At 41.0% G+C, this 235,486-nt stretch overlaps 3 protein-coding genes across 12 annotated transcripts; 2 read left to right on the top strand and 1 right to left on the bottom strand.

Annotated features, from left to right (window-relative positions):
* The first annotated feature begins 204 nt into the window (after positions 1-204).
* On the top strand, positions 205-34,020 carry LOC131200758 (neurotrypsin-like). The gene is made up of 14 exons (XM_058187989.1): positions 205-244; positions 2,546-2,782; positions 3,413-3,536; positions 4,896-5,068; positions 7,341-7,488; positions 8,110-8,288; positions 8,432-8,576; positions 9,676-9,878; positions 11,876-12,017; positions 13,730-13,935; positions 14,990-15,068; positions 24,229-24,351; positions 27,281-27,561; positions 33,309-34,020. Exons 1-14 carry the CDS (start codon positions 205-207, stop codon positions 33,617-33,619), a joined length of 2,391 nt encoding a protein of 796 aa, XP_058043972.1. The 3' UTR covers positions 33,620-34,020.
* An 18,948-nt stretch (positions 34,021-52,968) lies between these two features.
* ZSWIM8 (zinc finger SWIM-type containing 8) lies at positions 52,969-145,899 on the top strand. Of its 9 annotated transcripts, XM_058188557.1 has the most exons (27): positions 52,969-54,081; positions 63,795-63,948; positions 65,838-65,932; positions 68,236-68,408; positions 77,258-77,365; positions 101,658-101,739; positions 102,064-102,184; positions 104,660-104,861; positions 106,716-106,891; positions 108,174-108,978; positions 109,072-109,173; positions 110,175-110,306; positions 112,695-112,874; positions 114,811-114,994; positions 115,946-116,044; positions 116,268-116,392; positions 120,563-120,797; positions 121,179-121,331; positions 123,721-123,943; positions 124,154-124,443; positions 127,305-127,528; positions 131,307-131,789; positions 132,541-132,709; positions 138,432-138,605; positions 142,270-142,389; positions 142,884-143,062; positions 144,930-145,899. In XM_058188557.1, exons 1-27 carry the CDS (start codon positions 53,904-53,906, stop codon positions 145,131-145,133), a joined length of 5,370 nt encoding a protein of 1,789 aa, XP_058044540.1. In that variant the 5' UTR covers positions 52,969-53,903; the 3' UTR covers positions 145,134-145,899. The 9 variants fall into 9 exon arrangements, 8 of the variants coding, with proteins under 8 accessions (XP_058044540.1, XP_058044544.1, XP_058044539.1 ...); XM_058188561.1 differs by having other exon boundaries at positions 68,236-68,270; positions 108,174-109,173; XM_058188556.1 differs by having other exon boundaries at positions 108,174-109,173; positions 138,435-138,605.
* A 5,168-nt stretch (positions 145,900-151,067) lies between these two features.
* NDST2 (N-deacetylase and N-sulfotransferase 2) lies at positions 151,068-234,386 on the bottom strand. 2 transcript variants are annotated; one of them, XM_058188578.1, is made up of 15 exons: positions 234,117-234,386; positions 199,512-199,547; positions 182,107-183,477; positions 176,822-176,909; positions 176,038-176,192; positions 174,800-174,985; positions 173,736-173,864; positions 166,645-166,827; positions 164,868-164,964; positions 163,300-163,423; positions 160,950-161,124; positions 160,671-160,841; positions 157,974-158,083; positions 154,549-154,651; positions 151,068-154,444 (listed from the first exon to the last, which is right to left on the bottom strand). In XM_058188578.1, the coding sequence occupies exons 3-15, from the start codon at positions 183,097-183,099 to the stop codon at positions 154,319-154,321; spliced, it is 2,640 nt and encodes an 879-aa protein (XP_058044561.1). In that variant the 5' UTR covers positions 183,100-183,477; positions 199,512-199,547; positions 234,117-234,386; the 3' UTR covers positions 151,068-154,318. The 2 variants fall into 2 exon arrangements, with proteins under 2 accessions (XP_058044561.1, XP_058044560.1); XM_058188577.1 differs by lacking the exon at positions 199,512-199,547.
* Between the last annotated feature and the right edge of the window lie 1,100 nt (positions 234,387-235,486).

Raw genomic sequence — 235,486 nt, 5'->3', positions numbered from 1 at the left:
TTTATAAGGTAGATAAAATGAGGACCCAGATTGTTGGGGGGGGCAATAAGTTGACTTTGTATATAAATATACAAATAGGATGAAGACTATTGCTAACATAGTGTAAGCTGCCCTGAGTCTTCGGAGAAGGGCGGGATATAAATGCAAATAAAAAAAAAAGATATCTGTGGCATCATGTACACATAAGACCGTTGCAGCATCCCCATGGTCATGAGAGGCCGGGCGAAGCAAAGTGCCCTTCGACGTGAGTGACATCGAGTTGGCCACACCCACCCAGTCACATGACCACCCATCCACGCCTACTCAACTGGTCATTAGGGCAGAGAACCAGCTGTTAAATTATTTAAATCCCATCACTGGATTGTTCACTCCAATGACATTGTTACTACTGGTATGCATTATGTTGAGCTAAGATTCTACCTCTACTTCATTTGTATCTTGTTAGCCACTTTTGTTAATTTTAATGTTCATATTAATTGTTTTAATATTTTAATGCTGTATATTGTTGTTTTTACTATGTGGTAAGCTGCCTAGAGTCACCTGATAGTGAGATGGGCGACATATATATTTAATAAACAAACAAATGTGTTCCAGAACAGGGGTCTCCAACCTTGGTCCCTTTAAGACTTGTGGACTTCAACTCCCAGAGTTCCTCAGCCAGCTTTGCTGGCTGAGGGACTCTGGGAGTTGAAGTCCACAAGTCTTAAAGGGACCAAGGTTGGAGACCCCTGTTCCAGAATGTTTAGAGAATTGGATCCTTTAGAATCTTTTAATTCTCTTCATTTTGGAGGTTATAAATGGAGGCACACACATATGTGTGGACCCATCTTGACTTTCTGACCTTTCCCTATGGAAACCCCTGCAATAAAATAAGGACATTTTGATTGGTGGTTTTGAGAAATCAATTTGTACGTACTCTCTTTCTCTGATATGTCCTGGAGGCTTTTATACAAGCTCTGGGTGTTCAAAGACATATTTTGGACAGCAACTGTCACTTATAAATTGCCTCAAGAATAGCTCAAGGAGGGGTTAACACATCACTTACATTAACACAAGAAGACTTGTACTTGGTGACCAGCATCCCAGCCGAGTCTTAGCCAAACCCTTCAATGCTTGACGGCAGCCCACAAAAGTAGTGGGATTTCTAGAGTCAGAAACCCTACCTCCTCTGTGCGATATAAAAAGTGCTCTCTTAAGAGAAATTTTGATCTTCAGCTCAATTTCTACGTAACGGGGTGATAATCTGTTTGCTTCTGTTCTCTCTTCTGCCTTATCCAACCTCAGTCTGTCTTAGGATCGCAGCCCAATCAGAATCAATTGCAGAATGCAGGTAAGAATCTAAGCGATGATGTTTCTATTACTCTCAAATAAATAAAATTATTTTTATACTACTGGAGATCATTTTTCTGTAAATGGCTCTGTGATTGTCATCGACATGTTGACTGGGTTTTGTGTGATGTATGATGTGACCAAGAGAGTCTTGTATCGAGGCCAAGATTCACCATCCTGAAATTTCCACATCAGTCTTCAAAGCAAATACGAAGCTAGAACGAGGGATCTATTTTAACTCAAATTTTAACTGGCATCAATTTTTTTTTTGAATTTATATCCCGCCCTTCTCCGAAGACTCAGGGCGGCTTACAATGTGTTAAGCAATAGTCTTCATCACTTTTTTGTATATTATATACAAAGTCAACTTATTGCCCCCAACAATCTGGGTCCTCATTTTATCTACCTTATAAAGGATGGAAGGCTGAGTCAACCTTGGGCCTGGTGGGACTAGAACCTGCAGTAATTGCAAGCAACTGTGTTAATAACAGACTGTCTTAGCAGTCTGAGCCACCAGAGGCCCTTCAGCTTTCCTCCTCCTCCTCCTCCTCCTCCTCCTCCTCCTCTTCCAGGGTTGAGGGAAGCATGTTAATAATTACAAGAAATTTGCCAAACCTTAGTGCTCTCCACTGACCCCTCTTCATATAAAATTTTATAAAACAAACACCCATTTATATAAAGTGTTCTGATCAAGGAATTTAACGGTCCAATGCCTTAGAAATACATCTACTTGTCCAGTGATAAAATGCAACAAACCCCCAAAACTTTAAGCTTAAACTGTCTCCTGCTGACCTCACCCCATTCCTAAGAGGTCTGTAAGGGACATGCATAAGAGCACCAGCATGCCTACCGTCCCTGTCCTAATATTCCTTTTTACTTACTCTTTTCATGAATCCAAATTATGTTTATACTTTTAGCTGTTATCGTATATACAACTGACTAAATAAATAAAATAAAATAAAATAAATAAATTCTGCAGCAAAACCTTATCATGGCTTTTCCATTTCAGGAGAGTTTAGCCAGAAGAAGGAAGGGAGGCAGGAGAGAGAAAAAGGCTGCAGGTGCTGCTGTTTTGCCTAATAAAATCCTGTTTTCTGGCTCAGCACTACTTTCAGAGGGAAACAAAAGATAACTTGCCATCAGAGATGCTACGCAAGCTGATAATCAAACTAAACACTAAAACACTAAACACTAAAAACTTCTCTTTTGCTTTCAGTATTTGCTCTCTGTGATATGGAGCCTTCTGGATACTATAATGGGAGCCTCACCACAACCCTTTCTGGGTCAGTCTGCTTAAACTGGTCAGACTTCCCCGATTACATTCAGCAGTATCCAAATCGGGGACTAGGAAACCACAACTACTGCAGGAATCCAGATGGGGGACCGGCCCCTTGGTGCTTCTACCAACTCATTTCAGGAGCAACTGGCTGGGCAAATTGTGACTGTAGCCAGGGTAAGCATCCCAGGTGAAAATTGGGGTGGCATTAATAACTATAAAACGAGGCCTTAAAAAATGTTGGGAATGTCTCTCCTTAAAGTCACATTTGTACGTAAGCCAGAACACTATTATTGTATAATACTGTATTGAGTAATGAACTTGAACTGTTGTATACTTAACTTGAATCGTTGTGCATTGAATTCAAATTTTGCTACAGTAGACTCTGTTGTTAACTATGAGTCATCTTTAAACTAGGGTGTTCTCTACCCGGGGACTTGCTTTCCTGCTTTTTCCAGTACAACCTTTTCATTTCCTCCATCGAAAAGGCTAAATGACATAGGATACAAATATAATAAATAAACAAGGAAAAGTCAAGTAAAAACAAGGCTTCGGTCTTATTAAGAATTCTCACATTGTGCTTTATTACTGATAGAAACAAACTAGCACTCATTTTCCTTTGCAACAGTCAGTTGATGTTCCTCTTCTCATTGCATGGTAAAAATTGATAAAAATCTGTGATAAATCTGTGCCCTCCCAAGCCCTGAGGAATTTCCTCCATCTTCCATGAGAGCTGAAGGGAAGGACATTATGCAACCTTTTGCAGATTTTGTTAACCTGATTCTTTTGGTCTCTTTTCCCTGACAGATTCAGTGCGACTTACGGAAAGCGGCAGGGTAGAAATATACTACAAAGGACTATGGGGGATGATCTGTGGTGATGAGTGGACTGACCTGGATGCCACTGTAGTATGCCAACAACTGGGACTCAGGTAAGAAACATTTTTGTGACCCAGGCCCAAGTAGGTAGCAATAAACTCAGTCCGTAAAAAAAAAACAACTTTATTCGAACAGCTGGGAATTGCTTCATTCCCAGCGTTGTTCAACTCAAAGTAAAACAAATGCCTCCCAACACAAATTCCTCAGTTATCTCACAAACCTTGGTCCATTTAGGCAAACTGCCAAAGGCCCTTCCTGGCAAACATCCAGAAGCCACAAAAACAAAGATATAGATGAAGCAGAAGATGGAGCAGAAGACGCAGCTACAATGTTGTTTTCCGGCAAAGCTGAAACGCCGGTGCTGGTCTGTTTTAAGCCTTATGGGAGAGGCCAATCATCTCTTGGCCCTACTCCCGAGTTGTCCTCTCTGCTTGAGCTGCTCTTGCCTTCTGGCAGCTCTTCTCATGCGTGCATTAGGAACAGGCTCCTCCCGTTCCTCTGCCTAACTACTATCAGTTTCTGAAGGCTCTGGAGTCCGCACCTCACTTCCCGATGGCCCTGGACTCACCTCAGACTCATCGCTGTCTGACTCCGTTGCCAGCTCCGTAGGCTACTGATGGACCACAACAAACATGTCATTGGATTGAGCCCCCTGTTTTTCTCAAGAGAAATTAACTTCCTTGAAAATTGAGGAACTAAAGAAATAGTAGAACTCAATTTAATAGCATAGCATAGCATAGCATAGCATAGCATAGCATAGCATAGCATAGCATAGCATAGCATAGCATAGCATAGAATAGAATTCTTTATTGGCTAAGTGTGATTGGACACACAAGGAATTTGTCTTGGTGCATATGCTCTCAGTGTTCATAAGAAAAGATACGTTCCTCAAGAATCCTAAGGTACAACACTTAATGATAGTCATAGGGAACAAATAAGCAATCAAATCATATTAGGAAACAGTCAAAATACATACATACATACATAATATGTAGGTCTTTGGTTATTCGGGTGTTCTCCCGCGTAAAATTGGAAGTGTCTTGGTGACGTTTCGACGAAGTCTCATTTGTCAGGCTTCAGCTTCGTGCTTCTGGGAGCAATATGTGATTGCAGCTGTTTCTTCCTTTTTAACTGCTAGTGGGGGTTTGCTGATTGGGTGGGAACTTGGCTGTGCTCTGATTGGATGGGGTTTTTTTGTGCTCTGATTGGATGGGGGTGTGTCCTGTTTGGGTGGGGGCTTGGTTGTGCTCAGATTAGTCTGAGTTGCAGGGGGATTTGAGCTGGTGAGCTGCATTGCTGTTGTTTGGCTTCGTGGTCGTGGTCGTGCTACATCTTCAGATATGGAAGAAAGCTGTATCTTAACATGACCTATTATTGTCTGTGGAGTCACTGCACTTTTTGCTTTTGGATAGTGAAACTGGCACAGCCCTAAGACAGCGTCCTTCCAGTCCGGAGCTGTTACCCTTACATCTTCAGTCTGCAAACTGTTATGGTGATGAGAAGATGCTGTCCCAGTGCAGTTACCAGGAAATATTCAGAGCTTGTATCCAGGGAACTGCAGGGGCCACCTGTGGATCATCTCAAGGTACACTTGAGGGCAAACACATAGATCATATTCCTATTCCATTTCTTTTAGCAAAGTAGAAAGTCAATAATCCTGGAAGTTTTGCTGCGTCAAAGCAAAACCACAAAATAAGGTTGTTTGGTAAAGTGGCATTGTCAACTGTTTGAGGAGATTCTTCAAGGATTTTGAAAGAGAATCAAAGCAAAGTGATTTGTTTTCACTCTTTGTTATCCAAGACTAAGCTTACATTTTACAAATGGTTGCCACCTCTCTTCTCCAAGATCATCTCGGTGCTGCTCTGCAGATATCTGTGAGGGAGACGGGTCAAGTTGATATGCAGGATAAGTTGATCAAAGCCCCCTCCCCTTTGATGCATGTCACAAGGCACGTAAGAGGACAGGGCTTCATCATAGGGATACAACTACCATCTTGACTGTGCTTGTCTGCTCCTGCATGCTGTTCCTGAGCATAAAGCACTATAATGAACGAAACAATGAAAGAAATGAATCTGCCTGTTTGAAGACCAATACCATCTTTGTGGGCTGGTCACTGGAGAAACAGCACAGTTTTAAGTTTCAATGATCATGGTATATTTCAGGTCAAAAAAATCATATGGTATAACACAGGGGTAGTCAACCTTTTTATACTTACCGCCCACTTTTGTATCTCTGTTAGTAGTAAAATTTTCTAACCGCCCACTGGTTCCACAGTAATGCGCCCAGTATCATCGTCTGTGCATGCCTCTCGCACATCGTGGATTGGATTTGGGGTGGGGGGGGTGCCGGCTGGGTGGTGTGGTGGGACATGTGCGAGCTATTCTGGGACGAGGCTCTTTTGTTTGCGGTTGCACTATAGCACCATTTAGTTTCACTTAAAGGTAAAGGTAAAGGTTCCCCTCGCACATACGTGCTAGTCATTGCCGACTCTAGGGGGCGGTGCTCATCTCCGTTACAAAGCCGAAGAGCCAGCGCTGTCCGAAGACGTCTCCATGGTCATGTGGCCGGCATGACTCAACGCCAAAGGCGCACGGAACGCTGTTACCTTCCCACAAAAGGTGGTCCCTATTTTTTCTACTTGCATTTTTACGTGCTTTCGAAACTGCTAGGTTGGCAGAAGCTGGGACAAGTAACGGGAGCTCACCCCATTACATGGCAGCACTAGGGATTCGAACCTTTCGATCGACAAGCTCAAAGTCCTAGCCCCTGAGCCACTGCGTCCCTTTAAGTTTCACTTACGTAACGTGAACTAAACTTATGTGTGGGCGATACAAATAGTATATTTTCAGAAATTTAAATTGTCATGGGGAATTTTATGAAAACCTAATGAAAATATTTTTAAATAATGCTATGAATTTTTTTTAAAAAAGTCAATTAAATTTAAAAAAAGGAAAGTGCTTCAATATCAGACAAAACCCCTACCACCCACCATGAAAGCTGGAACACCCACTAGTGGGCGGTAGGGACCAGGTTGACTACCACTGGTATAACATATTCAAGACAAGATTTATTTATTTATTTGTTTATTAAATTTATAGGAGTTATCCAAAGCAACTCTTGGCGGCTTTCAATAAAGTCATAAATAAAAAACATTAAAATTAACAGGATGAGATAAAATTAGGAAACAAGTTTTGAAACTTTTTGTAGGAGCTCTGGTCCAAAAGTTGATAGCTTCCAAGAAAATTGGGGAAATTGTACATGAGACAAATCATGAACTCTAAATGTTTAATGGTTAATAAGCAATTCCAGATTACACAGACAGACATTTTTCGCTCAGAATCTTTTGCCGTTTTGTTTAGGTGAATGGGGTGTTGATCCTCTGTCCAGAATCTAGGTAAATAAAATAATTGTGGGAGTTGAAGTCCGACAGGTTTAAAGTTGCCAAGGTTAGAGACCCCAGTTTTAGGGAATAGGAGGGCATTCACATACCCTTCATTAGGTCAATGTACTCATTCCTTCTGAGTAGCACACCACAGTGCCCTATTCCCTAAAACTGGGGTCTCTAACCTTGGCAACTTTGTTTGGACTACAACCCCCAGAATTCCCCAGCCAGCAAAGCTGGCTGGGGCATTCTGGGAGTTGAAGTCCTCCAGGCTTAAAGTTGCCAAGGTTGGAGACCCCTGCCCTAAAATGTTGACTGGTATATATCAAACTGCTACACATTCAAAGAATATATAACAATTTATATTGTCAAGAAAAAGATTTGTGGTAGTAGCTGGAAGGGATCTATTTTGGGTAATCATTGGGATTATGCTGGATGGTGTTCCTTTATTATCCTTGTTCTTTTTGATAAGCAGCTGTAGGATCGCCACTTCGTCTGGTAGGAGGCAAAAAAAGCTTTGAGGGTCGAGTAGAAATTTACCATGATGGTCATTGGGGCACCATCTGCGATGATCAATGGGATGACAAGGATGCTGAAGTGGTTTGCAGACACCTGGATCTCAGGTAATTTCTTTGAATGAGGACACTTAAGAGAGCAAGACTATGATCCCTTACATCAGCGGTTCTCAACCTGTGGGTCGCGACCCCGTTGGGGGTCGAATGACGATTTGCCAGGGGTCGCCTAAGACCATTGGAAATATGGGAAGTATACTTGCGAGTCGAAGAATCGCGCTCCAATGGTTGACTCCACAAGCCAGCTGCAGGCTCTTCAAATCGCTAGCCGAATTCGGCTTCAGGCGCGATGAATTAAAAAAGAGAGAAATCTTTGCTCTGATGTCTCCCTCTCAAGCCAGCTGCAATCACTCCCAATCGCTAGCCTAATCTGGCTTCAGGCGCAATAAACTTAACAGGGGAGGAGTCTCCGCTTTAATGCCTCTGTCCTCAAGGCAATCACAAGCAGTTCAGATCACCAGCCAATACGGCTTCAGGCGCGATAAATTCAAAAAAAGTTTGCCGCTTTTTTCCCCCTTCTGTGGTTGGGGTCGCCACATTGTGAGGAATTGTATTATAAAGGGGTTGCAGCACTCTAAAAGTTGAGAACCACTGCCTTACATCTTGTTCAAAACAGTGCTTTCTCTCCTGTTCATCGGTTCTTAACGCTGTGTGTTTTTCGCTTCCTCCCAGTGGATTCTCAAGAGCCGTGTCTTGGGCTCACTTTGGGAAGGGCTCGGGCCCAATCCTGCTGGATGAAGTGGAATGCTCAGGCAATGAGCTTTCACTGGACCAGTGCAAGAAGAGTGATTGGGGGAAACACAACTGTGACCATCTGGAAGATGCTGGGGTTATTTGTGATCCCTTTGTAGGTAACTACTCTACCAAATACATATCTGGTTTGAAGGCTGCTTTTACAACCTCTTTTTCTGAAAATGGTACAGGAAGAAAGTTTTAGTGTTGCTGTTGTTGTTTTGTTGTTGTTGTTTTGTTTCCATCTCTTGCAACAAAGCAGAAGGAACAATCCGATTGACAGGAGGCCTCCGTCCAAGTGAAGGAAGGGTAGAGATCTACCACAATGGAAGATGGGGATGTATTTGTGATGATGGCTGGAAGACAGGAATCAACGCTCAGGTTGCTTGCAGACAGCTGGGCTTCAGGTAAATGAGAACAGACTACGGTCAATTGCCAAAACGCCACTGTTTGCAAATGAATTTCAACTGTGGATTCTGTTTCAGTGGTCACGAATGCAATATCTGAATTATGCCACGGTGTTCTTTATGTCAGTGTTTATTTAATGTATGTAAAAGGTGCTTCCCAGTATTAGAGAAAGAGGAAAAGATTGGAAAAAAAGGAGAGAGGAGAATACGAAAGGAAAAATGTTAAAAGAGACCCAGTTTGGTCTAGTGAAGAAGGTCCCAGGCTAGAAATCAGGACACTGTGAGTTCTAGTCCCACCTTAGGGATGGAAGCTGATTGGGTGACCTGGACTAATCATTTTCTCTTAACTCAACCGCCTTGCAGGGTTGTTGTGGGGAAAATAGGAGGAGGAAAGAATATTAGGTATCTTCGCCACTTTGAATTATTTATAAAAGCAATGAAGGCAAGAAATTAAATAAATGATTCTGTCATATTTAATTCAAGCAGTTCCACCTAGAAGTTCCACTGATTTATTAAACTGAATTAAACAATAAAATGCTTTTTATAACTATCATATTGCTTGCATGTGTGAGCAGGGTGTTGGACTACAAGACCTCCAAGGTTCCTTCCAACTCTGATATTCTGTTATTATGTTATTCTACCAGCTCACATATACAGTACGTGTTTGCAGGATCCTGAAGGGTGTTTTGTAACATCTTCTAATGCAGTGCCCTACAACCCTGGCAATTTTAAGATGTGTAGATTTTAGCTCCCAGAATTCCCCAGCCATCAGTCTGACTGGGGAATTTGGAGTTGAAGTCCACACACTAAAGCTGCTCAGTTTGAGAAACTTTCTAATGTCTTGAGAAGGAGCTCATGCAGAGAAGCACCTTCATTTTACAAATACGTTTCTTCTTTAAATTGGGGTTATGCACTTCTTCCCAAAGTCTCTGAAGGAGGTTCTGAGCACAAAGGCTACTAGCTTTCTTTCTTTCTTTCTTTCTTTCTTTCTTTCTTTCTTTCTTTCTTTCTTTCTTTCTTTCTTTCTTTCTTTCTTTCTTTCTTTCTTTCTTTCTTTCTTTCTTTCTTTCTTCTCTCTCTCTCTCTCTTTTTTCTTCAGTGGTCCTGCCAGGCTGGCATCAAAGGGTGAATTTGCGCCAGGCCAAGGTTTCATCTTGCTGGATGACGTGGCTTGCACAGGCACAGAATCATCCCTTATGGACTGTCCCCATAGTAACTGGGGTCAACATGACTGCTCACACGAAGAAGATGTGGGAATTTGCTGTTCCCTGGTTGGCAACAGAATCACTGAAGATAAAACCGGTATGGAGCTAATAGGTCTCGCTCAAAAAATATTGTTCCTTGTCACTGATGTCTTTGTCTTTAATTGTGATAATGAGTGTTCTGCAGGTTTATTCTTTTATCTGACTTCCGTATAAAATGGAGGGATGGAGTTTAATTTTAATATCAATAGGTAAAGGACAATGAACTTTCTGTCTCTCTCTGTGTGTTGTTTCAGGCAATTTCTCCAGCCTTGGCCGATGGCAAGGTAAGGTGGTAACTGGCCAAATTCCCATATCTTCTTTCAAATATCTATATCTATATCTATATCTATATCTATGTAGGTCTTTGGTTATTCGGGTTTTCTCCCGTGTAAAATTGGAAATGTCTTGGCGACGTTTCGACGAAGTCTTATTCGTCATCTTCAGGCTTCAGCTTCGTGCTTCTGGGAGCAAATTGCTCCCAGAAGCACGAAGCTGAAGCCTGAAGATGACGAATGAGACTTCGTCGAAACGTCGCCAAGACACTTCCAATTTTACGTGGGAGAAAACCCGAATAACCAAAGACCTACATACAAACACCTGCGAAAACCTCAGAAAACATCTATATCTATCTATCTATCTATCTATCTATCTATCTATCTATCTATCTATCTATCTATCTATCTATCTGTGTGTGCTGCAAAATTAGATATGTCCCCATTTATACATCTTTGGGGCATGAAGAATTGCATGCAGTTTGGACATTACAGAAAATGGCGGTCAGTGAGTCAAAGGACTTTGTCCTCCTTTCCAATGGATTTTTGGCCTTTAAAAATGTGTTAGTGCCTTTAAAAAAACTAAGCTGGGAAGAGTTAGTAGTTCAGAGTAACTTCTAGATGTTTTGCTTTCCCCAGCAGCCTCACATAGCAATAGCAATAGCGCTTAGACTTATATACCACTTCATAGTGCTTTTTACAGCCCTCTCTAAGCAGTTTACAGAGTCAGCCTCTTGCCCCCAACAATCTGGGTCCTCATTTTACCCACCTTGGAAGGATGGAAGGCCGAGTCAACCTGGAGTCTGGTGAGATTCGATCTGCTAAACTGCTGGCAGCCGGTGATCAGCAGAAGTAGCCTGCAGTACTGCAGTCTAACCACTGCGCCACATTCTCTCTTTCTTTCTCTCTTCACTTTTGGAAGAAATGTCCAAGGTTCAGTTCCAAGTGGGAAGAAAGACACTGGAAACATGGAGACTGATTGGAAAGATGGTTTAATGGTGGACAGGACCACATGGTTTGAGGTCCTGGGCAATCGAATACATGGGAGAGAGAGAGAGAGAAAGAGAGATTTATACCCTCTCTTGGGCCCCACCTTGGAGCTTCCTGTTCCTGTGTAAGGGCAGGTATCCTAATTGGTTTTCAGACTCCCATGGGGCCATGCAGGGATGTAGGTTGTCTTGAGTCCGATGCTTGGTTGAATCTTGCTGGGTGATGAGGTAATGAAGCTAATTCTATTATGTCCTGAGGGTGAAGGTCTTAATCCCATCACTCTGGAGCTGAAGGTGGGGGCAGGGTGTTGCTGCTTTGTCTTTAAAAACATGTTTCTCCTTTTCTCATCCCGGGAAATATAATATTCTGCCTTTTTAATATTTCCTAGAATATTTCATTCTTCTAGGACAGGAGTCTCCAACCTTGGCAACTTTAAGCTTGGAGGACTTCAACTTCCAGAATTCCCCAGCCAGCAAAGCAGCAAAGAATCCTGGAAGTTGAAGTCCTCCAAGCTTAAAGTTGCCAAGGTTGGAGACCCCTGTCCTAGGATGATGGGTGGATGCTAACTTTCTTACACCACCATCACAAACAACAATAATCTTGCTGGTTAAGTTGTCCCGGTTCTTGCCTTCCTTCTAAATTGTGCTGTATTGCAGAATGCCTATCTTGTCTTGGCCCTTTTTGGCCCTGGCAGTGTTAACTGAGTCTTGATGTTATTTCCAAGTTATTCATCAGCTTACTTCAGTACTAGCTCTTTCTTCTGGGCCTCTTAAAGTATGGCTTCAATTTACAGGGCTTTTGCTGCGGCTGGTGGATGGGGACCATGCCAAAGAAGGCCACGTTGAGCTTCTTCTGAATGGAGAGTGGGGCAGAATTTGTGCTGAAGGCTGGACAGAGACAGCTGCCGCTGTGGTTTGCAGGCAGCTGGGCTACAGGTAACTGCACAGCAAGACTCTCTTTAGGACAGGGGTCTCCAACCTTGGTCCCTTTAAGACTTGTGGACTTCAACTCCCAGAGTCCCTCAGCCAGCAAAGCTGGCTGAGGAACTCTGGGAGTTGAAGTCCAAAAGTCTTAAAGGGACCAAGGTTGGAGACCCTGCTTTAGGAAAAAGTGGCTCATGCAAAATCAATTTCTGAGTACAGATGGCCAAATCTGGTCCTGGGTTCTGCTTCGGCTTACCTTTCCCAATAAGCAACCGAGTCAGAAGATCATTTACAAGCAATTTATTAGAATACTCTGATAAAAGCGAGGTCTTCCTATGAAAAGGGGGAACCTTCTTCCTCTAGTTCCACAAGTTTATTCTCATAGCCATTACACCAAAACACCATGCCAGCCGATCTCCCTGCTCTTCCGTGTCTTTCCAGATGTCTCCTAGACCTGGAGAGGTCTTGGATTTTTCCTTCACCCAGTCCTGCCTTGGAAAAATACAGGTAGCGCTAGACTTATGACCGCAATTGAGCCCAAAATTTATGTTACGCAAGACAGTTGTTAAGGGAGTTTTGCCCGATTTCTTGCCACCATTATTAAGCAAATAATTGCAGTTGTTAAGTTAGTAATGTGGTTGTTGAATGAATCTGGCTCCCCCGTTGACTTTGCTTGTCGATGGGGCCACAAAAGGGGACCCCACGACCCCGGGACACTGCAACGGTCCACAAATAGGAGCCAGTTGCCAAGCGTCCGAATTTTATTCATGTGACCACAGGGATGTTGAAGAACAATCACAAGTCCCTTTTTCAATGCCATTGTAACCTCAAACAGTCACTAAACAAATGATTGTAAGTTAAGGACTACCTGTAGTCCTATTCTGTTCTATGCAGTGGACAAAACACCCACAATATGTTTCAATCTGAGCACAGATTTCTCAAGCAGTGCTTCTGAATAATTTTGTTCTATGCAGGTTGGGTTTTTTTTTAGTCTGAAATCAAAAAGCAAGCGAAGCAAAGCATTTTGGGTTTCAATTCTGCCAAACTGTGGCTTATCCAGGACTGTTGTGTCTGCGGCCCCCCGAGCCGGGCCCCCTGCCAGAAAGTGACTTGGAAAGTGAGGGGAAGGGCCATCAGGACTTACCTCAGGAGCACCGGCTCCCCTGGCTCAGCTCCAGGAGCCAGAGGCAGGCCAGGTGGAGGAGATAACAAGGGCTCCGTCCCCTGACTCTTCTCCCCCACAGGCCACGCCTTCAGACCCATCTGATGGCAATCAGGCCTGGATGGACCCTAGGTTTCGTAGGCAGGAGAGGCGGGAACAACAGAAGCAGGGGTGGGGCAGGCCTAAGAAGTGCTGAATCATGGAGCCACACCCCACAGGATATAAAACCAGTGAGGGCTGCTATGCCTCTTCGTAGCAGGCAAAATCAACTGCTTAATTAAGAGCTGAAGTACTGTTTGTTCCTGGGTGACTCATCGGCCTCAAAGGAGATAACAGAGTCACTTGTCAGACGCTCGCTAGTTTGCTGCCAGAGCTGATAGTGCTGGCTAATTAAGCCATCGCTCGGACAGAGGCGAGGGGGGACAGAACAAGGACAGATCAGCAGAACCTCTGGTAGCTGATCTTTGTTCCAGACTTGAAATAAAACCTAGTCTGGTTCTGTACATGCTGCTACCTGTAGTGACTTCCTGCCTGGTTAATTTAAGCAAGTCTCTCCTTCCAGTGGTACTGCAGTCGCCATCCATAGGCCTTATTCAAACGCACGGCGTGTACCCATCCACCTGGACCACGTGGAATGCTCTGGCACTGAGCGTACCTTGGCAGAGTGCATCATATATCAAAGTGATCAACACAACTGCAGGCAGAAGAAAAGTGCAGGTGTGATATGTGACTACATGAGAAAGGAGAGCCAGTTTATAAGGAACGATGGTAAGTCCCTTAGTCTTGGCTTCTTGGGCAGAAAACTGGGTTTCCAGAAATTCATGTTGAGTTGCTGCAACTAACAGGCTAACAGGCATATAAAGGCCCAATTGTGGTAGGAAAGCAATATGTAAAGAAAGAAGATCCACTCCATATTCTTTGATTTTGATCTTCAGCCTCTGTGGGCCCCAACTCTTGTCAATAAAAAACAAGCATGTAAGTTACTTGGCCATGGGATTATTCTCTGCCAAGAGAATGCAAAATTCATTTTTCCAGTTTTGTTGAACTTCAGAATTCAGTGGGTTTCAGAACAGGCTTAGCTTGTGGAAGGCATCAAATTCAGTTCCATTTTAAAAAAAGTTTTTAATTTTTTTTCCTTCAAAAAAAAAACATTAAAAAAAACGGAGGGGGGTGGGAGTGGAAACAGTTCCAGAAAACTACAGACATCAATACCTGGGAAGATCTTGGAAAAGATAATCAAGCAACAAAACTGCAAATAGCAAGCAGAGTTGTAACCAAAAGCCAACACGGATTTGTTAAAACAGATCATGCCAAACAAATCTTATTTCACTCTTTGACAAAGTGACTAAATTAGTAGACCAGCAAAATGCAGGCATTTGACAAAGTAGACCACAACCTACTACTTGGTAAGCTAAAAAAATGTGAGATGGATAGCATCACCACCAGATATATTTATAACTGGCTGGCAACCCACACTCAACAAATAATCCTTAATGGTACTTCATCTAGATCAGGGGTCTCCAACCTTGATCCCTTTAAGACTTATGGACTTCAACTCCCAGAGTCCCTCAGCCAGCAAAGCTCTGGGAGTTGAAGTCCACAAGTCTTAAAAGGACCAAGGTTGGAGACCCCTGATCTAGGTCACCCGTATCAAACTCGCAACATCATGTTGCCATCATGTGACATTTTGTGACGTTTTTCCCCTTTGCGGAACTGGGGTGGACATGACTTGTGTGTGATGCTTCTGGCCCATGAGCAGCCAGTTTGACACCCTTGATCTACATGGAGGGAAGGAACCTAATCATTTTGACTTTCTTGGCAGGTTCTGATATTGGTCTTTGTGGTCTTCGCTTGATTCAGCACCGCAACAGAAGGATAATTGGTGGAAACAAATCCTCCAGGTACCCTGCTTGCTTCCTATCAACAAACTGTTGTCAAGACATTTTCACCTGTTTACTTCTAGCAGACTTCAAATATTTATATAACATGGTACACTAGCTTTTTCTGAAAGGTATCTAGCTGGGGGAAACTCTTAAAAGCATATCTTGTTAAGAATTATGTTCTCCAAATGGCAGAATAGTGTAATATTCACAGCTGCCACCTTACCAGTTCTGCTGGTAAGATATCAGTGCCTCTACTCCTTGGGTGAACAGGAACATAGACTCACTTTTTTTTTAAATTTACATTTATATCCCACCCTTCTCCGAAGACTCAGGGCGGCTTACATTGTGTAAGGCAATAGTCTCAACTTATTGCCCCCAACAATCTGGGTCCTCATTTTACCTACCTTATAAAGGATGGAAGGCTGAGTCAACCTTGGGCCTGGTGGGGCTTGAACCTGCAGTAATTGCAGGCAGCTGTGTTTAATAACAGGCTTCTTACAGCCTGAGCCACATCGGCCCACTTTGGATCATCAATTTTTTTTAAATACATAAAAAGCCCCAGTTGGAAACAGACTGTTCATTCCTCCGAGGTTGGAAAAAGTAGATAGAAGAAGGATTTCTTGGTCTCCATCTATTAAATTTGTTTAATTTATTTAAAATAAACATAATCTCATCCTTCAAAGGAAATTTTGCTAAAGTGGCTTACATTTCAAACCTTCCCACAGGTTGACATCATTTCCTTGGGGCATTGGCTAAGCCAGGGGTATGTAAACTTGGCTCTTTTAAGACTTGTGGACTTCAACTCCCAGAGTTCTTTTGGCTCCCAGAGCCAAAGCTGGCTGAGGAACTCTGGGAGTTGAAGTCCACAAGTCTTAAAGGGACCAAGGTTGGAGACCCCTGCTTTGCTAGCTGAGGGACTCTGGGAGTTGAAGTCCACAAGTCTTAAAGAGACCAAGGTTGGAGACCCCTGCTTTGCTGGCTGAGGGACTCTGGGAGTTGAAGTCCACAAGTCTTAAAGGGACCAAGGTTGGAGACCCCTGCTTTTCTGGCTGAGGAACTCTGGGAGTTGAAGTCCACAAATCTTAAAGGGACCAAGGTTGGAGATCCCTGCTTTGCTGGCTGAGGGACTCTGGGAGTTGAAGTCCACAAATCTGAAAGGGACCAAGGTTGGAGACCTCTGCTTTGCTGGCTGAGGGACTCTGGGAGTTGAAGTCCACAGGTCTTAAAGGGACCAAGGTTGGAGACCCCTGCTTTGCTGGCTGAGGGACTCTGGGAGTTGAAGTCCACAAATCTGAAAGGGACCAAGGTTGGAGACCCCTGCTTTGCTGGCTGAGGGACTCTGGGAGTTGAAGTCCACAAATCTGAAAGGGACCAAGGTTGGAGATCCCTGCTTTGCTGGCTGAGGGACTTTGGGAGTTGAAGTCCGCAAGTCTTAAAGGGACCAAGGTTGGAGACCCTGTGTTAAAAACCTTGAGCAACTGAAAAAGCATTCACATAGCTCCAGAGTACACATTAAAGTTCATGTTAGCAATATTTCTGTGGGGAGGATGTTCTATCAGTGGAGCCCTAGAGCAAACAGGTCCTCCTCTTATGGAAGAGGGTATTTGGTGCTCTTTAAACTTGATGGTTTTCTTGAAGACATTTCATTACCAGACTAGGCAACAGCATCAGTGCTGATGATATTACCTAGTTTGGTAATGAAACATCTGCAAGAAAACAATCACGCTCAAAGAGCACCAAGGACCTCACAGGTCTTTCTCCTTTGCTACTCATGAAACATACTTTGAGATCCTCAACCAGTGTTGGGTTTCTACTGGTTTGCCCCAGTTCGGGAGAACCGGTAGTGGCGGCGGTGGAAGGCTCTGCCCACCTGCCCTGACGTCATCACGGATGCTCTGTGCATGCGCAGAAGTGCTGTACGTGAGCGAAGTGAAGCGTTGATTCCAAACTGGTAGCAAAGGTAAGTAGAGCCCACTACTGTCCTCAACACATGCCTTAGGTCTGAGCTGGCATGTTGTAGTGGCTAAGGGGCTGGACTAGGAGCGAGGAGACCCAGGTTCTAGTCCTCCCATAAGCACAAAAGGAAGTTGGGTGACTTTAAGCCAGACCTCTCAACCCCCAATCAATGTCAGGCTCTGCAACGAATTAGCTAATAAGCAAAGCCTTTATTGCTTCATGCCCTGATGCACTTCAAGTGAGATAACTGAGTGCAGAATAAACGTTAAGAAGAATTGGAAACAATGCCAAAACAAAGAAATAGCCAATATATGTTCTTTCAACTCACTTTTATTCCATGCCCCTTGATTGTACTAGTTGCAGGCTTGATCATGCATTCAGCATTAACTAAAAGACTCAAGTTATATTTAAGGGTAGTCCTGGGCTTCAACAAAGCTGTATTAAGAAATGTTCCAAAAGTCTTACACTTAGGCAAGAAAAACCAAACTACACATATAGACTGTGTGAAACCAGGTGTAATAGCAGGAACTGTGAAAGGGATCTTGGAGTCTTAGTGGACAACCAATTAAATATGGGCCAACAGTGTGTGGCGGCAGCCAAAAAAGCCAATGCAATCCTAAATTGCGTTAACAGAGGGATACAATCAAGATCAAGGGTGGTACTAATACCACTCTATAAAGCCCTAGTAAGACTACACCTAGAGTACTGCATCCAGTTTTGGTCACTACACTATAAAAAAGATGCTGAGATCCTAGAAAAAGTGCAGAGAAGAGCAACCAGGATGATGAGGGGGCTGGAGGCTAAAACATACGATGAACGGTTGCAGGAACTGGGTGAGGTCAATAGTAGATAGTCTTTGGTTAAAGCTTTGGGGATTTTGGGAAGAGACCACAGAGTCAGGTAGTGCATTCCAGGCATTAACAACTCTGTTACTGAAGTCATATTTTCTGCAGTCAAGATTGGAGCGGTTCACATTAAGCTTAAATCTATTGTGTGCTCGTGTAATGTTGCGATTGAAGCTGAAGTAGTCTTCAACAGGAAGGACATTGTAGCAGATTATTCTATGAGTTAAACTCAGTTCATATCAAAGGCGGCGGAGTTCTAAATTTTCTAAACCCAGTATTTCTAGTCTGGTGGTATAAGGTATTTTATTGTATTCAAAGGAATGAAGAACTCTTCTTGTAAAATATTTTTGCACTCGGTCAATTGTATTTATTTATATACTTTGATTACTGGATCAGATAGTACTCTGGACATAGAAGATGAATCAAGGACTTTTGTGTACGGAGACGACTTCCGGTATCCGGCGGCAACGGACATCTGGAGGTGCCTCTCCTGCCTCCAGTGTCCGAATCCGGCCGCCTCCGAGGCCCTTAGGGGCCAGGTGTTCCGAAAAGGACACCTGCCGCACGGACGGCTCGCCAGGGGTCTCCCAGCCGACATACAGGACTGGGGGGACCGATGCTGGCGCGGCCCTAGGCTCGGAGGGGTTCGAGGCCACAGGCCGCGCCATTATTTTGGTCGCCGCTTGCCGCTGTGCCCGTGACACCGGGCTTTGGATTTATAATTGCAGCAGCCTGGTGGCGAACAGGAACGGAGAAGAATTGAGGAAGGGAGAAGGAAGGAGATATCGGCAAATGTGAGTGGAGTGCTCCGGAGTGCGGGGGTTTTCTCCCTGCGACTGGAAGGAGCACGAATCACTTTGGAGAGAGGAGAACTTAAAATAACAAGATTACCGGTTTTGTGGAGCTCTGGAGAGAAGAGGTGATGGAGAAATTTAGGAGGGAGGGTTTGAGGCCCCCCCTCCCTCTGGGGAACAATGGTGGCGTCCCGCTTTCCCCTTCACTATGAGAATATTGATGACATCACTTCCTTCGGCTTCCTGGTTGACTAACTGTACTCTGGACTCGTTGCTCCTGTGAGTGCCCCCTGGTGGATCCGGAGGAAATTACAAGGATACTGTGCTTGCCTGAGGATTTTAAAAAATTTTTTAAATGGCAAAAGGTCAGAGACCAACTGCTGGAGAAATGGAGAGAATTTTGGAAAAGTTATCTAATATGGACAAGAAACTGGATGAAATAAGAGCAGAAATTGTGACTATCCAAAAGGATTTAAAGGACACTCAACAAGTCTCAGCAGAAAACAAGCAGAAAGTGGAAGGTCTGAGGGAGAGATGCGGGCAGTGCAGAAAGAGAGGAGACGACAGGCAATGCTGTGCTTGGACTACAGATGGATAAAATGTCTTATTTCCTTAGGTTTCAAAATCTGGAAGAAGTGGACCAAGAAGACTTGAGAGATGTTGTGACTAAACTGTTGGGAGAATTTCTTGGGAGAGGTGTTGACTTTATGAATTGGGATGTGGATCGAGCTTATAGAGTTAATTCAAAATATGCACGCACGCATGCAGTTCCTAGAGAGGTTCATGTCAAATTTGTGAGAAGAGGCGAGAGATGAAATTCTTAGAAAACATAGGAGTGGGGCACTGACTTATAGGGGCAGGGAGATAGCCATTCTGAGGCAGATTCCCAGACAGGTACGTGAAATGAGAAAGAAATATTACTTTTTGTCAAGCAAATTGTACCAGAAGGGAGTAGGCTTCAGATGGCTGATGCCAGAGGGATTGATGATTTTCCGGGAGGGCATTACGAAAAAAATTAGTACAATTGCGGAGGCTGCGGCCTACGTGGAGGAACACAAAGCCCTCCTGGAATTAGATGACCCAGGAGTTGAAGAAGGGGAGGTTATAGACCATGGGAGGAGGCGGCTGCCGCTGTTGCGCCCTGGAGTTGGGTCAGGCTGAACCCAGAGTTCTGAGATCCAAAACTAGGAAGTGACAATGATATTTGGTATTGTGTTGGTTTTCCTTATTCTCCTTTGTATGATATTCTGATTATTCTTGACCCTTCTTTATTGCGTATGTAAGATTGATAAACTTAGCTACTTCGTATCACCTGCTTGCCATATGGCTGTTGTATGTGTTTAAAATTTTGAGTAAAATTCTTATCTTGTATAAGAAAAATGAAAATTTACCATACCTGATATGTATTTGTATAAACCTTTTTTGACCAATAAAAACTTTTTGGATAAAAAAAAAGGACTTTTGTGTACAGTAAATAGAGTTGTCACCAAAACACTTCATGGCTACTACAACAAGCCTACCAGAGCCAATATTAAATAGTCCATTCACCACCACCTGAAAAGACTGTTCAAATCTCAAGGAATCAGTAGAAGCATAAATACATTAGAATAGAATAGAATAGAATAGAATAGAATAGAATAGAATAGAATAGAATAGAATAGAATAGAATAGAATAGAATAGAATAGAATAGAATAGAATTTTATTGGCCAAGTGTGATTGGACACACAAGGAATTTGTCTTGGTGCAGATGCTCTCAGTGTACATAAAAGAAAAGATACCTTCATCAAGGTACAACATTTACAACACAATTGATGGTCAATATATCAATATAAATCATAAGGATTGTCAGCAACAAAGTTACAGTCATACAGTCATAAGTGGAAAGAGATTGGTGATGGGAACGATGAAAAGATTATTAGTAGTGCAGATTTAGTAAATGGTTTGACAGTGTTGAGGGAATTATTTGTTTAGCAGAGTGATGGCCTTCGGGAAAAAACTGTTCTTGTGTCTAGTTGTTCTAGCGTGCAGTGCTCTGTAGCGTCGTTTTGAGGGTAGGAGTTATATACTGTAAATGCTCTGGCTACCATTAGAACAGCAATAATTTTGTGAAGGTTTTGTGCAGGTTTCTCTGAAGCAGACAAAGTGCCCCTGCTGCCTCCTTGGTCTACTCCGCTTCTTCAAGTTGATCACTGATATTTCTTTTGTGGACCAAGCACCTGGTTTTCCTGTACAAGGCAATAGAAAATCGCCTTCCTATTGTTGCCAGGAAGCTACATGGAAAGATCAGACGACTAGCATAGCTTAAAAGTGATTTTACACTTTTACAAGCAGGACCCCCACATAAAGAATTGAATGTGCATGTATTTCCATGTTAATGTTTTTTTTCCCCATGGTAAACAATTGTTTTGCCAAAAATCTTATAAACTACTTTGAAACTTCGTTTTAGTACCTTGAAGTGCTAAAAATAAATTTAAAAAATAAACCTCGGCTTTGGAAAGGTTTTGGAGCAGACCTGCTGAATAAACAAATCAAAGATTGGTCAGGCAGGAAACTGACCAATCTACTTTACAATTCAAAATGCAAACTTTGTGAATAGGAGGATAGAGTGAATAGGAGGATAGAGTTTTAGATGTGGGTTAGGTCACAAAATACTCCACTAATGTGCACTTAGGAAAAAAAAACCTTTGTGGGGAACATAGATGAGCTCTAACTCCTTAAAGAAGTCACAACTTTTCCTGGATTTCTGTTGCTGCCCTGTGTGGTGCCATGAAAATACACCATTACATTAAAATAGAACTGACAGGCTGTGACAAGTTGGCTGGACCCTGTTGCCCAGTGGTTCTCAACCTTTATAATTCTGCGACCTCTTTAATACAATTCCCCGCTATGTGACCCCAACCATAAAATTATTTTCGTTTTGAATTTATCACGCCTGAAGCCGTCTTGGCTAGCGATCTGAACTGCTTGCGATTGCCTTGAGGACGGAGGCATTAAAGCGGAGACTCCTCCCCTATTAAGTTTATCGCGCCTGAAGCCAGATTAGGCTAGCGATTGGGAGTGATTGCAGCTGGCTTGAGAGGGAGACATCAGAGCAAAGATTTCTCTCTTTTTTAATTCATCGCGCCTGAAGCCGAATTCGATTGGCGATTTGAAGAGCCTGCAGCTGGCTTGTGGAGTCAATCATTGGAGCGCGATTCTTCGACTCGCAAGTATACTTCCCATATTTCTGATGGTCTTAGGCGACCCCTGGCAGATCGTCATTTGACCCCCAACAGGGTTGCGACCCACAGGTTGAGAACCGCTGCTGTTGCTCTTCTTTCATTCATATGTATTTGCCTCGCACCCTGCCTACAGGGGCACCTCTGACCTTAAGATGCACTTTTGACTTTCCCCAATTGCAATTTTGACCTTCAGAAGCTGCCTTTTTAACCTAAATTGTACTTTTGACCATCCCAAATTGCCTTCTCTAAGTTGCACTTTAACGTAAATTACACTTTTGATATCCCAACACAGTATAGTGAAATGCTCCTGGTTCGGACCGGATTGCCCGATCCGGTTGTGGTGGTGGTGGGTGGTTCAGAGAACCGGTAGCAAAAATCCCTGCCCCTCCCCCGTCCCACCTGAGCCATGCAATCATCAGTTGTTTTTTTTAACTTTTAAAACCATTTTTTCTTCGGCCGAAAAAATGCTTTTTAAAGTAAAAAAAAAAAGGCTCTGATGATCGCACGGCTCAGCTGGGATTGTCAGAACCCTTTAAAAGCATTTTTTACAGCCTCTTTGACTGAAGAGGTTGTAGAAAAAATGCTTTTAAAAATTAAAAAAAGGCTCTGATGATCGCGCAGCTCAGCTGGGATTGTCAGAACCCTTTAAAAGCAATTTTTCTACAACCTCTTCCACCGAAGAGGTTGTTTAAAAAAAAGCTTTTAAAAGGCTCCTCTAGCGATCCCAGCTGAGTTGCCTGATCGCCAGAACCTTTTAAAAGCATTTTTTACAACCTCTTTAGCCCAAGAGGTTGTAGAAAAAAGGCTTTTAAAAGCAAAAAAAAAAAGTTGGCCACGCCCACTCAGTCGCATTACCCCCATCCCCACCAAGCCACGCCCACAGAACCAGTAGTAAGAAATTTTACATTTCACCCCAGGATGGTGCTCACGGGCAGAGTTATGAGAAGAGAAGCATGCCATTTTCTTCTCAAATGCAAAAGTGCATTTTGGAAAGGTCAGTGTGCAATTTAGGTTAAAAGCGCAGCTTTTGAAAGTCAAAATTGCAACTCATGAAAGCCGACGGCTACGCTCATCTGACAAAATGCCTCCTCCCAACCGTTTGCAGATTGGCTCAGCCAGGAAACATTAAACCCCAGAGCAGGAGTTTGCAATTTTATCTACTGCTCATCAAAAGTAGATAACTTGAGTCTGAAATGAGATGGCAGCCCGTTTGGAATTTTCATTCGTTTATTTTCAAGGGGGGGAATAGAATAATGAGCAAAGGTGCATTTAGTACCCAAAGACAAGATCGTTAGTTGCCAGGAAGTCAATTAATGTTGGACAGTGGTTTTTAACCTTGGTCCCTTTAAGACTTGTGGACTTCAACTCTCAGAGTCCCTCAGCCAGCTTTGCTTCAACTCTGGGAGTTGAAGTCCACAAGTCTTAAAGGGACCAAGGTTAGAGACCCCTGGTCTATGAAATATGGACAGAGATGGGAAGTAGATATTTTGATGAGTTCCAAACACCTACCGGTACTTGTTGACAAGCTGGGCACATTACGATACAGCATTTAGACATGTTGTTCTTTCACTTTCCTGAGGAATTCTGATATGCAAGGCGGCTTGGAATCATTTTATTCTGTTCTAGGAAAGAATGACGCTAGCCTCCACAAAGCAGTTTGTTTAATAAGCTATATAAATCAACAGAGGCTGGGTAGACGAGTGAAGTGTCCCACTCCTCCTCTGACGGCCGGGTCTGGGAAGTCTGTATCAAGCGTGGCCACGAAGCCTCTGCAGCTTTGCCAAAGTCCTGTCAGAGTTCTCAGGGCAGGCAGGAATCCAAGGTGTGACTTCAGCAAACCAGATGAGACTTTGCTTGACTCAAGGAATGCCAAAAAGCAGATCCGTTATATAGGCCTGGATAAGTCAGCACTTATCCAGGCCTGCCCCTCCCTTCCTTTTGCTGACGTCGCCTCTCCATTCTCCGGAAGCGGGGATCTGTCCACCCTTCGTCTGCCTGCCCAGCTGCCGGCAATTCTAGCTCGTGACTGGCTTCATGCTCATCATGCTCACATACTGGGGGGTGGGGGGAGGTTTATTTGCTCAGTCTGTCCGGGCATGGTGCCAGGATGGGGGCTGGAGGCATGCCAGGCCATTCGTCTTGCTCAGTCTGTCCGGGCATGGTGCCAGGACTGGGGGCTGGAGGCATGCCAGGCCATTCGTCTGCACTATCAGTCTCTGGCTGAGATAGCAGGAGATGGGAGGGGCCCGGCTGCGGAGAGGGGGGCGGGCGAGGCACAACAACGAGTAACACGAAACCGCCACATGAAAATCCAAGCCAGTGTTTTGCCTTTGCTGTGTCTTCATTGCTTTTCTCTTCCAGGGGAAGTTGGCCATGGCAGGTCTCCTTGCGTCTGAAGGGGATTCACAAAGATGCTCGTTTGTTGTGCGGTGCGACACTTATCAGCAGTTGTTGGGTGATGACAGCAGCACATTGCTTCAAAAGGTCAAGTATAGCCAGACATTGTTAGTCAGAAAAAAATTAAATCATGGTTTGTGAACATGTCAAAGAAAACTTCTCCATGTCTCCCTAAATTCAACTTGAGGATAAATGGCTAACCATCTTTGAAGGTCATCTCATACTATATCCTTATTTTTGTTGTTGTTAGTTGCAAAGTCGCATCCAACTCATCGTGACCCCATGGACAACGTTCCTCCAGGCCTTCCTGTCTCTACCATCCTCTGGAGTCCATTTAAACTCATACCTACTGCTTCAGTGACTCCATCCAGCCACCTCGTTCTCTGCCGTCCCCTTCTTCTTTTGCCCTCAATCTTTCCCAGCATTAGGCTCTTCTCCAGTGAGTCCTTCCTTCTCATTAGGTGGCCAAAGTATTTCAGTTTCCTCTTCAGGATCTGGCCTTCTAAAGAGCAGTCAGGGTTGATCTCCTCTAGGACTGACTGGTTTGTTCGCCTTGCAGTCCAAGGGACTCGCAGGAGTCTTCTCCAGCACCTTATTTTTATGGGCAGCTTATAACTGATAGTGGACTTTGAGTTTCTGTAAACTCAAATTGTGTCAATATTTTACACAATATTTTACTTTTTTCAGAAGCAGCATAATATTTGCATATTGTGTTACACATTGGAGGTGACCCAATTAATGAGGCATATTGATGGAGAATGGATCTTCCCAGCTCCTACTGGCTTCTCATGAATGGTGCAGTCAAATCATTCCTCCACTCTTTCCCTCCTGACATGTAAAGACTCATAGTAGAGACACTACCTGAACTAGGGGTTCCTCCTGCTTCATCTCCCCTCCCCTCTCCCCCATGACTTAGCCTGACTAGGTGGCTCAGTGGCTAAGACACTGAGCTTGTTGATCGGAAAGGTCGGTAGTTTGGCGGTTCAAATCCCTAGTACAGGTCTCCTGCGTGAGCAGGGGGTTGGACTAGATGACCTCCAAGGCCCCTTCCACTCTGTTACTGTTACCTGCCCTAATGCCATACAGCAGGGGTCTGCAAACTTGGCTCTTTTAAGACTTGTGGACTTCAATTCACAGAGTCCACAAGTCTTAAAGGGACCAAGGTTGGAGACCCCTGACCTAAAGTATCTGCCTAAAGAGAGTAAAGTAATATATGATTATATTTCATGTCTGTAGGATGGCAGAGGAGATGTTTTTTTTTTAAATTCAAAACGTTTTACAAAAATTCCCCTTTCCCCCAAACCCCCCTCCTTCACTAATCCCCCCCCCCTCCCCCCTGACTTCCCGGATGAAGCACAAGGTATAGTTAAAAATAAAACAAACATATGCTAAGAAGATTTTCCCCCAAAACTATTATTCCAATTTTCCCTTTCTAGCTCTGACTTCCTCCTAACACAACCAAAATCCTTCAAGAAAAAAATAAATAAATAAATAAATTAACAATTAAGAATAACAAAATATGTAAATCAATAAAACAAATTAATCCTAAAGTATTTAAAACCAACTAAAACATAAAAATCCAATCCAATTCAAAGAATATCTCCCTTATAGCTTCTATAACCATATAATTTTCCCCCCAGGTCTTTCTTACATAAACTCTTTCAAAAATATTCTATTCAAAATACAATACAACACATTATAAAATTTCAATACCAAGAATTACAGTAGCTATTCAAATTTAGTCCATCCTCGTCAAAATCCAGTATAAATCCAAATACCTAGTCTTTTATAATAGATATAAAACATATAATCAACCCATTTCTTCCAGATCTTCCTCACATATTGTCTTTCAGGGACAGTAATATTTTTGTCTGTTAATAATTCAAAGGATAATACTTTTGTCTCTTGCCATTTTTTTGATGCATTAATCTCTGTCTTTCCTTCATTTCTCCTTTTGAAAAGTCAGTCACAATATTGCCTAATAGATCCTTATGTTCAAAAATCCACAAATTACTACCATATATTCCATCAATCCAAAGAGAGAATTCTTGAAAAGCATTAAGCCTGTAAATTTTTTCAGTTCGGGAGACAGCCTCCTGTAGCACAAATTCTGACATTTCATCCAAACTATTTAAAGGAAACTTCTTTACATCAACTTGTTTATTCATAATCATATCTTCATATTTATCCATTTTTATTTGTATCACCTCCATTGCATTTAAGTCCTGTTTCAGTTCGTATTTTTGAATAATTAAATACATTCTTTCTGTGTAATCCTGTATAAAGTCACAAATCCATTCTTCTGAAAGAACCTTCATGGCAAAGTTCTTGCTGAAAATCCCCTTATGAAATACTTAAACAACGTAACATAATCCAACAATCCAGAATCCAACACAATAAGATGAAGTCTCCATTCAGTTTCGATTTCGCAGCAAGGCTGGTCTATTTGCAGTTAGTCTAAAACGCCATTTTAAGAGAAGGAAAAAATAATAATTTTTCTCTCTTTAAAAAAGGAGGAAGTCAGGAAATCAACAATACTTGCAAACCAATAATTGTTCACTCATGCTTCTTCCGCCTGCTTATAGAAATCCACAAAAAGAAATCAATTGTTAGCAGAACTTGGACACCTTCCTCTTTTCCTGCTGTTGCAGGAGACGCACTGGATAATGGAGATAAAGAGGAATTCAAAGGGATTCGACCTTTCAGGACTTTGCATAAGAAAAACAAAGCCCCTAGGAGAATCTACCTCTCTCCCCCCCCCTGCTCTTTCCCCTGCTCTCTCAACCAGAGAGGGAAAATTAAGTCGGGAACAGCAGTTCGTAGCTATTTACACCGGCTTTTACAATATCCAGTGCGGAGTGCCATAAATTAGCACCCAGCGAGAAAGGTGGCGCCAAGCGGAAGTCGAGATGTTTTTAATTGACTCAACACTCCTTAAGAAAGATACTTTCTACTTGAAAGAAACATGAAACATCTTCATCGAAAACTAACTGGCTTGTGACTCTTTTGCGTGCAGATTTGGGGTAGACGTCCGTCGCTACCTTCTGCGAGTGGGAGACCACCATACCGGTGTGAGAGATGAGTCGGAGAGAGAGTTGCCGGTGGAGAAGATCCTCCTTCATAGAAATTATCAGTCGAGCAGTAATGATAATGACATTGCTCTGGTCAGGATATGGGGCAAAGAAGACAACTGTGTCTCCTTCAGCCACCATGTCTTTCCAGTTTGCCTTCCTGCCGGGAAGCAGAAAGCTGCAGTGGACCGAAAATCTTGCGTCATATCAGGCTGGGGAGATACAGGTGAGCGCTGGGCTGCCTCATAACTTCCACATGGGGCATCCAAGAATAAATAGTTAGTCCTCCCTATTTGCAACTTGGAAAAACTTTTGAGGGCATTTACCACCTCATACAGAATGAGAGTTTCAAGTATATAATAAATAATCAATGGAAAACAAAAAGAGTGACTTTTTGTCAAATTAACTTGAAATTAAATAACATTGCTTTTTAAAATGGAGAGAAATGCAGCCAGGTTAGCTACTGTATGTATAAAACATTTCAACTTAAAGAAGCTTTCCTAGTTAATAACTGTCACTGTGTAAGCCTGTAAACCTGCCCAAGACTTCATCAGTCGTAAGGATGGGTATGAAATATGACATGATGTATCCTATAGCAGGGGTCTCCAACCTCGGTCCCTTTAAGACTTGTGGACTTCAACTCCCAGAGTCCCTCAGCCAGCAAAGCAGGGGTCTCCAACCTCGGTCCCTTTAAGACTTGTGGACTTCAACTCCCAGAGTCCCTCAGCCAGCAAAGCAGGGGTCTCCAACCTCGGTCCCTTTAAGACTTGTGGACTTCAACTCCCAGAGTCCCTCAGCCAGCAAAGCAGGGGTCTCCAACCTTGGTCCCTTTAAGACTTGTGGACTTCAACTCCCAGAGTCCCTCAGCCAGCAAAGCAGGGGTCTCCAACCTTGGTCCCTTTAAGACTTGTGGACTTCAACTCCCAGACTCTGGGAGTTGAAGTCCACAATTCTTAAAGGGACCACGGTTGGAGACCCCTATCCTATAGTTCTGATTTATATGATAGATGAATGTATATATTTTACACCCAGTAGTTTCTAAAAAGAATGTAAACAGGAAACCACATGAGGGAAATGGATGGTTTAAAATAAATAAAAACAAATAAACCCCATTATAAATAAAATAAAAAGACTCACTGCTGTACTCAGAAATGCCCCATCCAGTTTATATAGTTATCTAGTTATATTTCAAACAAAAAAATATGACAGATCAATCTTCTGGGTCTGACAAGCAGAAGGCAAGACAAGAAGTAATGGATGGAAAGAAGAAGCAACCTAGAATTAAGAAGAAATTTCCTGACAGTGAGAACAATTAACCAGCAGAACAACTTGCCCCCAGAAGTTTTAAGTACTCCATCGCTGGAGGTTTTTAAGAAGAGATTGAACAGCCATTTGTCTGAAATGATAGACGGTCTCCTGTTTGAGGAGGGGGTTGAACTACAAGACCATCAAGGTCCCTTCCAACTGTTACTCTGATGATCTCCAGATGTCTTGTACCACATTTGCCATCATCTCAGAATCACAGAATAACAGAGTTGGAAGGGACCTTGAAGGTCTTTTAGTCCAATCCTCTGCTGAGCAGGAGACTGGAAGACTGTGGCGGTAGCGAAGTGCGGTAGCACTTCGACTTGTATACGGCTCCATTGTGCTTTACAGCAGGGGCCTCCAACCTTGGCAACTTTAAGATCTGTGGACTTCAACTCCCAGAGTTGAAGAAGGAACTCTGAGGAACTCTGGGAGTTGAAGTCCACAAGTCTTAAAGTTGCCAAGGTTGGAGACCCCTGCTTTACAGCATTCTCTGAGCAACTTACAAATGGCAGCATATTGCCCCCAATAATCTGGGCCCTCATTTTTCTGATCTTGGAAAAATGGAAGGCTGAAATTAATACTGCATTCAGTTTTGGTCACCGCGATGTAAAAAAGATGTTGAGACTCTAGAAAGAGTGCAGAGAAGCGCAACAAAGATGATTAGGGGACTGGAGGCTAAAACATATGAAGAACGGTTGCAGGAACTGGGTATGTCTAGTTTAACAAAAAGAAGGACTAGGGGAGACATGATAGCTGTGTTCCAATATCTCAGGGGCTGCCACAAAGAAGAGGGAGTCGGGCTGTTCTCCAAAGCACCTCAGGGTAGAACAAGAAGCAATGGGTGGAAACTGATCAAGGAAAGAAGCAACTTAGAACTAAGGAGAAATTTCCTGACAGTTAGAACAATTAATAAGTGGAACGACTTGCCTGCAGAAGTTGTAAATGCTCCAACTCTGGAAATTTTTAAGAAAATGTTGGATAGCCATCTGTCTGAGATGGTGTAGGGTTTTCCTGCCTGGGCAGGGGGTTGGACTAAAAGGCCTACAAGGTCCCTTCCAACTTTGTTGTTGTTGTTGTTGTTGTTGTTGTTGTTGTTGTTGTTGTTGTTGTTATTATTATTATTATTATTATTATTATTATTATTATTATTATTATTATTATTATTATTATTATTATCCTGAGCCGGTAAAGATCGAACTCCTGGCAGTAGGCAGAGATAGCCTGCAATTCTATATTCTAACCACTGCGGCAATATGACTCCAATCATATCACCCCTAGTCCTTCTCTTCATTATACTAGAGATACCGACTAGGGGGGATGTTTGTGAAAGCACACCTGGCAAAATGGAGGGGGTGATGATGCCCATCCAGTTGGAGCCTACAAGCCCTAGCCTTGCTCTTCCTCAGTATGTCTTTCCAGTAGTTGGTTGTTAAGGAGGTATATTTAGAACATAGAACATCGAATAATGGGTTTGGAAGGGTCCTTGGAGGTCTTCTAGTCCAGCCCCCCTGCCCTGGCAGGAGACCCTAGACCAGGGGTCTCCAACCTTGGCAACTTTAAGACTTGTGGACTTCAATTCCCAGAGTCCCCCAGCCAGCAAAGCTGGCTGAGGAACTCTTGAAGTCCACAAGTCTTAAAGTTGCCAAGGTTGGAGACCCCTGCCCTAGACAATGGCTATCCAGTCTCTTCTTTAAAATCTCCATTGATGGAACATTCATGGCTTCTGAAGCAAGCCATTCCACTGGTTAACTGTTCTCACTATTAGAACTGTTAACTTTCTCCTTAGTTCTAGGTCAGGGGTCTCCAACCTTGGTCCCTTTAAGACTTGTGGACTTCAACTCCCAGCAAAGCTGGCTGAGGAACTCTGGGAGTTGAAGTCCACAAGTCTTAAAGGGACCAAGTTTGGAGACCCCTGTTCTAGGTTGAATCTTTCCTTGATAGGTTTCCACTCAGTGCTTCTTGTTTCCTTCAGTGGTTTGTTAAGAGAATGGGTTGTTCCCAGTAATGAAATCCAAATTTTTTTACTACTGGTTCTGTGGGCATGGCTCGGTGGGTCTTGCAGGGGAAGGATACTGCAAAATCCCCATTCCCAGCCCACTCTAGGACCAGCCAGAGGTGGTATTTGCCAGTTCTCTGAACTACTCAAAATTTCCGCTACCGGTTCTCCAGAACCTGTCAGAACCTGCTGGATTTCACCCCTGGTTGTTCCCCCCCCTCTGTGACAGCCCCTCAAATATTGGAAGACTGCTATTAGGTCACCCCCTCTTCATATTTATATGTTCTCTGTAACTTTCCCTTAAGCAGCAATTACTAAAACAAGGGAAAGAGCGAAGGGGAGCAAAAGAAGGAGAATCTCTCTGTTTGAAGGCTGTAAATCCTCCTGTGAGTTGAATGATTATATTTTGTGAATGACTGTGTGAAACAAAAGGAATGCTTTCCTTTCCTTTGCTCTTATCTTTTATCTTTTTGTTTACTTCTCTGCCCTGAAACCGCAAACCACAAGCTGATTTGTTGTCCTTAAGTGTTATTTCAACATTAACCACAAGAGGGGAGGACAAAAGATTAAACTCTATCAGAAAGATATTTTTTCCTCCCGCTCTCTCTTTGTTTACATCTCCTCTTTTTTGTTTAATTTCAACATCGCTTATAAAGACTCTTATCAGTCCACTTGTAACGAATGCATAGTAAATGCTGCTTTTTATAGAGATCATTTTCACACACATACACACACATATACACACATATTTATACATGTTTTTCAATTTATTATTATTTTATATGTATTATTATAAGTGATAGATATGTGTGTATGTTTAATGTACATATACATATACATATACAACGTGGACAATGCAATATCCAAGATGAAATATTAATTAAGCTAAAACCATAATAAAATCACCATAAGTAGGAAAAATAAGACATGCTATCATATTAAACATGTAGAAATTCTCAGATTACTACCTAAATCCTACAATTACCCTAATTTTTCTCCTCTCAACATTTTCCTTTTTGGAATATAAGTAGTCCTTGCTTAGCAACAAGTGGGGCCAGAAACTTGGTTGTTAAGTAAAGCAGTTGCTAAGTGAAACCATAACTCTGCTTAAGATTTTATTTCACCTTTTTACTTTACAGACAAGGTTGTAAATACAAAGATTGGTTGCAAAGTAATTTTTCCATCCTCACAGTAACTACAAACATACTAAACAAGGCAGCTGCTAAAGGACGTCTACTTGTAGAGACAAAAACTAGGCAGTTATAAAATATAGTGTTTGAGGAATTATTGCATGCCAACTCTGCTTCTTACTTGTAAGTACACTATAATAATTTTATACCCAGAAGTAAGACAATTTTAAAAATAAATTTCATGAACCGTTTTTGATAGTTTTAGTTTATCTACTGAACTAATCCTAAAATAAAGCAGTGTTATTAATTAAATCCATAATTACAATCACTGAAGTACCAACTCCTTCTGAATTTATTAAAACAGCGGTCCCCAACCTTTCTGGCTGTGCTGACTGTCAGGGGAGGGGAGAGGAAATGGTTCCGTGCGACCGTACATGTGCAGCTCCACTTGTGCAAGTGGTGGGCCCTTGCGCGCACATCTGAAGTTCCATTTGTGTGAGCGTTGGGTGCGCCCGCCAATCGTACAAATGGAGCTTCGTGTGCGCAAGAGAATGCCTGCCACTTGCACAAAGGGAGCTGTGCATGCACATTCGCCTGCTGCTTGCGCTGCCTGGGGGTTGGGGACCTCTGTATTAGAAAATAATTGGTGAAGTAAGATTATTAGTATTATTAGTACAAAATATGAGATATGAGCCAGCCGTGTGCAGCAGCTGCTAAAAAAGGCAAAACACAGTTCTGGGCTGCATAAACAGAGGGCTAGAATCAAGAACAAGTGAAGTGTTAATACCACTTTATAATGCCTTGGTAAGGCCACACTTGGAATATGGCATTCAGTTTTGGTCGCCACGATGTAAAAAAGATGTTGAGACTCTAGAAAGAGTGCAGAGAAGAGCAACAAAGATGATTAGGGGACTGGAGGATAAAACATATGAAGAACGGTTGCAGGAACTCGGTATGTCTAGTTTAATGAAAAGAAGGACTAGGGGAGACATGATAGCAGTGTTCCAATATCTCAGGGGTTGCCACAAAGAAGAAGGAGTCAAGCTATTCTCCAAAGCACCTGAAGGTAGAACAAGAAGCAATGGGTGGAAACTAATCAAGGAGAGAAGCAACCTAGAACTAAGGAGAAATTTCCTGACAGTTAGAACAATCAATAAGTGGAACGACTTGCCTGCCGAAGTTGTGAATGCTCCAACACTGGAAATTTTTAAGAAAATGTTGGATAACCATCTGACTGAGATGGTGTAGGGTTTCCTGCCTGGGCAGGGGGTTGGACTAGAAGGCCTCCAAGGTCCCTTCCAACTCTGTTGTTATATTATATTATATTAAAATGAACTTTGTTTTTTAAAAAAAGTATTATGAACAATCATTAAAAGCCACATAATAATAATAATAATAATAATAATAATAATAATAATAATAATAATAATATTTATAATAACATCCCATAAAGTTATAATTCTAACTTCGCAATGCATTTTTTCTGTCTATTTTGTTGTTCCCTGTATTGAATTGCATGCATATTGATTATTCTTCCAGGAAGGTCATACTCAAGGATGTTACTCCAGGGAACCGTGCCTCTTCTCCCAAGAAAAGTTTGCAAATCTCGTTATGGAAAGAAATTTACTAATCGGATGCTCTGTGCTGGAAACCTTTCTGCTGACAACCGGGTAGACAGCTGCCAAGGGGACAGTGGAGGACCATTGGTGTGTCAAAGGCCAAATACACAATGGGTAATTCTAGGGATTACTTCCTGGGGATACGGGTGTGGGCAAAAGGATTCCCCTGGTGTTTATACGAAGGTCAGCAAATTTGTGCCTTGGATCAAGAAAGTGACCAAAATAATATGAGAACAGTCAACCCAAAGATGGATTCATGGTGCTTTATGAAGTGGGACTTAAAATGCAAGGAGCCATAGCTTTAATCTTTAATTATGTCAGTACTGGATAGCTTTTCCAATTTTAGCCATAAATTCTACGGACAAAAATGCCATAGAAATGACTGTAAACTCTGCTATGATTCTATTTCTGAATATATAATATTGCTAGAAGTAAATTTTCTTTAAATCTGTACAAAGCTTACAAATCAGATTTGTTGTCTTATCACCTATGACTGCATTATACTGTTTGCTCCTACTTTTCAGTCTAATTTTAGGGCGGGTCCATCCTAATTTTCTTTCTCTGACTGCTAAGCCCCTGAGCACTCCTACCTATCTTGTCTGATATAAATTAACAGAGATGGAAGGGACCTTGCAGGTCATTTAGTCCAATGCCCCATCCAAGCAAACCCTACACCAGTTCCGACAGATGGCAGCCCAGTGTCTTCTTGAAAGCTTCCAGTGATGAAGCTCCCACAACTTCTGAAGGCAACTTCTGTTCCATGGGTTGATTATTCTGTCTGAAAATTTCTCCTTATTTCTAGGTTGAATCAGTTTTCATCCATTATTCCTTGGCTGGCCTTCAGGTGCCTTGGAGAATAGCTTGACCCCTTCCTCTCTGTGACAGCCCCTCAAATATTGGAGGATGCTATCATGTCTCCCCTGGTCCTTCTCTTCACTAGACTAGCCATGCCCAGTTCCTGCAACTGTTCATCATATGTCTTGGCCTTCAGTCCCCTCATCATCCTGGCTGCTCTTCTCTGTACTCTTTCTAGAGTCTCAACTTCTTTTTTATAGCGTGGTGACCAAAACTGGATGTAGTACTCTTGGTGTGGCCTTACTAAGGCTTTATAAAGTGGTATTAGTACCTCCCTTGATGTTGATTGTATACCCTCGTTAATGCAATTTAGGATTGCATTGGCTTTTTTGGCTGCCGCCGCACACTTTTGGCTCATATTTAATTGGTTGTCCACTAAGCCTCCAAGATCCCTTTCAGTTACTGCTATTAAGCCTGGTTTCATCCAGTCTATATGTGTACTTTTGGTTTTTCTTGCCTAAGTGTAATATATAGTCATATATATATATATATGTTTTCTGAGGTTTTCGCGGGTGTTTGTATGTAGATCTTTGGTTATTCGGGTTTTCTCCCGCGTAAAATTGGAAGTGTCTTGGCGACGTTTCGACGAAGTCTCATTCGTCATCTTCAGGCTTCAGCTTCGTGCTTCTGGGAGCAATTGCCCCCAGTAAAACCAAGCTGAAGCCTGAATATGACAAATGAGACTTCACAAACGTCGCCAAGACACTTCCAATTTTAGCCATAAATTCTACGGACAAAAATGCCATAGAAATGACTGTAAACTCTGCTATGATTCTATTTCTGAATATATAATATTGCTAGAAGTAAATTTTCTTTAAATCTGTACAAAGCTTACAAATCAGATTTGTTGTCTTATCACCTATGACTGCATTATACTGTTTGCTCCTACTTTTCAGTCTAATTTTAGGGCGGGTCCATCCTAATTTTCTTTCTCTGACTGCTAAGCCCCTGAGCACTCCTACCTATCTTGTCTGATATAAATTAACAGAGATGGAAGGGACCTTGCAGGTCATCTAGTCCAACCCCCCGCCCAAGCAAACCCTACACCAGTTCCGACAGATGGCAGCCCAGTGTCTTCTTGAAAGCTTCCAGTGATGAAGCTCCCACAACTTCTGAAGGCAACTTCTGTTCCATGGGTTGATTATTCTGTCTGAAAATTTCTCCTTATTTCTAGGTTGAATCAGTTTTCATCCATTATTCCTTGTCTGGCCTTCAGGTGCCTTGGAGAATAGCTTGACCCCTTCCTCTCTGTGACAGCCCCTCAAATATTGGAGGATGCTATCATGTCTCCCCTGGTCCTTCTCTTCACTAGACTAGCCATGCCCAGTTCCTGCAACTGTTCATCATATGTCTTGGCCTCCAGTCCCCTCATCATCCTGGCTGCTCTTCTCTGTACTCTTTCTAGAGTCTCAACTTCTTTTTTATAGCGTGGTGACCAAAACTGGATGTAGTACTCTTGGTGTGGTCTTACTAAGGCTTTATAAAGTGGCATTAGTACCTCCCTTGATGTTGATTGTATACCCTCATTAATGCAATTTAGGATTGCATTGGCATTTTATTGTCACGCACTTTTGGCTCATATTTAATTGGTTGTCCACTAAGCCTCCAAGATCCTTTTCAGTTACTGCTATTAAGCCTGGTTTCATCCAGTCTATATGTGTACTTTTGGTTTTTCTTGCCTAAGTGTAATATATAGTCATATATATATATATATGTTTTCTGAGGTTTTCGCGGGTGTTTGTATGTAGATCTTTGGTTATTCGGGTTTTCTCCCGCGTAAAATTGGAAGTGTCTTGGCGACGTTTCGACGAAGTCTCATTCGTCATCTCCAGGCTCCAGCTTCGTGCTTCTGGGAGCAATTGCTCCAAGCCACCTGAATATGACAAATGAGACTTCGTCAAAACGTCGCCAAGACACTTCCAATTTTACGCGGGAGAAAACCCGAATAACCAAAGACCTACATATATATATGTATGTATGTATGTATGTAAGTATGTATGTAGGTCTTTGTAGGTCTTTGGAAAACAAATGTGTGTGTGTGTGTGTGTGTGTGTGTGTGTGTATATATGAGACACTGGGTGACTAATAATGGAAACAGAACCAAAATTGTAAATGACTAAATAGCATAAAATATCAGCAGAGAGCACTCACAACATTCCAATATAGCAAAGAAATGGGCTCACCAGGAGTGAAACCTACTTACCTTCCTTATCGGTTCAGAAGTACACGCATCACATGTGTGTGCAGACTTTCTGTGCATGCGCAAAACCTTCTACACATGCGCAGAATTTTAAAAACACATTACTTCCTGCTATAACTGTCTGGTTTGGTTCTGCAACCCAACAAGACTTCAGAGAATAATTAGAACTGCAGAAAAAATAATTGCTACCAACCTGCCTTCCATTGAGGACCTGTATAGTGCACATATCAAGAAGAGGCCCGTGAAAATATTTACAGACCCCTCGCATCCTGGACATAAACTGTTTCAACTACTACCCTCAAAACGATGCTATAGAGCACTGCACACCAGAACAACTAGACACAAGAACAGTTTTTTCCTGAAGGCCATCACTCTTCTAAACAAATAATTCCCTCAACACTGTCAAACTATTTACTAAATCTGCACTACTATTAATCTTCTCATCGTTCCCATCACCCATCTCTTTCCACTTATGACTGTATGACTGTAACTTCGTTGCTGGTAATCCTTATGATTTATATTGATATTGATTGTTCCTGATTGCTTATTTGTACCCTATGCTTATCATTAAGTGTTGTATCATTAAATGTTAAATGGTACCCTATGACCATCATTTGTTTTGTAAATGTTGTACCTTGTGAAGGTATCTTTTCTTTTATGTACACTGAGATCATATGCACCAAGACAAATTCCTTGCGTGTCCAATCACACTTGGCCAATAAAAATTCTATTCTATTCTTCCTGGTTAAAACCAGGAAGTAATATCACCCAGGCGGGTGGGCAGAGCTTCACTCCGCCATCACTACTGGATCGCCGAACCAGCAGCCACGATCGCTACCGGATCGCAGGATCCAGTCCAATCCAGGAGCATTTCACCCCTGGGGCTCACTCATATTATCAGGGTCCCAGCAGGCATAGGGCAAGTCTGATCTCTGGAGTGATAATGTTCCAAGGTCCCATGGCAGAAAAGGCCTTCCTCCTAGATCCCACCAGACGGTCATTTCATGCAGTTGGGATCCAGAGCATGCCATTCCTGCCCGACTTAACAGAATGGGTAGGCACCACCAAAGGGAGACTGCCCTATAGTATCCCATCTATTGCTGTTTGTGCTGGATGTCACCATGTTTGTGGGTATAAAACTGACTCCCTTTCTAAGGAGACATCATGCAACTTAGCTTTACCTGGAGGTGAAGACGTTTCTCCTAAGAAAGAGATGTGGGCTAATAAATTCTGCAGAGTGCCTTTTGAATCCCATTATGAAACACTTGTACATTTGTAAATAAAACTAATATAACAAAATATATGTTCCTTTCTCATTCATAGAAAATCTGGGCTTTTTTCTTGGAGTATAGCCACATTTATCATTATACCAATTTTGAGGAATTAATAATATATACTCTCAGCTAAATTGGACACTATGTTGGGATTTCTGTTATGATTTATTCCTATTAACTTGGAAACAACTCCCATTAAATATTGAAATATTTATATCTCAGCAAGCATGTGTAAGATTGCGCTATTAATTATTTCAGAGCTTTCCAGAATAAAGAATGTGTCCTCCTTATTCCCCGAAGGCTCTGGAAAGTATATTTGTAAATTACTGAAAGCCACACTTGTACATTTCAGTTTCGAAGTAAAAATGTGATAAGAAATTTTATTTAGCAGCTGCTAGTTGATCAAACCAATTTAGGTTGGGATTTACAAGTAATAAATTATTACTTATTTAAGTCATTAATTCAGAGAATTATACAAATTTTTGTATTCTGAATACATTTTTGCTAATACAGAGTTTGGTTTACCCAGACCATTTGATTCAACAAAAGGTATGCAAAAGAAATACTAAAGTTATGAGATACCGTATTTTTGGACTGTAAGATGATGCACCTTAATTTTTGGTGAGGAAAACAAGAAAAAAATAATTCTGCCTCTTCCTACCAGCATCAGGATCAGCAGTGTCCTCACATCCGCTCGGATTTTGGTAACAAGTAGCATAGATCTTTTTATAGGTTTAAAACGAACCCTACACGCATTTAACTGGAAGGGTTGGGGGGATGATTTTCATGGGAGCAGAAGAGGGACTTGGCACCGAAGACCCCCGTCTTCCCCCATTGAAAGCCTGGCTTTCTCACAGCAAGGCCCGATAGAGACGCAGCAGTTCAGTTCTCCTGGACCAGGGGTCTCCAACCTTGGTCCCTTTAAGACTTGTGGACTTCAACTCCCAGAGTCCCTCAGCCAGCAAAGCAGGGGTCTCCAACCTTGGTCCCTTTCAGATTTGTGGACTTCAACTCCCAGAGTTCCTCAGCCAGCAAAGCAGGGGTCTCCAACCTTGGTCCCTTTAAGACTTGTGGACTTCAACTTCCAGAGTCCCTCAGCCAGCAAAGCAGGGGTCTCCAACCTTGGTCTCTTTAAGACTTGTGGACTTCAACTCCCAGAGTCCCTCAGCCAGCAAAGCAGGGGTCTCCAACCTTGGTCCCTTTCAGATTTGTGGACTTCAACTCCCAGAGTTCCTCAGCCAGCAAAGCAGGGGTCTCCAACCTTGGTCCCTTTAAGACTTGTGGACTTCAACTTCCAGAGCCCCTCAGCCAGCAAAGCAGGGGTCTCCAACCTTGGTCTCTTTAAGACTTGTGGACTTCAACTCCCAGAGTCCCTCAGCCAGCAAAGCAGGGGTCTCCAACCTTGGTCTCTTTAAGACTTGTGGACTTCAACTCCCAGAGTCCCTGAGCCAGCTGGCTGAGGAACTCTGGGAGTTGAAGTCCATAAGTCTTAAAGGGACCAAGGTTGGAGACCCCTATCCTGGACTCTGCCAACTCGTAAACATGGTGCCAAGCTTCCCAGCAAGCCCCCTGTGCCTTTGCTGCCTCAGTTGGAGCCTGATTCAGAAAGCGGCCCGGGGAAAAGCAGAGGTCGGGACTTGGTTGGCGAAGTGGGCGCTGTGCAGGGGGCGAAGACAAGCCCTGCCACCCAAAAACACTGTTGCCGCAATCTCCGCCGCCCTGAACCGCCTGAAAATGTAATGCTCTTTTTTTGCCTCCAAACACCCCATTTTTGGAATGGGGGAGGAAAGTGTTTTTGGGTGGCAGCCAGGGGGTGTAAGGCAAGGCTCTGCGAATTGCATCGGGGGATTGAGGAGGAAAAAGAGCATCGCCTCCATGCATCATGTTTTCCCGTGTTTTCCTCCCCGATTCCCCGATGCAATTCGCAGAGCCACACGTCCTCATGAAAATGTGGTGGTAGCGGTCTTCAGCCAGTTCCAAGCAGCTGCCCATCTCTCACTATGCGGAGATCGAAAATGCGATACCCATTTTTGGCAATTCCCGTCACCTGGAATGGCAGTTTTCGGGTGGTTCCAGGCGACAGGGATTGCCAAAAAACGAGCATTGAGTTTTCGGTCTTCACACACTGGGAGATGGGCGGCAGAAGCGGTTAGGGTGCTGCTTCGAACCGGTCGAAAACCGCTGCCACGTGTTTTCATGAGGGCGTGTGGCTCTGTGAATTGCATCGGGGAGGAAAACACTGGAAAACACAATGCATGGAGGCGATGCTCTTTTTCCTCCCGATTCCCCGATGCAATTTGCAGAGCCGCTCACCTTCCCCTTCTTTTCCGCAGACTCACTTTCTCTTTTCTCCTGGCCAGATCCAACTCCCAGGCCGGGAGCAGAAGCCAACCACCCTCTGCCTTGGTTGTCTGGAGAAGGGGCAGGCCCTTGCCTTACGCCACTCGTGCAGAAGCCACCAAATGGGTCCTGACCTCCACACTTCCCAGGCCACTTGCAGAATTAGGCTCTGACCGAGGCAGCAAAGGCACAGGGGCTTGCCGGGAAGCCCGGCACCGTGTTTACGAGATGGAAACATCCAGGACAGGGGTCTCCAACCTTGGTCCCTTTAAGACTTGTGGACTTCAACTCCCAGAGTTCCTCAGCTAGCTTTGCTGGCTGAGGGACTCTGGGAGTTGAAGTCCACAAGTCTTAAAGGGACCAAGGTTGGAGACCCCTGGTCCAGGAGGACTGAAGTGCTGCGTCTCTATCAGGCCTTGCTGAGAGAAAGCCAGGCTTTCAACACCTACAGCTAGATGTAGGAAGACGGGGGTGTCTTGAGAGTGGAGCCTTCAGTGCCAAGTCCCTCTTCTGCCTCCATGAAAATTTATTTATTTTATTATTTATTATTTAAATTTTTATACCGCCCTTCTCCCGAAGGACTCAGGGCGGTTCACAGCCAGGTAAAAAATACACAATAATACAATATAAATACGATTAAAATACAATTAAAAAACTTATTAAATTGGCCAAGATTAAAAATTTAGGATAAAAGCCCATTAAAAACCCATAAATTTAAAACTAACCCAGTCCAGCGCAGATGAATAAGTGAGTTTTGAGCTCGCGACGAAAGGTTCGGAGGTCCGGAAGTTGACGGAGTCCTGGGGGGAGTTCGTTCCAGAGGGCGGGAGCCCCCACAGAGAAGGCCCTTCCCCTGGGCGTCGCCAGATGACACTGTCGCGCCGACGGCACCCTGAGGAGTCCCTCTCTGTGAGAGCGCACGGGTCGGTGAGAGGTATTCGGTAGCAGCAGGCGGTCCCGTAAATAGCCCGGCCCTATGCCATGGAGCGCTTTGAAGACGTTCACCAACACCTTGAAGCGCACCCGGAAGGCCACAGGTAGCCAGTGCAGCCTGCGCAGGATAGGTGTCACACGGGAGCCACGAGGGGCTCCCTCTATCACCCGCGCAGCTGCATTCTGGACTAACTGAAGCCTCCGGATGCCCCTCAAGGGGAGCCCCATGTAGAGAGCATTGCAGTAATCCAGACGAGACGTCACAAGGGCGTGAGTGACTGTGCACAAGGCATCCCGGTCTAGAAAGGGGCGCAACTGGCGCATCAGGCGAACCTGGTGGAAAGCTCTCCTGGAGACGGCCGTCAGGTGGTCTTCAAAAGACAGCCGTTCATCCAGGAGAACACCCAAGTTGCGCAACCTCTCCATCGGGGCCAATGACTCGCTCCCAACAGTCAGCCGTGGACTCAGCTGACTGTACCGGGATGCCGGCATCCACAGCCACTCCGTCTTGGAGGGATTGAGCTTGAGCCTGTTTCTCCCCATCCAGACCCGTATCATCCAAAATCATCCCCCAACCCACCCCAGTTAAATGCGTGTAGTGTGATAGGTTTTTTTTAAAATGGATAAAAAGTTCTGTGCTGCTCGTTATCAAAATCCAAGTGGAAGTGAGGATCCCCACTGCCTGGAACCGCCAGAAAATGTGACACGCAGAGGCCAACAACCTCCGAAGGGCTAAATTTGTTGTATAAGATTTTCACCCTCTTTTTGGGGATAAAAAGTGTGTCTTATACTTGGAAAAATACAATAATTTTTCAAAGAAAGTATTTCCTGAGGTTGATGCTCGTGTGAAAGAAAAGCAAATAAGTTTCACTTAGGAAATAACATTGTGAAAGGGTAGCCTGAGTTACTTAAGTCTAAGCTAAATACCAGTAGTATGCTCTACTCAAGTATCTGAACTTGTAGATGAGTTAAGAAAAAGGTAGTCAAGGAAGAGAGATACAAGTGCAGAATTGTCTGCTAATTATAACTATCATCCCTATTATTGAGTCTGTCATCTGCACCTCTATAACTGTCTGGTTTGGTTCTACAACCCAAGACAGACACAGACTTCAGAGGATCATTAGAACTGCAGAAAAAACAATGGCTACCAATCTGCCTTCCATTGAGGACCTGTATACTGCACATATCAAGAAGAGGGCCGTGAAAATATTTACACATCCCTCGCATCCTGGACATAAACTGTTTCAACTCCTACCCTCAAAACGACGCTATAGAGCACTGCACACCAGAACAACTAGACACAAGAACAGTTTTTTCCCAAAGGCCATCACTCTGCTAAACAAATAATTCCCTCAACACTGTCAAACTATTACTAAATCTGCACTACTATTAATCTTCTCATCGTTCCCATCACCCATCTCCTTCCACTTATGACTGCATGACTGTAACCCTGTTGCTTGTATCTTTACGATTTATATTGATTGTTTCCTAGTATGATTCGATTGCTTATTTGAACCCTATCATTAAGTGTTGTACCTTATGATTCTTGATGAATGTATCTTCTCTTTTATGTACACTGAGAGCATATGCACCAAAGACAAATTCCTTGTGTGTCCAATCACACTTGGCCAATAAAGAATTCTATTCTATTCTATTCTATTCTATTCTATTCTATAGATTGATAGCGTGGGAAATGGTACGCACGGTTTGAAGATCTGACATAATCACTTTAAAATTAATAAAGCCTTCCTAAAGGCATGGAATACGTTTTGCTAGTTTTGCTCAGTTCCAGATTTATCTCTAAAACACTTCATGCTGTTCTTCAGTTGTTTTCTTCATGTCCTCTGCCCACCTAAAATACCCAAATCCCTGAGGTGACATTTGAGTCCTTGTCCAGTGATTCCTGAGTCAGCAGAAAACCATCACGTTGATATTTTTTACATGTCACTATTGCCCTTGATTCTTAGTGGAGTCCTAATTTCAGATGCCTAGTTCAACCTTCTGGTCTTGCTAGCCTTCCGGATAGCATGGCAAAGCTAAAACAAAGAAAGAAAGAAACCACAACCCCACCCCCTCCTGAGCAATGCACTTCCTCAGCAGCTGGGTAACAAAGCAGATGGAGTATGCGGAAGTTTCCAGATGGTCTCCAGATAGCAGCAAATTACAGTCCAGAAGAGAAGAGCATGAGAAATGGTCCTCAATGCATCCTTGTCCAAGTAACACCACAATTAACCCAATAGCCTAAGCTGGGTATTGGCCCTCTTGGAAATGATCTTTCACTCTCCCATAGGCATAACAGGAACTGAGTCCAGGTGGACTTTCTGGTTCAAACCTTTTCTCTTTGCAAACACAGCCGCTCAAAAATCAAGCATGGGTTAGGTCTGAAATCACTGCGGTTCTGACATGATAGCTATGTTTTGCTTTAGCTGAGCATCCCCATGGGGTGGGGTGGGGGGTTGTCAATGTTTTTATTGCATATTTCAGTTATCCCCAAGGGTTTTTTTTCCTGGACAGACATGACCTGCCTCTTCCTTTATTCTACCATTATTCCGTCCTCCAGCTCCTCCTTTCAGAACTTACCTCAGTCAAAGCAAGAAAGCAGGGAAGCATTAACACTAAATTATAAAAGTTGTGTGTTTATGTGTGTGCATGTGTGTGTCCTAATTACCACGGAAGAAATTAAAAAGCAGTTCGATTCCCATATTTCTGATATGTGTCTTTTTCGATAGTACTGTGAGATCGGGGGTGAAATGCTACCGGTTTGGCCTAACCAGTAGCGGTGGCAGCGCAAGGCTCCGCCCACCCGCCCAGACGTCGTTACTTCCTGGCTTTAACCCTCTATGCATGTGCAGAGGTCCAAGCATGCACATGACGCACACTTCCGAACCGGTAAGGAAGGTAAGTAGATTTCAGCCCTTCATGAGATCAAACACAACCACGAAAGCCAAGCAAATACTGCCACTATTAAAAAACACTTGTGTGTTATTTGGCTACAGTAAATTAAAATTTGTTTATAATATATAATAGATACCAAAAGCATTAGTATTAGAATATGTTTAGTATTTTTTTTTTTTGAATTTATATCCCGCCCTTCTCCGAAGACTCAGGGCGGCTTACACAGTGTTAAGCAATTTTGTTAAACACTTGTAGTCTCAGGGAAGCACTAAAACTTACTAATGTTGTCAGCAACCTGAATCCTCTGCAAGATGAAGGACTCGTAATTGAAGATTATGGATGATAATCCACCCTATGGATCCAGTGCAGGTGGGAAGATAACAATCACAGAGATAAATAATGGGAAGAGGGCTTTGATAGCACTAGCACTTCAACTTATATATCACTTCATAGTGCTTTATAGCCTTCTTTAAGCAATTTATAGAGCCGGCATATTGCCCCAACAATCTGGGCCCTCATTTTATTGACCTTGGAAGGATGGAAGGCTGAATCAACCTTGAGCCAGTCAGGATCGAACTGCTGGCAGTTGACAGAGTTAGCCTGAAATACTGCATTCTAATCACTACACCACCACGATTCTTATATATCCCAAAGTTTTAAAAGTTTCTGCTGAAGTTTCTATTTTCTTTCTCTGATTTCTGGAGATCTGACATTTTATTTTATTTATTTATTTATCACATTTCTATACCGCCCTTCTCTGAAGACTCAGGGCGGTTTACAGCCAAGATAAAATCGCACAGAAACAAATGTTAAAAACATTATTAAAAATCTAATTCAAAATTGGCCCAATAATTTTAAAAACTAATAAAATTATAAAATAACCCTAATAAAACCACCCAGGTTAAAATTGCGATTAGGCCAACCCTGCACGATGGAACAAGAAAGTCTTAAGCTCGTGCTTAAAGGTCCGGAGGTCAGGGAGTTGGCGTAGCCCCAGAGGTAGCTCATTCCACAGGGCAGGAGCCCCCACAGAGAAGGCCCTCCCCCTGGGAGCCACCAGTCGGCATTGTTTGACTGACGTCACCCTGAGGAGGCCCTCCCTATGGGAGCGCACAGGTCGATGGGAGGCTATTGGTGGCAGTAGGCGGTCCCGTAAGTAACCTGGTCCCAAGCCATGGAGCGCTTTAAAGGTGAGAACCAACACCTTGAATTGCACCTGGAAGACCACCGGTAACCAGTGCAGCTTGCGCAGGAGAGGTGTTATATGGGAGCTACGAGACGCTTCCTCTATCCCCCGTGCAGCCGCATTCTGGACCAGTTGGAACCTCCTGGTGCTCTTTAAGGGGAGCCCCATGTAAAGAGCATTGCAGTAGTCCAGGCAGGAAGTGACGAGGGCGTGAGTGACCGTGCATAGAGAATCCCGGTCCAGGAAGGGACGCAACTGGCCTATCAGGCGCACCTGATAAAAAGCTCCCCTGGCGACGGCCGTCAAATGCTCTTCCAGCAACAACCGTCTGGCTAAAACCTTTCCTATTCTATTCTGGTTCAAGTCTTTTAAGTAGACCAAGATTTTAGCAACATACTGCATGCAAGCACGCACTGCTGGAGACTAGCCCACAAGACATCAGAATGGAGATGTGGTCAAGTCTTTTGACATTTGGAGTTTCCGCATGTTCCGCTTGATGTTCTGCAACCTGAAAAGAACAGATGAAAACTGAGTCTGCAGTCTCATAGATAATAACATTTAGACTTATATACTGCTTCACAGTACTTTACAGCCCTCTCTAAGCGGTTTACAGAGTCAGCCTCTTGCCCCCAACAACCTGGGTGGGTCCTCATTTTACCCACCTTGGAAGGATGGAAGGCTGAGTCAACCAGGATTGAACACCTAGAGAGAGCAGTGAGTTAGCCTGCAGTAATGCATTTTAACTACTGCGCCAACACACCCTTTCTACTTATTTATTTGTATCCCGTTAGTTTTTACATATAACTCAAGGTTATACTCTATAGTCTCTTCCCAAAATCCCCAAAGCTTTAACCAAAGACTATCTACTACTGACCTCACCCAATTCCTAAGAGGTCTGTAAGGGGCGTGCATAAGAGCACCAGCGTGCCTACCATTCCTGTCCTAATGTTCCCTTTGATTGTATCCAATTTCGTATAGTTATTACATACTTATGCTTATATATCATATAGTTATTTCATGCTTATGCTTATATATACTCTTTTGAGAAATAAATAAATAAATAAATAAATAAAATAAAAGTGGTGAACATATCCAACACACCTTCCTTCTATTTTCCCCGTCACAATAACCCTGTGAGGTGAGTTGGTGACGCGAGAGACAGCAACTGGCTCAAAGTCACCCAGATGGATTTTATGCCTAAAGCAACACTTGAACTCACAGCCTCCTGCTTTCTAGCTTAGAGCCTTAACCTTTAGACGAAACAGGCTTTCTATTCACACCCCAGAATATTCTGGTCTGTACCATCTGATCTCTGGGGTACAGGCCAATGGTGAAATCCAATTTTTTTTAGTACTGGTTCTGTGGGCATGACTTGGTGGCTGTGGTGTGGCTTGGTGGGTGTGGCAGGGGAAGGATACTGCAAAATCTCCATTCCCTCCCCACTCCTGGGGCCATCAGAGGTAGTATTTGCCAGTTCTCCGAACTGCTCAAAATTTCTGCTACCAGTTCTCCAGAACCTGTCAGAACCTGCTGGATTTCACCCCTGGTACAGGCATGTTATATCCCTCTTTTACCAGTTAAAATTTCTACAGCCTTACTAGGCATGCTCCACTCTATTTCCAAGCCTACACACATGCTAGAGGTCAGCTTGATGTCATCTGAAGCACACATGCAGGATTGCCATCTGAGTCACTGCCCTGTTCTTAAATGTTCCTTGTAGTTAAAAGGGGAAAAAGCTAAGAATCTGTGGCTTCTCTGCTTAGTATTTATATTTGCTTGGTTTTGAGAGAGCCCATGTGGATGTTTGATTTCTAGCTCAAGAAAGACCCAACCTCCGACCAAGCCTTTTACCTTCTTGGTTTACCCCAAGGTACTTCTCAGTAGCTCCTTATTTTGCTAACCTCTGAGCCCAATTCAGGAATGAGCTTTTATCTTGATTAAACATGATGGGTTGCAATCAGCACAATTAAGATGAGGAGCCAGCAATGCACATTTGCAGGAACATCTTTCAATCTACTGACAATATTCTTCTCTATTGTCTTTTTTACTTATTTTGGTATAGGGTTAATAGGTAGTCCTCATTGTGACCATTCATTTGATGATGGTTCAATGATTCACTGAACTCCCCTGAACAAGGGGAGTTACAAACTCTCTTCAAAGTTGCAGCCTTCATAACTGCCCCACATTTTGTGAGTCAAAATATTTTATATTTTATATTTTAATTTATATTGTATTTAAATATTTTGTGAGTCACACAGGATGTCACCACCGCATCCACCCAGAAAGCAGACCCAAACCCACACTGATCATGAAGCACGACCAAGGACCAGAAATTAGCCATTTCAAACCCTCCAATCCATTCATGCAGCAGACTGACACCCACTATGAAGATGTAGCACTATATATATATATATATATATATATGTATATATATATATATATATATATATATATATATATATATATATATAGATATTTATATATATATATATGTATTTATATTTTCTTCATGATATGTTGTTTTATTTATGACAATGTTTGTGTATACTGTTGTGACAAAATGAAATAAATAAAAAAGAAAACATTTATGCGAGCATGATTCAGGCATTTGGCAATTAGTTCATATTTATGGCACTTGCAATCCACATCACATGACTGCAATTTGTAACCTCCCCTGCTGGCTTCCCAAAAAGAAAGCCAGCAGAAAGTCACAAGTCACACTTGCCGCTTTTTTCTTTACCCACCTGTACTCCGTATCATTTTTTTAAAAAATTATTTTATTTTGTCACAACAGTATACGCAAACATTGATATAAAACAACAACACATCATAAAAACATATATATAAGCAAAAGTATGCAACAACTATATTAATTTGATATAATGAAAGGGAACAATAGGACAGGAACGGTAGGCACTTTTGTGCTCTTATGCACACCCCTTACAGACCTCTTAGGAATGGGGTGAGGTCAACAGTAGACAGTCTTTGGTTAAAGCTTTAGGGATTTTGGGAAGAGACCACAGAGTCAGGTAGTGAGTTCCAAGCGTTAACAACTCTGTTACAGAAGTCATATTTTCTGCAATCAAGGTTGAAACATTAAGTTTGAATCTATTGTTTGCTCTTGTATTATTGTGACTGAAGCTGAAGTAGTCTTTTACAGGAAGGACATTGCAATAGAAGATTCTGTGTGTTGTCAGAGTCGGCGGAGTTCTAAGTTTTCTAATCCCAGGATTTCAAGTCTGGTGGTATAAGGTATTTTGTTGTTTTCAGAGGAGCGGAGAACTCTTCTTGTAAAATATTTCTGGACGCGTTCAATTGTATTAATCTCAGAGATGTGGTATGGCAAATGTTTTGTATGCTCTGGTTAGTAGTGTAGAGTTTTTGGAAAAGAAGCTGCGTAAAATTAGGTTGACAACTCTTAGAGCCTTTTTTGCTATGTAGTTGCAGTGGGCTTTGGCACTTAGATCATTTGATATGAAAACTCCATCTGCCCATGGCACCCATCAGCCCTCCTAGAGCTCTCACCCACTGGCTCGCTTGCCTTGATTCTCATCTCTACCTATGTCTCAGTCAAGCAAAGGCTTCGCTTAATAACTCACGTGGTCCTTTGGTTTTGACACAAATGGGACTGCTAGGACTGCCATTGCTAAGCAGCACAGTCCCGTAACATTGCATTTTACGACCACATTGACTTAGCAAAGGGAATTCCAGGCCTAATTGCCGTCATAACCTGAGGACCACGTCTAAAATTAACTCTAAACATTCAGAAGCCTAAAAGGCAAAGGCAGCTCTTCCTCCTCGCAGACAATTCAGCAACTACCAGGAAAGTTTCAAAATGTTGTGCAATGGCCATTGCACATTATGAAATCAAAATTAGATCACTATGGCGTATTGTTGTATTTAAGTCAAGTTAATAAAGATGCCTGTATGGAAGTAGCTTTGATTATGTAGCCAGGATTGCCATATTGACTTTTTTGACCTCCCTGGCCACACTGAAAGAAAAACAAGAATTATACTGTGTAGCAGAAAGGCCCTTGCTGGAAAAAAACAGCTCTGAAAGGCTTGAATCTTGATGAGGAAACCCCATGATCAGAGTCCAGCTGCAATGGCATTTGGGTATAAATTCCTAAAGGGGATAATCAGATATAAACTTGACCAAACACAAACTCCATTTTCTGATGAAAAAACTTTTTGGGGTTTGATTCTATATTTTCAAGTCAGTGACTGTTTTAAGTAATATTAATATGTGAAAATGTAGCAGTTGATAAGCTTGGTATTTAAAATATCTTGCAAATAAAGTTGGTTTTCTCCTCACACAATTTAATGATATGAATCCTCATGAGTCTCTGAAGCAATAGGGCCACAGGTTTTTTTGGCAAATCTGCACCAGTGTAACATAACATAGAACCATTTGTTTGCATTATCCATAAACTGTCCCCTTTTATACAATTAAATTCAGCATACTGTTTTCTTTCCTCACCTCACACACACAGAGGCTCACAAAAGACAAGGCACTCTAATTATCTAATTGTTTGTTCTGTGTTATTACTGTAAGGTGTAATTACAGCTGCCAATGTTAATTACTACCATTTTTTTCCCCCTCTTAGCTTACAAAGTTCTTTCCAGACCTATCTACATGAAAATAAAAATAAAAACCCCACTTCTAAATACTGGAGAAGTATAAAGCTAGTTGGTAAAAGCCTCTCTAGGTACTGAACTATAGCTGTTAACTTTTGAAATGAACAGTATTATGGGCCTTTTTCACACACAGGTACATTGCAATTAATTGGAAAAAAAAGAGAGAAGTATTTTAAAAGTAGGAATGAAAAAAAATAGCCAAAATAACATGTGTGTTCATAAGAATACAGAGATCTTGTGATATGTGAATATCTAGTAAAAATCATAAATTTCAAAATCTTATTTTTTTAAAAAACAAAGTTTTAAGTAATCATTTTGCAGTCATACAGAAAACAAAATAAAAACGAACAGATACAAAAAGGAAAAAAAATACACAATAATAACACACTTAAATAAAACAAACCAATATAATTACACCTATATCCCAAGTTGACCTGATTTTGTAATTCTTTAAAAGAAAATATTAAACTCTCAATGTTTTCCAGGCTCATTGAAGATTTTATTTCGAAAGGGAGAGATAATGAGATTTTTCCCACTTACCAAATATATAATTTTCTCAAAAAATTGTTCAGTTACATATATTTGAAATCCAAACCTTTACATGTGGAATTGTAGTATTCCCCCCCCCCCCGAGAATAGGTTCTCTTCTCTGTGGCAGCCCCTATCATGTCACCCCTGGTCCTTCCTTATTAAAAAAAAAAGTGTAAGGAAAAGATGTTTGACTTACATTGCCTTCATTTCTTGCAATTCCAAAACAAATTAAGTTGATCTTGTAATCTATTGCACACAGATAATGTACAATAGTTATGACACGCTTCTATTTTGATGAATTAATTTCAATTTTAAATCACGGATTAAAACTTAATTGTCCTTGAAAAGTTACGTAGGAAGCCCCCCACCCCACCCCAGAGAATGAAATATTTTGGTGAATAGTAAAAGAGACAGAATATTATATTTCCCCAAAGAAGAAATGGAGAAACATGCTCTTAACAAAGGCAGAAAGCAGCCCTAACAGTCTCCAGCAGATGCCTGAACACTTTAGAGATGGATATTTTGTGCCCATTGAGAAATCCAGGCCAGCCTATATTCACAAACAAAACACTTTCAGCTGCAATTGATGGGATCAAAATTTACAACCCCACCCAAATTTTAAGAACAGGACATGATCTTTAGGACATAATAGGATTGACCACCAACATTAGAATAGCAAAAGACACCAGGTTCACTACATTGCACAACCCCCTGCAGCATCTCAGAACCCTATAAAAATCCATGTACTCATCAAACCAACTTGTCAGCTGCCCCAGAACTACATGCTGTTGTTGGTTCTATTCATCAATAAACAGAGTCCTTCTTTCCAATCAGCCTCCATTTTATTTCCAGCGTCTTTCTTCCCGGCTTCGAACCAGACAGGATTTTTAATTCCAACATTTGAGTTCATTGGTTGAAAACAAATAGTTTCCAATTCTGATGATAAGCCTTTTGTATATTTAAAAAAAAGAAAGAAAGAAAAAGAAAGAAAAATAATTGCTACCTACCTGCCTTCCACTGAGGACCTGTATACTGCACGAATCAAAAAGAGGGCCATGAAAATATTACAGATCCCTCACATCCTGGACATAAACTGTTTCAACTCCTACCCTCAGAGCACTGCACACCAGAACAACTAGACACAAGAACAGTTTTTTCCCGAAGGCCATCACACTGCTAAACAAATAATTCCCTCAACACTGTCAAACTATTTACTAAATCTGCACTACTATTAATCTTCTCATCGTTCCCATCACCAATCTCTTTCCACTTATGACTGTATGACTGTAACTTTGTTGCTGGCAATCCTTAAGATTTATATTGATATATTGACCATCATTTGTGTTGTAAATGTTGTACCTTGATGAAGGTGTCTTTTCTTTTATGTACACTGAGAGCATATGCACCAAGACAAATTCCTTGTGTGTCCAATCACACTTGGCCAATAAAATATTCTATTCTATTCTATTCTATTCTATTCTATTCTATTCTATTTAAACTTACCGTAATTTGTGTTAAATGTTGATAGTCAGAGGGTACTCTTTGATGGTGTCTCAGGCATGACCTCACCTCTGAACTAGAGAACACACTTAGGGACTGGATAGATTGCTAAAGGCTCAACTGAAAAAAACGACATAATTTGACAAAGAAAAAAACCGACACTTTGAAATGCAAAATATTAGAGCTTATAGAATTGTGAATGAGAGTGACTATTGCAGCATTCCCCAACATGTCCACTTCAGACATATTGGCTTTACACTCTCAGAATGTTGGAGGTTGGAGGCGGCTTCGGCCATGTCAACCACCGAACAGAACCAAATAACAGCGTTGGAAGGGACCTTGGAGGTCTTCTAGTCCAGGAGTCTCCAACCTTGACCGCTTTAAGCCTGGCGGACTCCAACTCCCAGAATCCCCCAGCCATTTTGCTTTACTAGCAATAAAAGAAGAGGAAGAGTAGCACTGGGTTAAAATATTCAGTCTTGCTTAGAATTTCAAATGAATGAATGCTCTAGAGCAGGGGGTCTCCAACCTCAGCCGCTTTAAGCCTGGAGGACTCCAACTCCCAGAATCCCCCCAGCCAGCAAAGCTGGCTGAGGAACTCTGGGAGTTGAAGTCCATCAGTCTCAAAAGAGCCAAGATGGCAGACCCCTGGCGTAGCCCATTTCATGCTATGCATGAACTTCAGTTCGATTTGACTTAGAGAAACTTATTTTTGCCCCCTTCTGAGGGTCCTAAGGCAGGGGTCTCCAACCTGGGCCGCTTTAAGCCTGGTGGACTCCAACTCCCAGAATCGCCCCAGCCAGCAAAGCTGGCTGAGGAACTCTGGGAGTTGAAGTCCACCAGTCTTAAAAGAGCCAAGATGGCAGACCCCTGGCGTAGCCCATTTCATGCTAAGTTCGATTTGACTTAGAGAAACTTATTTTTGCCCCCTTCTGAGGGTCCTACTAAGGCAGGGGTCTCCCACCTCGGCCGCTTTAAGCCTGGAGGACTCTAACTCCCAGAATCCCCCCAGACAACAAAGCTGGCTGAGGAACTCTGGGAGTTGGAGTCCAGCCAGGCTTAAAGCGGCCCAGGTTGGAGACCCCTGCTGTAAATCTCTCTGTTCGGAGTCCTTCTAGGTCGCTCCGACGCAACCTCTATGGCTGTTCTGACGGAAGCCGGAAGCTCCGCCCGCCGGAAGCCAACGTCAGCTGGAGGGGGCGGGTTCAGTGAAGCGGGAGGGAGGGAAAGAGAGAGAGAGACACTCGCTCCAGCGCGGGGGGCCATTTTAGTGCTTGCTTGGCGGCGGCGGCGGCGGCAGCAGCAGCAGCAACGTCGGCAGCCGCGCGGAGCTCCAAGCCGAGCCCTTTCCGGGGAGGCGGCAGCAACGGCGCCGCCCCCTCCCCGTTTTTCCTCCCCCTGCGCCCGGGGAGCGGCTGTCCCTGAGGGACCCCTGAGGGTCGCTCCGTCGCCTCAGCGGCGGCAGCGGCAGCGAAGCCCCCCCGGTGCCGCTTTTGCCCTCAGGAAGGGGGAGAGTCGCGCCTCAGTTGACGCCGCCTGGTTTCCCTCGCTCCTGCGCCGCCTGCCCGCTCGCTTCTCCTCCTCAGCATGTACACGCGTGTCCGTGTGAATGCGTGACGCTTCTTCCTCCTCCTCCTCCTCCTCCTCAGCTGGGCTCTTTCCTTCCGGGAGGGCCGCCGCTTCTACCGCTGACTTGGCGCCAAGTTCTTCCCCGGAGAAGAAGCGGAGAGGCCGGTCCGCCAACCGAACTGGAGCCAACTGCCCCGGGCTCTTCACGTGTCTTCGAGGAGGAGGAGGAGGAATGGGTTTCTAGGCTTTCCTGGCGAACAATGGCCTCTTTCCAGAGGGGCTCCGGGGACTCCCCGCGCCTGGCCGCTTTTCCCAAGCTTGGCGGTCTGGGCTGGTGGTAGATCTCGGCGTCCAGCCATTTGAGGGGTCGCCGGGGGGGGGCTTTGGGTGCCTGTTGGAGTCGGGGTGGAAGAAGCAGCATCAGCAGCATCAGCATCAGCGAAGATACAGGTTGTCCTGGAGCCGCCTGGCTGCGTCTCTTGGGGAAGCCGCGCCGCCCGTCATCCTCCTCCTCCTCCTCCTCCTCCTCCTCATCTTCCTCCTCCTCTTCCTCTTCATCTCCTCCTTCTCCCCTCGCCAGCTCTCTCGGAGGTGATGGAACTCATGTTCGCCGAGTGGGAAGACGGGGAGAGGTTTTCCTTCGAGGACTCGGACCGCTTCGAGGAGGACTCGCTTTGCTCCTTCATCTCGGAGGCCGAGAGCCTGTGCCAGAACTGGAGAGGATGGCGGAAACAGTCGGCCGGACCCAACTCGCCCACGGTCAAAATGAAAGGTGAAGAAGAGGACGCTGAGCCTGGGCTGTGTGGGCTGGCCGGAGCGGTGAGGTGGGGGCGCACAAAGCTCCTGGCTAAGCCGCCTCACCACTTAGGGCAGGGGTCTCCAACCTTGGCCGCTTTAAGCCTGGCTGGACTTCAACTCCCAGAATTCTGGGAGTTGAAGTCCAGCCAGGCTTAAAGCGGCCAAGGTTGGAGACCCCTGCCTTGGGGGATTCTGGGAGTTGAAGTCCAGCCAGGCTTAAAGCGGCCAAGGTTGGAGACCCCTGCCTTGGGGGATTCTGGGAGTTGAAGTCCCCCAGGCTTAAAGCGGCCAAGGTTGGAGACCCCTGCCTTGGGAGATTCTGGGAGTTGAAGTCCCCCAGGCTTAAAGCGGCCAAGGTTGGAGACCCCTGCCTTGGGAGATTCTGGGAGTTGAAGTCCCCCAGGCTTAAAGCGGCCAAGGTTGGAGACCCCTGCATTAGTAGGGTGCTCAGAAAGGGGGAAGAAATAAGTTTCTCTAAGTCAAATCCAAGTAAAGTCGAGGAAGGCGACTGCATAGCAAGAAATGGGCTATGCAAGTGTGCATGGATTACTTACAGAGGCAGTTAACTAGAACCAGATAAACTCTGGGAGTTGAAGTCCTCCAGGCTTAAAGCAGCCAAGGTTGGAGACCCCTGCCTTGGGAGATTCTGGGAGTTGAAGTCCGCCAGGCTTAAAGCGGCCAAGGTTGGAGACCCCTGCCTTAGTAGGATGCTCAGAAAGGGGAAAAAATAAGTTTCTCTAAGTCAAATCCAAGCAAAGTCGAGGAAGGCGACTGCATAGCAAGAAATGGGCTATGCAAGTGTGCGTGGATTACTTACAGAGGCAGTTAACTAGAACCAGATAAACTCTGGGAGTTGAAGTCCTCCAGGCTTAAAGCAGCCAAGATTGCAGACCCCTGCCTTGGGAGACTCTGGGAGTTGAAGTCCGCCAGGCTTAAAGCGGCCAGGTTTGGAGACCCCTGCCTTAGTAGGATAGTCAGAAAGGGGAAAAAATAGCTTTCTCTTAGTCAAATCCAAGCAAAGTCGAGGAAGACGACTGCATAGCAAGAAATGGGCTATGCAAGTGTGCGTGGATTACTTACAGAGGCACTTAACTAGAACCAGATAAACTCTGGGAGTTGAAGTCCGCCAGGCTTAAAGCGGCCAAGGTTGGAGACTCCTGGACTAGAAGACCTCCAAGGTCCTTTCCAACGCTGTTATTTTGTTCTGTTTGGTGGTTGACATGGCCGAAGTCTCCTCCAATCTCAAACATTCTGAGAGTGTAAAGCCAATATGTCTGAAGTGGACATGTTGGGGAATGCTGCAATAGTCACTCTCATTCACAATTCTATAAGCTCTAATATTTTGCATTTCAAGGTGGTGTTTTTTTCTTCGTCAAATTGTGTCATTTTTTTCCAGTTGAGCCTTCAGCAATCTATCCAGTCTCTAAGTCTGTTCTCTGGTTCAGGCTTAAAGTGGCCAAGGTTGGAGATCCCTGCCTTAGTAGGATGCTCAGAAGGAGGGGAAATAAGTTTCTCTAAGTCAAATTGAACTGAAGTTCATGCATAGCATGAAATGGGCTATGCAAGTGTGCATGGATTACTTACAGTTAACTAGAACTAGATAAACAGTTGAGGAGCTCCAAGTGCTCCTAAGCGACTCTTCTTGGCTTTCATCCTCTTTTGCCACGCGGAGTGGGTGCTGGGGGTTCGTAGCATTTTACTGCCTGGACGAGCATATTTTCCCATCCTGTACAGAAAGTTCTGGATTCCTTGGTTTAGCTTAGTTTTCCCTCAGGGGTTTAATTAGCATGTTATATTGCCCAGTTCAAATTGTTACAGAGGGGGAACACAAACATGATATAATACATCACGACTGAAGTCGTTGAACCATTTATCAGTACTTAAAGGTGAAAAAAAAATGTCCTTGGAATGTTGCATCTTAAAGAGTACCACCTGATTGAGCAAATGTAGCATCTGTTCATCTTAACAGCAATTTACCATACATTTTATCTGGGTTCAGAAACTGAGCAAGGTTGGGCCTCCATGGAATACTATTGTTGTAGTATTGGAAAGTTGAAGAAACCTCCTGGATGAAGGAAGTAACAAACTATTTTTGCATTGTTGCCGAGAAAAATACATGGATGTGTTTTTGACATCAGCTGGGATTAACCTTGGCTTTATTTTATAGCCAGCTGTTCTTGCTTCAGTTGAAATTAAATGTAGGTGCTCTAAACATAAGTGTGATATAATAGTAAAATCACTCATGGGTTGAAAGAAAAGTGCATCTGTACACTATAAGAATTTGTATGCCCTTTGATCCGTGACCACAACTGAAGTATTTATTTTGGAAAACAAGGGTTTGGGAAAACATTCACATTACTTTTATATTCAGGTTTATTTATTTTAGGCTATTTTACATTAGCAAACATGCAATCTCATGCAATATAGTCATAAACTGCCTTTGCTCCCTGATAATGCACAATAATTTCGTGCCTTCAAGTCAGTCTTGACTCTTGGCAACTGCCTGAAGAAGTTCCTGCAGTTTTCTTGGCAACATACTCCTAGGTTTTGTGTGTCCTCCTAGGGCTGAGAGAGAAGAGTTGGCCCAAAATCACCCACAGAGCTTCATATCTAAACTAAGATTGGAACTACAGCCTCCCTGCTTTTAGCTTGGTGCCTTTAATCATTGCACCAAAACAGTGGTAGAAATATAAGGAAACTTTTGTAATGTTACAAGTATCTTAATGTGTGTGTGTGTGTAGACACACACTGGTAGATAACTTATATAAATATTTTATTAATGGCACGTGAAACTGACACTAATATTTTTGAATCTGTGATCTATAGGTCATCAATACCGATAGCTGAGTAAGATGAAAGATCAGCTGTATGAGATTTATAACTGTATGATTTAATCCTTAAATCATGTAAGACTATCCTCTTAAAGCTACTCAGCAGCAGATGCTGTTACTCTTAAAAACATTAAAGAAGATTGTGAATATGTCCAATCAGATTATTAAACATGCATTTTTGCAGGGGGTGCCAATATGAAATGAATTGAAGCCTGGAGAATTAAGATTGTTTTTTAAATAAAATATTCCATTGTAGTTTAATAATCCATTCCACTTCACATACTTATTTTTTTCTCGGAGGGAAATAGCTTTAGAGTTGCTTAAATGCATGATTTGAACATGTGTTGGAATGAAAAACACAAAAACAAAATATAGGATTAAAGTCAGTTTTGAGAAAAGCCAGGATAGCACCAGTGTTCTTCAAGAGGGTACAGCTAAATTGCAATATTTAACGAGAGGAGAAAATTAAAAAGTAATCCTATGGTTTTCAGTTGACCCAGAGCACCCTCGTATTGGAAGTCCCTCCCACTTCAATATATAAATGCTTGCCTAATTTTTAAAAACTGTTAATTTTTATTTCCTAAGTTATATTTAATGTTTTAACATTAGGTTTGTTTTTAAATAACAGGGTTTTTATGATAAAAATGTAGAAATGTGTTAAAGTAACTTTTTTCAAAAATTTAAAGGATAAAGTTTAATTTGTGTTCTAAGTGTATTTTTTTAATGGGGTTCTGATTATTCTTTTGAGTATAGATATTCAGTGTGAAAAAAACAACAACATCAAATGCTGAGTTTTCCAATTATTTGTTTCAAAGTATTTTTACACTGTCCTAACATGCCAGTTTGTATATATAACATAAACATTTTAGGAATGCTTAAGAGAAAAGACTTTAATTTTAGATAAAAAGGAAACAAAATAAGATTTAGAGTATTGTGAGCTGAGCCGTAAAGGGAAAGCAAAATGACTGAACACATGTATTATCTGTGAAAACAAACAAAATCTGAAATTCTGGAATTCATCACAGATCCTGCAGAATAATGTGCTTTTTTAAACTCCCTTGCAAAGTAAGAGAGTAAAAACAAAAGTTTGGAAATATAGTTAGATTGATTGCATGAAGATTCAATAAAATTGTCAATATGATGTTTATGCTGACATTGATTGCATACTAAAAATAAATTCAACAGAAAGTAAGAATTTATCCAAAGCTGTCAGGTAGAAATTCACATTTTTTCTTTTGAAGTTCTTACAATGGGTTTTCTTTTATTTTTTCCCCCCTGAGGACTAAAATAGTAATTTTGTTTGTTAACTTGACAGCAATTTGTGCTAAGCACAAATTAACAATTTAATGTATGACTTGACAATGGTCTTTACAGGGAGCATAAGTACCATTATAAGTAGAATATTAATTGAAGGCTTGCAATACGATAGTAAGAAATGGCACATGGAAAATATTGGGAATGATTTTTTAAAATAACAGACTTAGCTAACTTTTAAACTATTAAACCTTTTTAATTATGATTTTCTATATCCAGATATAACATATAAAATGGTGAATTAATAGATGGCTTTGGCTAATGAAATCAATTGTTTGATTTTAAATCAAGTTGTTGTTGGCATACAGAATAATGAATTTGTATTTGGATATAAATAGTAGTAGGAGCAGAGGAGTTTTGTGCGCCAGTATTACTCTATTATTTTATATGTCTCAGATTTGTTGGGTTATTTTACTCTGGCCACCCTCCAAAAAAAAGCACAATTAAATTGCTCCAGTGATAAAATTTGCTGTCAGTGGAAGTTTGCCTATATTAATTCTATGATCTTTTTCATTGTAATATAATAATCAACAAGTGCTTAGCTTTGCACCAAATAATAAAGCTCTTTGTATGTTAAGAGGACTGAAGTAGTTGAAAGCCTTATTAGGAATGCATATTTATAGTATATCTTGAGTCTAAAATACTCACTTGAGAATCGCAGCAAAAAATAGCAGTATTGCAAAGAAATATTTATCTTCCAAAAATGATTTTCAAACATTTATATGGGGAAGGGTGAGATGAGTGAGATATACATGGAATAAATATATAAATAAAAATACACAGAGGGAATTGCTGCCTTAATGACAAGGTGGTGACCATAGCAATGATAGCTTAATTTCCCACAAACTATTTGGGTTTAATGCCTAATGACTGTCATGTCTGACACAGTTTATCTGCTTTTTGACATGATCCTAAGAGTGAAACTCCCAGAAGTGCCTTTTGAAAACCAACTGAGCTTTCTTTGTTTTTTCCTTGAAGTCTTCGCTTCTAATCCAAGAAGCTTCTTCAGCTTCTTGGATGAGAAGTGAAGGATCTTCAAACAAAAAAAGAAAAGAAGCTCAGTTGCCTTTTGAAAAGCACTTTTGGGACAACTATGACCTGGATGGAGATTCTCAGTCATCCAGGTCCTGGTTGTCCTAAAAGTGCTTTTCAGCTGAAAAGCTCATCAAGAAGCTTTTTGCTGGGTGCTGTTGGCACATCACGCTTTCAGATCAATCAGTTGCCAGTTAATGAAATCTGTATTATTGATATACCATGACACTTAAAATGTGTTCCTTTTTCTAAGCAAGGATCCCCACTATAATTTCAGAAAGGTTAAAAGCAGAAATATCACTTAGAATTAATGCTAGAAATAACAGAGCAGCTGACGGTGCTACCATATATTACAAACATATTTCAAGCATTGTGCTGAACTGCTTTCTTTCAATTCAGCCATAGTGCCCCGGAAATACAAGCCTGACGTGTTTGAAAAACAGAACAGTATTTTGGGACTGAGTGAAAGGGAATTTGAATATTTCAATAAATCTTATTTAGCTTTCAGATAAAAGGATTCATATGGGAGTATTACATATTTTTTTGATAGAAATTTGCTCTAGTGAGTTGATGGATTTTGATGGGTAACATTATCAGATGGAGCAATATGGGAAAGCACTTGCTGAGTAAAGTTTTGATATTAATATTGTCTACCACTCAACATTTATTGATTTGATACTATATGGAGATTTCCCCCCCACAAGTTTTAAAACTCTGAAAAAAGCAGTAGTGCATGGAATTGCGCTCATTTTGAAAGCAGATGATAGCTCTGCACAATTCTCTTATTGCACATTGCTAAAAATTCTTCTTTGCCCCACAGAAAAAAGAAGAGCTTGCAAGTAATGAAATGAGGGGATAATGATGAGGATAAGGCTAATAGTTCAAAGATGAAAGAAAGCACTGATAGCTATTGCTGAGAGGCCAAACAGTTTTGGAAAAAAGTGCAAGAATAATGAATTGCTGTTTGCAAAGACATCACTAAGACTTGTGAAACCTTGCAAAATAACCCATCTTGTTTCCTTTCAGGGTAAGCAACATTACGCAGTCTGCAAAAAACAAGAAAGAAATAAGATGAAGATACAAATAAGGGACAAAGGAAGTTCAACTAAAATTAGTTTATACCACTTGCTGTATCTTCATACCCTTCTATGTAGCCATTTTTCTTCTATGTCAACACATTGCTTCATGCATTACTTTTTTTCTTTAAACTTCTCGTTTTGACAATTTCAAGAAGTTTGGTCAAATACAAATTTCTTGTCTCCTCTCCACCACTTCATTATTTCATGTATTTTACAGAGTGATTCTCGTTTCCTTTCCTTGTCTGACCCACCTCCAACATTTCCCCCCTTTCTCCCCCTCCCAATCTACATTCATTCATTACCCAGTCATTCTAGTAGGGAAATTCAAAACTGAGAAGAAACAGACTTACTTATATGAACAATACATAATTAGAAAATTTATCAAAGTGATAGGTTACATTTATATAATTTTTATTGATTATTCTGTTTTATGCTCTTACAATGTTTTCATGGTCCCTCCAACGAATATAATGGGCAATGGATTCATTGCAAAGCAGTAATGGCCTTGGAGAAGGAGTCCCTGGAGAAGAAGCCTAATGCTGGGAAAGATTGAGGGCAAAAGAAGAATGGGACGGTAGGGAACGAGGTGGCTGGATGGAGTCACTGAAGCAGTAGGCATGAGTTTAAACGGACTCCAGAGGATAGTAGAGGACAGGAAGACCTGGAGGAACGCTGTCCACGGGGTTGCGATGGGTCGGACACAACTTTGGATGGCATATTCCCTATCTATCCAAAATTCGTTATTTGTAATATCTGCTCTGCACATTGATAGGGAAACAGGCCAAAAATGGAAGTCTGGAATCCAAAAATTGAGAAGGATGGAAAGACGGTAAAGAAATGTGTTCAGAATTGACAAATGGCATAGGTATATAAATTCTAAGACGTAAGATATCTTAGATCTTTCATACTAGATGTATGAAATTTATCATTGGGCTTGCTTTGTTCCCTATAGTCTTACTTTACACATTCCTGATAGAAGAATAGTAATTTCCTTTTGACAAAACTGGTGTTAGAGCTATGTTAAGGTGTGGTAGTTGTGTTCTGACTTTCCTCACATCTTGGACAGGCTGTGCTTTTTTAAAAACTTTTTATAAATCCTCTGTGTTGTCCCTGAGGATTGCTTCAAACCTCTCTGCATATTCTGTTTTTTTCTAGGGTGGCTACTTCTGGTCATGTAATTACGGTAGGGGCTCTAAGTGGCTAGATTTATTCTCTGCTTTACATAGGGTACCTTGGTTTTCCGTTTCATTTCTTTGCTTGGAGCCCGAGTGTTCCATTGCAGCAAGCTCCTATTTCGCTTTCCACTGATAATGTAGTTTAGTAGGAGTTGTTTTCATTTGGCTTTTGGCAAACAGCATTTTTGTGTGGTTTCTTGATAAGTGAGGCATCCATAACAGAGATTGTGGCTGAAGTATATCTTCAAACCACCGCTGTATGTCCTGATTAGTTCATAGTTATCCATGTTGTCCAAATCATTTTGTAAGCCACTGATAACAAGAAAGCAATTAAATGTGATTTGAAAAACCGCATATACTGATTTCCCCCTTCTTTTAGACATGGTAGAACTTTTCAGAATTGTCCGGGATTGACTGCTCATCCTTCCTGTAGTGTGACAATGTGTTCCTTTTCACAGGAGCTGCTTTGATTGTTGGTTTTTTAAAAACACATTTTATAATTGATAAGATACCAGTAATCTGACCCTCATTCCTTCCCCTCTGCCTCCCCCCTGTTTAAGTCTCACAACAGTCTAGCCACTTTATGCGCTTGATAAAGTGAGCTGCAGCTTGTGAGAGATTGTGCTTTTAAATTAAAGTCAGTCATTAAATGCCTATCAGACTTTTTTGTTTGCAGATTTGTTTGCACCATAGATAAACACAACTGTCCTAACAGTTCAACTAACTAGTCTGTTGAACCTGAAAGCTAAAAATAAAATTTGCTATGTATTTCAGTGTTTTTATTATCTCTGCTAAAAAAAAAAGAGTCTGCCAACAATAAGAAAAAAAATGATTTGGCCGACTTGATCCACTTGCTCCCATTTATGCCCCTTATGCTTCATTTGTTTCAAACCTCCTCCCCTACAAGTTCATTGAATTCTCTGGCCCTACCTCCTATCCTGGTGTACCTACTTGAGAAGTACTGCTACCACTGCCAGCCTTTTAGGAGGTTATATCACCTGTCAGTCTCCTAATCTGCATCTGAGAATGGTAGCATTCCTATGTAGATTTCCTTTCCAGGGAATAAAATGCAAAACTGGAAGGGAAGATGAACTCATTTCTATAATGCATGTTCCTAAGGTTGTAGCATAAAGATGTATGTCTGTAGATTTTAAGAAGATAAATTGGTTTTGCAAAAAATGAACAAAACCAAATACTGGAATTTGATTTGCAAAAATGCATCTGTTTTCTCAGTAAACCATATGATTATGCTGATCCACTATAATTAGTGATTTCAGAAAAATGGCTTTCAGGTAATACATCAGCTCTCAAGAAATTAATAAAGTCAATTGAAAGGCTAAAATTATACAGAATGTTCTATATGTACAGAAAAAAAAGTTTGATAGGATAAGACTTCTAGTACACCCAAAGGCTAAATAAGTTAAAATTTAGCACAGCATCTGATTAAATCTGTTATCTGTACTTAGAAATAATATCTAGATTTTTCAAAATATTTTTCTCTTGAGGAGAGAGCCTTGCATCTGCTCTCTAACTAGATCAGGGGTCTCCAACCTTGGCAATTTTAAGCCTGGTGGACTTCAACTCCCAGAAGTCCACCAGGCTTAAAATTGCCAAGGTTGGAGACCCCTGAACTAGATTGAGCTTAGCCTTTTTTATGTCACAACAACAGAATATTATCTGGATCTTTTGAAAGAGGACAACTATTTAATACTTATATAAAATGGCTACTTCTCGGCATTCAAGACTGATTATTAAATGCTAAATGAAAAAGGGAAAATTAATACTACATTTGGTAATAGTTTCACAGTTGGGGAGTAAATTGACAGTATGATTGATCAATGTAAAAGCATATCCTAATTTTCATCTTTTCCTTAGTATGTCTTGTGTTGCTTGCTTGATTTATCTTTAATTTGGTAGGAGGTTGAGTAAACAGACTTAAATGATTTGAGTCTCTGTGTAAGACATTTTGTTGTTTTTATGCCCCATAGAATGATGTTCACAGTGATTTTATGACATTATACTATTATAGTATTGGTTTTTAGGAAGTGGTTTATTGAATATAAAAGGGGCTATTCAATACTTTCTCTTGACATCTTAATCTTTATGAACACTAGGGCTGCTTCTTATAGTTTCTTGGTATTTGTTATTTTACACTTAGAAAAGCCAGTAAGTTTTTTCCCCCCCTTTCTCCTTGGTTCTTAATGATAAAATTCTGCAGAATTCAGATAATTTGCCTAATACTTTTCATTCCTTTAGATGGGTCTGTGATCCCTTTGGTGGAACTGTCAGCAAAGCAGGTGGCATTTCACATTCCATTTGAAGTAGTGGAAAAAGTCTACCCACCTGTGCCTGAGCAACTGCAGCTTCGCATTGCCTTTTGGAGCTTTCCAGAGAATGAAGAAGACATCAGGTAGTATCCCTTATGATTTTCTTTAAAGTGGACTTTGCTTTGACTTCTTCCAAAAAATGAGTAAGCTTTTTGGTTTTTCCAAACTCCCGTTTAGTGTGGAAATTGGATAATTAATTAAATAAATTGAATATAATGAAAAATCTGAAATTTAAACTTAATAAGCTGAAATAAAGGAAATTTTATATCTGTGAGATGAAAAGCTTTTGATACACAACTTTTTTGGTGAACAGTTATGCTGTAAGCTGTCCAAAGTTGTTCGAAATGAAATGGGCGGCCAATTTAATAAATAAACAGTGTAAATCTATCTTTTTAAAGGACATACTATTTAATCAGAATTTAGATTTATATGACTATTTTAATCTCTGTATTGATGCAAAGGGCCTATTTGTATGACTACGAAACTGCTAAATCCAATGATTATTTTTTTTTTAGAAATTACAATTCTATAGCCTGTCCAGTTCAAGGTCTGGTTGATTTGCAATGGTATAATGATCCATGTAGACAAATAGTTAAATCAGCCCAGCCTTCCAGACCCTCCTGGGTCTTCCTTACAGCCCGACATTTTAAAGTTGGTGGTCTCTCCTTTGTTATAGTCTGCGTTGGTCCCCCATTTTGGGGGGACTATCACTATACTCTGCAAGCTCTAGGATCTGTGAATTTAAGCTGGGTTGGGTCTCTTCTAGGTAATTTCTTCTACCTTTGTTTCTCCGGCTGCCAAAGCTTTTCTTTATATTCCCACACCTAGTGGAGGAGTTTTCAGCAATATCTTATAATGCAGGGGTCTCCAACCTTGGTCCCTTTAAGACTTGTGGACTTCAGCTCTCAGAGTCCCTTAGCCAGCAAAGCTGAGACCCCTGTTATAGTGTATACATGCACACACATACATAGCAGTGGTGGGATTCAGCTGGTTCAGTCCGGATTTCGTGAACTGGTAGCGGCGACTGCGGGAGGCACTGCCCCCCCTGCCTGGACATAATGCACGACTACTGCGCATGCGCAGAGGTGGCGTGTGTGAGGGACGTGAGTGCGAGCGTGCTCACATTTGCAAACTGGTAGGGAAGGTAAGTGAATCCCACCTCTGGTACATAGCTCCTGGTTGCTGATTCTTTTCTCCCATAGCACCTTTGGGTCCCTTTTCCCACTCTTATTCTTTTACCTCTTAACTTTTTTTTTCACCTCTTGAAGATGTCTTCTATCTTTCGATATTCTCAAATCAATTCCACCAGGACTCTCTGCTCTTGAAGTCAGCAAGCAAATTCTCCACTTGAAACAACTCCCTTTTAAAGAGAAAAGCTCCCTTTTCTTTTTTCTTTTCTTTTCTTTTTTCTTTTCTTTTGCTATTAGAGGAAAGGAAGCAGGAAGGGTTTTGAACTCCACAGCTATTCTCTCACAATATATTAGGTAGATGGAACTTTTTTGGGGAAAAGGCTAGAATATAAATGTCTTTAACTGCATGTAAACACAGCTGCTTTTCATATCTAGTTAATAACCAACCCATAATATATCCATTCTCTTGTAAAATGAATAGATTCGTATAACTCTGACCTAAACTCCACAGCTTTCAATCTACCATTGTCTGTGTTTTAATTTAAAAAAATTAGACCACATGTAACAGTCTTGAGTTGAATATGCTTTTCTATTTTGTCTATAAAAGAAATGGTTTTGTAGGTTTAATAGCTGTATAGAAGAGGCAATTTGACATTGCAAATTGTGACCTGCATTTAAGAACCTATACATGATGAAATTCCCTCTACGTTTAATGTAGCCTTTTTTCACTATGACATAATCTACTCTTAGAAATCTATCCATAATTTCTGCATTGTCTGAAAGTACTGTTGTCAGTCTCCATTGAAGATCATTCTAATAATGGAATGATTTATTTCTTTTAGGCTATATTCATGCTTGGCCAATGGCAGTGCAGATGAGTTCCAACGAGGCGAGCAACTCTTCCGAATGAGGGCTGTTAAAGACCCATTACAGATAGGTATGATGTTTGTATCTTACTAACTGGAATTGGGACCTCAGAGATCAAAGAGTCGAATTCCCTTACTTAGTGCAGGATCTGCTTTCCTTTCCTTTAACCCTAACCCTTACACTGCTGTTGAAAAATCTCATGTCAGATGCAAAAAATATCTGAGGCAGACTTTGATGAGTATTAAACTTATTATACATATTTCAGTACGCTTTCTCAGCAAACATGAAGTTGTACTCTATCATGACAACCTTAGAACTGGCTGGGGAGACATTTGTGAATTCTTCCTCTCTCAGATGTGTCTCAAAATGACAGAAAGGAATAAATTATTTGGATCCTCTTTGAGGTGGACAAGTCTTAATTTATGTAATTGACTTAAACATTTTTTGCTGACACAGTTAAATCAGTTTAAATATTTTTGCAATTATTCCAAATAGGGCTACTCCTAGGTCATTTTCTAACTTTATATTTCATCTCCATGTTCATTTTTCTAATTTTATTATGTGTCTTAAACAGTTTTTATTTTTTTCATTCTTGCTAAAGACCCTATTTAGAGCAGTCACTTTGTAGCCCCAAAGCTTTGGATCAAGCTTTTGAAACCATTCCAAGTTTCCACTGAATTGTATTTTGAATAGTTGAAAAAACGGAAACATGTTAGATACATTAAATAAATCCTATTGACTATATTGAATTAATTCCATGTAATTGTAGTAGGATATAGTTTAAGTAAATCAGATTTAATTTTTGTTTTAGGCCTGACAATGTTTTGGATTAAATCCCCCATCATAGCCTATATACTTGCTCTGTTTAGAGCCCAGTAGTTTGAGGTATACAAGCAAGCCTCACAGAATGGTTGCTGATCTGCACAGACTGATAATTGCTTTAATTATTACAGCAGTGAACTATTATGTTTACTTCCTGTTTATTAGTCTAGGTACTTTTAAGTTGAGGAACCTGATAAATTAGATCCCTTTACTACTGCATGAATATAAAGCATTTTCAGCTTTTAAGAGAGATGTTTGGAAGCTTTAGTTACAGATGAAACATGTCTACTTCTCGAGAACATTAAATGTGCGTCTGTGTTTTAGACAAGGAACAGTGTGTTCTACCACAAAATGAGATAAAGTTTTATCCATGGATTTATTAGACAGCTTTGAATTAAGTATTCATTTTTCTTATCCTTAAAAATTGAATAGCGCTACTAAGAGAATATTGTGGCCTACTATTTAATAGTAAATTTTGGCTTAGTACCACATGAATAGATGTAATAACCCTGAAAAAATATCCTCTGGCTCATAGGCCACATGAATTCTGTCTTGTTACGTTCAGATAATGATAATGGGTTAAAACAATAATATTTTTAACAAGATTCAGATCAACTGGCTAAAGAGTTTATTTTCACCTGCAGTCTGGTTTATATGTAATGGAAAACTTGCATTAATTGAAAGTGAAATTAAACTGCAAAAGTCTTTTTTGGGGGCCATGAACTTTAGCCCAAGATTGCATTGTGTGCAAACATGGGTAACGAATGTGCATAGTGCTTAAAACAACTGATATAGTAGTTGTCAATAGGAACAATTTTAATTTTAATTTAGATGAGCATCTTCTATCCAAATGCAAATTTTTACTATAAACTACCCTTTGAAAATAGCTGAAATATATTATTTGAATTTTTCATAGAAACTACAAAGATTGAATATTGCAAAGAATGGCTTTTTGATTGAATAGTATTTCAGTTACCATGTTTTTTGGATATAAGACACACCAGAGTATAAGATGCACCTTAGTTTTTGGGGAGGAAAATAAGAAAAAAGCTGATTGGCAGGTGGATTGGCGTTCTGGAATACCCCCAATCAGCTGTTCCCAGAGGTGAATTTTAGCAACAGATTCCTTGGTTATGAGCTCTGTGCCTTGCTTTTTTTTTGCTTTTTTTTCTGCCTCTGAAATCCTCCGAAACAGAGCTTCAGAAAAAAAGCCTCTGAAGCTCTTCTTTGGGAACTTCTTTTCTGAAACTCTGTTTGGGCCTTTTTTTCTGAAGCTCCTTTTGGGGCTTTTTTTCTAAAGCTCCCTTAAGCTCTGTTTGGGGCTTTTTTTCCTGAGGCTTCGTTTCTGATGCTTTTTTCAGCCTCTGAAACCTCTGTTTGAGCAGCTGGGCGGGGCTACATTCGGAGTATAAGATGCACCCAGATTTTCACCCTCCTTTTTGGGGGAAAAAGGTACGTCTTATACTCCGAAAAATACGGTATATATCTGAGCTACATTTTCCTCTGCTGCAATAACTTCCAAATCATAACTTTTATCCTGTTTTCCAACAGGTTTCCACCTGAGTGCCACAGTGGTACCTCCACAGGTAGTGCCACCAAAAGGAGCCTACAACGTGGCAGTAATGTTTGACAGATGCAGGATCACCTCATGCAGCTGTACATGTGGAGCTGGGGCCAAATGGTGTGCCCACGTGGTAGCCCTTTGTCTCTTTCGGATACACAATGTAGGCTTTGAAATATGGCTGTTGTTTTATTGCACAGTAAAACATAAAAATCAAGTATTCAGTAATGAAACGTTCTGCTGTTGATTTTAGTTTCTGTTTCATTAGTTGACTCAGGCATGAAGAAAGGTGTTTGTTTAATACTGTTTAGCACAGAATTTTGAGACACAGATAAATTGGAACAGTCAATGCTGCATGTTAGGTGATCTGCCTCAAAAAATCAGTAACTGATTCATAGTCTTTGATATGTTTTGGTGAAGAAAAAATACCTACATGATTTCCATATTTATAGGTAACCTGGAAAAGAGGTTGGGCTTCCTGCCAAAAGGGGTTACTTTACAAAATATACTTACACTAGTCCATTAATGGAACTTATTGCCCTGTTTGGCCCCTCCCAGCCCCCCATGAGCCTCATGAGCTGATTATTATAAATGGGTTCTTAAAAAATTTGAGAAATTGTCTGTTAAAATTAAAGCAGTATTCTACCATTCTCCCAGTTTTTAATCTTTAATAATTTTTTCTCCGTGTGTAGCAATTTTAGATTCATGTACTGTATTGGTTTAACGTATGTATTTTCTTCTCTAAGTTTTACTGACTCATAACTTTGAGGTGACCCACTTGCTGTCCTATGGGACGACTTATAATGAATGAAATAGGAATACAATTAAATTTAAGAAATCTGGCTTACAAAATATTACTGAATATTATTGAAATTTGTGTCTATAGAGCATTATAGAGGTTTTCTGAAGGGATCAACAGGTTTCGTATGAATTTCCAGTGATCTTTAAATCAGTTGTTTAGGATAAATTAGAAGTAATATTTTGGTATTAGTGACAGCCGAACTCCCTGAATATTTATGGCTGAGCTAACAGCTTTTCGTTGGAGGTTTTGTTGTATTTATAATTAGATTTTTGACAGTTCTCAAACTGAAGAGTCATCCTCATCTTTTGGGGTCAAATTATTTTTACAAGTTATGAAAAGCCGAATGTAAGCTAAATTGTAGTTACTCTCGTTTTTTTGTAGTATCAAGCATATTCACTTTCTGCAAAATTTAACTTTGAGGGTGCAGACTGTAGTATAAGGCAGTGATTCCCAAACTGTGAGCCGCGGCTCCCCAGGGAGCCGCGCTATCGTCATGGGGGCGCCGCGGAATATCTGCGCCCGCTGGGTCCGGCGCTGATGCGCCATTTCTGGGCTTTGCAGGTCAGATTTCCGATTGGGAACCTCTGGTATAAGGGTTCAATTCTGTTTAGATGGCTGTTTTTAAAAAGTGCTGATGGGGATATTTTCTCATTTTGTAAGATTTATTGTACTATCCTTAACATGTTTATAAAACTTCTGGGAGAGGCATGAGATTAAAATTGCATATACTACTCTATACTTTTGCTTTCATCAAATATACTGGCTGTACTTAGACAAAATCAGAAAATAAATGAGTATCAGTGAGACGACATCCAGTACAGGTAAGGCAGAAATGATTTGTGCCTTATTATAATAATAATAATGATAATAATTTAGCCACAGATTGGGTTTTTATTCTGGATGAGGGTCTATTCCTTAGGAAGCAGATTATAGTTTGGGGATACGTTTAGACTCATAATTGTTACTAGACATGAATATACCATGTGTTTCCCTGAAAATAAGACTCGGTCTTATTTTCTTTTGGGTCCCAAAATAAGCGCCATGTCTTATTTTCAGGGGATGTCTTACCTGCTTACCTTAAGACCACCGTAACCAGGCCTCCCATGCCCTGACACTTGTTGCGCCACTGTCCGACTTCTGTTGCCCCTTGCGGCCAAGTGCCACGTGGCACATCGCACCGGTGCTGCGGCATGATGCGTGACTCCTGTGCCGCCACTCACGGCCTGTGGCGCATTATGCGAGTGGCAACATTGACGTGACATGTGGGCTCCTGCAAGCAGCAGCATTGGCACAATGTGCCACGCTGCTTCCTGCGATGACCTGTAGCACCAGCACAATGTGCCATGCGGCCTGCGAGCAGCGGCACTGCCGCAACTAGCTATGCGGCCTCCTGCGAGCAGCAGCACTGGCCCAATGTGCCATTTGGTGTCCGACCGCAAGCAGCCGCAGGAGAAATCAGGCATTGGTGCAACAGGTGTCGAGGCGTGGGAGGCCTGGCTGCGGCGGTCCTGAGGTATGCGGGGGGGAGGAAGCTCCATGGAATGAGTGTGGTTTTAACAGGGCTTATTTTGGGGGTAGGGCTTATATTAGATGCACATGGAAAAATAAAGCTAGGTCTTATTTTTGGGGAAACACAGCTTTGCTGATTAGTTACTTGTGATGAGAACTTAATTGGACAGAGCAGCCATGTAACAATTATATTCCGATAGTCTTCCATTTAGGTATTCACATAGTATAGGGGGCTGTCTTCTAAAATGGTCTCTAGCTTTCAGTTATCTAAGATTGTTGATGTGGAATGGTTGAAAGAATATTATATTCCCCCTTTCACAACCTTTCAGTCTATTTCTGGCTTCATTCCTAAAGGGCAGGCAATCGGTTTCCTCCAGAAAATTTCAGCTACAACTTTCCTATGATTTAGTTAGCAGATGTTGATGTTCGGGGAAATATAAAAAGCATTTGAAAGAGACCAACATACATGAAGGAATATTTCTTTCTGTTTGATTCTTCGCCTCTATTTCTGAAGGCTTCCTTCGGGAGACTATGAATTGAAGAGAGAGAGGTAGCTTCTTACTGAGGACATTTAATGTGGAACACTATTATAACAAAAGTTGACAAAAGGATTTTTGGGTACCTGGTTCCCTTGCATTATCCCAACTATGTTTAGCTCTCTTGTATCTAGTTAACTGGGATTACTTTGTGATATTTTACTCCTTTTGTTTTAAAGTAATTTTGCACTCTGTATTCTTCATTCATTTGTTTGCTGATCAGAACATTTCATGTTGGATATAAATCTAAAAAGATAAAAATACACCAATATAACTGCAATAGAAAACATTTTTGTGTCTGCAGGTAATGGGATAGGCAGGTACTTTTATTTACCTAGTAATAAACTTTGTAAATACTGTTCTAGGCATGATGTGACTATATCTGGGTTGAAGCAGTGAGGAAACACCTACTGCATTCATTTGAATTTTTTTTTGTATAATTAGCTGCTTTAAAAACAGCTGTTGTGTAAAAGTAAATGAAAACTCATTTACCCTTTTTGTAGAACAGTTTTTTCTCCACTGGGAAGAAGAATTGGTCAAAATTCATTATACAGATTGTGGTTTACATTTACAGTTTTGCAGAATCTTTCTTTGATGGTTTAAGAAGCTTAGGAGAAATCACATGAGGGATTTGGACATAAGTTGTTGAAAGGACAGCTATTATTTCAATTAGCCATAATTTTCAAATGAATAACCAGATCAAGAGTTTCCAACATTATATGGTTGCTTTGTAACAAAAGCTAGTTTACTTCATTCTTTTTCTTAAATATTGGAAGCACATACAAAAAACAAAATATTTTTAAATGCTCTTGATTAAAAAAATCCCATGATAAGAAGTCTGGGATCTTACAATAAGTTACATTATCCTCATATCTAAACAGATTTTCATTCAACCTCCATGTTCTACCACCTTTTTTCCCTTGTAATAATTCCATCCATACTGGGCTATGGTCAGTTAAACACCTCGAAAATATCTTCGTTTTCTTCACCCTAGAAAGCAAGTCATTAGAAATTAAAATAAAATCAATGCGTGAAAAAGATTGATGCCTATCAGAAAAAAAAGTAAAATCTCTCTCATCTGGATTCCGTAACCTCCATATATCTCTAAACTCAAAGTCTTCCATCATTTCAAAAAAAGATTTTGGTAATTTTGCATGTATAGGTATCTTCTTGGAGGAAGTTCTCTTATCCTTCTTGTATCAATTACTCCATTCCAGTCTCCTAATAAAATAAACGAACTATAATCCCAGAGGGTCAACCTCTCATGTAACATTTTGTAAAACTTTTCTTGTTGCTGATTAGGTGCGTAAATACCTATCAACAAAGTCTTTTTTGCATCTATCACCAGTTCAATAGCAATAAATCTTCCTTGAATATCTGCCTCAATTAGCTTAGCTGGTATATCCTTCCTGATATATACAACAATTCCATGCTTCTTTTCCAAAGCTGATGCAACAAAATGGTTACCCAATTTTGAATTAACTAAATATTTTTGGTCTGATAATTTTATATGTGTCTCTTGCAAACAAATCACATCATTTTTAAATTGTTTCAAGTAGTGAAATATTTTCCTTCTTTTCTGAGCTGAATTCAAGCCATTAACATTCCATGACAAGATTCTATTTGCCATTACTGGCCTCCTGAAGCTTTGAAGCAGACAACGGAAGCTCCTCCTCCGGTATCTTCCGTCTAGCTTCCGTCTAGTTAAAAGAATTTTTTGATTTTAATATGTACAAAGGGACACCTATAGGAACTGTGTGGGAAGCGAGCAAAGCGTTTATTAGAGGGATATTGATTTATTTGGACAACAGGCAAAGGAATAATAAACAAAAGCAGCGTAGATATTTGGAAGAAGAAATTCAAAGGAAGCAACAGTTATTAATTCAAAACCCACAAGATCATAAACTTAAAGAGGCTATAAAAATATTACAGAGTCAATTTAATATGTTAATGGCAGACCAGGTGGCAACGAATATACAATATGCTAAACATAATACTTTTTGTAATGCAAATAAACCTGGGAGATGGTTGGCATATAATTTAAGGAAGAAACAGAAAGCACGTGTCATACAAAAATAGAATATAAAGGTAAAGAGACATATCAACAGGATAAAATTAAAAGGCATTCTCAGAATTTTATACTGCACTATATACAAAAGACAAAATATTGGATAGGGATATTTATGATTATTTGAAAGATTATAAGGTGAATATTCTAACATTAGAACAGAGGAGGAGCTGAACGGCCGATAGCTACTGGAGAAATAGTGGAGGCAATTAAACAATTAAAATGGGAAAACCCTGGTACAGATGGTCTTACAGCAACTTATTATAAAAACACAGGATGAAATATTAGGCCCACTTAAAGAATTATTTAATCAGATACAATTAGGAGTGGAATACCCCGTCATGGAAAACATCTTTTATTTCACTGATACCGAAGAGGAGCAAGACTGCTCTAAACCTGGTAACTATAGGCCGATTTCACTTTTAAATAATGATTATAAGATTTTTGTAAAAATAATAGCAAATAGATTAATGTTAGTTTTACAACAAAGAATTCATACTGATCAATCTGGTTTTATAAAAGGGAGGCAGATGAGGAATAATGTTAGACAGATTATTAATATATTGGAATATTTGGAAAAGAAGAATACTTCAGCGGCACTTATTTTTTTGGATGCAGAGAAAGCCTTTGATCGATTGCATTGGGATTTTTTATTTAAATTAATAGAGAAAATGCAATTTGGAGACTGTTTTATTAGAATAATTAAAGCGATTTATGGAGAGCAAACAGCACAGATTATAGTAAATGGTAGTTTGACAGAAGTTATTAAGATTGCGAAAGGAACAAGACAGGGATGTCCCTTATCACCATTATTGTTTGTTTTGACTCTGGAACCATTATTAGATAAAATACGAGAATTAATGAAAATAGAGGAATTAAGATTAGACAATATGAGTACAAAGTTAGAGCTTTTGCAGATGATGTAGTGGTTACGTTAATGAATCCTATAAATTCAAGTAGATTTTTGTTGGAAGTAATTGATAAATATGGAAAGGTATCAGGATTTAAAATAAATCAGAAAAAAACAAAAGTGATAATTAAAAATATGTCTATACAACAGAAACAAAAACTAGAGGAAATGACAGGATTTGAGGTAGTAAAAAAGGTTAAATATTTAGGGCCTATATTAGCTCATCGAACAAGAAACTTTATAAGAATAATTATGACTTGCTATGGCAAAAAGTTCAGAATGATATGAATGGCTGGAAGAAATTGCAGTTATCCCTATTGGGAAGGATTGCGGCTATTAAAATGAATGTGTTACCTAGATTTTTGTTTCTGTTCCAGATGATACCTATAATTAAAAGGATAAAAATTTGGAAGATTGGCAGAGTGGGATTAATAAATTTATATGGCAGGGTAAAAAGGCGAGGTTAAAATGAAAATAATACAGGATTCACGGGAAAGAGGTGGTTTAAGAATGCCTAATTTTAAACTATATTATGAAGCAGTAACCCTTTCAGTAATAAGTGACTGGTTTAACTTAACAGAGGAAAGAATTTTGAATATAGAAGGTTATGACTTGTTATATGGATGGCATGCGTACTTATTTTATGGAAAAAAGTGGATAGGGCTTTTAAGAATCATGTGTTGAGAAGTGCTCTTTTGGTCTGGAATAAATATTCCAATAAGTTAGATTATAAGATTCCTATATGGGCGAGCCCTAGACATGCAATAGAGAATATAAATATAGAACAGAAACAGGAAATGATTACATATAAAGAACTTTTGTATGCTGAAGGAGGTAGATTGCAATTAAAATCATTACAGGTATTAAATGAAGAAGGGAGGAATTATACTTGGTTTCAATATGGGCAAATAAGTGCTAGATGGAAAGAAGATCAAAAAATTGGTATAATGCAAAGGAGGAAAATTTAATAAAGCAAATTAGAAATCAGACCCAGGAGCATATAAAGAGATTGTATAATGTGTTGCTTGAAATAGATTCGGAAAAGGATTTGGTAAAGGATTGTATGATAAAATGGGCACAGAATATTCAGGAACCAATAATGTTGGAAACATGGGAGAAAATTTGGGTTAGAAATGTTAAGTTTACACAAGCACAGAATTTAAGGGAAAATTTTTATAAGATGTTTTATAGATGGCATTTAGATCCCAAAAAATTATCATGTATGTATCCTAATATCCAAGCGAAATGTTGGAGGTGTGATTGTGATGATGCTACATATTTTCATATTTGGTGGACTTGCAAGAAAATTAAGGTCTTTTGGATAAGAATTTGGTGGATTATTCAAAATGTACTGAAGAAGAAGATAAAGTTCCTGCCACAATTTTTCCTTTTGGGAATTATAATGGATTGTACAGGGATTGAGACTAAACTGATTTTGAACTTAATAACAGCAGCAAGACTGTTGATTGGACAATACTGGAAGAAGAAGAGATACCTACAATAGAAGAATGGATATTGAAAGTTATTAACTTGGCTGAGATGGCTAAAATCTCAGCGTTTTAAAAGACAATACGCAGGAAAGATATTTAATTGAATGGAAAAATGGATTGATTATCTACAAAACAGATATCAGATTAAGAAATATCAGATTGCCTTTGAATAATTAGAAAGTTATTTTATGTAATGGGGAGGGGGTTGGGAGACGAAAAGCTTTGGATGTGGTTATTTGGATTGGACTTTACCTTGTGATTGACCCGGGAAGCCGGGGGTGGGGGAGGGAGGGGGATGTTTTGTTTTTTTTTTTTTTTGGGAGGGAGGGGGAAAAAAGGGGGAAAAGAAGTCTGGGATCCTCTGAATGTTTATTAGAACATAGATTTTTATTGCAAACTGGATGGCCAATGCTAAATTTTATGGAAAATCTACGTGAAGGAAACTGCTCTCAGCCTATTATATGCTAATGCAGAACCAAATTCCCAGATTGTTTAGGGGAATGTACCATAAAGAATTTCTTTATCCAATAATAAAATGACTACCTGTGTGAAGTAAAATAACCAAAAGAAACTATTTTGATGCTTTTCTGCTGGAAGTCATGATATAGCACAGGGGTCTCCAACCTTGGTCCCTTTAAGACTTGTGGACTTCAACTCCCAAAGCTGGCTGAGGAACTCTGGGAGTTGAAGTCCACAAGTATTAAAGGGACCAAGGTTGGAGACCCCTGATATAGCAGATCAGCTTAGTGGCTTATGAATTTTCAGACTATTAATCAGCAATCAGTAAAATACATTGCTGCCCCTAGAGTATTTCTGAGCTCCATGCATCCAGCTAGTCCTTCCTTAATGACAGGTCTCTTAAAGCCTGTTGGAAGTTACAATAGCCTTGGAAAATGAGCTTTACAGATTGTAAAATATTATAACCATTGTAAAATAACACACTGCCCCCTAGGGTTAAATGACTGCATTTTGAGCATTTGGCGACCAGCTTGCATTTATCAGCAATTGCAGTATCCTGCAGTCACATACATGACTGCGATTTGTGTAGGGTTTTTTGCCATTTTCCACCAGAAAATGTCAAAAAATGCTTATTGGATAGGCTCAATTTACCTAATGACCAGCGGTGAAATCCAGCCAGATCTATCTGGCTCGCACGAACCTGTAGCGCCACCGGCGGGAGGCTCCGCCCACCCGGCAGGACATAATGACGTCCCATTTTTGATCCTCTGCACTTGCGCAGAAGAGGCACGTGCGAATGTAGCACACACGCACTCACATTCCCGAACCGGTAGCAAAGCTAAGTGCATTTCACCACTGCAATGACTCATAAATACAGTTGTAAAAGTGAGTCAGGTCACATGATGACCTACTTAATGATCTCCTGACTTATGACCAGAATTCTGGGCCCAATTTTCATAAATCGAGGACTACCTATGCTGTTTCCAAGTAAATATGGATTGAGCATAAATGTACTCAAAGTGAATCATATCAATTATATATATTTTGGCTATAGCCAAAATCTTGCTCTGATTCATAGAGGCATCCTTACCAAAGCCTGATTTTAATAAACAACACTACATATGTTCCAAAAAAAGGCTTCTTATGCAGCTTTATCCACCCTTGGGAGAATTATTTAACAATAAACGTGACATTCTGTTAAAGAAATAATCTTTATATATTTTCCCTTCTATCTCTAGGCATCTGCAGTTTGCTTGCGAGCGCCTGTCTCTGAGTCCCTGTCTCGACTACAAAGAGATCAGCTGCAAAAATTTGCACAGTACCTGATCAGTGAACTCCCTCAACAGGTAGATAACAACAAAAATGGAGAGTCAATCCAGATCATACTCTATGGATGCGTTTTTATTTAATTCTCTTTTGAAAATGTTGTTCCTTGGGTGCCGAAATACAGATGCAAATATTTAATTCTTTCATACTTTTTGAATACTATTTGCATGCTTTAGATCAGGGGTCCTCAAACTTTTTAAACGGGCCAATTCATGGTCCCGCAGACTGTTGAGGGGCTGGACCGACTGGGTGGGCGTGGGCGTGGCTACGTGGTCATGTGACTGGGTGGGCGTAGCCAATTTAGTAGTCCGTTTTGCCAATTTAGCAGTCCATTAAACAATACACACAAATTAAAAATTCATTTGTTTTGCTCCCGGGGGTGTTTTATTTCTTTTGTTTGCATGTTGCTTTTTGGTTGATTTTACTAGATCATTTTTTTAAGTTGTTTAGTGGTCCACTTGGGATATGCCCTGGGATACCTCCTTGAATTCCATTCCATTTCCATTCCATTCCATCCTATTGCTATTGCTATTCCATCCCATCCCATCCCATCCCATCCCATCCCATCCCTATTCCATTCTCTCCTTTTTCCATTCCATTCTATTTGCATTGCAGAGGTCTCAATCTGCTTTTGGAATCTTGCTGGCAGTCCCGGAGCTTCCTCTGCATGTGCTGAACGAGTGAAACAAACTCAAGCAAGGGCTCTGCGCGTCTGGCAGTCAGGATCGGACTTGGAACAGATTTGGCGAGGAAGCCCCAAGGCCGGGGCTCAGTAGCCACTGAGACGTGAGCGAGCTAGGGAGCGAGTGCCACAACAGCTGCCCCTTCGCCTCCTCCCCCCGTTTGGATGCCCTTCCTGCCTCCCTCTCCAGGGGCAGAGTCAGCTATCCTCCTTCAGGGCAGGCAGTCTCACCGGCCACCGCCCTAGAGCTGCTGAGCGGGAGAAGGATGGGCAGGCAAGCAGCGGTGGGGGGGGGGAAGAAGGTGGCGGGGCGGCTGTTGCGGTGCCCGCTCCCTAGCTTGCTCGTGTCTCGCCAGTCCCGCTTCTCCATGGGCCGCCAAGCTCTCCTCGCAAGTGAAGGGCTGCACCTTTTGCTGGCAGTTCAAAGATTTCCCACCGTCGCTCTGCCCGGGGGTGGGGGGAGCCAAAGGGTCCCAATTGGACAGGGTGCACCTGCTGCACAATTAAGCATCGCTTCCAAGAGTTGCGCTTAGTGCCAGGGTGGCACTCTCCACTGAGGGCCGCCTGCTCACCCTCCCCCCTGCCTCGGACCCCGCATCAAGCCCATTGCCAGGCGATCTGCTGCTTCAGGGCTAGTCTGGCCAGCATGGGATAGCGCCACGCTACAGCACAGCATGCACTCGGGCCTCCCACTCCTCTCTGCTTCTGCTCTATTTTGCCCAGGGTGAATGGAAAGTGCACAGGTACCTGGCACTAAGTGCGACTGGGAAGTGATGCATAATTACATGGCAGGCGCACCCTCTCCCATTTGGGACCGTTCGGTTTTTCCTCCCCAGTGGAGCGATGGTGAACTGAAGTCCCTGGCAAATCTTCAAGTTCTTTCCTTGGCTGGCAAAAGACACAGCCCGTTTTTTACCTCCTCTTCCCCCCAAAAGCAGTCTGCTGTTCATAAACATTGGCCTAACCTTCCAGTTCTAGCCTCGCAAAGGTAAATCCAGCACTCTGCCGAAGGGTGGGGCCGGTGAGTGGGCGGGGTGATGTGGGCGGGGCCGGTGGGTGGGCGGGGTGATGTGGGCAGGGCCGGCGGGTGGGTGGGGCGATGTGGGCAGGGCACCCTCATGGTCCCGCACAGGCTGGATTAATGGCTTCGGCCATAGTTTGAGGTTGCCTGCTTTAGATTTAAAAATGTTAGTGATCTGAATAAATTACCACATTTAGTAATTTCGATGAGCAACATGTAAAGATTTTTGAGTTTAATTTTTCAAGTTTAACATTTTTACTTCATAAAATTGCACAAAATAATTTCCATTTTGAAATACATTGCACACTTTTACTAATCTTCTAATGCCAAACCAGATTGTGAAGAAAATTCAATAAAATTTTGGGATGAATACTAGAATATAAAAGGCAATTCAGAATGAAATCATGTAATGTAACCAGTGATCAGCAAATGTAGACTATTCCACAACGAATTAAACAGATTAATGAAAGATAGGAACAGCATTAATTGTTAGGTTAGAAGTCACTTTTTATTCCCTCCAGTCATATAGGAGTGATTATTGAAAGCTTCAAGGCTGTTAGCTGTCTTTCAATATTCTATATTATTCTTCTAATCTATAGTCAGCTATTTCTTTCTTGTCTTACAGTTTTTGGCTTCTGCTCCAAGAATAGTTACGATGAAAGGAATACATTGTTCGATTACATAAAAGTAATTACCGTATATACTCGAATATAAGCCGATCCGAGTATAAGCCGAGGTCCCCAATTTTACCCCAAAAAACTGGGGTAAACTGGGGACTCGAGTATAAGCCGAGGGTGGGAAATGAGGCAGCTACCGGTCGGGGAAACCCTCCCTCCCTCAGCCGAGAAGGCTGGCGGCTCCCCCGCCCCGCCCTCTCACTGCACCGGCAGGGCTTCCCCGCGCTAATGCAAAAGCCCGCCAAGTTTGCGCCATCCAGTATAATGTGAAAAAAAGAAGGAAAAAAAAAACTCGAGTATAAGCCGTATATACTCGAGTATAAGCCGAGGGGACGTTTTTCAGCACAAAAAACGTGCTGAAAAACTCGGCTTATACTCGAGTATATACGGTACTTATAGTTTACTATAAAAAAAACAGAAAGCAGGCAGTATAAGCTCAGTTGCACAGCTGCAAATAACTTCAGTTTTTCTGTACCTATCTTTTGCCCCTTTCTGTGTTATCTCTGCATGAATGCTCAATTGAAGGTAACTTGTGCGGGGAGATTAGCATCCCCAAGCAGGGTGAGTTTGTTCTGTTTCCTAGTTAAAAAAATGTCTTGGGACTATACCAAGCTACCATGATGAGCATTGGGTAGAGTAGGATTCTCAAGCCATCTAGTCTAAATGACGGATGCTCACATTCCTAATTAGTCATATAGAAGTAGCCATATTCTAATAAACTGGTGTTGGTGGAAATTATTGTTATTGTTATTATTATTAATTATTATGAAATTATTGTTTGTTATTATTTTGCTTACAAAGTATAGTTGTAGGAGAACTTGATTAGACAAATAATAGAATAGAATAGAATTTTTTTATTGGCCAAGTGTGATTGGACACACAAGGAATTTGTCTTGGTGCATATGCTCTCAGTGTACAGAAAAGAAAAGATACGTTCATCAAGGTACAACATTTACAACACAATTGATGGTCAATATATCAATATCAATCAATATAAATCATAAAGATTGCCAGCAACAAGTTATAGTCATACAGTCATAAGTGGAAAGAGATTGGTGGTGGGAACTATGAAACGATTAATAGTAGTGCAGATTCAGTAAATAGTCTGACAGTGTTGAGGGAATTATTTGTTTAGCAGAGTGATGGCCTTCGGGGAAAAACTGTTCTTGTGTCTAGTTGTTCTGGTGTGCAGTGCTCTATAGCGTCGTTTTGAGGGTAGGAGTTGAAACAGTTTATGTCCAGGATGCGAGGGATCTACAAATATTTTCACGGCCCTCTTCTTGATTCGTGCAGTATACAGGTCCTCAATGGAAGGCAGGTTGGTAGCAATTATTTTTTCTGCAGTTCTAATTATCCTCTGAAGTCTGTGTTTTTCTTGTTGGGTTGCAGAACCGAACCAGACAGTTATAGAGGTGCAAATGACAGACTCAATAATTCCTCTGTAGAATTGGATCAGCAGCTCCTTGGGCAGTTTGAGCTTACTGAGTTGGTGCAGAAAGAACATTCTTTGTTGTCCTTTTTTAATGATGATATTTTTGATGTTAGCTGTCCATTTGAGATCTTGCGATATGATAGAACCCAGAAATTTGAAGGTTTCTACTGTTGATACTGTGTTGTCAAGTATTGTGAGAGGTGGAAGTATGGAAGGGTTTCTCCTAAAGTCTACCACCATTTCTACGGTTTTGAGTGTGTTCAGTTCCAGATTGTTTTGGTTGCACCACAAGGCTAGTCGTTCGACCTCTTGTCTATATGCGGATTCGTCATTGTCTCGAATGAGACCAATCACTGTTGTGTCATCTGCGAGCTTCAGTAGCTTAACAGATGGATCATTGGAGATGCAGTCATTGGTATACAGAGAGAAGAGAAGTGGGAGAGCACACAGCCTTGGGGGCCCCTGTGCTAATTGTACAGGTATTTGATGTGATATTGCTTAGCTTCACCTGCTGCTTCCTGTTTGTTAGGAAGCTTGTGATCCACTTACAAGTCTGTTCCGGTACCTGTAGCTGGTTTAGCTTAGTTAGAAGAATGTCTGGAATGATGGTATTGAATGCTGAACTAAAGTCTACAAAAGGACCCTTGCATAGGTCTTTGGAGACTCAAGATGTTGTAGGATGTAGTGCAGAGCCATATTAACAGCATCATCTGTTGATCGATTTGCTCGGTATGCAAATTGCAAGGGGTCTAACAGCGGATCCGTGATGGTTTTCAGGTAGGAAAGCACTAGCCTTTCAAAGGTTTTCATGACTACAGATGTTAAAGCAACTGGTCTGTAGTCATTCAGTTCCTTGATGGTGGGCTTCTTGGCACTGGGATGATGGTAGAGCGTTTGAAGCAAGAAGGAACATAACACATCTCTAGTGATTTATTGAAAATATGGGTGAAGATGGGGCCAATTGGTCAGCACAGACTTTTAAGCAAGAAGGAGTTATCTTGTCTGGGCCTGGAGCTTTTCCTGGCTTTTGTCTGTGAAATAGGTCCTGCACTTCCTTTTCTGTGATCACTAGGGGTTGTGAACCCAATGAAATGGGGTCAGTTTTAGGAGGCTTGGCTGTTGTTGGTGTGTCTGAGATGGGGGTTGTGAAGATAGGTGGCTGTAGTTTCCTTTCAAACCTGCAGTAAAACTCATTCAGGTCATCTGCCAGTTGTTGATTACCTTCAGCCTGGGAAGGAGGTTTGCCATAGCCGGTGATATTTTTAAGAGTTTTCCACATGTTTGCTGGTTCATTTGCTGAAAACTGATTCTTTAGCTTTTCAGAGTAGCTTCTTTTTGCTGCTCTGATCTCCCTTGTTAGTGCATTTCTGGCCTGATTGTACAGCATTTCATCACCTTTTCTGTAGGCTTCTTCTTTGGAATGTCGTAGCTGCTTAAGTTTAGGTGTAAACCAAGGTTTGTTGTTACTGTGTATTCGCAAGTTCCTTGTAGGTACACATAGGTCTTCACTGAAGCTGACATATGATGTTACAGTATCTGTGAGTTCATCCAGGTCTGCAGAGGTATCTTTAAAAATATTCCAATCAGTGCAGTCAAAACATGCCTGTAGCTTTAATTTTGATTCCTCCGTCCAGGTCTTCACTGATTTAATTATTGGTTTTGTGGCTTTAAGTCTTTGCCTGTAAGCAGGTACAAGGTGACTCATGCAATGATCAGAGTGTCCTATAGCTGCATGTGGTAAAGACCGATAGGCATCTTTTAGTGTTGTGTAGCAATGGTCTAGAGTATTCTTGCCTCTGGTGGGACAATTGACATGCTGAAAGTATTTTGGTAGCTCTTTCCTTAAGTTTGCCTTGTTTAGATCTCCCAAAACAATGGCCAGTGAATCAGGGTGTTTGGCTTCAGCCTCCATGATTTGGTCAGCTAGAGTTCGTAATGCCTTGTTTACACAGGCTTGTGGTGGGACATAAACAGCAATTAGAAGAAATGAGGAAAATTCACGAGGCGAATAGTAAGGTTTGCAGTTGATAATTAGAGTCTCTAAATTGTTGTCACAGAATTTGTAAATTATATTAAAATTTTGACACCAGTTTCTATTAATATATAGGCATAAGCCTCCTCCTTTCTTTTTACCAGATGTTTCTGGAATCCTGTCTGATCGTTCAATTTGAAATCCTGGAATGTTCAGGCTGCTATTTTCAATTGATTCATTTAACCAGGTTTCAGAGAAGCATAGGACTGCTGAATTGCGAAAATCAGAATAGTATTTGTTTAAGAGGAGTATTTCATCCATCTTATTTGCAAGTGAGCGTATATTTGTTAGTAAAATTGAAGGCAGAGGAGTTTTAATGCGAGTTCTTAGTCTGATTAAGATCCCAGATCGTTTACCTCTTTTCCTTCGTTTCCGTCATTTGGTTTTTTTAGTAATCCATGGCTCCGTGGGAATTGCCTCCTCCTGTGTTAGAATCTCCTCCGTGTTTGTAAAGACAGGCGGGGGTGAGATTAAAGAAAGCTGCTCCTTAAAGAAATATTCCTTAATTTTTAGCATATGGTCTCGTGAGTAGGAAATCCGTAGTGAGTCACAGAGAACAATTAGAAATAAAGAAACAATTAGAGAGCATTTCACCGAGGCAGCCTTCGTCGGCGCCATCTTGGAAATCTGAATATCTACTGTATATCAATTAAGGAGTTATGGTGAGTGGCCTAGGTCAGGGGTCTACAAACCTGGCTCTTTTAAGACTTGTGGACTTCAACTCCCAGAGTCCCTCAGCCAGCAAAACTGGCTGAGGGACTCTGGGAGTTGAAGTCCACAAGTCTTAAAAGAGCTAAGTTTGCAGACCCCTGACCTAGGTGAATGTTATTTTGAATTTTAGGTGGAAAACTGATGTGAAAGAGATACACCCTGAGAAATGAGATTTTAGACAGTTCAAAACTTTAAAATTAAAACCAAACTGAAGACCTATTTAGTACTAACGAGCAGCGAATATAAACTATTTTAGTATAAAAAAGAAGAGCGAGGTTTTCTGTCCCCAACAGCAGCCAGCTAGGTTTCTGTAAGAAGCCGACTGTCTTGTGCCTGTTCCATAGCAACAGCTCTGAGAGGCAAGTCTCTCAGATATTGAAGCTGATAGTGACTAATATTTATTCCTTATGCATGTACCTAACCTTCTCTGGAAACCTTTCAGAGTAAATCTTAGCAAGTGTTCTCTCCCCACTACACGTTAATCTGTGTGCAGCTCGACATGCAGCTAAACCCACCTTTCCTCCAATAAAACAGACTGTGTGCTTAGATCTGGATGCTTTATTGAAAGAAAAGGATGGTGAAACTGGGAAGAATAGAAATATATACAATAAGAACCCAGATACAAGATAAGCAGTATTGAGTTGCTGCTGAACTTAACAATTAACAGATACAAGTAATCTGAATTTCGCCAGCAATGCTGTGTGTGTATGGGCTGTGGGTTTGTCCTTGGATGAACGTGCCACAGATTAGGTGGGGTTCTTCTTTGTGCTAAAGGAAAATGGAGTCTGGCTTCCCAGCATGCCCTTGTTTTGGGAGTGAGGGCTGAAGGGTAAAGGGGTTGAGTCAGCTTCAACAATATAGATTGGTATTTGCCCCTCCGGCCTCTAGATGGGGTTAGAGAGCAATAACAATAAATATGTGCTGGCGCATGACACTCCCTGCCTTGTATCAACCAATACTACTATTTGAGGTATGATAGCAAGTTTCATACCTTGCTATTGAATTGTGTGAAGTAGAATGGTTTCATAACTTCCATGAATACCTTGTTACTTTCGTATTATTCTCCCAAAACCCATTCATACTTGATTACATTAAATACTACAATGCAAGCAGTAGTCTTTGCATTTTAATGTCCATTCAGTTTACAGACATGTTTTAAGAATTCTTCCCTATTCTCTTCTACTTTTACCATCCTTCATAATTAAAACCTAATTAATACCTTAATTTAATGTAATAAACTCGGTTACTCCACAGTTCACCTCAGCTTCCTATCACTTATAATCAGATTAAAAAACAAACAAGACTTTGCAAGATCTCATTCCTTTCACATAGTCTCATCATGCTATCTTGAAATAAGGGCACTGAGCCCATCTCCTGTTCAGTGCAGGAATCTAAATGAAAGCATCCTGGCAAATGGTTGTCACCCTTTCCTTCAAGGCATCTAGGGAAGGCAGTTAGACTTTTTTTGATAATTGGTTCACAATTCAATTGCTTTTGTGGGTCCAGTAAGCCTTTTTCTAGTATTTAATTGGGATGCTTTCCTGTTATTTAAAATCTATATTAATCCAAATTACTCTATTCTCTAATAATGCAGAACGAGTCTTGAGTTTCTTTTGTGTGACATCCTTTCGTGGGCTATTTTATTGGTGGTGTTATATCCATTGCTGTTTTCTAGTGATCCTTCAATATTTCATAGACTAGACTAGACTAGACTAGACTAGACTAGACTAGAATAGACTAGACTAGACTAGACTAGACTAGACTAGACTAGACTAGAATAGAATAGAATAGAATAGAATAGAATAGAATAGAATAGAATAGAATAGAATAGAATAGAATAGAAGGAACATTGGAGGTCTTCTTGTCCAGCCCTCTGCTGAAGCAGGAGAACTAATATCATTTCAGATAAGTGACTGTCTAGACTCTTCTTAAAAATATCCTGTGATGGAGTGCCCACAATTTCTGGAGGCAAATTGTTCCACTGGTTAATTGTCCTCACTGTTACCAAAAGTAAGACCTATCCTGAAAATAAGCCGTAGGTTATTTTAACTTTTTCCCATATTAAGAATAGACCGTTCCTTACATAATGTTTTTGGAAGTATTTATGTATTTTATTTTTTCCATACCACAAGAAGGCATACCACCCCACTTGGAGCTCATGTCCCTCCAGCAGTAACATTCTTTCACCCAAGTTAGTGCAGAAGTCTGGTAACAAAGCTCCCAATCCGGCAATCCAAAGCCCCCATTCTTCTTTGAATCTTGTAACATTTTCATTCGTATTCACGCTCTTTTCCCTTGCGAAACGTATTTCAAAATTACTGCATTTAATTCATCATAGTATTTTTCCCTAGTTTTATAGGAATCATTTGAAACAAAAACAGTAGTTTTGGCAGAATATTCATTTTTATAATTCCTATCATTGACAATTGCAAATTTTTCCAATTCTCCAAATCAAGTTTAATTTGTTGTGTTAACCTTATATAGTTATCTTCTTTAATAGTTGCACATCTAGCTGTTAGATAAATTCCCAAATATTTTACTTTTTTAACTACCTGAAGGCCTATTTTCTTCGTCGGTTCATTTTTCTGTAAGGTTTTTAGCTGGTATTTTCATTTTTTCTTTATTTATTCTCAGCCCTGCTACTTCTCCATGCTTCTCATTTTTTCCCATTAACTTAGGGCTGGATTCCAATGATTTGTCAAAATAAATACCAGGTCAAGTGCAAATGCTTGTAATTTATATTTTTCTCTTTTTATTTCCAAGCCTTTTATTTCTAGATCCTGTCTAATACCTCTATTAAATACTTCCAGTCCTAATATAAATAGTAATAGGGAAAGCGGACATCCTTGTCTTGTGCCTTTTTTAATGTTAAAGTTTGCCATTAAGTCCCCATTCGCTATCACTTTTGCCATTTGTTTGGAGTATATTGTCTTAATCATGTTCATAAACCTTTCACCACACTCCATGCACTCTAGCTGTTGTAACATGAATTGCCAAGTTCTCTTCTATGGTAGTAACTTTAGGTTAGTAGATCAGAAGTTATGGCCTAGCCTTTTAGACCAGGGGTCTCCAACCTTGGCAACTTTAAGACTTGTGGACTTCAACTCCCAGAATTAGCTGGCTGAGGAGTTGCCAAGGTTGGAGACCCCTGTTTTAGACTATTTTCCACAAGAAAGCTACTCTTTGGAACCTGCTCAGAACAGATAAGCCCTGCACACTGTGCTCTGTTTAGATTTTTTTTCCTTTTCCATTTTAGGAGTTGGAGTTTTCATATGTCTTTGGTTGTCTCCCCTCCCCCCCCTTTTTTTACTTCTATTGTCATTTTAAAAGAATACTGCTATTTTGCCTACTTATCTCGCCCCTGCTTCTTTTAACACCAAAAGATGAGATCTGTGATACAAGCCTAGATAAGGAAGAAAATACAATAAGCTTAAGTCATTGGATAAAATCGTTGATTGATTAGTATCCCTAGGCCTGGCTACTAAGGGATCACTAACTACTGTCTTATCGGTAGGTTCATGCAACTTAATCAGATCAATCGGAGCTTGAAGTGCTAATTGCTTTGCAGAAACCTGAAACAGAACAGCTCCTCCATGGATACCGATGTTTCCTTCCCTGCGTGAAGGTGACTTATTTGAGACAAAAATCAATTCCTGTGTTTGAGCTTCCCAATCCCCCTTTGAGAATCCTGGCCCCCAAAGGAGTTGCATAAGCCTAAGGAATTTTGTACAGCATGATGACAGTTTTATAAAGAAGGATAGTAAACATTTAAAGCGGTTTCTTTGACACAGTGGATTATGTGGTTACCCAGATCCTCTGCTCTATTATAGATTAAAGTTTTCAGGCAGAGAAAACAGTAGTCAAGATGTGTTTATGTGAACTTGCTCCTACTCTCTTTTTCCACAGCAGTAGAAGTGCTATGTAAATCATATTGTATATCCATTTTCCTTGCCATTCAGAACTTCCTCCAAACTAATCTCTCACAATTGTGGCCATTCTTATTGAAAAGGATGATAAAATCAGGAATGTGGAAATAGACCTCATCAATATGATGATCTCCGTATGTTGTTATTTTATTTTATTTGTTGTACCCTGCCCGTACAAGAAACTCAAGGCAACAATCATATTCACAACGCTTCTTTGCTATTTTCCCACAACAACAGTGGTGTGAGGTGAGTTGGACTGAGAGAATGCCTAGCCAAAAGTCACCCAGATGGCTTTCATGTCTGAAGCAGGTCTAGAACTCATGGTCTCTCACTTTCTGGCCTGGTGCCTTAACTACTTGACCAAACTGGCTCTTTCATAATCCCTACAGTTTGGTTAATACCAAACAATACAGGTAGTTGTTAACTTACAGGAATTCATTTAGTGACCATTCAAGTAACAATGGCAGCAAAAAAAGTGATTTACAAATGTTTTAACACGACCATTGCCCATGATCATGTGATCAAAATTCAGATGTTTGGCAACTGACTCCTATTTATGATACTTGCAGTGTCCCAGGGTCATGCGATCACCTTTTGTGACCATCTGACAAGCAAAGTCAATGGAGAAGCCAGATTCACTTAGAAACCGTGTTGCTAACTTATCGTTTAAAAAAGTTTTATTTTAACATTCTTATCCAATAACATATCCAATAACATATTTAATGTACCATCATATACAATTAATCGGATCTGCCCGGTCACCACCCCCTTCCTTTTACTCTCCTTCTCTACCTTCTTCTACTTTCCACAACCATCCTCCCCCTCTCTTATCTACATCCTCTCCTCCTTCCTCCCTACTCCTTTCTTCTCCCTCTTCTATCCCTCTTCCTTCCTTTCCTCTTCCTCCTCTTCTCTTTCCTACCTCCTTCTCTCTTCTACTTCCTTCTTTCCCATCATTCTGAAGTGGTAGCCGGGCAGCTCCGATCTTACATTAATTATACATCTTCAATCATCTTTGTACATTAACTATCCATCCCTTTTCTACCCCCTCCCCCTTTCTTCCCCTTCCTCCCCCCACCCCCCGGGACTTCCGAAAACCGAATACAGGCTTTGAAACTAACAACAAAAATTAAAATATAGTACAAATCATAATCCATAATCATTCCTTAAAACCTCCATTCCCCTTCCAGAGACAAAGAAGATACTTTTCTTCCAATCCATTATATATCAGACCATTCCACTCCTAGAGTTCTCAGAAATTTCCGTTTGAGTTAGTGTTTGTTCTTGAATAAAGTACATAGTTTTTAATATCCAACCTTCATCAATCAATATCAAAACAACGTTCCATCTTCCAATATTCACCAAGGGTTCTTCTAAAATGTCTTTCTTCCTTAAGCAGTCTCTCAAGAATAGTTCATATTTCCAACTTAATTTCTTTAATTTTCCTGTCCAACCTTCAAGGGTAAACAATAGTCCATCTTTTCACATCTTTAACATTTATATACAACAAATAATATTACAAATATCCAATATATCAGTTGTAATAATTAAAATCTTCACTTTACCTTACTTATATCAAATAACATTATTAAAATTACACCTATAACTTATCCAAAATATATCTATTATAACAATTACATTCTAATTAGCCATATAACAACATTACATCCATCTCTTAAATATAATATTTAATCCAAATTCCTAAATTTTACTATCTATCCTCCAAAGTTAAACAATATTCCATCTTCCTATTCCTTTATACCTTAAATATATCAAATAGTACCCCTAAAATTACACATTTATATCCACAATAAATCATTTACAAAAATTAACCATAATCATATATAATAAAGTTAAACATTCTCCCTCCCCTTCTTCTGTCTTACATTTTCCACCATCTTTTCACCATTCAACTTAACATCTATTAATAAAGAATTCCCAATCTTTAATACATTAGTATAAAAATCTCGTGCTTTACAAATTGTATTGAGAAAATACTTTCTTCCTTTATAATTCACTGTTAAACCAGCTGGAACCTCCCATCTAAAATATATCTGATGTTTCTTAAACTCATCCACCAAAAAAGCAAATTCTTTTCTCTTTCTTAACATTTTAGGAGGAATTTCCTTCATCATTATTATATCTTGTCCTAATATTTGAAATTTATTTTCATAAAATGCTTGCAAAATTCCATACCTAATCTTCTTATTTGTAAAATAAATAACCACATCTCTCGGTAAACACTTCTGCCTTGCCCACCAAGAATTAACACGATAATTTTTTTCAATATTAACTTCAAAATCTTCTGGTTCCACTCCCTCTATCTGAGCAAAGGCCTGAATAAAAATCTCTTTCAAATTTTCTTCCTTACACTCTTTTAGTCCTCTCACCCTTATAGCGTATTCCATTAATTTATATTGTAATATAACCCTTTCTTCATCTGCCTTATCAACCTTAACCTAAATATCGTCTATTTTATTTTCTAAATTCAGATTAATTTGAACTTCATCTATTTTCCTTTGCAAATCTAAATTAATTTGGTTAAATTCATCCAGTCTTTCTTCTGTCTGTGTGCTAGATAACAATAATGGGGTAATTGATTCCTTTAATTTTTTCATCTCCCCCCTCTGCTCTTCCACCAAATCTTTAAAATCCAGTATTTCTTTCTCCATTTCATTAAATTTTTGATCTATTTCTGAAAGATGAGCCTCCATGAGCTCTTGTAAAAAATTCCTTATACTTTCTTTAATATCCTCTCTCAATTTCCGTACCTGAAGTGAAGAAATTTCCAATATTTTAGAAGTGGTTAAATCTCTTTGCTTAAAGACCATTTTTAAACTAAGTAATATCAAGAAGAAGAAGAAGAAAAAAGGAATAAAAAGAAAAAAAATCAATAAACTTTTCTTCTTAAACACTATAAGAAAAAGATAATAAAAAAAGAGATTTTAAAAAAGAAAGAATTCCATTAAAAAAAATATATCTTGTTATATTCTTCTTAAAGGTTCCAAGCCAGCAATTGTAATCAGCATTTCCTTAGCTTTTGCTTATCTTAGCTTTCACTTTCGAGAACGCCATCTTTCATCATCTCCACTCTTAAATACAAATACCTTCTTTGTCAGGGAGTTAAAATCATCTTACAATCAAATGCCAGCCCTCCTATTTTCGGCTCTTTCCGTGTTGGCAATCTATCAATAATCCTTTTCAGTCACGGAGATGGACGCTGCGTTTTGTTCTGCTTTTGCAGAAGCGTTCTGGATTCTGGAGCTTTTTTCGAGCTATAGAAGGAGCGTTCCCAGCAAACCACCAGAAATCATTCTGGGGCTTTTCTTGGGGGCTCTACTTCAGCTCAAATGTTCATCTCCCTCTTTTTGCCCGAGGGCAGAGATTTACGAGCTGTTGACAGCAGATTAACGCTGTCTAAACAGCTCTACAGAATCACACAGAACTGGAGGACTGAGATCGCCCGCCATTAACGAAGCGGAGCCACCCGGAAGTCCTCCGTGTTGCTAACTTATCAATTGCAATATTTCATTTAACAACTGTGGCAAGAAAGGTTGTAAAATGGGGCAAAATTCACTTAACTATGTCTCATTTAGCAACAGAAATTTGGGGCTCAATTGTGATCGTAAGTTGAAGACTACCTGTACTGAAAAATTGAGGAAGTATACTTGTATGCTAAGAATAATTTTGCAGTGATTAGCAGAGCGTAGCCAATAATTTGGGGAATGTTTGCCATCTTGAGCTATTTATAAAAATAATAAAGGTGGGATACAAATCTAATTATCAGATTTTTTTTTCTTCGTTGCAAAATTGATATTCCTAGATTCCTAGTGATGAGAGCTTATTCTACAATTTCTTGCCCATATGTGGTAATACTGATTTCATACTGTTCATTGACCCATTAAGACATTTGAGAATATATCTGGGACATGTTCAGATCTTCTTTGCCTTTGGTTTTGAAACATCTTCCTAATATCTCCTAGTATCACAGCTGTCTCCACTAGACTAGCAACCACCTCAACAATTTTGTCAATGAAAGTAGAATCTGATTTATTCTGTAGCACACTTAATTGACAATATACATCTAGTAATCAAAGACTGTTGTAGCAGTGTTGGTGAAGAGAGTGCCTTAGAATGGATATGTGACTTCCTGCACCATACAGTTAGCTCACTCAAGGTCTTACGTAGCTTTGATTTGGCTATCCTTTCCTCCCTGCCTCAAGCAGAATTTAATTACATTGCATCTAAGCTTTCATACAGTCTAATCCAGGTCTGTCACAGGCTGGATGCGTCACACACTGGCCATACCCATGCCCATTTTAGCGAAGGGGGGAAAAGTCCTGATACGTCGTGATGCTGCCGTGACGATGTGAGCTTGACACCCTTGGTCTAATCCAGGGGTCTCCAACCTTGGTCACTTTAAGACCTGTGGACTTCAACTCCCAGAATTCCTCAGCCAGCTTTGCCGATTGAGGAGCTCTGGGAGTTGAAGTCCACAAGTCTTAAAGTAATCAAGGTTGGAGACCCCTGGTCTAATCCATTTCAGCAGTTGTAAAGCATAAATATACCATCAGTTGTGGACTAATGAAAAAGCGTAATTACAGAACATTTAATAATCATAAAAAAGCAATAACACTTCTTACTCCATAGAGTAGTAGATTTTTGCTGGAAATATAAGGAAAGAGAAAAGTTGCTGCTAGATGTAATAGTGATGTTGCATGAAGCAATAGTTAAATGTGACACATCCTTTCATTGAATGGTAGTTAACAAATGTTGCTTGATAAGTTTAATCTATGATAAATGGAACTAATGAATTTTAGTTCATCTGTCTGTGTTCTGGTTGATCTTTGTAGCATCCTGGTATTTGGGATGCTTGAGGACTATTACAGTTTTTCTGTAACTTTCTGAGATGCTGAATTTGCAATGTTCTCATAATTATAAATAGTAGTAGTAGTAATAATAATAATAATAACAACAACAACAATAACAACAACAACAACAAGAGAGTTGGAAGGGACCTTGGAGGCTTTCTAGTCCAACCCCCTGCCCAGGCAGGAAACCCTACACCATCTCAGACAAATGGTTATCCAACATTTTCTTAAAAATTTCCAGTGTTAGAGCATTTACAACTTCTGTAGGCAAGTTGTTCCACTGATTGTTCTAACTGTCAGGAAATTGTTCTAACTGTCAGGAAATTTCTCCTTAGTTCTAGGTTGCATCTCTCCTTGATCAGTTTCCACCCATTGCTTCTTGTTCTACCCTCAGGTGCTTTGGAGAATAGTTTGACTCCCTCTTCTTTATGGCAACCCCTGAGATATTGGAACACTGCTATCATGTCTCCCCTAGTCCTTCTTTTCATTAAACTAGGCATACCGAGTTCCTGCAACCATTCTTCATATGTTTTAGCTTCCAGTCCCCTAATCATCTTTGTTGCTCTTCTCTGCACTCTTTCTAGAATCTCCACATCTTTTTTACATCGTGGCGACCAAAACTGAATTTGTTTAGTTCTTCTAAACAAATAATTTATTTCCACTGAATAAAAGAATAGGAAAGGATGTGGGAGATGATCTTTTCAAGGGCTCCCCAACCTTTGGAAATACATGTGGGATTCTGGGAACTGTCAGTAGTGCTGCTAGACTTAGGATCATCCATATGGGGATGAAACAGGAGCCACACCCCTTGTTCCACTTTCAACACAGGTACACTAAAGCAGGGGGCCCCAACCTTGGTCCCTTTAAGACTTGTGGACTTCAACTCCCAGAGTCCCTCAGCCAGCAAAGCAGAGGCCTCCAACCTTGGTCCCTTTAAGACTTGTGGACTTCAACTCCCAGAGTCCCTCAGCCAGCAAAGCAGGGGTCTCCAACCTTGGTCCCTTTAAGACTTGTGGACTTCAACTCCCAGAGTCCCTCAGCCAGCAAAGCAGGGGCCTCCAACCTTGGTCCCTTTAAGACTTGTGGACTTCAACTCCCAGAGTCCCTCAGCCAGCAAAGCTAGGTCCCCAACCTTGGTCCCTTTAAGACTTGTGGACTTCAACTCCCAGAGTCCCTCAGCCAGCAAAGCAGGGGCCTCCAACCTTGGTCCCTTTAAGACTTGTGGACTTCAACTCCCAGAGTCCCTCAGCCAGCAAAGCAGGGGTCTCCAACCTTGGTCCCTTTAAGACTTGTGGACTTCAACTCCCAGAGTCCCTCAGCCAGCAAAGCAGGGGTCTCCAACCTTGGTCCCTTTAAGACTTGTGGACTTCAACTCCCAGAGTCCCTCAGCCAGCAAAGCAGAGGCCTCCAACCTTGGTCCCTTTAAGACTTGTGGACTTCAACTCCCAGAGTCCCTCAGCCAGCAAAGCAGGGGTCTCCAACCTTGATCCCTTTAAGACTTGTGGACTTCAACTCCCAGAGCCCCTCAGCCAGCAAAGCAGGGGCCTCCAACCTTGGTCCCTTTAAGACTTGTGGACTTCAACTCCCAGAGTTCCTCAGCCAGCAAAGCAGGGGCCTCCAACCTTGGTCCCTTTAAGACTTGTGGACTTCAACTCCCAGAGTCCCTCAGCCAGCAAAGCACAAGTCTTAAAGGGGCCAAGGTTGGGGACCCCTGCACTAAAGAGTCCTCTGGCACTGAGATTCTTTTCTGATTCTCCTCAATTCATCTCTCATATGCGCACAAAACACAAGCACGAGAAGACTCCTTGTCTTCCACTTGCACCAATTGGACAAGTGGAGAATAATTTCTTGCTGCTTTTCCCCAGACCAAGAAAGCTTTTCCTGCCGAAGATGGCTGCTTTCGCCTCCACTTAACTGCAGATAAATAAGGGGTAACATTTAATTTCCCTCTTTATAGCTCTTTATAACCCAGTGTTTTTTCAGAATTCACTATTAATGTTATTTTCGTTCATTTCTAATGAATGTAAATAGGACAGGCCAAAAGTGAGCAGCGTATTGAATCCATAGCACGAAACTAAACATTTGGGAACATTATGCTATTAGATAGGTAGCTTCTCTCCTTAGCTGGTAGCAATCCTTGGCGTGAAAAATTATGAGCTACTTCAGTAGAACATGACTTTATTACTATCACATTTCAATTATGCATTCATTAGATACTGGCTAGCAGTTTTCATTTTACATTCTCTGAGTCACTTATAATTGTGCCTTCAGGCAGAATCTTACCTCTCTTTTGCTATTCTGGTCTCTTTTGCTAATTTCTAATTGTTCAGGTTGTTAAACCAGCTTCCCTAATATCCAAAGATATCTATTTAATTCTGCTAAGTTGTTATAGAACTTACTACCATAAATTCCAAGATGATGTATCAATCTTCTCTTGCCTATTTCTACCATTAATTCTTCAGTTTTGTTCCATTTCAGTCAGGCCAAAGACCAACCTACTGTTCCTCTTTTCCGCCCCCTCAGAAGTTAAAGATAATTGTGCAATCAGTTTTTTAAAATGTATTAATTTTCTTGCTCTTAGGATACTTGCTACCTGAGTGTGGTCAGGCCCCACCTTTTAGTCTTCTGGATGGGCATTCAAACATGGCTCTGCCCCGAGGCTTGGGCTCCTGATATGTGTGGTTGGTGGATTAAGAGGGAAGATGCCACCACTGTACCATCCTTGCTTTCTGTTTCTTACTTTTGTATCTACTCTTGTTAATATTTTAATATTTATTATTTTTATTGTAAGCCACCCTGAGTTGCTTTTGCAGGGTAAGATGGGCAGCATATAAATTTAATAAATAAATATATTTCTAACCCAGTGTTTTTTTCAGAGTTTTCTACGTTAGGTGACCCTGAGTCATTTTCCATGGGAATTATGTCATTCTAGTCCTACAGCTGTCAGGCTTCTATGAGCAGGATTTGGCTAAATTAACCTCCTTACACTTCCCATTTTAGCTTGGCTTTTTTCAGCCTGACTTCAGAAGACTGCAGACTTAGTTCAGTTAACTTTGAATACCTATTGCAAAATTAAACCATACACAGAATTGATTGCCCGCTGCAGTCAAAGAAGTAAAAAATTGGTGTATATTCTGAAGCATTTAAATTCAAGACTTCCTCCTCCTCCTCACCTCAATTTAGGGTTAGTTGACATAGTCTTGAGGCCCTGTAATCAGGGAATTGTGGCATCTTTACATCCCTAGTCTGGGAACTGCTAGTTAGTTCCTCAACAGCCTCAATCCGTACGAATGAAGTCTCATATTTCACTAGGTATGCCATATTCTTCTCTTCCACTTCATCTAACCCTTTATTTTCTTCTTTTTTTTTTGTTTACATTTATACCCCGCCCTTCTCCGAAGACTCAGGGCGGCTTACAATGTATAAGGCAATAGTCTCATTCTATTTGTATATTTTTTACAAAGTCAACTTATTGCCCCCCCAACAATCTGGATCCTCATTTTACCTACCTTATAAAGGATGGAAGGCTGAGTCAACCTTGGGCCGGGCTCGAACCTGCAGTAATTGCAGGCTCTGTGTTCTAATAACAAGCTTCTCTACTGCCTGAGCTATCCCGGCCCCTTTAAAACCTTTTTTTTCTGGTAGTCTTTCAGGAGGGCTTTCTACCTTTCATCTAAAAATTCTCAAATTGACCCTAATGACTTCACCAGACCTTATTAGAACAAGCAGTAAATTCATGAACAAGACAAACTGCTTAAATTAATAGATAAATAAATAAATAAATAAGTTGGATATACAAGGACATTCCTCAAGTCCCTTCATCTTCTCTTCCAACAGAGCCGTTTGTTGCATATGTAGTTTATGCTGTCTTCAGGCAGAAAGACAAACATGGCACACATGCTTGCTGCAGGTCACTGGAAGAGCTCCTACAGTGTCCATGGAGGTAGGACATCTAGATGAATCCATCATCTTCTTCCAATTTCTTTACTAGAGACCTGTATAGCATTTTCCTACCTGCCCAAAATAATGGTTACTTCATCATGAGTGCCCACATCCGTAATACAGTAAACATTTCTCCAGACCGTGATAAATCCAAGAGATTGGAGTTTACAGTAGATTCTTTCCTCTGTGTTAATAATGAATGCTCACATGTTTACATTTGAAGAAATATATTTTACTAAATAGTGATTTTTTTTAAAAAAAGGTTAATACTTTGTCCATGGAAGTAACACAGATGTTGCTCTTTGATAGTACATGATTTCCAGGCCTAAAGAAGCACATAAATGGAATGTATAGAGACCCAGACTTTTTGCCTCAAACATAGCAAACAGAATAAAAATACAACTAATGTTGAAAGCTATGGAATACATAAGGTCACAGAAACAACTTTTATTCCTTTATGTATGATTTTATATTTGACAGTATTAATTTACAGTAAATATGTTTTGGGATATTTTGATTCTCATGTAGCTATCTTTTAAAATTTCTGTAGAACAAAATAGCTTAACTTAGATAAAGGTGCTTCTTATTTATTTATTCTTTTTTTTTTATACCGCCCTTCTCCGAAGACTCAGGGCGGTGTACAGCCAATAAAACAACAAGAATCCCCAAAAATTGAAAATACACTATCAAATTTAAAAAACTGATTCAATCGCTGTAACATTAAATATTAGCTAAAATTTATCAAAACTAAAACCCAGGTAAAACCCTATAAAAAACCCACTAAAATCCCCATACTAAAATCAATCAGGCCAGCCCCGCTTGGTGAAAAAAGAAAGTCTTGAGCTCGCGCTTAAAGGTCCGGAGATCAGGGAGGAGACGGAGTCCCACCGGCAGCTCATTCCATAAAGCCGGGCCCCCCACAGAGAACGCCCTTCCCCTGGGGGCCGCCAGCCGACATTGACTAGCCGACGGCACCCTAAGAAGACCCTCCCTGTGGGCGCGCACTGGACGTATCGGACAATGGGAGGTAACTGTCGGCAGCAGGCGGTCCCGTAAATATCCCGGTCCAATGCCATGGAGCGCTTTAAAGGTGATAACCAACACCTTGAAGCGCACCCGGAAGACCACCGGCAACCAATGCAGCCTGCGCAGGAGAGGTGTTACATGGGAGCTACGAGGAGCTCCCTCAATCCCCCGCGTGGCCGCATTCTGCACCAGTTGGAGCCTCCGGGTGCTCCTCAAGGGGAGCCCCATGTAGAGAGCATTGCAGTAATCCAGACGGGAAGTGACGAGGGCATGAGTGACCGTGCATAACGCGTCCCGGTCCAGGAAAGGGCGCAATTGGCGAATCAGGCGAACCTGATGAAAAGCTCCCCTGGCGACGGTTGTCAGATGGTCTTCTAAAGACAGCCGTACATCCAGGAGAACGCCTAAATTGCGCACCGATTCCCTGGTAGTTCTTGGTAGTTCATTCCATTTAATCACATATAGTTTGGTCCTGATGCCATTTCTGTCCAGGTTTCACTCTTGCTAGATGTTTTGGAGGAACCAACTGAGGTCCTAGGTGCGTAACCATCTTAATATGAAATAGATAGACTTTGAAATAAGATTGTTGCACATTGTATTAACATGAGATTAATACAACATAAAATGTTGTGTATACTTGATGAATGAAGGTGCAATCTCAAAGCTGGAATATTAATTCACCTTGTTTAAGTGCCTTTATCATTTGCATACTTTGAGTTATAGTCTGAAGATTGTTGGTGTAACTAGAAAGCATTGCTGGTAAAATTTGCATTATGTTCTTCTTCAGTGTATTCCAAACATTTCAGGACATAAAAACCAGAAATTTTCATGTATGAGAAATGCCAAAAGAATTTTTATACAACATTGGAATCACAGATGCTTTATAGTAACAGGTTCTTGATATGTGTAGTCTCTCAACATTTGAATTATAATTGACAATATTATTATAATTTATTTATATTTATTTATTAAAATGTATCACCGATATTTTACAAACAAAGAAGGCTGAAAGAGGGCTGAAACATTTTGGAAGTCTGAGGGGGGGAAGGGGTGCTTTACCTTATGAGATCAGCTTCAAGCTGTCACTACAATCCTTAATTATGTGGGTATTTTTTTCTTTTTTGATTGGTTTGATGCAATAAACATATTTCCTTAAAAATGAATGCACATACAGGAATATTAATACTTTAAAAAGTATTTACATACACAGAATTAGGTCAGGCCCAAGACATTTACTGGCTGAAGTAGAGCAGCTAATAGATCCCATTCTATATTGGCTGATTATACCAGGTTATTGTATAAAAGTTCTATATATTTATTTATTTCTTCATTCATTTGTTCATGCGCTGTCAGACTCCAGACAAACAAATATGAATAATACTGATGGATATCTCCTTTTTTTAACCCTTGCAAATATAATTTGAAAAGGTCACCCTCCTTTAGCTTCATTTGTTTACTTTTTGTATGATTATTAATACAGCAGCCTTAAATGATTTACATTGAAGTGCTCCACTAACTTGGGCTTACTCCTAAATCAGCGTTTAGAGGAGGGCAGCTTCGTGGCTTCCTCCATTTATATATTTTAAAAAGGAATTCGGTTGTGTTAAGTAACAGTTTCAAGTAAGTGTGTGAGTACAACTATATATAACCGTCCATACCTATCCATCAATGTGCATATCAATAGATTGTATAAAAACTTTTAAATATTAGTGCACAATGGGAGTGACCCATGGGGGTTTTCTTCCTCCATTTAGTATTACTGTAGCTGCTGAAAACAATATGATACAAGTCATGGTTTACATCTATGTGATCTAAATTTGGTTAAATTGGAAGCAGGTTTCTTACAAATCAAAATAGGATTAGGGAGTTTATTTGGTTTGGTGAGTATATTGTAATTTTTAGAGGTTGGCGTGAACTGTCTCACTCGATGATTGTCATGGGGGCAGCAGAGACCAGGCTATTAAAACTAACTAACTAAATCATTAAACTAACCATCATTAAGTGTTGTAAGTGTTGTACCTTGATGAAGATTTCTTTTATGTACACTGAGAGCATATGCACCAAGACAAATTCCTTGTGTGTCCAATCACACTTGGCCAATAAAGAATTCTATTCTATTCTATTCTATTCTATTCTATTCTATTCTATTCTATTCTATTTCTTTTATGTACACTGAGAGCATATGCACCAAAGACAAATTCCTTGTGTGTCCAATCACACTTGGCCAATAAAGAATTCTATTCTATTCTATTCTATTCTATTCTATTCTATTCTATTCTATTCTATTCTATTCTATTCTATTCTATTCTATTCTATTCTATTCTATTCTATTCTATTCTATTTCTTTTATGTACACTGAGAGCATATGCACCAAGACAAACTCCTTGTGTGTCCAATCATACTTGGCCAATAAAAATTCTATTCTATTCTATTCTATTCTATTCTATTCTATTCTATTCTATTCTATTCTATTCTATTCTATTCTACACGGCAGATAGGTAGCTACAAAATGGCCCTTTGTCAAAAAGTGAAGTAACGTACCCTGCCATTTCCTCTTAAGTCTGCAAATGCTGTTTGTGTCCTCGAATCCTTGCTGTGTCATTCTGGGGCAAATGAACATGTCCAAAACAAAACGATGGGCTGTAGTTTTTCACTATTTTAATTGTCTAAGAATGTCTTTAAGCACCCTTGTGGGGTTTATAGAATTGTTAGGGGGAAAAATCCTATGTGGAATTTAAAAGTATTTTTGTAATTAAAAAATGCTGGAACCTGAATATTTGGTTTGTTCTGCAGAGCATTAATTTCCTAAGTTAAAAGCTGTTCTTTAAAGCAGGGGTCTCCAACCTTGGTCCCTTTAAGACTTGTGGACTTCAACTCCCAGAGTCCCTGAGCCAGCTGGCTGAGGAACTCTGGGAGTTGAAGTCCACAAGTCTTAAAGGGACCAAGGTTGGAGACCCCTGCTTTATAGCCTGTGGTTGGCAGCAAAGAAGATCTGGTAGCTTTGGTAGTGTCTGGGGCAAAGCAGTTTCTATTTGAGAGCTAGGCTGTCATTTTGCATGGTCAACTACAGATAGTCCTTCACTTACGACCACAGTTGGGAATTTCTGTTGTAAATTCTTGAGGTTATATTTATTTTATTTATTTATTTATTTTATTAAATTTTGAATTTAATAAAATAAATAATTTTTTGAATTTTTTAATATGCTGAGTTCCTGGTTTTAGGGCAATTTTATAGCAGTCGTTAAGCGAATCGTGTGGTTGTTAAGTGGATCCAGCTTCCCAATGTGTGATTTTTGCTATAAATCAGCAAAAAAGGTCACAAATTGTAATCAGTGACTTTAGAATGCTGCAACCAATCAAATGCGAGCTGCAGTAGTTGCCAAGTGCTCGAATTGTGATCGTGTGACGGTGATGATGATGTGATAGTTGTAGCAATAGCATTTACATACCATTTCACAGGGCTTCCCAGCCCTCTCTAAGCCAGGGGTCTCCAGCCTTGGCAACTTTAAGACTTGTGGACTTCAACTCCCAGAGACCCCTGCTCTAAGCAGTTTACAGAGTCAGCCTATGACCCCCAACAATCGGGGGTCCTCATTTTTAGTGACCTCGGAAAGATGGAAGGCTAAATCAACCTTGAGCCAAGTCGAAATGCCGAGTCGGCAGAATTAGCCTGCAATACTGCATTCTAATGACTGCGCCACCACAGGACAGTAACTTTTTCCAGGACTTGTAATTTTGAGTTCTCATTAAACTTACAGTTGTAAGTTAAGGACTGCCTGTATTCTGCAATATTCTTCCATTCTTATTATTGGCTTACATAGTACCTTAATACTAAGGTTAAATAGGAATAAACATAATTGTTTTAAAGACTAATACCATGGTAATTTTAATCAAAACCATATGTTTTCTTGTTAGTTTAAATAAACATAGTTGAGTTCTTTATTTCTGGAAGAACATTTAAAATCAGCATCACATGTTTTTCTTACTCTTAGATACTTCCAACCGCTCAGCGTCTACTTGATGAGCTGCTATCCTCTCAGTCCACTGCCATCAACACTGTATGTGGAGCCCCAGGTAATAATTAATGCTGTGGAGTATAATGCAAACAATGGTTTTCAAATATGCAAATAAATTTAGTTTTGAAAATGGTAGCGCTATAACTAAAAAGCATAGAGGTGGAGCAGATTAAGTATACTCATCACGATTGTCTTGAGTTGTTCGTATGAAACTTTTTCTCTATTAAGTAGTAGGAAGGTACGTTGTACCAAGTTTCAAATATATGTTTCAATATTTCTGTAGTAAAATTAAGGCCCACTACTGGTTTTACCTGCAACCCTGAGTAGAGGGGGAAACAAACTCTTTGGAACAACTGAAAGAATGTATTTCCTTTTTTCTAAGATCCAACTGCTGGTCCATCTGCCTCTGATCAAAGCACCTGGTACTTGGATGAATCTACATTAAGTGACAACATAAAGAAAACTCTTCACAAATTTTGTGGTCCCTCTCCTGTTGTATTTAGGTAACTTAAAATTTTCTTCTTCCTTTACAATTTCTGCAGATTTCCAAAGTCAGATACAAACATCAGCGTTTTGCCTCTCTGGACTCTGTTTTTGTAGCTTTAGAAAGGACAGTAAAAGATTTTTTTTTAATTGTAGGTGGAGAGCTATATATATTTGATCAGATATATTTCAATATATGAATCATAAGTTGTATACAAATAGTCCTTGATATATATAGCCATTCATTCAGCAACCATTTGAAGTTATAATGATGCTGAAAATGTAAACTTATGACTGGTCTCTGAAGTTAATTCTTGATGAACATATCTTTTCTTTTATGTACACTGAGAGCATATGCACCAAGACAAATTCCTTGTGTGTCCAATCACACTTGGCCAATAAAGAATTCTGTTCTATTCTATTCTATTCTGTAATATATTCTCTATTCTATTCTATTCTATTCTATTCTATTCTATTCTACTCTACTCTACTCTACTCTACTCTACTCTACTCTACTCTATTCTATTCTATTCTATTCTATTCTATTCTATTCTATTCTATTCTATTCTATTTCTTTTATGTATACTGAGAGCATGTGCACCAAGACAAATTCCTTGTGTGTCCAATCACACTTGGCCATAAAATTTCTATTCTATTCTATTCCATTACAGCATTGCAGCATCTCCACCATCACATGATCAGAATTTGGGCTCATCCACATTTATGACCATAGGAACACTTCAACTCCTCACCTGTGTAACTCCTGCCCCCATCCCCAAATCTTTGCCCTTTTGGAAGCCCTGCAGTCCGGCACATATTTCTACTGCAGCTTCTAGATGTGTGGACTGCCACTACTGTTTCCCACAGCTGACCTTGGCCATCTTGTTCCTCCTGCCTGGTCCAGCTGAGGGTGCAGCTCTGGGATGAACAGACCATTGTGCAAAGCATTCAGGCTGAACAGGAAGAATGTAGAAGCTAGGAATCCCAAGGAGAGAGCAACTTAAGAGAGGAACTTAAGTTAAGGGATAAATGCTTAGCAGCAAAACCACAAAAGTTTGTATGAAAACATCCTCTGGGTTTTGCTGTATAGCAATTTTGCACAAGACAGCTACAATGCAGCCACACAGTGTCTAAAAAATTCTTGACTTTGCATTAAGCACTGTTTGTGACGAGACTACCTAGCCGTTGAAAAGATTTTTAATGTCTCTTGTTTCTGAAAAGGAGAAACTAAATTTGGGTCTCTCCAACCTCTGAATCATTCTCTCCATTCGAGGGTCCAGTTTGAAGATCGTGATACCAGGGTAATGCGAGTCATAAAAACAAAGAGAATCCCCTGTCTCCCTGGAGTACTGGAAAATTCTTCTTTCCTATTGATTCTATAGGAACTCCTGCCATGGAGGCTGTGATTCCTACCTGCTCTCAAAAGATGAGGATTTCTCCTTTAAAAAAAGGAGATTCAAGGGCCAGCCCTATGGTTTCTAAAACAGTTGTTGTGCTATTTCAAATTTCCTAGTATGTATAACAGACCTGAGCTACCTCTAGACCAAGAAATCCATCATGTTTCCTATTTTAGATGAAAAAAATCACACTAGATTGGATTCATTCAAAGTTGTTCAATATAGCTGCTACCAGTAATAAATGTTGATCTTTGTTTTGGCTCATGGGAGAGCGAGTGAACTGCTCAGTAATTTGCTGTGACCAATTTTTGAGGAATTTTAGAGTCTCATTTCTGTTCAGTGTAATTTGCCACAATTAGTGCAACTTTCATCCACTAATAAGTACTAATGTGCCTTTAGTACTTATTTGTCCATTTAAATGAGCTGTTATTCTACTTTTTCAGCATAAGGATCTAGACAGAATTCTTGAAACCAGTTTTAGAAGGGGTCCTGGAAAGACACCTGCCAAAACTCCTAAAGTTTTATGTAACTTTATAGCTACATAAAATATTGAAATTTTAAGATTTAGTATCAATAGTATGTGGATGACACGCAATTCTGTCCATGTGCATATTTTCAGATTGAAGCCTGCATGTAGATCTTATGTAGTATTTAGATGCTGCAGTGTGTTTGGGAAAAGTGCTATGAGCAAAGCAGAAAATGGCTGTGTTGCGAATATAACCTACATTTTTCTTAAATCTCATCCACATTATTTCACAATATTGATGTTCCTTATGCAGCTCAAAGGGAAAACTAATTTTAAAATCACAAAATTTAATTTGGATGAAATGACTACATTAACCAACAATTGAAGAAGAGGACTGATGTGACAAAAATAGTTGGCAGGAGGAAGTTGCCATACATTTGGTGTCTGACCTCTTGTCCTTCTTTTTTGATATTACTAAACAAACTCTTCCTGATTGCACAGATGGATTAAAAATATAAAACCTATAAAGAAATTGCCTGCATTCAGAGTTTCATAAATGATTACCCTATGTTCAAGCATCAGTTTGAAGTTCTCCCATCTCCTCCCCCCACCCACTTTTCCCAACTGCACAGTGATGTGAATTCCATGTACTTGTCCTCTACGGAACCCCCGGCGGCTGCTGAGTGGGCCTGCCTGTTACGTCCCCTGAGAGGGAGAGAACCTGAAGGCATATGGAACCTGCTTTCAATTGTACGTGAGATGTTTAAGAGACGGGATACCAATGCAGCTCCTCTTCTGGAGATCCTGACAGATCAGTGTCTAACATACGAACAGGTGTGATTTCCTTTGTTAAATACATTCTCACAGAAATGTGTGTGGGATGGAATGGTCACGTTGCTTATCTAGAAATTTTAAGGAAAGTAAAGAATTAGACAAACGCCTAACAGTACAATAAAATAGTGTTAAGATAGAGGTGGCTATCCCACTGTACACCATCAATTCCTCTGAACACCATCCATTTTCATTTCTAGAATTTAGCCATTTTTGGGTGGTTTATTTTTTAAATGTGTTTAGCCCAAAAAGAGGCTAATTGAAATACTATCTCCATAAGGCTGTGGTATTTTTCTGTGATGGTGCTATTTTTTTATTTTATTTTTTTGCATTTATATCCCGCCCTTCTCCGAAGACTCAGGGCGGCTTACACTATGTCAAGCAATACTCTTCATCCATTTGTATACTATATACAAAGTCAACTTTTATTGCCCCCAACAATCTGGGTCCTCATTTTACCTATCTTATAAAGGATGGAAGGCTGAGTCAACCTTGGGCCTGGTGGGACTTGAACCTGCAATATTGCAAGCAGTTGCTGTTAATAATAGGCTGCATTAGCCTGTTGCGCCACCAGAGGCCCTATTTTTGGCCAAGTAAAGCAAGAAATTGGTGTGTTAAGATTCATGGAGGCAAAGCACTGATTTTTGGTCTCTAATCCCACAAAAGAGAGTGAAAAAATTCAATTTGACCGACTTGGGTTGCAGTATAGCAATGAGATCTTAAAAAATAATAATACTGCTCTGTGTTGCACTAGTGCAGGGGTCTGCAAACTTGGCTCTTTTAAGACTTGTGGACTTCAACTCCCAGAGTTCCTCAGTCAGCAAAGCTGGGAGCTGAAGTCCACAAGTCTTAAAAGAGCCAAGTTTGCAGACCCCTGCAGTAGTCAGATTGCACTTAGAATGTTGTGCCCAATTCTGGTCCTCTCAGTTTGAGAAGAACACAAAGGAACTGGAAAGAATGCAGAGAAGATGGAGGAAAACTGTGAAGGGAAGGAGAGCTAAACCCTAAAATACATGGTAAAATAACTTTTAAGCTAAAGTTGAGATTGTTTAAGAGAGACATGATAGCAGTCTTCTAACATTTGAAGAACTGTCATGGGAAGAGGGCATGGATTTATTCATGACATTTGAAGGTAGAATAAAAACTGATGGATGGAAGCTAAACATGGAAATCCATGCTCAGGAAGATTTTTTTTTTATTGTGATAGCTATAAATAATGGAACAGCCCATCTCCTAGAATAGAATATGGATGTTCCACTATATGAGATTTCCAAACATTAGATGACCTAAGAATTCCTACCATGAGTAGGTGGTTGGACTAGAAGAGACTTCCAACTCTGTGATTTATAATGTTTCTGACGATAGTTAGAATTGAAGAATCATGTGCATCCACTGGATTAAGAAAAAACAAGTATATTTTTTTTTATTGAAAAAGTTTTACAAAATTTTCCCCCCTCCCTTCACAAACCCCCCCCTCCCCCCCGACTTCCGGGAACAAACACAAGGTATAGTTAAAAATAAAACAAACATATGCTAAAAAAATTTCCCTCCCAACTCAGTTATACTCCTACAATTCTCATCAGTTCCTAACTTCCCCCAAAACAATCAGAAATAATACATCCTAATCAGTCAAAGGCAGTCTGATAACTCTTAGTCTGATATCTGGTTTGAATATAGTCAATCCATTTTTTCCATTCCTTTAAGTATCTTTCTTGCGTATTGTCTTTCAAAAAGGCTGAGATTTTCACCATCTCAGCCAAATTGGCAACTTTCAATATCCATACTTTCCATACAATATTCATACTTTCAATAAGTATGAAATTTGAGCATCTGACATTCTGCATCATTTGTCTACAGATAACTGGCTGGTGGTATAGTGTAAGGACATCTGCATCCCACAGTAGTGCAAGTGGGCACACTGGCCGGGGCAATGGCCAATCAGAAGTTGCTGCTCATGCTTGTGCAAGTATGTGTGATGAGATGGTGGTTCTTTGGAGACTTGCTGTCTTGGATCCAACCATCAGCCCTCATCGGTAAGTGTAATTCTGGAAGTCCATAACAAAGTTGACCTTGACAAAAGTCTGTTAATGGATACCTGCCTATTATTTTCATTGTAATGTTCATATCCAGTTTTTTTGCTTGATTGCATCTTACTCCAAACATGGATGGGTGTTAGATGGCATTGAAATATTCTAAAAACTTTCATGCCAGATTGCCACTTTAACCTGCGCTTTACTGAATTCATGTTCTAACACTATTCGTCCTTCATAGTCATAATGAGTAATACTATATTTGCTCTCACATTTTCTATTAAAAGGTTTGCTTTATATTTTTCGCAAGCATGTTTTAAATTTTTAATTAAAAACACTATCTTACTTTTGAAGACCTATATAACTTACAACTAACAGATCAGCAGAGTCTGGATATGGTCACTTTTCACAGTCCTGTTATCTTTTTACTAGAAACAGCTACATCTACGAGGTCCTTGGTGCTCTCTGAGTTTGGTTGTTTTCTTGCAGACATTTCATTAATGCTAGTGCATCATTAGACTACGCATGTTACCTGCATCTTTTGTCAAAAGATACACACTAATGCAGCGGTCACCAACTGGTGGTCCGCGAGAAAATTTTGCTGGTCCGCAGAAAAATTATTTGCATTTTTATATTGCACTAAATTTACCTTTTTAAAAAATTCATATTAGCGGTCCAGGGGATTTAAAATTGTGGATTTAGTGGTCCCTGAGGTCCGAAAGGTTGGCGACCCCTGCACTAGTGGACAAAGATGTAGGCATCATGTTCAAATTGTATGTTTCAATGAATTCCTAAGTAAGCAGCAGCTATTACAATTTTGATAGACTATAGCATTAAGCATGACATTTTGGCTGAAATTTGAACGCATACTTCTTATTTATGTGCAGTTGTTTGCAAATTCAACTTAAGAAAATGGTGAATATAGCAGATGCAAAATGCCTGCACGCACTCTTGCCAGCAGCTCGAGCGAAACCGTCCCCTCTCCTCCTGCCACGGGTCCACAAAGCTGGAAACATTGGAGAATTCTGCAATAAGCTGTATATAGGCAATTAAATAAATTGCTACTAGGATCAGTGTTAGGAATTTTCATAGGAGCTTTCATTATTTGAGGCTTTTTTCTGTGACATAAAAATGAAATTAAGTATTAAGCACATTCGAATATTAGGCTTCTGATAAAATGTAAGTGTACTTGACTAGCAAGAAGTTAAAAGAAATTAGATTTTGACGTTTGCTTTTAATAGGTCACTTTTGCCTCTTCCTTGTTTCTTTCCTTCCATACTGCTAGGCGAAGGGACTTGTGCGCGCAGCTGAGGCAGTGGCAGTTGAAGGTAATAGAGAATGTGAAAAGAGGGCAGCACAAGAAGTCCCTTGAGAAGTTATTCCATGGATTCAAACCGGCCGTGGAAGCTTGCTACTTCAATTGGGAGGAGGCGTATCCTATTCCAGGCATCACCTACAGCAGTGCTGATAAAAAGAACTCCTTTTGTTGGGTTAAGGCCATCCAGCAGAGGAACTGCAGGCCACCGTGTATAGAAAATTTTTCTGAGGCGGGGAGAGGCCATGGAACAGATGCTATGGGGACATGTTTGCAGCTAGGAGACCGGTCACGACTTGTCTCTCAGGAGCCAGCTGTGCGCCCCAAAGAACTTATTGGGAAACGGAAAGTTGTGTCTGAAGGGCCCCAGCGGGTTCTGAGAAGACTTTCAGCAGAAGGTGATAAAGCTTCATATAAAACAGCTGCAAACAAGGGCAAGCTTCCGGTGGGAAAGAACTTGGCCAGCAAACATGGTGGGAAGCGTCGGATGAGCAGCGAGGACAGTTCTCTGGAGCCGGACTTGGCTGAATTGACTTTAGATGACAGCAGTTTGGCTCTTGGAGCGGAGGCGAGCAATACGTTCAGCTTCACAGACAGCCCGTTGAGCAGAAGCTACAGAGATACTTTTGAGGATGATGGTGGTGTGTATTTCTCTGAGGCAACCGAGCCTACCCTCAGAAGCAGCCCTTCCACAAAGAAACTTTCAAAGGAACCCGTGGAGGAAGTGGGCAGTGGAGACGATGACCTCCATGGCCCTGATGAAAGTAGTGCTGGGGTATGTTCAAAGCCAAAAGAGGTGGAGGAAAATGGCGCTGCTGGAGGAGAAGAGGAAGAAGATGATTATCAAGTGTATTATTTAAATCCCCAGGAGGTGGCTAAGGAAGAAGACGAGAAAGCAGAGGGTGGGATTGAAGAGGAACAAGACATGTTCGCTGGAATAAAACCCTTGGAGCAAGAAAACCGGATGGAGGTAGGCCTGTAAGCTCCTGGCTCATCCACCCCTCTTTACTTTAGTTCCTGCAGTACAGGTTTCTACTGGGAAGAATGAAAACATTTATCTTATTATGCCAGGGGGTCCCCAACCTTGGTCCCTTTAAGACTTGTGGACTTCAACTCCCAGAGTCCTTCAGCCAGCAATGCAGGGGACTCTGGGAGTTGAAGTCCACAAGGCTTAAAGGGACCAAGGTTGGAGACCCCTGTATTATGCAACAGTGAAGGACTATTAAACTAAGATAACAGCTTTATAAATAATATTTGTTATCAATATTGATAATTTATTCTTCTGTGTGTCAACATTTATCTGTAGCACTTGGTCAAGGAAAAAGGAATAGAATGTAATTCAGGCATATTTTGCATAATAATAATAATAATAATAATATGTAGCATGCTGTGTTATATCAGTCATTTTGACAAGACTGTAGGATTAATTAATGAAAGGTGAAAAATTTGGTACTAGGATACACATTTAATGCAGAAGTTCTGAATTGCATCCCTTGTGTCTGCATTTCCAAATGGATCTTATTTACCTGAACTTCTGCTTGAGATTGTAAACTATCAGTCAGACTCCAAAGCATTGATCACGTGGATCATATGATGCAGCATCATGTGTTTATCTCAGTTTGTTTCTTGCCTCACGTGGTAGCCATTGAGTACCTTTCCTGTGCTGGACCTGAAGAGTCACACACTCCAAGTGTGGTGCAGGTAGGGGTTGGTAAGAGTTCAAGAAACGTTAGGCATTTCTCATAAGTGGCTAGATTTTACTGGGGATTTGGAGAAAGTTGAGTTATTTTTTTGTGATATGCTTATTGGAGGACTTAACAAACACTACAGTTGTAATCTATATCTCACATGGGAATGGCAGTAAGAGTTGCCGTGAGTTTCAGCGGTGAAGTTCCTAGGCCCGTAAGACTAAGAACTGAGGGCCAAGAAAGCAAGAATTAGACTGGTTTTGCTGCAATTCTCAATTTACAGATCCTGTTTGCCTGCGCAGAGGCTCTTCATGCACATGGCTATAGCAGTGAAGCTTGTCGTCTCACGGTTGAACTTGCAAAAGACTTACTGGCTAACCCTCCTGATCTCAAAGTGGAGCAACCCCCAACCAAGGTATAATACTGATGGAAACATAGTTTAAATGGGAAGACCGGGGTTGGACAATTGCTAGTAGGAGATTTAGATTGTGTGTATTGCTGTGGATAATTTTAATGCTGTAATAAGTATAAGCCCTTATTTTGAAGCACCACTTGATAGTTATGCTGTGATATTTTAAATAATTGACTGCATGCCTTTTGATGTGCATTCCCCATTGTACATTTCTGTTGTAATCCTTTCTCTCCAAATTCTTCACTCTGATGGTGGTGGAGAAACAACAGGTCAGCTGCAGAACAACCTGTACTGACTATAATGGTTATGTTCTGCCTTAACCATGGGGGGTTGGACTAGAAGACCTCTGAGGTTCCTTTCAGCCCTATGAATCAATGTTTTCTATGTGAAGGCTAACTAGGGGAAAGGATGCATCTTCTGAAGAGCTTTGACTATTATTTTTTTTGCCAACTGTTACAGAATGATGTTGTTCAGTGTGGGATAATGGGCTTGAAAGAAACAGAAAGTTGGGAGTAAGAATAGCTGTTGTTGGGGAGCGAAGGAAGCATCTAGACTCCCTCAAGGATTGTGTGTTAGGATTAAAAATGAACAAGGAAAGGTGGATGGTGAGGATTATATGATTTTGGATGATACAGGTACCGAAACATTGAAGGAAATTTTGAATTCTAGTGCAAGGTGTGATTAAAACCTTAAAACAAAATAGCTGAATCAGTAAAAATGCTTTTTGATATAAATAGGAACACCTCCCACTCATTTTGCCATAAAGGTTTTTTTTCCCTTCTGTTCAAATGCATCCAATTCTTGGAAACTCCCTTAACAAATTTGCCATGGCCTCTCCCCAAAGGGCAGAGAGAGGGACTTCCCCTGGGCTCCCAACTGACTTTGTGCTCAAAAATGGGGCCCAAACTCACCGTCTCCTGATTTCTAACCTGATGTTTAACGACAACACCAAACAGCCTCTCAAAAAGTATATTAGAAAATACTGAATACTGAATATATGACTGCAAGTAGTGCAATATATGAAGAATTGAGTGAGGCATATTTTTCCATATTACAGAGTTACTCCATTCCACATCAAATTGTTGAGCCGTGGTTCTGAGGAGCATATTTTTTGTCACCTTGTAGAAAAAAGAAACCTCACGTTGTTTATTTATTCATTAAAACACACTTATGTCCTATCCTTATTCCAAGGACAGACGGGTATATTTAAATTTCATATTTTTTTATTCCTAAAACATCCATTGGTTAAAGTATATGAGGGTGTGAAGGTGAAGCATTGGAAAGTATAAATCAGAATTGCTCGCTAAAATGGACTGCAAATTTTAGAGAGTTTTCTCCTTTAAATTTATGCTTTATAAATTCAAAGTCACTTTATTAAAAAACCAATATTTCTTTAATGATGCGGAAACCGAGTTGCATTTTACTTTCAAAATGTTTATGACATAGTGCAAATAAAAACAAATACTATTCCCTCAAATGGTGATTAAAATTATATAGCATTCTTTGTTATACTTCATAAATTTTCTATAGGCTCATTTCATTTTATGTATGGATTTTTCCTCACGTATCCTCCTTGGGATGGGTCTAGACTGAATTTGCCTTGATAAGGTACAACTGAAATCAGTAGAATTTCAGCTGAGATTAGAAATCAAATTTGTTTGTACTTTAATATGAATGAAGCTAATTACTCAATTGTAGTTGCTCTGTATTTTGAAATGCACTTCTCTTATTATAAATATGCTTGTCAGATATGTATGTTAAAGATGTGTAAAAGGGTAAAGATTCCCTTAAGTCAAGCTAAACAACATGGAAAAATGCAATTGCATTTCTTGTTAAATGTTCTTCCAATTTCCTAGTGTTGTCTGTAGTCTGGGATATCTTTTTTTTTTTTTATTTGCATTTATATCCCGCCCTTCTCCGAAGACTCAGGGCGGCTTACACTATGTCAAGCAATAGTCTTCATCCTATTTGTATATTATATACAAAGTCAACTTATTGCCCCCAACAATCTGGGTCCTCATTTTACCTACCTTATAAAGGATGGAAGGCTAGTCAACCTTGGGCTTGGTGGGACTTGAACCTGCAATAATTGCAGGCAGCTGTGTTAATAACAGACTGTTTAGCAGTCTGCGCCACTCAAGGACCCTTTTGATCTTGATCATCTCCCATTCAGATCTGTGTCTAATCCTGCTCAGCCAAGAGTAGTTAGCTGCTACTATAACTAGGCATATATTAAGGAAAAGGGCTGGCAAGAACCCACATTTTTATACATCTAAAATGGCATATAATTGGAATCAGTTCGTAGGCACGCTTATTATTTGTAAATTGTTTTTTTAATAGAATCAAGCGCAGAAAAATTCACATTCAGCCTTCTAATTCTCCATCCCACAGGGAAAGAAAAACAAAGTGTCTACCAGCAAACAGACTTGGATGGCAACAAATACATTATCCAAAGCTGCTTTTCTGCTGACTGTACTGAGTGAGCGGCAGGAATATCACAATCTAGCTTTCCAGATTGGCATGTTTGCTCTGGAGTTACAGAGGCCGCCAGCATCTACCAAGGCCCTGGAGGTATGTATAGGATGGCTTTGGTGCCTTATTTAGCACTTTCATGGGAGGGGGGAGGAAATTACATACCTAGAGAATTCTGAAGATAATCAAACGTTATTTCATTCATGAAACTGACTGAGGTTTTGGTTTCGCACCTCTAGCTCTTTGGCTGAAATAATTTCCCCTAAACTCTAGATAAAAAAACCTAGTATGCAACTGTTGTAAAAGTATTACAACAGGTTGACTATTTTTTTTACAGCCCACAGTGATACAGTATAACTCAGGGGTCTCCAACCTTGGTCCCTTTAAGACTTGTGGACTTCAACTCCCAGAGTTCCTCAGCCAGCTTTGCTGGCTGAGGGACTCTGGGAGTTGAAGTCCACAAGTCTTAAAGGGACCAGGTTGGAGACCCCTATTATAAGTAATCCTTAATTTATGACCACAACTGGGTCTGGAAAATTTATTTTTGAGGAGTGTGTTTATTAAATGAGACATCATATGACTGTGACCCATGACCACCTCTGCCACCTTCCCCGTTGAATTTGCTTGTTGGCAAATGGCAATCACATAACTGCAGGATCCAGCAGTTGTCATAAATGCAAGCCACTTGCCAAGTACCCAGATTGCGATCACATGATCGCAGGGACACTGTGATGGTCGTAAATGTGAGATCCAGTCATAAGTTACTTTTTACAGTGCTGTCAAACAGTCACTAAATCGTAAATCAAGGACTACCTGTATTGGTTTTGATAGAATTGTTGTGGTCCGCCAGCAGCCTGCGGAGCTGGCAGCGGAGTCAGACAGTGAGGAGGCTGGGGAGGAACACAGGCCAGTCCTGGAGTAGGGGGAAGGCCCGGACGAGGGCTCTGCGTTGGAGGCAGAGATGGGGCCAGGGCCATCTGGGAGTTATGCGCGGACTCTGGAGCCCCCAGAGTCAGACAGCAGAGAGGCAGAGGAACAGGAGGAGCCTGTTCCTAGTGCACGCATGCGCAGAGCTGCCAGAAAGCAAGAACAGCTAAAGCAAAAGGGACGACTCGGGAGTAAGGCCAGGAGATGTTTGGCCCCTCCTATAAGGCTTAAAAGAGAAACAAAAGCACTTGGGGCCTTTTGCAGGAAAGCAACATTGCTAACTCTGTTTCCAGTCGGCATCTCTTGTTTGTTTCTGAACTCTGTGGGGCTTTGCCAAGTAAGGTCTTTGGCAGGGTGTCAAAGAAGATAAAGGTTGGTGATTATCCCGAAGGACTTCTTCTGAAGGACTTATTTTGCAATTAATTGGGACTCAGCTGGGAATGAACGTAATTCTCAGCTGTTACAATAAAGTAGGTTTGTTTGGGACTAATTGTGTCTTGTAATGATTCAGTAAGCCTAGGTCAGAACAAGAATCTGCTATCTGGTTATTTTGTTTACTTTCCAAAATGTGCAGTTCCAGATGCATATTCTTCACAGTCTTACATAGAATTTTATATGGCTGTGCAGAGGGTCAAGGATTGAGTTTTGTCCCCAAAGTTAAGGGAATTTCTTAACAGCCTTCACTGGATAAAAACAGCCCTCTCAGCCTGAGGCAAGGATTCTTACGCAGCACTACAAAGCAGTTTTTTCTTAATGTTATTATCCAGTCTTTTTCTTTTTTTTGTTTACATTTATATCCCGCCCTTCTCCGAAGACTCAGGGCGGCTTACAGTGTATAAGGCAATAGTCTCATTCTATTTGTATATTTTTTTTACAAAGTCAACTTATTACCCCCCCAACAATCTGGGTCCTCATTTTACCTACCTTATAAAGGATGGAAGGCTGAGTCAACCTTGGGCCGGGCTTGAACCTGCAGTAATTGCAGGCTACTGTGTTCTAATAACAGGCTCTAACAGCCTGAGCTATTCCGGCCCAACTTTGTCGTACAACAGTGTGTTTGTTAAAATCAATGCCTTGTGCATATTTCTCCCTGATCCATATCACACAGGTCAAGCTGGCATACCAGGAGTCTGAGATTGTGGCCTTGCTGAAGAAGATCCCACTTGGCTCTAGCGAGATGAATACTATTCGGGGGAGGGCTGAAGAGCTGAGGGAAGGAACCCTGTGTGATTACCGCCCTGTCCTGCCTCTCATGCTAGCTAGCTTCATATTTGATGTCTTATGTGCTCCAGGTAAAACCCTTGCATATTTACCCGAAGAGAAAGCCCCTTGAGGAAAGGTTTGCTTTGTCCCTCCACACTTTCAGTGCAATTTCCACAGTCCGTTCATTTATGTCTGTTGCTTCATGTGCCCGTAAGAACTTCGTGTTTTCTGTAAGGTTACCAAAATAAACCTGCTATACTTGGTTTAAATCATATGTGAAGGAGCTGTGGAGTTTAGCCTTAATCACAAAGCCTGGAGTATGCAATTAGCCTATCTGGATTGGGCAGGGGTCTCCAACCTTGGTCCCTTTAAGACTTGTGGACTTCAACTCCCAGAGTCCCTCAGCCAGCAAAGCTGGCTGAGGAACTCTGGGAGTTGAAGTCCACAAGTCTTAAAGGGACCAAGGTTGGAGACCCCTGGGATAAGGGATTGTTAATCAGTCTCTAAAAAGTTCATTAACTATGTCCTAATATTACCAACAGGCAACTCTCTTATAAATTACTGTCCAGAAATTTATCCCTGTTGCTGGCCTGAATCTCATGGGAGTCAAAAGTATTCAGTGGGCACCAGAGGAGACAAGGTTGCTCTAATTTATAGTTGTTATGCCCAGCTTCTTAAAGCAGACGGTCAGTTTCAGTGACTACTTACTGAATGTCTACTACAGGCTTTTTTTTCCCAGATAAAGCACCAAATCTAAGACCATATTTTACAGCTCTGAGGAAGTCAAAACAATGCACTCTTCCTTGTGGTGACTGCAATCCTCTTTTCATTCTGAATTACCAGCTGTGCGGTGTGTTAAGTTACAATTAGAGTTGTACAAAAAATGTTTTCAGGAGGATAAAGTGTCTCAATATGGTAACTGAAGAAAACGTGATCATGTTGATTTAACTGTAGCGATATTGTACAAGTTGTTATAATACAATATTTGCACTGCTTTTTTCTTTACCTGTAGAGCTAATTAATATCTGTTTCTGTCCTAGTGGTTTCTCCTACAGGGTCAAGACCCCCAAGCCGTAATTGGAACAATGAAATGCCTGGAGATGAAGAACTTGGCTTTGAGGCAGCCGTGGCAGCACTTGGTAAGGGCTTAGTTTTTTTCCCCTCCACAACTGCTCCTATAATTTTAAAAGACCCACGTCATGTAGTAATTCCTGCATCACCTAAATAGAATTGAAATAATGGGCACCAAGAGCAGATACTCTTTTTAAATGAAAATCTTAGGAAGAGAAAATGCCTTGCCCTAGTAGGAATCTTTTTGTATTGACATAAAGTAGGACAACATCCTTGGATTCTGCTTTGCAGGCATGAAGACAACAGTGAGTGAAGCAGAGCATCCTCTTCTGTGTGAAGGTACTCGAAGAGAGAAAGGAGATCTAGCTTTAGCCCTGATGATCACTTACAAGGATGATCAGTCTAAACTCAAAAAAGTAAGTTATTTTTAGAAATGTTTAGAAGTGGAACATCTTTCAGTCATTTTTAAATAACGAAGCTTTTCAGAGTTTTCTTGGAAACTAACCTTCACAAGACTTTTCAAGATTTACAACACCGTTCGATGTGTACGTGTGAGAGAGATAGTCTAATCAGGGTGGATGCTGTGTGAGTTGCCCCTGTGTGTTTCCCTGTAATGCCCCTGTGTGTTTCTGTGTGCATGTGTGTATAGGGAAGCATGGGGTGAGAAATATATACTCTACTTTGATCATGAGACCATGAAAAGGGTGCTTAGAACGAAGTCTCATTCGTCATCTTCAGGCTGGTGTTTACAGCTTCGTGCTTCTAGGAGCAATGTGTGATCGCAGCTGTTTCTTCCTTTTAACTGCTAGTGGGGGTTTGAACTGATTGGGTGGGGGTTTGGCTGTGCTCTGATTGCCAACCCCACCATCCAATCAGAGCACAGCCAAACCCCCAACCAATCAGTTCAAACCCCCACTAGCAGTTAAAAGGAAGAAACAGCTGCGATCACACATTGCTCCTAGAAGCACGAAGCTGATAACACCAGCCTGAAGATGACGAATGAGACTTTGTTGAAATGTCGCCAAGACACTTACAATTTTACGTGGGAGAAAACCCGAATAACCAAAGACCAACCGACCTACCTATCTACCTACCTACATATATATATATATATGGAGTGGCCTCTTTTCTCTCACAGAACTGCTGCAGCGCCTTGCCTTCCAGAATAGCTCATGGAAATGAAGAACAGAGGAGCTAATCAGATCATTATTGCAGGGGAAGAGTCGTCAGGAATCTAACTGAACACTGGCAAGCAGTGGCAAAAGGCTTTGCTGCTCTTACTATATTTGTGGAATGTTATCCAACAGCCTCCTTTTAAGATGACATTTCCCCTTTTAAGGAAGAATTCTTGCAGCTGTTGGCAAATTGAATTGAATTGAATTGAATTCTTTATTGGCCAAGTGTGATTGGACACACAAGGAATTTATCTTTGTTGCATACGCTCTCAGTGTACATAAAAGAAAAGATACGTTCGTCAAGAATCATAAGGTACAACACTTAATGATAGTCATAGGGTACAAGTAAGCAATCTGTTAGCTTGCCTCCGATCAATGTTTAAGAAAATAAAGACCCAACTCCATCAGTTTGAAGAGATTGGTAATTTTTACTAAACACGTCAGATTGCAAGGAAAGCAAAGCCAGAACTGAAAGTAATTATAACTGTTCAAAAGTATTTCCTCTCTTGAACCCTCCTCCCTCCAGAGTTCAAACAGTCATAGTCCAATGTCCTCTTCCTCCTTGGCCACGTGTTGTTTCACTTCCGATGTTCTCCCTCTGTCAATCTTCTGGATGAATGCGAAGCAGGCAATTCCCATTACATTCACGTGCCAAATGTTTATATTTATTGGAAATCAGTTCAAACGTCTGTTTGAAAGACTATCTCCTCCCCCACCTGAAATGACAGCCCAACACTGGCAACAGTAAAAACCTCCCCCCTTCCCCATAAATCATGTAAGACATTCAGTAAGAAGAAAACCTTTAATGAAGTAATAAAACAGTAAAACACTCCAATAAGTAAAATACACTTAAAATAAAGTGGAGGCTGACACAATCAAATCATATTAGGAAACAGTCAATATAAATCGTAAGGATACAAGCAACAAATTTCCAGTCATGCAGTCATAAGTGGGAGGAGATGGGTGATGGGACAATGAGAAGATTAATAGCAATAGTAATGAACCCTTAGTGAATAGTTTGACAGCGTTGAGGGAATTATTTGTTTAGCAGAATGATGGCGTTTGGGAAAAAACTGTTCAAATAAAATTATAAAATAGAGTTGAGTTCTAGTTGGACAGAATTAGGGTTGGAGATGATAGGAGCTTTGTTTGAGGTGATCTGGACACTGAGGAATCAGGGCCATCTGTAGTGTCAAGTTTGCCTTAATTGGATCTCTGCCCTTCATGGTTGGTTAAGATTTCTTGCAAGGTGACAGGAGGCTGAATTCAAGCCATGGTATTTTTAGAGAAAGAATGAGGTGCAATTATTTTGGTAATTTTAGACTGGCCTACAATCTTCTCCTTTTAGAAGTGGATTATCTGGGTCTTTGGCTGTTGGATTTCAGGGCAAAATCCTGCTCCAGGCCTGGATGGAAGAATGGTCCTCTACTGCTCCTTCCGAGTGTCACAACATTCCCTGCTTTATAGCTGATCCAGTGACTGAAGACTGTTGGGAGAAATAGGCTCAAACTGAATTCACCCAAGACAGAATGGCTTGAGGTTTTGGATAACTGATTCTAAGAAGATTGCCCTGATTTGTAGCTCTTACTCAATCATCAGGCTACAGTTTTTATTTTTATACAGTTAAATTTTATGTACAAATTGTGGTCATTCCTACATTGGAAGGCTCAGTTTCGCCATCCTTTGTGCCTTAGTCACTCCTATTTTGAATATTTTAAAGTGCTTTGGGCGGTGCACCTGCAAATAATTCATTCACAAGCAAAAACCTGAGCAAAACATGATGGCAGGGCAATGGCAAGTGTATCATGATACATTTTGTATGACTACAGTGCTTTGGAGACTTCATTGGTTGCCTGTTGGCCTCCTAGTGAATTTAAGAAGTTGATTGTCACCATTAAAAGCCTACCTGATTCTAGACTAGAATATCTGAGGACCACTTTCCCTTGTATTTATCTGCCCATCCAGCAAGTTCAGACAGGAACAGCTCTATCTAAATCCCTTCTATTAAAATATTCCTCTGGTGGAGCCTCAAAAGTAAATGGGTTTTCATTGTTCTTGTTGTTGGTGGTCCCATATTCTGCAAGTACCTCCCCATGGTGATTCAATCTGTTCCTTCTCTCGTACTTTTAGAAAAAAATAGTTAAAAGTTATTTAGCACAGGCTACGTTGTCAGTGAAGGTTGGAACCTGTTACGTGCACGACTACCTATCTTTTTGGTTTGTTATTTTGATACTATCATTTTTGTTTAAGTCAAGTGTGGGTTTCACAAGCGTATGTTGCTGTTGGTATAACAACACTCTTGAAGAGTTTTATCTTTGTGATAATACTTATGACCATCGTAGACCAAATTTGGCACATGCGTTGAAACATGGCCAATTTGATGGTTAATGTCCTTATACCTACTGCTGTATGTATGTTGTAAATGTTGTACCTTAATGAAGGTATCTTTTCTTATATGCACACTGAGAGCATATGCACCAAGACAAATTCCTTGTGTGTCCAATCACACTTGGCCAATAAAAAATTCTATTCTATTCTATTCAAAGATAAGTATATTGTTGGACTTGTTCTGTAGCCTGGACAAGGACTGCTATAGGCATAGAGCCAACTTACCTAAACTTGGGGCTTTTTAAGATTTGTACATAACCAAAGTTGTCGAAGTCCAGGGGGAAGTTCGTTCCATAGGGTAGGAGCCCCCACATTAATGTCCGTTGAGATGATGCTGAAGTTGCTGTGAATGATTGAAATCACTTGAAAACAGTTGCCCAATGTGCTCTATACAGGAACTGATGATTATGATGATGATATATGTGGGTTTATTGTTTTTGAGGAAATTGATTTTTATTTTATGATGATCTTAATTGTTATCTACCCAGAGCTTTTGAGAATAGGCTGCATGCAAATATAATAAAAAATAAATTATTTTATAAGACAAGGGCGTATTCTGGGCACAACTAAATTAAAATTCTTCCCAAGATAGAAGTATTTTTAAATATTCAGATTTACTGTAATGAATTAATGTGCTGTAAGATTAAATTGAAATTTAATTCCATGTACTTTTGCCATATGTTTCTTTCTTCTGATCCTGCCAGAGTTTGAAGGACAATCCTTAGTCCTAAAATATTTTGGGAAGGCTTAATTGGGGAAAAATGAATGCGTTCAAGAACACAAAAAAGTCTCTGCCTTATGTTATAAGTTACATTACTGGAACTAAATAAGCTAATTACCTGAATCTGTACAATAAATTGACTTATTGGTTGCATCTATGAGAACTTAGCCTCATGCCTGTCATAGGGAACCTGGCGCTTTCTGATTTTAGATGAATTTTGATTATGCCACATTATCCCTTCCATTCCCCAAGTATTTAGTTCAAATAGTAACCTCTGCATTCTCCTGTTCCTTGTTTTGTAGATCTTGGATAAGCTGCTGGACAGGGAAAGTCAGACACACAAACCTCAAACTCTGAGTTCGTTCTACTCATCTAGCAAGCCTACAGTAGCTAATCAGAAATCTCCTTCCAAACACGCTACCCAGTCAACTGCACCCATGCAGCATCTCCCAGGAACATCTGTTGCACAGCAGACAGGTGTACCGCCTGCAGTCCAAAGCAATCCTTCTGAACCCTTTATGGAGAAGACTACCCAAGGTATGGACAGCTGGAGTCTTCCAACATTATACCTTAATACACTACACCAGGGGTCTGCAAACTTGGCTCTTTTAAGACTTGTGGACTTCAACTCCCAGAGTCCCTCAGCCAGCTTTGCTGGCTGAGGGACTCTGGGAGTTGAAGTCCACAAGTCTTAAAAGAGCCAAGTTCGCAGACCCCTGCACTACACGTTAACTAGTATTTTTTTCCCATTTGGAACTAGGGATACCGAATCAGCCTGTGAATATCTACCCCGACTTTTAACTATCAACATTTATGTAGGAAAGGAGCTGAGTTTTGGTGATAGCATTAATACAGATCCTTGTTTGCGAATGGTCTTCCCCTTACTTCCTTTCTAAGTGACCCTTTGTGCTTCCCCAGAGAACCCTCAAAGATCCCCTTGTGACCCGCCTGTTGAGTCCAGTATCTTAAAGCAAGAAGGGAAAGTTCCTAGCCGAATAGCTCTTGGAAGCAGAGGGGGCTACAATGGAAGATGCTGGGGTTCACCCGTCAGACAGAAAAAGAAGCACACAGGTAACTTGGGGCTGGGCTTCACATCTCTGCTACTGGGTGAAGACCTGTGATGGTTCAGAGGTTTTTGCAAGTGGGGACAACATTGAGGCAAAGATTGCCAGCCAGAGGGCAGGTTTTGGCTGACATCGGGTAACATTTTAATGAAAAATGCTTTGTTCATTGATTATGAATGGAAAACCCATATGAACTTTTAATAATATCCTAATCTACTATTCCCTAGATGGATTTGTTGAAGTTCAAAATTAATTAGTTAGCTTATCTTGTTTGTGACTTGAGGCTTTGTCTCCCTCTCGCCAGTTTTAATGATGCTGAAAATGTCCATTAAGATAAAATATGATGTGATATGTAGAGAGCTATACAAATACATATTTTAATGAAGCCATATACCTAGCAATAGCACTTAGGTTTATATACTGTTTTGTAGTGCTTTACAGTCATCTCTAAGCGGTTTACAGAGTTAGCTTATTGCCCCCAACAATCCGGGTCCTCATTTTACCGACTTTGGAAAGATGGAAGGCTGAGTCAGCCTTGAGCCAATAAGGATCAAACCCCCAGCACTCAGCAGAATTAGCTGCAATAGTGCATTCTAACCACTGCACCACCACGGCTCTCACAAAGTACTCATGTTAGTGGTAGGCTTGCAAATAGCTAGCTGAAGAATGAATGTCTTACCTATTTGTAACTTTGCAATTATTACATTTGTAAATTAAATAAAGATGTGAATTATTTTTCTCTAAATTAAAAAGGTGAAGGGACCCAAAGTAGACTAGAATATAATTTTTTTATTGGCCAAGTGTGATTGGACACACAAGGAATTTGTCTTGGTGCATATGCTCTCAGTGTACAGAATAGAATAGAATAGAATAGAATTTTTTTATTGGCCAAGTGTGATTGGACACACAAGGAATTTGTCTTGGTGCATACGCTCTCAGTGTACATAAAAGTATAGATTAGTAAAGGATTAAACTCATAAAAATCTGCAGCATCTCTCTTTCCCTCCCTCCCTCCCTCTCACACAGACAGTGCCATATGAATGTGGTTTTTTCAATCAAAAAGAACTAAAAATCTTTGAGTTATCTACTTTAACAAATTTTTAATAATTTTTGCTGCATAAAGAAATCAGAATATGGTAAGAAATAGATTGAGAATGTTACAAGGATTGTGAAACCTGGGGCAGAGTTATCTATTAGAGAGTCAGTTTAGATGGTGGTCAAGTCATCATCTTAGAAACTGGGAAACCATGAGTTCTAGTCCCACGTTAGGCAAAGCAGCTGGGTGAACTTGGGCTAGTCACTTTCTCTCAGGCCTAGGAAGAAGGCAGTGACAAACCACTTCTAAAAAACCTTGCTAAGAAATCAAGTCTCCAACAATTGGACATAATTGAATGGAAAGAAAAAGAACATCTATGTTAGCATAAATTTGTATAGTCTGTGAAGTTGGTTGTAATTTCTTTTGGTGCTACCAAATTATGTATCATAATTTTATTTATTTATTTATTTATTTAATCAAATTTTTATACCGCCCTTCTCCTGAAGGACTCAGGGCGGTTTACAGCCAGATAAAAAGAACAACAATATAAATACAGAATAAAATAATAGTTAAAAAACTTATTCAATTTGGCCCGAATTAAAATATCTTTAAAACGATAAAACCCACTAAAAATTAAAACCAGATAAATCTAAAATCCTATGCCAGTCCCGCGTAGATGAATAAATATGTCTTCAGCTTGTGGCGAAAGGTTCGAAGGTCGGGAAGTTGACGAAGTCCTGGGGGAAGTTCATTCCAGAGGGTGGGAGCCCCCACAGAGAAGGCCCTTCCCCTGTGGGCCGCCAACCGACATTGTTTGGCAGACGGCACCCTAAGGAGTCCCTCTCTGTGAGAGCGCACGGGTCGGTGAGAGGTAGTTATAAATTTTATTTATAAATCTATTTATAAATTAAAGAAGTAAGTATTGCCTCCAATCTTTTGGTGAACAGGGGATTTTGCCTGTCCATTGCTGTAAATAATCAGTATTTGGCAAATAATTAACTGAAATGAATAAGGTGGCTCAGTTTGGCATATGGAAATACACAAGAGTCAAGCTTGTTTCTTGTATATTTCCATATGCCAAACTGGAAGCAAATTCTTTGATAAGCATCCATATTCATCCCTCCGTAACTGATGTAACGCTGTTGCAAATCAGAGCAGTATAATTGCCTGTAATGCTTCATAACATGACATAATTTAAATTGAAGCCACCAGAAGCTCTCAGACAAATGGTGTCTATTTTCTGGTTTTTGATTAACTGCAGAATCCTCTGTATATTGAAAAAATGAAATGGTATTCCATATTGTGGTCTGCTTATTTTGTTGCCCTCTAAGCTTGCTTACCTGTTCTCATTGCCTTGTAGGAATGGCAAGCATTGACAGCAGTGCCCCAGAAACCACCTCCGACAGTTCTCCCACCCTCAGTCGGCGTCCCCTGCGAGGGGGCTGGGCAACTACCTCCTGGGGCCGGGGGCAGGACAGTGACAGCATCAGTAGTTCTTCCAGTGATTCCTTGGGTTCCTCTTCTTCCAGCGGAAGCCGGAGGGCCAGCGGAGGGGCACGTGCAAAGACTGTGGAGGTTGGGAGGTGGGTGCTGCTGCTCATCTAGAATTGTGCATTTATGGTACAAAGGTTTCCTGGCTCTTACCTGCATTTAGCCTAAGAAAGAGTCTGTAAAGCAGGGAGAGGCTCAGTCATAAATTGGAGCTTTGTTATCTTTTGGAGAATAGCTCAAGAATATTTTATTTGGGTTTCACTTCAACTTGTTTAATGGCTCTTTTATTTTTCTTTCATCAGGTACAAGGGCCGGCGACCGGAGAGCCATGCCCCTCATGTCCCAAATCAGCCCTCAGAGGCAGCTGCTCACTTCTATTTTGAGTTGGCCAAGACGGTTCTCATTAAGGCTGGGGGAAACAGCAGCACCTCCATTTTCACCCATCCGTCTTCTAGTGGCGGCCACCAGGGGCCTCATCGTAACCTTCACCTCTGCGCCTTTGAGATTGGACTCTATGCATTGGGACTGCACAACTTCGTCTCGCCAAACTGGCTGTCTCGGACTTACTCCTCTCATGTCTCTTGGATCACAGGTGGGGATAGTATCTGCATGAGCTGTTCCACACAACATACCTGTCTTTGTTTTTATAAAAGCCCATCATTGAAAACTCTCCCAAGTGGCTTCCTGCTATAACCAGTGGTGCTCTGGAGGTCTTATCAATAGTTTCCTAGCACAATTTGTACAACACAGGAAGGGCCAGAGTGGGAAAAGTAACAGCTATTATCATCCCCTTTTTATCCTTTTGCTGTAAGTTATATTGTGCAGTGGGGGGAAAAATATTCATGAAAATTGTTGTTACTCCATTCACATTTACAGGTATAGTTTATCTATTGCGAAAAAGTTTAGAGTGAGCGATAGGGAGAATGAACTCACATAGGATCACCATATAAACATGTGAGAAGCGTGCACTGCTCCAAAGGCAGATAATAGCTCTGAGTCACCCTGAACCTTGTTGAATTTTTATTCACAGTCTGATTTTTGTCAGTCTTTAGAACAGGCCCCGTGTGGCTTTCAATTTGAGCAATCACAGTTTGTAAAGCTTTAGCTCTTTCTGTACTAATGAAGACATTGGGTCCAGAACAACCTTTCTTAACCATTTATGTCCGTGGTCCCCTTCTGATCTTTTCTCCTGCGGCCTCCCTCTTCAGCTCCCATTAACTGCATTCAGGACAATAACTGATGTGTTTTTTTGCCAATAGAATAGAATAGAATAGAATTTTATTGGCCAAGTGTGATTGGACACACAAGGAATTTGTCTTGGTGCATATGCTCTCAGTGTACATAAAAGAAAAGATACGTTCATCAAGGTACAACATTTACAACACAATTGATGATCAATATATCAATATAAATCATAAGGATTGCCAGCAACAAGTTATAGTCATACAGTCTATACAGTCATATAGTCTATTCTATTTTTTTGCCAACAACAAGGCAATGACGCATTTTGCTTTTCTGTAGCCCCCTGTGGTCCCCTGTTAGATGCTTTTCACAAGTGGGGCCCTTGAAATATCTTAGGGCCACCAGGGCCATATCCCTCTCCCTCACCCCGTGAGAATTGCTCATCTGGATCAGAGGTCTCCAACCTTGGCAACTTTAAGCCTGGCGGACTTCAACTCCCAGCTTTGCTGGCTGGGGGATTCTGGGAGTTGAAGTCTGCCAGGCTTAAAGTTGCCAAGGTTGGAGACCTCTGATCTAAAAGATGCTTAGATATTTATATGACGTTATCTTGATTCTGACAAACGCTGCTTCTATTTGCCATTGCTGAAGTTGCTAGATTGACTTCCTGCCCTGTGGCAAGAGGCAGGGTTTACCGGAGTTCCTGTATCAAGTAAGAATAAATACAGTGGCCAAGATTTCCTCTGGGAAAAGGTGGCTGAATGGACAGGAATGGGTGAATGTCATAGCTGGGCGCTGGTTACATACACAGACAAGAGTTGAGTTTTAAATTGGAATAGCAACAGCATACTTGCTACCTGGACGCCAGAGAAATGGAAATCAACTCTTCAACTCTCTCTTTCCTCCTATAATAAAAGTCCCTTGGCGATTTAACACTTCTTGTATCAGCTTTTCTTACTGAAAATCATGGTGGTCTTAATTCAGTGACTGGCTATTGAGTTTCAGCAACATACTCCAGGAACTCTTTGGTGCCTGCATAAAAGGGAAAGAAAAAGGTGGGCCTTATCTGCTCTAAATCGGTACTGTAGAAGTGGGCAATATAGTTACAGGTTTCAGGTGGGAGTTGTCAGGTACCTCATGTAGGAGATCGAATGGCAGAATTTGGTCAGGTGTAAGAAGTATCTGCATGCTGCCAGCGTTCCAGAAAACCCCCTCCTGCAGAAAAGACTCCGAAGCGAACATCTTTCAAAGTTCTTTTACTAGCATAGGGAAACTGGCACAACTGGATAAAATCCGAATCTGGGGATCCGGGTTTTTCCTCAGTAAGACAAACTCCAAAACCACCACCAACCATCCCATCTCGAGACACCACTCCGGCTACTGAGATGCAGTCCTGGCCTGACCTTGACCGGCAGGAAGAATGTTACGATGTCTAATGGCCCCTTTCTACCCAATCTCCCCTCCTACTTTCCCACACATGGGAAAGTGGCAGCGTGGAAGCCTCCCGGCCTAGTATGGCTTCCAAAGCTGACACATGCATTCAGAGCTGTGGAATTGTGGTAACAGACACTGTTTCCAGAGTCTGTAAAAAGAGGAAGCGCATGGCGGCAGCAGGAAAATGGGCCATAGATTGCCTGTGATTTGGTTTTTAATGCTGTCCAAAATCCTTTCCTTTGTAATGATGTCATAATTTAATCACTGGAAAGAATTAAAAGAGATGACTTAATATGCAGACTGTCAGCCTCCGCTTATTGTTTTAAAAGTATATTTACTTAGTAGAGTGTTTAACTGTTTTATTACTTCCTTAAAGGTTTTATTGCTATTGATTGTCAGGCATGATTTATGGGGGAAGGAGAGTGTGTAGTTCTGTAAGCCTCGGCTGTCATTTTCAGGGAGAAGGAAAGATAAGGATTCAAACAGACTTGGCGGGCAAGTTAACGAGTGCTGCATACTTTGCATTCCAACCAGAAGATAGACGGAGGGATGACATCGGAAGTAAAGCAGCACGTGGCCAAGGAGGAGAAGGACATTGGGCTGATGACTGTTTGAACTCTGGAGGGAGGAGGGTTCACGAGAGGATATACTTTTGTACAGTAGTAATTAGTTTCAGTTCTAGCTAAGCTTCGTTTGCAATCTGATGTGCTTAGTAAAAATTACCAATTTCTTCAAAATGATGAAGTTGGGTCTTTATTTTCTTAAACATTGATCTGAGGCAAGCTGACACAGACTTAATACCTGACCTGACTGTCCTCTGCCCTTTTCTCTGGCCTCTAGGGCAAGCCATGGAGATTGGCAGTGCAGCCTTGAATATCTTGGTGGAATGCTGGGATGGACACCTAACTCCCCCGGAAGTGGCATCGTTGGCTGACAGAGCTTCAAGAGCTCGGGATTCCAATATGGTGCGATCGGCTGCTGAGTTGGCCTTGAGTTGTTTGCCACATGCGCATGCCTTGAACCCCAATGAGATCCAGAGAGCCCTGGTCCAATGCAAAGAGCAGGTGAGCAGTTCAGATGTCTTTGATCCACTTCAGCCCCTAGCAAATACAGGGATCGGCCTGGCTTTTTTATGGCATTGTGGAATAGGGCTAAAACATGGGCTGTTGCGCTTCTTGAATAAACCCATCAACAACTCTGTTGTTTAGAGCTGATCTCCCGTTTTTCAGTTCTTTAGAACTGCATCTCTTGAGAGTGAAATTATGTCTCTATCTAGCAACTTCAGTGTTGTGGCAAAGATCCTTCCTCTGTTGTGTTATAGTTCTATAAACTGAATTAAAACACATAAGGACCTAGCAAGTTAGCCAAATACATAAAACCACTGAAGAGAATAAACTGATTTTATATTAAATTATCTTCAAAGCTTCTTGGCTAAGAGTAAATTGTTATAAACCTTGCAGAGCCATTTATTAGATCCTGAGGTTTTGGAAGATAGCCTTGTTTGTGTGTTTATTTTCCAGAAATGGTATACAGATAGCCCTAGATTTACAGTCATTCAGTTAGTAATTGTTCAGAGTTATAGAATAGAATAGAATAAAATAGAATTTTATTGGCCAAGTGTGATTGGACGCACAAGGAATTTGTCTTGGTGCATACGCTCTCAGTGTACATAAAAGTAAAGATACCTTCATCAAGGTACAACATTTACAACACAATTGATGGTCAACATATCAATATAAATCATAAGGATTGCCAGCAACAAAGTTACAGTTATACAGTCATAAGTGGAAAGAGATTGGTGATGGGAACAATGAGAAGATTAATAATAGTGCAGATTTAGTAAATAGTTTGACAGTGTTGAGGGAATTATTTGTTTAGCAGGGTGATGGCCTTCGAGAAAAAACTGTTCTTGTGTCTAGTTGTTCTGTTGTGCAGTGCTCTATAGCGTCGTTTTGAGGGTAGGAGTTGAAACAGTTTATGTCCAGGATGTGAGGGATCTGCAAATATTTTCACGGCCCTCTTCTTGATTCGTGCAGTATACAGGTCCTCAATGGAAGGCAGGTTGGTAGCAATTATTTTTTCTGCAGTTCTAATTATCCTCTGAAGTCTGTGTTTTTCTCGTTGGGTTGCAGAACTGAACCAGACAGTTATAGAGGTGCAAATGACAGACTCAATAATTCCTCTGTAGAACTGAATCAGCAGCTCCTTGGGCAGTTTGAGCTCTCTGAGTTGGCGCAGAAAGAACATTCTTTGTTGTCCTTTTTTGATGATGTTTTTGATGTTAGCTGTCCATTTTAGATCTTGCGATATGATAGAACCTAGAAATTTGAAGGTTTCTACTGTTGATACTGTGTTGTCTAGTATTGTGAGAGGTGGAAGTATGGAAGGGTTTCTCTTAAAGTCTACTACCATTTCTACGTATTTCTAGTGGTATTGAAAACAGTGACTTACAACGGTCCTCGTACTCAGAAAGGTTGCAGTATCCCCACAGTCAACTGATCACAATTTGGGTGCTTGGAAACCGGCCTGTATTTACAATGGTTGCAGCCTTTCCAGGTCGTGTGGTTCTCATTTGCAGCCTTCCCAGCTGACTTCCAACAAGCAAAGTTAATGCGGGAAGCCGGATTCTGCTTAACAACTGCAGTGATTTGTTTTAATAATTGTGGCAAAAAATGTCGTAAAATTAGGTATGATTTACTTAACAACCATCTTAACACTGGAAATTCTGGTCCCAATTGTGGTTGTAAACCAAGAGCGACCATTTTGGAGCCATGAGCAGATTCACCATTTCCACATCTACACCGTGTGCACAATTATTAGTCAAGTGATTATTTCAACCGTATCGTCATTTTTATGCATATTTCCACCTCCAAGCTGTGTAAACCTGAATGCTTAGTGGATAGAAGCGTATCAAGTGATGTGTATTTGTGTAATGTGGCCTAAGGAAATCAACACCCTCTATCAAGGTGTGCATGATTATTAGGCAGCTTCTGTTCCTCAGGCAAAATGGGCCAAAAAGAGATTTAACTGACATTGTAAACCAGGGGTGTCAAACTTGCGGTGTCAGGTTTTCATCATGTGACGTATTGTGACTTTCCCCCCCTTTGCTAAAATGGGGGTGGGGATGGCCAGCGTGTGACGCATCCGGCCAGCAGGACGCAGCTTTGACCCTCCTGATGTAAAGTCAAAAATTGTAAAAAGTCTTTCAAAGGGATGCAGCACTCTTGAAATTGCTAAGATATTGGGGCGTGACCAACAGAACCATCAAACGTTTTGTTGCAAACAGTCAACAGGGTCGCAAGAAATCGTGTTGAGAGAAAAAGATGCACATTAATTGCCAAAGGTTTGAGAAGAATCAAACGTAAAGCTACCAGGAACCCATTATTCTCCAGTGCTGTCATATTCCAGAACTGCAACCTACCTGGAATGCCCAGAGGTACAAGGTGTTCAGTGCTCAGAGACATGGCCAAAGTAAGGAAGGCCGAAACCCAACCACCACTGAACAGAATACATAAGTTGAAATGGCAAGACTGGGCGAAGAAATATCTGAAGACAGATTTGTCAAAGGTTTTATGGACTGATGAGATGAGAGTGACTCTTGACGGACCAAATGGAGGGGCCTGTGGCTGCATCAGCAACGGACACAGAGCTCCACTTCAATTCAAGATGTCAGCAAAATGGAGGCACTGCTATGGGCTGGTATTATTAAAGATGATCTACTGGACCTTTTCGGGTTGAAGATGGACTCGAAATCAACTCCCAAACCTACTGCTAGTTTTTAGAAGACACTTTCTTCAAGCAGTGGTACAGGAAAAGTTCTGCATCTTTCAAGAAGACCATGATTTTTATGCAGGACAATGTTCCATTGCAGGTGTAGAAGTATCCACTGTGTGGCTAACCAGTAAAGGCTTAAAGATGAAAGAATAATGACATGCCTCCCTTCCTCACCTGACCTACACCTTCTTGAGAACTTGTGGGCCCTTCTTGAAGGGGAGATTTATGGTGAAGGAAAACAGTTCACCTCTCTGAACAGCGTCTGGGTTGCTACTGCACAAAAAGTTGATCGTCAACAGATCAAGAAAGTGACAGCTCCATGAATGGAATCTTATGACTGTTACTGAAAAGAAAGGTGGCTATATTGGTCACTGTTTTTTTTTTAAATGTCAGAAATGTTTATTTGTACATTTTGAGTTGTTTATTATTCTCACTTTAACAGATGCAAATAAACAAGTGAGATGGGAAAAAAATTGTTTTTCATTTAGTTGCATAATAATTCTGCACACTTATAGTTGCCCAATAATTACGCACACATAGATATTCTTCTAAGAAAGCCAAACCTCACTTTTACTTTCTTAAATATTCAGGTTTGAGGTTTATTAACATTTTGGATTGACCGAGAGCACTGTAGTTGTTCAATAAAATTAATCCTTCAAAATACAACTTGCCTAATAATTGTGCACACAGTGTATGTCTTCAATAACTTCATGCAGATAACAAAATTGAGCGTTCAGTTGTTTTATATTTCATACTTCGTTCAGCAGAATATTATACGAAACATTCTCTTTTTTCTTCAGATTTTCATAATTGCAATATATTTTTAATTTGTAGGGACTAGGCATCATGGATTCGTTTTGTTCAGCCAGAGGGGGAGGTAGCTGTACCCTTTGCAACTCAGGAGCATGGAAGCCATAGGCTGGCCTTTTCCATGCCTGATAGTTTTGTACTGCTAGTTTTGCTGCCTTGTAGCCCTTAGTTGTATTTCATTCTAATAGTTAATTCTAAATGGTTATTTCTGAAGGCTCCTATAAATGCCTTGACTCAATGTAGCTTTTGAATTTGCAGGATAATCTAATGTTGGAGAAGGCTTGCTTGGCTGTAGAAGAGGCAGCCAAAGGCGGCGGAGTTTATCCTGAAGTTCTGTTTGAGGTTGCTCACCAGTGGTACTGGTTGTATGAGCAAACGGTTGGGGGAACTCTTGCCCAGAGGGAAGGAGCAACAGGCTGCAGTGCAAACGGAGCCCGGGCGTCATGTGAAACAGTCCGTGGACTACCGGACGCCAGAGTGACATCAGAATCCGCTACAGTGACGGTGGCTGCTGCGGTGACAGCAGCGGCAACAGTGGTGCCTGTGATATCAGTGGGGTCAACCATATACCAGCAGCACACTGTGGCAGGACCAGCGATGGCACACGCACACACCCAGGGCCTGCACCCCTACACGACACTCCAGACCCACATTCCTTGCAATCCTCAATACATCGGCCATCCTCTTCAGCACATGCCCCGGCCAGCAGTCTTCCCAGTGCCTGGGTCTGCTTATCCACAGGTATGTCGTTTCTAACTGTCTAAAATAAGCACTTCGACTGTGGCACATCTACTCTTCAATGCGGGTGACAAGGACTAGGCAGTGGCTGGGCAGTAATAGCAACTACACTGCTGAGAGAGTGTCCTGGGAGGAGTTTCCCGGGGGTGTTTTTGATATAATCAAAGGCTAAGAATCTGAGGGATTAAAGAGATTATTGTTGGTGCCCCTTGGACAATCTCTAGAACTAAACTTCGCTTGACCTGTGTTTGGATGGATTGGCTAGCTTCGTCAGTCAATTGCTATCAGAATTGAGATTATGTCTTGACTGTAATTCATTAATACTCTGACACGTTTTCTTGTTCATAAGTAATTGAATTTAGCCGTACCTAACTGGAATGGTTATACTATCTTTTGTCAGTGTTAACAAAAGGTCTTACGTTTCTGAAATTACAACTTTCAAACTGTTGGTAAAGTTACGGTATAAATTTTTTATTTGATATTTTTGTACCGCTATGAAAATATGTTCCTTACGCTTCCTCCTGCAACTGTGGATTATTTTCACATGTAACCTGGTAAAGATTTCCTAGGGAACATCCCTAAAAAGAAATGTTACCTTTCTTTTTAAAATATTTCAATTTGGACGTCTTCCCCTTTTAGAACTCAAACATTATGCAGGAGTTGGCATTGTGGGTATGCAAAGGGCTGTTCGCACCTGACAAAAAAAGCCTGGTCTTTGTGAAGGAGCAGGCAGCTCTCTCCTGTTTCTCTGCAGGGTGTCCACCCGGCGTTCATCGGGGCCCAGTACCCCTACTCGGTATCTACTCCGTCTTTGGCAGCAACTGCAGTGTCCTTCCCAGGAGTCCCGGTCCCTTCCATGACACAGATTGCTATGCACCCGTACCATGCTGAGACAGGGCTCTCACTGTCTTCCAATGTAGCAAGTGAGTATTCCTATGTCAGGTGAAAAGACATTTTAGCAGGACTTGCGCTAACCGATGGTTGCAATATTACAGTACTGTGGTATGACATCTAGTGTGGAAACGTCTAACGTTCAGTTTTAATATCTATTGCTGTGAGTACAACCAATGAGAGTGTTCATTAAAAAATAACGGTAAACCTTCACTATGTTGATTCCTTTTTTTTTTCTTTTTTTGGTGGTTTAGTTACAATTGTCAGATTTTTCTCACAATGTCCTGAATGTTTGGGGGTTGTATTTAGTTTTTTTGAGTGTTGCAGTCTTAATTACAGAATAGCTTCCATTGGCACTGCGGCTAATCACAAACTTTATAATTTGCAACTGGTCCATTTTACATTAGACTGCAGGTTGTTCCGTGTCCTTATAATTAAGTGTACAGTTAGGAAAGGGAGGGAATAAGCCTGGTGCTGGTGCTTAGGGGTGGGGGAAAAAGAGAGGAGTGGAATGAGTGGTAGGAGTACTTGGGCAAAGTATTGTGCTTTCATTGCAAACGGAGGGATTTGCAGCTGGAAGCGGTTGTTGGAGCTGGATGTTGCCTGAAACGTGTCTGGTTCCAGAGACCTTTCAGGCATGAAGGGCAAAATGAGGAAAAAGGACCGCATGCCTTACTCAGATCCTCAACCAGGCTCTATTCACAAGAAGCGGTGCAGAATCGGAGGACAAAGTCTCTCCCTTAATGATATGAAGGGACTCACACAGATAGTCCATTATGTTTAGCAAGTGTTCAAAGTTACGACAGCGCTGAAAAAATGGACATACAACTGGTTCTTGCGGTTCTGGTCATCAGCCACATGATCAAAATTTGTTCTGGGCCGTCACTCACCTGTGGCCCTCCTCTGCCTTATGGCACTTGCCCTCACTCACTAGCACCCACCCACAGCTCTCACTAGCCTGCGACTCCTGCCGCTTCCCATTTAACGATCAGGATGGCTCACGGCAATGAGGCCACTTTGTGACAGAAATTCATATCCCAATTGCCATCATAACCCTAAGGCTACCTGTGTTTATACCACAACCCAAGTTCTACTTTCCCATCCCATTTGCATTCATGTTTAAGAGATGTTCTAGAGCAGGGGTCTCCAATCTTGGCAACTTTAAGACTCTGTGGACTTCAATTCTGAGAGTTGAAGTCCGCAGAGTCTTAAAGTTGCCAAGGTTGGAGACCCCTGCTCTAGAGATTTGATCTCTTCAGTTTCAAAGATGAGACTGACCTTATATTCCCATCACATTCTTGATTTCAACAGCAGGAACAGAAACAATCCTCACAGCAGTTATAATATCCCTGATCCTCATAACAGCCCTTTTGTGATGATGCTTTATCAGAAGTCCAAATATGTTATCCATCCTTGGCAAGTATCCAAAATGACTTTCATGGGCTTGGCTGACTACTGTTTGCCCATTTCATCTGGAAAGTCTGATTTGTGAAGCCTTCAGACAAGAATGCCTGCTACTTTGTCTTTTCTACTACACATAATCTCTCCCTCCCCTCCCCACCCCCACACAAATTTGTTTTTCTTGACGGAAAGGAGACATGCTTAAAACAAGATGATTTATTCCAGAGACAGTACAAGTAATATAGAATATAGAATAACAGAGTTGGAAGGGACCTTGGAGGTCTTCTAGTCCAACCCCCTGCCCAGGCAGGAAACCCTACACCATTTCAGATAGATGGTTATCCAACATTTTCTTAAAAATTTCCAGTGTTGGAGCATTCACAACTTCTGCAGGCAAGTCGTTCCACTTATTAATTGTTCTAACTGTCAGGAAATTTCTCCTTAGTTCTAAGTTGCTTCTCTCCTTGATTAGTTTCCACCCATTGCTTCTTGTTCTACCCTCAGGTGCTTTGGAGAATAGTTTGACTCCCTCTTCTTTGTGGCAGCCCCTGAGATATTGGAACACTGCTATCATGTCTCCCCTAGTCCTTCTTTTTATTAAACTAGACATACCAAGTTCCTGCAACCGTTCTTCATATGTTTTAGCTTCCAGTCCCCTAATCATCTTTGTTGCTCTTCTCTGCACTCTTTCTAGAGTCTCAACATCCTTTTTACATCGTGGCGACCAAAACTGAATGCCATATTCCAAGTGTGGCCTTACCAAGGCATTATAAAGTGGTATTAACACTTCACGTGATCTTGATTCTATCCCTCTGTTCATGCAGCCGAGGATTGCATTGGCTGTTTTGGCAGCTGCTACACACGGCTGGCTCATATCTAAATGGTTGTCTACTAGGACTCCAAGATCCCTCTCACAGTTACAGATCCCTCTCACATGCTTAAACATTCTGCAAATACAGAAAATTATTGCAAAATTGTAAAATATAGTGATTAAAATATAGCATTCCACAAGGGTGACTAATTGAAAGAATGCATAACAAATACCAGATGTCTGTGAATATAAACAAGGCAGAACATCTGAGAGGCAATGCCAGCAATATATGAGAATGAAAGTTATACTTAATGATGATTTTTGTAGGCTAGATTTTAATTATCTGAAAAGGGGGGGGAATAGAAAGTTGAATAAGAACTCTATAATATGTGCATAAATTCTTTTCTTACCTATTAAATCTGCACTGTTGCAGAAAATGTCTCCAGCTTTATAGATAAGGGAACAAAACAAGAAAAAACAGACTGAATTGCTTTAATTTGATTGATGTTTACGTCCCATCTATATACTGGTTTTAATACCAACTCAGATGTGAATTATCATTTTAAGTTGCAGAAACATTTTAAGGTCTGATAGGAACTTTTGTGTTTATTGGCGAGTTGTAGTAACTTATCAACATTTATAAATTTATAAATATGAAAGTAAATTTTACCATATGAGTCAAAAACAGTTTATATCTTCAAACTTAACTTGATCTTGGACATTATTCTTGGCATTGGTTTTGGGCAGAAATCTACACTGCCACTTCAGCATTCAAATTGTAAGCTGTAATTTGACTTTGAATATCTATGTCAAAAGTCCAGAATTGTGTGTGGGGGTTTTTTTGGGTTTTTTTTTATTTGCATTTATATCCCACCCTTCTCCGAAGACTCAGGGCGGCTTACATTGTGTAAGGCAATAGTCTCATCCTATTTGTATATTTATATACAAAGTCAACTTATTGCCCCCCCAACAATCTGGGTCCTCATTTTACCTACCTTATAAAGGATGGAAGGCTGAGTCAACCTTGGGCCTGGTGGGACTTGAACCTGCAGTAATTGCAAGCAGCTGCTGTTAATAACAGAAAGACTTAGTCTGCTGAGCCACCAGAGGCCCCTAATAATGTTTAAATTCATTATTTTAATTTCTGTTTCTATTGTATCACCATCATTTCCTATGTGTATGAAGAATTCATCTGCTTACTCACATAAGGTCACTTGATTGGTGTTCCTTGAAGAATTTGCAAACCAGTGGGATGTGGTTATTGATGAAAAACAGATTTTTATACAAATTAATGAGTAAATTAGTAAAATTAAGATACTAAGAAATCAGTGTCTTTTGTGTATTACAAGTTTGTTGTAAGCATGCTCAATCTCCATTGTGTCACTTACACACTAGATCTAATTGCTAAGTTAAAAGTTTTACACCACTCTATTCTGAATCAATTCATCTAGTCCATGAGTAGTATCGAGTACAGGTTAAAGACCAGAACTGCTTCTTTGGATTTCTAGTCTTCAGTATTTTAGTGATATGCAATTCTAGAGTCAAGCAGGCAGTTCCAAGAAGACTAACGTATAAAATTCAAGAAATGCAGAAATTGTTATTATGATTTTATAACAGGGATCATCCTTAAATTCTACAGCAGTATGTTCTTCACTGAACCATAAATGTTTCCTCAAATAACCCACAAATCTATAAATGTCTCCCCAAAGAATACACAATGTTCCATGTGTGTCAACAGAGTAACACATGGACAGTGATTACTATAAGGACTATTCCTGTACACCCGAAATATCTGCCTTTGTATGTTTTCTCTTCTTTCCTATTGATAACAAAAGTCTGCAGCCTACCATGGCTTCCCGATCTTTGTCACTTCCCCTGAGATGTGGGTCTCAGTCTTCCTTTTTCTTGTCCTTCAGTAGTAAGAACTGGGCCTTCTATCTGCATTTGTCTGATGGCCTGCCATAATTGAATTCCATGAGTTCCTATTTTCATCTATGTTGCCAGGTTGTCTTTCTTACTTTTTGATGTTGCAAGACTATGTCATGAGATGGTATCTGGAACACTACATAAAAACTGTGAGTCAATTAGCCTCCCCCTCTCATAAATTTCTGTGCAATTAAACATGTATTAGTAGACATTGTGCATTGAGGATTTAACCGGGGTGAAATGCTCCCAGTTCGGACCGGCTCACGTGATCCGGTGACGATGGCGGCTGCTGGTTCGGAGGACCAGTAGCAAAAATCCCTGGCCCCGCCCCCCCGCCTCTGCTGAGCCTTTAAAAGTAAACAGACTTTAAAAGTAAAAAAAAAGCCTTTGAGGATCCCGCCCCTCAGCTGAGTATTTAAACTTAAAAAAAATTTTTTTTTAAAGTCTCCTCCGGCGATCTCACCTGAGTTCCTCATCAGCAGAATCTTACTTGTACTCTTACTTGTAGAAAACATGTTTTCTACAAGAAAGAGTAGAAATTCTAAGGCACTTACCTGATTACTGATGAACGCATGGCTTTTTTCACAGCCCGAAAACAGTTTCACTTTTAGCCCAGACAGAATCAGTTGCTTAGCTAATCTATTTCCTCAGTGATCAACTGATGCTGGCTGGCTTTGCTGGCTGGGGAACTCTGGGAATTGAAGTCCACAATAAAATAAAATAAAATAAAATAAAATAATAAAATAAAATATTTGTGCAGCTTTCTGAGATTTGGTGTGTTTCTGTAGTGTTTCACTCTAACTACACAAACACACAAAATCTCAGAAAGCTGTATGTGGCATTTTGTGTGTGTGTGGGTGGTGTTGTGTGTGTGTAAAGTGTGAAAGTTGGTTTTTGAGCTTTTTGTGGCTGTGTGAAGTGTGAAGTGTGAAGTGCAGCTGCTTTTACATTGTGTGTGAGTCAGTTGTGTTGTGTTGTGTGTGTGTAAAGTGTGAAAGTTGGTTTTTGGTACCTCTTATTTTTTTTTATACTTTGTTTATTATTTTTATTTATTGTTATTGGCCACGCCCACCCAGTCATCTGACCCCCCCAAGCCACGCCCACCAATTAAGCCACACCCACAGAACCGGTAGGGAAAAATTTTAGATTTCACCCCTGGATTTAACTATTCTATTTTATTTAAATAGAATGAATTTCACCCCTGGATTTAACTATTCTATTTTATTTAAATAGAATGACATGTTAGCTATTACAAATACTTGAAACTTTTTTAGAAGTGCATTTATAGAGAGGGGAAGCTCTATCATTCCCAGTGGGGAACTGGAACATGGTCTATTTTGGAGTATTTTTTCCCCTTTTGCCAATATTATGCAAAAGGAGAGAGTACATAGAAAGGCTCAGCTGTTGGGAAATATCCAAAAAATTAGGGAAATATGGCCACTTAGAATTATCAGCCATACACAGCGTTTATAACCCGTTTGTTTATTCTCTGCTCCTATGTTTCCACCAGGTTAATTAATATTAATCCCTGACATGTATCCAGGCAGAGTATAACTGAAACCCTGTAGCTGATGTCTTTGATTTCTCCCCTTTATACGGTTGTTTCTTCTCTCCAGTAGGAAGTGTTCACGCAGGGTCTACTTTCCCAGCCATTCAAGGGACTTCCTTAACCAGCTTGTCTTCTCAGCCCAGTTCCCTTGTGACAGGGGGCTTCCCTTCGGAAGATGAGCAGCACAGCCAACCGGTCAGTCCTCAAGGATTGCACTACCTTCATTCTGCCTACCGAGTTGGTAAGGACAACAAACAGGGACACTTTCAGTGTTTTCGGCTGGCCTTGAGAACAAGAGTGATGCCTATCTTATTAACAGCTACCTGGAAGGGCTTGCCTCTTCTGCCATTTGTAGATGAAAGTTTAGATTTCCTAGTTTAGGTTGGTGAGCAAATTATTGGTGAATAAATAATTCAGGAGAATGAGAAGAGACATGGGATTCATTATAGTTGCAGGAAATTGTATTTGTTAACAATATATTCATTGATCCTCTAACTCTGGGAGACCAGAAAGCTAGTCTTAAATTGCGAACCATAGACCAAATGGATTGGCTAGTGATCAGTGCATTTATTCTGGATTCAGGACATTAAAAATGCAACTTCCTTAGTTCTGACAATTGTGGCTGTCTTGATTCACTGCTCTGGACAGTTGGCGTTTCTCAGTGTAATTGAACAGTGATAAATATGGCCAGTCTGAGATTCAGTCCTTGTTAGAATGGTATAATGAGGTCCAACAGGCATGGACTAGTGCAATGCACTGTGCATGGGATTTCCCTCGATAACCACTTGGAAGATACAACTGGTCCAGAATGTAGCGCCACAGGCAGGTATGAGCTGCATCTCATCAGACTCACGTGACATCTTTGCTTCGTGTCTTCCAGGTGCAATTCAAGGTGTTGCTTCTTACCTCCAAAGCCTTTCATGACATGGGTTGTTTTTCTTCTGGTGATGGTGTATTTTTGGGGGGTTCAGCTGTACACTGTGTGCACAATTATTAGGCAAGTTGTATTTTGGAGGATTAATTTTATTATTGAACAACTACAGTGCTCTCGGTCAATCCAAAATGTTAATAAACCTCAAACTTGAATACTTAAGAAAGTAAAAATGGCTTTCTTAGGAGAATATTTATGGGTGCGTAATTATTGGGCAACTATAAGTGTGCAGAATTATTATGCAAATAAATGAAAAACAAAAATTGTCCCATCTCGCTTATTTATTTGCATCTGTTAAAGTGAGAAAAGTAAACAACTCAAAATATACAAATAAACATTTCTAACATTTTTAAAAAAACCCAAAAAATATTGCATTGTTTTTTTCCTCTGATACTTTTTCTTGGTCGCATAATTTTCTATAGAACTGAATTATTTTCTTTTTGCTCTGATTTTGATACTCCCTTCTCATCTTGCAATTTGCTTATCAATTTCTTCTCTTTCACCTTTTTCAGCCTTTAAGCTAACCACCTTCCTGGTTTATTGGCATTTTCAAAATTGTTTTGCTCTTTTTATTTGTTGTGCCAATTCTTCTTTTTCCATTAAATTTAATTTGTATTTTATTATTTCCATTTAAGTTTTTAAATTTCCTTTTTGCGGTTCTTTTTGTAGGTCAAATTCAAGTCTTTTGTACTCTTGTTCTAGTGTTTTTTGACATTGTTTCTTTTCCTTATTTTTTCTCGCTATATAAGTTATAGCTAGCCCCATACATCTTTTCTATTCACTTTGAAGAAAAATTCTATTTCTTTTTCTATTGTTTTAATACATTCTTTATCTTTTAATATAGATTCATTCAATGTCCATCTCACCTTTTTCTTTTGTCCCTTCCAACTCACTTTTATTGGATTATGATCAGCCCATATATTTGTTTCTATCTCGATCTCTTGCACCTTTGTGCTCAGTTCCAGGGACATCCATAATCCTATCAATTCTGGACCATGATTGGCGTCTACTTGAATAAAATAAATGCTGATTTTTCTCTCGGTTTGTTTCTCTCCATGTATCCTATATGCATGTTTCTTCTGCCATTTTTGAAAAAAGTCCTAGGAAGAGTCTCCCGTACTTTCTTACCTATTTTGTTACTTTTTAGTCAAGTTTTGTATTTACAATTCCATTAAAATCTCCTAAAATTCTTCTTGTTTGTTGTTTGCTGCATATATTACTATCAAGAGTATCTGTTTTTTGTTTATTACTAACTCCACCATCAAAATTCTCCTTTCTTCATCTGTATAAATTTGTTCAGAATTTATTTTTTCCTTAATATATAAAACCACCCCTCTTTTCTTTTGTTTTGCTAATGAAAAATATAATTTCCCAATCTTGGGGTATTCCAATAGTTTACTATGTTGATTTTTAATATGGATTCCTTGAAGACAAATTATATCTAATTTTAATTTTTGTAGTCGTGTAAAAATTTTTTTTGTTTTCATAGAAGAATTCAGTCCATTTATGTTGAGTGACGACATCTTAGTTTCACCTTCCATCCCATTCACTTATATATACGTCTTATTCTCCTAGTAGTTCTTTACTTATTCTCCTAATAGGCCTTTACTGGCTAGCCACACAGTAGATACTTCAATGCCTGTGTAAAAATCATGGTCTTCTTGAAAGATGCAGACTTTTTCCTGCTTGAAGAAAGTGTCTTCTAAAAACTGGCAGCAGGTTTGGGAGTTGATTTTGAGTCCATCTTCAACCTGAAAAGGTCCAGTAGTTCATCTTTAATAATAACAGCCCATAGCAGTGCCTCCATTTTGCTGACATCTTGAATTGAAGTGGAGCTCTGTGTCCGTTGCTGATGCAGCCGCAGGCCCCTCCATTTGGTCCGTCAAGAGTCACTCTCATCTCATCAGTCCATAAAACCTTTGTCAAATCTGTCTTCAGAGATTTCTTCGCCCAGTCTTGCCATTTCAACTTACGTGTCCTGTTCAGTGGTGGTTGGGTTTCGGCCTTCCTTACTTTGGCCATTTCTCTGAGCACTGAACACCTTGTACCTCTGGGCATTCCAGGTAGGTTGCAGTTCTGGAATATGACAGCACTGGAGGATAATGGATTCCTGGTAGCTTTACATTTGATTCTTCTCAAACCTTTGGCAGTCAATGAGCATCTTTTTCTCTCAACACATTTCTTGCGACCCTGTTGACTGTTTGCAACAAAACGTTTGATGGTTCTGTGGTCACGCCCCAATATCTTAGCAATTTCAAGAGTGCTGCATCCCTTTGAAAGACTTTTTACAATTGTTGACTTTTAGAGTTAAATCTCTTTTTGGCCCATTTTGCTTGAGGAACAGAAGCTGCCTAATACTCATGCACACCTTGATACAAGGGTGTTGATTTCCTTAGGCCACATTACACAAATACACATCACTTGATACGCTTCTATCCACTAAGCATTCAAGTTTATACAGCTTGGAGGTGGAAATATGCATAAAAATGATGAGACGGTTGAAATACCTACTTGCCTAATAATTGTTCACTCACTGTATTGTATGGTTGTTTTCACTATATGCTGCTATAGATTTATAAATTTCTAAAAAGTAATTAATGTGGGTAGAAGGTTCTCTTGGGAATCCTTTCAATGACCAGTACTAAAGAAGGCAAGAAGAGACTGACTGAAATCTTTGTTCCTCTTTCGAGTCTTTGCAGAGTTCGGAGGCTCTTCCATTTTTAAAAGAAACAAACCAAAGCTCTGCTAAGGAGAGTGGAAAATATCACTATTTAGCATATGGCTTATGGCTTTCCTTTGCTACAAATTGTTCCACGGGTTGCTTCTATGGTGCAGGTAGCTTTAAAATTAATGTTTAGATTTTAACAAAGGTGGAGGCCGACAAGGCGGTTGGTTCAAACTGCTCTCTCTTGCCTGCGTGGGAAGTGTGAGTAAGGAAGGCCCAATTGAGGGTCCCATTTGCTCTCCCCTTCAGGGATGCTGGCACTGGAGATGCTCGGTCGCAGGGCTCACAATGACCACCCCAATAACTTCTCACGCAGCCCCCCCTACACAGAAGATGTGAAGTGGCTTCTCGGACTAGCGGCCAAATTAGGTAAGATCCACAGGCGCCCTCATGTGAAGGGGAGCGTCTCCTGCCTGCATCCATCTAGAGTGTTGGATTTTATTGCCTAAAATTGCTAGTGCCCGAGATCCCTTGGTGAAAAGTAGCCAGTGCAATTTAAGGGTGCTTCTGGTACATTTTCCAGCTTGAAATTTTCAATGCAAAAAGTTGGCAGCTGGTTTTTTTAAATGTTTACAGTAAATGTGTCTTAAAGTTAGAAAGAGAGAATTTAAATCTGGTTGCCTTTGACATCAAGTCGCTCTCTGTAGATCCTTGCCAATATTATTTTAATTGCCAATGGTTGAAAAATCAATGACAATAGATGTTATCCCTTTTTCTTGTCTACCAAGAGAGCTGCTGGTTTTGTTCTGCTCCTTACAGAAGAGGAATCTCTCTCCCTCGCCCTCCCCCTCACAGACAAACACAAACACAGGGACTTATTTCCTATGCCTTACATTCACCATAAATGCCTTTGCCCTTTGCAGGTGTAAACTACGTACATCAGTTTTGCGTTGGTGCAGCCAAGGGAGTCCTGAGTCCTTTTGTGCTGCAAGAGATCATCATGGAATCCCTGCAGAGACTCAACCCTGCCCATGTCCACAACCACTTGCGCACACCTGCCTTTCATCAGTTGGTGCAGAGGTGCCAGCAGGCGTATATTCAGGTATACAGGGGCTTTCCCCTTAAGGGTAAAAGTTGGTTGCTTTATCTAGGACAGCGGTTCTCAACCTGTGGGTCGGGACCCTGTTGGGGGTCGAATGACGATCTGCCAGGGGTCGTCTAAGACCATCGGAAATATGGGAAGTATACTTGCGAGTCGAAGAATTGCGCACCAATGGTTGACTCCACAAGCCAGCTGCAGGCTCTTCAAATCGCTAGCCGAATTCGGCTTCAGGCGTGATGAATTAAAAAAGAGAGAAATCTTTGCTCTGATGTCTCCCTCTCAAGCCAGCTGCAATCACTCCCAATCGCTAGCCTAATCTGGCTTCAGGTACGATAAACTTAATAGGGGAGGAGTCTCCGCTTTAATGCCTCCGTCCTCAAGGCAATCGCAAGCAGTTCAGATCACTAGCCAATACGGCTTCGGGCGCTATAAATTCAAAACGAAAATAATTTTAGGGTTGGGGTCGCCACATCGTGGGGAATTGTATTAAAGGGGTCGCAGCACTATGAAGGTTGAGAACCACTGATCTAGGAAGCTTTGTGAAATGTGTCCTCTTTTGGGAGAATGGCTGCTGTGAAACATAGTTAGATCAGTTTTAAGCTGATTAAAGTATCAGTTCATTCATGTCTGTTTTCCAAATTTCCTATTCCTCTGAAGGACTACCAGAAGAGGGACTTTGTCATTTTGTGGGGAAAATTCAGCCAGACAGTACAGGTTATTCGTTGATTCCCTGGAAGACCTTTCACTTGCCTTTCCTTCCCCACAAAGCTGTATATAAGTCTAAGTGCTATCTTAAAGGACAGCAAGGGGGCTGCGGTGGCTCACTTGGTAAGATGCTGGGCCTGTGCACCACTGAGGTCGGTGGCTCGATTCCTGTGAGGGAATAAAACGCGGAAGGGACAAGAAAGGAGCCTCTCCTGATTGCCTATCGGCATTCAGGCATCCCACGGGTAAAGATAACACCGCCCGAAAAAAATTCCTTTCAGAGGCGGCCAACCACCTCAGTGATCCCTGGCTAACACGTGCCATATGCTTAAATAAATAAATAAAATAAAATAAAAGGACAGCACTTTTATTTTTCCATCTCCTAGCTCTGCCTGTAACCCCTGTTCTGAGACTCTAAATGGGAACTCATGTGATACAGAGCTGTGATGGCCAAGACCTAACTTTAGTTTAACTTTAGATCACCCATTAATACTTTGGGATTTATTCATGTTTGCTCACCATTTCCTCTTCTACCCAAGGTAAGTATGAGACTAGTGGTACAATTGGGAGGGACTGGATCACACAGAGCATTTTGGACAAGGGTGAGACAAATGTTATATAAGGAGAACGTGGCCCACTGAACTTTTTTTGGCATTTATCTACACAATAGGGTAGATAAGTTTACTACATAATCCATTTAGATTTGGGTGGGCAACTATGGCCCCTTTATGACTTCAAAGGGCCTCTGGTGGCTCAACAGACTAATGCAGTCTGTTATTAACAGCAGCTGCTTGCAGGTTCAAGTCCCACCAGGCCCAAGGTTGACTCAGCCTTCCATCCTTTATAAGGTAGGTAAAATGAGGACCCAGATTGTTGGGGGCAATAAAAGTTGACTTTATATATTATATACAAATGGATGAAGACTATTGCTTGACACAGTGTAAGCCGCCCCGAGTCTTCGGAGAAGGGCGGGATATAAATGCAAATAAAAAAAAAATATTCCTAGAATTCCTGAGCCAGCCATAAAGAGGCCCTGGTTGCTCACCCTGATCTAGATGCTTATGGTTCCTCGTAGAGGGAAGGCACTCTTCAGATTGATTATAAAATGGATTTTTCCGTCAGAAACTGTATTTCATCCTTGCTTTATCTTGGCTTTCCCAAGTACATCCATCATCGTCTGATCCATCTCACTCCAGCGGACTACGATGACTTTGTGAATGCCATTCGCAGCGCCCGTAGCGCCTTCTGCCTGACCCCTATGGGCATGATGCAGTTCAATGACATCCTTCAGAATCTGAAGCGCAGCAAACAGACCAAGGATCTGTGGCAACGGGTCTCCCTGGAAATGACCACCTTCTCACCCTGAGGCCCCATCTTGCATCCTTCCTTATGGGATCTTTTTAATTTTAGCTATTGGAAACCACTGATTCAATGTATTTCTACCATGACATTCCTCGTCCATGTGGCTGTGGCTGTGTTCTACTTCCCTTTCTCTCCTCCTCCTCCCCGGCAAGTGAAGGCAAGGAAGCTGTGTGTGTGTGTGTGTGTGTGTGTGCGTGTGGGTGAGAGAGAGGGGGAGCTGGCTGATCATTGGTCAACAGTTTTAGTCTTTTTCCTGTATAGGGATGTCTTTATAAATGAACATCATTTCTGCCTTTCTCTCTCTCTTACTGGGTGTGTATGTATGCATGTTAGGGGTAGGATCAAACCTGTTTCTTTATAATATTTATTTTGGCATTTATAAATATGTATACTACTTTCTATATGGTTCTTAAAATTTCAGCCGTTACCGGGCCAGGAGAAGCAGAGTTTGTTTCTGCTCATCCAGGTTTTCTCCAACACCGTTCCTTCCTCCTTCCTGCCACAGCAGGTCCCCTCATCCAGTACAGCTTACCTGTTTGGATGGGCAAAGACACCACTGGAAGCATCTGGTCTCAGCAAGTACAGAACTGGCTGGTACGATTTCTTTGCTCTTAGATAAGTGATCTGAGGGCCTCTTCATCAGATGACATAGGATATTCTACCCAAAATGGCTCCAAGTTGTACAGTCATGTTCCTTGAGATGTTAGCTCTCCTGTAATCAGTTTCTTACTCCTTGTTTCAGTTTCCCGATTAAAGCCCTCATTTTCTTAGACTGACTCTTCTCCATATTTCTGTTTATCATGCTGACATCATAAAACAAAGAACTAAGAGTGCCTTAGAGTAGGAAGTTCTAACCTATTTTTGCAAAGGACTGAAAAAGTACCGAAACCTGGTCTTGTCCCAACGACCTTGAACCACACAACCTCTCACCACAAAGTAATAAGGAAACTTGGTCTTAAAAGATAAGGAAGATTCTCTGCTGCTAGTCCACAAGCAACTGATATTCAGGCATGTATCGCCCTGAAGCTGGAGGCCACATTCAGCTTTCATGGTTAATGGCTTTTGCTAGACACACATATATTATTAAATGCCCACAACTTCATCTGGTGGTAGTTAATCCAGTAAACTTGGTTATGCATTTTGTGAACACCAAATTTTGCCTGACTTCAGTTTTTGCCGATCACTTTCCCTGGTTCAGCCTCGCTTGGGGAAAGGCAAGATTTATTTACTTCATCCAGCTCATGTGGATTTTGTTAACCTTAAATTTCCTCATAGTTGTGTCTTACCTGATGTGAACTAGTCGATTATTAAATATATGGGGACTAATCATATTAACTATTTAATTAAATAGTTTAAATTTACATTTAAATAAAGTTAAATGAAATTTAATGTGTCTCGGCCTCAGCCACTTTTTAGCCCTCAATCTGAAAAAAGTTGTGTGCTAGTAAAGTTGGACTTCCTCCGATTAATTCTCAGCATTCTTTATATTACATGATGCTAGTGTTTCATACTGTTTTTCACTAACTAAATGGGGAAATAAACTTTGCATCCTGAAATTTGTTGGTTTCTTCCTCAGCTTGTCATCTCTCTGCCAAATGGTTGGGCATTCTGATTTGTTTTAATCATGCAATAGTCGGCTATTGCTGACTTACTTTAAATGTGCCTGTTCTATTGAAACAACAGTGTCCGATCTCAGTTCTTTAGTCCAGTCGTTGTATTGTTTAATGTCAGCCTGAAAAAAGACTCCCAAAATTCCCCCGCCAGCATACTGGGAGTTGAAGTTCTCAGATTTCAAAGTTGCTGAGGTTGAGAAAACACTGTTTTACTACAATGTACTTGCTGGCAGGTGGGGTGAAACACTCTTGAAAGTGCAAGTCAAGACCTGGCGTAAATGCTGTGAAGATGGGATCCATGAAGCAACTGTTCCCTTTTGGGTTTTGAAAAAATATATATACAATAAATGGCCCCCGTAAAGGTGTTGATTTCTTTGCCCTTAAAGGGGTTGTGGCAGTGGGACCAGAGGAGTTGTTTAGAAATTTCTCCATGCAGAGAACAAAGAGAGGTGAAGGAAGCTGACTGGCAAGAGAAGGATGAAAAAGCCAGGAATAAACTAGTTCAGAGGTCTCCAATCTTGGTCCCTTTAAGACTTCAACTCCCAGAGTTCCTCAGCCAGCTTTGCTCTGGGAGTTGAAGTCCACAAGTCTTAAAGGGACCAAGGTTGGAGACCCCTGAACTAGAGGGCAAGAAGACGAGTAGGAGGCCAGGGAGGGTGTCCAGGAAGGCTGAAGACCAATGGTTGTGTGGTGGGTGATGGGCTGATTTGGTTCCATGAGAGTCCCATTTTGGAATTAGTCCTGATAAATGTCACCACCTTGATTTCCGTGAGATTCAAAGCCAGGATAGGGATGCTTATATTTTAGAGCAGGGGTCTCCAACCATGGCAACTTTAAGATTTGTGGACTTCAAACTCCCAGAGTTCTTCAGCCAGCTTGGCTGGCTGAGGAACTCTGGGAGTTTGAAGTCCACAAATCTTAAAGTTGCCAAGGTTGGAGATTTCTGTTTTAGAGCAATGATCCTTCTTGAATTGTACATTAGTGCAGTATAGTTATCCCACATTCCTCTCATTCCTACGTGGGCTTATTCAGGCTAATTCCTTGGAAGGTTCATAATACCATTACATTAGACGTTATTGATGTTGTGGAACTTGTGCATATGGCAGAAAAGACTGACTGAGGCATCGCCACCTCAAGACCTTTGCTGCCCAAAGAATGGGGCAAAAGCTGCCATCTTAATAAAGTTCGTACTTACACTTACTAGCTGGAGTCCTGCAAGTTGACAGAATACAGTAATTAGTTGAGTCATTTCTATTTCAGATAAACCCTTTAAAATTAAAATTAGATAACTGGAGCAATTGGTCCATGTTAAATTTTACAGATGGTAAAAATGTAGCCACATTCAAAGACATAATTATTATACTAGTATAATAGAAGTAACCACATGGAATAAATCAGAATTGCTGGGTACTTTGCTAGGTAGGGAGTCACAAAGCCGGTCCTGTGTCTTTATAGAAATCTCAAAGAAACAGGACTTGAGCATCAACTTCTCCACAAAGGCAATTTAATTTGTACTGTGAGCTATTTTTTTTATTTTGGGGGGCATTTGCCATTGAGGACAGCCATGGTGATGCAGTGGTTAGAATGCAGTATTCTAACTAACTCTGCTGGCTGCCAGCTGTTTGAGTCTGACCAGCTCAGGGTTGAAACTGCCTTCCATCCTTCCAAGGTTGGTAAAATGAGGATCCAGATTGTTAGGGACAGTATACTGACTGTAAATCACGTAGAAGGCTGTGAAGCACTGAAGCAGTATATAAGTCTTAAGTGCTATTGCTAGTGGGAGGATGTGGATAGTCTAATGTTATTGCGGTTTGGAATTTAAGGACAGTTATTTAATTTAAATACCTTGCCAGCCTAACAAAGGGGCTTGAATAAACACATTTAGCCAAATAAAGCTTTAAATGCTGGGGTGTGCACTATCCCTGGCAAAGGTGGAAGGGTTATACAACTGAAACGAATTTTTTGTGCATTTTGGTTTGTGCTGCATTTGAGCTATGAGAAAGCACTGGCATGTATTTGAAGATTTTGAATTACTCTTATTGTCTACCCTCTGGTTGCCAGGTAAGCACTTTAGACCACTTTGCTAACACCAAGTTCTTAATTTTGACTAGTTTATTTCAAGTACTTCCTTTGAGCAGTAAGTGGCTGGAGTGCTTAGAGCTCATTTTGGTCTGATTGATGATTACGACAGAAACATTAGCTCTTTGATTGCAGTATGGCTACTGGCTACTTACGCACGCTAAAGAACTTTCTTCAGCCACAAGAGGGTTGCTATTCCAACTGAAAACAGGGGACTAAAATATTGCTGTCACTAGGGATTTTTTTCAATGGTCTTGCATACTACAACATACCTTATTCTTGTTAAGTTTGTCCATTAACAGAAGTCTTGGTCTATTGTGGTTTTTATTCCATTGTTTTGGAAATGAGATCAAATACGAACTTGACGTAAAGAAAAATGACACAGACCTTGGTTAATAAATAAGCCCCAAAGTATCCTAGATCTTGGCTTGGACAAATATTTTTTTCTGGCCAGGAGCTGCAGTGGAATATTCAGCTTTAATCACTCTGTTCATCTGACAGAATGTGCTCTAAATTAACCCAATTACAGTTGACAGTTTCTTATGTACATGTTTGACATAAAACGTTATTAGGCTGAAGAAGCTTACGGGACAGGAAGCAGATCTTGGTTGCCCTTTTTGTTGCCTTAAATTCCAGTATTTAGTATTTGTATACCATGATTGCTGAAGATAGACTACGGCAGTGATAGAATCACCGCCTTCTGGTTTTTCCAGGCTTAAATCGTATAAAACCCATTAGATTAGGAACCCAACACCCAGATATGATCATTCTCCCGCATAATGACCACCTTGATCAATCTATCCAAAAGACCATGTTCAAAAGTTCTACCATGTTTCCTTACAATTAAATGGTATAATGATTATTAAGCCATTATTTTACAGTTGCTATATTGTAATATTTCTAATGGTTCTTGAAGGCAAAGTTTTGTCTGATTCTTTAATATATTTGGCTGCTGTATTGGGCATTTATGTTCCAGTATTTGGTTCCCAATTTTATTGCACCCAACGATTAATAGATCTACACAGGCATCTATCAGAGGGCATGATATGATCAGGGCAGTAATGATTTTGGTCTATGGAAGAAGAGTCCTTCATTGAGAACTACCCCAGTATCAAATTGGCACTTTTCTCAAACATGAAGTCTGTGCTGGCATTAGAAGGAATGGGGAAGAATTCCATGTACCTACCAAGTTGAGAAAATCCAGGGGGAAAAATAAGGGGATCATAATTTTATTGCACTCAAACGTTTAATAGATCTATGCAAGCATTTGCAATTTGTTTCTTTGTGTTCCTTCCGAAACCCTCAGGTAGCCTCTTAGAAGTTTTAACAAAACTTTATTCAAAGCTTTTCAAGCCGAAGGTAAGTTTGCCTTCTGAAATGTCTCTGAAAGAGGCATTCCTAATAGTGGTGATTTCAGTATCTTGGCCAACTAGGCAGTTGGTCCTTATGAATGGATCTTTCTTATCTAATTTTGTGTAGAGATAAAAATTATACCAGTGGAAAAGAACATATGTCAGTTGACCTATGGAGTCCTTGCTGCTCTCAGAGTTTGGTTGTTTGCTTGCTGATATTTCATTAACTGGCGAGGCAGTCAATCAATGCTAGTGAGCGTGGGGTTTACATACAATAAGATAAAGCAGATGTTAAAGAAGAAATGAACAGACCATCCTTTCCAGCAGCCAACACCCAGATAAGCAGGAATTAACACCAGGCAAACAATCAAGCAAGCAGAAAACAATAATTTAGGAACTATCGTGGAGAAAATCACACTCCCACCAACACCGGCAGGGCAAGCTACTGTATAAGGACCAAACCCTACACTCATCTATGTCTAGCTGGGTAAAAGAAACATCTGTAAGCATCTCAGCAAGCAAGCTCAGGGAGCACCAAGGACTCCATAAAATGATCCTTTACACAGATGTCTCTTTTGTCCTATATGTTGTGCAGATGTTTGTTTGCCACAAAACCTTAAATCCAGTACTGAATTAAGTTTCTGCCACGTATTGCCTGACTTTCTGGTAAAGCCTATCCTTTTCCATAGATAGGCCCAATCCTTTCCCTTCAAGGCTTGAAACTGTCCTATATAGGGAAAATTTCTCAGGCTGTCCTCATTACTTGTCTAAATAGATAGTAAGTGGTATCTGCTTTTTTTACACTGCCAGTTGGCTCTGCCAAATTTCCAAGGAACGTCTGTAAAATGTCTCTCACCCAAACTAACCACATTAATGATAATTAAGCATGACTGCATAGATGTCAAGTCCAGAGCAGAGCTGTGGTTCTAGAGTTCTACCTGACTACCAGGCTCCTACAGGTGAGCTTTTTATTTGTCATCAGTTGAGGCCCAAAGATCACAAATAGTTTGCCTGTAACAGTAACTATTGAAGCAGTTATTCTGTTTAGATCCCATTACAAAAATCCTGTTCTCAGAACTAGAATTTGTGTATGTCTGAATGCAGCTGCTTTTTCCGTGAATGATAGAATGCGAACATTGGAAGAACGCTCAGCACTTTCTCCAGGCATTTGAAGACATGTGTACAGAAGGAAGGATCTAGGTCACTGTAAAGTGCAAGTCAAGTGTTCCAAGTCAGTTCTGGTTCAGCGACGGAGAAACCTTCCTAAAAGCAGCACGATGGTGGAATCTAAAAATGAGATGGGTGTTCTGTCCCCCCTCGCCTCCGTCCGAGTGATGGCTTAATTAGCCGGCACTATCAGCTCTGGCAGCAAACTAGCGAGCGTCTGCCAAGTGTCTCTGTTATCTCCCTGGATGCTGATGAGTCACCCAGGAACAAACAGTACTTCAGCTCTACTTAAGCGGTTGATTTTGCCTACTACGAAGAGGCACACAGCTCTTGCTGCCTTTATATCCTGTGGGGTGTGGCTCCATGACTCAGCACTTCCTAGGCCTTCCCCACCCCTGCTTCTGTTGTTCCCGCCTCTCCTGCCTACGAAACCTAGGGTCCAGCCAGGCCTGATTGCCATCAGCTGGGTCTGGAGGCGTGGCCTGGGGGGGGGGAAAGAGTCAGGGGACGGAGGCCTCATTATCTCCTCCATCTGGCCTGCCTCTGGCTCCTGAAGCTAAGCCAGGGAAGCCGGTGCTCCAGAGGTAAGTCCTGATGGCCCTTCCCCCTCACTTTCCGAGTCACTTTCTGGCAGGGGGCCCGGCTCGGGGGGAGGGGGCGCAGACACAACAATGGGCTTGGCCTCTGCCAACCCTGAAATCTACGTTTGTTTGCATATAGGTTATGATTTGCTGCTGTAAATATGGGGAACTGTCTAGCACAGACTCAAAATTCCTAGCTCCTGTTATTTTTACAATAATAGTAAATATAAATCATTTATCTTTGTGATATTCATCATCAGCTTATCCCTTATAGTTGACTAGGGCATTCCAATTAACATTTATACTAGCCATTCTGGAAATGTCTTTGATTCCCTTGAAAAGAGCTATGAGGTGCCTTGGAGCGAACGGCAAAAAGGCCTCAGGACACGCAGCTCTTTCAGAGAGCCAGCTCCTTTCTCAGAAATGCTCAGCCACCCTCTGGAGCTGGAGCCCGATCCCAGGAAAAGGCCTCCTACATTGTTTAAGTGTGGTTTTGAAATGTTTCAAAGAAGCTGTCTGTGGTCTTAAGTGCTGAACACAATATAGGCTTGGCCTCTTTTGCGACTAAGTTTTACACCCAATTTTTCTCCTGTTACGTTCACGGACTAGAGCTGAATAGTGTGTGTATTTTCCTCCTCTAATGCGTCCTTGACCTTCCACTTCACTCCTTGTTTAGAAGTTTCTTCCCTTGCAATTCACATGGACATCACGGTAGTTCCTTAAGCTTTGAATCTCTTACCAGATCCCAATCAGGCTTAAAAGTCCTTCCAATTAGCCTCATGTTTCTCCTCCAGAAAATACAGTTTCTTATATTATTGATCAGATTTTTTTTTGAGATTATCTAGTCTTAAGTGTTACTGTTTTCTAGTTTCATTTTAATAACTAAGTCAGGTTCTTATAACCCAGGGTAGAGAGATCTTCATTGCTGCATGTATAATCAGTGCTATTCGGTCAGGAAAAAGGTTAGCACAACTTGAACATCTACGTCTAACAAGAAATAAAGCAGTTCATTTATTGATCCAAATGGGATGTCTAATTTTTATTTAGACATTGTGATCAGCTGCAAGAGCCAAGAATTTATTTGTATCATTCAATGTGAATGACAATAGACATGAATCCAGTGCAGGAAGAACAGCACTTTTTTTTCCCTTTCTTTCTTCAGCCACAGGGGTTTAGGTGGGTGGGTTACATTTTTGGTTACACAACATTTCCCGCTGCTTGGGGACACATTGAATGAGATATTATAAAGTCCATATTATATATTTACAGACAATGGTAAATTCACAATTAAAAATGCACAACAACTAAGGCTCAATGCGAAAGCTTGGTTGAAATCACTTGCTTCCCTGGTTGAATGAACGCACCAAGTTACAGATGTTGCCCCAAGGTGTCTCCCTGGCTAAGTCGGCGTTATTTCCAGTGAGCTCAGCACTGGTTTTCTTGGGAGTTGCTGGGCCACTGTACATAAGGCATGTTTGAGAGATGGGCAAGAATCTGCTTTGTACTCCCAAGAGATCGTGGTAGCAAGGCAGAAGATAAAACAGGAATCGATTCTACAAGGAAACCGGAGACTCGCTTGAGGCAAAATGACAAGTTTTGTACCAATTCTGTTTCCTCTCAATCTGTGCTCAGAAAGGAACGAAAGGTGACGACTAAAAACTAAATGCAGAAGAAAAATCCATGCAGCGGGGCATCAGAGGACAACTTTTCATCCCAGATGAAGATATGTTTCTCGCAGTGGCTGAAGAAAGCCCGTTGGATTTCTCTCCATCTTTTACTTGTCACAAACCACTTTCTATCTGAGAATGTCTGTACCATTCTAGTGACGTCACCTATTTTGCTTCCCTGACCCCTGGGGTTGAAACAATGAAATAACTAAAATGGAATTGAGAAAATGCCAGTTGATGTCTATGACTAAGAACTTTGGAAACACCACCCTATACGTATTAGAGAGCTGTCGCAAATAGTAAGACATTCACTTGCTAGTTTCCTGAGCGTTTTGGACATTAACAAGAAATGTCACAGTAGCCTACACATCTGCATGCTTCTGCTCCTTGGGAGATACTGCTTTCAGCTTCCTTGCATCTGGGAATTACAGGCTACACACATTCCTATGTTAGTTACCATAGAATTTGGGAACAGTGGACAACTGCTGCACAGTGTCTTGTGCAATTATGGTCTGAAGGTTTCTCTCAGCTGCATCAAACCATAAATAGTTGAAGGTGCATGGGTCGCCCACAGATGGCACGCTTCCTCCTCCCTCTCTGGGTGATTCAAAGAAAGTTGGCAGTGAGGTGTGTGTGTGTGTATGTGTGTGTGTGTGCGCGCACATAGGTGTCCTTCCCGAGGGCTCCCTCTTGAGTTCGTTTGGCAGTCTTGCTCGTGGAGATACGGGCTTCAGCTCCAGCTCGAATTCTGCAGCTCCTCCCTGAGCCAGGTGGGGAGAGGCTGCCTGAGCGTATTCAGCAACTTGGATAATTCAATGTTGTGCTCGTGGTAGAAATCTGCCAGGAACATGCGGGACTGCAGGGGTCCCAAAAAGAGAGGACCCGTTAATGAAAGGCCACCGACAACTCTTGGTTCCCCTCTCAATTAGAACAGACATGCAGCGGTTCTGTGTAGCTTACCGAGGAATCCATCTCTGGATATTTTCTCCCTTTACTCTTCCCCAGGCATTTAGTCTTTCCTCCATCAAGCAGCTGGCACCAAAATCCCTTTGCGTCATCATACCTGAAAGGGGAACTTACTTTATACAATCCTCTTATACACCTTGTGCTTTAATCTAGAACAATGGTTCTCAACCTGTGGGTCGCGACCCCGTTGCAGGTCGAATGACGATTTGCCAGGGAAATAAGACCATCGGAAATATGGGAAGTATACTTGCGAGTCGAAGAATCGCGCACCAATGGTTGACTCCACAAGCCAGCTGCAGGCTCTTCAAATCGCTAGCCGAATTCGGCTTCAGGCTTGATGAATTAAAAAAGAGAGAAATCTTTGCTCTGATGTCTCCCTCTCAAGCCAGCTGCAATCACTCCCAACCGCTAGCCTAATCTGGCTTCAGGCGCCATAAACTTAATAGGGGAGGAGTCTCCGCTTTAATGCCTCTGTCCTCAAGGCAATCGCAAGCAGTTCAGATCGCTAGCCAAGACGGCTTCGGGCGCGATAAATTCAAAACGAAAATAATTTTACAGTTGGGGTCGCCACATCGTGGGGAATTGTATTAAAGGGGTCGCAGCACTATAAAGGTTGAGAACCACTGATCTAGAGTGCTATAAAGGTTAACTAAATACCTTCCTAATTTTCCTTTTCTTCCAGTGCGCAAAAATGATCTGTTATCTCTCAGAAAAAAGCCATCACCAGCTTTACATTACAGGAAGTAAAATGAAAACTCTATTTCAGGCTGGTTCTGTCTCCCTCTGGATAATCTGTATCCTCGTGGGTCAAGGATGCTCTGAATCTGGTATGGGAGGGAGTCCTTGGCAGAGCTGATGGGCTCCCCAAGGCAAGGCATCCCCTTTGGCAGGAAGCTCGGCGAGATCTAACCGGATCGCCACCTATGGAGCCAGAGGATGGGTAGCTTCTACCTCCTTCCTTGGTGCCAGCTAGCCTGCCCAACTTGTTGTTGTTTTTTTTGTTCACTTGAATGAAAACAAATGGGAACCTCATGCTGCAAAATAAGGGGACAAAATAAGAGAACTCTTGAGCAGGGGTCTCCAACCTTGGTCCCTTTAAGACAAAGCTGGCTGAGGGACTCTGGGAGTTGAAGTCCACAAGTCTTAAAGGGACCAAGGTTGGAGACCCCTGCTCTTGAGCCCCAAAGGCATTCTTGAAAAATAAATGTGTCGGTGTGTCTAGAAGTTGAGCTGTGGCAACTGGACTTATTTGCTTGGTTTTGTTCTGTCTCCTTCCCCACTTCGGATTAACGAGCTGGCCTTCAGCCAGTGGATTCACGGCTCTTATCAGTCCTGGCAGAGAAATTGCAGCTGCCTGCCAAAGTTGAAACAAATGATTCACGTAGCAAGACTCTCAGCTCTTTTTGAAAAGGATCGGCTAAACTTTTGCTTCCCATGGAGTGAGAGCAGTCCCAAAGCTCCTTATATATCCTGTGCGGTGGGGCTCCTGCCCCACCCTTCCTTTTGATGGTGCCACCTCTCTAATCTTCTGAAGCGCGGGTCAAGCCAAGCTTGATTATTATTATCAGCTGGGTCTGAAGGTGTAGCCTGGGGAAAGGAGGAATTGGGGATGACGGCCTCATTACGTCCTCCAACTGGTCTGGTTCTGGCTCCTGGAGCTGAGCCAAAGGAATCGGTGCTCCCCAGGTAAGCCTTACCGGCCCTTCCCCCTCACTTTCGGAGTCACTTTCGGGCATGGGGCCAGGTTCGGGGGCTGGCGTCACAACAGGTTTTGCTGCCCATCCAAGTCAGAACAAGTCTGTGATTTGGGAAAGAAACCCTGGGGCTGGAAAGCCCCTAAGAATGTTAGGAGTTGGTACATACCAAGGACTTTCTGCCTACTCAGATCCCCCTAACCCAGGGGTCTGCAAACTTGGCTCTTTTAAGACTTGTGGACTTCAACTCCCAGCAAAGCTGGCTGAGGGACTCTGGGAGTTGAAGTCCGCAAGTCTTAAAGGGACCAAGGTTGGAGACCCCTAACCCTAACCAATTTGTTCAGAGTGAAGAAGCTGCTTGGACAGGCAGCAAAACGTCTCAAACCAATAATAAGCCCAGTTGCCATGACTCAAGTTGCAGACAACTCTACTTGGATGACTGAGAATCTTTGCTGACATAAGGTTGGTGTGTGTGTGTGTGTGTGTGCCTAAGAGGGAAGAAAAAGGCCAAATGGGGAAATGGGGGGATGGGCTGGTGGGCCAGCAGGATCAATGCCGCTCACTCTCTGTTCTCTGCAAAAGCCCCTTTTTATGCCTGGCCCTCCTTCCAGCCCCCGCCCACCATTTGCTGCTCTGCGGGCAAGAGCTCCAAGGCAGCCGTTGGGAGGAGAGGAGAGAGCCTCTCCGGACCAGCCTTTCAAAATCCACAGCATCTCCACTGGCCTTGAGAGCTGCCCACTCCCAGCTTCCTCTATGCAGCCACTGACTAAAAATGCCTTTCAAGACTGTAATCACAGGGATGATAATTTTTATTCTATAAGTCCCCTTTAACTGTACGCTGAAGCCTGATTCAGAGATAAGGAATCCCCAGAAGTTGGCAACAAGCTCAGACGTTGTTGTTTAACTGCCACCATCCATGCCATCGAATCTGGTTTGATGGGACTATAAAGAGGGCAGCGAGTTGTCTACCCCGCCAGGCCTTGGCAAACAAGCCAAGACTGACTGAAGTGGGAGCAATTAACAAGCTCCTGGGCTTCATATCCTCTCTTTCTCATTATGTAGAAATGGGAAGTGTGATAAAACAAACCAGAAATTCTATGGCTCTGGAGCCGTGTTGGCGAATCTATGGAACGTGTGCCGGAGAGCGGCATGCAGAATCATCCCGCAAGGAATGTGTGGCCTCGCTAGCTCCTCTTCCGCATTCCTGTGCACACACGTGCCAGTCAGCTGGCTGTTGCGCGTGGGGGAGCGGCAAAACCCAGAAGAGTGGTGTTCCATTCCGCATGCGCAAGACGACACCCGAACATCCAGGTTTATCGTGTGCACATGCATGATGGCCAGCTGTTCATCGGGCGCATGTCTGTGCCAGAAACCGGAAGTTCGGGTGCCGGCTCACGCATGCACGATGGACCACTGCTCGTCCGGGTATTGGCACCGGCAAAAGCCAGCAGGGCCGCGTGGTCCAGGCGGGATGGTTTAGCATTCCATTTCCGGCACGCAGGCCAGCACACAGTGACGAAAAAGGTTAGCCATCACTGATCTAGAGAAAGGAAGGGGAGGGATTACCTGACCACCTCCTCATTTAATACTTAGTTGGTTTAGAAGTGCTGTGTTCAAATCAGATCATACAGGGAAATTAGCTTATAAGTTGTTGTCACACAAATGTATACGTTTTTACAAAGATTTCAAGACAAAAGTGCCTCCATGCAAATGGAGAATCCTTACTTTAGTGCTTGTGTGTAGTTGAGCAGTGGTGTAATTCCCAGAAACCGTTGAATGCTGTCCATAATAGGAGAGGGGCTGTGTCGAAACTCCTGTCCATCAACTACCAGAATCTAAATGGAAGGTGAAATGGCCAAAGTTTTTGGTAAATCTAACCGACTTTTGCATCAATTAAAGAAATTTTTAGTACAATCTGTAATCCTGCCAGACTGCGACCTTCAATCATTTTTACCTAAGTCCTATTGTAAATAAGGAGATTTGGGTTTACGTAACAACCCCAACACAGGGTCTGGTGTTGTGCCTTTATTAAGCCCATTGAGCCAACGCTGTGCTTGTTGAAAAAAGATGTGAAGACGCAGAAGTTCCTTTAGTAGTAATGGCAGTAATGGTGGTACCAGTTGATCAACCTTGCCCGCTAGCTTGAAAGTATTTTGGCTTTTTACTGAACTGCTTCAACTACTGATATTTTTGGGCTTCCCTACATTGGAACAGTTGCAATGATTTCAGAGCCCTTCGCCGTTTCAGGAGGAGTGACATGAAAACTTTTTTGGAAGTTTGTTTGTTTGTTTGTTTGTTTGTTTGTTTGTTTGTTTGTTTATTTATTTATTTATTTATTTATTTATTTATTTATTTATTTATTTATTTATTTATTTATTTATTTATTTCTTCATGGGGAGGGAGCCTCAGGTGCCCCACTAGCTGTAGTCTCACTGACTGGAATAATTTAAAAATTTAAAAATTAAAAAATTTAAAAATTTAAAATGAACTATTACTAAACGGCCGATAATTTAAAAAATTTAAAAATTAAAAATATTACTAAAACCCCAATTTAAAATCAACTATTTATGCCAGTCCTGCTTGAATGAATAAATATGTTTTTAGCTCACGACGAAAGGTCCAAAGATCAGGCACTTGACATAAGCCAGGGGAGTTCGTTCCAGGCGTCGGTGCTCCCACAGAGAAGGCCCTACTCCTGGGGCCGCCAGCCGACATTGTTTGGCGGACGGCACCCTGAGAAGGCCCTCTCTGTGAGCGTCTGGTCGATGGGAGGCATAAGGTAACAGCAGGCGGTCTCGTAAGTACCGGGTCCTAAGCCATGGGCGCTTTAAAGGTGGTAACCAGGATCTTGAAGCGCACCGAAGACTACAGGAAGCCAGTGCAGACTACGGAGCAGTGGTGTTACGTGGGAGCCACGAGCGGCTCCCATTACCACTTGCGCAGCCGCATTCTGGACTAACTGCAGCCTCCGGGTGCACCTCAAGGGCAGCCCCATGTAGAGAGCATTGCAATAATCCAGCCGAGACGTAACCAGAGCGTGAGTGACTGTGCATAAGGCATCCCGGTCAAGGAAGGGACGCAACTGGGGAACCAAGCGAACTTGGTAAAAGGCCCTCCTGGTGATGGCCGCCAGATGATCATCAAAGGACAGCCGACCATCCAGGAGGACGCCCAAGTTGCGAACCACCTCCTTAGGGGCCACTAACTCGCCCACAACAGTCAGCTGCGGATGCAGCTGACTGTACCGAATGCCGGCATCCACAGCCACTCCGTCTTGGAGGATTGAGCTTGAGTCTGTTTCTCCCCATCCAGACCCGTCGGCTTCCAGGCACGGGACAGCACTTGACCGCTTCGTTGGGGTGGTCCGGGGTGGAAAAGTACAGCTGAGTATCATCAGCGTACAGATGATAACTCACCCCGAAACCACTGATGACCTCACCCAGCGGCTTCATGTAGATGTTGAACAGGGTAGGCGAGAGAATCGACCCTGAGGCACCCCACAAGTGTGATTTTGGCCTGTGGAAGAAGAGCCGCTGCTTAGGGACCACCTCGGTATCAAAGTAATTGGCACTTTTCTCAAACATGAAGTCTGTGCTGGCATTAGAAGGAATGGGGAAGAATTCCATGTACCTGTCAAGTTGAGAAATCAGGAAAAAATATAAGGGAATCATAATGATGGGGATGGAGTTAATTAGAATTGAGAAATTTCTTACTATACACAAGAATCTTGCAGGCACTGACAGAGCACACACAAGACATTTGCATCGTTCCTGGGACTGATTTCTAATTTGCTTTACCAAATTTCCCTCGTTCTGCTCTATACCAATTTTCTGATCTCCCTTCCATCTAGCACGTAGTTGCTCATATTGAAACCAAGTATAATTTTTCCCTTCCTCTCTTAATACTTGCAGAGATTTTAACTGCAAATTACCTCTTTCAGTATACAAAAGATCTTTATATGTAATCATTTCCTGATTCTGTTCTATGTTTATATTTTCTACTGTATGTCTAGGACTTGCCCATATAGGAACCTTATAATTTAATTTATAAGAGTATTTTTTCCAAACACGCAGAAGGAGCATATAAAGAGATTGTATAATGTGTTACTTGAAATAGATTCTGAAAGGGACTTGGTAAAGGACTGTATGATAAAGTGGGCACAAAATTTTCAGGAGCCAATATTATTGGAAACGTGGGAAAAAATTTGGGTTAGAAATGTTAAATTCACGCAGGCACAGAATCTGAGCGAAAATTTTTATATAATGAAAGGGAACAATAGGACAGGAACGGGAGGCACTTTTGTGCTCTTACGTTAATATGTTATGTTAATACGTTTTGAAAAGGTTGCTCAGTATCAGTTTTAAGGTTCACTTAAATTGACTTCAAACGTAAGCTAGATCTTGGAAAAAAAAATGGTTGTACCTGCCCTGATGGAAAATACGTTAGCCATCTCTCCAGATGTGTTGAATATAATCCAGGATTCAGACAACGACTCTGTAGATTGTGCAGCCCTTGAGGGGCCTGGGGCCCAGCAGAAATGGTCTGGTAAAAGGTGTAGTTCAGTGCCAGAGGGTCATTGTGAGCCCGTTGATGCTGCAAGTGTGAAAAGTGAATTAAGAGCATCAAATTCTGCTTTTCCCAATTCAAAAGGCAGCCAAGACATACAATTTCCACCTATGCAGTCTGGCCTTTCTGAGTTACCTGATACCAAGAGTAGGCTCGGTCAGCAGGGTTGATAAGGACAGCAATGATTTTGGCCTGTGGAAGAAGAGCCGCGCTTCGTTTAGGGACTACCTCGGTATCAAAGTAATTGGCACTTTTCTCAAACATGAAGTCTGTGCTGGCATTAGAAGGAATGGGGAAGAATTCCATGTACCTGTCAAGTTGAGGAAATCAGGAAAAAATATAAGGGAATCATAATGATGGGGATGGAGTTAATTAGAATTGAGAAATTTCTTACTATACACAAGAATCTTGCAGGCACTGACAGAGCACACACAAGACATTTGCATCGTTCCTGGGACTGATTTCTAATTTGCTTTACCAAATTTCCCTCGTTCTGCTCTATACCAATTTTCTGATCTCCCTTCCATCTAGCACGTAGTTGCTCATATTGAAACCAAGTATAATTTTTCCCTTCCTCTCTTAATACTTGCAGAGATTTTAACTGCAAATTACCTCTTTCAGTATACAAAAGATCTTTATATGTAATCATTTCCTGATTCTGTTCTATGTTTATATTTTCTACTGTATGTCTAGGACTTGCCCATATAGGAACCTTATAATTTAATTTATAAGAGTATTTTTTCCAAACACGCAGAAGGAGCATATAAAGAGATTGTATAATGTGTTACTTGAAATAGATTCTGAAAGGGACTTGGTAAAGGACTGTATGATAAAGTGGGCACAAAATTTTCAGGAGCCAATATTATTGGAAACGTGGGAAAAAATTTGGGTTAGAAATGTTAAATTCACATGAGCACAGAATCTGAGGAAAATTTTTATAAAATGTTTTATAGATGGCATCTAGATCCTAAAAAATTATCGTGTATGTATCCAGAAATGCAAGCAAAATGTTGGAGATGTAATTGTGATGACGCTACATATTTTCACATTTGGTGGACTTGTAAGGACATAAAGGCCTTTTGGATAAAAATTTGGTGGATTTTACAAAATGTTCTGAAAAAGAAGATAAAGTTCCTGCCGCAATTTTTCTTGTTGGGAATTATTACGGATTGTACAGTAATTGAGACTAAATTGATTTTAAATCTAATAACTGCAGCAAGATTACTAATAGGACAATATTGGAAGAAAAAAGAAGTACCAACAATAGAAGAATGGATATTGAAAGTTGCCAATTTGGCTGAGATGGCGAAGATATCAGCCTTTTTGAAAGACAATACGCAAGAAAGATACTTAAAGGAATGGAAAAAATGGATTGACTATATTCAACGTAGATATCAGACTAAGAGTTATCAGACTGTTTTTGAATGATTATGATGTATTATTTTTGATTGCTTTTGGGGGAAGTTAGGAATTGATGATTGTAGGTGTATAATTAAGTTGGGATGAAAAATTTTTAGCATATGTTTGTTTTATTTTTAACTATACCTTGTGCTCGTTCCGGGAAGTCGGGGGGGGGGGAGGGGGGTTGCGAAGGGAGGGGGGAGGAGGGGGGGAAAGGGGGAAAAAAAATTTTGTAAAACTTTTTGAAAAAAAAAAAAAAAGACATTTGCATCGTTCTGGCCTCTGGCCTCCCTCATGCTGGATATTCTGAATCAACCTGGGATGCAGTGAAGTCTGCCTTATGGGGAACGATACAAACGCTATCCGCTCTGAAGACTGTCTTGATCAATAACTCCAGTGTTTCTCAATCTGACTGGGGAAATCCTAGAAATTGAAATCCACACATCTTAAAGTCATCAAGGTTGAGAAACACCAATCTATAAATGCAGATGGTTAAATCAACTGCTCTGATCAAAGAAAAGAATACATCCAGATTTGTTTCTACTCGGTTGCCACTTCTGAATTTTTGTGCTTGAGATGGAAAAAAATGAAACTTTGCTGATTAGATTATAGAAATGGCTAGTACATATTAAATATGTTAAAGTGAAAAGTTGAGGATGTAGTGTTTTATTCTAGTGCACTAAAAAAGATTCAGAAGTCAAGGCTCTCTTTTTTCCCCTTTCCCCTACACTTCTTTCTTTTCTCTTTTCCTTTCCCCATTTTCCCACTATTTTCATTTTTGTTTAATAAAAGTTTAATAAGATTATTTTTAAAAAAGAAATGATGAAGGCAAATCAGTGGCTAGCACAAGCATCCTTGGACTAATTAAAAGTTAGCACTGTTATATAACATTTGAAGTTAATATTGTTTTATACAGCCAGCTAAATGCTGGAACAAGAATAAGCTGCTAGTGTAAGGGAGAATCATGGAAATGCAACGGGATGTGGAGAATCTTGGCCCAACCTTTTGACCAAGGTTAGAAAGTCCAAGCTAGGCAGGATCCAGAGGCTCTCAGAGACAATTCAATAGGAATCCCAGCACGTACCAATCAATTCCCTTGTGATAGTTGGGTCCATTAAAGAACTGGATCTCTTCAAAGGTGGATGGGCTTGGGAAATTGCTAGTTACAGCTGGGTGCATGGAGAGAAAGAAATGCACAGCAGTTGTTCCTGCAACAGAGAAATCAGAGGGAAACAAGAGCTTCAGCAGGGTTATGTTGGGTTTACTTCGGCCATAAATAACTGAAATATCTGCTGGTTCCAAATACAGGTAGTCCTTGACTTAAGGTAACAACTGAACCCAACATTTCCAATCTAAGCGAGTTGTTAAGTGAGTTGCACCGCATTTTATTACCTTTTTTGCCAGAGTTGTTCAGTGAATCATGCAGTCATTATGCGAACCTGCCTTCCCCCATTGATTGGAAGCCAGCTGAGAAGATTACAAATGATGAGCACATGACACCGGGACAGTGTCATAAATATATGCCAGATGCCATGCACCTACATTTTGATGGCATAACCCTGGGGATGCTGTAAGAACTGATCATAAGCCCCTGTTTTCAATGCTGTTGTAACTCTGAACAACCACTAAACAAATGATTGTAAATCAAGGACTGCTTGTATTTCTTTTCACTTATCCAATATACTGGAGGGGTGAAGAATGCTGGTTTCCAGTTTAAAATTCTTTTTGTACATTGATTAATCCCCACATTTATTGAGTTACACATCTACCTTAGCTCAGTTTGACAAGTCTGAAAGGAGCTGTTGTGTCTTGCCCGCCCTCAGAGCAGCCGGGGCCTTCTTACCTGCTCCCGAACACTGAGGAATGTATGCCTCCCGGCCCCAGTCCTGGCTCCATGCCCACACAAACTGCAGAAGAAGGAGCATCTCCCTGCCCCAGCCCTGACTCCATGCCCAGGCAAACGGAGCAGCTAGACCCCTCCCCCTCCTCCACAGCAGGTGAGCCTGAGGAGGGTTTATTCCCAACAGCTGATTGGAGTGACCCTCGCATCAGAAGATTGGATAGGCGGAGGCAACAGAAGGAAGGGAGGGGCAGGCCTTAATGAGTGCTGAGTCATGGAGCCACACCCCATGGCCTATATAAAGGATCTACTTTCTGGCAGTCTCTGAGTCAGGCAAAAGTCGAACTTATCTTGCTGAAGTCACTTACTGGTCTCCTGCCTGCTCTGAGGACTTTGCTAGGACTTTGGGCAGAGCTGCAGAGGCAAGCCTGATTCGGATTTCCCTGACCCAGCCGTCAGCGGAGGAGTGGGACACGACAGGAGCAGGGAATCTCTTAGATTTGCCCCTCAAGACCAATTGCCCTTCCCTATACGGTAAAATCCTCATTAAACTTTAAACCAGCAGAGGGAAAATGGCCCCTGCCACGAGGCAGCTGAACTAAAACAAGTGCCCCAGTCTACGTGGCCAGCAGGGAGGGATATAAGAAGGCAGAGTTTGGGGACATTCAGGCGCCATAACTTTTCTACCTGGGCTTTATGGGGTTCTAGGCTGACAAATGAAGATTGAAATCACAAAATGGAGACTCACTATGCATTATACAACTGTCAAATTATTAAGCAAGATGATAAATGCCATTGGGGATAAACGTTACCAGTTTTTTGAGGACCAATAATAAGGAATTTGGGAAGCCGGTCACACGTCTTCTCTTTTGACCAGATATCCTTATGCCGCTTGTCATCACAAGGGTTCTATGTCAAGAAAGACATCAAATATGAGATCATGTAGGAAATACACAACTTGATATACATCAGGTAAGTAAATTGTATGAGAAGGTCCCCAATCTAAGATGCGTTCTACCATTCGGAATGGGCTACTATGATACTGGATGACTGGGCTACAAGAAGCAAAGCTGTTTAATCACACAACATTTTTTTATAATGTTATAAAAACATTTAATATATCAAAACAGACAAAGTGTTTTTGAAAAGTTTATCTTTTGAAATCTGCACTTATTTTGAAATTTTGCTTGCTTGATTTTGCTCTTTTCCTAATAGGAAATTCAAGAAAAGTAATTTTTCCAGTCTTTTCAACATTGGTCACATTCCCCTAGCACGTGCTTGGTTTTGGATGGCACATTTTAAGAAGGACACTGAGAGTACATCATGTTCAGATGAGAGCCACCAAAATGACACGGGGCTTGCAAAGAAAAAAATGTTATGAGGGACAGTTGGTGCCATGGGTCTCTTTAGTTTGGATAGACATCTTCAACCCTGAAGATCATTCAGAATTGTTCCAGAAGATAGAATTAAAAAATGGTGGGTTCCAATTTTGGATATTTTTTGGGTAGGGGGGGATTTTAGTTGAGCAGCAGGAAATTGTAAGGTTTAGCATTCAACCATAGACCATTTGTTCATCTTGGTATCCATTCCCGCTCTCTTATATTCTACGATTTGGAGGAGAGGGGGTGCTAATCTGGTAGCATTGCAAGAATTTGAAATAGCTAAGGCAGGTGAAATTATCTTCATTCAAGATTGGTCTAGCTGGATTCTTAGCATAGCATAACTTTTATAGCCAATTTATGGGAGCAACTGATATTCAAAGACTTCAATTCCTTTATTATCTCTTCTACCAAAGGACTGCTTAATTGCATATTATGCGAAGGAGTTTCCAGACTAAAAGAAAGTTGCCCACCCAGGTGAACTCTCCAGCTGAATTTCTAAAGAGACGTCCTCATTCCTCTTTCAAAGATTGAAACGGATGTCATGATGTATTTACAGGTTAATCTATAATCTGAACATGAACATGTACATGAAGAAAAACAAAAACTGGTTTTAAGGTTATCTTTCTGGCTAAGAGGAAGGTCAAATATGTGCTGCCAGTCAGGAATGCCTCTCTTGACTTCGTTTTGGTCATTAAAACTTGCTTCTTAAAGGAGATGTTTGTCCCAGCAGTTTCCAATTCTGCAGTCCTGAGACCTATTTATGGGTATCATTTTCTTTTCAAAATGACCGCCTCGGTTGTCTGTTGGGGGTCTGAAGCTAGATTACCCACCAGGACAGCAATGAAAACAGGATCTGCCACTGAAAAAATGGTTGGATTCACCAATGACCCACCGTGCTTATACAGTGAAAGTACGTGCTGAAATTGGAATCGGAGTCAATTGAAAAATGTCAAACTTCTCTCAAAAATAAAAGTTTCCTATGCCCAGAAACAACCATCACTTTCCATATTCCCAGTTAATTCCAAAGGAATCAAAAGGAAAATGAAATGCAGGCACTTCTCTCTTGCAGCAAATAATAAAGATTCGTTCAACTCTGAACTTCCTACTTTTGTATCAGGTTCAAATCAAATCTTCAGCTGAAATGTGATCAATGGGAGCCTAACTTAGATATTGTCGGAAAATGCCACCCCCAACAATGCTTCCTCACCTGCCACAGAGGGTTCTTTTCCTCTGAAAATATTTCAAAATACTTTTTGGCCAACTGGATGGGAGGCAACGTCTGAATACGAAGATTGGTCCAGCACTGCACGAATTTGACAAGGCTTTCAAAAGTGTAGAGCCCAAGCCGGTCATTGCCGTAATTGGACAAGTGGGTCATGAAGATGCTGATCTACAAACAAGGAAGGAAATGGGAGCTTCCATTAGTATCAACAGACAAATGCACTTGGGCCCCATTGCTTGCTTTCTGTGGTTGCAAAGCATACTGTTGTGCCTCGCCCGCCCCCCTCTCCGCAGCCGGGCCCCTCCCATCTCCTGCTATCTCAGCCAGAGACTGATAGTGAAGACGAATGGCCTGGCATGCCTCCAGCCCCCAGTCCTGGCACCATGCCCGGACAGACTGAGCAAATAAACCCCCCCACCCCCGACAGCGTGTGAGCATGAAGCCAGTCACGAGCTAGAATTGCCGGCAGCTGGAGGGTGGACAGATCCACGCTTCCGGAGAATGGAGAGACGACGTCAGCAAAAGGAAGGGGGGGCAGGCCTGGATAAGTGCTGAGTCATGGAGCCACACCCCATGGCCTATATAAAGGATCTGCTTTTTGGCATTCCTTGAGTCAAGCAAAGTCTAATCTGGTTGCTGAAGTCACACCTTGGATTCCTGCCTGCCCTGAGAACTCTGACAGGAATTTGGCAAAGCTGCAGAGGCTTCGTGGCCACGCCTGATACAGACTTTCCAGACCCGGCCGTCAGAGGAGGAGTGGGACACGACACATACAATGTCCAGGATCCTAAAGTTTTTGTTCTTTCATTTGTTTAGATTTGACATTTACGGTTATCCTTCCCATAGAAGAAGATATTCGTATAAATAATTCCTGTGTCCCAGAATTCCTTGAGAGGATTTTAATTAATTCATCAGTTCCACTTAGTTCTTTTTTTTCTGAAAAGAAAGCCATCATGTCTCTCAATCTGTTGAATGCAGAGCTATTTATTTATATTGTTTTTTTATTTGTTTATTACATTTCAAGAGCAAGGAACTTAGGAGTCCCCTACTGTCATGATAAGGACACGCTTACTGAAAGTCCATCAGGGGAGGAGGGGCGCATAAGCCAACAAAATACCTTTAGTTTCTAGAAATATCGCCCCTGCACATTTTTGTGGCCCTCCCCACCGAATCTCATGGAAAGACCTACCCAAGGATTTTATTTATAAATTATTCCTGATCTGTCTAAACAAATGTAACTGAAATGTCCTTTTAAGAATCCAGTTATAGTATTGTTAATGGTATGTTCCATCTTTTCTATAGTCTGGGAGGTGTGATGTGGAAGGGTACTGTCATTTAAACTTACTGACATTTCCATCTCACATAATTAACTTTCAACCTTTTTTTTTTTTTTTGGAGTCCCAATAAAACACAAACACAATACTTCAAAGTACGAGAAAATCAAACCTACAACAATTAGTACTGGCGGTACCAATGGACTTCCGCACACCATAATTATAGTTAAGAACTTGGCAAAGTTTACTCATTGCTCATGTTTGATCTTGCAGTAGTAACTCTATAACCTCTTGGTCAATTTTCACAATTCAGACAATTGTGGTTATGAGTGCCAGATACTAAGAGTAATAGAATAGACAGTTTAACAATGAATGGTATCTTAACATCTGAACACTCAAGTGTAGTTATCAAGTATTTCTATCCGTTGTGACCACAATGGGTGACGCCAGTTTGAACTAAAGTAAAAAACATGCTAGAGAATACACACACACACACATGTAAACACTTCTCTGCCCTAGTAAGGCCTTGCTGAATTTAGGGTGCAGAGCTTGAAAATGTATGTATATATATATATATATATATATATATAGTTACTGTCGGAGTGAAAAGCCGTATAAGTCAGAATAAGTCATTTGATTCTGACAGATTTGCCCATTTTACATAACATGCTGTGTTTCTGAGGTAAAACTATCATACAGAAAGTATAAACTATTCAACCTCATTTTAGTCTAGTCCAGCATGTGGTTTAATCCAGGGGTCTCCAACCTTGGTCCCTTTAAGACTTGTGGACTTCAACTCCCAGAGTCCCTCAGCCAGCAAAGCTGGCTGAGGACCTCTGGGAGTTGAAGTCCACAAGTCTTAAAGGGACCAAGGTTGGAGACCCCTGGATTAAAAGACTTCCAAGGTCCCTTCCAGCCCTGTGATTTTAAGTGTGGTGAGAGCAAACATGTTACGATATGACCAGTAGCAAAGGCTTCTCTCAATGACTTGAGGAAGTACTTGACTATAAAGCAAAAAAGAGGTACACTATTTTTAACCTGAAAAATTAACGGTTTGGAACTGTGCAATTTGACAGGATTGCATAATTTAGCCTTACTAATGAATGTTATGACTGCAAAAAATCATCTTCTCACATCATGAATGCTCAGTTTTTGCACTCTACAAAAGCCTGGAGAAAAAGTGTTAGTATTCATTTCTTCAGCAACAGTCAGGAAAATTTGACTGACAGCTACATAGCTGTATTGGTGTGAAAGCATGGTAGAACCACTTGGTTACCTAAAGATAACTTCAATAACAAAAATTTGAGAATGGAAAATACAGTTGGCAGCATAGCCAAATAGGAGAGAGATAAATGGATTCCTGAAAATGGATTTATCCTTGATTTATGTTTTTACCATACCGATTTTTCTAAACAGAAGGGTGTTGTTGTTGTTTTTTTTGTTCTCTGGAGCAAGGGTCTCCAACCTTGGCAACTTTAAGTCTGGAGGACTTCAACTCCCAGAATCCCCCAGCCAGCAAAGACTTAAAGTTGCCAAGGTTGGAGATCCCTGCTCTGGAGAATATTTTTCATCTATGTAGTTTTACTTGGAGTGTAAACTGAAGAAGCTCAGGGAAACGATGACTTCACTGCATGTTTCTCCAACAAATGGTTGCAGATAGTCCTCAACCCAGACCACAATTGGGACTGGAATTTTTGTCATTGGTCATTGCGGTTGAAAATTAAGTCAGACCCAATTTTACAACAATTTTTACAGCAGTCCAGCTTCCCTAGTGAGCATTCCTTTGCCAGAAAGTAGCCAAAAACCATAATCACATGACTGCAGGACTGCAGGACATCGCAACCTGTGAACTGGTGACCAAGGTCCCAAATTGTGATTGTGGTATGACAGTCAAGTGTGAGCACAGATCACGTCACTTTTTCCATCGTAACCTTGAACCATCATTAAACAAACAGTTGTAAATTGAGGACTATCTGTATCTGAGATAATCTCAACCTTTCGGAAATGATTCTTCAGATTTTTGGGAAACCCCTTATGGGTACCCTCACAATTTGTTGCCATGGTGACACAGTCACAGTCACAAAATGTCATGTTAGCAGAAGGCACATGGATGAGAGCCTGCTTGTTTAGTCACTGAACTGAAATATCACTGGCTTCTTGGATTCTTGAGGAGTCCTCAGTTTTTTCTCTACTCTTCTTCTGAACCGGACTGCAGCTACTCACCCGATTATTTTCTAAGGATGCCTCTGAGGTTTATGTGAGGCTTTGCAGCGCTCCTCTTGCTTCCTGCTGGCCTTCTTGCTACCCCATCCCTCTAGCACAGCGGTTCTCAACCTGTGGGTCGGGACCCCATTGGGGGTCGAATGACGATTTGCCAGGGGTCGCCTAAGACCATCGGAAATATAGGAAGTATACTTGCGAGTCGAAGAATCGCGCTCCAATGGTTGACTCCACAAGCCAGCTGCAGGCTTTTCAAATTGCTAGCCGAATTCGACTTCAGGCGCGATGAATTAAAAAAGAGGGAAATCTTTGCTCTGATGTCTCCCTCTCAAGCCAGCTGCAATCACTCCCAATCGCTAACCTAATCTGGCTTCAGGCGCGATAAACTTAATAGGGGAGGAGTCTCCGCTTTAATGCCTCCGTCCTCCAGGCAATCGCAAGCAGTTCAGATCGCTAGCCAATACGGCTTCAGGCGCGATAAATTCAAAACGAAAATAATTTTAGGGTTGGGGTCGCCACATCGTGGGGAATTGTATTAAAGGGGTCGCAGCACTATAAAGGTTGAGAACCACTGGATTAGCACTTCTTTGAGGAATCTGAGTGGCTCTTCCTGTGCTCAACCTTTGAATCAGGGCAGTCTACTTCTGCCACAGCACAGCAAAGCCAAGCACTACATTGCTGCTGCCCACCCACCCACCCCCACCTCAGCTAATGGACTCATACTCTGCTGCCAGCTCTTCAGAACAAAGAAGTGCAGCCAGTGCCACCAAAGTTGGCCACAGAAGCTGCTCTGATTCCCTAGTCTACCTGCTCCCAGTCTCTTTAGAGTCCCAGCAATCGGAACAGAGATCAAGGAAATGACAACAGCTCCTCCTCTCCTTCTTCCTCCCATGTTCACCCTCCTCTTCTCAGGGCCATGGTATGGAGCAGCCTTTCTGAAGTGCATAGAAGATCTTTATGGCCTTATTGAGGAGGTCAGGCTTAAAGGTTGTAAAGGCAAAGGACACCGCATGGCTACCTTGTCCACCAAAAAACCTGCTGAGCTGCTTCGCAAATATATATTTAAAATATGAAGAAACAAAACAGGAACATTAATGGAATAGTGAAAATAAAATAAATGATTAACATAAATTAAAAGCACGAACCCCTCCTAGTGAAAAATAAGAGGCCAAACTTCATTTTAGTACGAGTTCTTTATGGCTGATGCCTGGCTGATGCGCACACAAATTAAACATAACGATCTCTGCTAATGAAAAATAAAAAGTCCTTCTCTCAAGGCTAAGGGCAGAGATATTAAACCACCTGAAGGACTTGTGCCCCTCAGTCAAGCATGGCAATAAATATTTGATTGTGGGCATTTTTCCTTCATACCAATCGTGCATTTAATTCACTACTGGTTTGCTCAAACCGAGGATGGGTTGCGGGGAGAGGAACGTGCGGATTGACTTGTAGCGTAACCAGCAAGGCCCATTTTTTCATGCTGTGCTGAAGATCTTTTTATGGTATCGGTGCCACCAAAGAAAGACAAGAACGGATTCTGCAAAAAAAAAAAGCTCCTTTCCAAGGAATGGGATCAGTCCCAGGTAAGAGTAGAGCGCAATGGGAATTATATAAATGCCACCTAAAACAGAGGAAATATGACATGCTTAGTCCCAAATCTCTCTGAGAAATGAAAAAATCCTCTTGTTCTAGTGCTAAGAGAGCAGATGGAGGAGGACGAAGAAGGACTGAAACTGACTAGTCATTCTCAAGCCATGGCTGGGAACCATCAGATGATTTGCAGCCTCTCTGCTTTTCCCCCAGAATCGTCTCACTGCCTTAGTCCCCCTTTCCTGCCTCGACTGCCAGCTGACACAGCCCATCTGCTACTCCAGCCCCGGCCTCCCCCCCTGCTTTGCTAATCAGCTGGACCAGGAGCTGCTCTGCCTGGCCTTCACTCCTGGGACATAGCATCTTCAGAGTGACCCCATCGCAGGTGGCTCTGAAGAGCTCACAGACTGCGGGCACCTTTGGGACATATTAAGCCACCCAGAATCACCTCAGGGTGAGATGAGTAGCAAACTAATTTAATTTTTAAAAAATTGCTTGTCACCCACAGAAGCTCAAGAGATAGAATTACTGAAAGGAAAGTGAAAGAACGTGTAATTTCTTCCCCACTCACAACCCGCCTGTTTTCTATAAAGAAAACTTTCTCTACTTTCCATAAAAGGATTGGCTGGTTGCTGGTTAGGTTATGCTGCTGCATAGGGTTTTTTTTTATGTTGTTGACTTCGCTTTTGCTTCAGTAATAGTTCACAAAATTTGCTAAAAACTGGTTCACTGAGGCATAGAAATGGTATTTTATGCAGATACTAACTGGGCAATAGTGAATGGTTAAATTATAACTATTAATCCATGTGTGCTGTTCTAAGTAGAATTGGGACCTCACATAAGCAACTCGAAAAGAAAAACTACAATCAGGCAATATGATGAATATTTGTTTATTTATAAAATTGATGCCTACATTTGTTCAACTAAACCAGGGGTCCCCAACCCCCAGCCCCACTATTGGCTGTGAGCTGTTCAGAACCGGGCTGCCCAAAGTGGCGGGTGAGCATCCATGTGCATTTGCATGAGAGCCACTCACCTCTGGTATGTTGTTGTTGTTGTTAGTTGCGAAGTCGTGTCTGACCCATTGCGACCCCATGGACAACATTCCTCCAGGCTTTCCTGTCCTCTACCATCCTCTGGATTCCATTTAAACTCATGCCTACTGCTTCAGTGACTCCATCCAGCCACCTCGTTCTCTGTCGTCCCTTTCTTCTTTTGCCCTCAATCTTTCCCAGCATTAGGCTCTTCTCCAGTGGGTCCTTCCTTCTCATTAGGTGGCCAAAGGATTTGAGTTTCATCTTCAGGATCTGGCCTTCTAAAGAGCAGTCAGGGTTGATCTCCTCTAGAACTGACTTGTTTGTTCGCCTTGCAATCCAAGGGACTCGCAGGAGTCTTCTCCAGCACCAGAGTTCAAAGGTATAGCAATAGCAATAACACTTAGACTTATATACCACTTTGCAGCCTCTCTAAGCGGTTTTACAGAGTTCAGCATAATGCCCCCAACAATCTGGGTCCTCGTTTTACCACCTCGGCAGGATGGAAGGCTGGGTCAACCTTGAGCCTAGTGAGATTTGAACTGCCAAATTGCAGGCAGCCAGCAGGCAGCAGAAGTAGCCTGCAGTACTGCACTCTAACCACTGCACCACCAAGGCTCTGTATGCTATGTATTATAGATTATGAATCTTTTTCAAATTAAGAACCGATGATGAAGAAGTTAAAATCATTCAAGAGGTAAATAAGTACTTAATTTTAGATTTAAAAATGTGGTACAAACCTTCAAAAGAAACTTTACATACACTCGTGTACCATTACCTCACTTCCTAAAAACTGAACTTCCATGCTTTTAAAATAAAATAAAAAATGAAAGGAAGGGGTATTTAAGTTAGCAGTCCCCACATCAATTAACATTTATTTAGTGGTCTACAGATGCAGAAAAGAAAAAAAGAGGAAATCCACCAACTGAATGAAGAGTTTTGTATTCTTCATACTTACTGGGTTCAGGAGTACTGTCAGGAAAAGTTCTCCACCACGAATGCTCTTGTCTAATTCCTTGGAGCCACCAGGATACTCATTATAGAATATAGTGTGAGTAAAAAGACCACAAGTCTGGCGAGGCAACACCTGGATAAGCCAGAGAGGAGGAGGAGAAGAATTTAAACAGGATATTGGTTCTGGCTGTGAACCGTCACAGGTTGAGGGGAAAGGCCGAGACCAACAGATGGGCAGAATCCATTCCCTCCACATCAGATGCCCTGGCCTTCAGCTGAGATTCCTAAAGTCCTATGAAAACTTCTACAGAGGTGGATTGGAGGTTGACAGTGCCAAGAATTGTCTATTTTCTCATTCTTCAAAAAGCTAAGAGCCAAAATAGCCCTTTCTCAAAATATTTTTTATTCATTGTATAGAATTATGATCATACAATGAGTTGGACAGGAAATAAGATGCATTTGTGTGGGTATCTCTATTGAGCCAAGCTGTATTCTAGTTCCTTGCGTTCCATTGCCTGACCTGGTGTATTTTCTGTGGCCATGAATTATGTTCAGTTCTCACTGCCTCGTGTTCCAACCCCATCACCCTTTTAAAAAATCTTTTGGTTCTCCAAAACCTGTTAATTAACTACCCAACTTCGTATGAATGATTCTTAAGATTTAAGACTAGAGATGTTTTAAATCAAAAAGAATTTCTTTCCTGCTTCAACAGAATATAATTAGAGTTATTACTTTATTGGTATATGGCAGGGGTCTGCAAACTTGGCTCTTTTAAGACTTGTGGACTTCAACTCCCAGAGTTCCTCAGCCAGCTTTGCTGGCTGAGGAACTCTGGGAGTTGAAGTCCACAAGTCTTAAAAGAGCCAAGTTTGCAGACCCCTGGTATATGGTATTCACCACCCAAAAGATTATTATAGAGAACAAGATGGTTCATTTGAGCATTCCTCCTTTCTTCAGTTTTGAGAACTTCAGAAAGTTGATTACCCAACAAGGAGAAGCGCACTCCAGAATCAGTCGCACTTCTTTTCTCCTCTAGATAGTTCACAGGGCTCAGCCTCAGTGTCTTACCATGATACCGTTATGGATGAACCCTCGTCGATATCGGGCAGGTCGAAGATGAGGATATTCTTCTGTGCTGGTCACCCGAATGTCCCAAACAGTTTTCCATGCTTCATAGAGCTGGGCGTGAACCGGATAAACCCCTGAGTGGTGGGGAGCAACTGCATAGCCCATATCTGTGGGAATCCCGTGTTCCTGGGGTGTAAACAAATTTTAAGAGGTCTGCATTCATTTCATTGTTAGCAATTTAACAAGAGGGAAGAGAAGGGCGGCGTAGATAGATAAAGCAAAACCTGTTTCCTTGCCATAAAGTCATTACGTAGGATGGACAGATCAGTACCAATCAATTAACATTTTTCATTTGCAAATTTTCCTAACATACAGAAGATACGAGAAGAGGGTACAAGTTTCAGGTCAGATGTGAAATATTAATGGAACAGGAAAGTGTGAAGCAGGAATTAGGAAGAACACAACACTCAGGAATTGCAAAAAATTTTGTATTTTCTGATAGAGTTTTGTTGTCTATGTTGCAGATAGCACCTGTTTTTTAAACCCTTATTACAAACTCTCTCCTACAAATAATTGCTACCAACCTGCCTTCCATTGAGGACCCGTATACTGCACGAATCAAGAAGAGGGCTCACATCCAGGACATAAACTGTTTCAACTCCTACCCTCAAAACGACGCTATAGAGCACTGCACACCAGAACAACTAGACACAAGAACAGTTTTTCCCCGAAGGCCATCACTCTGCTAAACAAATAGTTCCCTCAACACTGTCAAACTATTCACTAAGTCTGCACTACTATTAATCTTCTCATAGTTCCCATCACCAATCTCTTTCCACTTATGACTGTATGACTGTAACTTTGTTGCTGGTAATCCTTATGATTTATATATATATATATTATTATTTTTTGTTTACATTTATACCCCGCCCTTCTCCGAAGACTCAGGGCGGCTTACAGTGTATAAGGCAATTGATATATTGACCATCATTTGTGTTGTAAATGTTGTACCTTGATGAAGGTATCTTTTCTTTTCTGTACACTGAGAGCATATGCACCAAGACAAATTCCTTGTGTGTCCAATCACACTTGGCCAATAAAAAAAATCTATTCTATTCTATTCTATTCTATTCTACTGCGGTCTGTACTGTTATCTTTACATCCTTATCTTAGAACTCAGCAGTGGTCATGTAGTAAACTTGTAGCAGACTGAAACATTCCGGAAACTTGTCCCTTACCAAAGCAAACTGCTTGTTGAGTTTCATTTGCTCTGCCAACACAGTAACGTTGTGGAAGAGATGTGGCTGCATGTGACTCCACATGTGAGGAAACCACCAGAATTCCTTCCTGTTCTTCAAGAGCATATCGTCTCCTTCATCTTCCTCATCTGTCCCTGGAAGCCCATGGAAAAAGGACTAAGTTAGGGTTGCTGGGTGATTATTGAGCAAAGATACTAAAGACTAACAAGACAAAACATCATTACTACTGCACAACAGATTTGAAGAAGAAGAAAAAACACCAGTCAATTGTTTTGTCCCCTAATGAGATCTTCACTAAGACTGGAAGCTCCTTCAACCAGTTGTTTTCCAACGGAGAAAACCTTCCGCTGGTGTCACAGCGGATTAAGCCTCTGACTGTTTTTCCAAAACCATTAGGCTCAAAAACTAGGTTCCCCCAGTCAGCGCCAAGCACATTTCATTAAGAAATCTATAAATAGAAGCAAGAAGCTGACTGATAAAAGAAATCCTGGGTAAATATTCTAACTGTACCAGTTATTTCTTTGTTATTTTTCACTATGCAGTAATATGGCTTTCTTTTGAATCAGCAGGCTTATTTACTTATTAAAACGTTAATATAGCTGCCCATCTTATACCAAACTCAGGGCAGCTCCCATTCAAGGTTGCCTGAATCTGGCAAACTCAGGAGAGTATGATTAAGCAAACTACGATTCAATGTGAATCCAACATGAATTTGCTCCTAAGAAATGGGATAACTTCATATAAAACAAAAAAAAAATCTTACCAGTGTGGTAGAATTTCCCAGAGAATCCCAGATTGAAAGTGAAATGGGGAACCAGAGCCCTCAACTTGTTCTGAGTGTTTAAAAGAGCCTTGCAAGAAAAGAAGAGAAGAAGGCTGAGGGAAACCATTCGAACCAGTTTCTTAATCAACTCACATGATGATAGGAATTCAGACCCTTCTCAACAGCTTCCTCTTCCATGACTTTTATCAAGTGCATAAACTGGAAGCTCAGTCAGTCCAAAAGACATAGCCCCACGTCACTCATCCCTCTCCCACTTCCCCAAAGCCAAAGTTTCCTGGTTGAAATATCCCAGAATCCATATTCTGGGCCAGCTGAATCTGCCTTCTTCTGGCTTTGAGGAGATATTTCTTTGATCTTCAACTGCTCTGGCATTTTCTGGACTTGTGGCAGCTTTCCCAGTCTATACATTCTGAGCATTTGTGATTCCAGTTGCTGCACTTTAAATCAGGGGTCTTCAACCTTGGCAACTTTAAGACCTGTGGACTTCAACTCCCAGAATTCCTCAGCCAGCTTTGCTGGGAGTTGGAAGTCCACAGGTCTTAAAGTTGCCAAGGTTGGAGACGCCTGATTTAAATTGTCTCCACAATCATTCTGGACACCTTTTCTTATTAATTCCCCCCTCCCCTTTTTTTTAGAGGTTTGCTATTTTAAAATCAAACATGGCTGTTTTGAGCTTTTTCAACAACTGGCATCTTAAATCTTCACTGACTGTTAATATCTTGGTTACAGTTTCCAAAAAACACCCACAATTTAAAAATGAAAGGAACATAATGCCCAAGGTCATTGAATTTTGTAGGTGTATTTGGGGCATGTGTTTTCTATGTCTAAATTCAGTATTTGAATAACTGCAATTCTGCTGGTTCTCCAACGTCAAAATTTTAATAGTTACGATCCACATTCTGAATTACTAATAGAGGCCCCATATAGTCCTCTTAGAATGTCTGCTTGTGTGTTGTTTGTTTAAGGGTGGATAATTGTCTCATTCTTTAAAACGCAATTTCAAATTTAGTGTTCCATTAACATATATATAGTGTATATATACATATAATTTCTAAGCAACCTCATTTGACTAAAATCCCTTTTGGTACTTGGCGTCTGCATTCTGTGTTATTGAGTCCTGACATTCCAAAGCATCTGGGGAGGTATCCCTTTAGACAGAAAGATAATGCTAAGCAGCTTAGCAAAGCCTAACTTGAGTTACTATAACAACACATGTGTCAGTTCGTAAATTCAAACAATTCCCATTTCTCAGGAAACTGCACCAGTCCTATTGAGAACAAACCTCCACCCAATTAGGTTCAAGGGCATTCCCAAATGTCTGCTCTTTACAGGGTGTTTCTTGATTTAATATGCTTCTCAAGATCAGATCTCAAAATATCCACAAGCTTGATTATCAGTCACCATCAATAAAAGGCAGAAATAGGAGGTTTCCAAACGCTATTTGCAGTACTGTTCATCTTTCTTCTGAGGTTTTAGAATATTGAAAACAAATCCACATTTATAATTGATTTAGTTTGACTGATGTAACTTTCCTAAACAACATTTATCAGATGCTTCTAACTTCTTTGTCACAGCAGAAAAGTATATTACTTCTAGAGCATTGCCTAGATTGCATTGCAAATATATTTGTTCCTATAATTACATAACTATTTTATTTTTGAAAATTATGATCTGATACATATTTCCCTGTTTTTATTCTTTTTTAAGAACATGCATGGATTGAATGAAAGCAAAGATCCCTATGTTTTTGTAAGGCCAATTACATCTAATTTGCTCATTGTGTAGTTTAATTCTATTTACTCTTCCAAGATTTATTTCAGAATTAGTGTGAATATGAAAAGAAAGACCCAGCAAACAGGTTTCTGAAGGCAAGACGACAAGAAAAATGCTGCTGAGCTTCTGGGTACATTGACCAACCCCTTGGTCAAGACTACTTCCAAAAAATGGGGGATTTCACTCAACAAATTCCCATTCCACATCAGTTTCCTTTGTTTTTTTCTATCAGTTCCATTTTTTCTCTCCCAATCTTTTCAAATAAGAAGACCAAAAAATACAAGCAAATTAAAACTACTTATATTCTTCCAACTTGTTGCTTGGTGTACACCAGAAAATATGTATTTTTAAAAAATATTTTAACAGGATGCTGATTTGAAAACAAGCAGCTAGATGTGTCACACAGAAACTAGATTTGACAGTGAGTTCACATACTTACATTCTGGAATTAATTTGCAAAAAACATGCCAACTGTTTTGACACTGGGAAACGTTCCTCCGCTGCACCTCTCATTTAAGAAGTCAACAAACTTGCAAAATTACCTTTTGTTTTTTGTTTTGAAAAAAGAAGTTAATCTTTCCACCTTGGCAGAGATTCTCTTTCAAAAGCATAAAAGTAAGTATTATCTTCTTAGCATCAAATCCGTTCAACTAATGTCAGATTAATGCTCCCATTTCACACTGCTAAACTGGTAAACAAAGTATGTTTTAGAATGATCTCATCTGAGTCCTTCTGTAATCACCGGAGAAGCTTTGCAAAGGGAGGTTAACTTCTATCATTCCACACAGGACTACCGGTGAAGCTCTGGGTTCCATCCTTGGCTGGGATCCCATCTTTGCAACAATTTGGAATAAAGAGTCATAGAAATGTGTGATAAAAATAAAAGCTGTTGCTTAAAAGAGGCTGGGAATTGTACCTGAAATCAGCAGGATTTCAAATCTGAGCTTATGCTCTTTGGATAAACCCAGGGGTTTAGTTAGGATTTTCCAAGTCTGGCAAGTTCTCACTATCTTTGCACGAGGACATTACAGGCTCTGCCTTTCTCACTACATTCATTTGTTGTGCCAACTCCCCCCACTCGAGTACAGGACCACAAGTTTAGATCAGGGGTCTCCAACCTTGGCAACTTTAAGACTTGTGGACTTCCAACTCCCAGAGTTTCTCAGCCAGCAAAGCCATGGTTGGAGACCCCTGGTTTAGATCACTTGAGTGGTCTGGCTTTATGTTTGGACTTTCCCGGCTTCTCAAGCATGTACCAGTTTTGTAAGAAAGATGGAGTCTTGTTTTCCCTACTGTACTAGACTTTTGGGAAAGAGAAAACAGCATAAAACTACTCTTCTCCAAAACACAGTTCCATGTCACTCTTAAAATGAAACTTTGCTCCATTGAGTGCACCATCTACTAACTACTTGGAAGACGGACCTACACTTCTTTCGTTACTTCTCCTGAACAGAAGGATAAAGCAAAGCTGACCCTTCCGTAACTGAGCAAGGGTTCATAAGAGGGATTAAAACAAAACAAAACCAAATGCACAGAACGAACAGGATTGACCTGACTATCCAGCTTATGGGCTCTTCTATTATTCACCAGGAGAAGATACCCGGATTATTCTATTCCTATCTTTTCCAATAGAAACCCATTTTTATGGGAAGCTGCATTACAATTACTATTTTTTAAAAAAACAATTGAAACAGGCTCCGCTCTTATGAGATGTTATTATGAAACAAACTCTTAAAAGGGCACCACAAGCAATATTTAAAAGGGCTTGAACTTCTCACTTTAAATGAACTTCAAAATACGCTGCTATGTAAACATTTATAAAATAGATCATGCAATCTATCGGAGGAATAATTTTTCAAACTACTGTGAAATCTTTAACCTCATATTCTACTGAGATTTAGATAACTTCCTTTAAACCCAATGCTATATACTGATTAAGTAGAAAAATCCAGGGGGCTCATTCTCCTAGCAAATTTATTATAATTTTATCCTTACTGTACTCAAAAATTTAGACACCTAAACCTATGGCTTCTCTAGGGTTTAGAAAATCTGGGCGTCCTCCTGGATGCATGGCTGTCTTTAGAGGAACATGTGACGGCCGTCGCCAGGGGAGCTTTTTATCAGGTTCACTTGATTCGCCAGTTGCGTCCCTTTCTAGACCAGGTTTCCCTTTGCACGGTCACTCATGCCCTTGTTACATCCCGCCTGGACTACTGTAATGCTCTCTACATGGGGCTCCCCCTGAAGGGTCTTAAAAATTGTACTAACTGACTTTACTTTGGCTGTAAACCGCCCTGAGTCCTTTGGGAGAAGGGCGGTATAGAAATTGAAACAATAAATAAATAAATAAGGGTACCCGGAAGCTCCAACTGGTCCAGAATGCGCCTGCGCGGGTGATAGAGGGAGCACCTCGTGGCTCTCATGTGACACCCCTCCTGCGCAGTCTGCACTGGCTTCCAGTGGTCTTCCGGGTCCAATTCAAGGTGCTTGTTACCACCTTTAAAGCGCTCCATGGCTTAGGACCGGGTTACCTACGGGACCGCCTACGGCCACCAGTAGCCTCCCAACGACCTGTGCGCTACCACAGAGAGGGCCTCCTCTGGGTACCGTCGGCCAAGCAATGTCGGCTGGCGACCCCCAGGGGGAGGGCCTTCTCTGTGGGGGCTCCTACCCTCTGGAATGAGCTACCTCCGGGGCTTCGTCAACTCCCCGACCTCCGGACCTTTCGCCGCGAGCTGAAGACGCTTTTGTTCCAGCCTGCAGGGCTAGCTTAAATGTAGTTTTTAATTGGGGTTTTTTAAATTGGGGTTTTTAAACGGGGTGTTTAATTGTATTCTAATTTTTAGGCCATACATTGAATTAGCTTTTTATACTATTTTTAACTTGTGTTATATGTATCTTGGTATTTTATTGTCTGTGAACCGCCCTGAGTCCTTCGGGAGAAGGGCGGCACACAAATTTAATTAATAAATAAATAAATAAATAAATAAATAAATAAAAATGGGCAATAAATTTCATTCAGACTGCCATCTCTTCCCAAATGCATGCTGAATTAGCAATTGTTAAAAATGTCCCCTGTCAGTCTAGCTCTACTTTCCTCTTGAGGATTGTTAAGTTTGAATTTGTAATGTAACAAAGACTGAATTTAGCAAACCCACACACATCATTGGTACAAAAGATAAATGCAGACTGTTGTGATAGCAAAGCTCGTGATCTCTTCTTCAACGTCAGATAAGGATTAAGCGTGACAGTTTTAGAACAAAAGACATTTGATCTTTCATTTCCCCCAAAATTGATGATCTCAGAATTTAGAGAAGGAAAAAAGCTATTTCACAAAGAATTAGGATTTAAAAAAAAAAACCTTTGCAATTCTCATATGTTTAACGGAAACAGTGAGAATCTATATCCTTTTGAATTTATTAGAAAAGATACTTGGCGTTATGACAGTTGTTTACTTTAGATTCCCATCCGCTCGCTCTGTTCCACATTACCTCTACATCAGACACCTTCATGCGTGTCCCCTCTTTGCCCACAAATATATCATCAATGTCCACAAGGATGTAGCGGTCAAGGGTCAGACAGAGACGCTTGCCAGTCAGGTAAGCAATAGCATCAACAAAGATGAGCTTGTGCAGCCAGAAATTGAGATTATTACCAAAGAGAACCCTCTGGATGCCGTCGTGGAGACCAAGGTCCTGCACCACTGTGGCATGCAGAGCTCTGTGCGTAGTCAGGTGAGGGATTGACTCAGAGGATTTGGTGCTGGCCATCAATACGGGTTCATAGGTTGTGTGATTTGACTGGAACACTGTCCAATCGTCCCCAGGCAGAGGGCCCTGTTCCACTTCGTTCGCCTGGGTGACGTACAGAAGTGGGGCACTGGGATTGATGTGATAATCTCGCAGCCCCAAATTGGAATGTAGGAAGAGAGGAAAGCCTTTGAGCTGAGCACTAAGCAAGCTGTTCTCATTTGCCTTGAAGAAACCGATGATCCCTACTCCATATTCCACGCAGTATTTGTCCAAGAGATCCCTGTTCCAGGTATCCAGGTTCACATATTTAAGGATGTTCTCATAGATAATAAGAGCATAGCGACCACGGTCCTTGTCCATTAGAGTGGGCATATCCCCCTTTCCAGGAGCAATCTCTGTCCTGTATTTAAAGCGACTAGATTCTAAGATGGCTACAATCTCTTGACCCAATTGGGAATAAATGCTTTCCACAAACACTAGCACCACAGGGTCTGTGCGTGAGTTGTCGACTGATTTCGTAAGCCTCCAGCTTGCCTGGGGCTGGATGAGGATCCTGTGTTGATTACTGCAATCGCTGAAGGGCAGAGGGGGCGGTTCCTTGATTTTGGGACTGTTAGTGACATAGTAAGCCAGGAAGCACATGGAGACCAGGCTGAAGGCAATAAGCAGCAGAATCAGTCTGTGGAGCTCCAACTGTCGCACGTGCCTCACCACTTTCCACAGCTGAATCATGATGAGGTGGGTGACTTAACCTTGCCTCAAGTTTGGCACCTATCAAGCTGCCTTGGTGTCTCCAGCGCCACCACCAAAAGAGCCCGTGGCAGCTCAGAGAAAACAAACGTAGGCTGCAGAGAGCACACAGGCCTAGGTGAGCAGCTGCAAGACTAGATCCCCAGTGATCTGCCATTTATCTCAAGTGACCATGGCCTTCAATTCCCATTGCTCCCTCGAGCACTTCCTCCTTGTGGTTTCTTCGCTGGCTGAGAAGAATCCTAGGCAGCAAGGAGGCTACATGCGCTCGTAAGGAAAGAATAGGCTCTCCAGAAAATGAAGTAGTGCCACCAACTGATGAGCTTGCCAATCACATGGTTGTTATTCTGAATTCGCCACCTGCAATGAAAAGTAAGATAAATTTAGGAGTTCTAGAAGATCAACAGTGAAAAAAAGATGCAGTGAAATACCTATGGTGACCTATGAAATTCAGCCATTGCTTCTGATATTATCAATAGAGATAAGTGGGACTTACAGAGAATGCTCAGCATTCCAATCTGCCACCCCTAATTTCAGGATTTTCTCTTTTATGTCTCCCCTAACAATGATTTTTAAGGCCCTCTGAGTATGTTCAATTCTTCCTGGACTTTTCTGTGTTTCATTTTCCCTTTCAAGGTTTCTTCCTGTGTGTATGTGTTTCTACTCCCGCAACCATCACATTATTTCCTCTTGTTTTCCAAGAATCCTCTTCGGTTTCCTTGATGTCACAATTGAGCCCAGAGCTGGCTACTAGCATATGTGAGGTGAATTGGGAAATCATGCCTGTGACATGCAAGTAAGGTGTACTCAGAGCAATTTAATTCCCAGCTTCTGGTGTAAAAATACTTTTTAGAAGATCCCTTAATGAATAAGGAAACATGTATACAGCTAGTCCTCAGCTTACAACCGTAATGGAGCCTGCCCATTATGGGCATAAATTGTAACCATCATGTGACTGATCTACTTTTAAAGCCCCTTTCTGCAGTGGTTGTTAAATGAATGTGGAAGCTGTAACACGGGTGCTGTAGTGGTTAAACGAACCAGTTGCTTACTATTGGTGTCTTCGCCAAAAAACAGAAGTAAATGACAGTTTTTGGCAAAACGGTTCTAATCACAGTCATGTGACTTCAGGATACTGCCAAAATATCGGCCAGTTGCTAAGTGCCCAGTTGGAACTGGAATGTTGGCACATGGGGGGGTGGAGGGTGGGCACACACAGCGTAGCTTTGAATGGCTGAAGGACTTGAAATAAGGACAATCCTTATTTCAGAGAATTACCAGGTTTTCCAGACTGAAATAGTGTTATTTTATCATCAGAGTTGCTTTACATTCAGGCTATCAAGATTTTAAAAAATTCCAAAATAGTTACCACCATAAACTCAAACAAAAGGAAATGAGGAACTCTAGAACAGGGGTCTCCAACCTTGGTCCCTTTAAGACTTGTGGACTTCAACTCCCAGAGTCCCTCGGCCAGCAAAGCTTAAAGTCTTAAAGGGACCAAGGTTGGAGACCCTGCTTTGCTGGCTGAGGAACTCTGGGAGTTGAAGTCCACAAGTCTTAAAGGGACCAAGGTTGGAGCCCCCTGCTTTGCTGGCTGAGGGATTCTGGGAGTTGAAGTCCACAAGTCTTAAAGGGACCAAGGTTGGAGACCCCTGGTGTAGGGTTTCCTGCCTGGGAATGGGGTTGGACTAGAAGACCTCCAAGGTCCCTTCCAACTCTGTTATTATGATTATTATTATTATTAAGAAGAGACAGAACAGCCCACCTGTCCAGGGATGGTTAGTGGACAGGTGTGTCCAACTTTGCCCGCTCTATAACAGGGGTCTCCAACCTTGGTCCCTTTAAGACTTGTGGACTTCAACTCCCAGGGTTCCTCAGCCAGCTTTGTTGGCTGAGGGACTCTAGGAGTTGAAGTCCACAAGTCTTAAAGGGACCAAGGTTGGAGACCCCTGCTCTAGAATATCATCATTACAATATAGGAAAAACTCTTTGGTGTTATTTGTCTGATAACAGAATGTGCACCAATGCATTTAGTTTTGGAATGACATAATCACACAAATGATACAATATGCAATATTTGTGATGCCACAATGATATTGCTTAAACTTACTATCCTCTGAGAAATAACAATCTTTTCCCCAGGAAGTCTGTTAAAATGAGATTTTACTCTTATTTTTTTTCCTTACGTTTTTAAATTCACAAATCATAAAATTAATTCATCTAGGCCTAGGTGAATAAGTTAAATACTGTACTAGTAGCGTCTATGGAGATTCTCAGTCATTCACAGATCAGATTGTCCTAAAAATGCTTTTTCAAGAGGCAACTGGACTTTCTGGTTTTTCTTTGAAGATGTTTCACTTCTCATCCAAGAAGCGAAACGTCTTCAAAGAAAAAACCAGAAAGTCCAGTTGCCTCTTGAAAAAGCACCTTTGGGTTAAATATTAGTATGAAATCTTTAAATTGTAAATACATAAACTATTCAGTAAGTACAAGTTGTTGGAAAATACTAGAAAGAAAAGAAAGTGCAGCAATAAGTAAAAGAAAATAAAGTAATATTCAAAAACTCCCTACTTTATGACTCAATTACCAAAGATGCCAAAGTACACAAAATTAAGAAAATCTGATCAGAAGCAGATGTCCTGTGCCCTCAAAGTAGAGACTCAAATCAAGTTTGTGAAGCAGAGACCAATCCTGTTTAAGAGAAATTACCCCATTTTACTTATTCAGCTATCTCCATTCTAATGGCTAAGTGTATGTAACGCAATAATTTTTAACAGACTTCTAAAGAATTTAAAGGAAAATTTGTTTTGAGGGTATCAAGTTGTGTGGGGAAAATGTTACTTTTCATTCTTTCAAGATACCACAACTGTTTTAAATATGTCTTTAAAGACCAAGTATGGTTTTATGGTTGAGTAGTCTTATTGGTAAAACTGATTTTAGTCTTCGTTAGAAAAAAGAACTAATCTGATCACCATTTAATGTTATAAAATCTGCTATAAAATCTGCCTAGCTAAGAAACTTTCTATAGCAAATAAATGAAGCCAGGCATCTCATAACTGCTCACATTTAAGAATTTCTCTTTCACAAAATTAAAATCTAACTAGTAAACAATCTTTTATTCTATTTATACAGGTCATCCTCAACTTATGACAACTGAGCCTGGAATTTTGGTCATTAAGAGAGATACCCATGTGAATGCCTCACTCAACAACCACAATTTCATTCTCCCCATTGAGGTGTTAAGCAACTCTTAATGTTTAAGGAGATGGGGGAGGCCTGGCACCAGCAAACAGAAACCTGTTGTGGGTCAGGAAGCCTCTGTTGGCTACACTGACTACTATGGGCGCCTTCTCCCTGATCTACCACTCCCAAGACGCCCGGGGGGTCCTCCTTGCTGCATCACTCCTGGGGTATTCTCTCAAGGCTGGCCAGAAAGCTAACAAAGGCTGTCCTCTTCAAGGCTAGAGAGGCTCTTTCCAGCCTTGAGAAATGTTGCCTCTCTAGCCGTGAGGAAGATTGCTAGCTTTCCAGATGTGCCTTGCATTGCCTGGGCATGCCTGTCAACAGCTGCAGGTAAAGGGAAATGGACTCAGGTGTGGTGGGATAGGGAGAAAGCCCAGGCTTCTCAGGAGTGATGGAGCAGGAGAGAAGACCCACATGCTAGTGGATCTAGTCAGTTGAAGCCTCCTGACCCATTGTAAGGCGAGATACAATGCTCCACTGGTCGTAAGTGCTTTCAAGTGCCCAAATATTGATCATTAACTGTTGGGGTGCTGCAACAGTTGGAACTTCAAGTAGGGATCATAAATCCCTTTGTTCAGCACTGTGGTAATTTTCAACAGTCCCTGAACAAATGCTTGTAAGTCGAGGAGTATCTGTAGAAGTAGTTATTTATGGTTAATTTCAATTAAAATATTTTATGTTGCTTTTCTACTTTAAAGCATTCAAAATGGATTCACAAAAATAATTAAAATTGGAAATGAAGTAAAATCTATATAAGGAAGATCAAATCGTTAGATACTCAAGCCTATCACAGAAAACAGATGAAACAATCTGCAAAATACTCTTCATCACGTCATAGTTTCTTTCAGCTTTTAAGTTTGCCTTACAAAGATTTTTCCTACAAATCAGAATACATCAAAATTCTAGGGCCAGCTCCATGCTCATCAGACACACATCTGCTATTCAAAAACAAGCAGATGTGCAAAGCTGTAGGACTAGTTCGGTCAAATCAAGAACCAACACCAAGTGACTACATCAATTTGTGTCCAAGGGCAACTATTCATAGAAATGTTTTGTGCCAAGAATGCAAGCACAAGCAAGCATACACAAGTACGTGCATACACACGCACACATACACACACACACACACCCTTCATCAGACTGCCAGGCTTTTGAGAAGCCGACTCATGGAGGCCTTGCCAGCTGGCCCAGTGTTTTTATAGAAGTGTTGGGATGGCATCAACAATCTAAAATCAAGTGAAATGACACAATGAAGGAGGATACCTAGCAGCAATCTCTGTATTCAATGACTAGACTTCCCGCAGGGCTCTAAGGAATCCTAAGAGGTCCAGATCTTCATGTGACCTGCCCGCTTAGATATTTGAAAGCCAGGACTGGCTAATTTTATATGAACTACAGTATTCTGAGCTCCTTCAGGACTGGGAGAGTTCTGCAATACTACCGTTATAAGAATTCAGCAGACTACCCTCCCCAGCCAATGAGCTAATGTATACAAACATTTGTAAATGTTAGTCAGCTTGGATAAAAGGTAAAGGTAAAGGTTCCCCTCGCACATACGTGCTAGTCGTTGCTGACTCTAGGGGGCGGTGCTCATCTCCGTTTCAAAGCCAAAGAGCCAGTGCTGTACGAAGACGTCTCCGTGGTCATGTGGCCGGCATGACTCAACGCCAAAGGCGCACAGAACGCTGTTACCTTCCCACCAAAGGTGGTCCCTATTTTTTCTACTTGCATTTTTACGTGCTTTCAAAACTGCTAGGTTGGCAGAAGCTGGGACAAGTAACGGGAGCTCACCCCAATATACCGCAGCACTAGGGATTCGAACCGCCGAGCTGCCGACTTTTTGATCGACAAGCTCAACGTCCTAGCCCCTGAGCCACCGCGTCCCTCAGCTTGGATACTGAAACACAATTAAGTCAAACTTCACAGCAGGTCTAAGCTATCTTTTTATTCCGCTAACGGCCTTTTATCACCACCACATTATTACTGACCATCCTATCTAAATGTCTAGGACCTAATCAATTATCTCCAAGGGTGTTGAAAAGTTGAATTGTTATCTCAAAAGACCCATTCCGTGATCTTTGAGAAGGTATGGAGGATGGGTTTAACTGCCAGAAGATTGGTGAAGACAAATGCTCCTATCTTCAAAGATAAAAGGAAAAGAGAACCAGAGCAGATTAGTCAGCCTCACATCAATATCCGGGAAAACTGGCAAGAGATTATTAGGGAATTATTCTCTGAACATTTATAAAATAATTCATACCTTGGCAAAAAGCCTGTGTGTACTTTTCCTTTTTAAAATAATTTTTCTTGAAGACATTTTTAATAAAGTAAAAACCATGAAAGAAAATAAAGATAATAAAAAGAATAAAATGTGAAAAAGAAAATAGAAAAATTGGGGGGGAGGGAGAAAAAAGGAAACGAAAAGGAAAAGAAAGGTTATAAAGAATTTTCAAACCCAGAAATCAAAAATTCATTTTTCTCTTTTTTTCAGCAACAAGGAGTTTCCAGTCACTGATAAATGTAGTTGATGATCTTTCATCAAACAATTCAATTTTGCCACTTCTGCTCTATTTCTGTCATCTTAACCAACCTTTCCTCCATCATGGATATTTCAAAGTCTTTCCATTTTTGCACCTATCTCACAGTAGTAATCAGATATAAAAATAATCTTCTATGGCTCTTTTCTAAAGAACAACTAACATTCAAAGCAACTTGATCTATTTTTTAAATAAAAACTACCAGTTTCCATCCCACTCCAGGGGAAGGATACTGCAAAATCTCCATTCCCATCCCACTCTGGGACCAGCCAGAGGTGGTAATTTGCCTGTTCTCTGAACTACTCAAAATTTCCGCTACCGGTTCTCCAGAACCTGTCAGAACCTGCTGGATTTCACCAAAAGAGAATATGGCAAAAATGTGGGCTGAATTTTGCTACTATTAGCTGGATGCAGAGCTGGCTGAACCTAATGAGCATCTAGTATAATAGTGGTGCCATGTTAAGCCAGAAGGAAAGATTCAGTGACATAGAATCTGATATTCTGCTGTTCAACGTAATTATCAATGACTTAGATGAGGGATTAGAAAATATTAGAAAATATGATTAATCTTAAATGACAGTAACAAAATTCAGCAATACCTTAACAAATATATTAAGGTCCTCCTGAATTTTGTTAAAGATGTATTTGTTAAGATATTTGGGAGAAAAATGGCTAGAACACAACTTCAGTTTGCTTTTTTTCCTTCTGGTGGACATAGTTCAAAGTATCTACCCACCTTCATATTTTGTAAAAATGCTTCTGAGGTACAAATTGGAGAATTGTTTGAACTTGGGATTATTCCTGAGACCGGCACTTAGCTTCTCAGTGTGGTGCGTCTCATTTTTTAATTGCACCAGCATATTTCACAGTACATTATGAACCATAACGAACAGAGTCACCGTAGAGCCTTAGCATGCCAGCCAGCCTTGTATTCATTTTATTCATCTGAGAATAAAAAGTCTATCAAATTCCATTCTCATCACTAAAAGCAGGAAAAAAGTCTCTCACTTTTCTTTGTGAATAGATGGAAATATTTTGCCTTGCCACCAAAATGAAGAATCCTTTAGTAGAAGAATTTGATTTCAAATTTCAAATTGTAGAATGTAACTTTAACGTTAGGCTCAAATTTAGAACTAGACAAGGATAATTTGAAATGTTCTGTGTCAGGGGTCTCCAACCTTGGTCCCTTTAAGACTTGTGGACTTCAACTCCCAGAGTCCCTCAGCCAGCAAAGCTCTGGGAGTTGAAGTCCACAAGTCTTAAAGGGACCAAGGTTGGAGAGCCTTGTTCTGTGTAATAAACAGTGTAAAGTAATCATGCTGCTCTTCCTTAGCAGTCTTCACCAAGCCGGGAAAAAATACTAAGGTGTTGATCTTTGGATCCATTCTCCACTGATTTGTTTGTTTGTTTGCTTGTTTACTGCTCTCAAGATAGTTCAGCCAAATATTCCTGGCCATTCACTGATCTATGCTTATCCTTGAATACCAGGACAAACCCTTCTCTGATCCAATAGCCACTGGGACAATTTTTCTGTCTGTTAACCAGTTTTCGGAAGGGGGGGGGAAGGAAATGGCAATTATATATATAGTATTCAATATGAGTTTAGGGCTTATTGTTAAAACCATATAAACATTTAAAGTACTGGAGTCTAAAACATATAAAGAATAGTTAATGGAATTGAGTATGACTAGTTTAATGAAAAGGAGGACCAGAGGTGACATAATAGCAGTGTTCCAATATTTCAGGGGCTGCCACAAAGAAGAGGGAGTCAAGCTATTCTCCAAAGCACCTGAGGGCAGGACAAGAAGCAATGGGTGGAAACTAATCAAGGAGAGAAGCAACCTAGAACTAAGGAGAAATTTCCTGAGTTAGAACAATTCATCAGTGGAACAACTTGCCTGCAAAAGTTGTGAATTCTGAATTCTGAACACTGAAAGTTTTTAAGATGTTGGATAACCATTTGTCTGAAGTGGTGTAGGTTTTCCTGCCTAAGCAGGGAGTTGAACTAAAAGAACTCCAAATCCCTTCCAACTCTGTTATTTTATTCTATTCTATTTAGATGATGCAGTTATATTTTTCTAGAGTGAGAAGGATTTGAATAGAAATGTAGATTAGAACAGATGTTTGGAAAGTTATTTTAATGCAAGACTCAAAGGTGATCCCTTCACGACAGAGAACTTATTTCACTTATCCTCTGCAAAAATCAAGAGAACCAAAAAATCATTTTCCTTTTAAAACTCTAACTGACATCTGATAAATGCACTGAAGCTGTCAATGCCTGCAGAAAGAGTGTTACACTCCACAGCAGAAGTCAGTTCGCTGCAAAGGACACTGGAGGCTCTGAGCTCACTTGGGATTTTACTAGTTCTACAATTCTAACAAATCGACCCAATGAAGGCCAACCCAATGATCATCTTATCCATAGTTGGCCATTTAGATCAGGGGTCTCCAACCGTGGCAACTTTAAGCCTGGAGGACTTCAACTCCCAGAATTCCCCAGCCAGCTGGCTGGGGAATTCTGGGAGTTGAAGTCCTCAGGCTTAAAGTTGCCAAGGTTGGAGACCCCTGATTTAGATGCTATGATTTTCTTGATCAGTGACAATTTGCTCTTCAGAAGCTGGGTTTGCTTATTACCAGGTGCAGGGAGAGCTAATTTTGTAAAAGTTTTATGGGGAAAAGCCATAAAATAAGAATGCAGTTTAATGCTTTGTAGAACCTGATGGCTCAAACATGGCTGAAATCCCACAATTATACTGTATATGTTATTTGAATTGCTATTTTGATAAATGTGGTAAATTTCACCAATAAAGCTTAAGTTATAGAATCATACGGTTGGAAGGGATTTAGGAGGTCTTCAATCCCTGCCCGAAACAAGAGTCCTTATAACAATCTGGACAAATGGTGGTCCAATCTTTTCTTGAAAACCTCCAGCGATTGAGTATCCACAGCTCCCAGGAGCAAACTGTTCCACTGATTAATCATTCTTACTGTCAGGAAATTCCTTCTTATTTCCACATTGACTCTCCCTCTGACAAACTTCCACCCATTGCTTTTTCTCCTGCCCTTAGGTATATGGAGAATAAATTGATCTCCTTTTCCTGTGATAGCCCTTTAAGTATTGGAAGACTGCTATCATGTCTCCCCTAAGCCGTTTCTTTATTAGGATAAGCATACCTTGTTGCCTTAGCCGAGTGATGGCTAACCTTTTTGCCATTGCGTGACAGGAGGGGGGGTGGGAGGGTTGTGCGCGCACACCCATAATTCTATGTACCCCGCTACTGGGCATGCACATGCGACTCCCCCCCACCCCACTCCTGGCACGCGATGGCCCTGTTTTTCTCTCTCACCTGGCTCCAGAGCCTCTCTTTGAGTCGGGGGGGGGGGGAGGCAAAAACGGCCTTCCCCATCCCCTTGGAGGCCCTCTGGAGAAATGGCCCATTTACCAACTTCTGGTTGGACAGGAAGTGACTTTTTTTGTTGTCCCCAGCCTCCAGAGACTCCTAGAGCTTGGTATTATCTGCAAATCTGATGAGTTTCCTTTCTATCCCCTTGTCTAGATCATTTATGATGATTATGCACAGTTGCTCATGCCCTGGTTACATCCCGCCTGGACTACTGTAATGCTCTCTACATGGGGCTTCCCTTGAGGGGTACCCGGAGACTCCAACTGGTCCAGAATGCGGCTGCGCGGGTGATAGAGGGAGCACCTTTTGGCTCCCATGTGACACCCCTCCTGCGTAATCTGCACTGGCTCCCAGTGGTCTTCCGGGTTCACTTCAAGGTACTTGTTATCACCTTTAAAACGCTCCATGGCCTAGGACCGGGATATTTACGGGACCGCCTACTGCCACTATTAGCCTCTCACCGACCAGTGCGCTCTCACAGAGAGGGCCTCCTCCGGATACCGTCAGCTAAACAATGTCGGCTGGCGACCTCTACGGGGGGGGGCTTCTCTGTGGGGCCTACCTCTGGAGCAGGCTTCCTCTGGGGCCGTCAACTCCCGATCTCAGGTCCTTCCGCCGCGAGCTGAAGACGCTGCTGTTTCGAAGAGCAGGACTAGCTTGAACGTAGTTTTAAATTTGGGATTGTAAAAAAAAAAAAAAGGGTTTAAATGAGGTTTTAAATTTGTATTTAAAAGTTAGAGCATCAATTGAATTTAACTGTCTATTCTTTTAGCTTTTTTATGTATTATATGTTTTTCTGTCTGTTTTTGACTGTGAACCGCCCTGAGTCCTTCGGGAGATGGGCGGTATACAAATATAATAATAAATAAATAAATAAATAAATTTATGAAGATTTTGAAAAGCACCAGGCCCAAGGCAGAAACATGAGGTACCCTATTGCATGCTTCCTCCATGTAGATGTAGCTCTATTATAGCAACATGCTGAGTCCAGTTGGTCAGCCAACTGCGAATCCATCCATTGGTGGTACTGTCTATTCCACATTGTTCTAATTTTACCAAGATGTAGGCTGAGGTCTACTTTAGTCAAATGCCTTACTGAAGACAAAGTATACTATATCCACAGCATTTCCCTGCTCCACTAATTTGTCACTTCATCAAATAAGACAATAAGGTTTCAATCAAAATAGAACTGGAAGGGACCTTGCAGTCCAGCCCCCTTCTCAAGGAGGAGATCCTATGCCATTCCAGACAAGTGACTGTCCAGTCTCTTCTTTAAAACCTCCAGTGATGAAGCACCTACAACTTCTGAAGGCAGAGCTGTTCCACTGGTTCATTGTCCTCGCTGTTAGGAAGTTTCTCCTTAGTTCTAGATTGCTTCTCTCCTTGATTAGTTTCCATCCATTGTTTCTTGTTCTGCTTTGGAAAATAAATTGACGCCCCTCCTCTTTGTGGCAGCCTCTCAAATACTGGAAGACTGCTATCATGTTGCTCCTAGTCCTCCTTTTCTCTAGACCAAGGGTGTTAAACTCAATTTCATTGAGGGCTGCATCAGGGAGGCTGAGTGGCCATGGTCAGGGTGGGTGTGGCCACCTCAACATCACTCGTGTTGGGGGGCCAAGCACTCTGCCAGCGAAAATGGGCTCTTGAGCTCCGTTTTCGGTTGCGACGGCCTCCTGCAACCCTCTGCCAGCGAAAACGGAGCTTAGGAGGACCCCCTCCCATGCTCCATTTTCGCTGGTGGTGATGCTGTCTATATCCCACATTTTTCTCGCTTACCACGAAGTAAGTTGTGGTCTACTTTGTCAAATGCCTTGCTGAAGTCTAAATATACTACGTCCACAGCATTTCGCTGGTCTACTAATTTAGTCACTTTGTCAAAGTATGAAATAAGATTGGTTTGGTATGATCTGATTCCTGGGTCTGTTTCTTTTTATTTTTTGAAAATGGGAACCACCTCAGCTCTTTTCCAATCCTCTGTAGTTCCCCAGTGCTCCAAGATTTTTTCAAGATTTGATACAATGGTTCCAAGATAATATCTGCCAGCTCCTTCAGAATTCTGGGATGTAATCAGGTCCCGGTGATTTACATTCATCAAGGTCAGACAGTCTTATAATTTTCTTGCTTATTTTAATTTTTATTTCTAGTCTTTTACAGTTATGTTTTTGGTAGGTTGGGCTATAGTTTCTTTTTTTGTGAAGACCGGTGCAAAGAATGAAAGCTTGTCTGCATAATTTGATTTTAACAAACCCATGTTCATTTCCAGTAATCACCTTGTTCCTTTCCACATCTCACAAATCCTATGTTTCTGTCTTCAGAATGTTTTTTTTAATAGCGATATAAATTATTTCGTAAAAGAGGTGATAGATAATTTGCTAAGCTAACTTCATAGCTATGGTAGAAAGATATGGCATTAAAGTTTTAATGAAGCAATCTTATGCTGCCACCAAAAATGAAGCTAACTGCTTGGTGATTTTCTGAAGCACAATTTTTGCAACTTGATCCCAACCATCTCTACTCGTCCTGAGGAGATATAGGTGCATCCTGAGTTTAGCCAGAGACTTGAAAAGAAGAAAACATATAAGATCATCAGACTACATTAATAGATAATCTCTACAGATATACCAGAATCCATCATCCTGAGAAAATGCTGCTATATCCACCTTTAATGAAGCACTCTCCTGGTAGTTTCTCTCCTGGTATTTGTCATGCTCTTTGGATATCTAATTATGCCATCATATTCGGTCAAGCAGACACTCTCTAGAGCAGGGGTCTCCAACCTTGGTCCCTTTAAGACTTGTGGACTTCAACTCCCAGAGTTCCTCAGCCAGCTTTGCTTTGCTGAGGGACTCTGGGAGTTGAAGTCCACAAGTCTTAAAGGGACCAAGGTTGGAGACCCCTGCTTTGCTGGCTGAGGGACTCTGGGAGTTGAAGTCCACAAATCTTAAAGGGACCAAGGTTGGAGACCCCTGCTTTGCTGGCTGAGGGACTCTGGGAGTTGAAGTCCACAAGTCTTAAAGGGACCAAGGTTGGAGACCCCTGCTCTAGAGTCTCTGGAAAAGACCCAGCTGTGGCCAGAGATGTTTTTTTTCCAGAGAAAATAATCACAGAGGTAACAGAGGAACAATATACCATCCAATCTGTAAAATTTGCACCAAAATCAAATTTAAACTTACATTTTTCAATTACTTTGAATAAAGTTGTACAATTAGATATTTATTACTTAAGCTCAGCATTGTTTAATCAAGGTCAACAAAACAAAACTGATGAGCTGGATACATTCACAGTTGTCTGCAAGACAAGTTTCCAGAAGCTGCTTTTAGTGACAATCTGTTGTGAAGCTCAGTTTGCAATATATAGATGTATTTTTATCCAGGATATAAAAGACCCTCATTATATTTGGGAAAGTGGCGTATTGTGCTCTATTAGCTTGAACATTTTTTTTTATGTTGGAGGTAGTCAGCATCTGCTGGGTTTTTTTTTTTTATTCAAAAAGTTTTACAGAAAATTCCCCCCCATTTCCCCCCCCTTCACAACCCCCCTCCCCCCCCTTCCCGGAACGAGCACAAGGTATAGTTAAAAATAAAACAAACATATGCTAAAAAAATTTCGTCCCAACTTAATTATATTCCTACAATTCTCATCAGTTCCTAACTTCCCCCGAAAACAATCAAAAATAATACATCATTCAAAAACAGTCTGATAACTCTTAGTCTGATATCTACTTTGAATATAGTCAATCCATTTTTTCCATTCCTTTAGTATCTTTCTTGCATATTGTCTTTCAAAAAGGCTGATATTTTCGCCATCTCAGGTGCTGGGGTTTTTTTTAAACACCCATTTCTAATTAGATAAAAACTCTCTTTGAGAAGAAACTGTCTGGGTTTTTAAAAACTACATGGTCCAATAAAAAGATGGAAAAGACTCAAATTTAGATATCTTGGTCATTTGGAAAACTAGTCATTTTTGTCTAAGTTTTAAAATAAACAATCATCACAATTCCAATGCTTCTTTTTTTCTTAGGAGAAACTTCCTTTCTCAAGGCTGATGGTACCTTAAAGGTCAGGCAAAGAGCAAAAGACCACTAGATTTCTCTGGCAGCGGCTCTTAGGAGGTATTAGGAGTTAAACTGGCTTAAATTTAAAATTAAAATTAAATTTGGTGGCCCGGACAGAATTCCTGCTGTAAAAAGCAGTACAGAACAGTAAAAAGCAATTTGTTAAGTGTTTGACGAAGAGACTCGTAGTAAACATAAAATATACAGAAGCTAACATGTCCATCTTTTAATTAAAGTTGTATAGCCTGTAATTGCATAGATTTTAGTGACCACCTGGCACATGTTTCCTGTTGTTATTTTCCTTTTCTTTCTTTTTTTTTAAAAAGAAGAGCCCTATTTGCAGCCCCTTGAGCAGCAACGCTATTATCAAGCAATGTTTACATTCCTGCAAACTTCTCAAAGTAGAAAAAGTAGGCATTACACCTCAGAATCTATTGCAGCAAACTTGAATACACGGGCTCTATCCTTTTATTTTTTTTTCCTTCCTTCCCCTTTCTCATGTCTACATTTTCTCTAAACTGCCTAATAAAAATGCACTTGGAAACAGGCACAGTCCCAACTGGTTTAAGAATTCTACACAGGATCATTCTCCTCTCAAAAAGGGCCAGCAAGTGAAGAAATAGTAACAAATCAACAAATTGTGCTTAAATTGTACATGACAGCATTCAAGCTGCTGTTTTGCATCTTGAACAAAAAGGTAAGAAACTGAAGCCGTAACCTAAGATTATTTACCAGGAACATTAAGTTTTTCCCCCCAGAAAAATGATTTAATGTTTCTAGCATGTTTAAGGAAGCGTAGTTCCTGAGTTGGAGCAAAAAATACCAGGAAAAACACTGAAGTCAGATATTGGTGTGGAGATTGTTAATTAAACTATTTTTACCACTCCTTAAAAAGTCTAGCAGAAATGATTTTGCTTAAACTTTCCAGATCATTTTTTTTCTTCAACATAATTAATGTCCTTGAGTGGCTCAGACTGTAAGACAATCTGTTATTAACAGCAGCTGCTTGCAATTACTGCAGGTTCAAGCCCCACCAGGCCCAAGGTTGACTCAGCCTTCCATCCTTTATAAGGTAGGTAAAATGAGGACCCAGATTGTTGGGGACAATAAGTTGACTTTGTATATAATATACAAATGGATGAAGACTATTGCTTGACATAGTGTAAGCTGCCCTGAGTCTTCGGAGAAGGACGGGATATAAATTCAAAAAAAAATAATAGCTGATCTCAATAAGTTGACTTTGTAAATATATACAAATAGAATGAGACTATTGCCTATCAACATTCTTTCATTCTCTGAAGTGGCTTAGCAAGAGGGCTGTAGCTCACCTGAACTGCTGCATAAATGATTCTCCAGTTTATCTGAAAAATTCTAGAAGTGGCACACTCAGGTTCACAAGCACCGGTTTAGCTCTGCCTGGTAAGGCCTGTTATTAAGAACACAAAGCCTGCAATTACTGCAGGTTCGAGCCCGGCCCAAGGTTGACTCAGCCTTCCATCCTTTATAAGGTAGGTAAAATGAGGACCCAGATTGTTGGGGGGGGGCAATAAGTTGACTTTGTAAATATATACAAAATAGAATGAGACTATTGCCCTATACATTGTAAGCCGCCCTGAGTCTTCGGAGAAGGGCGGGGTATAAATGTAAACAAAAAAACAACAACTGTGAAGCATTAAAAACATTTTTAAAAGAAGCTAGACTGAGACTTTCCATTCTTCTGTATTTATTCAGATAACATTTTTTTAAACATTAGAATCATTTATATTTGCTTCATTTTCTATAGTATTTTTGGATAAGTTTTTCTCAGATTTTGAGAAATAAAATAAAATAAAAAATAGAATAAAAAATTCTATTCTATTCTATTCTATTCTATTGTTTCTCCCCTAAAAAGCACCAGTTTTACAATATACGCTATGTTAATTCTTTAATAGCTCTGAGGGTTTTCTGTACATGACCCAAGTACAGAATGTTTAGTAAATGATCATACTTAAAAATAATGTTGACTGCAGAAATTATAAAAATTTCCACATGCGTACATGTTTTATATGAAATAAAGACAGTTTAGCTCAGTTTTTACATCTAACCTGTTGGAATTTTCTCATGCTGAATATAGAGATGGGACTGGTTTTACTGTATAAGTATTCCTGATAGCAGCTTCTGGGTAGTAACTATGAGCTTTTACACCATATTAGTGCTATTGGTATTATTGTCATTTTACTATAGGCAGTACATCAAAGGTCTCTCCTATTTTTATTCTCAGAACAAGCTTGTGAGTTTGAACCAAAGTCACTCCAGGAGTTCCCACCTGAAGAAAGTATCTGCTTTATAGCTATGCAAGTCCCAAACCAATTTATTGTTCCACTGCTTTTCCTAGATGGTAAAATTTTGCTTCTCTCTGAACAAACTATAGTGAAAAGGACACAATCTTGAACACAGACTGGAGGACTCCAGATTTAAATTATTGGGCGAGTCACTATCCTTCAATCTAACCCAGGGGTCTCCAACCTTGGTCCCTTTAAGACTTGTGGACTTCAACTCAGCAAAGTTGGCTGAGGGACTCTGGGAGTTGAAGTCCACAAGTCTTAAAGGGACCAAGGTTGGAGACCCCTGATCCAACCCACTTCTGCTGTGACATTAAAACTGAATAATGTCAAGAATTTTGCACTGAGTTTGTAGGAGAAATTTATACAGCTCTGCATATTAGTAGATTAAAACAATAATTGGAACAGTTCATGCGGCCAGACTATAAAGGCTCACACCACAACAGTAGACATTATGTGAGAAGGCAAACAAGATTCCCCCCTTCTTTCACCCTACTCTCGAAATTCCATTTTTTTCTCAGGCCACAAAGAAACAGTCCACCTGGCTAAATTTATTACTCTTTTATTGAAGTACTGCTAACTCAGTGTCATGCATATAAAAAGTATATAAAACTATCCAATCCTTAAGAAAAAAAACCCCACACACTTTCAAAAGTTCTTCAGGAGAGGAACATTTTAGTGGGAGAGATGACAGCCAAAAAACCAAAACAAAAAAAACCCAAGAGAGGATCTTGACATTCCTGGATGTTTTGTACAGATACAAAACAGAAAAGAGGGTTTTAACCTATGGTGAGATCCTAAGCACTTGGATTCAGCAAGTGCAGGCAATTCTTACCTTTTGGTCTTAATTTTCTGAGTCACAGTTACAAGCCTTTCAAAGAAAAAACAAAACAAAAATAGGATACCTTGGGTAGATGCACAACAACTACAAGGCAGTGAAATTCTAGATGAGGGTTCATGCAGCTTATCCTACTCAACACTGAAGCCCTGTCATTTTAAAACAATTAAAATTTGCCAGCATCTTTTAAAGTCAAAACAAATACAGATTGTAAAAATCAACGCTGAATACATGTATGGCATTAATGAATATGGTTAATCCATGAACATGTAGAAATTCAGATGGGGGTTTAAAAGAAGGAAAAATTGAGTATTTTAGGCAGTACAATCCCGATTACTGTAACTTTTTGCCTAGTTTGATTGTCAGTCTTGAGAGATAATACCAACTTGTAATAGCTGTCCAAGCATATTGATAAGAAAACAAACTGATATCCCAAAAGTGCAAATTCATTGATAGTTGATGGTGGTATGTCTGGAGCAAAATATCTCCTAGGGGATAATGGCCAGGCTCACAGTAAGGGTAGTGAGGCAGAAGATTCTGGTTGGCTGAACTACAGGAATGGAAATCCTCACTCCCCTAAGCCAAGTGGTAGGTCATAATTTCTCATTTGTTTAAGTGAAAAGCATCTCTGACATCTTCAAGCCTAATTAAATCACCTTTTGTCAGAAGCAAGGAACAAAATAAGTCATAGGTTAAAAAAAAAACAACCCAAGCTCTGCCAAGAGGCTTAGAAACATGTAATTTATTTTGTATTTTAAAGCATTTATTTGTTAGTGGACCAACCTGGAAACTTTTGCTTTTGGTACCTGATGAAAAGAGGACTGCTCCTCCCAAAAGAATAATTGGTATTAGTTCAAGCATAGCTTCCAGCCTTTGGTCTCCAGCTTGGAGTTGTTGATCATTCTATTCCATTTGCTAAAGGCGGCAATAAAAATATCATCTCAAAATCAAAAAGCTCAAAAGGAGCTTGCTTAAAAATAGAAGTATGTTTCCATCCGATAGTTCAAAGCCTCTTTCTGCCAAAAGCTCATCAAGTATCAAATTAAGACTGGTATCCCCCAGGACCTCTATAGTCCAAAAGCAGATGCTAATTAGCAACTCCAGAAGTTACCAGTCTGACAGGAAACAGCCTTGCTGTGGGAAACTCCCAATGAAATGACAGCAAGGTAACATCAAAAAAACTTCGAAATACCAGTGGAAATCAAAACTCTGAGAAGCCTCCTCTCCCCATGATAGAAATGCATTACTACCATAATGAAGGTGATTTTACGTGAACTGGATTCTCATACTGCACTCAGTTATTATGTCATTTGTTAACTTTTGGCTATGTGCAATATGAGGACTAAACTCAGGCTTAATGTAATATGCAAACCCAGCCCACTGTTATTCAGAAATGAATGGTAAAAAAAATCTTTTACATAATTTACAATTATGTACAAACCTAAACATTGACTTGAAATTATAATTCTTCTCAAATGATGGGACCGCTTTGTTTGAGTTATGACTGGCTTCTCTACTAGTTCCATACAGTACTTCTCTGAAAATTTTTCTATTAGGGTTAGAGAATAGAATAGAATAGAATAGAATAGAATAGAATAGAATAGAATAGAATAGAATAGAATTTTTTTATTGGCCAAGTGTGATTGGACACACAAGGAATTTGTCTTGGTACATATGCTCTCAGTGTATGTAAAAGAAAAGATACCTTCATCAAGGTACAACACTAATGCTGGTCACAGGGTACAAATTTAACACTTAATGATACAACACTTAACGATAGTCATAGGGTAAAAATAAGCAATCAGGAATAGAAACAAAAATAGAAATAGAAATAGAAATAGAATAGAATAGAATAGAATTTTTTATTGGCCAGGTGTGATTGGACACACAAGGAATTTGTTTTGGTGCATATGCTCTCAGTGTACATAAAAGAAATAGAATAGAATAGAATAGAATAGAATAGAATAGAATAGAATAGAATAGAATAGAATAGAATAGAATAGAGAATATATTACAGAATAGAATAGAATAGAATTTTTTATTGGCCAGGTGTGATTGGACACACAAGGAATTTGTTTTGGTGCATATGCTCTCAGTGTACATAAAAGAAATAGAATAGAATAGAGAATATATTAACGAATAGAATAGAATAGAATAGAATAGAATAGAATAGAATAGAATAGAATAGAATAGAATAGAATTTTTATTGGCCAAGTGTGATTGGATACACAAGGAATTTGTCTTGATACATATGCTCTCAGTGTACGTAAAAGAAAAGATACCTTCATCAAGGTATTTGTTCAGGAGGTCATAAATTATCACCATACAGCTAAATATTTATATGGATTTTCATTTGAGCATAAATAATGTAGAACTAAAGAATACCATCCACACTTCCTCATAAAAGAAGAATGGGGATTCTGGATAACTTTATAAATAACTTTGAACAACGAATACAGTAAGAAAACAGAAAACTGAACAGAAGCATCTCATATATTTCAGCCATATATACTGTATTGTCTAAACCACCCAGAATTAAAAAGGATAAATACATATCAGTTAAGCAGGGCCAATTTAACAAGAAATGCAATTTAATTCTGAGGTCAAAAAATAACTTACCTTTTTTTATCTATCCAAGAATGCATCACTACCAGAAACGGAGCCCCAAGAAACGGGTAAAAAGCAGGATGTTTTTGTGTGCTGGGTAAAATGTGCATGGCTTGCATGTGAAAAAACCCAACATGCATGTAAACATTTAAGCTTCAGCTATCTCACTGGCTGATGTTTTGTAGTTAAATCTCCGGGATCTTCCCACCCTGGCTGCTCTCATCCTCAAAACTGAAAGAGCCTCTCAGCACAATGCGCTCAGCCTCTCTTTCAAATGCCTCTGACAGCAGCCATTCTCTGAGAAGTGAAAGCTCAAACTGGCAGCCGAGCAGGGTTTGGAAAGGGAGGGAGGCAAAGAGATGAACGATTCTCACCATCTATCAACCTCACAGCTATTCAGCAACCTGAATGCAGCCAACATTGGATTCTCCATGGTAACCAGAAAGTGGCACTAGGTGGGAAGAATGCAAAACACACACACACACACCACACACCACTACACCAGAACTGGTCTGAGAAAAATAGGATATAAACATTTCAAAGGTCGGCTTATATCCTCAGCCAACATTTTTATCTGTATATCTTCTCCCTTCCTTGCAGAAAAAAAATATTATGGAAAAGGAGGAAACACATTCTGTTCAGGTACAGGAAAAAAGCAATTTCCTGCTTTGCTTACTTCTAATATAAAGTGAGCTGTCCCTTCAACTATTATTGATTATATTGAGTTTCTCTTAGGAGTAATCTAAAAGGGAGAAAAATCCCTAATACTTAGATCTATCGATGCTTTGTTGAGTCTCAGTGAAGTTAATTCTACAGTATCCGTCTCTAATCTATGTTGTAAAAAATAAATGGCTAAGAATCATAAGCTGATGGTCAGGCATTTTTGCTGTAGATGGGATTATTACTTTATAGGTTTTAATACCGTATTATTTTACAGGCTCTGTCACATGTTGATACTTTTCTTAAAAGATGCTGCGCAAGTGCTTTTCAGTAGTGCTAAATTAAATGTTTCTATAGATTTTCTTTGAAATTCATCAAATGCAGAGGTTCACAATAATTGCTTATAATATTCCAAATTATAAATTACAAAATATGTAGCCTTTGTAAAGTAAATATTAAAGATACTGCAAGTTACAATTAGAGTTAAGGTAGCCCATATTTGGATCACAAAAACAAAAACTATTTTAATACTGTACATGTTGATTAAAAATTGTTTCTGTCTATGGGGATACTCAATCATTCAGGTTCTGGTTGCCCCAAAGGTGCTTTTCCAAAAGGCAATTTGACTTTCTTGAAAATGTTTTGCTTCTTATTCAAGAAGCTTCTTCAGTTCTGACTGAATTCCATTCCCCATCATTCAGTCAGAATCGAAGAAGCTTCTTGGGTGAGAAGCAAAACTTTTTCAATAAAAGAGAGGAAAAAGCCAAGAAAGTCCAGTTGCCTTTTGGAAAAGCACTTTTGGGACAAATTGTTTGTGTTTTGCAGTTTTGAAATAAATAAGACTTCCTTTTAAGAAGTGGAAAAAGTGGAGGCTTCTAAATGATGCTAAATTATAATTCTGAGGAACATCAAACAACTTTATTCTCCAGTCTTCCTTAAAGTGATTAAAAATGACCTTGCAATATTATCATATTTCAATTTGTTTGATGTCATCTCAAAATCTGGGCCCACTGCCAGCTTTACTTACACAGGGAATCAGAACAAACTGCAAATTTTGGGAACAGAAGTCAGAATTATACTGAATTACCTTTGATCCTAATTAGAACGTAGAACTAACAGAGGTGGAAGGGACCTTGGAGGTCTTCTAGTTCAATGCCCTGTTGAACAGAAGACCTTCTATATTATTCATTTGCTTCAGAGATTCACCACATACATCAACAGGGACCAAGAAACTTTTCGTTCTTTTCATGTTCTACTTGCCTGAAAAAGCTATTCTGTCATTAGTGCTTTTCAGTCCCTCCTTCCTTCAAGAGACTCGTCTGCAAAACTCATGTGCCCTTTCTTCACTGTGGCATGGCTCCTATTCACTTCATCCATATTCAGAAACTCCGTTATAACAAATGTGGCATGAATTGCACAACTTGCTAGATTTAGTTATGATGGGACTGATCAGTGTGGGGTTTAATATCCATAAGAAACCCAGCTGTTGTCTCAGCATGCTGTGATTTATTGGATATAACAAGTTAATATGAATATATAGTGACACTCCTGGTGCAGCATGTTTTGTGAAACCAGGAGATAGATAGATAGATAGATAGATAGATAGATAGATAGATAGATAGATAGATAGATAGATAGATAGATAGATAGATAGATAGATAGATAGATAGACAGATAGTTAGATGGATGGATGGATGGATGGATGGATGGATGGATGGATGGATGGATGGATGGATGGATGGATAGCCATATGGAAACCTGCCCTTATCTACAAACGAGTCCCTAACATGAAGAATGACGCAAGACCCACACTCACGAGTGCCACATAGCATGTCACCACCGCATATCCATGCAGAAAGCAGACTCAAACCCACACTGATGATGAAGTACGACCACGGACCAGAAACCAGACCGCAGCTGCATCATTAGCCATTTCAAACCCCTCCAATCCATACATGCAGCAGACTGACACCCACTATGAAGATGTAGCACGACCAAGAACACGAAGCCAAACAACAGCAATGCAGCTCACCAACTCAAATCCCCCTGCAACTCAGACTAACCTGAGCACAACCAAGCCCCCCCACCCAAACAGAACACACCCCCAGCCAATCAGACCACAGCCATCCCCACCATCCAATCAGAGCACAGCCAAACCCCCCAACCAATCAGAACACACCTCCACCCAATCAGAGCACAGCCAAGCTCCCACCCAATCAGTTCAAACCCCCACTAGCAGTTAAAAGGAAGAAACAGCTGCGATCACACATTGCTCCCAGAAGCACGAAGCTGAAGCCTGAAGATGACGAATGAGACTTCATCGAAACGTCACCAAGACACTTCCAATTTTACATGGGAGAAAACCCAAACAACCAAAGACCTACATAGATAGATAGATAGATAGATAGATAGATAGATAGATAGATAGATAGATAGATAGATAAATAGATAAAAATCTGTGTCGTATTCATGCTCACAGTAGACAAGACCATACTTATAAAGGCTAATTTAATGAAAATGATATCCATTAAGAAAAAAATATATAGAACATTATTCTTTTAAAATATCCCATTAAGCTGTTAGAAGATTGTGCTAGGAGTTGCAGGATCTATCTCAACCTTCTCATCTACTAAATACTATGCCCAACACTACCCTTGGCCACTCTAGGCACGCTAGCCCCTTAACTTGTATACCATTCTTGAGGCATCCATGCAGCCTCCATCTCTCTTCCTTCTTTTGCCCCTGAGACCAGGTGATTCTGTATAATTTCTCCAAATTTCAGTAGCAAAGGGCTTAGAAACAGGATATATCCATTAGGGCTAGGATTAATGAACAAACAAATGAAAATACATAGAATAGACTGCATACTGTTGCTTTTATAATGGAGAAAAAGGAAATTTAAAATATAGTAATATTAAGGACTTACTGATCTTTTAAACTGAACTTTTTTCTAATGGTTCAAAAGAAAACAAATCCTTTTCATAAGCCTCTCCTGGAAGTACGTGGTTATTAGCCACTACCAGAGGAAAAATATTTCATTTATGCCTGTATTGATCATTCAGAATTGATGTGTGATATTTCCCATCCCCCCTTACATTTTTCTCCTACTTCTTGAGTGTAACTTTCAAGATATTATATTACAAAATAAAGACAAGGCAAAAATAGTAGTGAAGTGGGGGAGGAATCCACGTAACTTTACACCATCTTTTGTGAAGGAAATGGATTTTTCAATATACCGTAATATCCCGTTTACATTTTAACCAAACAAACATCCAAAATATGCCAAACAGGAAATATGAGGTGACTAAGGCAAAAGATTCATTTAGATCCTTAATTTAAATAACTTTAATACAGTCGTGTACAGAAGGACTTTGCCTGGTGATGCTTAAAAGATAAGAGGACTGGGGATAACAGGCCAATGAGTTGCCCAACTGCAGGAAGCAAAGTCAATAGAAAATGACCTTTTCGAAAAACTCTCCCTTGCCAGGAGATAACTTTGTATAGAATCACAAATCTGAGCCAGGGGCAGCTCTAATTTGAAAAATCAAACCCAAGAATTTTAAGTTTGGAAACAAAATGAAACTCTAGCAAGAATCTTCATCATTTATGAGGCAGCAACCTGGACCTAGTAAGATAGAGAGCTTCTGTTCAATCTCCTGTTGCCATATTTCCATTACAAAAGATACTCCTCCTACGAGTTGCTTTAGAAATTCCATTTTGGTTAGCGGTTACAATTATGCCTTCCTCCCAAGTCCACTGAGTAAGCATGATGGGAGTTGTAGTCAAACACTAGGTTGGAGAAATCTGCTTTCTAAAAGCTTAAAATACTGCATGAATTATGAACTTTTACATAACATTTCTGCAGATGTTAGTAACAGTAGTTGGACTGATACAGTATGTAGCTAATCAAAGCATATTTATATCCAAGAATTGCAAATACTGAAAGATAATACAATACAATACATTAAAAAACCCTATTGAATAAAGGCTGGTTTTACCCGGGTAACTTCAACCAGGGGAAGCTGCCAGTATCTCACCCACATCTATGGCAGAGCGATGTTTAGACCCAGCCACTCAAAAACACTTTAACCTATCTGATTAAATGATGCCACTTCATTTGTTAAAACATGTGCAGAGCTCAGAGGTCACTTAGTCCAAATCCCGTGTCTAAAGCAGGCATTCACCCCTACAGCATACCTGACAGAAGGCGATCCAATGGCTGTTGAAATCCTTCCAATGAAGGAATGAAACTCTGGGCTCTTACTTTAGAAAAGTCTTTATATCCTCTGTGTGTGTGCACGCGTTTCTTTTGGGGGGTTTTTTGGGCGGGGGGTGGGGGGGCTGCAGAATACCTTTGGTTCATATTCAATTTGTGAGTCAGGAAGACAGTTCAGTTTTTACTGTATATGTTGCTGCCCAGTATGGCCTCCCTCACTTTATACAAAAGTCTTTTAATTTGTCCTACTCAAGTGTAGGACTTTGCACGTGCACTTTTGAAACTATAGGTCAGGGGTCTCCAACCTTGGTCCCTTTAAGACTTGTGGACGTCAACTCCCAGAGTCCCTCAGCCAGCAAAGCTTAAAGTCTTAAAGGGACCAAGGCTGGAGCCCCCTGCTTTGCTGGCTGAGGGACTCTGGGAGTTGAAGTCCACAAGTCTTAAAGGGACCAAGGTTGGAGCCCCCTGCTTTGCTGGCTGAGGGACTCTGGGAGTTGAAGTCCACAAGTCTTAAAGGGACCAAAGTTGGAGCCCCCTGCTTTGCTGGCTGAGGGACTCTGGGAGTTGAAGTCCACAAGTCTTAAAGGGACCAAGGTTGGGGACCCAGCTTTGCTGGCTGAGGGACTCTGGGAGTTGAAGTCCACAAGTCTTAAAGGGACCAGGTTGGAGACCCTGCTTTGCTGGCTGAGGACTCTGGGAGTTGAAGTCCACAAGTCTTAAAGGGACCAAGGTTGGAGCCCCTGCTTTGCTGGCTGAGGACTCTGGGAGTTGAAGTCCACAAGTCTTAAAGGACCAAGGTTGGAGACCCCTGCTTTGCTGTCTGAGGGACCCTGGGAGTTGAAGTCCACAAGTCTTAAAGGGACCAAGGTTGGAGCCCCCTGCTTTGCTGGCTGAGGGACTCTGGGAGTTGAAGTCCACAAGTCTTAAAGGGACCAAGGTTGGGGACCCAGCTTTGCTGGCTGAGGGACTCTGGGAGTTGAAGTCCACAAGTCTTAAAGGGACCGAGGTTGGAGACCCCTGCTTTGCTGGCTGAGGGACTCTGGGAGTTGACGTCCACAAGTCTTAAAGGGACCAAGGTTGGAGACCCCTGCTTTGCTGGCTGAGGGACTCTGGGAGTTGAAGTCCACAAGTCTTAAAGGTCTTTATATCCTCTGTGTGTGTGCACGCGTTTCTTTTGGGGGTTTTTGGGGGCGGGAGGCTGCAGAATACCTTTGGTTCATATTCAATTTGTGAGTCAGGAAGACAGTTCAGTTTTACTGTATATGTTGCTGCCCAGGTTGGACCCTGCTTTGCTGGCTGAGGGACTCTGGGAGTTGAAGTCCACAAGTCTTAAAGGGACCAAGGTTGGGGACCCAGCTTTGCTGGCTGAGGGACTCTGGGAGTTGAAGTCCACAAGTCTTAAAGGGACCGAGGTTGGAGACCCCTGCTTTGCTGGCTGAGGGACTCTGGGAGTTGACGTCCACAAGTCTTAAAGGGACCAAGGTTGGAGACCCCTGCTATAGATAGTCTTTGACTTAAGACCACAATTGGGGCTGAAAAATTCGGTGTTAAGTGGTTCGGTTGTTAAGTGAGCAATTGTGTAAATACACCGGATTTTATGCTCTTTTTGTCACGATAATTAAGCAAGACATCATGCGGCTGTGACTTGAAATCTTCTTTGCTGGTTTCCCCACCGACTTTGATAACTCTGTTTGTTGGAAGCCAGCTGGGAAGGTCACAAACGGCAATCACATCAGGTCGGATGCTGCAATGGCCGCAGGTGTGTGCCAGTTGCCAAGCTCTTGGATTGCAATTGTGTCACAGCAGGGATGTTGCGGCAGTCGTGAAGTGTGATGGCCGGCCATGTCACTTTTTTCAGCGCCATTGTATGGTTGCCAAACAGATGGTCATAAGCTGAAGACTGTAATTCTTTTTTTAGTTTCTGCTCGTATTTCCAGCTTCTTGTAATCTTCCTTTTTTTATTATGATATTCAACAGAACCGTGACATTATTGTATATTTTGGATCCACCTTCCATATAATTTCTATATACATTATATACATTTAATCATCAATAGCCTTATATATTTTCTGTTTTCTATTTCTATTGATTGTCCATGTGTACCAATTTTCCCAGACCGCATAGTATTCTGAATCTTCTTTTTCTTCTAATTCTATGGTAAGCCTATCCATTTCTGCGCAATCATATACTTTTTGGATAGTCAGACTCTCTGGTGGTATGTTACCGAGTTTCCAATATGCAATCCTTGCCGCTGTTAGAATGTGCAAAATCAAATATCTTGTTTTTTTTATCAAGTTTTATTTTAAGGATTCCCAAGAGAAATGTTTCTGGGTTCAGTCCAATTTGGCATTTTGTTATATCCTGTATCTTGTAATCTTCCTAAACCCTGAGGCTGTCCTCCAAGGCAGGGGTCTCCAACCTTGGCAACTTTAAGACTTGTGGACCTCAACTCCCAGAACTGGCTGAGGAATTCTGGGAGTTGAAGTCCACAAGTCTTAAAGTTGCCAAGGTTGGAGACCCCTGGTCCAAGGTTCTCTCCCCCTCTGCAAATTTGATAAACGTATTTTCTATCCTCTCGTCCAGATGCTGTCTACGTTCAGCATGTTGAATATCCCAGGGCCTAGTACTCATTACTTGGTGTGTTTCTGCCCTAACTTGTCTTGCCGTACCCTGTAGTGGTCAAGTACTGGGTATGATCTCATTGTTTTCTTATCTGTATAAAAAAAGCAAGGCAACTCTTAACATTTGCCTACAGAAGTTGTGAATGCTCCAACACTGGAAATTTTTAAGAAAATGTTGGATAACCATCTGACTGAGATGGTGTAGGGTTCCTGCCTAGGCAGGGGGTTGGACTAGAAGGCCTCCAAGGTCCCTTCCAACTCTGTTGTTATGTTATGTTATTTTTTGGCCCCGTTCCGCAGGTCAAGGACCAAATTAAGTTCCTTCCTTTCCCACTTCTAAACCTGCCTAAATTGATTCCTGAATTAGCTAGCTCTTTCCTAACAGCAGAAGGCAGAGACATAAACCAGTTTTCAAGAAATCTTGTTACGTTAGCACAGTAGAACCCAAGGGACATGTGAATATTTATCCCACTGGCACTGAGCTGTGAGCCACATGGGAATGTTCCCTGGGTCGTTACCCCCAGTCCTGCTGGCCATCAGGAGCTCTAAGCTTTTGGCCAAGCGTCAATCCCAAAGGTCGACTCCATTAGCATTCTCCTGCAGAAGCAGGAACAAAAACCAGAGTTATAGAGAAAAGCTGAAAAAATAAACATCTCTAAATAGCCCCGAAGCCCAACAAAGGAACAACGGAATGAACAAGGGGAATTTTATATTGTAATGAAACTTTCCATTTCCATTTATCTTTTTTTCCTTGTTATTAGCAATATGATCAGACATAATAGAATGCAAACTGGTGAGCTGTAATGAGTAAAATATACCTGAAATCCTAGTTTTAATTTATATTTTCATTTTAAATTACGTTATATTGATGTAATAATCTCATGTTACGTTAATATTTGCTTTGCAACAAACAGAGCCTATTTCTATGCAACACGAAACGTATCTGGAACATTTGCATTTGCCATAGCATTTCATTTTTTACCTCCTCGCTCTGGAAAGGGCAGAACTGTAAAGGTTAGCATTTTCGTTCTAAGTGCTCAGAAATATATTTCATATGCACATGCCTTTAGCAGCAAAAGTGAGGGGCTAAAGTTATTTTTATTAACACAGCACAAAGCAAGAACATCTGTCTCAGTTAAATTACACAAAACGCTGTTTCACAATGTTTGCACTGTACATGTGATGTGATAGGGCATCGCAGTAGGTGAAAAACAAGCAAATCACCCATCACTTGCAGCTACGTATTTGGTTCATGCAGCCTAATAAGCAACGTTGTACAGCCAAGCAGAGCTGGCTGAGGAACTCTGGGAGTTGAAGTCCACAAGCCTTAAAGTTACTAAGGTTGGAGACCCCTGCTGTACAGGAAGTCCTTGACTCAGAATCGCTCATTTAACAAAGTTACAACAACACTGAAAAGTGACTTACGACTGGGACGGTATCCTCATCAAAATTGGCTACCGGCATGTAATTACGACAATTACAGTGTCCTGGTATTATCTGAACTCCATTTGCAACCTTCTCAGCTGGTTTCCAACAAGCAAAGTCAGTGGGGGAAATTGGATTCATTTAATGACTGCACGATTCACTTAACAGCTACAAGTGGCCTCTGTGGCTCAGACTGGTAAGACAGTCTGTTATTAACACAGCTGCCTGCAATTACTGCAGGTTCGAGTCCCACCAGGCCCAAGGTTGACTCAGCCTTCCATCCTTTATAAGGTAGGTAAAATGAGGACCCAGATTGTTGGGGGCAATAAAAGTTGACTTTGTATATAAATATACAAATAGGATGAAGACTATTGCTAACATAGTGTAAGCCGCCCTGAGTCTTCGGAGAAGGGCGGGATATAAATGCAAATTAAAATTTAAAAAAACCAAGTGATCCGCTTAAAAACCATGGCAAAAAAGTTGCATATTGGTACGACTCACCTTCCTTAGCAACATAAATTCTGCTCTCAATTGTAGTTGTCAGTCAAAGATTACTTGTAATCTGCATCCTAGTCCAAACCATGGATCAAGTTATGACTAAAAAGGAATGTTTTAACTACAGCTTGTTGTAAGTTAATTCACTTGACCCACGATCTGACAAGTCTTGACTAAAGGCTAATAAATAAAACCAATTCCAGAGCACCCTCTCCAATTCTCCCTCCAAGTCCCTGGAGATTTTTTTTTGTGGGGGAGGAAGGGCTGCTGGAAGAACTTCCTATCTCCCATCCACCGTATGTCGGTTCCAACATATCCGGGGGACAGGCTGATCTTTGCAAAGAGCCCACCAGTACAAAGGTTGCTGGGATACCATGAAAACCATCAGGGATCTGACAATTCATATCCTGCTTTATAGAATCACCAAGGCGACCTTCAGGAGTGGCAGCCTTAGCTGTGATTAACGCATATTTAGTATGTTGTACGAATGCTGAGTACCTAGATTCATATTTCATAGCAGAGTTTATGGAAGAAACTCTAATAATGGATGGCGTTTACATCACACTGAAACCACATTCTGGCTTAGTACTGGGATTCTCAAGCTTTGTGCTGCCGTCCCTGTCTAAAATAATAAATAAATGGACCTGTTTCTATTTCTAAAATCATCCAACCACATCTGGTGGCTCAGACTGCTAAGACAGTCTGTTATTAACACAGCTGCTTGCAATTACTGCAGGTGCAAGTCCCACCAGGCCCAAGGTTGACTCAGCCTTCCATCCTTTATAAGGTAGGTAAAATGAGGACCCAGATTGTTGGGGGAAATAAGTTGACTTTGTATATAATATACAAATAGGATGAAGACTATTGCTAACATAGTGTAAGCCGCCCTGAGTCTTCGGAGAAGGGCGGGATATAAATGCAAATAAAAAAAAAATGTGGATCAAGTTCATTTGCCTGGGCTTGGTTGAAAATGACCACCAACCCTCATCATTTGCAAATCAGCTTATAGCATCCCAAGTCTTGTTAAAAGAATCCTGACCTCGTACCCACATTACCTGCTAAGCATAGCTTATATTAAGTTTGTGTGCCCTAAACAATATGGCAAATTCTCCTCAGCAACAGCTAATCAATTTCCCTTCTAAGTGATATCCTATATACTGTAACTAATATATAACTAATTTTGTGATGGCTTTGTAATTTTGTGATGGTGACAACCGTCTCTACCTATTTTTAGTCCCCAAACAGATGTGATATACCACATACTCTGGGTATTGAATAAACAATGAACTGCAGAATTCCACAGTTGTGGATGCCAATTCTTCATATTCCCCAGTTACAAAGGCATCATTGAGAATTACGTTAGGCACATCTGGAGATCATCTAAATTTGGAAAGACTACCGTACAACATGGAAAAAGGTCCATTTTTTAGTTTATAGACGAAAACTGGAGCTGCTGTATCCCTAGGATGTTCCCTCACAGTCTCAATGGTTGACCCAGAGCCTCATATATATCCTATGTAAAACCTTGGTCCTGGTGTGATAGCTGTAGGATTTCTGTTGAAACTTGTTTCAACAAATATTAAACAATGCACATGGTCAGATGGCCCACGGACCAACCTGAGACCTGCATTCTGCACAATCTGCAGCTTTTGGATGAAGTGCAAAGGTTAACTCCACATAGGATCATGACAGGTGGTACCCCAACCAAAGCTAATAATAAACCTTCTTGGAAATGAGGTTAGTTAGATTTTTAACAACCGCAATGAATCTAGAACACACAAAAATATATACCAAGAGAAGAGTTACACCTACCTTTCAAATCTCTTGTCATTTCAAATCTCTGTCAAGGTCTATTGGTCTTGTACTCAGACATGCATAGCCTCTCATGATACAGAAGTTACAGAGAAATAGCATTGAGTGTCTTAAGAATGACAGGTAGGAATAAAGTCTAATTGACATTGCAATGACTCAGCGAGAATGACATTATTATACAAATAGTGGAGCAAGGCAAAATTTCTTTCTCGCCTTAGATACTTGAGTTTTGCTCTGGGAAAAGATACAGAGATAGGAAGAATGAAAGCACTTGAATTTGAAGGACAAATTGGCTGTGACATTGTCTTTTCAACTGTTCATGATAAACGTTTCTATGTGAACAGCCATCCCTACTACATTCATTGTATTTTATATTTGCCTTTATCAGATGATATGTTATAGTTCTTTTTCTTAAATTTCTAATAGTCTTAAGTTCAACAAAACATTCTAGTTATATCCTGTTTGCAGCTTCATGCATTTTTTTTGGTGAAACAACAGGAAATTGAAAGTAACTCATTATAAACAACTTCTTTTTCAACTAATGTGTACAGTATTAGTATACTGTATATAAGTAGTCTTAGACTTACAACCGTAATGGAGACTGCCCATCATGGTTGTAAGCCACGACAGTCAAAAAACAGGTCACTTTTATGACAAACCTAATTTTATGATCTTTTTTACGTTGGTTATTAAGCAAATGCTGAAGTTGTTAAGTGAACACTACAGTTGTTAAGTGAACCAATTGTTCACAATGGGACAGTTTTGCCAAAATTAGAAGTAAATGCCACTTTTCAGCAAAAACTTCATACAACAGTCATGTGACCAAATGGGAGGGGGGCCATTGGCATTTCAGAATCAGGTCGTAAGTAGTCCTGAGGTACGTCATAACTTAGAACAATCACTAAGTGCACCTTGTAAATCTTATGACTTGATATCATGTATACCTAATCACTACAAGAGGGAAAACCAACAATTATTCACTGTCCAACCTCAGGACATTTAAATTTTCAGAGTGCACACGTTTAAGCCACAGACAGCCATCAAGACTGCCAGATTTTATCACTGATATTTTGATATTCTGCTTATACAATTAAGCAGAAAAGTGGTTAAACACACAGATAACTGTGTTCAAGTAACTTAATTTAAATTACATTTTACTTTGGTCCAGGTCCTATCTAGCTGTGCCAACTTTTAAGCATGCAGATTCTAGTATGCACCCCAAACATTGGGTTTAACAAAATTTTGTAACTTGTTGCCAAGAAATAGGACTTGATTTTTTTAGTATGCTACCTCTGCACTAAATAAGATTTTCTAAGAACAATAATGGGAAGCAAGGTTAACTTTTTATAAATGTTGAGAGGGACTGGTAAGATAGCCAGGTTGAAGACAAATGAAAAATGCTTCACAGTGTAGAATGTTATACTTCAAATTAAAACAATTAACTGGGTTCAAAAAAGACATATTAAAGAAATAGAAAAATATTTGAAAAAAATGGCCAGTCATAAAAAATGGTTCAGTGTATTGAGTATTAGCCATAAAAGACACAAATTTATAATGGACTGCCCTTGCAACACTGTGCATAGGTACGTTATTTTCAACTAAAAACAAGCATCAGAGCTAGAAAAGGTGCAATCTACGGCAACCAAAATGATCAGCGGCTCTTGAAACAATTCTCTGTGGAAACACTGAAGGTTTAGTTTATACAAATGATAATCAACAGTGAATGTTTAAATGGCTGTAAAGCAGGGGTCTCCAACCTTGGTCCCTTTAAGACTTGTGGACTTCAGCTCCCAGAGTTCCTCAGCCAGCTTTGAAGTCCACAAGTCTTAAAGGGCCCAAGGTTGGAGACCCCTGCTGTAAGGTACAATAGAGGCAGCTAACGTGGAAAAAGCATCTTCCTCAATGTACATAGATTTGGCAACATCTGGCAGGAGAGTCGGCAAGAACAAAAGGAACTACTTCTCTACCCAGCATCTAATTAACTGAAAACTTATACAGTTACAGCTACTAATAGAGATGGATGTATAAAAAGGTAGTAGGTAAATAAGAGGCAAATCATGTCAAATCAAGGAGGATGGGTTAGTATTTGGGTTAGTATTTGAAAAGGACAATGACAAACAGTTCCACATTATTGACAAGAAAACAACACAAATGTGCCCATGAACTGAACTCAATTTGAAGAAGATTTTTACTTCATGCCTTGTTTATAACTTATTGGTGGCAACTTGTATGTCACTATACAAGGCAAGGATCCACCCTAGGTAGCAATTTAGTCTTATCCTGGGAAGGCTATGTTTGTTATGGGAACAGGCTATTTACTTCCTTTCCTTTCCTTTCCTTTCCTTTCCTGGACATAAACTGTTTCAACTCCTACCCTCAAAACGACGCTATAGAGCACTGCACACCAGAACAACTAGACACAAGAACAATTTTTTCCCGAAGGCCATCACTCTGCCAAACAAATAATTCCCTCAACACTGTCAAACTATTTACTGAATCTGCACTACTATTAATCTTCTCATAGTTCCCATCACTAATCTCTTTCCACTTATGACTGTATGACTATAACTTGTTGCTGGCAATCCTTATGATTTATATTGATATATTGACCATCATTTGTGTTGTAAATGTTGTACCTTGATGAAGGTATCTTTTCTTTTATGTACACTGAGAGCATATGCACCAAGACAAATTCCTTGTGTGTCCAATCACACTTGGCCAATAAAAAATTCTATTCTATTCTATTCTATTCTATTCTATTCTATTCTATTCTAAAACCAAAATTCAGTTAGCTGCCAATATGAACTTTTGTCATCCTTTTGATCATCTTTAGGGAAAGATGAATATTTTGAGTGTTTTTTTCCATATAATGTTAGTTAGATATAGTTTTTATACAACGTGACTGTCATGGAGGACTTGCTGTGAACTTTTACTTGCAGCCAGATAACAGAAGCCAGGGAGGGGGAAGGGCTATGATTGGAATGTACGAGTTGCTGGAAGAGAACTGAGAAATTCATGTGCCCCGTCTGTGGACCAGAGAACCTCAACATCTCAAGGTCAAAGGATGAGAGCCTTCTGAACCAAGCAGACTTTTTCCCAAAACAAAAGAAACTGGGTGAAACTCAAGCCCAGTCAACCTTTGAACTCAAGTGCCAAGTCGCATTCAATAAGCTAAAGGGCCTCTTTGCTGAGGAACCAGTCCTAAAACACCCTGATGCTAGTGATGTAGCTGTAGGCGTGATATTGCTTCAGAGAAAGGCCAAGGGGGAACTGCAGCCCTGCACCTATACGTCCTGCAAACTTTCTGAAACTGAAAAGCGATGGGCTATTTGGGAGAGGGAAGCCTATGTGGTGCAATGGGCCCCCCTAACGTGGAGTCATTTCCTAGAAGGGACTAATATTCCATTTGAGGTATGGACAAATAGTAAGAACCCGAAAGAATTCAGCCCACCCCCCCAGTCTGAAGTAAGTCTGGTGGACTCAATACTTCAACACTGCTACCTACCGGGGAGGGTGGGGGGGTGGAATTTCCTAGTGGACGCTCTTTTCTGGATGCCCCAGTACAACAGTGCCCAAGAGGAGGTCATCATCTCATCAACTCATCATCCCATGTAGACAGTTCGTGCCAGCCCTCACAAGGCAGCAGAGGACACCACCATTGCAACCAGCCAAGATCTAACACAACCATTGAGAGATGCGTTGGCAGACGATGAGTGGTTTCTACAACAGAGTCACGATACTAGGGCAGTGGGGCATTTTGGATTTGTAAAGACTCTCTAGGAGCCATGATGGCACAGTGGTTAGAATACAGTAGTATTACAGGCTACTTCTGCTGACTGCTGGCTGCCTGCAGTTTGGCAGTTCGATTCTAACTGGTTCAAGGTTGACTCAGCCTTCCATACTTCCAAGGTCCATAAAATGAGGACCCAGATTGTTGGGGGCAATATGCTGACTCTATAAACCGCTTAGAGGGCTGTAAAGCACTATGAAACAATATTTAAATCTAAGTGCTATTGCTATCTAGTAAAGAGGCAGATCTGATGGCCAAAGATAGAGGAGGACATAGAGGCTTCCGTAGCCAGCTGTACTGTATGGGCTTCGATGAAATGATTGACTGGCAAGCCCCCAGGATTGCTGACAATGGACAACCCCACAAATCCCTGGAAGGAAATCTCTATGGACTTTATTGTGGAGCTGCCAGAAGGGGCTGGGAACACCGTGATCTGGACTATTACTGACTTATTTTTCAGACATGCCCATTTTGTGGTGTGCCCCAGGATTCCTTCAGCCCAGTCCTTGCCTAAGCTATTTGTGCAGTATGTGTATCGGCTGCATAGGGTCCTGAAGCATATTGTCTCAGACCGGGGAGTGCAATTCACGTTAAAGTTTTGGTGGGAATTTCTGATAGGCTCCTCCCAAAGACTTAGCTCCACCCATCTTCAAATGAATGGGACTTGTAAATGTATAAACTCTGTCTTGGAGCAAAGCTGTGATATTATGTGAACTACCAAAAAACCAATTGGACTGAGCTTCTGCCATTCGTAGGGGGCCTATAATAACTCAGTGCATAGTACTGGCCCTCCAGAGGCAGGAAACAGCCTGTTTCCCTACTTCTGGTGGGCTCATAGGTCCTGAAAATTAGCTGGCACGCGCCAGAGCTGAGCTTGCGTGTCCATTGATATGGCTATGCGTGCCACAAGTGGCACACATACCATAGATTCGCCATCACAGTTATAGGTCATCTAGTCCAACCCCTCGCCCCTACACCATTTTTATTAAACGGCAGTCCAGTCTCGTCTTGAAAACTTCCAGTGATGAAGCTCCCACAACCTCTGAAGGCAAGCTGTTCCATTGGTTGATTGTTCTCACTGTCAGGAAATTCCTCCTTATTTCTAGGTTGAATCTCTCCTTGGTCAATTTCCATCCATTATTCCTTGTCTGGTCTTTAGGTGCTTTGGGAAACAGCTTGACTCCCTCCTCTCTGTGGCAGCCCCTCAAATATTGGAAGGCTCTATTGTGTCTCCCCTGGTCCTTCTCTTCACTAGACTAGCCACGCCCAGTTCCTGCAAGCGTTCATCGAATGTTTTAGCCTCCAGTCCCCTAATCATCTTGGTTGCTCTTCTCTGCACTCTTTCTAGAATCTCAACATCTTTTTTATAGTGTGGTGATCAAAACTGGATGCAGTACTCTAGGTGTGGTCCTACTAAGGCTTTATAGAGTGGTATTAGTACCTCCCTTGATCTTGATTGTACCCCTCTGTTAATGCAGCTTATGATTGCATTGGATTTTTTGGCTGCCACCGCACACTTTTGAGTCATATTTAATTGCTGGTCCACAAAGACTCCAAGATCCCTCTCGCAGTTGCTGTCCTTAAGTCTGGTTTCACCCAGTCTATATATGTACTTTTGTTTTTTCTTGCCTAAGTGTAAGACTTTACCCACCTGGCACCGAATGGATGTGGAAACACTTGTAGGATTAATCTTTCTTCTGGAGGGTTGGCATGTCATGGGCAACTCGCTGTGCATTTTTGCTCGAAGCCAGACAACAGAAACCAGGGAGGGGGGGAGGGGCATGTTTTGAATGTATGGGTGGCTGGGAAGAAATTGAGGAATTCATGTACCTGGGAGAATTTCGATACCTCAAGGTTGAATGATGAGAGCTTTTTGAACTGAGCAGACAGTTTCCTAAAATGAAGAGATTGCACTGGATTGGTGGGCAATGGACAGTGGGTGGCCCAGGGAGGAAAGGGGAAATTTTAACTATGCAGGGGTTTTTTTGTGCGAAAATGTCAGAACTGTCTTTGCTTCTACTGTGCTTATATGGATCTATCAGTAAAGTTATATTCTTGGTAAAATAATGTCCCAGGGGTATCTTTTGCCGTGTATGCTAACAGGACGGTTGACAATGACACACACAGAGAAGAGAGCCAGAAAAAAATACCCTTTGAGTTAAATAACACTGGAAAAAATGATCACACCATATGAATGGCTATCCTTGAGAGGAAGAAAAAAACCAGGAGAAATAGCTGAACTTAGAGCTATCATCTTGCCAAATGTTAGGAGCAACTTGCTATTTTAAGACATCCAGCTTCTGAAAAACATAATTCATTATTAAAAAGAACTTCATATGAGAGCATGAAAAGGTAAAAGTAATAAAATGGTCAGAAAAAGCCTTATGCATTGAACAACTGCTTAGAAGTTGTTACTGTTTACTGACGGCTATCTACAAACATACCATTATAATTTCTGTTATGAAAAAATAGTAAGAGAGGTAACAAAAGAAGACAGAATCCTTGAAAAACGCCCAATCTTAAATCTCTGCATCTAAGCACTGCTGAAGATGAACATGTAATGTTTTCAGAGAAAAGATCCCTGGAGCCTCTTAACTGGACAAAAGTATTCTCCCACTATCTTTCGGATGGTTGCTCTTTAGAATAGTACATTATAAAGTTTTCAAAGTTATTGTTTATAACACAGTATCTTAGTTTATGAACGTACCATTTGCTCACAAAGTAAAATTAATATCAAGTTCACAGAATGCTAGGTAGACAAACAGGGGAAAGAATCTAAAACAGTATTTCTCAACCTTGGCAACGTTAAGATGCGTGGACTTTAACACTCAAAATTTCCCAGACATCTTTTTCCTCACCCCAGCTTTGCTGGCTAGGGAATTCTGAGAGTTGAAATCCACACATCTTAAACTCGTCAAGGTTGAGAAACTGATGTAAGGGTATACTGTAGAAAGCCAAAAGGAAATGGGATCTTGATTGAAAGCTAACAATCTTTCAAATTTTCAGATAATGGCCAAGTCAGACACTAATGTTAAGATAGAGGAGTCATATTTCTGCAATTAAAAACAAAATATCATTGTGAAATAAGGTGGATAAAAATAGATTTTTTTTAAAAATGAAAAAAAAATTTCATTTAAATCGCATTTTTTTTAAATTTTTATCAAATTTATTTTTAATAAAATGCTTTTGGAGTAAAAATCTATCTAAAGATAGTTTTCTATTTAAAATACATTAATCATTTAGTTTATTCAGCATGAAATGGAGCTTAGTTGTATAGCATGAGGCTGTATATTCTGCAATATTGGGACTGTTGGTGAGTCAACAGAGGGTCAGAGGAGAAGCTGCTGTGGGACAGAGATGGCAGTTGCTCTTTAAAAATTATGATTTATAGAGTTGATTTAAATCAAGCCTTTTTACTAGTGATTTAAATCTTGATCCACCCTGTTGTGGAGCAAGCTAATGTTTCTTTTTACACAATACGAAATAGTGTTAGATAAATATAACCTGCTGTATACTGACCAGAGTATTTTTTTGTAAATGGGCGGCTTTATCAATCTGATAAATAAATCAGTAAAGGATACATTTATTGGGTTTTTCGTTTCCAAAAGCATAAAAAAGTAAAACCTTCTTTCCGGCAAGGTTGTGATTGTATGGGCTGTTTGGCCAGGGATGCCTTCTGCCAAAACCACTTTTTCAGTTTAGGTTCCTGGGATCTCCTTATGCCTCCCATCCAAGAACCAATCCAGCTACGATCCTATTTAGCCTTTTATGTGTTTAGCCATTTCAAACCCTGGTTTACATCCCAGAGTACTGAAGAAACGAGTAGATGTGATCTTGGAACAAAATCTTGCAGGTCTCCTGACGTGTGGGGGAACTGCCAGAGGACTGGAAAAGAACCAATACGATTCCAAAGCTTCAAAAAGGAAAAAAACAAGTCATCCAGGAAACTACAGATCAATCAGTCTGACATCAATACCTGCAAAAATTCTAGAAAAGATCATCAAACAGCAGATTTGTGAGCTCCTAGAAATGAACAAGGTGATCACTAGAAACCAGCATGGATTTGTTAAGAACAGATCATGCCAGAAGAACTTTATTGCTTTCTTTGATGATGAAGTAACTAGATTAGTGGATCGGAGAAATGCCATGAATCTAGTTTACTTGGACTTTACTAATGCATTTGACAGAAGTAGACCACAACCTACAATGTGGGAGAAACAGAACCACCATTAGATGGATTTTCAGTTAGCTGACCAACTGCACTCAGCATCTAATGCTTAATGGAACTGCATTTACACGGAGGGAAGCATGCAGTGGGGTACCTCTGCCTTGGGCCAGGTGCTCTTCAATATCTTCATAGATGATTTAGATAAGGGGCTCAAAGGGGAACTCATCAAATTTGCAGACGGTACCAAACTGGAGAGCACTGCAACCACTTTAGAAGATATTCAATATTCAGAAGGATCTTGACAGACTAGAGTATTGGACCCTATCCAACGTGATACAGTACAAGGGTGAGGAAAGCGAGGACTTAGTCAGGAAAATCCAAATGCACAAGTATAAAATAGGCAGTACCTAGTTCAACAGTAGTTAAGAAGGGTCCTGGTGTCCTAGGGGATTTAAGTATGAGCTAGCAATACGCTGCGATTGGCAAAAATTAGGATTAGAATCAGAATAGAGCTGGAAGAGACCTTGGAGGTCTTCTAGTCCAGCCCAGTGCTCAAATAGGAGATCCTATACCATTTCAGACAAGTGACTGTCCAGTCTCTTCTTAAAACCCGCCAGTGATGAAGCACCCACAACTTCTGGTGGCAAGCTGTTCCACTGGTTAATTGTCCTTACCGTTAGGAAGTTTCTCCTTATTCCAGGTTGCTTCTCACCTTGATTAGTTTCCATCCATTGTTTCTTGTCTTGCCCTCTGGTGCTTTAGAAAATAAATTGACTCTCCTCTTTGCTGCAGCCTCTCAAATACTAGAATACTGCTGTCATGTCCCCCCTACCCCTTCTTTTCTCTAGACTAGCCAAACCCAAATCCTGCAATCGTTCTTCATATAGTTTAGTCTCCAGGCCTTTAATCATCTTAGTTGCTCTTCTTTGTACTTTTCCCAAAGTCTCAACAACTTTTTTATAGTGTGGTGACCAAAACTGGATGCAGGATTCCAGGTGTGGCCTCACTAAGATTTTATAAAGCAGTACTAATACTTCACATGATTTTGATTCTATGCCTCTGTTTATACAACCAAGCACTTTATTAAGTTTTTTGGCTGCTGCAGCACACTGCTAGTTCATGTTTAAGTGATCATCCACTAGGATTCCAAGGTCCCTCATACAGTTACTGTTTTTGAGCCAGGTTTCGCCTAATCTGTACTGGTACCTTTGGTTTTTTCCTGCCCAGGTATAAAACTTTGCTTTTCTCCACATTAAATTTCATTTTGTTGGATAGGGCCCATTGTTCAAGTCTGTCAAGATCTTTTTGGATCCTGAGTTTGTCTTCTGGAGTGTTGACTATTCCTGCCAACTTGGTGTGGAATAGGAACAGATCTCTCCTGCCTTGGGAAGAGGGATGATCAAACTCATTCCACATGCACTAAACACCAAGAGAACTACTATATTTCTAAATGAAAATAAAAATGGCTTCATTAGGTAGGAACAATTGTTCAACTGTGAAGGAACAGCCTGAGTTGTTTCAATAAGAAACAGGATGTAATAGTTTTAGATAGAAACCCTGATGAAACGTTTGTTCCTGTTTAGAATTGCTTGCCATTATATCAATTAATCATTAAAAGGTTTATTACAATGCCAGGTTATCCCTGATTGCTCTAATACCTACAGCTAACCTGGTCTTGAGTTGATTTGCTGATGACAAATGACAAGATAATAAAAGATTAAGAGATGTTACTTACCCTGGATAAACAATGGGGAATTAAATAATCGCTGCATGATTTACATACTTTGAATGGTCCTCATCTTCTCTCATACCCCCTACAACATTTTGGAAGCTTCCCACCACTGATATTACAGACCATGGCTTATAAAACCACAATTAATGGGTTTGTGGAATTAAGCCCAAACCAAACCAGCTATATTACACCCTCAGCATCATCTAATCTACTCCATCCATCTTTATCAATGCAATATATGGCTAAAGGATTCTCTCCGCTTGGGGACTGTTCCTCTATCAACCTTCCTCCATGCAAAAACTCAACCCTCCTCCACTGAAAAATAAATCACGAATGAAAAGTGTCCATGAATTTTCAGATTATTTGCTTTATATTCTATGGCTACAGAACTTCAATAAAAAATTAAATTAAAAAAGCTTTCCATTGATTTCAAAGAGACTTTTCATGAACACAAACAGGGAACTAGGTAAGAATTGTGAAGAGAGGGGCAGAATTATCTGTTTTCTGCCCACCTAATGCATTCAACTAGCCCAACAAATTTATAGCTTGCATTCAAACACTATAAATGGAAATAATAAAAAGCACTGATGAAGAAAATGGTAAAAGCATACATTATTATATAGCCCAGGGATACATAATGTCTTTATTATATAAATGGACATTCATAGAAAATCACTCTTTGTGAATTTATGCAATTAGAAGCAAGTATATACAATACTTATTTCTCCAACCAGTAGAAATAACTGCAGGAATTGACCAACCCTTGGAAATTGCTGATATTTTCATCTACAAGGTGGATTTCTCTTTTTAAAAGGAGCAAAATTCTCATCATGAAAGAAATTAGCATTTAAAATACAGTTGAGCAGCCTATAGTCCATGAACTACATACCGTATATACAAAAGAATACCAGAGCTTTCTAGAATGCTATTTCTTTTTGTGAATTTCAGGAGTTTGGTGAAGTTTCTTGGGACGATGATGATATGGCAGAAATAACAAACATGGATGGGAACAAAGGAAAAGAAGAAAAAGAGGTATTCAGTCACACTTCTAAAAGACGTGGGTGAAGAACCAGGTTCCGGGCCCTTCAAAAAAAACCAGTCGGATGGCGGTTGTTCAATCTTGGGAGGAACCTCATTCCAGAAGGCAGGCATTGGGACAGCGAAGGCATTTTTCCAGGGTCCCAGTAGACAGCATTATTTAACTAACAGAATCAGGAGCACAATCCTACCAGTTTGGATTGACTGGGCATATACTATAGGACAGTGATCGCTAACTTTTCTGGCTCTGTGGAGCAGTAGCGGCGGCCTTGGGCAACACTTGGGGAGGGGACGGTTTTGTACATGCAAATAGAGCTTCCTGCGCTTGCCCGCCACTTGTGTGGATTGGTTTCCAATGTGCCACAGAACAGTATTGGTTTGCAGATGGGGGGGTTTAGGACCTCTGCTATAGGAGACAGGCAATCTCTCAGGCACACAGGACTTGTGTCATGTAGGCCTTTATAGCTAGTGAGCAGCACCTTGAATTGCATTCAGAACCAAACTGGCGATCAGTGCAGTTTGTGAGGCAGAGATGTTACATGAGCATAGCAAAGCATGCCGATCACTGCACAAACCACTGCATTCTGGATCAGTAAAGCTTCTTTGTGGTCTTCAAAGGCAGCCCCATTTAGAAGATGTTACATTAATCAAGCCTCCAGACCAGGGGTCTCCAACCTTGGTCCCTTGAAGACTTGTGGACTTCGACTCCCAGAGTCCCTCAGCCAGCAAAGCTCTGGGAGTCTTCAAGGGACCAAGGTTGGAGACCCCTGCTCCAGACGATCAGGGCACAAGTAGAAGCCTGAAGGGCCCCTGAATCTAGGAAAGGGTGCAACTGGTACACCAGAGGAAGCTATGCAAAAGCCTTCCTGGCCACAGCTGTCATCTGTCATCAAGCAAGAGAAGAGAGTCCAGGAACACCTCCATCCAAGGACAAAGATGCAATATCTCCAGCTGGCTGAGTCTGTGTCAAACATGAACAAGCAGACCCACATAGCTTCCAGTTCTGTTCCCCAGGACAGAACCTCAGCAGCCTCCTTTGGCTAATCCAGGATAAGAGAGATAATTGGATATCAACAGTATATGATGATACCAAACTGGCAGATGACCTCACCCAGTTTCATGTAGGTGTTGAAAAGGAAAGGAGACAGAATGGGTTGAGGCACCCTGAGGCCTAGGCAACAATCTCTCCCTCCCTACCAACACCGACTGAAACCAGCCACGGAGAAAGGAAGAGAACTCTCATAAAACTCTGCTCCCAATCCCCAGTCTACTCATATCAACTTCCCCCCATTTTGGGAAGCTTATGGGTCAATAGCTACTAGGCAAGAGGCAAGGATAAAATACAGCTCCTAGGCCAAAATTTTATCTACTTCTTATTTAATTTATATAAAACAATCCTGTAAAATTATTAATCAAATAATAGGTGAGGAAAAACTTTATGAAAGCCACTTCTATGGTGAATTGGTTCAATAGTGACTAATACAGTGATGGAGAACCTTTTCGGCACTGAGCTGCAGGGAAACACTGCGCATGTGCGCTTGTCAGGGCTGCACTTCGAAAAAGCCAAACTTCCGGGTTCCAGTGCGTATGCATGCCCGACGATCAGCTAGCCAGCGCGCATGCGCAGGCTGGTTTTCAGCATTGCCGCATGCACGAAGGGCTCGCACTCAGGAAAAGCCAAACTCCCAGGTTCTGGCGTGCATGCGCACCCAACAATCAGCTGGCCAGTGCGCATTCCCACACTGGTTTTTGGCACTGCCGCACGCGCAAAGGGCAGCTGATCATTGCACGCGCATGCACGCCAGAAACCCAGAAGACAAACAGGCAAGGCCGAGAGTAGAATAGAATAGAATTTTTTATTGGCCAAGTGTAACTGGACACACAAGGAATTTGTCTTGGTGCATACGCTCTCAGTGTACATAAAAGAAAAGATACCTTCATCAAGTGCCAGGCAACATGGCTTTGCATGCCACTTTGGGCACGGGTGCCATAGGTTCGCCATCACAGGACTAATAGATCATTGGTACAGTACTAATAATGAACCTGATTAAAATTAGTTCCAGTCAAGGGTCTAAAACAGGAACATCTAACTTCCATTGGCTTGTGAGGGACATGCAGATTTGAGCTGCCTCTCAAAGACTGTGCCAGAAGACCATTAAGGGACTTCGGAAGTGAGCCTTATGAAACATCTTTTCCTTCAAGATCTGCCACGCCTACTTTTTAACTTTCTTGAAAGTCCTTAAAATCTATCTTTCATCAGGCGTTGGGATAGAGAGAGGCCATAGTGAAAGGAAGGTGTTGTAGTCTGCATTGGGGAAGTTTAGTTGTGTTATCAGGCTTTTTTGAGTTTACTAATTTTATTGTTTTGTTTCTATTGTTTATACATATTGTTTTATTCTTTGGTTATGAGTCACCCAAAGTTGTGTGTTGTTTTTTTTAAAAAATATTATCCTGCCATTATTATTGTTGTTATAAATAACTCAAGGAGCAAACATACCTAATATTCCTTCCACCTATTTTCCCCACAACAACAATCCTCTGAGGTGGATCAGCATGAGAGAGAGTGACAGACCCAAGGTCACCCAGCTGGTTTTGATGGCTAAGGCAGGACTAGAACTCACCGACTCCTGGTTTCTAGCACGATGCTTTCATTACTAGACCAAACTGGCTGGCTATATAAATGTTTTAAATAAATAAATAATCTTAGCATACCTTTTTTACAATGCTTGTCCCTAATAAAACGATGAAATGTGCATTGTAATGTCATAATGCACATTCCATTTTTTTGTTCTTGGGTCACAACATCACACACAAATATATAACAAGCCGACTTGTGCCACGATTCCTGTTTCATCACTTGCCCCTCTGTGGGCACTCGTGATTACACAAATATTTGTTCTCCATGTGGATAGACGTGTTTACCAAAATAAATAAAAAACTGGACACTCCTTTGTACTCCTAAATCCATGCATCCACATATCCACAAGCACTGACATACATTTTTTATATTTATTTATAATTATGCTTTTCCCCTCTCTCCTGTTTTGTGACCTTTGTGGAAAGGTTCAGGAAAAAAGACATGAACACACACTGCTGTTTTAGAAGAGTCATTTCTGCCACAGCTCCCTTTCTTTAAATCCCTGCTCTGTTTCCTCTCTGATTCATGCAATTCATTAACTGCATAAAAAATAGAAACAATGCAAGTAAAATTAGGTGATCCTAAAATTGTATTTAATTTGGGTATCCCTTGCAAGCACATGCAGGGGGAACAGTAGCATTGGAATAAAATAAGCACGTTGAAAAAAAATGCTGCTGTCCTGATAGAAACACTTTTTACATTTTTATTTTCTTGAGATATTTCAGCTCAATTATTTCCATCTCAATGACTTTTCAAGTAATTTACTTTTTGAAGTAAAGAATGTGGAAAGCTTTCAGAGTTAACCTACCAGAAAATCTGCATTTACTTTAATTGGAGGGCAGGAAGTATTTTTGTGCTTGGTAGAGAGAAAGTCCCAAGTGGCATTTGGATTCTGCTGGCTATAAAGGTTTCTGTTTCACATACATCATTTGTCCCAGTCATATTGCTATGAGACACCAAATGGAATTTCACTCAATTATTCTAACTATGGTCAATTATAAATCAGTTACATCACATTTTTATGTTTATATAATTATAAAGTAGTAGATAGCCAATATTTTGTAACATACAGTGGTAATTAAGAATCTGCTATAAATTGAATATCCAAAAGGAGAGCCAAGCTCATATAAACATTGCTGATCTGTAATGTAAACCAGGGGTCTCCAACCTTGGCAACTTTAAGCCTGGTGGACTTCAACTCCCAGAATTCCCCAAAGAATTTCCCCAAAGCAAAGCTGGCTGGGGTATTCTGGGAGTTGAAGTCCACCAGGCTTAAAGTTGCCAAGGTTGGGGACCCCTGATGTAAAACATTATGCCTTTCCCTCTCGCAGTTGCACAATAAAATTCAGTCATGTTTTCTCCTGATCTAAAAGTAACTGATATCGCGAAGTACATCTCAACATATTTCAGAGATATAAGTAATACTCATATGTATGTATGTACGTTTATGAACAGAAATATTCTTCTATTTCTTCTATATGTGTTTAGGAATAGAATATATAACACTATTTTTCTGTTAGAATGACAATATCCCACATTGAAGTTTCTCTCATATATCTAACACATGCATTTACCCAACTTGCTTAGACCACTTGAAAACTTATCACTTACCTGAAGTTCCTTAAAATATTTATATAATAAAAGGACAAGCTTTTTCAATTAAAAGGGTATTTCTGTCCTTTTGTGACTCATTTCCCTCTTAAAAAGAAGGTAAGTGGAGTGACAAATTTTCAGTGGAGAAACAAAACACTAGAAACCACCTCACAGTATTGATTAGAACGTAATATTTTAACTCATCAAAATAACAAAAATAAATTAGCAAATGGGAAATAACTCAGAGGAAGCAGACACAATTTCTCGACACAAAGAAATTAAGTATATAATAACTCATTCCACTAAACTAGAATTTTCAAGTTATCTGATATAGTTATTTTAAAAATGCACAGAAAGCCACAAAGAAAAGCAATTAAAAACATGTTTCAAGCAGCGTGATATCAGAGCATATTAGGGACCATGGAAGCAACTATTGATAAAAAAGAATGAGAGGACAAAAAATATTCTGTATAGCAGAATAAATGATACCAATAAGCCATTTTCTCAACTCCTTTGGAAAATTAAGCTTTGTCAACTCAGTTTTTTTTATTTACATTTATATCCCACCCTTTTCCGAAGACTCAGGGCGGCTTACACTATGTTAGCAATAGTCTTCATTCTATTTATATATTTATATACAAAGTCAACTTATTGCCCCCAACAATCTGGGTCCTCATTTTACCTAACTTATAAAGGATGGAAGGCTGAGTCAACTTTGGGCCTGGTGGGACTAGAACCTGCAGTAATTGCAGGCAGCTGCAATTACTGCAGACTGCATAACAGACTGCATCAGCAGTATGAGCCACAGAGGCCCAGTTCACATTTTACTATGATTTAGAGTCTATAGTGGTTTGCTGGTTAATGAAATTAAGTTTTTACTCATGTCTAATGTGGTCAAGTTACAAATTTAAATAACAGTCCAGAATACTTATTTAAAGCATAAACTCTTCTAGCAATGGTCTCTAAGACTTCAGTGATGGAGATCCAATAGCATCAGATAGGTAAGCCCTTAGTAGCGGAGAAATTTAGAAGTGCAATATGTCTTTTATTAAAGAAGGTTGATATACTAATAACCAGAATCTTCACTGAAAATATTGACAGCTTGTTTTCAATCTGCTGTATGTCAGTGATGGTGGCAAAGAACATTCCGCCACCACTGCACCCTTGAAGTGCCAAGAGATTTTCTGAATAATTTAGATTTTCTGCAATCTTGTCCAACTGTAAATATTCAGAAATTCTTGGGGCGTGTTTTAACATCTTTCTGAATGTTTTCTGAATAAAACTGCCCACATATTCTGCAGCTTATACTGCTAATAATGATTCATTACAACTGCCTTTGAAATTCTCCAGATCTATAGACTTCAATTCCCAGAATTCCTAACTAGTATGGCTACTGCCAAGAATTTTGCGAGTCAAAATCCATCCCTTTGGAAGTATCAGGTTTGAGGAAGACACCATTTACAAATCTATTGATAATACTACTGTATATGGTTTGATGTTAATGAATGAATCTTACTTCGTAAAAATGCACAAGTGGCGATCTCCTTAAGAAAGCCGGGACCATCTCGTTTTGATGAATACTGTATCAACTCATGGATCCCAGGAGATCAATTTGGCTCTGTTCAGAGTAGCTCACTTCTCTTGCCTCCCTTCATTAGTTGTGATCAACAGGTAATATCTGTTTCTTTTTACATCACCGTTGCCATAAAAGTGGTACTGCTGCAATTGTTTCTGAAGACCCTTGCTCTGGCCACACAAATCTTAATGGCTGTTACTCGGTCATAAATATTCCCTTTCGTGGAAACAATATGCCACAGTAATGTATGGCTATTTGGATCCAAAACAAGAAAGGTATTGCCCTGCCTTCATCTTCTTAATTCAAAGGCATATTTTTCTGAGACCACCTGGCTACTGTGTGAGCCCAGGAAAATTCATGAGAGGTTTGGTTGTCATGCCCCATGTCAGAATCAAAGAACCTTTTCAGATATGGATCATAATAGTTGCACAACCCAGATACTGGAGAATAAAAGGGCCTACTATTCCTACCACAAGATAAAAGCCTCCAAGAAACTTCTGTTACAACCATGTTTAGATAGATGATCGTTATTAATTTGTCGCACAAAACAATCTGGTGGCATTAGAATCTAACCAATATATTACGGCAACAGCCTTCATGTTACGGCTGAGTGATTACCCTGCGTCTATAATAAGAAATTGGGAGAAAACAAAGTAATGAGATCAGGGAGAAATAAAGTGCAAAAAGTACTCTAATAGTGTTAAAGCCTAAATATAGAGACAGCTATTAAAAGAAGGGTCTTGGGGAAATTTTAAATTGCTGAAATACAATTTAGAAATAAATTCAGAAATAAGATCTAAGACTTAAATCGAAATAACCATGTTTTATCTCATTGTGCTGTTATTAACTTTCCAAACCCAGGACAGTTTCATTATCAACAACACCTGACACCAACAACTCTTATGTTTGAGCTTTTACCAAATTATACAATCTGTCAAACTAAGGGATAAGATTTCTTGTGTCGGAAATGAACTTTTTTTAATCTTTGAAGATGCCATAGAGGTGGCGCTTTTGAATGACACTGAGTTTCATGAGCAAATTCTGTGAGATTTGATACCTGATTTTTGTTCAGTTCTTCTGAAAAATTATGTGTACTTGAAAGAGTACATAAGGAAAGAGATATCATGGTCCTCACAAACAGTATAAGCCTGGCCAACATGAGAAATAGAAGACAGTTTCACGCCTACTACAATAACTGCCAAAATGACGACATGGTGCCCTGCCATTGCATATGATGCAACCATGTAACTGTGTTGTGACACATGTGTAGTCATGCCCCCACCTCCCTTGCCCCACTGTGGCTACCCATGAATGGCTAACTCTAGAAGGTGGCCTTAGAAAGCTACCGTTTAAATCCATGGCACTTTTGCTTTGGAGTCCACTACAGCAGGGGTTTCCAACCTTGGTCCCTTTAAGACTTGTAGACTACAACTCCCAGAGTTCCTCAGCCAGCTTTGCTGGCTGAGGGACTCTGGGAGTTGAAGTCCACAAGTCTTAAAGGGACCAAGGTTGGAGACCCCTGCTTTGCTGGCTGAGGGACTCTGGGAGTTGGAAGTCCACAAGTCTTAAAGGGACCAAGGTTGGAGACCCCTGCTTTGCTGGCTGAGGGACTCTGGGAATTGAAGTCTGCAAGTCTTAAAGGGACCAAGGTTGGAGACCCCTGCACTACAGGGCTCTGCCCTGTTTCCTTGCACTTTTCAGTACTTATCCACATGAGTGAGATCACCTAGGATATGAGCTAAGAAATCAATATTATGCTGATGAGATCAATTTTTTTTTCTCAGATGAGAGCGTAGGTGTGTTTAATGAGGGCTTGTAATGGATAGGCCAGGTGCCAATAAGTTAATGAAATGGAAGTGCTGAGGTTTATCTACCTCAGGGAACCATCCTGTTCTCTCAAAGAACAAGTGTGCAACTGGGTGTTCCTTGACCCAGCTTTGTTCTCGGAAACATATACTGACTGATCCACGAACTATGCTAGATACAAAATAATTCATTTTTATTTACCATGATATGTGAAGCCAGCCATCAGCTTGTAAACCATGATTTCATAGTACAATATCCTAACAAACTGGGAAAACATGATGTAAAGGGATGTGTTTTACATTCTCAGGATGGCATACAAGTACTCTAGCTCAGGGGTCTCCAACCTTGGCAACTTTAACCCTGGTGGACTTCAACTCCCAGAATTCCCCAGCCAGCATTTTCATTTTCTCACTTCATTTTTCCTGCTTTTTTATCATTCTTAGTACCTACAAGGTTACTGGAACAAATTATGTGTTGCAGTACTTGGAAGATACTTCAGAAATTGAAATTAAGTTTTAACATAGTGTAAAGTTTATACCCATGGTAGCAACACTATGATCTTTAAGGGGATGGTCCTTCAAACACTTTCATTCAATTCAGGCTGCTGCTTCTCTCCTCTAAATTCTGCTTGGTTCAAACACTGTACTCAGATTCTGTTTTGTGCTTCGAACTGTTTTATTTAATTCACTGCCATTTCTACACTGAAAGCTAATTATTCAACTTGGCCATTAAAAACAAGGCTTTTTCCCCTCTATTTCTATATTCAGGGTAACACTTTTATACAGCAGCTCTTCAAAATTCCCACCAGAATACATACAAGCCGTTATTTCCTACTGGAGCAGATGTGGAGGTAATCTGGATCTTTTTTGTGCACTATCCTATCCTACTACTGAGCAATGCTTCTTTCCCACTAAGTGTGTGGTTGTTTGCCATTGGTATTTCAGGTCCCCCGTTCAACAAAACAAACCACATTCCACATAAATCGTAGTATGCTTCCCTTTCCATTCCCTCCCAGTGCATCAGTGCAGTGAGGTTTCACTTTCAGACGTGAACCCTCCAAAATTCAGACAGCTTGTATGTGGATTGAGTGCCCTGAGGAAGGCACCCCTTAAGTTAGGGGTCTCCAACCTCGGTCCCTTTAAGACTTGCGGACTTCAACTCCCAGAGTCCCTCAGCCAGCAAAGCAGGGGTCTCCAACTTCGGTCCCTTTAAGACTTGTGGATTTCAACTCCCAGAGTCCCTCAGCCAGCAAAGCAGGGGTCTCCAACCTCAGTCCCTTTAAGACTTGTGGACTTCAACTCCCAGAGTCCCTCAGCCAGCAAAGCAGGGGTCTCCAACCTTGGTCCCTTTAAGACTTGTGGACTTCAACTCCCAGAGTCCCTCAGCCAGCAAAGCAGGGGTCTCCAACCTTGGTCCCTTTAAGACTTGTGGACTTCAACTCCCAGAGTCCCTCAGCCAGCAAAGCAGGGGTCTCCAACCTTGGTCCCTTTAAGACTTGTGGACTTCAACTCCCAGAGTCCCTCAGCCAGCAAAGCAGGGGTCTCCAATCTTGGTCCCTTTAAGACTTGTGGACTTCAACTCCCAGAGTCCCTCAGCCAGCAAAGCAGGGGCCTCCAACCTTGGTCCCTTTAAGACTTGTGGACTTCAACTCCCAGAGTCCCTCAGCCAGCAAAGCAGGGGTCTCCAACCTTGGTCCCTTTAAGACTTGTGGACTTCAACTCCCAGAGTCCCTCAGCCAGCAAAGCAGGGGTCTCCAACCTTGGTCCCTTTAAGACTTGTGGACTTCAACTCCCAGAGTCCCTCAGCCAGCAAAGCAGGGGGCTCCAACCTTGGTCCCTTTAAGACTTGTGGACTTCAACTCCCAGAGTCCCTCAGCCAGCAAAGCAGGGGGCTCCAACCTTGGTCCCTTTAAGGCTTGTGGACTTCAACTGCTGGCTGAGGGACTCTGGGAGTTGAAGTCCGCAAGTCTTAAAGGGACCAAGGTTGGAGACCCCTGCCCTAGCCTAAGTTAAAAGGATCGGGTAACATGCAACGTTTTGGGGACCTCCGTGAGGTGAAGGCACAATATTCCGGGGGGGGGTCTTTTTCCCTGCTTGGGAGCCGCACCCGAACTCGGGGCGCCGGCCAAGGCACGAGGAGCAGAAGGAAAGCCCCAAAGAAAAGAGCGGGGATCCCGCACTTGGCACGTCCCACACGGGGGATCCATTCCCGCCAGAGCCCGCAAGGCATATTACCGCTGCCATATTGGGGGTCGGGGGGGGGGAGACCCTCAACCGGGGTGCTTGTTTCCCCCGAGCCCCTCGGCCTCAGATCGATCCTTGAACAGCCGGGCTGCGAGCGCCCGTGGAAAGAGCCGCCGCCGCCGCCGCCTCAGCTCCGAGAAGGACGTCGGAGGCGTCCGCCGCAGCCAGACTCGCCGGCTTACCTTCTCCGACGACAAGCGGCAGGCGCCGGCGAGGCGCTCCCCGTGCCGCGCTCCCTCTCTGCCTCCGCGCCGTCCCTCACGCCCGCGCCGGGAGCCCCTCGGTGCGGCCGGAGCCGCCGGTCGGCTCCCTCGGCTCGGCCCCGGCTCCCTCAGCTCTGGCGGGCCGCGCGCCTCAGACCGCCGCCATCTTCCGCTTGGAGGCGACGGGAGGAAGCGGCGAGCCGAGCCAGGCCAGGCCAGGGAGGCGGAGAGCGCCGCCTGTCTGCCCGCCCGCCCAGTCCCGCCTCTGCCAGGCTGGGGCCGCCGCCGCCGCCGAGAGGAAGGGGGAGCCGCAGACGACTGAGAGGGCGGCGAGAGCGCTGCCTCCCGGTCCCCTTTCTCGGCTGCCAGGCCGGCGGGCCCTCTCGGGAGGGAAAGGCCATTTCTCCGCCAAACGGGCCGTCGCCACTGGGGGTTTATGCCGCCACTGAGGCGCTTTCAGGCCGGCCGGCCTGCCTGGGTCGCCGTCGCCTGGCTGGGTGGACTTTCCAGAAGCCCCTCAGGCCCCAAAGAACGATTCTGTGAGGAGAAATTTCTCTCTCTTTCTCCCTCTTTTTTTTTTTGGATTTTTTTTAATTTTTTTTTTATAAAAACACACAAACATAAAAGGATCTTCTCTTCAAAATTTCAATATAATGTGTCGGTGTGTGGATTACTTATGGTAATCCTGATGATTTATATTGATATATTGACCATCATTTGTGTTGTAAATGTTGTACCTTGATGAACGTATCTTTTCTTTTATGTACACTGAGAGCATATGCACCAAGACAAATTCCTTGTGTGTCCAGTTACACTTGGCCAATAAAAAATTCTATTCTATTCTATTCTGTAATATATTCTTTATTCTATTCTATTTCTTTTATGTACAATAAAAAATTCTATTCTATTCTATTACTTTTTTTTTGTGCAACAGCCATGATCTTATCATTAACTTACTGAATCATCCATTTTATCGTCCTAACTGTAATCAAATATTTTAATCCATTACTTTCTGAATATAATCATTCTGGAACAATCTCTCTCTTTTAAGGGGGGGGCTCAAAAGAAAACTGAAATAGAACCATTTGTTCTCTTAATGATTGTTATTTCTCACATTTCATACAGAGACGACGACATTCATAGGGGCAAGCTTGCCTCAATGCCATTTTTTCTTTAATATCTGTAGTGATATTTTTTTAAAGGCTTTAAAGCAGGGGTCTCCAACCTTGGCAACTTTAAGCCTGGAGGAGTTCAACTCCCAGAATTCCCCAGCCAGCAAAGCTTTGCTGGCTGGGGCTTTCTGGGAGTTGAAGTCCGCCAGGCTTAAAGTTGCCAAGGTTGGAGACCCC

The sequence above is a fragment of the Ahaetulla prasina genome, chromosome 6 (genome assembly GCF_028640845.1).
Source record: "Ahaetulla prasina isolate Xishuangbanna chromosome 6, ASM2864084v1, whole genome shotgun sequence".
NCBI lineage: Eukaryota > Metazoa > Chordata > Lepidosauria > Squamata > Colubridae > Ahaetulla > Ahaetulla prasina.
The sequence above is the reverse complement of the archived record's forward strand: the minus strand, read 5'-3'. Positions and strand labels throughout refer to the sequence as shown.

Excerpts from the sequence above, each read along its gene's own strand:
- ZSWIM8 (XM_058188555.1), top strand. The coding sequence starts at position 53,904 with ATGGAACTCATGTTCGCCGAGTGGGAAGACGGGGAGAGGTTTTCCTTC. Across the intron at positions 110,307-112,694 it reads TGGAGCAACCCCCAACCAAG|GGAAAGAAAAACAAAGTGTC; the intron begins GTATAATACTGA and ends TCCATCCCACAG. Across the intron at positions 138,606-142,269 it reads TCATTCTGCCTACCGAGTTG|GGATGCTGGCACTGGAGATG; the intron begins GTAAGGACAACA and ends TCTCCCCTTCAG.
- NDST2 (XM_058188578.1), bottom strand. The coding sequence starts at position 183,099 with ATGATTCAGCTGTGGAAAGTGGTGAGGCACGTGCGACAGTTGGAGCTC. Across the intron at positions 174,986-176,037 it reads TCAACAAGCAGTTTGCTTTG|GAACACGGGATTCCCACAGA; the intron begins GTAAGGGACAAG and ends TTTACACCCCAG. Across the intron at positions 161,125-163,299 it reads TATCACAAGGGAATTGATTG|GTACATGGAATTCTTCCCCA; the intron begins GTACGTGCTGGG and ends TCAACTTGACAG.
- LOC131200758 (XM_058187989.1), top strand. The coding sequence starts at position 205 with ATGGTCATGAGAGGCCGGGCGAAGCAAAGTGCCCTTCGAC. Across the intron at positions 3,537-4,895 it reads TGCCAACAACTGGGACTCAG|TGAAACTGGCACAGCCCTAA; the intron begins GTAAGAAACATT and ends GCTTTTGGATAG. Across the intron at positions 24,352-27,280 it reads GCAGCACATTGCTTCAAAAG|ATTTGGGGTAGACGTCCGTC; the intron begins GTCAAGTATAGC and ends TTTTGCGTGCAG.